Here is a 288,358-nt window from a genome sequence, read left to right as displayed (position 1 = left end):
TAGAAAGGAACTTTCTCAATTTGATGAAAAACCTATAGCTGACAGCATACTTAATGCTGAAAGATGGCAATGCCCTTCTGCTAAGGTCAGGAACAAGGCAAGGCTGTCTGCTTTTGCCACTTGTATCCAATATTGTACTGGAGGCTCAAGGCAGTGTAACAAGGCAAAAAATGAAAAGAAATTAAAGGCACCCATGTGGAAAGAAAGAAGTAAAACTCTTTATTCACAGATAACATGATCCTAAGTAACCACGGTTTCACCACACACACAAACTGCTAGAACTAATAAATGAGTTTAGTAAGGTCACAGGATCCAGGCCAATATGAAGAAAAATAAAACAACTGTATTTCTCTATAGTAACAATGAATGATAAAAAAAATGAAATTAGGAAAATAATTCCATTCGCAGTAATATCAAAAAGAGTAAAATACTTAAGAATACATTTATCAAAAGGATTTCAAGCCTTGTACCCTAAAAATTGCAAGACCTTGCTGAGAGAAATTTAAGAATACCTAAGTAGATGCAGAGATATTCATCTTATGAACTCAATATTGTCAAGATGGCAATTCTTCCCAAATTGATGTATAGATTCAATACAATGCCTATAAAAATCTGAGCAGGAATTTTGTGGAAATTGTCAACTGGATCCTAAAATTCATACGGAAACGCAAGGGCCTAAAATAGCTAAAAGAGTTGGTTAAAGAACAGTTGGGAGATTTGCAGTACCCCAATTTGAACCTTACTATAAAGCTTATGTGTGATGCTTGTGAAAGGCTAGACATAAATCAATGGGACAGAATTAAGAGTTCAGAAATAAATCCTTACATTTAAGGTCAATTAATTTTTGACAAACTGTCAAGTCAATTTGATAAGGAAAGGAGTTTTTTTTTTCAATAAATGGTTCTGAACAAGTGGATATCAACATGCAAAGGGACTAATTTATACCCTTGCCTCATATTATACAGAAAAATAAACTGAAAATGGATCACTGATGTAAATTTAAGAACTACTACTGTAAAACTACTGGAAGAAAACACAGGAGAAAACCTTTGTGATCTTGGGTTAGTCAAAGAATTCTCAGATATGACACCAAAGAGGCTATCCATAAAAGAAAAAACCAATAAATTGGACTTCAACAAAATGAAAAACTTTTGTTCTATGAAAGACACATTTATAAGAGGATGAAAAGACAAATTACAGACTAAGAGAAAATATTTTCAAACAACATATTTGTTAAAGAACTTGTATTCATAACAACTTACAACTCAATGATTAGAAGACAACCCAATTAAAAAAGGGGCTAGAGTCCAACAACATGCAAGAAGAATTATATGGCATGACCAAGTGGGATATATCCCAGAATGCAAGGTTTGTTTAGCATCCAAAAATCAGCTCACATAATACACAATATCAATAGAATAAAGAACAAAAACTACGCGATCATCTAAATAGATGCAGAAAAAGCATTTGACAAACTCTTACACCCTTTCATGATAAAAACACTTAACAAAGGAATAGAAAGGAATTTTCTTAACTGGGTAAAGGGCATCTGTGAAAAACCTATAGCTAACATCATGCTTACTGCTGAAAGACTGGATGCTTTCTCCCAAGATCAGAAATAAAATGAGATGTCCACTCTTGCCACTTCTATTCAACATTGCACTGGAGGTTCTACCCAGGAAAATTAGTCAAGAAAAAGAATTGGGTTGGAAAGGAAAAAGTAAAACTATATTTGCAGATGACATCGAAAATCCTAAGGAATCTGCTAAAAAAAACTAATGGTACTAACAAACAAGTTCAGCAAGGTTTCAGAATACAAGATCAATATGTAAAAATTGACTGTATGTCTATACACTTGCAATGAACAATCTGAAATGAAATTCAGAAAACAATGCCATTTATAATAGCATCAAAAAGAATAAAAAACAAATATTGTATGTGCAAAATTTATACTCTGAAAACTATAAAACGTTGTTGAAAAATACAAAAGATATGAATATATGGGAAAAGATCTCATGTCCACAGAATGGAAAACAATATTGTTAAATGGCAACGCTCTCCATATTGACCTACAGATTCAGCACAACCTCTATCAGAATCCCAGCTGGTTTCTTTGTAGAAAGTGACAAGCTGATTCTAAATTTCATGTGCAATTGCAAAGGACCCAGAATAACCAAAACAATCTTGAAAAAGGAGAATAAAGTTGAAGGACTCACATTTCCTGTTTTCAAAACTTACTACAAAGTAACAATAATCAAGACACTGTGGTACCGGCATAAGGAAGAACATATAGATTAATGGAATAGAACTGAGAATCCAGAAATAAACCCTATGTTTCAATAATGGTGCCAAGTCCATTCCATGGGAAAATAAGAGCTTTGACCTCAGATTTGGTAATGGGCTCTCAGCTATGACACCAAAAGCATGAGGAGCAAAAGAAAAAATAGGTAAACTGGACTTCATCAAATTTTAAAAATCTGTGAAACAAAGGACACTTCCAAGTAAGTGAAATGACAACCCAAAGAATGGGAAATATATTTGTAAATTATATATCCGATAAGGGATTTGTATCTAAGATATATGAAGAACTTTTATAACTCAATAATATAAAAGACCAAAAACTCAATTAAAAACAGTCAAAGAACTTAAATAGACATTTCTCCAAAGAAGATAAGCAAATGGTCAACAGGCACAAGAAAAGATGCTCAAATTCATCAGTCGCTAAGGAAATGCAAATCAAAACCATGAAATACCACTTCATACCTACCAGAAAAATAAAGTCAGATAGTGACAGGCGGTGGTGAGGAAATGAAGAAAGTGGAATCCTCATACACTGCTGATGGGAATGTAAAATAGTACGCCACTTTGGAAAACAGTCAGCATTATACATAGAATTATGACATGACACAACAATTACACTCCTAGGTATATGCCCAAGAGAAATAAAAACATATGTCCACACAAAAACTTGTGCCCAAATGTTTACAGCAGCATTATACATAAGAGATCCACATGCCCAATAGTTGGTGAATGGTTAAACAAAAAGTGGTATACAATGGAATATTAGTCAGCGTGTTATACAATACACTTCAGCATGGTACACAGTGGAATATTATTCAGCAACAAAAAGCTGAAGTACTGATACATGCTTCAGCCTGGATGAACCTCAAAAACATTATGTTAAGTGAAAGTAGCCAGACACAGATAGTCACATATTTAATAATTCCACTTATATGAAATGCCCCAGGAAGGCATATTTATAGAGGCAGAAAAGCAGGTTGGTGTTTTCCTGGGGCTGAGGTTGGAAGTGGGGATAACTGCAAATGGTCACAGAGGAACATGTTGGGGTGATGGCAGTATTCTAAAATAATTGTAGTGATGGTTACATAAGTCTATAAAATTACTACAAATCACTTATCATGAGTGAATTTTATGGTATAACTATCTCAATAAACAATAACTAGCAAAGGGTAGGGGGTGAGAGATTTAGAATGAAACAAGTTTAGCAATATATGAGTGTAGGTGTTTTAGTCCATTTTGTGCTGCTGTAACAGAATACCTGAGACTGGGTAATTTATAATGAACAGAAATTTATTTCTCACAGTTCTGGAGGCTGAGAAGTCCAAGATCAATGTGCCAGCACCTGGTGAGGATCTTCTTGCTGTGTCATAACACTGAGGAAGGCATCACATGGCAGAAGGGCAAAGAGAGGGAGAAAGGGAGGGAGGGAGAGAGAGAAACAGAGCGAGAGACAGAGAGAAGAGAAAAGGGAACCAAATGCGTTCTTTTATAAGGAAGCCACTCCCATGATAATGAACTCATTAATACATTCATGAGGGTGGAGGCCTCATGGCTAATCAGCTCTTAAAGGTCCCACTTCTTGATATGGTTACGATGGCAATTAAATTTCAGCCTGAGTTTGGGAGGAGACAAACATTTAAACCATAGCAATATATAATTATTGAAGCTGGTTGATGGATAATGAGAGTTTGTAGTGGGTTGTAGTGTCTCTGAAAAAGATATGTTAAAGTCCTTACTCCTTGTGAATGTGACTTTATTTGGAAATAGGGTCTTTGCAGATGTAATCAAGTTAAGATGAAGTCATACTGGATTAGTGTGGTCCCTAAATCCAATGACTGGTGTCCTGATAAAGAGAGGGAGATTTGGAGACACAGGCACACAGGAAGAAGAGAGTCTGTGAAGAGACAGATTGGAGTTCAGCTGTCACAAACCAAGGAATGCCAGGGGTTGCTGGGAATCAGCAGGAGTTAGGAAGAAGCAAGGAAGAAAATAGCCATATATGATTAACACTCTGCCAATATCATCCTGAATGGAGAAAAGCTGAAAGCTATTCCTTTAAGGACAGGAACTAGACAAGGATGCCCACTCTCACCACTCCTATTCAACATAGTGTTGGAAGTACTAGCCAGAGCAATCAGAGAAGAGAAGGAAATAAAGGGTATCCAGATTGGAAAAGATGAAGTCAAACTGTCCCTGTTTGCAGATGACATGATCCTATATATCGAACAGCCTAAAGCCTCTACAAAAAAACTCTTGGAGTTGATAAAGGATTTCAGCAAAGCAGCAGGATACAAAATTAACACACAAAAATCAGTAGCATTTCTATTCTCCAATAGAGAACATGCAGAAAGAGAAATCAAGAAAGCTTGCCCATTTACAATAGCCAACATAAAAATAAAATACTTAGGAATTGAGTTAACCAAGGATGTGAAAAATCTCTATAATGAGAACTACAAACTACTGCTGAGAGAAATTAGAGAGGATACAAGAAGATGGAAAGATATCCCATGCTCTTGAATTGGAAGAATTAACATAGTGAAAATGTCCATACTACCCAAAGTGATATACAAATTCAATGCAATTCTCATCAAAATTCCAATGACATTTTTCTCAGAAATGGAAAGAACTATCCAGGCATTTATATGTAATAACAAAAGACCATGCATAGCCAAAGCAATGCTGAGCAAAAAAAAAAATAAAGCTGGAGGCATAACATTACTTGACTTTAAACTATACTACAAAGCTATAATAACCAAAGCAGTATGGTACTGGCATAAAAACAGACACACTGATCAATGTAATAGAATAGAGAATACAGAAATCAACCCATACACCTACAGCCATCTGATCTTTGACAAAGGCACCAAGCCTATTCACTGGGGAAGAGACTGCCTCTTCAGCAAATGGTGCTGGGAGAACTGGATATCAATAAGCAGGAGAATGAAACTAGACCCATACCTTTCACCATACACTAAAGTCAACTCAAAATGGATTAAAGAATTAAATATACACCCTGAAACAATAAAACTTCTTTAAGAAAACATAGGAGAAACACTTCAGGAAGTAGGACTGGACACAGACTTCATGAATATGACCCCAAAAGCACGGGCAACCAAAGGAAAAATAAACATATGGGATTATATCAAACTAAAAAGCTTCTGTACAGCAAAAGAAACAATTAACAGAGTTAAAAGACAACCAACAGAGTGGGAGAAAATATTTGCAAAATATACATCTGACAAAGGATTAATATCCAGAATATACAAGGAAGTCAAACAACTTTACAAGAAAAAAACAAGCAACCTAAGTAAAAAATGGGCAAAAGAGCTAAATAAGCATTTCTCTAAGGAAGATATACGAATGGCCAACAGACATATGAAAAAATGCTCAACATCATTCAGCATTCGGGAAATGCAAGTCAAAACCACACTGAGATACCATCTCACCCCAGTTAGGATGGCTAAAATCCAAAAGACTCTGAATGAGAAATGTTGGCGATGTTGTGGAGGAAAAAGAACTCTCATACATTGTTGGTGGGACTGTAAAATGGTGCAGCCTCTATGGAAAATGGTATGGAGGTTCCTCAAACAATTGCAGATAGATCTACCATATGACCCAGCTATCCCACTGCTGGGAATATACCCAGAGGAATGGAAATCATCAAGTCGAAGGTATACCTGTTCCCCAATGTTCATCGCAGCACTCTTTACAATAGCCAAGAGTTGGAACCAGCCCAAATGTCCATCATCAGATGAGTGGATATGGAAAATGTGGTACATCTACACAATGGAATACTACTCTGCAATAAAAAAGAATGAAATACTGCCATTTGCAATGACATGGATGGACCTAGAGAGAATTATATTAAGTGAAACAAGTCAGGCACAGAAAGAGAAATACCACATGTTCTCACTTATTGGTGGGAGCTAAAAATAAATAAACACACACACACACACACACACACACACACACACACACAAAACAGGGGGCAGGGGAAGAAGACATAACTATTGCAATTCCTTGAGATTGATTCGACAAGCAAACAGAAAGGACATTGTTGGGAGGGAGGGGGGGGAGGACGGAGGGAGGTTTTGGTAATGGGCCACAATAATCAACCACATTGTATATCGGCAAAATAAAATAAAATAAAATATTAAAAGAAACAAAGAAGAAAAAAAAAAAAAAAAAGAAAGAAAACTTTCCTAGACCCTTCCTCCCTTCAGAGGGAGAATGGCCCTGAAAACATCTTGACTTTGGACTTCTAGTCTCCATACTCTGAGAGAATAAATAGCTGTTGTTTTTAGCTACCTAACCTGCCGTAATTTGTTACACAGCCCTGAGAAACTAATATAGGGTTTGCTCTACTATTACTTCTACTTTTGTGCATGTTTAAAATTTTTCATAATAAAAGGTTAAAAAAAACATTGCAAGCCAACTTATTGGCCTCATGTTGGGGAATAGTGGGAAGTGGTGGAGACTGTAGCATGCCCAGAGGGTGCATGCTCTGTCTAGATGGGTTTCTCAGCTCTCATGATTGTGGCAATATGGAATATGCACCCAGCGATGCTAGAGTTTCCAATTTGTCAAAGAACCTGGGAATCCACGTGTTTTTTGTGAGATCTCCTTAATTTAAAATGTTTGTAACTAATGCAAAACTTAAAATGTTTGTAACTAATGCAAAATCTTAAAAACTTTGTGTGGCTTTTCACAGCAAGAATATGGCAACGGTGTGTGTGTGTGTTAATTTTTAAATCCACTCATAAGAATTAGACAGAATAACTGGGATAACAAAAGACACCCCCCGCCCTCTGCCACACAGCCTCTGTTAGGGTAAAGTAAGATTTCTACTAGCTGGATCTGACCCAATCAACACTGGGAATATGGGTTTCTTAAGTTCCTATTATATGGCAAGCCATCAAAGGTATTTTATAGGCTGTGTTTCAGTTAATCATCATGAGGTAGGTATTATTCATGAGAAAATTGTTTACACGTGAGGAAATTGAGGCAATGAATTTACATATGCTCTCTCTATTCTACCATCATGAATGAGCTGTTTCAAAAGGTCTGTACTGTTCAAAAGAATGGACCCTGGAATCAAATAGACCTGGATTTAAGTCTTAGCTCTCAAGTGAAATACTACATGATTGTGGGTAAGATACTCAGCCTCAGTTTTCTCACGTGTAAAATGGGGATGATATCAATGCTTAATTTGTGGGGGTGATTAAATGAGACCGTGTATGTCATATGCTTAGCCTATTTCCTGTAAAAGCAACTGGGAAAGAGCAGATGCGAGCTATCATTATTGTTGTAAAATACTATTGCTAGGTGCAGGAGTTTGCTTCTTTGACTTCTGCCTAGCACATTCAAAATTACTGATCATAAAAATCCAGCCAGCACCAAACTTTCTAGAAAATCTCCCTGTGAAGGAATCTTTCAGTTTTCTTTTAAAGCAAAATGGTTATAACCATTGTTTGCCATGTGCAAAAACAGTACACGTGTTTTGTAAAATGCCACATTGCTGAGCCTTGCTGGGGATCACTTAGTTGTCAGGGACAAGATTCTTTCCTCTCCACCATGTGTTAGGGAACTCTGTCTTGCCAGGGATTCCTGCTTTCTTGACTATTTCTTCCTGCCTGCTCAGCAGATGGCAGCAGATGGCTACTGAAGTTTTTGTTTTCTTTCCAGTTAAATGTCAGGGGCTGATTTTTGAGGAATAAAGAAGTCCCAGGACAGAATCTGACTGGCTCAGTTGGAATTTGGTGTTTGCCCCTCAGCCAATTAGCTGTGGTCTGGGAGGGTCACCTTGACAGGGGCTCTTGGGCACTGACTCTCTGAGAATCAGAGGCATGGGCTACCAGTGACGGATGGGGCCATCCTGCTCATGTGGCCAGGCAAGAGTTGCTGGGATTTACGTGGTGTTCCAGGTTGATGCCAGAGATAACAACCAGGGCCCACTGGGGCACATTACTGGGAGATAGTTTTGATAACTTTTCTTTGTGTGGTTATACACCAAATTTATTAATAGTGATCTTTGGGGATTAGGACTTCAAGACAGAAGAGAAAGATCTTCACTTTCTACACCTTTGTGTTATTTAAAATTTTTTTTTTCGAAAATGTACTTTATTTTTTAGAATTGTTATAGATTTATAGAAAAATTGAGAAGATAGTATGGTGAGTTCCTATAAATCCTGCATTCAATTTCCCTATTATTAATATCTTCTATTAGTACAATGCATTTGTTTGCAATTAATGAACCAATATTGATACATTGTAACTAGCCAAAGTCCATAGTTTATTGAGATTTTCTTAGTTTACCTAATGTCCTTTTTCTGTTCCAGGATCCCATCCAGGATATCACATTACATTTAGTTGTCATCTTTCCTTAGGCTCTTGTTAGCTGTGACAGTTTCTCACACTTTCGTTTTAGATGACTTTGACAGTTTTGAGAAATACTGGTCAAGTATTTTGTAGGATGTGTCACTGTTTGTCTGATATTTTTCTCATGATAACACTAGGTTATTGGGAGGAAGACCACAAAGTCTCCATTTCATCACATCGTATCAAGCATACATACTAGCACCATGGTTTCTGACTTGATATTGGCCTTGATCACCTGGCTGATGTAGTGTTTGCCAGGTTTCTCCATTGTAAAGTTACTCCTTTTTCTTCCTTTCCATATTGTACATTTTGGAAAGAAGTCACTATGCATAGTCTATATCTCATGACTGGGGAGTTATGCTCCCCCACCTTGAGAGAGGCGTATCTACATAAATTATTTGGAATTCTTTTGTGTGTTACTTTTTTACTGCTGCCACAACAAATTGTCAGGTGTCTTAAAAAAACAGAAATTTGTTCTCTTACAGTTTTGGAGGCTGCACGTCTGAAGTCAAGGTGTCAGTAGGGCCGTGATCCCTCTGAAGGGTCTAGGGAAGAATCCTTCCTCACCTCTTCTGGCTTCTGGTGGCTTCAGGTGTTCCTTGGCTTGTGGCAGCATAACTCCAATCTCTGCCTCCACCTTCAAATGATTTTCTTCTCTGTGTATCTCTCTGTCTTCTTTTCTTCTTATAATGACACCAAACATTGGGTTAAGGGCTTACTCTAAGTCCAGTATGAGATCTCAAGATCCTTATCTAATTACTTCTGCAAAGAACCTATTTCCAAATAAGGTCACATTCTGAGGTTCCAGTGGACACAGATTTTGGGGGGACACTGTTCTGCCCCTCCATTCTTCATGGGAGATTTCTCTTTTCTCCCTCATTTATTAATTTATTCAATCATTTATTTATATCATTATGGACTAACAGATATTTATTTTATTCTTCGGGTTATAACTCAATACTACTTAATTTTTTTGCTCAAATTGTTTCAGCTTTGGTCATTGGGAGCTTTTTCAGTTGGCTCCTGTGACACACTTACTTTTTTTTGGAGCACTTCCTTACTTTCTTGCACTACAAGATGCTTATTGTGTATATTTCATGCCCCAGTCCTAGAATTAGCCATTTCTCTGAGGAGCCCTGATTCTTTTCATTGGAGAATGACATTAGAAACCAAGATCTGGGCAGTAGGAGTTCACATGGCTACTGGAGTGTCATTTATTTAAGGCCCTCTCAGCTGAAAGAGCGAAAAATACATGAGTTTTACTAATCAGTGTATAGACACATATCTATAAATATTTCCATATGTAACCATCTGTGTCTATATTAAGCTAAACATGAGTTCATACCAATGTATCCAACTCTAATCCATTATCACATGGATTATTCTAGCCTTCTCACCTTAATTATCTGTAAACTCCTACTCCAACAGTGAGAAACCTGGCTTCCACTATCCCACATCCATTTATTTAATTGTTCCATTCCCTTATACATGTATAGCAGTATCAGAATTGTTAACCAGTTTCTATGTAGGAAACAACTTTATCAACTAGAGTACAGTGCTTATGTGCAGTTCCTTTTGCCTTTAGTCTATAGGTTCCACTCATTCCAAATATTTCCTTAGGTCAGCAGCAACCCCCCTCACCCCAATCTTCTTCTGTGAAGTTGCATACATTCATACATTCACATAGTTAAATTCTCCTGTCACAGTCTGAATTTCTTCCTAGGATCCTTCTACTTCCTATATGATTTTTTAAAAAATCTGTATACATTAAGGTTCCCTCTTTGTGCTCTACATACAGTTCTATGGTTTTTGACAAATGCAATAATAAACTTTATCCACCATTATAGTACCATACAGAATAATTTTACTGCCCTAAAAATCTCTTGCACTTCACCATTCATCACTCTCTGATCCCCTGGTACCCACTGATTATTTTACTGTCTTTATAGTTGTGCTTTCCAGAATGTCATATAGTTGGGATCATACAGTATATAGTCTTTTCATACTGGCTTCCTTCACTTAGTAATAAGAATTCAAGTTTCTTTCATGTCTTTTCATGGCTTGATAGCTAATTTTGTCATATTGTTGAATAAAATGCCATTGTATGGATGTACCACAGTTCGTTTACCCATTCAATTAGTTGAAGACATCCTGGTAGCTTCCAGTTTTTGGCAATTATAAATAAAGCTGCCATGAACATTTACGTGCAGGTTTTTGAGTAAGATGCTGAAAATTTTGGGCCTTGGATCCTAGTTTTGACTCCTGCCAATCCACATTCTCAGCTGGCGTATGAGAAACATCACTCACAGGCTTGCGGTTTTACATTGGTGGTCTGAGGTTCACAGAGAGATTATCCCTTTGGCTTGGAGACTCCTTCACTTCCAGCCCATGGCTTTGACCACACCCATCACTCATTTCCTCCTTCCCTGCCCCCACCTCCTATTAGTTAGCCTGTGGGTTCACCCTGAGGTCTCCACCTTCTCTGTTTCATTGCCATCAGTTCTTCTCAGGGAAAATCTTTCTACTCTTCCCCCCCATCCTTTGAACTTGGTGCTTAAGACAAACTGAGCCATTTCATGCCTCTGTACCTCTGCATAAGCTGTTCCCTCTGCTAGGATATACCCTTCCCCTCACTAACTGCCCAGGACATTTATATTCATCTTTTGGAACTCTGCTTAGGCATCTGTAAAGCTTTGCTTACTTCTGTCTTTACACTCTTGCTACTCAAAGTGTGGTCCACATCACCTAAGAACTGGCAGAAATGCAGAATCTCAGGTCCCACACCAGACCTAGTGCATCAGAATCTGTACCTTAAAAGATCCCTAGGTGATTTGTGTGTATGTTAAAGTTTGAGAAGTCTTCAATACCACTTCTGACACCATGCTTCCATTGTGACAGGAATTGCATAGCTTTGCAATTACTTATGTTTTCTCCTCTGGATTGTGAGTTCCTTGAGGCCATGGTGAGGGTCCATGCCCCATTCAGGAGCCAGTCCAGTCTGTGGCAACTGGAATGGGGCCCAGATGTTTGTTTGATCCTCAGGGTTTTTCAGACTTGAGTCAGAGGCCAGTGACAAGGAGGAAAATTATAGAAGTGAGGTTCTTTTCAGACATTATTCTACTTCATCCTTATAAAAATATCGCTAAACGGTGAAACTCCCTTCCTCCCCACTTTAGGATGAATTCCAGTAAGAATAAATGGAAAAATAAAAAATGGTTTATGTATAAGAATGCTTATAATTATAAAAAATAAGAAAAAACTTAAATGTCCAAGTATATGGAGCCATTAAAATAGTGTTTTATGAATACATATTTATAAGGAAAGATAATATAATCATGTAAAGGACAAATTTTTATAATTTTTTAAAATCATAAATTATGTAATAAATTGAACAAATTCAAACAATATAGAACTGAATGTGGGTAAACATTAAAAGTATTAGCCTGTTCCTCAGCATCTGTTGCTAACAGATAGGCTTCCATTCTCCTAGAATTCCTGGTCCCCATATAAAGGGTAGAGTAATGTCTTATGTGGTTGTGAGGTGATGATTTCTAAAGTCAGCTCATAATGTAAAATTTTATTATTGTCAAAATTTCCCTTAAAATATTTCATGTTTCATAAAGTTCAGTATATATAGTCTTAATATATATTGTACCTTCCTTAGTAAGTCCAACTAGTTTTCCTACATAAGGAAACAGGTAACCTTTTTTCATTTGAGTATCAGTATGCATTTAGGGGTCAAGTTGAAATATATATATATATATATATATACACCACATATATATGTATACACACACACACATACCTCTTATCTCTTTGTCCATGTCTATATCTATGTCTCTCTATTTTTTTTTTTTTTTGGTCCCCAGCCCTTTGAATTGAATTTGGGCAATTAATTAATTAACTTTTATTTTATTCAAAATATTTTAACATTTACTTGTACATATTTGTGGGGTACAGTATGTTGTTTCAATACAAGCATGTATGGCACAATGATTCACTTAGGGTAGATAGCATAGTTTTGTACCCATTAGTCCACCACTTTTCCTCTTCTCCCCCCCCATTACACTACTCTCTACTAGTAACCATTAGAGATAACCATTATACTACTGGTAACCATTATACTACTCTCTACTTCCATGAGAACCACTTTTTTCTTTTTTTTTTTTTTAGATTTTATATATGAGTGATATCATGCAGCTTTTGTCTTTTTGTGCCTGACTTACTTCACTTAACATGATGGTTTCCAGTTCCATCCATGTTGCTGCAAATGGTAGGATATCATTCTTAAAAATAGCTGAGTAGTATTCCATTGTGTACAATACCAGTTTTTTTACCTGTTCATCTGTTGATGGACATTTAGGTTGATTCCATCTCTTAGCTATTGTAAATAGTGCTGCAACAAACATGGGAGTGCAGGTGTCTTTCTGCTATATTGATTTCATTTCCTTTGAGTATATACCCAGTAGTGAGATAGCTGGGTCATAGGGTAGATCTATGTTTAGTTCTCTGAGGAATCTCCATATTGTTTTCCACAATGGCTGTACCAATTTACACTCCCACCAGCAATGTAGGAGAGTTACTTTTTCTCTGCATCCTCACCAGCATTTGCTACTTTTTGTCTTGTTGATAATAGCCATTCTGACTGGAGTAAGACGTTATCTCATTGTGGTTTTAATTTGCATTTCCCTGATGATTAGTGATGTTGAGCATTTTTTCATGTGCCTGTTGGCCATTTGTATGTCTTCTTTTGGGAAATACCTGTTCAGGTCCTTTGCCCATTTTTTAATTGGGTGTTTTTTTGTTTGTTTGTTGTTTGTTTTGCTGTTGAGCTGTTTTAGTTCCTTATTCCTTATAGATTCTGGATATTAGCCCCTTGTCTGATGTGTAGTTGGTAAGCACTTTCTCCCATTCTGTAGGTTATCTCTTCATTTTGTTGACAGTGTCCCTTGCTGTGCAGAAGCTTTTTAGTTTGATGTAATCTCATTCATGTATTTTTGCTTTAGTTGCCTGTGCCTTTGCCCTCTTGCTCAAAAAAGTGCTGCCCACTCCCATTTTGTGTAGTGTTTCCCCTATGTTTTCTTCTAATAATTTCGTAGTTTTGGGTCTTAAATTTAGATCTTTGATCCATTTTCAGTTGATTTTTCTGTATGGTGAGAAATAGGGGTCTAGTTTCAGTCTTTTGCATGTGGATATCCAATTTTCCCAGCACCATTTGTTGAAGAGGCTGTCCTTTCCTCATTGTATATTTTTGGTACTTTTCTCAAAAATCAGTTGGCTGTAAGTGCATGGGTTTATTTTGGGGCTCTCTATCCTATTCCATTGGTTAATTTTTCTGTTTTTATGCCAGTACCATGCTGTTTTGGTTACTATTGCTTTATCATATATTTTGAAGTCAGGAAGTGTGGTACCTCAAACTTTGTCCTTTTTGCTGAAGACTGCTTTCACTATACAGGGTCTTTTGTGGTTCTATACAAATTTTAAGATCATTTTTTCTATTGCTGTGAAGAATGTCATTGGTATTTTTTTTTTGTCTTTTTCGTGACCAGTAAGGGGATCACAACCCTTGGCTTGGTGTCATCCACACCGCGCTCAGCCAGTGAGTGCACCGGCCATTCCTATATAGGATCTGAACCCGCGGCGGGAGCGTCGCTGCGCTCCCAGCGCTGCACTCTCCTGAGTGTGCCACGGGGTCGGCCCTGTCATTGGTATTTTGATAGGGGTTGTGCTGAATGTGTAGATTGCTTTAGGTAATATGGCCACTTTGATGATGTTAATTCTTCTAATATATGAACATGGGATATCCTTGCATTTATTTTGTCCTCTTCAATTTTTTTTCACCCATGTTTTATAGTTTTCATTGTAGAGGTCTTTTATCTCCTTGGTTAAATTTACTCCTAGGTATTTCGCTTTTCTGGTAGCTATTGTGAATGGGATTACTTTCTTGGTTTCCTTTTTGGCTATTTCATTGTTGGTGTATAGAAAGGCTATTGATTTTGTGTGTTGTTTTTGTATCCTGCCACTTCACTGAACTCATTTATTAGTTCAAGTAATTTTTTTGGCAGAGTCTTTAGGGTTTTCTATGTGTAAGATCATGTCATCTGCAAACAGGTATAATTTGACTTCCTCCTTTCTAATTTTAATGCCCTTTATTGCTTTCTCTCGTCTTTTGCACAGACTAGAACTTAGCTACCATGCTGAAAAAGAGTGGGAAAAATGGGCATCCTTGTTTGCTACTGATCTTAAGAGGAAACACCTTCAATTTTTGTCCCTTCAATATGATATTAGCTGTGGGTTTGTCATACATGGCCTTTATTGTGTTGAAGTACATTCTTTCTGTAGCTAATTTGTTGAGTGTTTTTATCTCGAAGAGTGTTGGATTTTATCAAATACTTTCTCTGCGTCTACTGAAATGATAATTGTTTTTTCCCCTTCATTCCATTGGTATGACGTATCATGTTTATAGATTTACATGTGTTGAACCATCCTTGAATTCCTGGGATGAATCCCACTTGATTATGGTGTATGATCTTTTTAATGTGTTGCTGGATTCTGTTTGCTAGTATTTTGCTGAGAATCTTTGTGTCTGTGTTCATTAGGGATACTGGTCTGTAGGTTTTTTTTTTTTTTTTGCTTTGTCTTTTTGGTATGAGGGTAATGCTGGTCTCATAGAATGAATTTGGAAGTATTCCCTCCTCTTCCATTTTTTGGAAGAGTTTGAGAAGAACTGGTATTAGTTCTTCTTTAAATGTTTGCTAGAATTTATCAGTGAAGCCATCTCGTCCTGGGGTTTTCTTTGTTGGGAAATTTTTTAATACTGCTTTAATCTCATAACTTGTTATTGTTCTGTGTAGGTTTTCTAGTTCTTCTTGATTCAACTTTGGTAAGTTGTATGTGTCCAGGAATGAATCCATTTCTTCTAGGTTTTCCTGTTTGTTTGCATATAGTTGTTCACAGTAGTCTTTTATGATCCCTTTTATTTCTCTAGTATCAGTTGTAATGTCCCCTGTTTTCATTTCTGATTTTATTTGAGTCTTTTCTTCATTAGTCTAGCTAAAGGTTTATCAATTTTGTACACCTTTTTGTAAAATCAATTCTTTGTTTCAGCAATCGTTTGCATTATTTTTTAATCTCTAATTCATTTATTTCTGCTCTTATCTTTATTACTCTTCCTGTACTGATTTTTTCAGTTTTGTTTTGGTTTTTGGGTTTTAACTGGCAGTCAGTTGGTCAGGGGATCTGAACCCATGTGATAGAGTTTGGATATATTGTCCTCTCAGAGCTCATGTTGAAATCATGAAATCCCCAGTGTGGCAGTGTTGGGAGCTGTTTGGGTCTTGGGGTATGGATTCCTCATGAATAGATTAATGCCCTCCCTGGGGACAGGATAGTGAGTGAGTTTTCACTCTATTAGTTCCTGCAAGAGTTGGTTGTTTAAAGGACCCTGGCACCTTGTCTCCCTGTCTCTCTCTTGCTTCCTCTTGCCAAGTGATCCTACACCTGCTGGCTGCCTGCCACTTTCTACCATGAGTAGAAGCAGCCTGAGGCCCGCACCAAATGCAGCTGTCCCAGAAACCTCTTTTCTTTATAAATTACCCAGTCTCGGGCATTCTGTTATGGCAACACAAAAACAGATTAGTACACTGTGGCCTTGGTATTATCAGTGTGGGGAAAATAGAATAATTTAGTCAGGCTCCCTCAGTTCAGGCCTGGCTGGGGGTCGAGCAGCACATTTCTTGTAAACAAGTTGTGTGTGGGTGGAGTTAGTGCGCATGTGCACCAATGTGCCTTTTTAGTTTTGTTCCTATTGTGTGTTCTTGAGTTTGTGAAGAAGAGCTGGCCGGCAGAGCTCATGTCTAAAAATAGAGCATGTTTACTCTGCTGACAGCTGCTCAGTTTTTTTTTGGACTTTGCCAGTAGCAGTTGAGTTTCTGAGTTTCTCCTTTGGACTGTTTAACTCTTAGACATGTGTGTGCTGAATAAAGACTATTCCGACTTCAGCCAAGCCTCCAAGGACCTTTTTGCCAGTTACCTAGCTCATAGACCTGCATGTGAAGAGTTTGTAAACAGGCTCGAGGGGTCTGTGAGCACCAGACCTCAGCTCTAGCTCTACAATTGGTGTAGTTGGCAGGATTCTGAACAGGTAGAGGAGCCACGAAACCCTTGGGGAAGGGGGAAATGTGGCTACTTTTGAATGTGTTGTGCCGTGTGGCCACTTGTCTGCTGACTGGAGCCTGGCTGCTGCTCACTCTGCTGCAAACTGATTGAGATCTGAAGTGAAAAGCAGAATTGTTGGAAGCACGGATGAATGTCCTGGAGTATGATGTGCAACGACTGGCCACTCCGGCTTCTCACACCAGGGAAGATGACGAACCCAGTGGTGAGTTGGGGAGACTGTGTGTCCCCAGGTACGACCTGTTGTGCATCAGAAAATGAAGCATGAGCAGCCTATGGGACCGGGCGGGCAACCAGTGGGCAATCCACAGGTGACCCAATTTTCCACCTATGTCCCATATACCCAGGGTGCGTTAGTTGACTTGGGGAGACAGTTTTAGCAGAAACAGGGGGAGCCCCTGGCCGCTTGGCTGTTGCAGTTATGGGACCTAAGGTGGATAGTGTGGTGTGCTCTGGTGAGGAGATGGAAAAATTGGCCTCCATCACCATGCACCTGTCCCTGAGCAGTGGCTGCCGAACAGCCGCAGATATGCACAAGGTCCAGGTAATCACTCCTTAATGGAATGGGTGAGTGCAGCTACCCTAACCGTGTGGGCAAATGCTAGAGAACTGCCCCAGATTGTTAGTAAATGGCAAATGTATGCTGAGTTAGTCCAAATAATTTGAGAGCTGGGGATGTAGCAGTCCATGTTTAAAATGAACACTTGTGGCCCAGACGATGAAAACTTTACAGGCAGCATGAGAAACATAGTGCCGCAAAATGCCCCGTCTATGTCCTTTGGGTCACTGATGGCCATACTGGCCCCATCCTATACACGTGGTAACGACCATGATAGCTGCCTTGGGTGAAGCAGAGAACAGGAGACAAGCAAAAGGGATCCAAAAGGTGGCTAAGACCAAACCCCCAAGAAATGCTCAGGATTTTATACCAAAGGGACCAAGCAAGACTAGCCTTAAGCAGATGTGGCTTGACTTGCTTGCAGCAGGGGTTGATAGGAAGAAAACTGACCAGAGGCCAAATGCAGTTCTGTTTGCCTTGTGGCAGCAACTGTGCCCTGAACAGCGTTTCACTAAATGTCCAGAAACAGGCAGCAAGGTATGCTCAGTGGATTTAAAAGGAATTTTTTATTGCTCCTGAGGAGGTGGATGAAATGTTTCATTTTGATTAGGGAGCAGGCCAAGGTGCTCGTCTTTTGGGGGCAGGTGAGGACCAGAGGCCTCATGTTGAATTGGCAATGATGCAGCTGATGTGCTGGCTAAGGTAAGGTGGCCAGAGAGAGCTCCAGCAGCTGATGTAGCTGGATGGCTACATTGGAGAATGCAGCATGCTGGCTGCAAGACCGGGTGGTTGATGGCTCACCAGGTGCCACATAAGCCCGAGAGGGAATGCCCCAATGGGCAGATGTACTCCTGATGAGAAGATGGGTGCCCTGATGGGCAGATAACTCATGTGAGAGTGCCCCTGACACAGTGGCAGGTTGATCTGTGGGACCACTGCCAAAGTCAGAGAGTTACTGGCCTTCTGTTTGTATGGCCTTGTGGGGCCCCAGACCAGGCAAGATACCTACTCCTGCAACTGTCCTTTCTCAGGATGGCAAACTGGCATGTTACCAAAGGGGCAAGAACTTCCCCTATTGGTACCAATAACCCTTCTGTCTTTTCGCTCATAGTGTTCTGGCTGCAGACACTGCACCAGAGTGGACTGGGTACATACATACGTTGGCGTGAGCATCTACTGAATATGCACTGAACTTCACATCAGTATGACTAAAAGATTCCCATGGAAAATCACACCAATGATGACTACTGACCAGACATGTGCGACTAAAGGACAGAACTACAGGACAAGCCTTAAGGACAAGACTTAAGCCATATCGAACAGACAATAGGTTGTATAAGTAAAAAGGTCATTTATCCTCCCTAAGGGAACATCGTGGAAGATTTTTTAACGCATAGATTGTATGGCCAGGGACCCTGAAGGGGTGGATTGTGGCAAAAATCGGATAATTTAGTCAGACTCCCTCGGCTTAGGTCTGGTTGGGGGTCGAACAGCACATTTCTTGTAAACAAGTTGTGTGTGGGTGGAGTTAGTGCACATGTGCACCAATGTGCCTTTTTAGTTTTGTTCCTATTGTGTGTTCTTGAGTTTGTGAAGAAGAGCTGGCCAGCATAGCTCATGTCTAAAAATAGATCATGTTTACTCTGCTGACAGCTGCTCAGTTTTTCTTTGGACTTTGCCAGTAGCAGTTGAGTTTCTGAGTTTCTCCTTTGGACTGTTTAACTCTTAGACGTGTACGTGCTGAATAAAGACTATTCCTACTTCAGTCAAGCCTCCAAGGACCTTTTTGCCAGTTACCTAGCTCATAGACCTGTGTGTGAAGTGTTTGTGAATGGGCTCAAAGGGTCTGTGAGCACCAGACCCCAGCTCTGGCTCTATAACCAGCACCACACTCTCCCCAGTGAACTATCTCCTTTTACTGATTTTAGGTTTGATTTGTTTTTGTTTTTCCACCTCTTTTAAGTGTAATGTTAGGTTGTTTATTTGGAGTCTTTCTTCTTTTTTGATGTAGGCATTTACTGTTATACACTTCCTACTTAAAATTGCTTTTGCTGTATTCCATAGATTCTGGTATGTTGTATTTTCATTTATACTTGTCTCCAGGAATTTGTTAACTTCCTTTTTTGATTTCTTCTTTGACCCATTTGTTGTTTAAGAGAATATTGTTCAATTTCCATGTATTCATAAAGTTTCTAGTGTCCCTTTTGTTGTTGATTTCTAGTTTTATTCCATTGTGGTCAGATAAGGCATTTGATATGATTTTGATTTTTTAAGATTTGTTGAGACTTGTTTTGTGTCCTAACATATGGCCTATTCTAGAGAATGTTCCATGTGCTGCTGAGAAAAATGTGTATTCTGCAGCTGTTGGATGAAATGTTCTATAAATGTCCATTAGGTCAAGTTGGCCTATAGTAGAGATTAATTCTGATGTTTCCTAGTTACTTTTCTGTTTGGATGATCTGTCCTTTGTGGAAAATAGAATATTAAAGTCCCTATTATTGTGTCGGAGCCTATCTCTCTCATTATGTCCAATAGTAATTGCTTTATATACTGAGTGCTGCACAGTTGGGTTCATATATATTTAGAATCGTTATATCCTCTTGCTGAATTGATCCCTTTATCGTTATAGAATGACCTTCCTTATCTTTTTTTACTTTCCTTGGTTTGAACTCTATTTTATCTGGTGTAAGTACAACTACTCCTGTTCTTTTTTCATTTCCGTTTGCATGAAATATCTTTTTCCATCTCTTCACTTTCAGCGGGTATGTGTCTTTATTGGTTATGTGAGTTTCTTGTAGGCAGCATATGGTTAGTTCTTGTTTTATGATCCATTTACTCACTCTGTGTCTTTTGAGACATTTAATCCGTTTACATTTAGGGTTATTATTGATATATAGGAACTCATTAATGCCATTTTAGTAATTTTTTTTTCCTGGTTGTTTTGTGGACCCTTTTTTCTGGTCTCTCTTCCTTGTGGTTGAATTATTTTCTCTAGCTTTACATTTTGCTTTCTTGCTATTTATTTTTAGTATATCTCTTCTAAGTTTTTGTGTCATGGTTACTATGAGGCTTACAAAAAACATGTTATAGTAATAACAAATGATTTTAGACAAATAACAACTTGAGAAAAGAAAAAGTCAAAGCAAACTCTGCCTTGGCATCATTCCCCCTATTGTTTGATAATTTTTTGTTTCGAGATACATCTTTTGACATTGTCTTTCTCTTATATGGTTGTTGTATACGTTAGTGTCTTGTTAGGTTTGTCCTTTAATCTTCATACTAAGCATGTAAGTGGTTTATTCACCACCCTATGACATTAGAGTATTCTGAGGTTGCCTGTGAACTTACTTTACTAATGAGTTATGTACTTTCAAATGTTTTCTTGCTGTTTTCTTAGTATTGTCTTATTTCAAAATCAAAGAACTCCATTTAGCATTTCTTCGAAGGCAGGTCTAGGCAGATGAATTCTCTTAGCTTTTATCTTTTGGGGAAAAACTTTATTTCTCCTTGTTATTTGAAAGTTAGTTTGGCTGGATACAGAATTCTTAGCTGACATTCTTTTTCCCACAGCATTCTGAATATATCATCACATTCTCTTCTAGCCTGTAGAGTTTCTACTGAGAAATCTGTTGAGAGACAAATCGGGGCTCTGTTGAATATTATGCATTTCTTTTCTCTTGATGCTTTCAGTATTTTCTGTTTGTCTTTGGTTTTTGATAATTTGATTAGGATGTGCCTTGGGGTGTTCCTCCTTGGATTGAATTTCACTGGTGACCTCTGAGCTTCCTGTACCTGGATATTGTCATCTTTCTCTATACTTGGGAAATTTTCAGCCATTATTTTCTTGAATATGCTTTCCTCATCTTTTCCTTTTTCCCCTACCTCAAGTATGTCAATTATGTGGACGTTATTTTGCTTGAGGGAGTCCCACATATGCTATATTTCTGTTTCACTTTTTCTTATTCTTTTGTCCTTTTGCTCCTCTGATTGGATAATTTCATGTGTTTTATCTTTGAGCCCACTGATTCTTTCTGCAGTTTGATTAAGTCTGCTGTTGGAGCTTTCCAATGAGTTTTTCAATTCAGATAATGTATTTTATTTCTGGCATTCCTGTTTTTAAAAAATTGATTGCATTCCTTTGTCAAGTTTCTTGTTCTGCTCCTGAATTATTTTCCAGATATCATTTAATCTTCTGTCTGGATTTTCTTGTGACTCCCTGAAAATCCTTAAGAGGATGTTATTCTGAATTCTCTATCAGACATTTCATAGATCTGCTGTTCCTGTGCATTTATTGCTGGTGCTTTGTTTGTGTCATTTGGTGGTGATATATTTCTCTGTTCTTTCTCGATCTTTATGTGTTTACCTTGATGCCTAGGCATTGAGGAGACTGCTATTTGCTGCTGATTCTCTGGGGATGGCTTTTTGTGCAGATCATTAACCACTTCTGGGTCTAGGCTGTGTGGAAATCCTGGCCTGGGATGGAGTCTTTACTACAGATTGTACCCCCTGCAGTTCTATTGCCCTGACCGATTTCCACTGAGACCAGCTGCCCATGCTAAGCCAAATGTTCCCTTGGCAAGCTAGTCTTTCTCCTGCACGCCAGCCCCTTCTCACGGGCAGGCCATGTATGTGCCCCTCACCATAATTCACCAGCTTCTGGGCGATTCTTTTCTCCAGTCAGTTGCAGCCACTTACTCCTATGCAGGCCTGGGGGAACCTGCCAGTGGTCTTTACGGCCTGCGGGATGGTATGGTGTGCTCCAAAGCCCTTCTCTCCCCTGCAGATTCCAAGGAGGTTAACTCAAAGGGTGCCATTGTGGCTTTTTCTGTCTTTGATTCATAATAGCTAGTCCCTGCCTCTGTACCAGGCTGGCTCAGAACAATAGGTGCCATCCCTACACCCTCTCACTGTTGCCTCTCATGCCTTCACAGACTCTGCGGATTTTTCCTCCTATTGCCCCAGCTCCAGCGGTTCTGGGTTGGAAGTCTTTGCTTTTTACTAGTTGTAAATTGGTTACTGGTGGGAAAGTGCGACATTGGGAATCATCCATTCCACCACATTGATGATGTCACTCCAGTATTCCACCATCTTGGTGATGTCACTCCTGAATTTGGGTAATTTAAATTGAATTCCTTTTTCTCCCCATAAAAATGAGAATATATTTTTCTGCAATTTTCTTTCCTTAAAATTTTTCAATTCCCTTTACCTAAGTCTACCTTATTCTTTTCAATGGCCACATAGTCCTTTATGGGGGTACCATAATCTAACTATTCCATTCTCTTGTTGATGAACATTTCAGTTATTTGCCATTTTTGGCTATTATAAACAGTGTTACCATGAATATCCTTTTATTTATATATTTGGCTAATATTTATAAATATAACTTTTTATGATTTAAAAATAATGCATATTTATGGTTAAATTTTTAAAGAAAATTACAGAAAAGCATAATGTGTATAGATGAAAATATTAAAACCATCCTTAAGTTCATCACTAGAGATATTGGATTTCAGTTTTTCAAAATAAAATATTTCATTTATTATACTAGAATTTAATAGAAGAAAAAGAACTGAAGAGAGACCAGTATCTCTCTTCCCCATAAAATTCTTCTAAATTTAAATAGAGATTGTAAAATAGTAAGATAATGGGAACATTATGTTTTTGGTTAAGCTTTGTTTTTACTAACAGGGATATCTTTAAATTTCCATGTAATAAAACTTTGTCACCTGCCAAATAAAAATCAAAAGACACCCACAATGGCCAAATAGACAATATACACACATACAGTTAAAAATTTTTATTGAAAGGAACACAGTATAAAACTTGAACCCACTTTCTCTGGGAGAAAAGTAATAAAAAATGGCTGATCTCTAAGAAAAATATACAATAAAAGTATCAGATTTCTTGTAGGAAAAACAAAACAAAACAAAAAACAAATGTGCTGGGAAAACACACATACTGGCTATTACAAAATCAACAAATCAATCATAAATTCAGAGTGTTAATCTTCCTCTTCCCTCCTTGATTTTTCTGTTCAGTGGACGCTGGGCACTGTTTCATTCTTGTTTAAACAAACAAACAAGAAAAACTCTTGCTAAGCTTTGAACATGCACATTTAAGCACTTCTGCCGAATGACCTGAGGCCTGGTAGAATCTTTTATAACCTATCTTGGACCTGCTTGAAGTCAGGTTCCTAGCATCAGTGACACAGAACTTGAAGATGACCTGACAATCTGCTTTGTGAGTCAACTAGAGATCATAATTCAGAATCTTGCCTTATTTGGTATACTCCCCCTGCACCCGTTCTATCTATTTACTTTTTTTTTTTTTTTTTTTTTTTTGCTGAGAGAGACCTATGGGACTTGTGTTTGAGGGACATGGCTTTTCCTTGCCAGGAAGGCATTTATAAATTCAGTTTTGTTTTAGATTGCTATGTGGTGGTCTTTGTTTCTTAGTTGTCTCAAATCATGTGCATTTTAGCTTGACCATGATTTTCTAGCACAGCTTTTTTCTCCCAGAGTTTCTAATTGCACTCTTTTTTTGGTAGTAAAAGGTTATTTGTCTTCATTTTATCTTTAAGAACTTTCAGATTTTTATTTACTGAAGTTGTGTGATGACATCTATTTTCTTTTTGTCTCAGCCTCTGCCTTACGAATCTAGTATGGATAGATTGTATTTTAGGTCTGCTGCATAGCTGTCCGGTTAGGATTTTTTCTAAACTTCTCCTGCTTTCGTTCCACTGTTCCTCAGTTGCCAAGCCTTTTATCTGGGTTCCTTCGTGAGTTTGCTGGAGCACATCCTCAACCAATTGTTTTTAGAGAGGGTGCACAAGAGAGAAAGTTTTAGCATTTCTGCTTGTCTTCAGATGTCTTCTTTTGCCCTCACATTTGCTTGACGATATGGTTGAATATGGAATTTTCACTCAAAATAATTTTCTTTAGACAAAGACTCATGTAGCAAATCAAAATTTTGTTATTTTAACGACTGGCACCAGAATTCATCTAAGGGCAGGAACTGTCTAAAGAAAGGGAAAAATATTTTGATAAGTTCTTGTGGGTAGAAGACAAGGGCAGGAGTGTTTGGGAGAGACCAGGAGATAAAAGAAATCAGTCACACTGTTCATTATGAGACAAGAGGAGGAATTTATACTGATTCCTAGAGAGTAGTGGATTGGAGGGTAAAAGAGGAGGGGGTGTTTAATCCTTCACATGAAGTGGACTATGTTGCTCTTGTGGTGCTTTTGAAAAACATATGTCCACAAATTCTTTGATACTCCTCTCTTCAAGAGATGGAGCTTAATTTTCCTTCCCTTGAGTGTAGGCTAGACTTAGTGACCCATTTCTAATGAATAAAATCAAGCAGATGTAATGGTGTATGACTTTGGTGACTAGGTCATAAAAAGGCACTGTGGCTTTCCTCTTGATTGCCTTTAAGAGGATTGGTAGTTTCCACTTCTTCTTTCTTGGAGTGTTTGCTTTGGGGGAAGGCAGCTGGCATGTAGAAGTCTGATTACCATGAGACTGTCATACTAAGAAGTCCAAGCTAGCCATGTGGAAAGGTAGCATCACACCAAGATGCTCAACCTGCCTCCAGCTATCCAACTATTCCTAGTCCAGATGCCAGACATGGAGAGTGAAGGAGCCATCTTGGACATTCTTGTCCCAGAAGATACATCATGGAGAAGAACTGAGGACCCAGACATATGGCCCCAGTTGAGTGGTTCCAGCCCTTTTCAGCCATCCTCGCACTCCAGCTGCTGTTTCAGCTGTCTAAGCACAGACACAGCCATCCTTACTGTGCCCTGCCCAATTCCTGATCCACAGAATCATGAGTATATAAAATGGTTGCTGTTTTATGCTACTATGTTTTGGGTTGGTTTGTTAGGCAGCAATAAACAACTGGAGCAATCACAGTTTATAAATGTTAAGCTAACTCAAGCACTCTTTTAAAAAAAATCTTTACTAAAGGTACTTTCTTGATTGCAAAAGTAACACCTGCCATTGTGCCACATTCAAATACAGAAGTATTGTCTATGGCTGGGACCTCGTCTTACTTATCTCTATAGCTCTAGTACCTATCACAGGGCCTGGTCTTCCAAGGGCTTGATGAAAGTTTATTGAATTTCTTCTTCCTCTTCTTTCCTTACTATCTTCCCACTCACATCTAAAATAAGGCCAAACCATAAAAGTTCTGTAATGATGCTCCAAGAGACAAGTTTCAGTTGCTATGGGGGCCAGAGGAGTATCAGGCCTCATAGGTGGTGAACTGGCCAGGTCTCGGGAAGAGGGTTGCTGGCTTTCCCCCATTTCACGTCCCTCTGTGCACTCCCTTGATTGGAGTGAAGCTGTGGCTTACACAAACTGAAGTCTGATAATAATTCCAAGGGTAACACCTTTGGGACACTGTGGGTTTTGGAAATATAGCAGCTAAGCTACAATGTTATGAGGAATTTGGAGGGGGAGAAATCTCTGGGTGCCAACAGACTATCTGGTCTTGGGCGTGTCTTCCCCTGTCTGGCTTCAGTTTCTTCCTTATGAGTCTTTATGGCCAAAGCCTAGTCTGGGAAAAACCTGAGGTCATTAAAAGTGGGGTCTGGCAGTGCCCTCAAATGCCAGGAACAAACTGACCCATCTGATGCTTCAAATTCTTTAGAGAATGTGGGCTGACACTGTAGAAAGAGCAAGTTGCAAAATAGTCTGTACAGAATGTTCCCTGTTAGTAACTTTATCCAGCCTCCCAGCATAGAACCAAGGTGGGAAAGGCTGTTTGCCAACGTGTTATCTGTGGTTATCTGAGGGGGCAGGAGGAAATTATTCTGGGTAATTTTTATTTTCTTTTTGGTATGCTTCCAAATTTTCTACAATGAACATTTATTACTTTTCAGAATCAAGAAATTTAAAAAAACACAGGCAGTTTGGCACATGCCCTTTATCATGCTTGGTAAGCACACAAGTTGCTTCTAGGTAGAAATAAAAAAGAGAGGAATCATTCATGCAGCTTTGTAGCTGGAGATTGTGGCATTTTCTGATTTATTCGTTTTCCATTGCTGTGTAACAAATTATCATAGATTTAGTGGCTTAAAACAGCACACTTTTATTATCTCAGTTTCTGTGAGTTGTGAGTCCATGTGTGGCTTAGCTGAATCCTTTGCTCAGGGACTCACGAGGCTACAATCAAAGTGTTGGCAGGCTGTGTACTCATCAGGAGGTATGAATGGGTGAAGAATCCACTTCCAAGCTCACTCAGGTTGTTGGTGGAATTCAGTACCTTGTGGCTGCAGGATGGAAGTCTCCAGCTTCTTGCTGTCCTTTAGTTGGAAGCCACCCTCAGCTCCCAGAGGCCATCCACAGTTTCTTGCCATGTGGGCTTTACCAACATGGCCACTTTTTTCAACAAACCAGAAAGGAGACCCTCTAGAGTAAGTGTGCTAGCAGGATGGAGTCTATATAATGTAATGGAATCACAGGCTGACATCCCATCACCTTTGCCAGACACCACTGATTAGAAGTAAATCCCCTTCCTGAAGGGAAAGTCCAACTCAAGGGGAAGGGATTACACACAGGTGTTGTTATGGACTGAATGTTTGGGTCCTCCCAAAATTCATGTTGAAGCCCTAATCCCCATTATGATTATTTGGAGATGTGTCTCTAAGGGAGTAATTAAGGTTAAATGAGGTCGTAAGGGTGGGGCCCTGATCCAACAGGATTAGTGTCCTTGTAAGAAGATACATCAGTGAGTGCTCTTTCTCCATGTGCATGTGCTGAGGAAAGGCCATGTGAGGACATACTGAGAAGGCAGCCATCTACAAGCCAGGAAGAGTCTTCACTTAAAACAAAAATGGCTGGTGACCCTGATCTCAGACTTCCAGCCTCCAGAGCAGCAAGAAATTAATTTCTGTTTTTTATGCCATCCAGTCTGTGGTATTTTGTTATGGCAGCCTGAGCTATGACAGGTGTGAACATCAAGAGGCATGGATCACTGGAGAGGTGTGGGGGTAGGAACACCTTACAGCCTGTTTGCCACACTTAATAGTGTGAGATTGGCTGGAATTCTAAAAAGAAATTCCAGAAGCTTCTAGGTAACATATGGAATATTTTTTTGTTTTTTATTTTTGTGGTGGCTGGCTGATACAGGGATCCAAACCCTTGACCTTGGTGTTATCAACACCTATGCTCTAACCAACTGAGCTAATGAGCCCCTGGAATATTTTTTGAAAATGCAGATTCTCCCCAGAGATTTTCATTCTGTATCCCAGTGTGGGGTCTGGGAAGTTTAAAATGAGCTCTCCCAAAGTGATTCCAATGGTGGTGGCAGGTGGCCCATATTTGAGGAATACAGGATTAGATCAGGCAGTTTCAAATCCTGGCCCTGCCACTTCCTAGCTACAGGACCTTAATCAGTGACTCCTCCTTCCAACTAAAGTTTCTTCATTTGGTCTAACATGGCAAGTTATTAAAAGAAAATGTAAAACACCCTCTGGTGTTAGCAGCTCCTGTCCCCTGCCCAGTCCCAGGCAAAAGAAGGATGATATTTCTACCTCATCCTCAACCCCATGTCCTTAGTGTTTGGTGTTTCAGGGCCATGGAAAGGTTTGAAATAAGGAGACAAGGTTTGAGTTTGTTCAAACATGGGGGAGATCTGGATCTTGCTTGTCCTTATGTCTGGAGAAGGTCCAGGTGTAGCTCTGAGGTCAGCTGGGGGTCTTACTGGAGGTAAGGGCCAGTGTCCCTGGACACCAAGAAGGAAAAGCAGTCCTGGCCATGGTGCCCAATAGCAGGTGGAGGAGGTGCTATTCCTCCATGTGGTGACCACTGTGAGAAGTGCCTCAGTTTTCTGGCATCACAGAGTCATTTCTGGCATCACAGAGTCATGCCTGGGGGTGGGAGTGGGGAGGGGGCTCTGTGTGAGTAAATTGACTCAGGGCAGTCAATGACCTGTAGAAATAAATGACATATAGAAATAAAGGTATGGAAAATATCTTGCACTAGGGCTATGAAATGAAATCCATGCCAGAAACATGTCAAATGAGATGATGTACATAAGTTGCCGAGCACAGTGCCTGGCACATACTAAGGGTTTGATGAGTGAAAACTATTATTCTATTATTAAAATCTTCTCGTTTGAGTGGCTAAAATGCCTCTGTTCTTATTCATCCACCATTGTGGGTCCATTGTTTTCCAGGCTGAAAGAGATACATGGTTTGGAGGATGGGGTTTTTGTTAGAAGTCTGGTAGAAGACCACTTACAAGTGAAGAGACCCTGTTTTCCTTCTCTGGAGTATTAAATGAGTTAATAAAGGCAGAGAGCTCAGCTTGGTTCTCAGCCCTAATAAATGATAGTTATTATCACGTAGTGTAATATTGTTACCAAATGCTGGCCAGAACTGTGAGACTAGATGGTATGGGTGTGTTTTTGACTGTTAACCAAAGGGTTTTTGAAAGAAATATACCAAGCTGGATTCCTGGGCATACAAACTGTGAAGTCACACAGGGCCCCATACTTAGAAGGGCCCCGTGTTCAGAAGGGCCTCATATCTGGTTTATTGCTCTGCTGTCACCATCTAGACACTCTTAATAATTTTTGAACAAGGGGCCCTGCATTTTCATTTTGCACTGGGCCCCACAAATTACGTACATGTGCTGTATACCACATCTTGACTCCAGTTCTTAGAAGCAATCCAAATTTCTTACTGCCCTTTATCCTGTATAAGTCTTGATAGATCTTGTGTGGCTTCCTTCCATATGAAATTTCATAAAGGGGTAGGAGAAGGTGAACACTGCAGGATTAGAGAAAGGGGAAGGAGCCAGAGCCAGGGGAAGTGAGGATCCCCTCTTTATACACCTGCACCCACAGATGTGTAAACGGAAATGGTTTCCTGTAAGGCCCACATGGGAGGCACATGGAAGCTTGACGCAAGTTTTCTAAGTTGAAGAAAGACCAGGGAATGAGAGAGTCAAGGAAGGAGAGGAACAAGCAGGTCTGCCTCTCCTTCTGAGGCTGTGCGATCCTGAGGACAAGCACAGAAGGTGAAGCAAGCGTGTCCAGTTATCATAGAACAGGTCCACATGGGCAAGACCTGGCTCTGGAACGCTGTTGGTACATAATGCCACTGGAGCATGGCTCTGCCTTAAAAGAAAGGGATCCAGGCAAAAGAGCCGTAAATACAGCCCAAGCCCTCGTTCCCTTTTTGGGTGCTCCAGCACAAGGAAACAGCAATCCATGTGGCGAAACGCTAAGAACAACTTGGTATCAATTTGCTTTTCAGTCAAAGCCAAGGATGCCTGCTTGAGGTTTCTTGAAACTTTTAGACTTGAGGTTTCTTGAAACTTTTCTACATTTATTTTTGATCACTGTAATACATTTTCCCACAGTGAGACATAATGAAGCATCTCAAAGTGGTTGAGGGGCTTGCTTGAAGGAATGGGAAAAGCCATGTAACTCTACCCGGTTCCTCTGCAGGACCTGCAAGGAGGTCTGTCCCTCTCCCACAGCCTGCATTTCATTGAGACCCCTCTAAGGCTGGCTTCCTGGGCTGTCTCAGATTAGTGGTGGTGGTGGCTCTGTGTGTGTGCATGTGTGTTTATGTGTTGCTTTGGACTCTGATTTCATGCTTGCTTTGTCATATACGCTTTCCAAAATTTGTGGTATAACTTAAATGATCACATTGGAAAATGATGTTGTAAAATACACACAGAATACTCATATAACTCAGTATAATCATGCTGGCCACAAGGTAACCAGAGGATTTATTTTAAAATGTTAATTCATAGTGCACTCTAGGTGTGTGTTTTGAGGATGGGATGCAAGTTGAGTGCCGTTTTGAGGACTGTTGTTGTCTTTTACTGAGTATGTCAGTAAATATTTGTGATTGGAGTGAAGTCTGGGCTCAATGATCCTCCTGTCCCCCTACTCCCATGGAAGTCCTGCTGTGTGTATTTCTCCTGAGTCCTGGACCACCTAAAACAGCCTCTGGACTTGAACACTTTGGCCAAACCATCTTCTCCCTAACTCCACACAGTCCCAGGCATCTTCTGAACGTGAGAAATCAGGACTCCTGTCCAAAGAGGTCAAGTGTAGAATCAGGCAAATGTGACTGATGTTTCTCTTCCACTATTGTTGCCTCAGAAGGAAACAAGGATGAGCCCAGGGGTGCCCAAGGCTCTCAGTGTTTGCCACTTGATCATTGATCTGGCTTCAGCCCATTTTCCTGACCTAACAACTAGGTCTGATTTCAGCCACTTTCTCTAGGACTCAGAGACCTGCCAGTTCAGGATGGCAACCTAGGGTAAAGCTATAAGGTCTTCTGGGATATTCTAATAGTTCAGAATTACACCTGAGCAGGTATATACCTTTACATACCTGAATAAAAAACACGTTTTATTCTTTTTGGTGTAAAGGACCAGGACTCTGTGACTTAAATAAACTTGTTTTTATAACAAGGAGCAGTTGAGGGTGCTAGGCCTTGATCTGATACAGTCGGTGAGGCATAAGCCATTCATCCATTTGGAGTGTGCCTGGGCTCCTAGGACTGTCCACCTGCTTTGATACAGATGAGGAAGGACATATGTCTATCAATGGGGATTGGACCTCCTTAATCCAGGCCTCCTATCCTATCTGCTAATAGGCCAACTGGCATGGGTGGCACCTGAGGAACTCAGCCTAAGAAGGAAATGGAACATGACATGTTTTCCTGTCACCAGCATTCCTGAGGGTGGTGAGGCAAATAAGGAATTGATTGTGAATGTGATAATGTGTGCATGTCATTGATACTGGCAGTTGTGGCTGAGGTTAAAAAGATGGCAAGGCTGAGCGGAAAGTCTTCCAGGGTATTGTCACCTTAGTAACATTATTACTAACAACTGCTGCTTAGTGAGGACTTAATACATGCCAGGCACTGTGCTCAGCACTGTGTATTCATCATCTCACTTCTTGAGGTAGGGACTCTTGCTACTATTTTATAATAGCAAAAATTATATTTTTATAATATAAAAACGATCTCAGAGATTAAGTAGCTCGCCAGCATCCTCAGTTTTGCTAGTGCAGAAACTTGCTTGGCTCCGTCTACTGGAATCAACAAGTTCTAAGTTTCTGCCTCTTATAAATTGATCTATTACTTCCTCAACATCTACTATGTGTCAGGTACTGGTAACAAGTTGAAATGGAGATGGCTCAGTCAGGACTCTGTCCATTTCATGAAAAGAGAAGACAACTCAAACTCAAGAAGCAAAAATTGGATCTACTGGCTTGCAAAAATGTCCAGTTAGCTTAACTTCAGGCATGGCCAGATCCAGGGACAACAATATCTTTTGGATTCTCTTAGTCCCTTGCATAGGTTCCCTTCTCAGATGGGCAATATTCTATGGTGTCAAGATGGCTGCCTGTAATGCTAGGCTTGAAACATTAGATCTAAATTCAGTGGATTAAAAACAAAAGGAAATGCTCTCCAATCCCACGCCCAGGATTAGCTCTGTCTGTATAAAATTGGCTTGGCTTAGATCACATACTCACTCTATACAACTACCCTGACCAAGGGGCTGCAATGCTCTGGTAAGTCAGTCTGAGTTATATGCTTAGTCCTGGAGCCAGGAGCAGTTAGCATAAGGACAGAAAGTGGAGGAGAACTGGAAACTCAGAGGGCAACACATATGTCCTTACAAAAGAAGTGGGGATGGGTGCTGGGTAGACAAAAGCAACAGATGTACATAGCAGTGGGGCCCTCACAGCATAAAAACATTCCATCTAGTTAAAAAAGCAAGGGATCAATATTATTGATTTATGACGGGAGCTATATGGCTGGTTCATGACCTAACCAGTAACTACCTAGGGCACAGCCCTCTTGTCAGTGAGTCCAGCTAGGGGCAGGTTGATTCAGTAGTATAAAATTACAGCAAACGGAATCAGATGTCCCTAAGAAATATTTCCATCAAACTATCTATGGGCAGGTTAGGTTCAATTGTGAAGGAGAGAAAACCTCAAGTACCAATGATGAAGATGACAGAAGTTTATTTATCCTGTAAATGAAGACCAGAAGTAAACAGTTCAGGTCTGGTATGGTGGCTCCATGTTCATCAGGAACCCAGACTCCTTCTGACTTGTTGCTCCAACACTATACACACACAGCTTCTCCTTCACGGTCCAACAGTGACATGCTCGAGTTCCAGCCATTGGGTCCACATTCTAGTTAGCAGGGTGGAGGAAGAAGGAGATGGGGACACTCCTTTTTAAGGATAAGTCCCAGAAGTTGCTCATGTCCCATTGGCTAAAATTTAGTCAGTGGATTATCCCTATCTACCAGAGAGGTTAGGAAATGTGGGTGTTTATTCCGGGAAAAACAGATACAGGGAGACAGCCAGTCTTTGTCAGAATGTGGCACCCTAATGGACAGCCCTTTCTTTGCTGTAGGGAATGGCTTGTCTAGAAGCGAGGACCAGTCTTCTAGAACCCAAGCATTTTCAAAAGGCAAACCTCTGAATATAGAAGACTTAACCAACTGTTAGCCTTTGTTGCCCTCTTTTCTGATTCTTGCTCTTCTATTAGCATATTCTAGTTTGAAAAAGTTCAGGTGCAACTTAATTGCTTTTTAAATTATATTTAAATCATTTCCCTTAGAAACAATGCTAATATGTATAAAGTACTGAGTTTCTCCAACCCCTTTAGCTTTAACCGAATAGTCTGGTGTGTTTTTCCATTTAGATACATTTGTAGGTTTTCTTCTTGCTTTCACAAAAATGGGTTACCATGATATATATTGTTTGGAAATTTTCTTTTTGCTTAAGAAATACATCATGGACATGCCAAAGAGTAAGAGCTATAGAGATCTGACTCATTTTTTTAAATAGCAGAGTATAGCTGTTCTACGACTGATTCGACCACTCCCCTTTAATGGACACTCAAATTGTTTCCATTTTCCTTCTATCACAGGCCACGTTGCTGTAAACTTCTGGTACTGATATCCTTACATCTTGGTGCTTTTAGTTCTTTGAGATAGTTCTCAAAGTAGGACTGCTGGGTTGGAAAGTGTATATTTTAAAATCTAAATTGATATTGCCAGATTATCCTCTGAAGAGATTGGAACAATCCACATTCCCACCAACAATGCACAAAAGTTTTTACTTACTCTAATTATGCCAGCACTGTAAGGTCATTGCTCTTTTAAATTTTGCCATCTGATTGATTGATAGGCGACAGATGGTACCTCCTGTACCACTGACAAATGTTACCATCTGGTAGGTGACAAATGGTGTTGTTTTGATTTACAACTCACTGAACACATGTACAGTTGATCCTCTTTCATTTGCTTATCAAAATGCAGAAGAACACAATGGTTCAAAGCACAGACTGGAGTCAGAGTACCGGAGCTTGAGTCACAGCTCTATCACCTACTGTGTGACGTAAGCAAGTTACTTTATCCTGCTGAGCCTGTTTCCTGAGCTGTAAAACAGGGATAATATTACCTATCTTATAGGGTAGATTGTGAGGATTAAATGAAATAACACTTGTAAAGTGCCTGAAACAATGCCTAGCACAGAGCAAGCACTAAATAAATGGTTAGCAATTATTATATTATAGTTATAAATTTGTAATAACTTTGTGTTTTGGGGATATTAATCCTTAATCTGTCACTTAAGTTGGAAATATTTCCCCATATATCATGTCTTTTACAGAACCAAGATTTGTTTTATGTACTCAAATATGTCTATAATTTTCCTTATGGCCTCCAGATTTCCTGTTTTGTTTAAAAAGATCTCCCATGTCATAAGATTACAAAAATTGTTCCTAAATATTCTTTCAATATTTCATTTTAACATTTAAATCTGTAGTCCTTCTGGTATTTACTTTTATGTTGCGAAGTAGGGATTTGGTTGCTATCTAGGCACCTTACTGTAGCTGTCTATCATATCATAGTTACACATACCAAATTTAATTTAGAAGAAAACTTCATGGAAGGAGATATGGAAGAAGATAAAGCATTCACAGCAATAGGTAATTTGTTGGGTCGTTCTGAATTATCAATGGGTTTCAATTTTTTTTCTCTTAATGGAACTTTCCCCATCTCTTTTAAAAAATTTTTTGAACTTTTTTCAGATGAAATAATGCTGGAAATTCCAATATACAAAATTGAGCTGTTCCTGTTTGAAGTGGTGAAAGCTGAGGCTTGAGAACTGAGATAACAAAGAGCCTTGTAAATCTGGATAAAGTTTAGATTTTATTCTGAAATAATGGGGAAACTATTAAAAGGTTTAAGCAGAGTAGTGACACAATCAGATTTGAGTATCAAAGACTACTCCAGTTGCTCTGTAGAGAACAGACTGTAGTAGGACAATAGTGGAGGCATCTGAAAGGCATCACAATAATCCTAGCAAGAGATAATGTTCCCCTGGTCTAGAATGATAGATGTGGAGATGGTTTTGAGGTATATTTACATGATAACACCAAGAAAATTCAATGACTAATAGGAATGTCTGGGGTGAGAGTGAGGGAAACTTCAAGTACAACTCTCATGTTCTGGTTTGAGAAACAGGATGGAGGGTGGTGCCATTTACCAAGAAAGGGAATACCGGAAGAAGCAGATTTTGATAGAAAAATGGTGGGGTCAGTGTTTAGTTTGTTAGGTGTGAGGTATCTGTGTTAATGAAGTGGGGGATATTCAGATGACAGATGGAACTTTCAGATCTGGAGCTCAGGAAACCTATCTGGGCCAAAGTTAGGAACCTGGAAGTTATCAACATATATTTGGAATCCAAGTCCATGGGAATAGGTGAGGTTTTTTGAAACATCTATAGGGTAAGAAGGCTTAAAGCACAGGAGGGACACCGATTCAGCTGGGCTTCTCTCACAGTAAGAAACTAAAGACCACCCTGGCTATAGGACCTGCCTCTGGTTATACAGGGGGTATCTTGTGTAGCCATATGTATCAGTCTGCCCAACCAATTTAATTTCTTGGGAGGATATGAGGAAGTTCACAAAAATCAGAGAAGCTTAACACTCAAAGTCAGGAATCTGGGCAGGTGATGGCCTCTCAGTAACAGGAACTCATATGCCTCTTACATATCTTCTGGGAGTATTATCTTCTGGGTTTACATGGCATGGGGGAGGGGTGTCCCCCCCAAAGGAAAGGTGAGGTGTTATTCTCAAAGGAGGAGGAAAAAAAGACACTGGGTAGGCAAATGTCCCACCATGTGGAAATGCATTCTTCAACATGAAAATTTTAAGTGCCTCCACTCAACATACTGCAGAAAATGGATGCATCTTCTCCCCAAAAGGGAGATAACCTAAAATAATTTCCAGTTATCACGTCCAGTGTCAAGTCTAAGACTGCTGGGTGATGCTCATTCTCTAGTTCTAAACCCCATCTTGATAATCTGCAATTTATGGATTTACTAGTACATTTAGCCATCACCAACACACCTATATACATTAGTGAGGCGACACTGCAATGAGAATGGCTTAGTTCCACTGGAGGGCAAATGTGATTAGACTAACTTGGATCATGCTCAAACTTCAGCCAGGAAGAGTGTGGGGCAGAGTGCTATAACAAAGTGGAGAAGGGGAAATAGAAATAAGGCAAGCTAGGAGATATGGGATAGCGACTATAAATCTTATTTCTGGTCACAGGGCTGTTGCTAGTATTTCTCTCTTCCTCCTTCACTATACACTTTCTCCTTTCCCCCCCCCTCTCTATACTTTCCTTCAGTCAAGGGTTTTTGACTTAACGGGGTGACCCAAACCTTCATTCCTGAAATATTTGGGAGTTGGAATTCTCTAAGTCTTCTCAATCCTTCGTACGTCAGTCTCTTTTCTGATAAATGCCTTAACTTTCACAAGAGATGTTAGCAATGCTGCAAATTCAGCCAGCATTGTAATTTTGCAGTTTGAAGAATCAATCTCCAAATACTAGTTTAGATTTAAGCACAAAGAAATTCATTCATCCTGGACACATAAAGGCGCTGAATTATATTTTATGCCTACAGATTTGAGCTTTTCTTCATTTTAAATTATCCAATGCAATCCAAGTAACCATCCCAACTCAATGGTGTTGGCCTTCTCTATCCACTTCAAATTGTCCTACTGTCAACAGCTACATGGTTCTCCAAATTTTGCCCTCGATATGTACAGGATTCTAAACAAGGCGGGATAGCGTTACTGTTTTAGCATTACCGTTTTGTCACTATAAACTGATATTCCAACCCCCAACCTCCGGGACAGAGAGTCTCAGTGCAATAATACATTCCAGATCCTTATGTTCTTGAGGGTCTGAAGCCACCATTTAACTCTCTGGTGTCGAACTGACAAGGAATGAAGTCAGCCACTCCGAATCACTGTAAAACAACAGTATTGAGGCAGATGTAATTCCAATGATTACAGAAACTCTGTAATCATTCAGTCACTTTGTTACAAGCCATAGAGACCTATTTTGGCTGACAACAAGGAAACTTACTATAAGGGGGATATATGGTAGTCTATACAACAAAAGGAAGATCTGGATAACGAGGCCTTGGGAACAGGAACCAGGGTACTTTGGGGATCTCCTTCCATCAACTCTTACATGGTTTCTTTGGGACACTACCATCAGAATGACTCAACTCCTATCACTTTGTTTGTGTCACCACTCTTAAGATTCAAAGTCCTGGCAGGAGTGGAATTTTGACAGACTTGGATTGCTCAAACCTCAGCCAAGGGATATGATTCTAGAGTACTGTAATCTATAGTTCCACTAAAACCACATGGAATTGGAAGGAGTGGCTTTCCAAAAAAAAAGTGGGGATCTATCCCTAAGGAAAGGGAAAGTGATTTTGGGCAGGCCAAAGCAATGGATGTTCACTATACCAATACTAAAATGATAGGAAGAAATTGGAGCAATAGCCAGGAAGTTGGGAAGATGGAAAGTGTCACAGTGCTTAAGGGAAGAGAATTTCAAGATGCTTACGGGAGTTGTCTGTGCTACTGAAAGTTCAGATAAGATGCGTATGTAATGGATTTAGCAATAAAAAGGTCATTATTGACCTTGGTTGTGGTGACATTGGAATAACCCAAGAATTTTTTAAAAACCTGACTTTTTTCCTTTTTCCTTCTCTCTGCCTAATGTGGACAATGCAATAGAGGACTTAACATCAGTTGAGAACTAGAGTAATCTCTGATGAACAATGAAACTGTAAAATTCCTATAATCCAAATATACTCAAGACATTTGAAAGAGCTATGCTTAAAAAAAAAAAAGAACAATTATTGAGTTCAGAGTTTCTCAAAACGGGCCGGCCTGTGGCTCACTCGGGAGAGTGCAGTGCTGAGAGTTTCTCAAAACAGTAAAGGTGTAGCAATCTATGAGTTGAAAAATGGATGAGGAATATATTTATTCTAATATCTACTAATATAAAGGTGGGTATCTTAAATCATTTGACAGAACAGGCTCAGTGTTAAGGAACTTGCCAAGGTCAAACAGTAAGCACTAAATTTAATTTTTAAAATTCTTTATTTTTTAAATAAAGGTTGAAAGTGATGTGGGTAGTGTAAAATATCCAAATACAGAAATGTAAAGTTAAAAGTCTCACATAATCTACACTGTTCAAAGAAAGCCATTAATAGACTTTTCTATGCATTTATAAACATAAATACACATATTTTTAAACGAGTTAATACTATATACACTTTTCTATCAATAGTTTGTTTCACTTAATATCATGGCCATTTTTCCATGTTCATACACAATAAATGTACTTTATTCACTTTAATAAGCAGATTTTCTTATATGGCTGAACCATATCTTATTTAACCAGTCCTTTACTGATGGACATTTAAACACTCTATTATTTAATACCATGTAATTTTTTATGCTTCTGTAGTAACTTAAATATTGCTCCTGTTTCGTTTTGTCTTCCACTTTGAAAAAAAAAATTTCAGTGCGGCATTACCTCTAGAGTTTAATAAATACTTGAATTTGTCAAATTTCAATGTTGGTAGATACTATATTAGTCAGGACTCAATTTCAAGGAATAGAAACCCAACTCAAAGTAACTTAAGCAAAAAAGGGTATTTATTGGTTCACATAACTGAAAAGTCCAGGGGATATACCAGCTTCAGGCACGGTTGGATCCAGGGGCACACATGTTGTCATCAGGACTCAAGTCTCTCCATCTTTTGGCTCTGCTTTCCTCTGCAGTGGCTTCATTCTTTAACTGGCTCATTTTACATGGTAGGCCCTGTTGGTTTGAGTTTTTCATTTTGCAAAGCTAAAGCACCTCAGTAAAGAGAGCTTCTTCTCTTCCATAGTTCAGTAAAACTTCTAGGATTTTCACTGGAGCAACATGAATCACATGACCATTCCTGAACCAAACACTGTGGTTAAGGAGATGGACTCTGCTGATTGATGAGGTCTGAATTATATGTCCACCCACGAAACTCAAGGTTGGGTCAGACTGTCCAAACCACATGGACTAAAGATAGGAAGAGGTGGTTCCAAGTAACAGTTGTTACAATGAGATGGAATGGATGCTGGGCAATCAAAAACAGCTGATATCCATGATAAGACCAGATACTGAAAAAGCTTAATCTCTACTCATGAAGTTGAATAGTAATAGCTGGCATTGTTTCTTCCTTGATAATAAAAGTATTCTTGAACAAACAAGAGGGATGTTTGTCCTGTCCTCAGGAAGCCTGTAGTCCACTTGAATGGACTAATAATAATCATGTTCAATGGTATACTTTGGATGATAACACAGAGTTTCGACACAAGCAAACTCAGTGGTCATGAGTCTTAGAGCCTGTCTTGTTGACGTGAAGCAGGACAACTAGTCTCCCACTGGCATATAGTTCTGGGAGGCTATTTAAAGTCAGTGGTAAATTTTAAGTTCAATGGAAAACTTTTCTTGTGTTCCTTTTAAGTCTTCTGCCAAGTTGAACTAGTACATTTTTGTGAGTACTGGTGAATCAAACTCATCTCTGTATTATGCAGAAGAGAGAAACAGATACTGCTTTCGCTCTGCTGTCTTCCTTCCAGATCTAGCAGAAGAGGTCCCAGGTGCTAAAAATGATCAAATACATATAGTCATGGAAGTTTACTCTGCACTAAAAAAAGAAGCTGCTGGCCAAGGAGTGTATAGCATGGTCCTTCCTGTTGTGAACATTGAGTGGGGTGAGGTGTGTGCTGTTCCTGTCCAAAAATCCTTGGTGCAACTGGGCACAAGATAGGCCAAAACCAGCTGTAGTCTTCTCAAAGTCAGTCAATCTGATTGCAGCATGTCAAAAAAGGCAGGCAGGAGCTGAGTCAGGTAAGCAGACAAGCAGGGTACCTTCAGCAGGGCCAGCTATAGCATTAGCCAGGATATGATATGGAAGAATAGGAAGATTAATAATGAAGCTCTGTAAATTAGTTTTTACCTTGGGTACTCCAAAGTTAATACATATGGTTTACTCTGGATAAAATTTTCTGATCTTGAAGTACCAGTGACGTAAATCAGCTCTCATTTTCCTGCTCAAGTTCAGAAGGCCATATCCTCAATCCAGACTTAACGTTTTGTTTAGGAGTCTATGCTACATCTGGGAGCAGCAGGGGTGCCGGGCCAAATTTGTCAAAGTTAGCCATACATTCTTTGGTAATCAAGTCTCCATCTTCTATAACTCAGCCCATCTCTGAGAATCATCTTAGAACCAAGTCAAGGCCTCAGATTGGTTGCATGGTGCTGTTCAAAGATTTAGATGAAATCTGAGGTGAGAAAGTAGGCAAGCTCCTAGGTTTATGTTTTAGACTTTTTGCTTTTCCAATCACCAACTCTTATACACAGCGTACATTACACTCTGGAGCAGATGATCTTCCTCATCTTTATGAAACCCCTCAATTTGTCTGAGTATGACAGGATTAGAGGGAAGGACTGGCAGTGTAGGTCAATGTCTTTTTCTGTAAAGTACAAGAAAAAGCAGAGGGAAAAAAGCTGACAATTTGAAAGTAGTAGAAAGTTGAGCTTGTAGATAATTTCTTCTTTACAAATAACAGTTGTATATACAAGCAGGTTGGTCATCCAGATTTTTTGTTGAGGGTGAGCCTAGAGCAATGAGACTTAGGCCTTGATGATTTCTAATCACAATTAGTCTAGAGGATAAGAGATATAAAGAAACCATTCCCAATGTTTAATCAGTGCATTCATTAGAGTAGCTGAGGATAGCTGGCCCTTAAATTGACTGTGAAGTAAAGAAATGAGATTTTCTCATGACACAAATTGAAGTCTCCTTGCAGAAACTGATCACTTGCCTTAATGCCTGAGGGTATCTCATGACAAGGAATGAAGTCAGCCACTCTGAATCAGTGTAAAACAACAGTATTGAGACAGATGTAATTCCAAAAAACATCCACAAGAACAGAAACTTTCGAGTCTAATAAAAATCCTGAGCTGTAGTCTTCGTAGTTTTTTTTTTTCAAGTCAGTCTAAATTTCCAGCAAAAAGATAGACAATATGCTATTTGAAATGCCCAGCAGGTAAGCTATCATCGTCTGGTCAAAGGGCCTGCCTCCATTTATCCCTATCACTTACAGTTGATGGTACCAGACATCAAAAGACTCAACAGTAAAAGAACATCTTTCACTGGGTAGAAAAAAATTTCTCAAATTGCTACACTTTAAATCACATATATGAAAAAGGATGTTCAAAGACTGTCTCTTGAGAATCAGCTATTATACCTAGTTAGAGCTGAGTAGTCATAATTTTGGAGAACAGGCAGATATGTCAGTGATGGAGGAACTGTTTTAGCTTCTTTTTTAAGGTTATTAGCTCATTTATCCTGGAAACAGTAGTTAAACTGAATAAAAACTAAGAAGCAGTATAACTTCCACTGAGTGAATCATATATTGACTTGTAGATTGAAAAGATGAATAACCAGGTATTAAGCCCCTTTAGGAAATGTTGCCAGTATTTGAATTCTGCTTTCATAGTTAATACTTATGCTTTGCACACGAAGTAGAGTACCATGGCTGATGATGAGAGGTCAAATGTACAAGTTGGTCTAATATGGCCTCAAAGGGGCATCAGCCTCAATACCAGATTGCTGGCAATTTGGTATACAAGGAGGATGAAGACTTCAAAGTCATGTACTTCATGTACCACTAGAACTGATGTTGTGAAAGAAGTTGGTTAAGGGATTTGTCAGTGTAGAGTGCATATGAATTGCTCTCTGGTTGTATCCAATTCCAGGAATCACTGGAAGTCCATCTGGGGTGAAGTGCTGTTCATCACACCACTTTCAGCCCATACGACTATTCTGGGGGGCAAAGGCCTGCCCATCTCCTTGCACTTTCCTAAGTTCGTACACAGTGAGTATTCCTAAGACTGTTCAGCATTAACTGAACATGGACTATGTTGAGTGGAAGTACAGAAAAGATCAGAATGCCATTCAGGTCAAACATTGCTGTCTAGGGCAGTGGTTTCCAGACTGTGTTCTGAAGAGTTCTAGGTATTGCAAGAAGTCCCCTTAGGTGTCACCATGGTAGTAAAGAAAGATGCTTGTAGCAGGTTTCAGGACCCACTTCTGCTTCACTGCTTCTTCCAGAGCAGCTTCACTTTTACTCTGGGCTTCCTCATAGTTTTCATTCAAAGGGCTTCATGGCCACAAAGCCTTTGGAAAACCAATGATCTAAGAATAAGTTGTTCGCAAAATGCTGAAATACAAAAAATGGGTCACAAAAACCAGAAACTGTGTGAGCAAAGCCTGTGGTAAGCCAAGAAGGTGTTTTCCTATTCATTCTTTCCCTCATGTGGGCCACATTACAAGTTGATGGGGTTAAAGCTCAAGTCTGCTATTAATTCTGATTGCCTGCAGCTGGGCTTATACATGACCATCAGCAAACAAGGCTATTGGTTTTAAGTTGGAATAGCACTGGGGTTTTTACACACAATTGCAAAATGCATCCATTTCTTTGTAAATATTACTCCAATAAGTATATGACTGGATGACTTCTCTTAAAGTATTGATAAGATCTCAGGGGGCTACAACTCAAATTCTAAGAAAATATCTCCTCTTTCCCCCTTCCTCCCCTTCTCAACCTCTTTACCCATCTGAGATGCAATGCCCTTGAACTAAGTTTACAGCACAATTCAAGGGACAGAGAAGTATATTGCTAAATGTCATGGAAATCATGCAGTTTGGGGGCAGAATTAACTTTCCCTCATTTCCCTTTCATGTATCCATCCCCACAAATCTAGAACTTCTCCCAACAGAAAATGAAGGTAATAGTTAAGCAGGACTCTCAGATGGTAGATACATACTAATCCATGCAGTTAATGACAATGTATGAGAAAGGGAGATTTCAAAGATGCTCTGTTCATTATGGGGGTCTCAAGGGCAATCTGTTGGCCATCAGGAAGCACTGGCTATACTATGCTACAGCAGTTTTCCATTCCATTAAAAAGAAAGCTGCAAAAAATAGCATTCTGTATTTGATAACACTTAGAGCACACTGGGCTAAATGGGGCTCTTTACTGCAAGTCTTGAGATCCTTTAATACACTACACTGCATTGTGGATTAGGGGAAGGGACATATTTTACAGTATTTTACCACTTCATTGGATAACAAGTTCTATATGTATACTTGTATATATATCACATATACACACACACATATATATAAACAATACTGCTCTGAAAAAAATGGATGGCTCATTTTGTGTAAATATTACTTTGGGGATAGAGGATCTAGATAAGCCCTTGGTGTCCGAGTATTAATAAGGCTTAAAACAAACAAACAAAAAAGACGTGATATGAACAGGGATCCCTAATTAACTAGGCCATCCTTGGGATGAAAATGAAAAACGGCAGAACTTAAAGCAGCTTTGTGTTTCATGCTGGGTAGCCTTGTTGTCAGATAAACATGTGCCTTTATAACTGAACAATCCACCACCATGGAGACAAGTTTGCTCCAAAACATTAGGGATGTTGCCATGGGATTGTGGTCTAGGTGCAGCTACCACATGATTACACTCATGACATCCTGCCTGATTGTGGGCACCAGAGGAGGAAGTTGGGAAACTTTTCTGGGGATCCCAATCTCTTTTTAATGCTGTGGGTAAAATGGAGGCTAAGTTAATTCCAAGGAGAGTACTGGACTGGGAGTCAGAAGGCCTGGCCTCTACTACTTTGTAGCTGTGTCACCTTGGATAACTGCTTAACCTTTTACATTTCTATTCCCTTATTTGCAAAAAGGGATTATAATTTATTGCACCATCTTGATAAATGAGATAAATATACATAAAAGTACTTCAAAACTGTAAAGTGCTATACAAACAGAAGGGATTACCATTAGAGGTTCTACCTTGATGTATCAAGAGGTCTTTTCTGGAGTCTGATTGGAGCCTTGTGAGATGCTGTTGGGTAAAACGGTTCCTTGGTTGAATTTCTTAAACTTGTGTGAAAAGTTCTGGTTCCTGAGTAATCCCAAACAAGATGCAATGAGGAGTTCACCGTGTCTTTGTTTTGATCCCAATGGGTCAGAATATCTGCTTTCTCATTCAGTAGACTACTATAGATTTGAAACAGAAAAACAGCAGAGTCCAGTGACCATAATAGGATCCTAGACAGTTAATGAACTTCAGTCATCTGAGATTGTGGGGTGTGGTCCAATGCTATTCTCAAAGAGATGTTGCCTTTCTTCAGACAGTGTTGATAAATAAAAATACCCTGGTCCAAATTTATTATGTGTCTCTGAAGGGTTTAACTGAAAAAATGAAATGCATACTCATGGAACAAACTGGGCCTCTGTTGTGAAGAAATAGCTTCAGCTTTTTGGCTTGAGGACTGACTTCAGTACAAAGGGCTGTGCTGAACCTGGACAGAACAGGATGGGAGTGGAGGTAAAGGCCACATCATGATGGCTGAATGCCTCTTGGGTCACAGTGGTCCACTGGAATGGTGTCTTCTTCAGTAGTAAGGTGGTAGGGATCACCATGGGCAAAAATCCAGGTACCCAATCTGCAGGCTGGTGGAACAGCACAAGGAAGGTGATCAGAAGGTCCGGGTGAACACTCAGCAATCAGGAGGCACAGGACTAGAAAGGGCAGGGACAAAACAGGCAAATGCATGGAATTACAAACCCATGACTCTTAACACAGGGGTAGGTCTGCTCTCAGCACATCAGTTGCCTGACACCCGTATTAATTCTCGACAAGCCTGGCTTAGGTGTTGACAGATAAGTGACACCCCCCCCCCCCAAACCCATGAAAGCCTGATTAACAATCACTAATATTGAGAACTGAAAGAGTTCTCTGGCAAAGACTTACTTCCCAACTCCTGAGAATAAACTGTCTCAGGGAAGCAGCAAACAGGAACTGCCTGAAGCCTCATACTTTGGGGTAGTAATATGCTTGTATTCAGGCCGCTGGGCATTAGTTGGTGGGGAGAAGGAAGTGGTTCCACAAAAGAACTGAGATTTTAAGTTTATATACCACCAACAAAGCAAAGGAGATACTGTCCTTCCTTTTCCAATGCCTTTCTCAAACAGACTTATGACCTTCTTCTTTTAAAAGCTGCTCTTTCATTGTAACAAAATTCCATCTTGGGTAGGAGAGAATAAGACCTTGTTCCTTGCACCTCTCTGTATGTTATACCCCATCCAACATATCAGTTTTTGTTTATGTCTGAGGGCTCGTTAGATGTTTTTAAATTTAGAATTAAAAAATAATAAAATATGAAATAAAGAAAAAACATGGCCCATATTTGTGACTTTTCTTCCAACCAAGAGTAATTTTAGTCATCACAATGATTAAGCAAACATTTACTGAGTGCTTATTCTGAGATAGCCTGCTCTCTAAACTCCTCCTTTCTAATAAATACTTCATCATAGGTGGTGGTATGTGTGGGCAAAGATGCACAAAACAAGGCCCTTGCTTTCAAGGAGTTTGCTATCCGGAAAGAGAGCAAATGCATGCAAATAACTATTTTATAGGATTTTATATACGAAGATAAGAGATATATAACAACATGCTATAAAACTTGAAGATTTTCTGGCTTAAGGAGACTCACGGTGAAGAGAGTATCTGAGTTGAATCTTGAGGAAAAGGCAGAGTTTTGACAGGTGAAGAACCAGAGAAGGGTGGGATACAGAAGAGAGTGTGAACAACAACAACAAAAAAGTGCAGAAATGCTAAAGAATAAGGCATTTTAGAAAATGGCAAGTACCGTAATTCACTATGCATGAAGTGTTGTCAGTTTGCACTGAGGGTCTGAACAGAAACTTGGGTCTTCTAATTCCCAGTAACAGCGCTGGTGGCAGTGCTTGCTCAGTTGTTGCCTCTTTTCTCACAGCAAAGCAAGATCAACAGTCCCCCCAAAAAATCTACCTCCAGATTTCCTGCCACATTCTGACAAGCTCTTCTGGGTTCCAGTTCTACTTCTTAAAAATCTGGAAATCTGAAGTCCATGGCTGTGGCTACATTGAAAAACATTTGCTCCAAATATTGCAGAAAACTGTAGTGAAACGTTTTCAATCTCTAATCCTGGATATCTCATGTTTTGTCAAAGAATTTCAAGCTTTGAGTTCCAGTTGTCTTTTTCTTCCTTTCTCCTGAGGAAATCATCTTATCACTACAGTCTTAAGATTCTTTTGAGGTACATCCAGAGTTAATTACGAAAGAGCTAAAAGACCAACACATTTTTCTCCCAAACAGTCATTTCTCTGGAAGTGAGATTATTTGTCTCTGCCCTTTGGGTAAAGAGAATAGTCAATTTTTTTCCCCCAGACATCTGAATGAAACAGCAGAACTGGCTAACTTCTAATCAGACAAAATACACTTAAATGTGTTTATGTTCACTTGCTTAGAGCTGTACCACTTGGTAAGCACCACTCCACAAAACGAAAATGTTTGAAATCGAACTATTCAAACATTTTTATAGTGTTTGCTGGATAATGGCCTGGAATTTGATGAAAGCAGCTGACAATTAACAAAGAAGCAAAAAACTGGCATTTTGGCCATTTTAGTATTATACTTACAAGCAATAATAATACAAGGCAGGCTAGGAAAAAGTTAAGCTTTGAATCACTTGCAAATCTACTGATTTTGAGGTTCAGGAGGAGTTCTAACAAAACTTTTCAGAGAATGTTATCCTTCAATTAATAAAAAAACAAAAAAAACCCAAACATCTCCAGGAATTCCATGCACGGTTCAGTCTGTTCCAGTGAGCCCGCTTGCTAAAAATCCACGTGCACCATTAATTACATAGGCTTGGCAGCACCATTTAAAAATAAGCCTGTTCACTACCAACCGCGCAGAGTAGGGACACAAAGTAGAAGCAAGTAACTGATGGCAACCATAGTCGTGGAAAATGGTCGATGAAAGGGTCAGAAAGGTAGTCTGGCACTGGTATAAGCAGCAGAAAACAAAGAGTTGCTGGGACAAAGATTAAATAGGCTTTTTGATACTAGAGAACACACTCACTCCTAATTGTAGCTGCTTTATACAGGGTGCCATTGTACCATACGCATCGGTCACCCGTCAGGCACCCTATGGTGAAAGGAAAGGATTCAGAATAGAAGCCAAGCAGGGGAGTGTTGTTACCCCGAATATCCATTATGCATAGAAACAGCTCACATATCCCAGGGACTCAAACAGGGGCTTCAAACTGGTTGTGAAGGGTCCCAAATGACATCTAGGCCTCAGTTTCCTCCCTGTGGCATAGAGGAATTGTAATTAACTCTTCTGGGTCACAGCCTCTTTTGAAAACTTACTAGCGATGGATCGTCATTCCCTAAAACGCACATTCCCATAAAATTTCTGCATACAATTTCAGGGAGTTTGGGGATTTCCAACTCCAATCCAAGGTTCTCAAGATCAAAATCCAAGGATTGGGCAATTGCTAAGTTTTCTTACAACTCAAAAAACATCACGAACAATAATCATCCTTTATGTACCCCGACGCTTTATAGTTTACAAAGCGCTTTCAATCCCACACACACTGATAGGCAGAGGAGGAAACTGAGGCGCAAACTACAGAGTGACTTGCCTAAGGTCACTCGGCCCGCTGATGGCTAGGCCCGGAAGCAAACCCAGCTCTTCCGACTCCGGAGCTCGTCTCCCCACTCCGGAGCTGCCGCCAGAGCTCTCGCCCCTGACTAAGGCGGCATGAGGAGGAAAAGGCAAAGTAGAAAGCCCACCACCAACCATCCTCCGGCCCCCTCTTGCCCCCCCAACTGGGTCCTTGCAGGCCCCGAAGGGTGGCGCCAGGCCTCCAGGCCGGCCCCGGCCACCCCCGCCTCCCCAGCCGCGCCAAATCCCGCCGCCTCCCCGGGAGCGGGGCGGAGCAGCTGCCCGCCGCCGCCGACCACCCGGACGACTCCTCGTCGAATCGCAAACGCATAGGCCGCCGCCCGAGTTCTGCGTACGAGAAGAAAGACGCGGCGCGAGCGCCAACGGCCACCGGGCGCTCGCCGCGGCGGCCGGGCCTGCGCCCCAAGAGCTGGATGCCAGAGCAGGAGAAAGAGCCGCCAACCGATCGCTCGATCGACCGCACGCCCGCTCCTTCGCCCTACCAGACCGGGGAGGGGGGGAGGGCGCGCCAGGGCTTCTTCGAGTTAGGGGCCTGACTCCCCGGCGAAGAGACAAGATGGCTCCTCCGGTCCGCGCCGCAGCTACCGTCCGGGCTGCGTCGCTCGGCCCGCCCCCGGTACTGTTCCTTTAAATGGCGGAGAGGGTCAGGAAAGCAGGAAGAGAGTCGCGCTCTCTCACGTGACATGGGCGGGACCGGCCAACTAAGATCCGGTCACGTGGGCACACGCTGCTCACCAATCAGGAGGCGGGGCATCAAGGCGGGGGCGGGAGGAGGAGCGGCTTTTTGATTGGCGGAATGCGCCGCGGAGGCCTCGGGGGTTTGGGGCGTCGGGGAGTGCGCGAGGTGGCTGTGGCTGTGTGCACTAGCGGAGACAAAGCGGTGGTTGTAGCGGCGGCGGCTGCAGCAGAGCATCCCTGAGCGCCGAATTTTGTGGGGCTAAGTCCTGTCATAATCTCATCTAGTGCGGCTCCCGGACGGCAGCGGCGGCGGAGGAGGCGGCAGCGGCGGCCGCGGCGGCCGCGGCAGCACATGGTTCCAAGAGCGCGCTGCGGTTGTTGGGTTCCAGATCCGCGGGGAGGGACAAAGGCTGCTGCGAGCTCCCGGCAACGCCCGGTCGGGTGGTGCGCTCGCGACTGCCCTCGATCCGGGTCTTGAAAGCTGAGACTAACTCCTCTCTGTGAGGAGGAAGCCACGGGACCGAGGGCCGGAAAGGGCCTGAGAGGCTGAGGCCGCTGTCTGAGGGAAGTGGGGGAGGGGCGCGGCCCGTTTGAGGTGATTTGGGCGGGCCAATTGTGAGGTAATTTGACCCACCACCCTGAGGAAATCAGGGTGGTGAGGTTTGGTCGGGCTTGGAAAAAAGAAATCAGCAAGCAGGGTTTGGTTGGGCTTGGAAAAAAGAAATCGCCCTCTGCGTTCTTTCCGCTCTTTCCGTTGGGAGGTGGTAAAGCCGAAACTAGCGCCATATGCTCTCCATCGACATCGAGGTCACCAGTCAAGAATCTTTTTAATTATTACTGGTGGCGAAGACATGGGGGATTGTTCAATTTTATGACAGAAGTGGGTAAGTTTATAGGTTGGTAAATTTCCGGATTGGTAAACAGGAAATTTAGGGGTACAACAACAAAAAAGGACTGAAGAACATGAAGATGGAGCAGTAATAAACCGATAACTCAAGGATCATCTACTCCAGGACCATCCATATTTGACTCAACTTGAAGTATCGCAACTTAACTCTAAAAGCTCCTTAGATCTACAGGTTTTTTACGTAGTACGTTCCAAAATATTACGTCATAGTCATTGAGAAGATACAGAAAAACTTAAAGAAGAAATCAATTGTAGTTGTAAACAAATCTTTGAACATATTTTGGATAGATACTAGCTTTGTTTAATTGTCATTAAGGAGCTGGGACTTCCCAAGCCTTTACCGGAAGGAATCCTACAAAATCTGTTCCTTTATAAGGTTATATTTCCTAGTTAGTGGGTAAAAGGCTGAAGACCTCATTGCAGTCATGGCTTTCACAAACTACAGCAGTCTGAATCGAGCTCAGCTAACCTTTGAGTATCTGCACACAAATTCGTAAGTATCCTATAGGTGCCACTGAGGTCACCAGTAACTCATTCCTTGACATTAATATGGAAATCCTTTCCCCAGGAAATTTTGCTTTTTAACTTTTTGGGATGTTATCACTGGAGTGAAGTATATCACTGGATGTCTTGAGCTCTTTATTGAAGAACTGAGATCAGTGAAATATTTGTTGCTAATCCAGAAGAATCTGATTTGCATTTATCGGATCAGAATTTCCTAAACGCAAACCTTAGTTTTTTGAAGTCAATATATTGAGTTGTTTCAAGTGTTTGATAGGAATCCAACAAGTACTGCGTTTTGGATCGCCCAAAAGTTCGACTATGTTAGTATCAACTTCTCTTCTTTAGTGACAGCAGTCTAAACAGTGGGGTTAATAACAAGTGTTTCCTTTCTAATAAGAAAAAACAACAAAGGAATGAAGACATTTAAATGACAACTTGTGAGAAGAAAATCTTTATTATTTTTTCCACAGACAGTTGGCTTTTATCTTCCTGGGAAATTGGTTCCTACCTCCAGTATAGTTGTATATGCTAAGCAGGAAGTGGCAAATATATTTAAATCCTAGATTTAGATAGTCTTTCCCCAGAATGTGTGAAATCACAGAAACAAACTGTGTTCATGATTCTTGAGTTCGTGAAGAGATTACCGCCACTTCAATTTGGTCTGGAATGTTTATAGGTTCTTACGCCCACTTTCTTAGAAGTTATCCAGTGGGGTCAAAACTACTTTAGTGTTTTAATACATTCACCTGTTACCTTTGAGATGAAGGTAAGTATTCTGCCATTTTAGTATGTGGAGAGATGATGAGCAGCGAAATGAATGGTCCAGTTATCTCAAGAACCACCTTCAGAGTTGAGAGTATAGACTTCAGTTTATCCAATAACAGCAGTACAATGATTTTTAACCTTTTATGGAAAAGACAGCATGTTTATGATTCTATAATGTCTAATATTTTGTTATTTTTCCTATCATGGAAATAAAAGTCTTCTAAGTGGTGAAGTAAATTGCCAAACAACGAGACCTTGGTTTTATTTTGTTTTGTTTAGGGAGGTTATTATTGAACTAGAGCACTTTAGAGAAGGTACTATAGAGGTCGAGTAGGCCAATGCTCATACTTATGGATGATGAATCTGAAACCCATTTACATGAGATGTTAATCAAAGATCAACCAATTGATAGCACAGCCTTGGCAAAACCTTCAGTGTCCTTTATTAATTTTGATCTGCCATGGTAAGAACAAGCATTGGAGGCCACTTAAATGTTCATGGATGATTATGTTTGATAAAATGGTTATCTCAGTTCTGGATTTTGAAATGATGGCATATTTGGAATTATGGACTTTATGATAATGTTGGAAGACCACGAACTGGACTTCGGAATCTGGGTTCTTGTTCCAGCTTTGCCAAAGACTGTGATAATGAATAGTAACAAAAATTAATTATTTCATGTTGGTGACTGTTGTAAACATTGGCAAAAGTAGTCTCTACAACAACCCTGTCGGGTAAGGATTATTTCTATTTTGCATTTCAGGAAACTGAAGCTGAAAGAGATGAAATTACATGTTAATGGTTACATAGCTGCCAAGTGGCAATTTAAGTTTCCAGGATTTAAGGCAGTAAAATTTGTCTGGCCACAGTGGCTAGTGCTTCTAACCATTAAGCTGTTCTGACTGTAGTCAGTTTTGTCTTCAAGGGCTTGTTTTCTGCATATAAAGCAAAGGGTTTACTTCCCACTTTAAAAGTATTTGATTTTAGTTTAACTCAATGAGTCTAATTGGAGGATTCTGGGATATTTTCCCCTGTTTATTTATTTATTTATTTTGCTGTTGAATAGCTTATTAATAGTAGGTGGGCAGAGCCAAGGAAAAGAAGCAAATGTCAGTTAAGTCGCCTGTATAAGGTGAAGTTGGAAAATTTTCTGTGAAATTGACTTTCCCAAATTGAACTGGAACTACCTGCTTGCATGAACGTTTGAGGGTTGGAGTATTATTTTGAAAGCCCTGGAATTTATCTGGATCACAACTTTGGCCTTTGAAGTTGTTCTACTTTTGAACGTTTATTGTCCTACCAGAAGAAAGAGTGAACGCTAGAACACCAAGATATATTTTTTTTATTTTTTATTTTGGTGGCTGGCCTGTATGGGGATCCAAGTCCTTGACCTTGGTGCGAAGGTACATTTTTTGTTTGTAACTAATTTCAAGAGTTTTTTTTTTTTTATTGTGATGACCTGATTTGAAATCCATTTTTAGAGGAAACTGAAATTGTTAAATTCTGAAATGATGTGTCTTGTTACTTGTAATGATGGAAGATGAACCTCCTCTGTGTGAAATGGTTCAATAAGTCACCTTCAGAGAAGGGAAGATTTATTTTACAGTGTTTTCTCTTTTATTAATATTTTAAAAACAAAATCATTATAGGGTATCTGACATCTACAATATTGCCATACTGTGAATTATGAAAGAATTATGGCCCTTTGCTTACCTCCCGTTTAATATAGACTTATAAGCAGAGTCTAGGCTAGAAGGGTGGAAATCAGTGTGGTGCAGTAAAAAGACCTTCAAGCTTGGATTTGATGCTTCCTGGGTGTGTCCTAGGGCAGGTCAACTTCTTGAGCCTTGGTTTCTTCATCTATTTAATGGAACTAATCGGATAGCGTTTGTGAAGATTATGTAAATTAACATATATAAAGTTCTTAGCTCATAATGGTACACAGTAAACATCAAGTAGATGGTGATTAATATTTATAATATTAATTTAAATAAACCACAAATTGGTCAGTGTGGTGGAAACTTGGTGTTTGGTCCTAGACATTAGGCAGATAAATTCTGGAGCATCTGTTGGAGACAGTAAACATCTTTCTTGGCCTTTTTTTGTAACAGGTCTGTGGTAGCTATTGCATTCTTTTGGTTACATCAGTTTTAATGCTTAAAGCAGGCCTGGGAAATTCTCTTGGTAATGAGAAAGTCTTTGGCTAATTTCTTTTAATCATGGATATTGCTTGTATGAGAAGATAAAAATTAGGATTTTTAAATAAAAGGACTTATATGCTGTTACTGTTCTTTGGTGGCAGGTTTTGTGACTGCTGTTCCTGATGTAGTGGTGGTAGTGATGTTCTTTGGCACAAGATGTATATCGTATGTCATTTTATTTGCAGTACTGCTTAGTGGTCTAATAGAGCAGGATTGTTAAGTATAAGAGGCCTACTTTTTATGACTCTAATTGTTGGCACATTTAGTAGCTTATTGTCTTTGCCATATTATATTTCTGGGTTTTATTCATATGTGAAGTGAACATAGAAGAACCTGTCAACTCAGAGACTTATATTTCTTTTGACTTATAAGCCTGTTGAAAAGTAGGTTCACACTTTAAATATATTAAAGCAATTTGAATGTAAAGTGTTTGTTCCAGAATTTGTCAGCTTTTTTTCTAGCAATTAAGGCAATTAACTGTTGTCAACATATCCGAGAACTCAGCAGAAGCTATCACTTTGTGATGGGCTTGTGGATAATCTATTGGTGTAAATTCAGGCTGACTATATTAATAGGGAGACCATTTTCCTTACATAACGAGTTGATTTACACATGAGTCTGTTGCTAGAAATGCTGAGCTGCAAAACTATTTCTGCTGTTGCACAAGGGGTATAAAAGCCATGATCAGTTAAAGCGGAAGAAGAGTTTGTTAAAAATCTTTTTCCAGATGGTTGATCTTTCTTGGATCACATGCAAAGGATCTTTAGGTCTTTGAAGGATTTCTTTTGATATTTATCCATTCTGTCTCAAATGCTAGCCAGTAATGAGTGTACCTCTTGGAATATTATTTTTGGGGAAAAAAAGAACTTATCTGTTGGTATATTTTCGTTTCTTATGATTTTAAGAAGTATTTAGAACTCTGACTTTAGCATCTGGAAAATTCATCTTTAATCAGTTTGATGTGTGGAGAAGATTCTGAGCATTGTCTTTTACCTTACCAACAGTTGTCACAGTAGGCCCCTTTTATGATGTGTACTGCCATCATAAAAGTACCTCTTAGCTACATCTTGAAGATATGTTTTAGCCTATCTGAAATATGTATGTGTGGAATGGCATTGATACTATGTGGAACAACAAAGATCATTTGGAGATTTTTTATAAGTTTTAAATGTGCAAGGCACACTTCTAGATTATATACAAAATGGTGAAAACTTAAGCCAGAGGTATTTTGTGGTTGCCCTTTTGAGATCTGCTTATTGGGTTCTATGCCTCATTTTCATGTGAAGCAATCAGAAATATGTATTGCTGGTAAGCAGTTGCTATTTCGGTTTTGGTTTCCTTGTCCTGATGGCAAAGGGTGTCAGAATTATTTTTCCAGATTACTCATATTTACCATTCTCACTAGCAAAAGCCAGAAACTTTAACTTATTTATTCCAAAGTTAGTGCATTCTGATGCAAGTTATGGTCTCATTCTTACTATGGTTGTGCTCTTGTTTTTTTCCAGGAGCTGTATTTCTGTGATTTCTTAACTTTATTTTTTATTTTATTTTTCCTTGACTTTAAAATACAGGTTCATGTTGAAATAAGTATTGCAGTAGAATTGGTTATTTTATATTTCAATTTAACAGTCTTCAAAATTAAAAAAAATTTAATCAGTTAGAGAAAATTAATTCACTTTGTAAGTTTCTAAGTCACTTATAAGTCAGACAGGAAAATGGCTCATTGAAAATTTGAGAACAAATGTTAGAAACACTTTTTTTTGGCAGTGATTTTTTTTTTTAATGTATTTTTTTGTTGTATATGTTTATGGGGTTTAGTTTGTTCTTTCAATACATGCATATATTGTATAATGTTCTAATCAGAATAGTTAGCATTTGTATCACCTAAACATTTAAGATTCACTTTTAACTTACATTTCTCTTGGTAAGTCACCTTAACTTTCCAGCTTATTTCTCCCTATTTTTTTAGTGGAGTAATTTACAGAATACTTTTCTGTTTTTTTCAGTTGATAATTTGAAGAATTTAAAGTGATAATTCTAAAGATTTAAATATTTTTAATAACTAAAGAGATGGCTATTTTATGCAGGTTTTCTTTTAGAAGATTGTTTCTTCCATGTTAAATAATGAAGAATTGGAATTTAGCCAGAAGAATTTAAGCTCTATTTTCTAGGTGAATTGGTGATAAAATTTCTGGGTTTTGTTACAACATATTATTGGTGCTGCCTTTGGATTAGCAACAGATATATTCACTGATCTTGTAAGAAAAATTTCTTCCTAAAATTCCAAGAACTGGTAGTTTTATTTAACTCAAAATTTGCATTTGTAAAAATTTGAGGAGTTACTGGAAGAAAAACCAGTGTTCCAGGACAGTTCAGTTATGGGTATTTAGTTTATAAACAAATGTTTTACAGTTAGTTTAAAATAATATGGTAAGTGATCAGAGATCCTAGATGCTTGTTATTTAATATTGATATATATTATTCTAAATTTGTAGAAATTTTCGCTTTGGCTATTGGCTGAAATTTTATGTGAAAAAAGTCAGCAAGAATAATTTGGGTATTTTTAAAAAATTGATGATGGTAATGTGTGGGCTAATGATTTTGCATTTTCTCTACTAATCAAAAGTCAAGCTGGTTTTTTAGGTGGTTTTGTGTGGACACTTACTACTTTTACATCTAATGGGGACTGTTATGGGAAACAGCACAAATTAAAGAGCACATGCTCAATGTTTAACTTGTTAGCATTTTGTTTTACCAATACCTGTGTGTGATGAACCAGTAAAAAAAGGAAACCTATACACTTCTGTGCAATTTCTAAGCAAAAATTTCCATATTCCATTTAAAAGTGGAAGAGAAAAGGAGAGAATAACCCATTTATTGACTTCCTCAGATTTTGGCTAAAAACACAACTTTCCCCACATTAAAGAAAGGAATCCAAAATTTCTGGAATTGTTCCTTCTAGGAGAAGAGCTTGGTGTGGTTTCCTAGGGCCCCTATTAAAGTTAACTCCTTCGAGAAGGGGAGCCAGTGGTCATCTCCTCTCGGAGGCTGCTCAAAGTTTGGGTTGGGTAAATACACAATTACCATGTTATTCAGAATTCAGTGAAAGTGATATCTACGTATAAGATTTATCTTTACAAGTCTTCCTTCGAGATATGCAGAAACTGACAGCTAGTTAAGGCAATGAAAAATAAAATACAAGTATATTTCTAGGCAGAATATGAATAGTGAAAAATGCTGCTTTTAGCAGTTGTACATATAGAAATCTTTTAATGCTTCAGGGTGACTTTCTCAACTCAAAATAGGAAGAACAAGCATTTCTGAATAGATAGTAGGATTTGATAGATTAACACTTGAGGGGAATTAGTAAACTCTGGAAAGGCTGGGGTTGTGGAGAAGCTTAAATTTCAGTAGTATAAATCAGCAATGTAAATGGTGATTTTAGATTTTCTAAAAACTTAAAGATATTTTATGGACTTTTTCTTAAGAGTCATACTTCATATTTCTTTTGCTGACTCTTAGTGTTTATCATTTCAGAACCACTCATGAATTTTTGTTTGGTGCTCTTGCTGAACTGGTTGATAATGCAAGGTATGTAGTCTTCAGGCATATAATCTGTGCTTGGAGTGGAAACTATGGGTTGTCGTAACCTTTGCTCTCTGAAGACTTGAGAGGAAGACATTTCTGTAGCAGCTGCAACTCTTAAGAGGCCTCTTACTGAAAAAAATATTTTTAATAGCACATTACTTGATAACTTCCACATTGTTATTTGATTAACATAAATTCATTCATTGCTCTTTGTATTCTAGCCTAAAAGTAGTGACCTTACCACCTGCCCTTGTATATTAGAGCAAGATAATTGTAGTGAAATGGAGGGAATGAAGATAGAAACTTAGGAATCAAATCAGTGGGACAGACAAGCTCTGATTTAATTTGTGCTACCAGGACAGTACACTTGCTGAAAATGATGTTCATCTCTGTCTCTATACTGTTATTACTTTTGTTGCTCCTATTAACTGGACTGCTCATGGAAGTGTGCTAGTTAACAAGTTGTTTAGCCAGAAAACTCCCATTTTGTTTCAATCCTGGTTGACTTAATTTTTCTATTCAATTAAAAAATGCTGTAGCTTAATGGCACTATGTTTGAATTTGCTACTTATTAACTTAGTGAGACCATGATGTGCTGTGGCAGGCAGCTTTTTTGTGTGTAATATGGTGAACTGGAGATTCATTGGAGTTGTGTTCCTACTCATGCACACGCTTTGCCAATCTCTTTCATATTTGAAAATATTTTTATATCTTTGAGCATTGGTACATGTAGAGCTGTGTGGATTTTGAGTAGATTTTTTTGCATGTAAAAACCAGTGAAACTGCCTTATTTGCCTTGCCAGCATTTAGCAGAATTGGACTAAATTACTTCCAGGCCTTTATGGAAACCTTCACTGGTGACTGAATCTTTATGATTTCAGGCAATGGCTGGAGTCTAATGGAGTGTCCCAACATTGTTTCAGGGTTAGGGAGGACAAAATTATGGATTCAGGAATCAATCTGCTAACTGCAGTATGTACACCATGGTATCTAGTTTTTCACAGGTTTTGTGACAGATTATTGTTTTCCATTTTTCTTAAAATCTTGATTAGAATGAAAAATGGACAAGGTATTAGAACATCATGACTGCAGTCAAATGAGTGAGAAAGACACTTACTTGAGTCATTTCTTAGTGTGTAAAAGGAAATGTTCTTATTGATCTTCTAGATGTTTTAACCATGAAGCCATGAAGTCAACATTAAAAATATGTATCCAGGCCCTATGTATCATGTGATTATCTTAAATAATTTGGAGCTCCAGAAGTGTTTCACAGATATAGATGGAAAATTGGGTTGCCAAGTATAAAAGTGAAGCTTTAATGTATATAGAATTTTGTATGGCTTCCTGAAAACACATTCAAAATACTATGCATTTTGATGATTGATATTTTATATTAATTCTCATCTGGATCTTGATTGTTTTTCTTTTAATTTGGCAGAGATGCTGATGCCACCAGAATAGATATTTATGCAGGTAAGTCAGACTTTAGGCCTTTCTTCTAATGCCCAATTCCTCTTAATGCATTTATTATTGTATCTGATAAGAAATGAGTGGAAAATAATTGGTTTCTGGAGCTTGGCAGGATTACTGTAGGTCATAAGTAGAAACAGGGCAGCTCTGGCCAGGAATGTCATAGAAACCAAGAATATGAATTTCAAGAAACTAACATGGAGTATCCAGATCTATGTAAATAGCCAGAAGGAGATTTATGGGGGTGATGGAGTAGAGTAGTGAGGAATGAAATGACCAAGTCCTAATCATTTTACTGGTAGGAGCTGGCAGGTGAACCAGGTTTGTCATACTGGCAGCCCAGGAGAGATCTTGTTGGAGTCCACTTTCTGTCTCTGAACCCTCTTGTGATCGTTAGTCCCAACTTGGAGAGTTGCTAGTGTTGGTTGCAGGAAATAGCTGGTAACTGGATTGGCTCTGAGGTTTGCAGAGATGTTCTCAGGCAGAGGTGTCAGGAACAAGGACTGCTTGCCTTGGAATTTAAAGCTGTCAGCAGCCTCTACTAGTTTATTTATTTGATTGACTCTACTTTTTTATAGAAAGAGCCTCTCTTTTTCTTAGAGCGGATGCAACAGTGGAAGAATTCTTAGTCATTATCATTGGCTTTTTTTTTTTTTTTTCTTTAAATAATTTGCTTTCTGCCTGTTGAGTAATTGTATCAGCACCTTTTTTGGTCATTTGGATACTAAAAATTTGGAAGTGGGATAGAGGAAGAGAGCTTTTAAATTTGGCTGGTGTGATGTTTTTCTGACAGACTTTTCTGAAGTCTTCTAAAAGGTCTGAAACGTTTTGAATAACATTGACTAGCTTCTGAGAAGTCTGTGTGTTTATGTGGGAATATACAGTTATCTACCCCTCTTCATGGACCCATTTGATAAATGGGAACAAGTACACAACTAAATAGTAATTCTCAAAACCTCTGATGTCATATAACTGTGAGAATACCTCCCAGATCTGAAGAATTTCTCACGTCTGATATACTTTGGAGCAAAGAAAATATTCAGAACTGCTAAAGGTCAGCTATACTACTTAAATTCTGAAAGCCTTCTGTTCATAAGGTTCTGCAAAGTGGTGAAAATAGGGCTCCTTTTATTTTTAGAAGAAAGTAACAGGAATAAGGGGCACAGTGGAAGAATGTTAGAAGATGGTTACTAAACCGTCGGACCAAATGGAGCGCCTTTCCAGGCCACAGCATGTATCTTACGTGTGAGTGTGTTTCGTGAGGAGTGGTATCAGCTACCTCTGAAAGAAATAGTGGCTGTCTTAATCATTGCACAGATGACAAAGCAAAGAATGGGCCTCTCTACTCCAAATGATGTCAAAGGGATAAATCATAATTAGCCCAGTTAGCTTGGAAGAAGTTTTTGTTTCTGTTTTTGTTTTTTTGGTGGCTGGCTGGTATAGGGATATGAACCCTACTTAGTTTTTTTTAAAAAAAGATTTCCGCTCCCTTCTGCCAACTTTGATGGTTGAATTTCAGCAAGGAAATTTAGTTCTTGACACTCAGACTGCAGCAGAACAGTTGGATTTCAATTTAAATGAAAAAGATCCAGTGCACATTTATTCTGTGTTCTATGCTACTTCTATTGTGCTCGGGGAAGAGTTCAGAGAGAGATGGGGCCTTTCCTCTAAGAACTTAGTCTCTAATCAGAGACAGCACACTACTGATGATTAGAGAACTATAACTAGATCTTGAGGGAACAATCAAGACAGTAGGGATTAAGGAGTGGTGGAAGCACTAAGAACCATAGCATTTTAGAAAAAAGACTTGATTTACTACAGGTGCCATGAGATTGGGAGTCTTGGCTGAGACATCCTTAACATCACCCTTTTCTACCTCAGTGCCTTATTAACACATTCAACAGGAGGAGTAAAAGCAATGGAATCCGTAATAATCTTAATACTGTAGAGTACTTGTTGTTAGTGTATGGGCAAAAGTATTTTCTTATCGTTTATTCTGAAACTAGATTGATTCTGAACTTGGAATCAGATATAGTTTGAGGTCACCAGGAAAGTCATATTTTGAAGACTATTTAAATGTGAGATGGGCGAGGTGGAGCCAGCCTTTCAAAGTGTAGAGGTGTTCATTTACCCAAAGCATTTCTATTAGTTGTGGCCAGGCCATAATGTGCCTGTCAGAAGTGGACTCTGTTTTTTTTATTGACTTTCCTGACTTCCTGGGATAGGCAGTGCCACCTCCTTTTTGTGACCACAAGGCAATGGTTAATAAATGAAAAATTAGAGCAAATGAAACTGAAATGAATACTGGTGAAACAGATTGCGGAGTGAGATGAAGAACTTGGATGCCATTTTATTACAGCCTCTGCTAAGGAATCATTATTTTATTACCTCTGACTTTTAACTTGTAGCCAATTTGATATCTTTTCTTTTCCCACTCCTTTCTTTCTCTTGTTCTCCCCAATTGGAGTTGGATGAGGGATGTCAGGCTTGGAGAAGCCAGACTTGGACATGTTGGGGGAAGCTTAGCTGTGCAGCCTTCCAAACTGGTTCTGACAGTCTTACATAGCTGCTACCAGGATCTGAAGCACAGCTGCCAAGAAGGCAGTTTGGCTTTGTCTTCCTTCTCTTGCTTCCGAGATGTACGGTGGGAAGGGAAGCACACAACACACAGCTGCTTAGACTCTCCTTCATCCAGAATTCCATCTCCATCCCAGTCCTTTCTTTGGAAGCTTCAGATGTCAGTCAGTTGACTGATTAAAGTAATATCAGGTGTTAGGAATGAATCTCTGTGGTGGAATGTCTGGGGAGATAGTTTTGAGCAAGGAAGCCTTCTAGATCTTGCTTGCTCTAGCTCAGTGGTGGTTCTCAAAGGTTCTCATGGGCAATATCAGCATCAGACTTATGCAATCAGACTATCTAGGGTGGAGCCTGGAATCTGTATTTTCACAAGCTCTTCAGGTGATTCTATGCACTCTAATCGGTATTTTTTTCAGCCTCTGTCAGCTTAAACCATCCTGTTCTTTACTTCCTACTTTCTCCACTGTGGATAGTAGCAGGGAGTAGAATCCGTTAGACTTGTAAGGTCCATGAAGACAGGTATCACATTTGCATTGATCACTACTCTTGTCCTCATCACAGAGCCAGGCACACAGGAGGTACTCAGTGAATAGTAATTGAATAAATGAATGATTTGCATAAACATTGAAGCTAGATGAAGACACCATACTGCTTATTTACAAAGTTGAAGAAATTAACTGTATAAGTGAGTCTCTCTTGGCCCTGAGGCGGTATTGCATATTAACACAGACCCTGACACTACTAGCCATTTACAGGCTGTTGGCCACTGTGTAGCCAGGAGGATTCCTCCAACGTAGGTCTCTTACCCTTGTAATCTACATGAGAAAACTTTGGAATGAAGTGCTAGAGTCAGAAAGGGATCCTAGACCCATTGTTAAGTGATGATTGTGTGCTGAAACAGCCTGCAAGTCCTGTCCTAACACAAGGACATAGAAAGTAACCTCTTAGGTAGTGTTCAGGGAATGCTAGTAGTCCTTGGGTCCAGATGTGCTCGGCTGAACCCAATTTCTAGATCCCAAAGGCAGAGACTTCATGCACGTTTTATGGCTGTAGTCAGCAAATGGCTCTCGGCTAGATTTAGAACACTGCTTTTACCATGCATGTAGCTGATCGAGTTTGAGTCTCCATATGACACTTCACTTCCTCCAGATGGAAACTGTGAAGCCTTTTTGCACTTTTCTTGTACTTGTTTCTGCTTGCCATATCTCATTTGGATTCTTCAGACTCTGATAATAGCCTCTGTGACAAGGAGAAATTTTTTTATCTACAGTAGTATTTCCAGGAAGATCCTCTCCCTTGAACTTTCAAGAAGCAGTTGTAATTAATGTCCAGCTTCCTGAACACTGAGTGATACTTGAAAATCTTTGTGGTTTATAGCCCTTCTGAAGTAGCATTTTAAATTACATTAAATTGTCTATTTAACAGAGGGTGATCACAACTCAGTTGAATTTTTAGCCTGAGGGGAGGACAGAGAGGATTTTAAACTGAGATTTGTTAGATAGTTTTACAAAGTTGGTGATCTGCAGTTTGGAGGAGATTGAAAAGTCCTCAGGGACCAGACTCCAAATCAACCTTTGGCTTGTCTCTATAGTACCTTACATAGACTTCCTTCCTTTTAGTACAAGGGTTACTTTTGTCCTTGTGCTAAGCAGTGGTCTATGAACAGCTTCTGTATTGGGGAAGTTGGTGTTAGTTGTTCTTTGCTTATGTGGTTTCCCTGTCTCCACCTCTGTCTCACAGCCTTCTCTCTTTTGTGTCAATACTTGCCTGATTCCAAGGCTAGTTCCTCCTTTGTTCACCTATCCTCATCATTAGATCAAAGGCCCCTTGGAAACTGGTGTAGCCCCCTTCCCTATTTGGGAATCTTTTCCATTGTCCATGACATGTTTGGACCTAGACTACTTTGCGTTACCACTGGCAGTTGGAGAAAACAGCTGCTGAAAGAAGAGGTGCTTCTGCTCATGGAATGGCAGCCACAATCTGCTGTGCTCCCTTCCTGTTGGCCAGGAAGCCTGCCAGAGCTGCTTTGTATCTTATTGTCAAAGGGTCATTTCTCCTTCCAGTCAGGCAGGTCTAGCCGGGAACCAGGCACCACTTTGCACTTTGTGCCATTTCACTCCTGGGTTGGGGAGCCCTTTCCAGGACCCATAGTGAGCAGGGGATATGATGGTTAATACAAATAGCCCAGAAACTGTAGTTAGCCTGGGGGTGTATAGACATAGTAACTCATCTTTCAGATAGTGGCTCCCACCACTGTGGCCATACCATGTCTGGCTTGATCACTTTGTCTGAAGGCTATCCCAGACTTAACTCTCAAAGGAGGTACCTGTTGAATTTGAGCAGCGTTGATAAAGTACAGCAGGAAATAGTTGGAGTATGATAGTGGCTTGGGGTCATGGCATAGGGCATAAGTGATAGTAATCCAGGTGAAGAGAAGCAGAAGGGTGATAGAGGTACATGGGAAATACGTGCATATTCTGTGGTCTTTGGTGTGGTTAGATGCTGGGCCAGGTATTCCTTGCCCGCCTTACAGATCGTCTCAAGCTTCATTGTGAACTAGAAAGCGTTGGAGAACCTTTGGGAGTTCACACCCTCAAGGGACCTGAAGTTTAACTCATTCTAGCTAGGACTGTTAGAAGGAGAAGCTAGATTTGACCTGACCTCTTTATTCCAAGCTTCGCTTTGATCTACCTTCTGTCACACACTCTGGTGGGTAACAGTCCTGTTATGGCATCTGCTGCTTTTACAGAAAGGCGAGAGGACCTTCGAGGAAGATTTATGCTTTGCTTTTTGGACGATGGAGCAGGAATGGATTCGAGTAAGTAATGAGACGATAACATTTCTTTGGGGAGGGATGTAACCATTTTTACAAAATACTATGTAAACTTGTTTTTCTGTTGCCTCGCTGTTTGACTAGAAGATCCACCTGGGGAGTGAGAGGTCTGTTGCAACATCTTAGGCTTAATTCCACTAATGTATTTGCCGAGTCTTGTCTTAACATGGGAGATAGGATCTGAATGGCAACCTGAAGTCAGTCAGATTACCTGTCTCTTGACATTGTATTTATCAGCTTGCACAACATCGTGGATCCAGAACTACAGAGGCCTCCCCCAGCCTTTTTATCATATTCTGGTAACAACACAGGTCACATTGATGGAGGTACTGACAGGCCAGGCAAAGGTTGCCTGCATTTTCTTCACAGTGGCAAATTTTCTTGGAGAGAGACACAGCCTTGCTGGGATTTAACAAAGGCTTTACCTTTGATTTTGAGGAGCCTCGGAAAGAAATGCAAACATGCTTTTTACTTTCTCTTGTGTCTGTCACTTCAGGTGATGCTGCCAGTGTGATCCAGTTTGGGAAGTCTGCCAAACGAACACCTGAGTCCACCCAGATTGGGCAGTACGGGAATGGGTTAAAATCGTAGGTATACTGGAAACCTGTCATAGGGCTCAAAACAAAATCAAGAAATGATCTCCTGTTTATCTCAGGTGAAAACTTTCCTCCTTCTTGTCCTTTCTTGACTGTAACTCTGCAGCAGGAGGAAAGTCACAAAGGAGAGGTGGTTTTGGTGTAATTTACCACTTGTTGTCCAGCTGCGTTTGCTCCACAGATTGAAAAGTATGAACATCCAAAGCTAGTTGGGGCAGGAGAGGCTGTAGTTTTCTCTGGGCACTGAGTTCTAGAACTGCGCCTGTGCTATTGAGAATTCTCATTTTTACCCCGTGGTTTAGGATGTGAGTGGTTCTCTTGGGTTGGGATGAGTCTGAGATGGTGATGGGGTTGCCTCACAGTGCATCAGTGTTCCCTGAGCCCCTCTGCATGTACTGGTCTGTGCCAGGCCCTGGTGATCCAGGTGAGTAAGAGAGATGTGAGCCCTCCCTCCCAGAGGACGCAGCCTCCATGCCCATATCCTGCAAGGGCCTACAGCAGGTACCTACGTAATATCTTCAGATCCCTTGGGGCATCTTTCTTAGCCCTTGGTTCACACTTGTTGAGTGTTTGGAATGTGTTCTGGTTTTGAGTGAAGCCCCAAGAGAGAGGTTTCTATTTCTGAAATGCTCACTTCCAGCTGTACATACCTTTGGATGGAATAAGATTTAGTGGAATTGGAGTTTGTGCAAGTGGAATTATGAGTCATGTTTGCAGTCTTGCTGTGGAAACGTGTTGTTTTGTTTGAGAGAGTGGTGGTTTGATCAATCAACAGCCTTAGTTGGGCCTCACGTGCAGTGTGCTGTGGGAGTATGGGGAAGAAAGAGAGTGCTTCCAAAGAAATCAGGGGCCTGGTACCTGGTCTTTCTGATTTGTCTCTAGGGCAGGAACCAAATGGTAATGACAGATGCTTACCATGTGCCAGGCATGGTGCTAAGACTTTAAATGGATCTCATTTAATCCTCAGTATAGCTATAAGGTGTGGACACTATTATTCTTATTTTTAGATGAAGACATTGAGGTTTATAAGCGTAAAGCGACTTACCCAAAGGTGTAAAAATGCCTACATGAAGAGCTAGGATATAGACCATGTCTTTCTGACTACAAAACCAGAGCTGCTGTCCATTTCACTTCAATCAGACAAACTAAGGTTCATATCTCAGCCACTTAATTATTTCTCTAAGACTCAGTTTTCTCCTTTGTAGATTGAGATTATAATACATCTCAAGTAGATTAAGGATTAAAGACTGTTCTTGCTGTGAGAGTCAGTTTTCTGGCTTCTTATTTTGTTTCTTCTTTGATCTTTCTATGGCAAATTCTTGGCCTGATTTAATATGTCTGGGTAGGGCCTAGGAATCTGTTTTTTACAGGTGAGATGAATCACTTATGGTCACAGATGAATCACTTGGAAACCTTCCCTTGGTGATTCTGATGCAGGTGATCTAAGTTGCCAATAACCAGGGTCTCTTTGGGTCAGTGGGAACTCTGACTTCCCATCTGGATTGTAGGTCAGCCTCCTCCTGCCTGGTCCTATCAGATCTGTGGCATCAGGCAAGCCATTTCATTCTGAAAGTCTGTTTCCTCATCTAGAAAATGGGATGCTAATCTCTGACATTCTCCTTTACAGAGCAAGGTTCGGGAGCAAGTGAAATGTGACTCTGAAAGTGCTTAGAAAAGAGGGAAGGAAAATGTACAGAATTGGAGAGTGTTGTTATTAGTATATTTTAGAAGACATTGTGAAGGCCCCATTGAGAGGGAGCCATCTAGTGTTCAGAGTAGACAGTATAATCATTTTGAAACAAATTCAGAAGTTGAAAAAGAGTTCTAGGAGGAGGTGACTTGTGAGAATAGAGCTGAGAAGCAGGGAAGCCAGCAGAGAGGTGGTGCTTTGGGATTCTTGCTATTCATGCCCTAAGATCAGGGTCAAAGACAGACGGAAGAGAGAGGAACAAAGTGAGAGTTTTTGCCAAATTAGGGCAAGTACGAGTTTTGACAGAAGGCAAGATGGAGTGCCTCATTTGGCTACCTATAAGCTTCAGAAAGGAAGGAGGAGGACTGTGCAATTGTCAGAGGAAGGAGATTGCCAGCACCTCGGGTGCTGGAGGAGGAGAAACAGGACTTGGAACCCCCCTGGGCATCTCTGGATAGTGTCCTGGGAGTTTTCCTGAGTGTTCAGGGAAGTGGGGCATGACATTCATTTGTGTGCTTGGCATGCCAGTCTGGTTTGTATTTGTACATAGAAGATAGTGATGAGGCTTCCCACCTCCATCATCTCCCTGGGGTGTTATGAGGACTAATGAGATAATGACCATAAAGCCCCAGAAGCTGCTCAGAAGAAAGGAGCTAAACAGCCCCATTGTTCGTGGGCAGTCTTCCCACTGGTGCTTCACACTTCTTCCCTCTTTTGTGATGCTAGAAAGACCTGTCCCTGCCTGCTCCTAAGATTTAATGTGGCCAAACAGAGGAAGGAAGTGGTTGATTCCATTCAGACTTTGTCCTGTGGAAGTCAGCCTTAAGGCACGGTTTCCAGAAACCAGTTGCATCCAAAAGCAGGGACCTGCCTGTGTTATAATAAGCTCAAGATGACAAAACAATTCTGAGACAAGATGGCTGTAGTTACTAGAAATGAGCCAATTATGGGCCTCCTTGGATATCATGGTCAAGAATTATATTTTGGTATACCCTATGTTCTGCTGAGCCTTGGTTTCACACTGGTTTTTGAGGACTTGTGTGTGTAGGCACTGGGCTCTTCCCTTGATGGTGCTGCCATTTGATGAGTGGACGAGGAGGGGAGTTTGTATCAGTGAAGGAAGGACGGGATGGGAACTGGGTATGGACAGTATGGAAGATGACACGTTGAAGGTATTAGCTACAGAAGTGAAATCTGATGGTGGCGCAGTCAGAGGGCACAGCAGCCCTCCTGTACTTGGGATGAACTTGGAGCTCAAGGGCAGCAGAGTTACTTGTTAGCATGTGGCAACAGGCTGGGAGTGACAGTCACCTGGGGCTAGTGTTTTGTGGTGAACATGCCCTAGAAGGGTGGGGAGATAGCCCTGTATAATGGGTAAGTGTGGTTAAGAAGCTTGGAGATAAAGACTGAGGAATTATAGGCCAGTGGAAAAGCAGACCAAGGAGTGTTGGATGGGTGGACAGGGAACAAGGGCTGTGGAACTCAGTGTCCTGGAACCTAGGAAAGCCTTTAGGAGAGCCCTCCAAAGGCAGTTTAGTTAAGTCCACAGGGCGGATTTACTCCTTTTTCAGATGAGCTTTTGAATCCCTGGGAGAGTAATTTGTTTCTGCTTCCCTTTCAGGGGCTCAATGCGCATTGGGAAGGATTTTATCCTCTTCACCAAGAAGGAAGACACCATGACCTGCCTTTTCCTGTCTCGCACCTTTCATGAGGAAGAAGGCATTGATGAAGTAGGTTCCATCTTCATGTTCTGAATCACCACTCCACATTTCCAGGGTCTGCCCAGACTGGTTTTTTTTTTGCAGTGCTAGGCTCTTTGGGGCTGCAGGATTGGAGCACATCCCCCTTTATGGGATTAGCTGGTTGGATGAATTGGTTGAAAGGTTAAGGCAGATACCTTAATGTGAGAGGAAATGGAATCTCAAAGTACTTCAGAGAACAGTTGTTTTGTGGCAGGAACAAAGAGGTACATTTGCAGCACCTCTAGATCTGCAGCTTGACTTCCATCTGGGGGAGTGTCACCACAGAGAGTTGTTTTATCAGGGGGAGTGTTTTGGGCTTCCCTATCCGTGGAGACCATAGCTGGCAATAATAGTAGGAACGGCAGTGTCTTTCCATTTGACGGTGATTTTGTGGTATGTACTATAAACGCATTTTCCTTTTGAGGAAATGTGTTGCTCTAGCTGCTTATTTCAGAAGCCACGAATCAGACACAGACAGGTCCGGGGCAGGTGGTAAAGCAGGTGAGCATATGGAAAAGCATCAGTGTAAACTTCTTGTTAAATGGCAGCTGATGGTCAGGCTCACTTTGGGATTGGCTATTACACAGCTCCAGTGATTATTGCTGTGCTGAAAGGAAGGCTTAATGATTTCTGAATTTACTGACTTTAAAACATTTTGTTAATCGTGTAAGGTAAACATATGCTCAGCTGATTCTCTTTGTGGCCTAGTGGCTCAGATACCTGCAGAACTGTTTCTGGTGAGGTTTGTCCTGCCTCATTGGGGGCATCCAGGAAGTTTTATGGTCTATCTAGTCTCAGATTGGACTCTTATCTCCTTTTGTGTGAAAGGAATGGAAACTAGAGCTTGAGAGAGGAATCTGAGAGGTTCTGTAGAAGGAAATCCATGGCTATCACATAGGCAGATAGTTGAATTCAAACTTTCAGTCTAATTCATTTCTGTTGGTTATATGTGATCAAATTTGTACTGACCCTGTTTAGATCTGAGCCTAAATCATAGCAAACATAGCAGTCTTGTTGGGAATGGCAGGCTGTCTTTTTGTGCCATCTTTACTAGCAAGCCAGTGGATTTGTTTGCCTTTTTGGTGTCATATATTAATTCATTTACCATACTTGGAATGAGAGAAATGCTACACCTGGAAAGAGCAGGCTGCTAGGAGAAGGTGGGATGGGAGCATGTAGCCTGGGCAGGGGTTTTCAGTAATGTGTCCTGGTGAAGGACTGAGGGTGGCAAGAGGAGGGTGTTCAAGTCAGTAGAAACAGCTTGCTCAAGGCTCTGAGGGCTGGTGATGTGAAGGGAACTTGTCAGCAGGGCCACCTGAAGAAAGGTGGTGGCCTCTGGACAGTAGGGAGGGCCAGGTTAGGCTTGAGGTCAGGACCTTTTTGAGTGTGCAGGACTTTATTAAGCAAGGGTGTGCCAGTGTCAGATTCTCTTTTAAAAAGATCTGTGTAGTTATTGTGTGGTGATTGGATTGGGAACATTGGGGGTGAGTGTTAGAGTGGACCAATTGAGAGGCCCTGGCTGTGTGTAGCCTGGTGGGATGTGCAGCAGGGAGGGGAGAGATGGAGTTATCTCTTTAGGATGTGGGACTTACAGATTTGGTGATTGGTCAGTAGAGGGGGAAGAGGGGAAGGCAGGGGTCGTGGATGACAGGTTCAGAGGTGGCAGTTGGTGAGGGGGTGGGCTGTCTGGGGCTGAGGAAGAATGGGAAGAGGGAGAGTGTGGAAGGGAAGAGTGTAAGTTTGTCCTGGACATGCAAAGTGACGTCTGGGTCTGGAGTTTGGAGGTCTGGGCTCTGGGATTTTCGGTAGCAAATGAGCTCACCTAAAGGACAGAGTAGAGTGATAAGAGGACCTGGGACATAGGGCATGCCAGTGTCTAAAGGTCAGGGAGAAGAGAAAGTGATAGAAAGACAGAGGGGTGGCCAGAAAGGTGGGAAAACTGGGAGAGTGGTGACACTGAAGCTAAAGGAGAAGTGTTCCAGCAGGAGGGATGGGTGCCAGTGGAAGTGAACTCCTGTAGTTTAAAGTGATGCCATTGTCACCTGGGACTGCTGTAAAGAATGGGAGGTATAGAGAGAGGTACAGGTTCATAGAACACAAATGGAACTCAGTTCTGGTGGAAAAGCTAGGTTGAGACTTTTCCCTTACTTGGTGCTAGAAGATCACGATTTTGTATTGTTCTGTAGTGCAAACTTGGCCAAGATTTCAAAATAAGATCATTTTCGGTTGAGGAGGAATGTGTCCACACCAGCCCTTGGGTTGAATACTTTTCACCACCAAGCTTCTTAGAAACCAGCAGAATGTCTCAGAACTCTTAATAGTTTATCACCCCAGCACTTGTTTTTCCTAAGGGTGGGCAATCTGGTTTGAACCCGTGTGGTGCCTTGACTGGTTTGCTGTACAGAGGGAATCCCTTCAGTCAGCCATCCTCAGGGCCCTGCAGAGGTGGCTGGCTTAGGGTAGGGGGAGGAGCACGGTGAGGCCCCTGGAGAAAACATTACTTAGATATAAAGTTAAATTTTACATATATGGAAGGGTGTATTAAAATTTATGTACAGTTGAGTGGATAATTATAAAGCAGACACCCATGTAGCCACCTCATAGACAATGTTAGAAATCCCCTGTGGGCCCTCACTAATTGTATTCCTTATCATGCCCTGAAGGAACTACCTTCAGGTAACTTTTGTGATGAGCATTTCCTTCTTTCTCTTTATAGTTTGTCACCTGCATATGCATCCTTAAATAATAATTTAGTTTTACCTATTTATGAATTTTCTACTGTAGATTTTTTTTAATCCTATTTTATGTAACACTGTGTTTATGAGATTCATCCATGTTGATGCTATTAGCTGTTTATTCATTTTCATCACTGCATAGCGTTCCATTGTATAAATATCCTGCAGTTTAACCACTCTATAATGGATATTTGGGTTATTCTTATACATATTAACTAGTATAATGTGCAAAAGTTTCCTCAAGGGTATATGCATAGGAGTAGAATTGCTGAGTTGTAGGTTACGTTAAGTGTAATAATGTAAATATGTAATAATTGTAAATATGTTTTCTGTAGTGCTAAGAGTAGAATTTTTATCAAATTAAGAAAATGGCAGAGACATCCCCAACAGGGAAGAGACTGACCCCCAGGACATAAACCATCATATCCTGAGAGGAAATAGTGATGTGCGGCTGAGTCTTGGGAAAGGCAAAAACCGCAGAGCCCTGGTGCCAGGCTGCAGAGCTTGGGCCTCACCTCTGGGGCAGTGTGGAGCCACTGTGGGCAGGGACAAGATAGATGCACATTTTGGGGGAACATTGTTCTGGTGCCTCCCTCAAGGTGTCTGCCTGTGCTTACTCCAAAGGTGATAGTCCCGTTGCCCACCTGGAATGCTCAGACCCGGGAACCTGTCACAGACAATGTAGAGAAATTTGCCATTGAAACAGAACTCATCTACAAGTACTCTCCCTTCCACACTGAGGAGGAAGTGATGGCCCAGTTCATGAAGATTCCTGGGGACAGTGGTAAGTAGGCTTCGAACCTGTAGCCCCTAGAATCTGGGAGCTCCAGAGCCACAAGTTGTGTGGGGATGGGCTGGGGCACCTGGCAGAACAAAAGGATTTCTATTCCCCAGGAACACTGGTGATCATCTTCAATCTCAAACTCATGGATAATGGAGAGCCAGAACTAGATATAATCTCAGATCCAAGAGATATCCAGATGGCAGAGACCTCCCCAGAGGGCACGTGAGTGTGTCTGGGAAGGGATGGATGCACTGGAACTGATGGTCATTATTTCAGGAGGTGATTTCAGAGAAAAAGGGGAGAGCGTATTCCCTAGATTTCTCCCAGGGGCAGCGTTGGAGTTGATGGGCCTCAGAGCTCCACGTCTTCTTGCCGCAAGGCAGAAGGAATGAGTAGAAGGACAACAGATCCTTAGCTAAGCTAAAAGAAAAGATTAATGATCCTTTGGTTTGATAGAAGAAACTGAGGTCTAGAGAGGGGAGGGAAATTGTCCAGAGCTCCATAGCAGGGCCAGGTCAGGTGTCTGTGGGGCACCTGTGCTGGGGATGTGAGGTGGGAAGTTTGCGGTGCCCATGTTGGGCAAGCACCCCATCAGGGCAGCAAGAGAAGCTGAGATGTGAAATGGAAAAGTGCAGCGTCTGCAGAAAGGATGTTGTATCCTTGGGCTTGTCATGGGGTGGGTGACACCACTCCTGTTCCTGCCACCTCCAGGAAGCCAGAGCGGCGCTCATTCCGTGCCTATGCTGCTGTCCTTTATATCGACCCCCGGATGAGGATCTTCATCCACGGGCACAAGGTGCAGACCAAGAGGCTCTCCTGCTGCCTATACAAGCCCAGGTAGGGGCCTGCCCACCCTGGCCTGCTGTTTTCCGTGGGCCGAGGCTGGAGTCTGGCCACGTTTCTCTGGGCATTGTTGGAGTGATGCCGTATGAGAGGCTCTGACAGTGCTGACTGCATTTGGGCCCTTAAGCTGCCTGTGATTTATCAGAGTCACTTCTGGGTCCTGAGGGAGGGACAGAGGTGGCTGACTAGCTGTGGAGGCTGGGTAAGCTCCTTGAGTATGAGTGCTTTCTGTGATGTAGAGGGTACCCCGCTTGGCACGGTGAACTGTCTGAATCTCTTGGCTTCAGAGTTGAGGGGCCTTTAGACACTATACAGGAAAACAGAGGCCCTGTCTTATTATTGAGGTTCGTTTCTGTCGTGGGATTAATGACACTACTGGTGAATAGTAAGGTTGCTTATCAGAGACAGAGCAGGAGGCCAGGGGCAAGTCGAATAGGGAATTGAATCTTTTTGCTAAGGTAAGCTTGGATTTGTCTCATTGCAAGGGGCCAGGACAGCACAACTTGAGAGGAGGCAGGAAAGCAGGGTGCTTCCTGACTTCTTGGCTTGGCTGCCTGCCCCACTGCTGTACGGGCCTTCAGGTTGCTTTTTCTACTGTTCAGGATGTACAAGTACACATCAAGCCGTTTCAAGACCCGTGCTGAGCAGGAGGTGAAGAAGGCAGAACACGTAGCACGGATTGGTAATGTCACTCTCTGCACAGGAGGGTATGGGGTGGGGGTTGTCTGGGGGATGCTGCTTGTGGCCAAAGCAGGGATCCAGGGAAAGGCTCCATCCACCACGCAGGGACAGGGCTGTTCTGAACCACAGTCCAGTTCTTTTTCAACCCTTTCCACATACCAACCCCCTCAGCACTTTTTCTCTTCAGACTCTCTCTTTTTCAGCTGTTTATAGGGCCTTATCTGAAAGTGTCAACTCTTTGTCTTGCCCAGAGTAAAGAATCCCACCCACACTGTCCTCTGACCCAAATATTTGTGAAATTGATTTTTCTGACTCCAGGGCTTAGCATCCAGCTTATGCCGAGGGTTTAACTCTGGTTGCCTTGGGCTTTTTTTTGACAAGTCCTGATTGATTTGTAAAGTTTGAAAAGCATGCCTCAGGTGTAAATAGTACATGTTTTCCTTGGTGCCTCAGTGAAGTTTCTGAATGCCAGGTTTTCCTTTTTGAGCCAACTCTGCAGTGCAGGCTTGGAGGATACTCTTGTGTTGATCACCAACCTTTGCCCCTCAGCTCTCCTTTTCCTTGATAGTGTAAACACTTTTTGTGCAGCAGGGACTGGATGGTGGATCCAGGAGGGATGATGGAGAGTTTTGAACCTTTGAATTCCTTATCATGGTTTCTGCTGGATTTCAGCTGAAGATAAGGCACGGGAGGCGGAGAGCAAAGCTCGGACCTTGGAAGTACGCCTGGGTGGAGACCTCACACGGGACTCCAGGGTAAGGCCCTAGACCCAGGTAGCTATTCTCCAACATTTCTGGCATTAGGAGTCCATGTCATGCAAGCCTGGTGAAGGGAAATGCAGCTTTTGAGTTTGTCCCCAGTGAGGGCCATTTTTTCTAAAAAGAAATAAATCTCTAGGTGTGGTTTTGCATTCATTTGAGTTATAGTGAGAAGTTTTAGGTGTGATGTCATAAAGTGCTCCAGAGCACCTCCTCCCCTGACCTGACGGTGTGCGTATGCAGGTGATGTTGCGACAGGTCCAGAACACAGCCCTCACCCTGCGCAGAGAAGCTGATGTCAAGAAGAGGATCAAGGAGGCCAAGCAGCGGTGAGTACCAGAGCTGTCCTTTGGTTCTTTAAAATTGTTTAGCCTTTGTACTGATTATTGGTAATTACAGAGCTTGAGGAAGTCTCACCTCCTGTGAGGTTGCTGTTCTGTCACCAAGACTGGGTTGAGAAAGCTGTTAGAGTTGTGATCCTAAATGCTTGTCATGTGGCCCCTGCAGGAGAGAGGTCTCACCCTGAGCTCTCAGCTCTTTCCTAAGCTAGGAAAAGGCAGGGCAGAGCCAACACCTCGAATTGAACGTCAAACTGTCCTCACTAGTACTGTCTCACCTTTTCCTTTTTCTTTTCTTTTTTTCATTTAAAGGATGTTTAAAATGCTCATTGTATAAAACATGAAAAATACAAAACATTTAAGAAATGAAATTTTAAAACTCGCTTATACTTCTACCACTTGGTGATATATACTTTTCATTTTTTATGTTATATGTGTATATATGTTTATTTTCCCTTCACTGGTTACAAATGTGGAATAATGCTGTAAATTGAGTTTTGTAGACTTTTTCATTTAGAACAAGCATTTGTTGTGTATTATTAAACTGTCTCCTAGTCCCACCCTCTGTCTGGATCCTCTTCAGCTCTGGTGCTTGATTGCTGGCTTGCGTCTTGTTGGCCTCCTTGCCACAGGCATAGGTTTCAGGTTTCTTCTGTACAAGTCAGTCTGCTTTTCAGCTTCCAAAATTTTGTTGACATTAATCACATGAAGTCTTCTTTCATGTTTATTGTTTTTTGTGAATTTTTTACTTTTTAAAAAAAATTTATTGTCACGATAGTGGAATTTGGGGAAGATATGATGATAACCTTGTATTTCTTCTACCTTGTAAATATCTTTGCAAAGATTTGTAGCAGCTTCACAGTAACCCATTTATGCTTAAATCCATCTCTGTTTTGTTACCAAAGAGCCAAAGTTGTATACTTTTAATTAGGGATGCTTAGAGGTGCATATCAAGTCTGACAGAGGCTACACATTGAATGGAGATCTAAAACTTTTTGCTTAACGTGTCTCAAGTTTAAGCTTAAGCTTAACACAGCTTAAGCACCATGGTGTTTATGTACTAATGGGTGCATTCTTTTGGTCTTTCTTAGAGCATTGAAAGAACCTAAGGAACTAAATTTTGTTTTTGGGGTCAACATCGAACACCGGTACTTGGATGGCATGTTCATCTACAACTGTAGCCGCTTGATCAAGATGTATGAGAAAGTGGGCCCACAGCTGGAAGGAGGCATGTAAGTACTACCCAAGGGGAGCTTCCAGGCCAAGGTGATGGCAGGAGGGTTTTGGCCAGCAGGGTGACAGAGCTATGTCCTCTTTTTCCCTGTAGGGCATGTGGTGGGGTTGTTGGTGTTGTTGATGTGCCCTACCTGGTTCTGGAGCCTACACACAACAAGCAGGACTTTGCTGATGCCAAAGAGTACCGGCACCTGCTGCGGGCCATGGGGGAGCACCTGGCGCAGTACTGGAAGGACATTGCGATTGGTAATGGGGTTGGGCCTCTGCCCTTCCTCTTCACATGAATTTAGGAAGGGAGAGAGACTGGCTCCTAACACGATATGTGGGGGTTTGTCTTCCAGCCCAGCGGGGAATCATCAAGTTCTGGGATGAGTTTGGCTACCTCTCTGCCAACTGGAACCAGCCCCCATCCAGTGAGCTGCGTTACAAACGCCGGAGAGCCATGGAAATACCTACTACTATCCAGTGCGGTGAGTTGGGTGGTTGGGACCCTCCTGACTCTTTTCCATCGTAGTCCTTGAACCTCTTATCTCCGTCCTTTTGCTGGCCTCTTGACTAACGTTTGTGGACTTATGGTCCCACTAAGGATATGAGTCTGTCCGGTGATGACCCTGTGAGTTCAGTCTTGAGGCTGTGCTGAGTTCCACCTGTCCCTCTTGAATGAGGAAGAAGGTCATCTAACTTCCCAGGCCTCTTAAGCTGCAGCTGGGCTTGGCATCACTTGCTTTGTACCACATTGTCTCTAGCATGAGTGGATGACTGAGCCAGGATCCTGCTATTGGAGAGAGAGGGATTGGGGGGCATTAAGAGTCCATGGTATTAAGTTCTCATTCTTGCTGGAATAACTGTTCCTGAGAATAATTACTGTTCTATTAGGACTGGCAGAATTGGAACCAGAGTGAAGATCTTTGCATGGAAAGTCTGGGGCATCTCAGCCTTGGGCCTGGATGTGAGGAGACTGGATTATAGATGTAGTTGGTGAGTGTGGCTGACATTGGTGTGGGCATTTTCTGTGTTTCAGATTTGTGTCTGAAGTGGAGGACCCTCCCCTTCCAGCTGAGTTCTGTGGAAAAAGATTATCCTGACACCTGGGTTTGTTCCATGAACCCTGATCCTGAGCAGGACCGGTGAGCACTTTCTCTAACAGGGAGATTGTGGGTACTTCTCCCCCCAGATGGTTCTCTCTACGTGTAGGGTAGATAACTCACTGTGCTTCCTGAGGTCAGTGCCCATATCCTTATGTCTTTGTCTTGCTGCTCATATTAAGTGCCCAAAAAATAAGAATAGATATAGGTCTGGCAGTACATATTAATTCCATGCATCGGGAACTCTGAGATGGTTGCTCTTGTGAGAGGCAGCATGGGTTAACTGAGGAGCCAGGTTCCTGCCTTGCCTGGTGCTTTGTTTTGCCAGGATGTCCCTAGCACCTTCTTTCTACAGATGTGAGGCTTCTGAACAGAAGCAGAAGGTTCCACTGGGGACATTCAAAAAGGACCTGAAGACTCAGGAAGAGAAGCAGAAGCAGCTGACAGAGAAAATTCGCCAGCAGCAGGAGAAGCTGGAGGCCCTTCAGGTGCATAGGTCATGGGCAGTGGGCAAAGCCAGCTTGTGTCAGGGTTCTGCCTGGGATAGGAACCTTCAGTGGTTCCCCTGTTCCCTCAGGCTTTTTAATTTCACCTTCCACTTACCTACATGTGCTTGTCAAAGCTTCCAGTATCAACCTCCAGGTCTAAGCACACTTTCAAGTATGCCTTGCTTATTCTTTTTTAAAAATAGACTATTTTGTTTATATATCTCAGAGGTGTCTAATTAATTTAGAATGTATAAAAAACTCTACAAAATAAATCTTCTATCTTAGATATAACCATCAACTCTATATTTTTCCAACTTTTTAGGAATACCTACACATAATACACATAAATACATAAGTTTTTTTATTTTTATTTTTTTTGTTATTTTTTTTAGTGGCTGGCCAAAACAGGGATAGAACCCTGGACTTTGGTGTTATCAGCAACCATGCTGTAACCAATTGAGCTAACTGTCCAGCCCCATGGATACATGTTTTTAATAGAAATATGGAGATTTCATATATGTATATATTTTATATATATGTAATATATATGCACACACACATATATATTTTAGTGTACAGTTGTTTTCTTGATCATTTTCCGGAAGTGATATTTAAAGAGTAAAATGTTTTGCAGAATTTTATGGGTTTTCACAACTATTTCCAAATTGCCCTCCAGAAGATGTATTAATTTTTAATCTTTATGAGCAGTATATGAGAGTATTATTTTTAAATGTTTTTGCAAATTTGATAGCCAAAGATATGCATCCTATAATTTTCTTTCATGTTTCTAAGATTGGACTGTTTTTTCATATGTCCACTTATGTTTCTTTTAGAACTGCTTATTCTTCATTACATTTCTGTTTTTTAAAATTTAATTGATTACTCTATTTTTTCTAGATGTTTATGATATCAGCTCTTTATCATATTTTTTACAAAAGCATTTCCCTTCTGGCTTGTGTGTCTGGGCAGACATGCACTCACTAACCCTAATGTCTTATGCTTGCCTCCTCATCTGCTGAATCCCACTTGTCCTTTCTGGCCTTGTCCAAGTTTCTCTCATCCATCAAATCTTCCTACCTTTTTGATTTTTTTTTTTGTCTGACCGATAAGGGGATCGCAAGCCTCGGCACGGTGTGGTCTGCACCACGCTCAGCCAGTGAGTGCACTGGCCATCCCTATATAGGATCCAAACCCGCAGCCTTGGTGCTACCAGTGCTGCACTCACCCAAGTGAGCAACGGGGCTGGACCTTTGATTTCTTTTATACAAATTTAGTTCACTGACATTTTTGGTTTGTTTTTGGTGGCTAGCTGGTAAGATCTGAACCCTTGACCTTGGTGTTATCAGCACCAGCTCTAACCAAGTGAGCTAACCAGCCAGCCCCCTGACACTTTTTCCCTGTCTCTCAGTTGCTGGATTAATCACGTAGTGTCCTATAATTTGCCGTTTAGTGTTTGTGTATTTTTGTCTACCCAGTGAGAATGGGAGGCATGCAAGAGTAGGACTGTGGCCCAAGTTTTCTTTTTTATTTTTTCACTGTCCCAGACACATAGTGGGATCCAAAAAGAGAGTTTGCTTGAATGTACAAAGATACACAAACAACTTCATCATCATGTTTGCCCTGCAGAAAACCACACCCATCCGTTCCCAAGCTGACCTGAAGAAACTGCCCTTAGAAGTGACCACTAGACCTCCCACTGAGGTAAAATCCAGGGACATGAAGGGGTTTTTCTTCAGGTGTCTCGTGCTAGGATCAGTGTTCTCACTCTCTGGACCTTTTTTAGGAACCTGCACGTAGACCTCAGCGTCCTCGGTCTCCCCCTTTACCTGCTGTGATCAAGAATGCCCCGAGTAGACCCCCTTCCCTGCAAGCTCCCAGACCACCCAGCCAGCCCCGAAGGGCTCCTATCATCAGCAGCGCCCCAAAGCCTCCTGTCTTGGCAGCCCGTGAGGAGGCCAGTACATCCAGGCTGCTCCAGCCCCCTGAAGCACCCCGAAAGCCTGCGAACACTCTGGTCAAGGCTGCACCCCGGCCTGCTCCTCTGGTGCAGCCACTATCACCATCTCTACTGCCCAACTCCAAGAGCCCTCGGGAGGTCCCTGCCCCCAAAGTCATGAAGACTCCGGTGGTCAAGAAGCCAGAGCTGCCCACTAAACTCTCCCTGGTGAGATGGTGTTTCTTCTCTAGCACCCAGCACATTGTCAGTGGTGCAGGAATGGAAACGTGGTGTCAAAGCTGTACTGGGGGAGCCTTCAAAGAGCATCAAATCTAAAGCTTTTCTACTGTCCCTAGATAGCTGAGAGGACTTGGTCAGGGACACAAAGCAAGTTGGTTCCCCATCCAGGAAGATGTTCACTGCTTCCTTCGAGTTTTGGTCTGCCTCAAACTTGAGTCACCTCAACTGGCTGCTCACAATGTGGGCATAGGCAGGTGGCCTGGAGACAGCCTTGGTGGGCTGTGACAGTGATCAGCATGTCTCAGGGAGGTCACAGTTGACTGGTCAGGCAGGCTAAGGGGAGGTGTAAACCAAGAGGCTTCCCCTATGACAGCTTTGAGCAAAGGTCCTCATGGCCCAGGAACCAGAGGGTTGCTTCTGTATGTACTGAGTAATGTCAGGCAGGGATTGAGAGCAGTCCACGCCCCTCTCTGAACAGCTCCTTCAGGTCAGATGAAATCTTCCTGCTGCTCAAGAGCTGAACAGGGCCCCTCACATTCCTACTCTCTGCTCACTCTAGGCTACCCCTGTTCGAAAGCGGAGTCTGGGGGTCTCTGAGGAGGAAGAAGCCGAGGAAGAGGCTGAGAGGAGGAAGGAGAGGAGCAAGCGGGGCAAATTTGCTGTGAAGGAAGAAAAGGATTTGAATGAGGTAGGTGGTCAAGATGAGGGTCTTGGAGCCTCCCTTCCCTGAGTCTGCAACCCGCACCAGCAGTCCACACCAGCTTCATTGGCATTCGTGACCTGGGCCTTCCAGAAGCCTAACTGATCTCTCAAGGACTCTCAGTCACATAGGTGACTAGAAACATGGTGCCAGGTAGGATCTTGAGACTGGCTTCTGGCTCTAATCACAGACCTGAAGTCACTGACACTCATCAGGGGGGCTTGAAACACTTTGTTTCCTGTTGCTGTGACATTCTGTCTCTTATCTACTATCTCGTTTAAATATGGCAGAAGGGGAGATATCTAGGACAATGATTTTAGAGAGTGGCTCTCAGGCATGGTGATTTAAACTGCAACATAAAAAGACATGAAGGTGACAGCTGATGACCTTAGGTGGTTGTTAACACAAAAGTCTGCTCTTTGGGGGGGGGCACTGGAGATGCCTCTAACAGACTGTTCTCTTTGCAGCTCTCAGACAGTGCTGGGGAAGAGGAGCCAGCTGACGTCAAGAGGGCTCAGAAAGGTGAGTTTGGGGGAGGTATTCAGCAGCCTGTGGTGGAAGGGGAAGTGGTGGCCCTCACCAGCAACAGTTTAATCCTGAAGGTTTGTGGAGTCTTTCCTGGGTCTGGGCTCTTGTGCAACAATGTATCTAAATCTAATCCCAAGTAGAATTCTGAAGATAGCACTCCTTTGTGGTTATTTTTAATTCCTTGGTGTTCACACCTGGCAGTCATTCATCCTCCTGCTCCTTGGCACCTTGTGACAAATGGGGAAGGAGACCAGGGTGGCTGGGTTCTGTATCCCAATGTATACCCACCCAGGGTGGCTGGGTATAGTGGGGGCACGCACCTAGTCCTCCAAACCCTGGGGACTACTTTTCTTAAGGCAGCCCTCGCTTAGTAGGGGACTCTGGTTTTTTGACTTGCATCTCTGTCCACATTCTCAGATAAAGGGCTGCATGTGGAGGTCCGTGTGAACAGGGAGTGGTACACAGGCCGTGTCACAGCCGTGGAGGTGGGCAAGCATGTGGTGCGGTGGAAAGTGAAGTTTGACTATGTGCCTACAGACACGACACCACGAGACCGCTGGTAATGCCCCATTCTGGCAGGCAGGGATGAAAAAAATTGGCCAGGGCAGAGGGAAGAGCAGTGGTTCTTGGGACAGACATGACGTAAGTTCTTTGTCCTCCACAGGGTGGAGAAAGGCAGTGAGGATGTACGGCTGATGAAGCCCCCTTCTCCAGAATATCAGAGCCCTGACACGCAGCAGGAGGGCGGGGAGGAGGAGGAGGAGGAGGCAGCGGCAGCAGCAGCAGCCATGGTGCCCCAGCAGGCTGTAGCCATGGCAGAACCCTCCACTTCAGACTGCATCCGCATTGAGCCTGACACCACTGCCCCGAGCACCAACCATGAGACCATTGACCTGCTTGTCCAGATCCTCCGGTATGTGAGTCTTTTGTCTTCCTATTCCAGGGCTAGCAGCAGCTCTCCACACCCTACATGCTATTCTGAATTCCTATCCCCACCTTTCTTTCTTAGGAATTGTTTACGGTACTTTCTGCCTCCGAGTTTCCCCATCTCCAAGAAGGAGCTGAGTGCTATGAATTCAGATGAGCTAATATCTTTCCCTTTGGTGAGTCTGTGTTGACCTTGTATTTCAAATTCTCTGTGTCTTCCCATCAGTGCTTGTTGTAATTGCCAGCTCTCAGTGACCTGCCCCATATCAGTCAGCTTCCCTTTCTTCTGCTGAGAGAAGAGAGAAGGAAACTTCATGTTGAGAATATGACTGGTGTGCAGAAACCAACCCCACCCCACCACAGGTACTAGGAACTGAGTCCTCTCTTAGGGACAGCAGGTCTGGTTTGACATTTTCTGACAAGTACATCCCTTTTTCTCCACCCCAGCAGAGGGAGTAAACTTGTCCCAGGCAACAGTGAAGAGCTCAGGCTCAAGGTGCCTAAAACTTGACTCTTGGAGGTATAGAGAAGCCCATAACATGTGGCAGTAAGCACTTCGCCTTATTAAGCCCAGCAAATGTTGATGTGTTGCCTCCCCTGAGCAGGCAGTCTTCTGGATCTCATAGTGAGCAGCAGAAGAGAGTCGTGCCTCCTCGCACCTTAAGGGTCAGTAGAGACTGTTTTATCACCAGGAAGCTAGACATGAAGCCAAGAGCAGTGCTGTGCAAATGGATGGGAGGGCTGTGGCAGCTGGGGGAAGGGGAGGAGGGGTCTGCCTGCATAAGTGAAGCAGGGACTGTTGTGAGCAAAGGCTCAGGGAGTCAGGGCAGCAGGCTGTGTGGCGAGCATTTAGAGTAGAAGAGGCCTGAGGGCCAGGATGTGATGTGCCTTGAGCCTGAGTCATGCTGGCTTCAACTTTGTATGAAATAGTGGGCCAACAAAGTTTTGAGCTGAAGGTATTGTCGATTGGAGCCATGTCTAGGGCAGGGGCCAAGAAACTTCTTCTGTAGAGAGTCAGTGAGCAAATAATTTCAGGTTTGCGGGCTACGCTGTCTCTGTGGCACCTACCCAACTCTGCCATTGTAGCATGAAATTAGCCACATACAACATGCGAAGGAGTGGATGTGGCTGTGTTCCCATAAAGCTTTATTTACAAAAACAGGAGGTAGGCTGATTTGGCTCAGAGGCTGTAGTCTGCTGACCCTGCTCCTAAGAGGGTAACTTTGGTAGCAGTATGTTTGGGTGGGATGGAGGGGTGGGAGACGCAGGGGCAAGGAGGCTGGTCTAGTTGTAAAAGGTCAGAGGTGAGGGAATGGGAGCCAGAGTGGCAAGAGTGGACTGGTGGGTAAAAGGGGTGGGGTCAGAGGTCTCTGACAGACTGGTCATTGACTGTATAGGCAAGTGATGGGAGGAGTCAGAGACCGGATGCTTCCCTGCATCTCAGGCCTGTGGGAACTGGAATTTGATGACAAAACAACTACTTTGTCATCAAAAGTTAGAAAACAGGGTGAGTGGGGGGGAAGGTGAGGAACGGAGATTGGTATTGCACCAGAAGTACCAGCACTGCATTTGTGGTGATGTGAAGTTGGCAGGTGGAGGTTAGGGACTGTGTGCAGTTGGCAGGTGGAGGAAGGGGAGATGGGCAGCTAGGGGTCATCCGCATCAAGTGTAATGTTTATGTGGTAAGAATAGCTAAGTGTTGTAGGGAAGAGTTTTTAGAAAAGAGGTCTGGAATACAGGATTAATATGTTCAAGATGTCAGGCTCTCATGTGGCATCTATGTGCTTGATAAAGTTTGCCAGAGAAAGCATGGGGTTTTATTTTCATTCCACTTTTAAAGAAAATGAAATGAGGCTAGGAGTTGAAGAAACTAAGGCTCAGAGAGAAGAGTCTGTTGGTTAGTGACAGAGCCCAGATTTGAATCCAGGTACTTCTCAGGACAAGGATCTTTGTCTTCTCACAATGCGGCCTTGAGATGGGATGGTGCTTGGTGAGGGAGCAGGAACATGGCAGAACTCATCACAGCTTCTTCACAGAAAGCTCCACGGTTCAACTTTTGCCCTTGTTTAGGCTGCAGGCGCTCTCTGCAAATCCCAAGAATAACTAACAAGCAGCTAGGTCTGCCTCACATCTTCTTGTCAGTCAGATTTGTTGCTTTTGGCTTAAAGTTGCTGCCAAGTGCAGAGCAAAGCCTGGGTACAGTGGGATCTTTGAGCAGGGTTGGCCCAAAACAAAGTCACCATGAGCATCTGACTAAAAATAGTATATTAGCTTAGTTTTGTAAAAGGAGGTATAATCCCAATGTATCAACTTTTTCTTCCTAATTGTAATATCTAAAAACACTCAAACTTTAATTTTCTTAGTGTCATGGACACAACTGAGTCTGTTCATTATGTCCTTGTCAGTCTGTAAACGTAAATGTCAGCCAGCCCTTTCTCCCATCATGCAGGACCAGGAGTTCCGTAAAGCCTCAGGGACCCTGAAAATATTAGATTCAGACATCACTTTTTAAAAAACTAATGTAACAACTGCATGTGAATCTACAACTTCCTCAAAATAAAAAGTTAAAAACGATTATTATAAACCATAGTCACCCTCAAGATGGTCAAATACTTGAACTTTAATACTTTGGAGCCTACTCAAACATTTATTTTGCCTGCCATGGTAATTATTTTCAGGACAGAACTTGAAGTTTCTTTCTCTTGCCACCTTGGTTTAATAGTGTAATATTGCAGGTTATAAGGTGAATGACACAGTGTTAAATATTTGCAAGTAACAGTTTTTAAAAACAGCAATCAGAAGCCTCTCAATGTCAAATAGTTCATGCTTCTTTACAGAAGTAAATAAATGCGAGAGTTGGTAAGGCTGCAGTGGTCAGCAAGAATGTGCTGATTGTGGGTTTGTATTCATCAAAATGGCCTTATTATTCTCATTGGTGATTGATGAGTAAACCATGTTACAGAGTTGCACTTAGAAAATAAACTTAATCTAAAGAGATGCCACTTAAATTGTTTTTTATATGAAGGTAGTTCAAAAAAGGTCACGGAAAGATTGATATTATCTTTTAATTCTATTTTTCTCTAAACTTTTTGAAGTATTGTCATGCTGAGATTTCATGTAACATTCCATTTGAAACAAGTATTCTGCTACCTTATAAAAGTTTGAAAAGCCACATGTCTGGAACATTACTGCTTGTTAACATTACTACTCCCACCCCTTGGAGGTTTCGGGTACCCAGGGAAGATAGTAAAAAGCTCTCATGGTCTCGTTCCTTCTCTGGGGATGTTGTCTAGAGGCACTCACAATGGCCCAGCATTTGATATACTGTTGTAGGCTTCCCTACATTACAGCCTCTAACAAAACTAGGTTGTCCCAAACCCCTGGTAATATAATCATTTACCTTATTACCAAGAATGTTGGGAAAGCATCAAAGTCTGCATGTGACATATGCCCATGAAGACTTTAAGGGGTTTGTGCTTTGAGACCTAAAGTTCTTATGAGGTCTAAAATGAAAACATGTCAGCAGGGCCTTCAGTGGTTCTGTATGAGCTAAAATGTGTCCATGACAGGATCAGGTGTGCTTTCCTTATAGAGGAGAATATCATTGTGGAAGTGTTAAAGGCACAAGCACAGAGAAAGCTAAATTTAAAAAATGAAGCTTTTTTGAGTAATAAATCAAAAGGCTAAAAAAGCTCTGATGCTGCAAAAATATGTCCTACACAAGTCTGGAAGTGTCTGCTGTTAGTAGGTACTTGATATTTGTGGAAGAAAAAACTGACTTTAATCCTGACATTGTTGGTATGACTTTGAAATGGAATGCTGAAAAGGCTGTTCTAAAGTTAGAAAGCTGTGACTGAGCTGGGAGGATGATTCTGTCATCCTTTTATACTACTTGGGATGGTAAGGATCACCCCTCATGGCTTGCTGTCTGCTGAAGCACTTTGGTCAGTGTTTCACCTGTGTGATCTCATCTTTATCCTTACGGCAGCCCCACAAGGTTGGCATTAAGGTCTGTCTACTCTGGACCTAGAGAGACTTGTCCTTTGTATCAAACCAAGCATCCTATGCAGAGCCAGTTGGGGACCTTTGTGAACTCATGCATTGCCCTCTGTTTTCCCTCCTGACAGAAAGAGTACTTCAAGCAGTATGAAGTGGGACTCCAGAATCTGTGTCGTTCGTACCAGAGCCGTGCTGACTCGCGGGCCCAGGCCTCAGAGGAGAACCTGCGTACCTCTGAGAGAAAGCTCCGTGAGACAGAGGAGAAGCTGCAGAAGCTGAGGACCAACATCGTGGCTCTCCTGCAAAAGGTGCAGGAGGTGAGCCAGGCAGCCCTCTCATTGCAGCTGGACCACCTGGTCTCTCAGGGTGGGGGGGCCGGGCACCTCCTGATCCCTTCTCACAGGAATCTGTCCACTCACAGGAATCTCTGGTTCCAACCCTGACTGCACAGCATCCTGACCAGGAGGGCTTGAGGTGCGGCTGCCTGGGTCTCATCCCAGCCAGACCCACAGAACCAGAATTTTCCCTTGTTTAGACATTCTGATGTTCAACCTGGTTTGAGAACCCTCCAAGCCATAAAATAAAGATGTTGCTTTTCCAGATGACAACCAGAGGAGATTGGGTAGCCCAGAAGTGGGGAGTGGGCCCTTAGGGTGTTGATCCTCCATCTAGGTGGTAAACACCGAGGCCTGTTCGGTGCTGATCCTGTGGATGTGGGGTGCACAAGGCAGGGCAGGCCAGATAAGTTTCCTGCTTTCACAGCCTGACGGGTCTGGTAGAGGAGACAGAATTACTGATGGTAGGAAGTGCTATGAAGTCAGTAACGAGAGACAGAAGATGGGGGGAGGCCAGGGTGTTCAGGGGTGGTCTCTGAGATGATATTTGAGCTGAGACTGGAAGCTGATCATGCAAAGAGCAGGACACTAGTGCCCCAGACTCAAGGCCTGAGCAGGGAGTTGTGGGAAGTAGAAGAGACAGGGCTTTGTTGTACAGCTGGGATTTGATCCTGAGAGCAGTGGGAAGTCACTGGAGGATTGTGGCATGATCCAATATTCAATCAAAAACACTTTCATTGGTTGGAGGAGGCCTAGAGGGGTGAAAGTTAGAACTGGGACTCCTTTGAGGAGGTTCTTATAGATGTCTGGTGAGATAGTGGTGGCCTGGACCCTGGGAGGTGACAGAAGGGAGTGGAGTGGGCACATCTGTAGTATCTGAGGGAAAATACACATCTAAGGTAAGTGGGAACTTTGGATAGAGGCAGGGCAGGAGCAAGAAATCTGGGTGTCATCCGTGCACAGTAGATAGGGAAGGGGAAGAGCCAAGATGGGACAGAAGCCTGACAGCCAGGGGGAGGGGGAGGAGAGGGTTAACTCTGGCCTCAGCCCCAGGAGCTGGGAGAAGGGTGGAGAAGGGAACCCCCGCCACTGCCTAGCCCACAGCTGACCCCTGCTCCCCTCTGTTCCAGGACATAGATATCAACACAGATGATGAACTGGATGCCTACATCGAGGACCTCATCACCAAGGGGGACTGAGGAGCTAGGAGCTCCCCTGCCCACCTGCCCCTCAACGCAGCAGCTTCTGGAGGGTGGGCCATTCATGGGTTGGTGGACTGACCTTGGTTTGACTCACATGGGACATTTGTGCTTTTGGAGGGAAAGATACTCTGATTCTTTGAATCTTCCTCCCTAAGTTTATAAATATTTATTTTTTAAAAGAAACAAGATGCTGTGCCTGCTGTGAGACCATACATTTTTTGTGACTCTTGGACAAAGGACAGAGAACCTTTTTACTTTGACCACACCAGGATGTCAAGCCTGAGCCTCTTCAGCTCCTGGCTTTTCAAGCTAGTGGCGAGTTTAGTGTTATCCTGAAATTGAAGAAGCTCCAAGGGCAGGGCTGGTTTCTCTCCTAGAGGATGAGCAATGTGGGGATCTGACGGATGGGGGAGGGAGAGAGCACCCCAGAGCAGTGCTATCCCTAGGGGCTCAGATCCAGGGAACCCACCAGGGGGCTGTGTGTCAGAGGAGGTTCAGTGTTGGGAGGCTTTTCCTTTTGCAACTCCCCTGTATCAGGTCATCGATATGAGTGTGTGCAGTCAACCTAAGCACGTGTCAGTTGTTTTGGCTGTGGTTTTGTCCATATAGCTCGGAGAAGAAAGGTCCTTCCCGTTCAATCTCCCCTTTTACCACCTGAGTTGTATCTGAAGGAGTGATTTCCTCAAAGAGTGATTTCCCTGATTAACCATGGACAGTGAGGTTTCCCGCCTCGATAACTTGCATCCAGGCTGAGGAGCAGACAGATCCAACTGGTCAGATCTCTGACCTGGGTAGCACACTGAATGTTTGCACTCCAGGGGATTCCTTAGGGAAGGAGCTTGTGTGTGAAAGAGCTGGTGCTGAGCTGGCTGAAGCCTCTGTCCATGGCTGTCCTAGATAGGGCTGGGTGGTCTGGAGAGCTTGCTGCTGCTTTTTCTACTTTATCCCGTCTGACACCACTGAACCCCATCAAGGGCACACAGGAGGAGTGGGCTAGTGAGCCCCCTGGCTACAGGGACTCCAGAGGAAGCTCTGCAGGAAGCACACCACACATTCTCTCCCTGTCCGGTCACAGCCCCAGAAGCTGTGTCCTTCAAGTAACTTCTCAGGGTCAAAGACAAGGCAAGGGATGCTGAGTTTACTCCTTAATGGCTACTGGGAGAATTCTGGTTTGATTTCCCCTCTCTTCCCACTCCTATTTGGGCCCTCTGGATTTTCTGAAGGCACAAGAACTATGACCTTGTACCACTGAACTGTGATTCAAACTTCTCTGGTTGTGTTTCTGGCATCTCCCTAACTCAGGCAGCTGTGGCCACCCTGCCACTCTGCAAGTGTGGAAGATCAGGAAGCAGTGGTGAGGGACGTAGGCCACACTGAAATTGGACTCCTTCCCCTCTTGTGCACGTCGCCAGAGGTGCCTATGATTGGTGGGTTTTGGACTTCCCCAAACCACATCCCTGGGAGAAGACTGTTTGGGAGATACCACTTAGAGAGACCCTGGCCTCTTCTGGAAGATTTCTCTAAGAGTCCTGGGGTTTCTTGAGCTGGTGATTCCCCTCATCCATCCAGCGCTGTTTGTCTAAAGCAGTATGTGGTCCATTTTTGCCCTCAAACCTACTGTTTTAATCTAAAAGGAAGTTCTGCATTTTTACAGAGGATAATACTCAAGTTTGTTTATTTACACACATGTAATCAAAATGCAATACTATAAACTTCTGGTAAAGCAGTTGGTTTTCTTCTCAGTAAAATCCAGCATCTTCCTCTTCTTCATTCTTTTTACTACTGTGGCTTTAAACTGTCTGCAAGGTCTCCCTTATGTCCACCATCTCCATTATTTTATCTTCACCCTCCTTAACACCCACAGAAATGGGAAGACCAGATTTCCTAATGTTTTGCCTTCAACTTCTGGATGTGCCCTCTCTGCTGTTAATCCAACCACAGCTGTGCCAAATGCAGCCTGTTTCCCAGGCAGAGATCTGCCATTTTGGATGGGACGATAAAATGCAGGGGTCTTCCCCTTTCCAGGGAATATCACAGGACAGCTGACCAGCTTGGAACTGCCTGACGACTTGGGAGGAGGGAGATGGCCTGGCCGATCTGTGGTGGGAAAGTCCTTAAACAAGCTTGCAGGAAAGGGAGTGAAGGTAGCAACCCTGGTTTTTAAGGAATCGGAGGGATGGGGACTTTCTTTGGGTGTTTGTTTTTTAAGTAACACGCACATAGTAAAAACTCAAACAATATAAAGGCTGGACAATGAAAAGTAAGGTTCTCTCATCCCAACAGATCCCGGAGTTCTCCCTGGAGAGTGTACACACCCACTCTGCAGTTTTCACTTGTTTCCCACTTACTGTATCTTAGACCCTGTTTCAGAATAGCACATATGGGTCTGCTTTATTCGGAACAACCATATAGCATTTCATTGTCTTGGATGTACTGTCACAACTTATAAATATTTGGGTTATGTCTAACACGAAAAATGCTGTGAGTGTGTGTGCGTGCATGTATTTACGTTAACTTGGATCTGTATATAGGATAATTTCCAAAAAGGTTAATGTCTGACCCATTGTGTTGGACAGTGGATACATTAAAAATTATAAGATACATTCCTGCACTGTCTTCCACAAAATATTGGTCCAATTTCAACTCCCATCAACATTTTATTCCCCCTCCCCACAAATTTACCAGTATGTCTTTGCTTTTAATTGTTTACTAATCCGAAAGGTGAAAAGTGATGAATTTTTGAGTTGATGTGAATTAATCAAGGGAGATTGAGCCACTTCATTGTTAAGTTGTGTTTCTCTTCTGGTACAGGGCTGTACAGTTGGTCTCTGACTTACTATGGTTCATCTTACGATATTTTCAACTTTACTATGGTGAAAAAGTGATAAGCATTCAGTAGGAACCATACTTCAGTATTCAGTAAATTACCTGAGATATTCAACAACATTATTATAAAATAGGCTTTGTGTTAGATGATTTTGCCCAACTGAAGGATAATGTAAGTGTTCTGAGCACGTTTAAGGTAGGATAGGCTAAGCTATGGCGTTGAGTAGGTTAGGTGTATTAAATGCATTTTTGTTAATATTTTCAATTTATGATAGGTTTACTGGGATGTAATCATAAGTTGTGGAGCATCTGTAATTCTGAATCTTGGTTTAGGAATTTTTTTGTAATTCAGATGAAAAACAAGGGGCAAAGTCCTCAGGAGAATGTCCACCTTACAGGACCCCTCACCCCTAAGTGTTCCAGGGATTTAGGATTAAAAACCCCACTTTAGGATAAATGCTGTCTTTATTACCAGGTTAGAAGGGTATGACGTTTTTGTTTACTAAAGGAAGGCATGGATTAATAACAGGCTGAGAAAAACTTCTCTGGTACTTTCTTCATATGTGTCTGAGTGACACTGCTTTTTGCCTTAAAGGCTCCCCTTTTGTTGGGTCTAGTTCCCCACCTCTACGTTCTTTCAGGCCAGTGGTTCAAGGAGTGTTGGCCAAGAGTTCACAGCTCTAAGGACCAATAAGTCTTCACCCTAATAAAGCTCCAAACTTCTTTCCCACTTACACAGAACTCAAGGCTTGGCCTGAGTAGGCTTTGTCCTCATTGGCTACTTGTTCTTGTCAGAAGGTTCTGCAGCTGAACCACATTGTAAGGGATCCACTGACGGTTGCCAAGGTGCCTGAAACATCCTCAGAATTCCACTGGCAGGTTCTGGCCTTTGTTGGAGATGGAAGCTTTCTCAATAGCCAAATTGCTATTGATTCTCAGAGCAGGTCAACAGCTGGCTTGGCCACGGGAGGCAGGGCTCCAAAAGAACTTGTCTTCTCCCCTGCCATATTTGAGGCCTCAGATTGTCAGTTCTCAGGAATGTACACTCTCCACAGTGAGCAAGACATATTGCCCAGGGGAAGGACCTGGTATCCCACTCAGCAAATGAGCCAAAACCTTGCCAGGCTTGTTTTTCAGTCTGGCCATTTTCATCCAGTAACTTGAAAGGCCCAACTAGGGCTGCTGGTGGGTCCAGCAGAAAGTTCCTTCCTTCCTCCAGTTTGCAAAGCCTCAAACAAGTCAGGCCACTCTGGCTCCCCATTCCTCCTCTAAAATAAAGGGGTTGGATGATGGTAGAGGTTTTCCAGCTTATTTAGCCATAGGGCTGGTTCTCCACTTGAAATTTATCCAGAAACCCATATAGAAAGCCAGTATACTGGAGTTGCTCTGGTTGAAGTTGGGATGGGGGCCTGGAGCCCCTTGCTGCTGTGACCCCCAATCTTTGCTCACTGGTTCCCACCTGCTACTTGCAGGACTTCAAGATGCTTACTCAGTGGCTCATGTGGCAGTAATGGGCTTACCCCATGGCCATCCTATGGCCTTCTAACCTTTTGGCCAGTTTTAGTATCCCCCAAGGGTGAACGAAAGCTGGGCTTCCATGGGACCTCCATTAGGCCTGAACTGCAAATGTCTATGGTAATTTGGGGGGCTCTGGCATCTCATCAGCTGCCAGGCAAGGGATGGAAGTGGGGGAAGCTCATACCACCGGGGCAAACTTGACACTGTGAGAGTGGAAGGATTCGACAGACACACTCCTCCTCTTCTGTACCCTCTGGACTCTGCTGAGACGCTTCCAGGGATTCTCTGAGGTTCCTTCCTGCCCCAGTAACCTCGGACTTCTTGGCTGCAGCAGGCTCTGATGTACCACTTTAGTTTACTTCCCCCCCCCCCCCCCCCCCCCGGGCTCACTTCTCTTTTCTTCCTCTATTGAAGCTCTGGGCTCTCCCTCCCCTCCCCAGCACCCCACCATTTAAACCAATCTCTCACTAGCCTGGGTTTGGGGTGCTGCGCTGGGCAGAGAAGGAAAACTCCTGTTTGTCAGAAGGGAGAGAGTTTTTGAGCTCCTCACTGTTAATCAGTACGATGTGCCAGAGGGCTGGTTGTCAATTCTCACCTGGCCCAGAGGACGCAGCCAGGACCCCAGCACTCGGAGATCTCTCCAGAGGCTTTGGGGGTGGCCAATGCTCAGTCCCGTCGGGGGACCGACCTTCTCCCAGGCCGCCAACGGTTGTGGTCTGCTGAGCTCCTCCCGCCGGGAAAGTTCTCGAGGCGGGCGCGCGACGGCACCTGCGCATGCGCTCTGGAAGCGTCGCAAGCTCGCTGCGGGGGTCGGGGCACCGTGGTGACGCCGGCCTCAGGGGTCTGCCGCCTCTGGGTCCTCCTCACAGCCTAGGGGTATCTCGAGCCAAACCACAGCCCAGGCAGAAAAGTGGGAAATATAATTTTTTTTGGTGTCTGTGTGTTAATCCAGAGTTTAGATGAAACTTTTTTCTCCGGTTGTTGCCCAACTTTTGGGAGGGTCACTACAGAAACCATTTTTTGTACAGCTGTCTTTCTTTTGGGTGCTTTTATTTCTGCAAGGCAGAGAACTTAGAAAAGAAGCTGCAAGTTTTTCATCTAGCCTTAGGGCCAGCCTGGGTTCCAGCCGGTCACCTCTCTCGGGACTTGAGGCTGAACGCCTTGGGCTTCACCACTTTGGCCCATTTCCTCTTGGTCGGACCTTGGCTTGACTTATGGTGTTTGTTGAAAGGCATACATACATTTTTAGGTTATTGGGTTTCCTATCATGCTTAGGAAAAAATCCCCTTCTCTCTCCTCCCTAACCACCCCTACCCCAAACATTCTCTTACATTGTGTCACCAAGTTTACTTTTTGTGTCAACCTCCAACCCCTGTGGAATATATTTTAGTATAAGCTGTAAGGCAGGAGTCAAACTTTGTTTTCTTTCCAGATGGAAATTCACTTACTCTAGCCCCATTTATTAAATGAACCGCCTCGATCATTACTCGTATTTATATTCCACTCTATTTGGTTTGGTTCTGTTGGGTTTGAGATGCTCCTTAGACACACCAATAGAGACGTCCTGTCCTCAGTTGCACAGGAGAGTCTGATGTGAGGGGTGAGGTCCTAGCTGTAACCATACTTTTGGACATCATCAGCATCTCGGTGGATCAATCTCCTTCACTGTTTTCTTTTTAAAATACTTTTCCAGACTATTCTTAGACATTTTTCTCTCACATGAAATTTTAAATCGCTTTATCCAATTCTCTTCCATCCCTGTCTTTTAAAAAAATTCCATTGGGGTTTAAATTATAATTGCATTAAATTTAGATGTAAGTTTTGGGAGCATTGACATTTTTATATAAATCTCCCCAGAGGTTAGGAAATGGTTTTCCATTTGTTCAAGACTTCTTTTAGATCCTACAACAAGACTTTATAATTTCTCAATACCGCTTCTATAACGTTCTAGTTAAATTTATTCCCAAGTGTTTTATTGTTTTTGTCATTATTGTGATGGGAATCTTTTTTCCATCTCTATTGCTCATTGGTTATTAATATAGAGAAAAGCTAATGACTTAATGTGATTTATTTTCTACGTTATGAACTCTGGTAGTTTAAAAAATAAACCTCCTGATTTTTATAGATATGATTTGTGAATTTGCCAGTGTATGAATTTAATTGCCATTTTGCTTTTGTTAGAGCCTCTGAAACAATGTTGAGTAATTATCCAGGCCTTCTTTCTGATGTGGATGGAAATCCACACATGAAGGTTGAGCAGAATATTGGCTCCTGGTTTTTAAAGTGTTGAAGGAGTTTCCTTCAGTTTCTCTTTAACTTGGGACCTCTGGGACTCCCCTGTAGCTGCCAGTACTGCCTGAGTCTGGTGCCAGGGGGCACCAGTCACACAGAATGAAGTGTGGATTATGTCCCCTGAAGACTGGCTGGATTTTGTCAAAGGCCTTTTCACCATGTATTTAAAAACTATATGGAGTTTTCTCCTTTAAGCTGCTGTTTTACCAATTATTTTATTAGACATTGAATAGCCACAAAAGAATACTATATTTGTAAAATATTTGTAAAGTAGAAAGAATATACAATGAATACCCATCATCTGGCTTATCATTATTACTTTTTAAATCCCTGTGTGTCCCTCCTGAACCACTTTTCTCCCCGCTCAAAGTTAACCATCATCCTGAATTGTGTTGACCTTTTCTTTGCTCTTTGGTATACTTTCACCACCTCAATTTATATTCCTAAATAATTGTTTTGCTTTATTTTTGTACTTAGATAGACATAACATTTTTACATACTATTCTGCAATTTGCTTTCTCTTCTGAACATTAAGGTCCAGAAATTCATCCATGTTTTTGAATGTAGCTGTAATTTATTCATTTTCACTACTGTATAGTATTCCATCACTGCTGAATTACACATACAGTGAAACATACCACAATTTTTTATCCATGCCTCTGTGACTAGTGATTGGGTTATTTCTAGTTTTTTGCTGTTACAATGCAGCTCTGAACATTCTTTTTTATGTCTCCTGTTGCATGTGTGCAGGACTTTTTTAGGATTATAATCCTTGGAGTAGAATTGCTGAGTCATAGGTCATGCCCATTTTAATTTAACTTGGTAATGCCAAATTATTCTCAAATGAGTGCCTCATTCCTCCACTTCCTCACTAACACTTGGTATTGCTAGACTTGAAATTTTTTGCCAGGCTGTTGTGTAGTGGTATCTCACTGTAGTTTAACTTGCATTTCCCTTATTTTTAACGTTATTGAGCACCTTTTCTTATGTTTATTGACCATTTAGATTTCTTCTTTGACACAGTGTTTGTTCAAGACTTTGGTTCATTTTTCTATCTTTTTGTCATTTTCTTATTGATTTATACTTTTGTTTATTCTTGATACAAGTTCTTTATAAGTTCTTTGTGTTGTAAATTTCTTTTTAATTTTTAAAAATTATTTATTTTTAAATTGACATGTATTGACTGTATATATGGAGTACAGAGTTATATTTTAATACATTTATAAAATGTGTGATGATCAAATCAGGGTAATTAGCACATTACAAAAATGTATTTCTTTGTGATGAGAACATTTGAGCTCCTCTCTTCCAGCCATTTGAGAATATACAATAAATTATTGTTAATTATAGATGCCTAGCACTACTGTACATCTCTAGAACTTATTTTACCCATCTCACTATAATTTTGTATCTTCTCCCACTCTTGGGGATGCCTTTTTTACTCTCTTTTTATATAGTCTTTTGATGACTAGAAGTCCTTAATCTTAATGTAGATTAATTTATCAATCTTTTCTTTATAGTTTTTATTTCTTATAACTTAAGAAAACCTTCCCTACCCTGAGGTCATGAAGATGTTATATTATCTTCTAAAGCCTTTATAGTTTTGTCTTCCATATATAATTAATCTACCTGGAACTGACTTTTGTGTGTGGTATGAGGTAGAGCTCAAATTTTCTCTCCTCTCTTCCTCCTTCCCTCACTCTCTCCTCCTCCCCTCCCTCCTCCTCTTCTCCCTCTTTCCATATGTATATCTGCTTGCCCCAGTACCTCTTATAAAAGAGTCTTTTCTTTCTCTGTTGATCTATAGTGCTACCCTCTCTTATGTTCACAAATGTATGAATTTGTTCCTGGACTTTTACTCAGTTACATTGTCTATTGTCTCTTTCTCTATACCAATACCAATTATTTGCAATTTTACAATAAGTTTTGATATCTAGTAGAGCCAATCCTCCCCCTTTTTATACTTCAAGAATGTCTTGACTATTCTTAGTCCTTTGCATTTCCATTTAAGTTTTAGAATCATCAACCTTCATGAGAAAACCTGTAGAGGTTTTATTGAAAGTGGTTGTATCTGTCATCAGTTTGAGAAGAAATGATGTCTTTACAAGGGTACTTCGAAAAGTTCATGGAAAAATAGAATTAAAATATGAATCTTTCCATGAACTTTTTGAAGTACCCTCGTATAAGTCCTCCAAACCATGAAGATAGCATAACTGTCCATTAATGTAGATTTTTCTTTAGTGTCTCTCAAAAAAGTATTGTAATTTCCCCTATAGAGATATTGTATGTCTTTTGTTAGATGTATCCTAAGTACCTGATTTGTAATGCTATTGTATATGATATTTTAAAATTCCATTTTCTGACAGATTATTGCTAATATATAAAAATGTAATTGATTTTACATATTATTATTCTATTTGTAGATTCTTTTACATTTTCTATGTCATATCTCTGTGGACATAGATAATTTTGCCAATTCTCCATACTTTATGTAAATATTTTTCTTGCCTTATTGCATGGGCTGTGACTACCAGTACAATGGTGAATGCAAAGGATGAAAGTGGGCATCACTTTTTGATTCCCTATCTCGTAGGAAAAGCATATGTGTGTGTGTGTGTGTGTGTGTGTGTGTGTGTGTGTGTGTGTGTGTGTGTGTGTGTGTGTAGATATCATTAATCAAATTATGGAAGTTTCCTTTCATTCCTATTGTTAAGCATTTTTGTTTCCTTTTAAATATCATGAATGCATGTTGAATTTTTTTTTGAGGTCTAAAAATGTTTTAAATTTTACTTTGAGTTTCAAGATGAATTTAGCAAGATAATTTCCTTTCCATCAGCAAAACACCTGTTTACTATTTAACCAGCAATATTATAGATACAAATATTTACTAAATATATTTTTCTCATTTTAGAGAAAAATCACTATCACTTTATTTCTAAAAGCTTTAAATTCTATTTAGATTCATAATATTTACATTAAATACTCAAATATAATATATTAGGTGTATTAGAAGAAGCTCCTCAAATGAAAATAGTCTGATTTGGTTTTTAAACAATGAAGATAATTTAAAATATAAAATACTGAGCATACAAAAACACAGCTAACCACCTGTTTTATGTTTTACCAGCTACCTATTAATTTTTTTCTTTTTTTTTTTTTGGCCATCTACTTCTAATGAGTCATAATTAGAGCTATTTCTTTAAACCTAACATTTACTAACAAATGGGTTTTTAAAATGAGGAATGTAATTATACTTTCAACTCACTAATTTTTATACTCAACTCCTGGCTTAAAATTATTTTTAGAATAGGTGAAGCCTTGACTTAAACCATTCTCAACATTTTTCCAGGACTCTTTGCTAACTGGCTTGTTTTTACTTAAAGTTTTAAACATGCCTACCACAGGTAGTTAACAAAAGTAATTACTTGAAACTATAAAACCTATCAAGTTTTTATAGTTGCAATGTAATTTCACTGCTTGTTCCAAGTCTTATAAGAATCATTACCGTGAATTTGTACTTGCTGGTGTGCAGAAGATGCTATTTTTATACTGTCTTTCTTCGTAAAGGTCTTCTCTGTAGCTCCAGGTTTCTGAAGTAACAACTGTGCATTTTCTCTCCCAGTCAACAAAGAACCATCCTGAATATTCCAACAGAAAGAACTGTAGCAGCATACCCTCCCTGAAGGCTGGTCACATGGATCAGTTCTGATGTGGTACAGTTCATTAAATGAATCCTTCCTGTGTTTTCTCCTCCAATATGCATGTTGCATTTTAATGAAGTGTGTTCTGCATCCATTGGGATGACCATGTAGCATTCTCCTTTAATTGGTTAATGTGGTGAATTATATTAGTTTTCCTCAGGGTAAACCAACTTGCATTTCTGGAATAATGATTATAATTTTTCTGTATTGCTAGATTTGTTAGTATTTTGTTTTGAATTGTACTACTGTTAGTGACACTAGTTTGTAACTGTCCTTGTCAGGTTTTTGTAACCAGATTATGTTACACTCAAGAAATGAGTTTGGGAATATTCCTCTTTTCCTCTACTCTTGGAATAGTTTCTGTAAGATTGGAATTATTCCTTGGTTATCTGTGTCTAGAATTTTGTGTGTACATGTTGGAGCGGGTATTTTTTTTTTTTTTTTAGCTGATTTAAGTTTTTAAAGATGGTTATAATACTATTCAGATTAGACACATGTGAGACCCTCTCACTTTATCCTCCATGCCTCTTACTTCCCTTTTATATTTTTCATCTCTTTGTGTCTTTGTGTTGTATTCTAGATTTCTTCATATCTCACTTCCATGTCACTAATACTCTCTTTGGTTGTGTAATCTGTTATAAAATTACTGTTATTTTTGAAAAATTCCTGGAATTTTAAAAGTATTCTTTTTGGAATATTTACTTATTTTCAAGTTGCCTTTCTGTTTCTAGAAGTATATTAAACATATCTTATTTTCTATTCTGTATGTGATAATTTTACTATATGGAAGAGTTTTTTGTCTGGTTCTGCTGTTATTTCTCTCGGCCCTTGCTCATGGGGGCTTGTTTCCTTGTGAAACGAGATTTCTTTACTGTGAGCTGCTAATTTTCTTTGCAACTTCATATCTGGGGTTCCATAAGGCCTGGAATGAAGAGGAAATTCCCAAGAGAGGACTTGTTTGCTTTCCTCAGGTGACTGGGGACATTGCCAATTTAAGACTATGTATGTTCTCTGCTAGAAGTTTTATTTGACCATTCAGGTAGTGTGTATTTGGGTTGCAAAACTGAGGGTTCACGCCTGATGACAAATTCTTACGGGATTTTTCTCTGCTCTGCTAAGGACCAACCTTTAAAACAAACAATTTTTCTTGTACTTTGTTTTGGATTCACCATTACATTGACAGTATGGCTCTTTGGGGGTCCAGCTTTACAGGGAACATCTATTAGATGCCCTCCCTACCTTGGGGAGGGTATTGAGGCAGTGAAAACTTACGGTTAGGTTCACTGGGCTTAGTAAATAACTACGAGGTAAAAGCAGATTTCAGAGCTCTTCTTACCTCTCCAGGTTTCCATACCTACTTAATTTTTGGCCTGAGTCTTCCTTAACATTCTTTCCAGTTTATGGATGTATTTAAGATTTTAAAATTTTTATCCAGCATGTCTAGTTTCCCGTGAAGGAGTGTTTTCCAGGAACAGAGTCTACCATATTGCCGAAAGAAAAATCCTCCTTGAACTGGCTACTGAAATGATTGATTTACAATGAAAAGCTTCCCCACATTGACCCATTCTTGCATTTCCACAGTAGACCCAACTTGAGCATGGATTTACCAACTTAGGGAATCAGTTTTTTTGTAGGTGGCTGGATTCTATTTGCTATTGTCTTATTTGCATTTATGAGAATTATTTTTCTTATATGAGATCAGACTACGTATTTCTTATATTTTAGCACTGTCTTTATCAGGTGTTATTATTGAAGTCATGCATGCTGGCTAGCTTCATAAAAATAAGTTAAATAGCATTGGGATCATTTCTGGCCCTATTGTTCTGTGCTATGTTTTGAAATTTGTCTCTCTGGTGTCCTCTCCTCTCCCCACAACACCCTTATGCTGAGCCCCAGCCCTGGAGATAAGGGAACCTCAGACAGACCTCCTCTTCCCCCATATAGATTCTTTCAGACTCCTACCCCACAGTCTGTCAAGAGCAATGATTTGGACTCCAGAGTTTGGGGAAAGCAGGAGTTTCCTGGGCTCCTAAGTTCAACTCTTCCCTAGGTCCATCTCTGAGGCCCCCCCCCCTCACAACTTAACACTGCAGCACACTCCTGGGCTACCCAGGTACTGTCTGTCCCGCTGGAGCCTTCGCTAGCTGCTCTTCCTGGCCTGGAATGAATTCATTCAACAGCTACTTATTGAGCACCTCCTATGTGCCAGACCCTGGGGATGCTACAATGTGTAAGACAGACAAGATTCCTACTGTCATGAAGCTCCCAGTCCATTGAGGGAGGGGAAACAGACAATCAACACACAAGTACAGTACACGGTATGCCAGGTGGTGAGGACAGTGCAATGGAGGAAAAGGAGGCTGCGTGTTGGTGGCTTCCCAGCTTGTTTGTGTATCTGCAGGGCAAGCCCAGTTGTCTTCCCTCCTCCCCACACCCTTCCAACTTCTTTTTTAGAATTTTTAGAAAATTTTGAAGCCATTCTTTGTGCAATTACTCTCCCATATAAATTTCACAATCAACTTGTCAAGTTTTTGAAATATATTGGTAGGACTTTGACAGGGATTATGTTGAATCTGTAGATTTGGGACCAATATAACCGAGTTTGCCCATCTATGATGATGGCATTTTCCCTAAACTCAGATCTTTCTCTGTCACATCCATAAAGGTATTTTACATGTTTTATATCTTTTTGTCAGATGTATTCTGTGGTCCCTATGGCCTATGTTGCAGAATCTTTTTATTTTTTCACATTTTCTACCCAGTGATGGCTGGTATATAGCAAGACCACTGAGTGTAGGTCGCTCTCGTGTTCCGCTGATCAGAGTGGTCTTTCTAGGACATCGTCCTGATGTCATTCCCTGTTCAGAGCTCTGCCTGGTCCACTCCAGGCTCTTTGGATCCATTCCTTTGCCTCAGTAGACTGGCCTTTGTCACCTCTGGGTTATGCCCATGCAGCCCATCCCCTCCCCTGGCAGCCCCCTCCACTGCTCTCTAGGTCAAGTCCATCCTCGGGTCCCCTCACCACCACTTCTGTTCCTGTGAGTCCTGCCCCTCCAGCTCCTCTGCTGGGGCTCCCCAGTGGCCACCTCCCCACAGATGGGGAAGCCAAGCCAGAGAAGGAACTGTACAGGGCCAGCCTTGGATCCCACAGCATGGGGAGTTGAGGCAGATGGTCAGTGTCCTGGCTCTGATGTCCTGGCAGGGCCCAGACTTACCCCTTCCCCTCACCTGGAAGTGCTGGCAGTGGGAGAAGGATCGAGCGGGCCAGACAATGAGCTGCTCCTGTAGAGTCTTAGGAGCTGAGCTGGTGATCTGAGTTGCTTGGCAACTGGGGCAACAGAAGCAGTCCAGGCCATGGCTGTCAAGCAACATGGAACTCACCAGGGTGGACCTTCCCTCTTGGAGGGCAGTGGTTACCTTGGCCTTGCCCTAGAGAATTCCAGGAACTGAGAGACAGGAGGAGGCTCCTGCTGGCCTCCACGTGGCTGAGACACTGCCCTTCTGAGGGAGGGGCAGATCTGGGTCTTGACCCAGCCCGTGGCTGCAGTATCAAAGCAGCCCCTGGCAGAGCTGTGACCCCTAGGTTTGTGTCAGGTGGTGCAGACTGGCCCTCTGGGCAGCCTTCCTGGCATAGACCCCGTCCCAACACATCTTCTCCCCTCCCTCCCCCTACAGACCTACCTCCTGCTGCTTTGGTGTTGAGCAGGAATAAAGCCTCACGCTCCTCCCAGCCATGCTTCCCTGTGGGCTGTCACCTGTCCTGACTGAGTTCCCCTCTATCCTGCCACAGACAGACACGGGGACAGGACGGTGGAAAACTCCAAAGTCGAGGTTTTTTATTACCCGTCAAAAGGTGCTTTCTCACAAACAGTGTTGGGAAGAGGTACATTCCGAGCTCTGAAGGGAGGCCTGGTAGGGCCGCCCTGCCCTGTCCCACCTCTCTTGAGTGGGCATCATAAGGCAATTCACACAATGGTGTTTTCACTTTTGTTTTTTATAAGAACAAAACCAATCCTGGAGTAGAAAGAAACACCCTGTGATGAACTTTCAGGACCAAACTGAAGTGGGAAGGGTTGTGGTGAGGGGTTCTGAGGGGCTGGGACAGTGGCCACAAAGGTCCTGTCCCCCAACACCCCGAAGTTGGCAGAAGCCGCTGGAAGAGGGTCCGGGGAGGGGGCAGGGCACAGCTGACAGGATGGCCAAACTCAGACAAGCATGCCCTGTCTTCATCATTTTTACTCTATCACATACCATAGAAATTTAAGCAAAATAGCTATTTTATATATATTTATATATCACATATATATAAATTAGGCAAATAAAGAGTTCGGTGGTGCTGAGATGAGGCACCCCCGGAGCCGCCTGGGGACAAGGCGGGCTGCTGGGTCTCTGGTGCCTGGATCACTAGCCCAGGCTGAGCCAAGGATTTGTTCGTTATTGCTGATTTGGGGCCTGGTTCTCGGGGTGGGGAGCACCTGCAGGCCCTGCCTTCCAGCCCTTCCTGGCCTCTTTGGGGCTATGGAGCTGCCCCAGCACTTCCAAGGCTAGGCAAGGGGCTGTTACCCTCAGATCCTCTCCCTCATCGGTGGGTGGTAGCTCCACAGACTCCTTGTGCTCTGCTAGGTCAGGGCAGCCCCCTTCTGTTCTGGTCTCTTGGAGACCTTGGGCTCTTGGGGGGTGGGCAGCTTAAATACAAACAGGGCCTTGCTATGTTGAGCTACAAAATGCTCCCAACTCAAAGGGATCTGGCTTTCTGATGTCTTAAAAAGAAGGTGCTCTTGCCAGGACACATTTGTGGCAAGAGAGCACACTTGGAAAGCTGTCTGCTAAGTGCTGTACTAAAAAATATGTATTAAATGTCATGGCTGGAAAGAATTGGAGATCATTTTCCTAAAAAAGTCAAAAGAGGCTCCCTAGGAGGGGCCAGTTCCTCCCTGGGTTGGGGGACTGGTGACTCGGGCAGCCCATGGCCCGGGCCAGCCGGCCTGAGTTGTGGTAACCGGGAGCTGGGTTCCCGTGGGGCCCAAGTCCACAGTGAAGGGGCTCAGGTGACCCAGCACCCCAGGGGGCCTGAGAGAACCTGGGTCAGACTTTCCTCCTTCTGAGGTGGGAGCTCCCAAAAAGCGTTCTTTTAAAAAAAAGGTGGGGGGTAGGGGGAAGAAAACAGGAGGGGGATGCAGGTGGGTGGGAGAGAAGGGCCGTTCCGTACTAAATGGAGTGCATTGAAGAAAAGGTGGCCCGGGCTGTGCAGGCGCCTGTATTTGCCGCAGGGGGTGGCGCTCAGAAGATGTTGGGGCACATGTGCCAGTCTTGCCTCTCCTTGGCCTCCCAGTAGCCGCCCTTGTACATGCAGGCCGTCTCCCCCGTCAGCGGGTCCAGCCTCTTCTCGAACCACAGCGGCACGTAGGCGTCCGCCTCCTTCTCTGCTGGGCGGGCACAGCGGGCCGGCGGGTGGGCGGGCGGCCCGCTCCCGGGACCCGGTCCCCTGTCCCCGCGGGACCCCCCGCCCCCGGCCCCTCCCCCGTCCCCGCCCGGCCTCACCTTCCTCGGCGCCGCAGCTGCTGCCGGGAGCGCAGGCCTCCAGCCGCCGGCGCCGCCACAAGCGCTGCTTCTCCTCCAGCCGCTGCTTCTCGGTGTTGGCCTCGTCCCAGCGCCCCTTCTCCATCAGCCGCTGGTCGGGCCGCAGGCGGCTGTCGGTGGGCGCCACGCCCGCCTCCTGCTCGTTGAGCGTCAGCGCCAGCTCCGAGAAGTAGTACATGTTCTCCGCGTTCTCCCTGCGGCGGCGGCGGCGGCGTGAGTGGGGCCGCCCTGTCCCTGCGCCGCCCTCCCGGGCCCCGCTCCACTCCCGATGGCCCGACCCGGCAGAACCCAGCGGCTGCGCCCAACCCGCTCCTCACGCCACCGTCCTGCAGCTGTTGGGCCACGTTAGACTTCTCTGGGAATTTGTCCGCTCCACGCAGGTTTTCAAATGTATCAGCATCGATTGTTTCCTGCTATCCTCATTAGACTGCGTTAATGTCTGGGATATAGCAACGTCCCTTTTTGCATGTGAGGTTGGTTCGTGCCTTCTCTCTGTTTTGAACATCCACGTCAGAGGTTCTGTCCATTTTATTCATTGGTTGATCCTATTTTAGGTTTTTCTGCTTTATTGATTTTGCTTTTATATTCCTTCCTTCTACGTTTTTGGGGGGTTCATTTTGCTGTCCTTTTTCCAACTTCTTGAGATGGACGCTTAGCTCATTATTTTTCAGCTGTTATTTTTTCTAATATGTGCATTTTGAAGCTACTTATTTCACTCCAAGTGCTGCTTTAGCTGAATCCCACAACTACTGATATGTATTATTTTTATTATCATTCTGCTATATTTTCTGATTTCCATGATATCTTCTTTGACCTATGGATGAGTTGGAAGTGAGTTTTTTAAAGTTATAAATATATGGGGATTTTCCTTGCCACTTTTTTCTAGCATAATTGCTTTGGAGCATACGTGATATAATTTCAGCCCTTTGAAATTTGCTTTATGGCCAATGTTTGCAAATGTTCCACGTGTGACTGAAGAGGAAGTGTTTGCTACAGTTGTTGAGTACAGAGCTCTATTCCTGTTTAGTGGCTCTTGTTCCAACTTATCCTCCTGGTTTTTCCCCCCTGTTCATCACTAAGAGAGATATATCAAAATTCCCGACTTTGGTTGTAAATTAGTCCATTTCTCCTTATATTTCTACCAGCGTGTGCTGTATATATTTTAAAGCTATGCTATTAGGTACAAGGTACATTCAAATTTAAAACATCTTCCTGGTGAACTGAACTTTCATCATTACGAACTGCTTCTCATCCTTAGTATTATTTTTTATTTGAAAGAGTGTTTTGTGATACGAATATAGCTGTAGCAGCTTTTGTTTGGTTAGCATTTCTACGGACATATCTTTTTTCATCCTTTTATTCCAATATTCTAAAATTTTCTTATTTAGATGTATCTCTTGCAACCACATCTAATTAGATTTTTAAAAACTTGTCTGAATCTCCTATAATGGGAGCACTCAATGTAATTACTGATATGTTGGATTTAAATCTATTATCTTGTTTTTCCTTTTTGTTCTGCCATTCTTTTGGGCCTCAGGTGCACAGATTTGGATTTTAATCCTTGGTATGTGACACCCTCTCTTTTTATTGGTCCTTGCATAGCCTGCTTTTACTAACTTATTGATAACTTTATTAATTTACTGCCACCCTCAACAAAAGGTAGAATCTTGACAAAAACCTACATTTAACCATATGGAAAACCCACCAATCCATCCCCTTCTCAGGTAGCTATCAGCAAGACTCCTGGGTTCATCAGACCCTTGCTTTGCTTTTAATAAAATTTTACTGCATCTTTAAGTATTCTTAAGTCTGCGTATGTGTGTACACATTCATATACATATATTTTACATATTTTTAAATTTTACTTTATCAATATACAATGTAGTTGATTTTCATGTCCCTTTACCAATGCCGCCGTTTCCCCCTCCCTCTTCCCTTCCCCCCCCATATTATTTTTAACTGTATAAAAATATCATGATGTATGTAACCTTCTGGGATTTGGTTTTTTAACTTAATATTATATTGCTAAGATTTATCTATCTTGCTCATGTTGTTGTGGTTCATTTGTTTTAACTACTGTATAATATTCTCTCATGCGAATATGCCACATTCAATAAATTTGGGTTGATTCCAAGTTTCTGCTATTGAAATAGTCTCACACACGTTTCCTGTTGTACATTTGCAAGAATTTCTCTTGAGTATATACACAGAAGGGGAATTTCTGGGTTATAGAGTATGTGATAGTTCATCTTTAGGAAGTAAGGCCAAACTGTTTTCCAAAGTGGTTGCCCCAATTTACATTCCCACCAGCAATGTATAACAGACGTTGTGGGTCCACATCTTCTTCAATACTTGATATTGTCAGACTTTTCATTTTTTCTAATCAATAAATGTAAAATGGTATCTCACTGTGGTTTCGCTTTGCATTTTCCTGATTACCAATGATGTCGATCATGGTTTTCATATGATGACTATATATGTCATATATGTGACAAACATATGTTTCTTCTGTGAAATTCTTGTTCATGACTCTTGCACATTTTTCCATTGGGTTGTTTTTGCTCTATTTGTTGATCAGAAGTTCTTTATGCATTCTTTTTTAATTATTATTTTTAATAGTGATAATATGCTCTTTCTCTATTCTTGATACTAATCCTTTGTCAGTATTACTTTCAGTATTATTTTCTCCAAGCTTATACACTGTCTTTTTACTTTCTTTAAATCGTCTTTTAATGAGCAAATTTTTTCTTAATGACAAAAGTATTTCGATATAATCAAATGCAACAGTGCTTTTTTGTGTCTTATTTAAGATATATTTCCTTAAGGTCTAAAAGATATTCACCTATATTTTTTTACCTAGAGTATTAACTTATTATTTAACAGTAAGTCAAACTTAATACTTATTATAAGACCTTTACCTGGAGTCAACTTTTCTTATAAGGTAAGGGAGGGATTCAGTTCATCTTTTTCCATACGGATAATATTTTTTCCAGATCCATTTAGTGACCAGTCCTATCTTTCCACATGAGCTGATATACCACCTTTGTCATATATCAGAGACACATACATCCATGGGTCTGTTTCTGGCCTCACTATTCTATTCCACTATAGTTTCAAAGTAAGTCCTGATATCTAGCAGGGTAAGTCCTCCTTTCTCTGAAATGTCCTGGTCCTTTATTATTTGATATAAATTTAAAAATTCTAATATCTAGTTCCATGATAATTCCTATTGGGATTTTGTTTGATTTACTGACTCTTTAAATCGTGACATCTTTACAATACTCTATCCATGAATGTTGTATCTTTCTCCATTTACTTAGCTCTTCTTTGGTATCTCTTAGTAAAGTTTTATAATTTTCTCTACAGAGGTCCTGAATATATTATAAGATTTATTATAAGGTCCTTGATGTTCTCTGATATAATTTGTGTCTTCTCTTAAATCACATTTTTTTAGTTGTTTGTTTGCTGTTAGTGTATAGAAATATAACTGACTTTTGCATATTAATATTATATTTAGGCACCTAAAATGCTGTTTCTTAATCTGTTGAGATTTGTTAATATGATTAATTTATAGATTTTCTAATATAAAACCATTCTTGCATATCCTGGATAATTCAACGTGATTGTAGAATGTTATATTATTTATACACTGTTGGATTGGATTTTCTAATATCTTGTTTTAGAATGTTGCTTATATATTCATAAGTAAAATAGGGTAGAACTTTTATTTTCCTGCTACTATCTTACCCTGGTTTGGTATGAGGGTTATTCTGGCTTCACAGAATAGGAGAGGAGAGTATTTCCTCTTTTTTATGGTTTAAAAGACTTTGTGTAAAATTGAGATAATATTTTTCTTGAAAATTTGGTAGAATTCATCTATAAAATTATCTGGGCTTTGTTTCCTTGTGGTAATTTTTAAGCTACTGCTTCAGTTTCTTTAATTATTATAGGACTATGCATGCTTTTTATTTCTTGTAGAGTCAGTTCTTATAAGTTATATTTTTCTAAAATTTGTCCTTCCTACCTGAGTTTTAATTCTCTTTATACTTTATATGTCATATGAAATCTTTTTCATTAGTAATATTTATTTCTATCTTGATCAGTCTTGTTAGTTATTTTCTCTTTTGTCAGTTGTTTTTCGTGAAAGAATCAACTTTTTTGGCTTCATTAAACTTCTTCATTTTTCCTTTTCTATTTTATTGATTTCTGCTCTAATTTTTAAAGTATTTTTTTCTTTCTTTAGTTTATATGTTAAACTTTTTCTAATTTCTTAGAATGGGAACCCAAAAAAGAAAAAACCTCAAAATTATAAACTGTTTAAAGCGATACATATCCTTTGCCTTTTGCATCCAGTCAGTTTTGGTATCTTTGATATCATTCAGTTCTAGGTATTTTAAAATTTCCATTCTAATTTCTTATTTTGCTCATGAGTTAGCAACTTAAAAGTTTTTCCAAATATGTGGGGATTTTTTTTTTTTTTTGTCATTTAGTTTGTAACTTCTAATTTAATTGTCTTATCATAGTTTGTGATCTGTATGCCCCCCTCTGTAAATTTGTGGGGCTATCTTTAGGATTTAGTACATAATTGATTTTTGCAGACATTCCTTATATACTTGAGAAGAAGTATGTTCTCCGATTGTTGCATCCATAAGTCTGTGTATATCCTATATTGTTTTGATCTCCTTCGTATTCTTGCTGTTCTGTTGTTGCTATTGTCTGTCCCCCACCATTTGACCTATCAGCAAATGAGAGGGGTACATTGAAATCTCCCACAATCCTACTGTGATGATGGATTTATCAATTTCTCCCTTAAGGATCAAGATGTGCTTTGTATATTTTTGAGGTTGTTTTATTACTTGCATAATGTTTGAAACTATTATATCTTCTTGATGAACTCAACCTTTTATTATATAGTAACTTCTCCTTTAATAATGCTTTTGTCCTAAAGTCTATTTTACCTAACATTAATATAGCCATTACAGCTTTTTTGGTTAGTATTCTCATGATATGTCTCTTTTACTTTCAGCTTTCACACATCGTTATGTTTTGGGTGTCTTTTAGAGGGAGCATGTATCTGGATTTTAAAAATCCATTAAGTCAGTATTTTGCTTTTTAACTGGTAAGTTTCACCTATTTGTACTTATTGTAATCATTGATATGCTTGGACCTGTTTCTACCATGTTAATTTACTGTTTTTGTGTGTCCTACTTTTTCTTTTTAATCTTTTCTTCCTATTTTAAGAATCTTATATATGTCTCTTCCTTCTAACAAGAACCTAGCATTTCTTTACCTCACTGGTGCCCTTTCCCTTCTCCCCACATCCCATTCTGTTAACGTTATCTAGACTTTTAATTCTGCATTATTACGGGCATATTTTCTCTTTTTCTTTGATTCTAGTAATTGTTTAAAAAAATCACTTTTAATTGTTTAAAAATAACTTCATGTGTTTATTGCAACATCTTCTGGACTTTTCCTCTTCCCCTTTTAAAGTATTATGTCAAATACTATTTTCATTGTGGGTTTTTGTGTGGCAAACTTCTGAGGCTATATGCCTGAGGATATACTTGTTTTTTTATCATGGCCTCACATGTGAATGATAGCTTGGCTGGACAGAAAATTCTAACTTCTAATTTTATTTTCTTCATAACTTTGAAAATATTACTCCAGTGTTTGAAAACTCTGGTGTCAATCTGATTCTTCATCCTTGACTGAAAGCATTTATTCCTGTCTGGACGCTATTAGAATTTTCTCCTTGGTCTTCTTAATTTTGACTATAGCATGGTCTAGGTGAACATTTTTCTTTATCTCTTATCTTTAGCACTCCACAGGCACTTTCAATCCAAGATCTTTCATCTCTTTACTTTTATTCTGGAAAATCTAATTTCATTGTTTATTTCTCCCTTCTACCCATTTTTATTTTTTCTTTCATTTCCTTCTGGGATTCCAGTTAAATGTATTATTTTATTACCCTAGGAACTACAGTATACACTTCATACAGTCAAAAGTTAATGTCTTGACCCTCCGTCTGGGTAGCATGAGGGCCTTTGAGAAGTTTCCCTCTATTTATTCCTCTTCTGACTTAAGTGATTGTACAATAGTATTCTAAAATTTTAACCCCCCAAGACATTATTATTCTTGTTTATTCAGCGCTCATTTAGATTCACATAATTGTTGTTCTTCATTCATTCATACATCTTAGATCTTTCATCTGGGATCAGTTTCCTTCTGCCTGAGGTCTATCCTTTAGGGCACGTCTGCTGGTGGCAAACTGAGTTTTTGTTTGCCTGAAAATGTCTTTATTTCAACTTCATTCTTTAAAGATGGCTCCCTGGGTGTATAATTCTAGGCTGGCAGTGAGTCTGTTTCAGCACATGGAACATATCATTTCAGTGTCTTCAAGCTCCCGTTATTGCAGGTGAGGAGACAGCTGTTGGTCTGCTGTTCCTCAGAAAGTAGTCTTTTAAAACTCTGGCTGCTTAATATTTTCCTCAGATTTAGTTTCAAAAGTTTCACTGTATAGACTTAGGTGTAGAAAATGCTCTGCTATTTTCTCTTCAGATATTGTCTCTCTTTCCCTCTGGGACTCTGACTAGGAGTATGCCAGGCCCTGCTCTCAAACTTCCTGTGCACTCAAACACTGCAGGGATCTTATCAAAATGCAGATTTGCCTTCAGAAGTTCTGGGGGAAGATTCTGCACACTAACAAGCTCCCAGGGGATGCTGGTGAGCCTGCTCCAGGGACCTCACTCTGTGTCACTAGGTGGTAGGCCTTCTCACTCGAGCTTCTCGTCTTTTCCAGGTTTTGTCTCTTTACGCTGCAGTTTGATCATTTCTCTGACCTATATTCAGTTGATGGATTCTCTCTAGTAAACCTTTCCATGGAGTTCCCAATTTCAGATATTTTATTTTTCCTTCGTAGAATTCCTATTTGTTCTCTTTGGAATCTGCTGTGCCACCTTCTATAGTTTTCTGTTTCCTGCAGTTATTGTCAGGTTGGGTTTTTACCATCTGACAGCTTTACACTGACTTGCTGTTACGTGTCTGGCTTCTGTGCTGGGGTGTCAGCTGCACTGCACTGTTCTCCACCCACGTGTGGACTGACGACCTCCTGTGCCTGTCACTTGCTTCCTGCCCGGCCGGGAAAGGTCCTCTGCCTATCTACTGCTCACCTGCCTCCTTTTCTGTCCCTTGACCTTGCCCTGTATGCTGTGGAGGGCCCCTCCCAGCCCTACTCACGGCAGCGGGTATTTCTTCCATAGCGGCTTGGCCGGCAGGGTCTGGTACACCGTCTTCTGCTTCCCGTCGGGGTTGGGGCTGCTGGGGCTGCTCTGCACGATCTTAGAGCACTCCATCTGTTCATCCCACGAGCCTGACAGCACATACTGGGCCTTGCCCTGGCTGTCTGTCACCACTCCTGTCACCTGTGGACAGTGGCAGGAGCAGCATAGGTGCATGCCCCACTCTAGGCCCCCTAAGGTTCTCAGAGGTGGCCCTGCTTACCTTTCGGGCTGCCTCTTTGGAGAAGTAGCTGTAGGGCATAAACTTCAGCTGGCAGCGGTCATTGGTCTTATGGTTCACAATCTCAATGTCCCCTGACTAGAGAGAGGGTTGTGGTCAGCAGTCAATCTCTGGGCCATACACCCCATCCCTAGGGGCCCCCCTGACCTGGTCGATCCAGAGCTTGCCCACGATGATGTTGTGCACGGTTGAGGTGCTCTTCCTCCACACGTAGTGATTCCCACTGGCCTGGAATTCTAAGTGGATGGCACCTGGAGGCCAGGTACAGGTCAGAGGTCATGGTCCCCCCATGTGGGGCTCTGGGCAGCCTGCCCACAGGCCCAGTGTCTTGAGATCCAGAAGGAGTATTCATGCAAGCTGGGGTTGGGGCACAGGCCAGAAGCCTGTTGGGGAGAGGAGAGGAGACCTGCAGGGAGGTCTCTGGAGGCCCCAAGAAGGATTTTGGGTGGGCAAAATCCTCCCTCTTAAAAATGTCCTTCTGTCCCAGTACAGCACAGGGCCCCAGCTCACCCAGTGGCATGATGGAGAGGTATTTCCCCCTGAACTTGCTGGAGATGGTGATCTCCTGCCAGAGGCTCCAGCCGTGCTTGGAGAACACGTAGTGCGCTGCCGAGGGCGGGTGGTGGCTCACCTGGAAATAGACCCACAGGATGTGAGCATCTGCTGGACATGGCCCAGGCGCCACCTCTCCTGGCCAGGGAGGGGCAGCCTGCTCCGCCCCCAGTACACACAGCTCCGTGGCCACGAAGCCAAGACAAGCCCCTGGAAGGACGGTGCCCTGAGTGGCAAAGAAGCCTGGGTGGCTGTGCTGAACCTGCCCCAACCCATGTGAGCATGAGATGAGGGTGTGGGCGTCTCAATGCCTGGCTCTCAAGCTGCGGAATGGAGATGATGGTGGAGACTGTGTGGCAAGGACGTGACTGTGATGAGCTGTGTTGAGGGCTAATAAAGCCAGGGGTCCCGCTTTTCTAAGGACTTCATGCCCACTTTCTCATTTCTTCCTCACCATGTGCCTGGAAAGGGGTATGTCTGTTGTGCTGTGTTGCAGAGGGGACCCAGACTGGCAAAATCATCTTAACTGGGGGCAGAGTCAGGCCCTGCCTCCCAGCCAGCCTGGCTGCAGAGTGTCAGGGTCCTGTCTTGGGCCTCATCTGTCCCTAAGCCAGGGTCCCCAGCACCCCCCACCCCTTCCTCTGGCAGCACAGGGCCCCTCCTGTTGCACTGACCAGGTCAGCAGCTCTCCCCTGTCTGTCCTTCCTCATTTCACAACTCCTCTGCCGCCACAGGGCCCCAGGTGCCACCTCTCCCCAGTCTGCTCACTCCCTAGGACACCTCATGGTCTCATGACCTTGGCCCTGAAGACCAGCTGCCCCCTGACACCTTCACTCACACAGGTTCAAGCTGACCAGGGCAGAGCCGAGCTCCTGACATGGTCTCCTGTCTCCACAAAGCACAGGAGACCCTGTCCCTTCGTTTGTGGAGTGAAGAAATGCGTTTACTTAGTGGTTCAGACTGAGGACCATGGGGTTGCCTTTGATTGCACCCAATCCCCCACATCCAAAGCGTCAGCAGCCTGCTGGCTCTACCTTCAAAACCTGTCATGCTCTGGCCTCCCACCTCCCTGTGCTCTGGCCACCACACCCCTGCGCAGGTCGCTCCTAATGGGTCCTCACAGCAGCCACAGCACGCCTTTTAAACCAGCTACTGGATCTGTGAACTGTCTGCTTTCTGTGCTAACCCCAGGAGCCAGAGCAGCGCCAGCATCAAACAGATTTGCCGCTTTTCCAACAAGGACACCCGGGCTCAGCTTCAGGATGCCACTGCTGAGGCTCTCAGCCCGTTGGGCCTGGGTCTTGACCATCTCTGTGGGGAAGGGACGGAGAAGGGGTGGAGGGGACAGAGGCTGCTGCCACTGTCTAGGGTGGTGTCCATTCTGACACGCATGGCCTAGGCTCCTCGTGCCTGCCATCATCCAGCACAGTGGTGGCCCCATGCTCCAGCTGCCTGGACTCCCCAACAGTGCTCTGCAAATGTCCCTCTGCTCTACGGTTCCCTGGCCAGGAGACAAGTGCTCCCCTTTCCTGCACGCCAGGCCCCACTCTGTCCTCATCCAACTCTCCACTCACACCCCTTGCTGTCTCCAGGAGGTTTGGACCTGCCCTTGCCATGAGAGGATGGCTGGACCTCAGCTTGCGGCCCCTTGGGCAGGAGTAGCTGGGGTCAGAGGACATGTCCCCTACATTTCGCTTTGACTCCCAGGCTAGGCAGGAGCAGCTTGGCCAGAGTGTGAGCCTGCACTGTCCAGCACCAGCCTGGCGGGCCTCACCTGCTCGCAGAGAGAGCGCAGGCCCATGTCATCGAGGCGGTCCAGCTCGAAGGTCTCACCCAGCATGGGGTTGAAGGGCTTGGCGATGCGATGCACGGTGGTGGAGTAGGAGGACACGGAGAAGGCGGCCACTAGGCACATCTGCTCCACCGAGCTGGTGCAGTGCACCGCCTTGTCCAGCAGGTGGTGGTACTCCAGGTCCTCAGTCAGCCGCTGGAGCATGGACAGGGGCTCGTTAAAGTTCACCTGTGGGCAGGTGGGTGGGCAGTCAGGCCAGGCGCCAGAACCTGGGGGGGCACAGCACCCTTGCCTTCTCAGACAGGGCAGGGTTCCACTCCCATCTCACTCCATTCTCCCAGACACTCTAATGGGGGTGTTGTGATTCTCCCCACTTTGCACATGTGGACACAGTGGCTGGAGATGTGAAAGGACTCATCCTGGGTCACACAGCAAAACTGTCTCGCCTGGAGCCCCTGAACCCTTCCTTGGTGGAGATGCCACTGCAGCCTGGTGGCACAGAGATCCCAGTTCTGCCCTCGGCCTGCTGTGTGACCTGGCTGAGCCTCCAGTTCCTGGGGAGGGCACCAGAGATGGCTTATCTCCTCTGCACACACACAGCCCGCTCCTGCTACTTCCCATCTACAAAACTGGGACAGCCAGGCCATTGTGAGGCCCGGTCAGGTCCAGAGATTCTCTGGGGTTCTCCAAGTCTCTGATCCATGTAGAGAACCCTGGTTCCTTCCCATAGAGCCTGAAGACCCCTGCTCTTTGGGGGATTGGGCAATGCTGATGAACACAGTTAGCTAATTAGGGTCATGCTCCTCAGGTGCCATTAGGAAAATGCCACCCCAGGGATGTGTTTACTTCACATGGGCCCAGAGGACCCACCTACCGGCATGGGGATCCTGGAGAGCTCCCGGCCGATGCAGTTCTTCATGATGCTCCAGAGGTTAAGGCTGTAGTTGGGCTTGTTGGGGATGCGGACTCGCCTCTTGACTTTGGATGTACTCTTGGGCACAAGCGAGGCACCATCTAGAATCTGTGGGAAGGCAGAGCACACCTGTCAGCGGAGGCCAGAGCTCCCCGTCAGCCCTCTAGGACCAGCCCTCACCTCTGACCCTCTGAGGACTGGCACCAAGCCAGCTGCTGGCACACTGCTGGTGGGCATGACAGGCTGGTTTTGCCTGCACTGTGACATGGGAGGCAGATCAGGGACCCAAAGGCAGCCATAGAGCTGGGCATTCACCCCTCAGCTGCCTGGAGCCTGGCCACGGGTCAGGGGCCACCTCTTGGCTCTTGGGCGCTCTCACCTCACTTACATTGTCTGCCGAGGTCCAGTCCACGGAGCCTGTTCTGTTTCCACCTTCAGCTTTTCTGCAAGAAACACAGAAGGGAAGACAAGTTACTGACAAATCCCGAGGCCTCCTGGGGACCTTGCCCATCTTCTCTCCAGACCCCTCAGTGAGGTCTGAGGGGCAGCCCTGTCCCCAAAGCTGCTTTTCCAATGGGGGCATCTCCAATTCAGACACTCAAGGTGGGGGCTGAGGGGCCCAAGGCAGTGGTTTGGAGATGCCCCCACCCACTGATGCCATCGGCAGCAGCTGCTCAGCACTGCCCTTGTCTGGGTCCCTGCACCACCCCCTCTAGGGGACTGGCTGATTCAGGACCAAGATGAGGTGGTGATGGGAGTAGGGGGTAGGCCCCTCCTCTGGGAGAGCTTCATAGAACCCGTGGGCTTCTTCCTGTCACAGACAGACTCTACTGTGTCCTTACTGTCTGCTGGTCTGACTTCCACACTAGACTGGGGGTCCTGGAGGGCAGGAAGTGGGTCTAGTTCATCTCTGTGCTCATGAATACTCATGGTGAAGATGGTCGGCCACAGCAGCAGGGGGCGCTATGGCTGAGGGGCCCAGCTCCGTGGGAGCCCCATGGAGGGGTGACCCGGGCCACTGGGACCAGGACAGGGCACTTGCAGTCAGGGCTTGAGAGGATGGAAGGAATCACCTGGTCATTAGGGGAGCCCAGAGGCTCTAGGCACTAAAAGGAAGAGTGTGGGCCAGGGGCAGCCTGAGCAGGACCTTTCTAGCTGCAGACCCAAGAGGGTGATGCTGCTGGTGATAAGGTGGAAGGAAGTTCAGAACTGCCAAGCCAAGCTAACTTTGAGAGCAATATGAGCAATTTAAACATGTTACTGGGAAACAGAAAATGATTCTGATTAGGAAATGCACTGCCGATGGGACTGGGGAACTCTCTGAGGGGTAAGAGAAATCTGAACAGCCCTTTTTCCCTGGAAAACTCCAGGACAGGAAAGTGATACGTGGGTCCATGGAGGCCACAGATCCCAGTGGAAAAGGAGCGGTCAGGAATTTTCACCAGGCCCAGCCTGCCTGCCTGCCTGCTCGCAGGTCTCACGCTCTTCCTTCCTGGCATGGGCCACACCTGCAGGCATTTCCTGTGGATCTCAAGAGAGTCTAACCACATGGTTTGCATTGCTAGTAAATGTCCCGCTCACTACTGTGTGTTCTTATGTGCATTTAGAAACATCCTGAAAGAGCAGGCTTTTATGAAAAATGACACAGAGACTTGGAAATAGAAAATAAGAGACTTCCTGCATCTCTCGTCTGTTCCCGAATGCTGACATGGTGGGTGGTGTGCAGCTCAAGGCAACAATGAGAGAGCGGGACCTTCTGGACCCCAGCCCTTGGGCCCAGCCCCACCCCCACTCCCAGGCTGGAACTGGAGCCAGCCAATGCCCTGTTCTCCATCTTCATTTTAAATTAAAATCCTGATACAAACTTCAGGCATTTTTTATTTAAGGAAGAACAGAATCTAAGCAAAAACACCATCTGGAGCAAGACTTGAAAGAAAGAAAACCCTGAGTATATAGCTGGTAAAAAGACCAGATGGGGCCTCAGAACAAGGCAGAAGAGGCTGACCCTGGGGGAGTCTCCTCCCAGGCCGCAGCTGCCCCTGCTGGGGGTGTGCCCACCTGTCGTCCTTGTCCTCGGTGATCACGGTGATGAAGGACGTGGAGTCTTCCATGGCATCAAAGTACTCGGTATCTTCATCTTCCTCGCTGTCCTCTCCTTTGGGAGTCAAGAGGCTTCCTAAGGACACGCAGAGCCATTGCCTTAGTTGGCAACTTCGAGAAAGGCTCGTCCCGCCTGCCTGAGGAAGTCCAGAGCCAAGGGCTTCCCCCGCCATCTAGCTCTGCCTGCCCTGGCCGGCCACTCCCCTCCCCGCTTCAGTCACCTGGCCCCGATCACTCTGCGCTGCGGCTACCCCACTCCTTTGCTGGAATGTGCTTTCCTGTCACTGCACTCAAGGCTCAGAGGTCTCCTTCTGGAAGCCTCCTCTGATCTCTCAAAATGTCGTCAGTCTGTTTGTGCCCCAGCTTCCCTTTCTGATGGACCCCCTGCTCAGGGTGCCAGTGACCTCCAGCCCCAGATTAGGTGGGCAGCCACCTGGCACCAGGCAGCCCTGCCACAGAGGGGACAGCTGGGCTCCTAGAAGAACCTAGGTGCAGGGAGACTGTTGCCAGTCAGTGATGGGCATGGGACACACAAAGCCACGGAGAGGCAGGCCAGAGTTGGCCAAGACAAGCCCAGATGTGGGCACATCCAGGGGCATGTGTATGGGGCTGCACAGCAGAAACTGTGTCCACAGAGCCAGCTGGCAGAGAGGGAGGCTGAGGGTCGAGTGACAGCCGGGCAGCCCTCGCCCACTCACCCTCGCTGAAGCTCTTGGCGGGGTTGGAGGACCGGCCGGGGGCGCTGCGGAAGGCCCGCTCGAGGCTGTTGTGCTGCTTGGCTAACTGCTCAATGGTCTCCTCCAGGTGGACACGCTGCTCCTGCTCATACTGCAGCGCCCGCTGCCATTTCCGGCTGTGTATCTCTGCTAGTTCCAGGAAGTCCCTGCAGGCCTGGGGAGAGAGGAGTGGCTGTGTGAGCCCCGTGCCTCAGGCAGGGGACCATCTGCTCCCACCCTCCACACTCTTGCCACCAGCTGCAGGGGCAGTGACGAAGGCCCTGGGAGAGGCATCCAGCCTCCCCTCCCTTTGTCAGGCTGGTCAGAAGCATGTTCACTGTCCCCTTTGGCCTCCGTGGGGACATGGGAACCCTGGCCTTCTCAGAGCCAGCCCAGGGACTGGCATCCACTCTGGTTGTCCCTCAGTCAGGATGCTATTTGGAGAGCACCAAACCTGGGCATGGCTGGTCAACATGCTGCCTCCCCAGCAACAGCCTCCAGAGCTGGAGTGCTATGGTCTGAATGTTTGTCCCCTCCAAAGCTCACGTGGAAGATTGACCCCGCTGTGGCAGTGTTTAAAGATGGGGCATTTGGGAGGTGAGTGGATCATGAGGGCTATGGATTAATCCACGCATGGGTTAACGGATTGATAGGCTAATGGATGAGACGGTTATTTTGGGAGAGGCCATGGTGGCTTTATAAGGAGAGTAACTGAGCACGTTAACACGCTCTGGCTCTTGCCCCTTGCCATGCGATGCCCTGCACCATCTCAGGACTCTGCTGAGAGTCCCCACCAAGAAGAGGGCCCTCACCAGCTGCATCCCCTGGACCCTGAACTTCCTAGCTCCCGCAACTGTAAGAAATACATTTCATTTCTTTATAAATTACCCAGCTTCAGGCACGCTGTTATAAGCAATAAAAGTGGACTAACACATGGAGGGTGCTAAGTTCTGGCTCCTCATGGCTGGAGCCCGAGCCCTCCACTGCCACATTCTCACGGGCCCCTATCTCCATTGGGACCCAAGGCAGCTCTGGCAGCTCAGGCCAGTCCCTGGCTTTGGCAAAGAAAGAAGAAAAGCCACATTGTGCTATACTACACAGCTCAGAGAGGAAACAGATCTTGTCTAGCAGAAGAACGGAGACTGGAACTTTCCACCGAGTTACCTCATAGTTTGTATCATGTAACTCTTTTAAGTTTCCCCCTTCAAGATTGTGGCCTACTATGACATCCAGATTCTTTCAGCTTTGTAGGTCCACAGGTGGTTCTACCACACTCTTCTGAAGCAGGGGTCAGCCATCCTGCCTCTGTCATGACAACGGAGGGGAAGGCCCAGGTCTCAGCCATCCCTGGCAGGCAATGAGGTCCAAGCCACGGACCTCTGTATCTGCCCTTTCTGGAAGGGCACTCCCAACCTAGAGCACCCACTGGGCTCCACACACGTCGCACACTGTCCAACCCCAAGGGTCACAGACACACTTTCCTGGAGGAAAACAGGCACACGGGCCTCATCTGTGACACGGGGACAAAGCAGCACTACCTTAAAGGGCTGTCGGAAGCAGGGAGGTGATGTGGAGCACTGGGAGAGGAGTGCTTGACAGATGTGCCCTCGGGGACTGCCACCGGCTCCCGCACAGGCACCTCTGACCACTAACGCCCGATGATCCTCAGACCTCTCTCGAGTCTCCCCCAGGAAGCCACCTGGACCTGCCTCAGTCAGGCCTGCCTAGACACTTGCCCGTGTCTGCAAGTTTGGTTAACTTCTTTAGCAACTGTGCCTGTTTCTCTACATCATAACCCACTTCCCACAGCATCCCTGAAGCTCAGCACATGCTCAGAAGGTTTGCTGGCTGACTGGTGCCCTAACAGGGGGCTGGGACTGACGGCAGTGGGAGTGAGCGGAATGAGGGATATGTCCTGGGGCACAGATCAGCAGGGACAGGTCAGCACCTCGGGGCAGGGGTCCCCTGCCTGGGCCCAGATGGCTTGCCCACCCCACAGGGAGAGCCTGAGTCTGGTGGCTGGCTTGGCTTGGTGGAAGGGGCCCCTAACGTGGGGCTCCAGAGGCTGGCTGCTCAGCCTGCCCCAGGCATGCCACTCCTTTAACAAGCCCTCCTCCAGGCACCTCCCCTCCATCACCTCGCTCCCAGCACCCATGCTGAAGATATGGCAATGGGGCCTGGAGACATGGCATGACCTGCTCAAGGAAACCAGCAAAGTGTAGTGGAAAAGGGCACATTATCAGGAGTGGGGAGGCCTAGGTGCCGGCACAAGCCGCTTAGCCCCTCTGAGCCCTGTCCTTTCTGTGAAATGGGAACAAAAATGTCCAACAGACCCTGCACTCATGGGCTGTCCTGTCTCAGCTCACCCAGCAAAATCCTTGAAGTAGGAGGAGCGAGATCATCCCCATTTGACAGATGGGGAAATGGAGGCTCAGTTCCCAGCAGCTCCCCCATGACAGCAGCAGGCTCCCTGAAGGAGGCACATTCACTCCAAACTCAGGTTTAGGGCTCTCCCCACCCTCCCTTGAAGGTCTGGGTGCTGGGCCCTGCCTGGCCACACCTAAGCAGGGATTAGTTGACACAGGTTGGGGTGGGGGTGGGGAGAGACCTTCTTGGGGAAGGAAAGAAATCTCCTTATCTTATGTGCTTAACGGGCTCCTGAATATGGGGAGAGGCTACGACCAGGGCAGTTGAAGGTCTGGGGCTATTTTGAGTTTGCAAATTATGGGTTCATAAGGCTCCCCCATGGGTGTGGAGCTGCAGTCACTGGCTACCATGCAATTTGAAGACCCAGAGGTGGGCCTGGGTGGGCCCCGGGAGAGCCAGCTCCAGGCCTGCCTCAACAGCTCCCTGGCCTGTGGCCAGAGCCAGGTCTCTCACCACTTGGGGCCTACAGTGGTCTCCCTGCCTCACCCACAGCCCCTCCTGTCCTCACTGCTGTAGGCCTCGGAGTGGGGACCCTGACAACAGATACAGGGACAGACTACCCCAACTGTCAGACCAGAAGGCATCTCTTTGCCGGTTCTGCCCCAGTGGGTATAAGGGGCAGTGGCAGGTGAGGGGCAGTGTATCCCTCTGGGTGCCTCAGGAATGTTCCAGACCCTTACAGGAGCCCTGTGAGATGAGTGGACAGGACAGGGACCCCTACCCCATTCCACAGATGGTGAAACTGAGGTTCTGAAGTCACACAGCAAGGTGGCAGCAGAGCCAGATCCAGAACCCATGTCCTTGACCCAGAGCTCAGTCCCCCTCCTACCCCTGGCTGCTGTTCCCATGGCCCTTTGCTTGGCCCTGGTATCCAGTCACGCTAGTCCCAGTTCCTGCTACCTGTTTGCTGACCAAGGAAAAAGTCCCTGACACTGCTGTGCTGCTGTCACTGGGCTACTGGGCGGCTGTGCTGCTGACCAAGGCAAGTTGCCAGGCCCTGCCGAGCTGGCCTCATGGCAGGGATGGGGTGCATGCGAGCAATTCTCGGAGGAACGCTGATGCTGGTGGAGGAGAAGCTCCCTCAGCTCCGGGCAAGGTGCCGGGCAGGATGCTGCAGGGAAGCCACTTGCCGGTTCCTCCTGTTCCCTCTGTGCCCTCTGAGACTGAGGCCCAGGGAGAAGAGGCCGCCCAGGTCTACAAGGGGAAAACTGGATGGGACCCTGGGTCTTCCTGGTCCCAGCACCATGCTACCCCCACACAGCCAGGCCCCCTCCACACAAGCCACGGTCCCCTTGCCTGCCCACCTTGAGCGAGGGTACAGAGGCCAGGGCTGTCATGCATGGAGCCCTGTGACAGGCAAGAGATAACAGATGCTTCATAGTTTTCTGGGTTCTTGCTGGTCTGTGGGTGCCCTGCCCCTGGTCTCTGGCCTCTGGCTCTGCCCTTCACAGCCCCCATAATCAGCTGTCAGTGAGTCTGAACACAGCTGGGCACTTTGCTTTCACATACCTCATGTCATTTAAAACAAGACTCATCAAAGAGCCACCTAACAACACTATGAAATGGTAGCCAAAGATCATGGCAATAATTCCCACAAACTCACATCAGAGGGCATCTGGGCTTCCTAGCAGCAAAAGCAAAGAGGGAAAGATGATCATAGAGCAAAGATGAATTAGGTTTCCTACCTCCCATCCTCGCTGTTCATGGGCTCTAAATACTTTAGAAATGACCACTTTCTCCTCCGAGAGAAAATGGAGAGTTTATTGTGTTTCCCATAGACACAGGTGGCTGACAGCCTCTCACAGACCTGACCCTAAATGCTCTCTAGCCCCCTTTCTGAGCCCCATTCCTCCCCATACCCTCAAATATGGCCCACTAGGTTCTGCGTCTTCCTGCCCTTTCCTGGGTCAGTCCCAAGCACACCACTTATTCTGATGCCGGTCCCACCACCCTCATGCCTCACGCCTACTGTGGGTCAGGGCTGTTGGGCATTGTCACCAGCACCAAGGTAGCCCTTTCTGCAGCGAAGGTGATGGAGGAGGAATGCAGGCTCAGGGGCTTGCCCAAGGCCACAGGAGATGTGTGTGGGGCCAGGGTCTGAGGCCCTGTGTCTCCCAGGGCATGGGTCTAGTGCTGTTACAATTTATTTTGTAAAGCTGGATCTTTAGCGCTCTCTGGGAGCCCCTTGAGGACAGGGAGGTTGTGGGATCCTGTGGCCTTCCTGGGGTGGAGCTGGGCTCCCAGGAGACACTCACTAACAAGGATGTCTGGGAATGATCCTGTTCAAGCAATTGGACCCAACCCTGGCCTCAGGGAGAAGGAGCTGCCCCCCAGCACTCTTCTCCCCAGCTGAGGACTTTGCTCACATGGCCAGGGCTGCTGGCCAGTAACCTGGCCACGTGTGACCTCCATCCACCTCATAGCAAGCAGGGCCCACTGGCACAGTGCAGCAGGGAGACAGGAAGTCAGATGCCCTGGGATGGCTGGGGCCACATGTGGCTAGGCTGGGCACATGCAATTGTAGAGTGTCACGGTTACCTGAAGAGGGGGGCAGGGTGGAAAATGCTGCACCCTAATGTCAAGGGGTTCACGTGGCTGGACCCACGGCTTTTGCCACTGTCACTGGATGGGGGGCACCTACAGCGGGTGAGATGCCCTGGTTACCCTACGGACTGCAGAGACCCTGTCTGTCCCCTCCGCCCCTGATGCACCCACCTGGTGTCCATCCCCAACTCCCACGGTCTCCTCTGCCGCTGGGGGCCTTCTCCAGGCCCCATCCTGGCTGTGCTGTGGAGAGAGGCAGGTGCTGGCCTGGCCCTGCCCCTGGAATGCTGAGCCTGCCGTGCACTGTGCACTCACTAAGCTGGATTAGGCCTGGGGCCCAGCAGGGGAGGATCCCGGGGGCCCAGGGAGGGCCTGGCTGACCCAGCCAAGCCCTGAACATGGTCACATTCCCTCTGAGGCTCTGCGACAACCAGGGGCAAGAGAGCTCATCCTAGCCCTGAGCAGGAGGAGAGACTAGGGCTGACTGAAGCCCCCTGCCCATACCACACTCATGTCCTGAATCATTCCAGGGGAGGGGAATGAGGAGTCCAGCTGGGAGTCACAGCCAGTGTCTGGGCCCTGCATGGGTGCTGCCTCGCTGGTCCCCTGGGACAGGCCCCTAGCCTCCAGGGCCTCAACGTCCTCATGGGACTCCAACAGAGTCCCTGATTCTGTGACCTGTCTGCTCAATTGTTCTCAAGGTGGGGACAGGGTTTCAGTCTCCCAGCCCTGTCCTTCCTCCCATCCCCCAGGGCTGCAGAGAGGGTCCTGGTGAAAGGGCCATGGGGAGCGTGGGTACTCCCAAGATGCAGAGGGGCTGGCCTGGGGTACAGGGTCCCCCAGGTGGTGTGGTTCTACCTCCCTGGGGAGAGCAGGAAACCTGTAGAGTAGCCCTGAAGCAGACAAGAACCTCGAAGCCCAGGACAGAAAAGAGCGGCCTCCTACCCCCACTCAGTTCCAGGCTGGGAAGTCCAGGCCCTGCCTGCCCAGTGGGGCCTCTGCCTTCTGAGAAGCCTGGCCTGATGAAGGAGGCTGAGAGGGCTTCCCACCCAGGGGAAACTGAGTCAGGGCCAACCTGGGTGAGTTCCAAGGGGAGTTGCTGCTGGTCACCTAACATATGTGCCATGAGATGGACACAGAGTGTCTCTGACCTGGAAACTGTTGCCAGCTGTACCCCAGGAGAAGGAGAACAAACGCTAATCGCTTTTGCTGTTCTTAATCCTAATCCTCTCAACCAACCCACTGCTCCCCAACGTGGGCAGGCAAGCAGGGCACGGGGTCAGCTGGTCTGGGTCCCCTGCCTGTCCTGTGTGTGGTCTGGGGCAGCCTCTCAAGCTCTGGGGAGGGTTTGTGGAGTTGGGTGCCAGAGAACTGCTGGACACGGGGATGGGCAACCGTGGGGCTCACAGAGGAGCTGGGGAGATGGGTCCAGGCTTGGGGACTGGCTCTGTCTCTAGCCCCCATTACACATGGCAGGTCCCAGGAACCCTGGGTGCAAGGAGGATGGGAGGAAGGGCTGGGTTTCCACCTGCGGCAGGGCCAGGCCCCGCCAGGCATCTGGCGTATCTGTCCTATGGTGGCGCCCAGGCTTCTGCACTCCTGGGTGGGAGGGTGGAGGTCGCTGCTGCTCCCCGGTTGCCAGGTCTGAGGCTGCCCAGCTACCACACTGATCCTCACAGGGCCAGCGTTACTGTGGACTCCCACCTCACACTGGCATGGGGTCCTAAAGGTGGTGAATAGGGAGGAAACTGTGGAGAGTCATGTTCTCCCTGAGTCCCCTCTGCATGGCCAAGGGGTGCATGGGGGTCAACAGGGTCTTGCTTCCCCTGCCACCAAGGAGCAGCAGGCTGGCCTCACTCTCCACAAGAAGAAACCCAAGCTGAGCACACACGTCACAGCAGCAGGATGGAGCAGTGCTGAGATTCAGGCCAGAGGCTGCCACATTGGAAGACGCTGGGCCATTTTAGGCTTCCGAGACCAAGAGTGGGACTTGTGGAGCCACCACGGGAGTTCTGCGCTCATCCTGGGGTCCTTCTGGCTCAGCAAAGCTGCCACACTGTGCAGCTACCTCCTGGCCCCTCGAGGCTGAGCTCCCAGGCCACCTCCCTGTGCCATCTCCTCACAGTGGCACACAGCACGGGTGACCAGCACTCACGGGGGCTTCAGCCTGTCTCAGACACAAATGGGGCCCACGGCCACGGCCACAGCTTATTGATGTGACTCACTCTCAGATTTGGTGAGGCAGCTTTCCACTTCAATTAAAACTTTAAAATAGCCCTTTCCACATTCAAAATAGTTCACCCCTTGCGCACAGGAACCAGCTCCATCTGGCCACCCGTTCGTCAACTGACTTGAGACAATTCTGGAATCTATTTTTACTCATTTCCCCAGGCCCCAAATGAGCAAGCTGTCAGGAGCAGCACAGTGGTCAGCCTGGCAAGAACCTGCCCCACGGGCCCCAGAATAGAGGGCAGTTCTGGGCCTCCCACCCCTGCTGGGTAGGCCCAAGGAGCCCCCCATGATCCCCTGGGCTGTGAACCAAACAGGGCCTCAGGGAAGCCACAGAGCATTTCCAGTAGGAAGTGGCTCCTTCTGACTCGGGTCTATTACTATGATGCCCCAAATCTGAGGCCTTATCTGAGTCCCCGTGTTGCTGACTCTGCTGTGTATCTGTCCCCACCTGTCCCCACCTGTCTCCACCTGCCCCAACATGTCCCCACCCGCCCCTGTTTCCCATTCTGGCTAGCTGGGGCCCCCGATGCCTCCTACTTCCCTCCTTGCACTTCACTCTTGCAGCCCTCTCCAACTGGAGTGTCCTCCCGAGCCCCGACTGGGTGGGTGCCCTTCCTCCGAGGTTTCCTACATTCTTGCCATCAGGAATTTGCAGGCACCTCCATCCTGCCCAGCTCAGCCAGGCACCAAGGTGTGTCTCTTGTGGGATGCTACCTTCCTTGGTAAACTCCGGGACCCAGAGTGCAGGGTCTGTCCTATCTGGGCCCTTTGAGGTGGGCCTGGGGGGCAACCACCCTCTTTTGGCCAGTCCCACCCTCTCTGCTTTCTGCCCCCACTGGCACCTCAACAGTCCTTGGTCTTTTGCGGGGCTCACCTTCCAGCTAGCTCTGCCCACCTTCTAGCTGCACAAACCTATTCCTGGGAAAGCCCCTCATGCATCCTGCTGGAACCTGCGTGAGGGCCAAGGGGAGTTCAGACTGCAAGAGTCCCCTTCTACTAGTGGATCAGGCCACACCCTGGGGTCCTTTTTGGTGGCCTTGTTCTCACCCACACAGCAACTCTGTAGGCCGACCTCCGACTCAGAGCAGCACAGGCCACTTCTTCCCAGTTCCAGCTCCACTCTCCCTGTCCCAGTGGCCTCCAGAAGGGTCTCCAAGTACCTGCCCTGGCCTCACCAACAGTGCATTCTCCAAGCAGCAGAGGGGTCGTGCTAAAACACAAGTTGGGTCATTTCACTCAGCTGTGCAAGTCCCTCCTTTCATTCCAAATGGAAAGCAGAGTGCTCTCACCACAAGGTCCCCTGTGACCAGCCTCCTGTTCCCTCCAACCTCCCCTCCAATGGCTCCCAGCACTCACTCCACGCACAGCCACCCAGGCTTGCCTGGGGCCTATGTCCCTGCTCCCCAGGAACTGTCACCTCCAGCCAGTCTGCATCTCTCACTCCTTCCTCTGAAGGTCTTTTTGCCTCTCACATCCTCTATCATCTCCATGGCGCACAGGAACGCTGAGGTTCAAGGCCCACTCTGAAAAACAGTGCTGTGAGGTGTCTCCTAAATGTCAGGCTAATTCAGATACCCCGTAACAGTAATTCAAGCAGAGATCTGCTGGGATGGCTTTTATCAGTCGAAAAATTACCCACTAGGGAATTTTGCCAGACATTAAGTGATTCATTCATTTGCCCCTGTGTTCTTTCACAATTCTCTCTCCCTCTCTCTCTCCCTCTCTTACTTGTTTGCCGAGGCTCCCATGTGCTGGGCACTGCGCAAGCATGAAGGCTACAGGGGCTATTGGAATTGTGAGAGGAACCGTGTCCTGCCCTTGCAGGGAGGACGGGTCAAGATACTGCAGTAGAAAAATCCATGAGACACTGTGGACCCATAGATGGGGGGTGGACAGCAGTGCCGGGGTGGGATACGGGGCAAGGGTGGGCAGGAGAGGGTTTCCTGACCTCCCACTCGTGATCAAGGAGAAGGATGGGTTTACTTCTCCACCATGAGGCTGCAGGCTGTAGCAGGCTGTGGAGTCTGAAAGACCTGGGCTCACATCCTCAGCAGCTATGACCCTGAGCAAGTCCCCAAGTCCCTCAGCCTTGTTCTCCCCACATGTAGGCCAGCTGAGTTGGGGGTGAGATCCAAGTGCAGAGCACCTGGCGTGCCGTGCAATGCCTGGGAAGCCTGTTCCCTTTCCTGTCCTGGCTCCCCCCAGGCAGGGCCCGTCCCAGTCCCTCCCAGCCTGGTTCTCAAGAGCTGGGGCATGGGATGTGGGGAGGGAGGCTGCCACCAGGGCAGGAAGATGGCACCCAGGGCTGACTCTAGCTGATGGCTGTGAGAAGGGGCCCTGCAGCAGCTGTGAGTTCATTGTGGCATTGGGAGTGGAGGGTTCCCAGAAAAGGTGACAACCACATCGGTTGTCAACAGGTAGGTGGAGAAGGGTTGAGGCACTGTGGCCTCTTCAGATCCTGGGCAGGGGACAGGGACAGTGGCCAATGGGGAACATTTGGGGAGAGGCTGCTGGGCCTACCAGGGACGTGCAGGAATCATGTGAACCCCAGGCGCCATTTCTCCCTCATGGCTGAAAGCCTTGCAGCCAGGCTGGTTTCTCCATGCTGCCCGAGGAGGGAAGGAGAGGTGTCTACTCTCCTTTCCAGGGCAGTGGGTGGTGAGACCACTGCCTACACAGTCAGTGAGCTTCACCCGATGACCAGGTCCTGCCCACGGGCCCACCACGACTGGAGAAGTCCACAGAAGGGGACTTCTGCCCCCCTTCCCAGGAAGGGGAACTGGGTGGGCAAGTGGGACGACTATGGATTGGCTTTGGAGCCAAACTGGTACAGGTGCCCATCCGGACACATGTGTAAAGACCTGTGCACAGTGACAGCCCGGAAGTGGCCACTATTAATGTTTTCCCTCTCTGCCTGGGAGAAACCCTCCTTCCCCTTCCAGGCCCTACTCTGTTGCCACGACCTCTGCCCTTTGCAGTCCCAGCCGTGGTTTGCCCTGGCTCCCAGGGTACATGGTGCACATGACTGGCATCTGAGAGTCACTCTCCTGCTGGCCTGTGGTCAGCTGGGCCTGATCCTGCCAACCTGGCCAATTATGAACCTTCCCAACCCCCAGGCCCTTCCCAAACTTGGCCTTCAAAAACGGGCATGGGAAGAGGGGGGTAAAGGAGGAGTTGATAAATAGACACGAAAGACGATTGCATCGTTATATACTAACTATCCTGATTTGAGCATCACATAATGCACACAGGTGTTGATACTTTGTACCCCACAGCTATGTCCAATCAATTATGTTTCAATTAAAAACAAAACCAAACCCAAAAATGGCATGTGAGCTGGTGGCCCTGGGTAGATATTCCTAGAGAAGTTCACACCAATGAACACACGTGTGACAGCTTGTCACTGTGACAGTCAGCTGGACTGCCTGTTCCCTGCCAATTCTCTGCCTGGCACAGACCTGGGCAGGGCTCAGGAGGCAGCTGCTAATGTCTGGCTTAAATGCCCATCATGCAGGACTTTCCTAACTGTGTGACAAGAGAGGGTGGCCCTGAATTCACTACAGGGCCACTGACCTGCTCAGATGCTGCCTCCAAAGGGCCCCTTCTAAGGCCCACCAGGTTCTATTCTCCAAGTCCCCCTAGAAAGAGCCCTGCCAACCAAACTGCCACAAGAAGAGGGAAGGAGGCCGCGGGTTGGCGTGGTGCCCGCGGCTCAGCTTCATACCTGGGTGGAAAACGCAATCACAGTTTAATTTCCTAAAGCGCTGTTCCAGGCTGGGTCACCTCTCTGGAAGGGGAGCATGGGGTGGTGCAGGGCATGGTGGGGTGACAGCAGCTCTACAGGCCAGGGGCTGGGGGCCAAGCCTCTGCTTTCTCACTGTCAGGTGAGGACATGGGACTAGATGGCTTTGTAAATGGTATGTGGGCTACCCAGAGCATTTTTTTCTTGAGATACGAGACCCACTTTGACACATCATTCACTGTGTACTCTCACTGGGCTAGTGTTGGGGACAGTAAGACACTAGAAACTGACTAAATCCCATGCAGTGGTGCCCCTGGAGGCCAGGGGTTTGAGCCAAGATGAACAACTGCCCGAAAAAGGATCTGCCAGCAATCTGAAGGGCAAGGAAAGGGCGTTCTAGAAGGTACAGCACTGGCAAAGGCACGGAGGGTGAGACACTGAGCTGTTGCTCAGTATTCCCGATCCAGAAGCCTCCTCCGAGCATCTGTTCCCTCCAACACCTCCGGAAGAGGCCACACTTGACGGGAGGTGGGGATGGCTGCCCGCCCCGGCGGAGCAGCCTGCGCCCGAGCCACAGCTCCTGGGCTCTTGGGAATTCTCCAGAGGATGCTCCCTCCCTGCCCTGCTGGGAGCTTGGGACCTAACAGCTTATGACATTGGTGTCCTTTCCTAAACTTGAAGAAGATTTAAGAATTGACCTGTCTTTTCTTCTGAAGGCTGAACAACCCCAGATTCTTTGCTGTCTTGGGGAAAGTGGAGATGATGCTGCCAGTGCCTGTCCTGCAAGAAGAGAGCTGCCCTCCCGGGGCCCTCTGAAGGGTTGTTTCCCTGTGGGGCTTGTCTGGCCAGCTGTCCCTCATTTTCTGCTCCACTTCCATGGCCCAGGTTCAGTCAGAGCCTACAAGGTGGAAAACACATCATTCACCGAGTGCTCAAATATAGCATCCAGGAAAAGGGTCTGCACCGTCCAAGGGGCCAGTGCGAATAGAGCATCCCCAGACTCAGACATGGGTGCTGCTGGAAGCTTCTCCGCTTCTACTGCAGTCAGGGCAGGGGGTGGGGAGCAGGCAGTGGTGTTGCAATGGGATCCCCACAGCAGGGAGAAACAACTTTCTCTCACAGCAAGATCTGGAGGGACTGGGGGATGATGATTTGTGCCTTCTAGGGACAGCTGGAGGTAGCTTCTGTCCTTGAGTCCTCAGCTTTCCAGGAGGGGCCCTAGAGGGGCTACAATCACAGCAACCAGAGGCCACATCACAGCTTAAAGGTAAAAGACATAAAAGAGACTTAGAGAAGTCCCTGAGATTGGGATCCCTCCCTGGTGGATGTGAGGCCACCCCCTCTGTGTCCTGACCTTGGAGTTCAGCAGTGGACGAAGTGTACCTTAGCAGCCCTCAGGGGTCTCACCCTCACCTCCTTGGAGAAGATGGGGGCTATCACTTTCCCAACAGACCACAGAGACCTGGGTTTGCATCCCAGCTTGGCCACTTGCCAGCTGAGTGACACTGGGCAGCTCAGGTGACTTCTCTGAGCCTCAGTTCCTACTCTGGCACTAACAATACCTAACAACCAACCTAACGAAGGAGGTTGTTGGGAGGGGTAAATGGTTCGGTGGTGCATGAATAGGCTCCCCAGAGGCTTGGGATGAAGCTGCATGATTGCCTTAGATCTAGATCCTGGTCCAACACTCTCCTCGTAACAGGTGTGGAAGCTGAGGCCTGGCCAGGGACTGGGACACATGTGTCCCATGACCCTCAGGCATGTGGCCGGTTTTACCTACATGGACCCTCTGTACACAGTGAGGGTTTGGACACCTGGTGCTGACAGTCATACAAACAGCCCTCCGAGAACCACCCTGGCTCCTGCCAGGTGAGAAACAGCCATCAGGAAAGAACCCCAGGAGGAAGGTGGGCCTCTCGCTAGCCCGAGCACCTCACTCCTGCCCTCCCTGTCTCACCTCCCTTCCCGATTAAACAGCCAGGAGCTGGGGGAGAGGCCTGCACATCAGGTTCACAGAGAAGGTCCAGCAGAGCCTGGCCAGGGTGCAGCTCCTGTCTCTCAGGCCTGACTCTCACATGTTCTCCTGGTGCTGGAACTAGAAACAAGCATCGTAACGAACCCCAGGGGCTGCGCTTCCCATAAAACGATTCATTAGGCACTTAGATGACGAGCTATTTTTATGGCTTCGTAAACACAGATGAGTCTCTTATGTCTGATAAAAGACTCCACCAGACTACAGCCAGCTGAGAAGCTTGTCATCTTGGAAAAGCCAAAACTGCTTACTCAAGATAAAGGGGCTTGTGTCTTGGGTGGGGAGTACGCCACGGCAGCCACAGGCAGGTGGTGGCTTCTGGGATGAATGGGGAAACATGAACGCATCATTATGTCATTAAATGCTTAAGATTTGCATATGTCACTGGTAGAAGTACAAGGACCTTTGCCCCTACAGTCTGTGGATGTAGGAAAGCGAGAGCGCAGGTGATGAAGGGGCTGGCACGCAGGGTGGCTGCAGCCCAGCAGCCTCTTGGCGTCTTTGCATGCACGCAGGTGCCAGCCGTGCCCTGAGCACTGTGGCGCCTGGGACGGACAAAGGTGTGCACACCTGCCCAGCTCAGGCAAGTGAGCGTTGGCAGTCCAGGATGAAGGCACACTTCGCTCAGCCTCAGGCCCCAGGGAGGGGATTCCTGAGGCTGTCTGACCCTGGAGTGCTCCAGGCCTGAGCATGTCTGGACAGGTGTGGGTGGGGGGTGGCCTTCCTGCCCCACAATCATGCTGCCAACAGGTACTAAAGCAGGCTTGGGGCAGGGATGCCCAGGGTCTAGCCTGGGGTTCTGGGCCTGCGGTGGGCTCTGGCCTCCATCTTTCAACCTTGGCCTTGGGTTTCCTGTTGGGCCTGGAGCCTGGTCCTGACTCCCAGCCTGGCTCTGCTCTGACCCCCTAGCTTGGAGGCTGGGCCCCCAGCTCGGGCTCACCTGGGCACCAGTATTGCCCACTGTCTCCAGCTGGTTTGATGGTCCTTCTGAGCCCCATTCTCTGGACCTGAATTTCTTCCTCTGTCACAGCCCCATTTCTGCACATCTCTGCTCTGGCCCCTTGTTCCCAGTAGGCCACCCCAAGCTCCTTACAATGGCACCCCTGGCTTAAATGTGCCCGTCCACGGGTCTGTCTTTGGGAGGACCGTGTCTGGGAGTGGAGGTCTGGAGGAACACACACATTTCTGGGGAACACTCATCAGGCAGAAAGATGGAGGGCCCAGAAGCATGGTCAAACACTATACTCCTGCCACCATGGAGAGACCGTCCTTGCTCCCAGTCACAGCAACATGGCATCCAGAACCCAGGGAGAGTGGCCGACTCCCATGGCTGTGCCTCTTGGTTTACAGACTGGGCTTACTCCCTCTGTCTACTCCCAGGGTAGCGTGAACCTCAGCAGACTCAGCTCTAAAGCTCTTCTAGCTAAGGAAACCCTCAAGCCCAGCCCCTCTCTACACATTCATGCCCCTCCCCCCGTGGGCCACTATCCTGCTGAAACCTGCAGGGTGTGCCTAGGGAAGGAGCAGCGGCAGCCACTGATGGCCTGCGTGGCAGCTGTGTCCCTACTGTGTGGGCAGAACTGGGCCACCAGGTTGGCTGTTCAACTTGTGGCCCTGGCTTTCCTCACCTGGGCACGAGCCACTGCCAGCCTCAGCCAGATTCCGCACCCAACTCCAGTTCTCACCAGACTATTAAAAAGCATCCTCACCCAACAATGGCTGCGCGGAGGAGGTGACATAGAGAATGCCTCAGAGCACAGGAGGGTGCTGGTCTTGAAAAATGACTTGGAGCCACAGGAAAGGGAGCCCTGGTCTGTCCAGAGCCCCTGGCCACCCACTCAGGGACCACGGTGCTGGGGATGGGAGCCCAGGACAGCAGTGGGAGTGGGTACTCACGTTGATCATAGCATTTGACGTGATGCGGAAGAGGGTGGCCCGCTCGTTCACCACCTGCAGCTTCTCGCCGCTCTCGGAGGGGATTTTGAGGCTGTCCAGTTCGTTCAGGGAGCGCTGAAGCGCAGCGCCGTGCTTGGCGATGAGGTCATTGCATGTGCTCAGGTCATCCAACTTCAAGGAGAGGTTCTTAAGGGTGTGGTGGATCTCACTCTTGTCAGCTGGGGAGGCAGTCTCCTCGTCGTCGTCCCCAGAGTCATCTGTGGAGAGAATAGAGTTGCCGTGGTTACTATCAATCGACAGGGCACTGAGAGGCCTGCATGGCCTGTGTCAAGGAGAGCAGAGTAGGTAGCGTCACTCAAAAAAGATTAGTTCCCTACGTGATGCCCATTCCTGCTCCTTACCAGGGTGAGGTGCTTGCCCAGCCTAGCCCAGCCTTCTCAGGGTGGGGTGGGCACAGGCCTACCTGAGTCAGTGGGAGGGGACATTAGGGGGAACCAGCTTGAATGGCAGGGCCTGAACTGGCTTTGAAGGGGACAAGCCTGCAGGCACCCACCCACCTGTATGCAGAGCAGCAGCTCACCTAAGCTACGGCATGCAGGCAAGGGTGGGCCATGCTGGGTGGGCACAGAGACCCCTAGAATGGAGCCTGGTCTCCTTTCCCAACATCATAGGCCCACCCCAAGTCAACCAACACCTTCCCAGCTAACCTCACCTTGCTCTCTGCTCCATGCCCATCCTCCAGCCACACCAAACTGTCCTTTATTCCCTGCAAACGCTGAGTGCTCCTGCGTGGGGCCTGGAAAGTCTCCACTGCCTGAAACCTCCCCATGCTTCCCCCCACCTCCTCAGAGGTCCACCCCATAGCACCCACCTTCTGAGGCTTGGCCCAATGCTACCCTCTCTCTAAAGTCTGCCTGAAGACCCCCAGGCCACAGTCGAGGATCACCCCCTCCCCCAGCCCATCCTCCTAGGGGTCTGCACCCATCTCCCTGAAAGACCATGGACACTCTCACATTTCCAAAGCTTCTGTATGCAGATGCTGGCTCAGGGTAGCGACTGTACCATCGCTGAGGGACAGATGAGACAACTGAGGCTCTGAGAGCTGAAGTCATGCCCAGGCCTCCCAGCTAGCCACCCTCCTCGTGCCAGGCTGCTGGGGCCTCTGTGAGAGCAGAGAGCAGCAGGCGGGACTCTCGCTCCTCCTCCCCCCTCCCTCACCCTTCACGTTGCTATCCAGGTGCCCTATGCACTCCCCTGCCTTCCAGCCTGTGCCCAAGGGGCAGGACAACCAACAGGCTGACACCGACCTGTGAGTCTCAGAGCCTGTAACTGCCAAGGGGTTTCTGAAATGGCTTGTTTCAGAAATTATCAGCAAAAACCTTTTTTTAGTGAAGAAAATCTGTGACCCGAGATATAAAATTAAAAAAAAAAAAGAACACATATTGCAAGAGAATGGATTTCTTCCCACCATGGTGGACAAGGTGTGCAGGGTGGACCCAGCGAGTCACTATTCTGAGTCGCCTGAGTCCAGGGCAGGGGCAGGCCAGCCAGCTGTGGGGGCGTCCATTGCACACCTTGTCCCTGCCGGCCACAGTGGCCTTGGGCCAGCATCCAGGCTAGAGGCAGGGAGCCCCACTGCCCTACTTCCCACCAGCCCAACTGCAGCCCCGAAATGACCCGGTGTCTGGAGACCACACGTGGTGGGCCGGGTTATGGACCATTTGCTTTGTCAACTGTGGCTCTGAGGCTTGCAGTGGCAGTTAGTAGACAGGGGCGATTCTTCCTCTCAGCAGGCACGAAAATGCAGGATCTGAGAGGCCAAGACGCCAGCTTAGGGTGGAGCTGGGGTCTGAATCCAGGTCTGTCTGTCCATAAGGCTTTGCCCCTCTCTGGATGGCTTTAGAAAGGCACCAATGGCTGATGCGCACCACGCCTTTCTGGGTGCCAGGCCTTGGGCGAGGTGCTGCCTCAGTTAATGCATGTGACAACCCAGTGAGGTAGGTCTGGGCAGAAAGGTGCACAGAAATTGCCTAGGGCCATAAGGTGAGGGGATCCTGAGCACCAAGTCTGTCTGGCTTCAGAGCCTGGGCTCTTACAGCCTCTTGTCATTGAGGCACATGTCACCATCCCCGGTTCAATATGTCTATCAACTAGAAGGGCCGGCCACCAGCCAAGCAGAATAACCACTAGCTCTACATTTGGGGGACCTTGAGGGGGCACGCTGGCTGCAAGTCAGCCTGAATGTGACCCCCCATTCTCTAGGCAAGAGCGGGTGAGAGGCGCAGCCCACCTAAGTCCGAGCACCCTCCTGTGCAGTGGGTTGAGGTGGGTGACCACACTGCGTTTAACTCGTTATTAAACAGTACATCTTAGTAAGCAGCTCTTAAGGGCCAAATTCCGGTCCCCAGGGACATGGGGATGTGCTTGTTCTGGTCCAAGTCGCTGGCTGTACTGTGGGGGACAGGATGGGAAGCCATCTGCATCAGCGGTGACTGATCATCATGATCCATTCTGGGGAGATGGGCGGGGAGAGTCCCTCCCCGAGGGACACTGAGATCAGGAGAATGAGGAAGGGTGGGGCAAGAGATGGAGTGAGTGAGTAAGTGGATGAACGATTTGGGTGCATCACAAAGGAGTCCCAGCTAGGCTCTCAGTTCCTGGTGGCATGCGCTGGGTTGGCATGTCACACAAAGGAAGGCAAGGCCTGGAGGAGGAGATGGGAGGCAGGAGGGGCATGGGGGCACAGGTCTGAGAGGGGAGATCGCGAGGGGCCTCTGGCATAGGCTAAGGAGCCTGGCTCTTCAGCCCTCGGCAAAAGGGAGTGTGTGGCATCTGAGCAGTGGTCCCTGGGAAAGGTGAGACTGGCGGCTGGTGGCATGATGGGCAGACTGGGAGAAAGAGACCAGAGGTCTGGTGTGGATGGGGACAGGGTGGCTACAAGAGGCCAGGGGCTGGAGAAGAAAAGGAGGGGTAGGTGTGGGCAGAAAGACCACTGAACCTGGCTCAGCCTTGATGATCGTGACACCCGCTCAGCTCCGAGGCCATGAATGACCAGTTACGGCCATGCTCCCAGGCAGTCCCCACATGCCTGCTACCCTGCAAGGAGATGGTGGTGTTGCTCCGAAGGTCAACAGCAAGGCTGAGGCTGCTCAGACATACACTGAACACAGTGGTGTGAACCCCACCCCAAGCTTGCGGGGGAGCAGAGCCAGACAATGAAGGGGACTTTGCCTCCCAAATGCTGAACTCAGGCCAGGCTGAGTGCAGAAGTCTCAGTTCGGGTCAGGTTGCTCACCGAGGAGCAACCCACAGTGGAAAGACAGATGAAACCCAACACGGGAGATGCAAGTAAAAACACTTCAGTGTGTCATTCCTCACATTACAAAAAGAAATAATGGCTGTAAAGTAGCTCATGTTTTCTGAAGGATATGCTGACAAATACCCATCAGGGGGTCACAAAAATGATTCCTTGGCTTCTGTGGTCCATTTGGTCCCTCACAGGGCAACTCTACAGGGAGGAAATTTATTTCAAAGGAAAATTTATGTACAAAGTCATTTAGAGATGCAGTTCTTGAGACTATGACTTTGGGGGTTCTCAAGTTTTTATGACCCCACAAACCCCCTCTGTTCCCACTTTCCACAGGGAATAAAACCCAAGGACAATGAGTATCTGATTGTCACAGGTGAAATGATCAACATCTCAGCATCACAACACAGCAAACACGAAACCATCCATAGATGATGACATCTGTTGGATCAGAGTCCAACAGAAAATGTGCAACTATATTAATACAACAATAGCAGCAACTGAAATCTAGGGCCAATCAAAGCCACACTCCCCAGGCTGGGATCATAAAGCAGCCCTCCTGCTAACTCCGGAAAGCCCGACGCCTGGGAAGGACTCAGGTGCCTGGTGGCCCACATCGGGTGGGATTGTTACCACCAGCAGCAGCCTGTGCTAGGCTGAACTCAATGCCTCTCCACTGCCTTCTAGAAAATGCTGCTCCTCTTAAGAAACAATGGAAGCAGGAAGTCTACTGGAGCCCTGAGAGGATGAAAGGCTTCATCACACAGGACACATTGTGGGACAGTGCCTGGCCCCAGCCACGTGGTGGTGGAGACTGGGAATGAGCCAGCAGATCCCCAGCGGGAAGCACCTCTGCAGAAGGCCCCAGGAGTCAGGCTGGGGGTGGAGCTGGAAAGCGGCATTTTGCTGAAGTGTGAGGTGGGAGGGAGGCTGGCTGGGCAGTGAGACGGCCCCAGGCTCACAGACACAGTGTCCCCATCAGTCTCTCCTGCCTGGCCCTCAGAAAATGGCCCCTGTGCCACGGGCTGAGGGCTCAGGACTTCAAGGACATGGATTATAGGACCTTGAGGACAGTGACCCAGGGAACCAAAGCGAAGGGCTGAAGGAGGAAGGACTCTAGAGCTGGAGGAGACAAGATGGAGGCTGGGGCAGAAGGCAGGAGCCAGGGGACTTCTGCCTCCCCATCCTCCCACCTGGCAAACAGCCGGCCATTTCCCTGCCGTGCGCCAGCAGGCAGCCGGGGTGGTCTTTGCTACGCCCCCCATGCTTCCCAGGCCTCCCTGTGGCCGGCTGCCTGGCGTGCTGCTAATGTTCAGATTAAACACTCCCAGCTAAGTGACTAACCAGCACTGCAGCGAGTGCTCTGCCACCTGCAAAGCATGTGGCTTCTGAAACAAGGACACCCGGGCATGGGAGATGACTCTGCTCTTCCCTAGAGGTAATGCAGGGCCAAAGAGGGCCTGTGCTTTCAAATGACAATGACCTCTCTGCAATGGTGGAGGAACACAGGCCTGAGTCTCACTGTACCTTCCTCAGCCAGCGGTGCTCCTGGGCCTCCCTGGCTACAGCAACAAAAGAAAATGGCAGCCCCAGACTTTGGATCATGGAAGGAACAATAGAAGTTGTCCTCTAGGCCAGACACAGGGCTGGGAAATAAAGTGCAGGCCAGCTTGTAGGATGGCAGGACCACATGGAATAGGCACCCTAGCCTCTTCCCAGATACAACCATCTCTAGAATAGCACTGTTTCCTAAAATACCCATCAGTTTTCACTAGTCACAGGTAAGAATAAATTCTCTTTTTTGTTAGAAGAGAATAAATCCATAAAACTCAGATTACCAACATGTCACAAGGCAGCTGTCACAACACTTCTGCCCATCTTGGCTGGGCCATCAGGTGTGGCAGTGGCCTTTCATCCAAGGTTAAGCTTCCTGAGTGTATGAGTTTCTAACCTTAGTGGCTGTTCTGGGTTGGCTAGTGTCCCCCCCAAGTTCACATCTTTCCTGGAATTTCAGAATGTGACCTTATTTGGAAGGGTCGATGCAGACGCAGTTAGTACAGATGAGGTCATACTGGAATACAGAGGGTCCTTAATCCAATATGACTGGTATCCTCATAAGATGAGAAAAGACACTGAGACATGAGAGGACAGAGGCAGAGACTGGAGTGACGCTTCCACAAGCCAAGGAATGCCAAGGATTGCTGGCAACACCAGAAGCCAAGGGAAAGACGTGGAGCAGATTCTTCCTCACAGGCTTCAGAGGGAGCACGGCCCTGACAACACCATGATTTTGGGCTTGTGGCCTCAGAATGGTGAAAGAGTAATTTCTGTTGTTTTAAGCCACCGGTTTGTAGTAATTTGTTATAACAGCCACAGGAAACTAATTCAGAGGCTTAAAACAGCACACATTTCTTATGTTCTAGTTCTGGAGGTCAGAGGTCCTAAAATCAAGGTGTTGGCTGGGCAGTGTCCTTTCGGAGGCTCTCGGGAGCATGTGTTTCTTTGCCTTTTCCAGCTTCTAGAGGCTGCGCTTATTCCTTGGCTCACAGCCCCTCCCTCCACCTTCAAAGCCATCAGAGTAGCATCTTCTAATCTCTCTCTCTGAGTCTAGCCCTCCTGCCTCCCTCTTACAAGCACCTTTGTGATTACATTGGATTATATATCTACCTGGATAATCCAGGATAATCCTTCCATCTAAAGATCCTTAATTTAATCACGGCTGCAAAGTTCCTTTTGCCATATAAGGTGACATATCCACATGTTCTGGGAATTAGGACATTAAAGTCTTTGGGAGCCATTATTTGGCTACCACACTGTGCCACGGTCTCACTCTATGTCTGATCATTTTGGTTTGATTTCCTACCCTGAGGAGTGGTCCCTGGATGCCCTCTAGTTGATCATTGAGACTGTTTCCTGGGCACAGAGACAGCCCAAGTCCCTCTGTCCATCTGCAAAGCCTGGCACATATGCCTTCCTGGCTGGGCTCTCTGCAGGGAGGCAGCAGCCTGGGGCAGGGCCTGCCAGTCCTGCTTCTGACTCTGCGTGGCTTTGGTTAAGTGTGCCAGTCCTTACACTGGGAACATTAACACCTCCTCTGGGAAGGATGCAGAGTACCCAAAGTGTGGCAGTGCAGTGCTGGGACTTCATATGCCAGGGCCCTGGACCCCCAGACCTCCACTAACTGTTGCCTTTCACTGACACAGGTCACTTTTGCAGGTAACCATCTTGAGTTTACTTCAATTCATAGGGGCTCAGAAGCAGAGGGAGCCCCTGTTTGTTTATGATGACCCCCCACCTCCTGCTCCCCACCCAAGCCTCTTCTCAAGGCCAGGTCTGACTGAGGAGCCCACCAAGCACCCCCACCCGGGCTGGGACCCTCTTTTATCAGGAGGCTCCTAGGAAGGAGCAGGTTGCCGTGGTGACAGCATGTGCAGGGGAGCCAGGTGGGCTATTTTTAGAAGTAGAGCTTTTTTCCATCTTTGGAGGAAAATGGATCAAGTTTCTCAGTGGAGAAGCCATATCAGGGGGCAGCATTTTGAAACCAAAAAGGTACACAGGCAGTTCTGGATTGGGGAAGGAGGTGACACATGGTGATGTGGAGCCAGAGGCCCTGGGGCCACCCCGTTTGGCACTGCCTCTTGCTTGTTACTCTGGGGGGAGGGTGGCTTCGCCCTCACCTGCCCACAAGCTCCTCTGTGGGGACCCCTCCGCTCACATGCTGTGGCTGGAGGACAGGAGCAGCGGAGGCTGGGAAGGGAGGCCAGTGCTCGTGCGCACACTGCACCCACACCCAGCGCTGGGCTGGATGAGTTTGGGGGAAGCTTCTGTTGAGATAGGTTCTGGCAGAGGGACAGGACTGCAGTGGAAGGGGACACGCTGGTGGAGGCTGGGGAGAACGGCAAGAGCAGGGGCCCAAGGAGGACCCTGGGAGCCCCAGCAGGATCCTGGGCAGAGAGGGACATTCAGACAACTCATCCAGCCTTAGGTGCCAAGAAGGCAGGAACTCCCACCCACCTGTGCCCAGCAAGGCCTGGTGCAGTGCCACCAGCAGCCCTGTGTCCTGTCTCTTCCTTGGATCTTCATCCTGTCCTGGGGGTGCCATACATGGAGACCCTGCGGCCTCGGCCTCACTCAGGCACTTTCCTACTTCTGTGCCATGCCGCAAGCCATGGCAGGATTTCTTTTCTCCTTTCCTCTGCCTGAGGCCCAGAATGGGTCACTTCAACTGAGCAGTGCTCTGAGCCCTCAGGCTTCGTCCCTTGGGCCTTTACCAGCCTCCGGCCAACTAGAGGAACATCTGTGGTGTCCAAATACTTTTTAAAAAACATGGTGGCTTCCTCGAGGACAAAGGGAATAACTTGCTTATCTCTGCATGCCCAGAGACCTGGCATGGCCATGGGGAAGCCTTGCCCTGAACCCTCCCATCACAGCACCCCCACCTGACCACAGCACGGGTGGAGGCCTTGTCCCCTGAGTGGCCACTCCCGTCTGGGGCTCCCATCACAGGGCTCCAGACCCCCGGGCAGTGCATTCATTGCATTCCGGTGCAGTGGACGCTGAGCAGGGCACACATCCTATTTTTCACAGTCTGCTTTGCAAAGAGACGCCCACCACAGGGCCTCTGAGGAGAAGCGAGTGCAGCAGGTGTCGGTTTCAAGTGAGAACTGCAGGGGGCGTTGCACCCCCCGCCAGAAAACAGCCATTTCCAATCTGCGTTGTTAGTTCCTTGAACACTCAATTACCTCAGCTTTGGTGACTTTTATTTAGATTTCAGGAGGTTTGTTAAGCTGCCCGGGCTTGATCACAGAACCCAATCAGCCGGATGCTGATAACAGACAGAAAAGTGCCTTGAGGTGGGAATCCAGAGGGATGTCAAGGGACTTGAGCATGTCTGAGAATGAACAGCCCAGTTTCTCAGTGGCTGCCTCCTCCCCACTTGCACATGTTGGGTCACCTCCATGACTACAAAGGATTCCTCAAGTACCACCCCAAAAGAGCAAAGTGTGGCATGGAGAGAAGGAGTCTGTCCGAGACCCTAAGCCTCCTAAGCAGTGGAGCTGGGATTGGTGCCATGATCTTTACAGACAGCCTGGCACCACCCCATGGCCCTGGAGGCTGAGAAACCACAGCAGCTTGCTAGGCCGGGGGCTGTGGGACTAGATAAAATGGTGCCCGCTGGTGTCCTCCAACCTGTCCCAGAGGGGGCAGGTGGGGAGGTGAGTCCTGCCTGGGGAGTGGCACTGGTTCTCTGGTCCCCTGCCACAGAGGAGGACCCACCTCACCCCAGGCTACAGCTGTCAACCCCCTGCCCCACTCAAGCAATGGGGAGAGGGAGACTGAGGTTTTCTGGGAGATTCCAAGAGAACAGGGAGCACGAGACCATTGATAGAGGAGGTGCTCAGACAAGAGCCAGGGGGTGGGAATCAGGGGAGGTGATGTCACGCGGGGGTGGGCCCTTAGAGGACTTTTGGGAGGAGGTGGCAGCATTACAGCTGTGCACTGCAGCATGTGAAGTGGTGGTGGTGGCACAGGAGGAGGATGCTACTCCAGGGACAGGAAAGAGGAGCACGGGGACAGAGGTGGCATGGGCCAGTGCATGGAGCCTGAGTGCACTTTAAGCAGCGAGAAAGAGAAGCTGCGAGAGTGCAGGGCGGGAGGCCTTGGTCAGATGGGACAGGGAGTCACTGAGGACTCCTGGGGACAGGCGTGGCCCCCACTGAGGCACTGCCAGTCCTGCCTGACTGGGGAGCCAGAAGAATAACAGGTCTGCCTTCTCCAGAGTGGGTCCTGTGGGACACTAGTCCTGCAGGAAGTTCTGCAAAAAAAGGAACCGGTGATAATAAAAAAAAAAAGGAAAACAAAAAACCCAAAACCTTTGGGAATTCTGACGAATGATGCCCCTCTCCTCAAAGAGGTAGGCGACCGAAGGCTCTGAGAAGATTGACCGTGAGGACACTGGAAGGCATGTCAGGACCTAATCTGATGGAAAATCAGATAATGATAAATAATAGATTGCGAAACCCTGGCAAATAGATGGGAAACATAAGCCAGAGCACCGGCGTCGTATTGATCCTACAGGCCTCTCCGTGGGCCAATCTGCCCTCCTTTCCTGGTGATGAGCTCAGGGTGCACCCAGGGCATCCAGGGAACCTGGTGAGACCACATCCAGGCTCTCCAACAACTGCTCCTGGAGAGGGGTGCAGGGATTGCACCCTCACCAGGGACAGCTATTAGCAAGGCCAAGGTGGGGGGTAGGCGATGGGACGCCTGGGTCTGACACATAAAAGCCAGGCTTGGCTTCCATTCCACCACTTCAGGGGCAGAAACTTCATCCTACAAATACAAATCTGAAGGCAGGTACCTACGGCAGCTGAATCTCATACCTTCCCAGTGAAAAAACGCTCCCCGGGACCCCTGGGCTAGCTAGAGAGACAGAGGAGCATAAATCTTGCAGGACAAAGAAACTCGCCTCCTTCCCTGTCCGTGCAGGGAGCCACAGCACATGGTCAAAGCCATGAGCGCACATGAAGGGTGATAAATAGGGGCATGTGAGCGAAGGTTAGGACGCCACAGAGCCAGGAGCTCCCTCCTCAGCAGAAGGCTGTGACCCAGAGCTGTGTACTGTCCTCTTCTGTCCTCTTCTGTCCTCAGGATGACGAATGGCTCTGGGCAGCCGGGCCCACCTCCAGGGAAACAAGCATAGGCACAGAGATGGAGCATAAAAATAGAGGCGTGTGCTCCAATTACGGCATCTGCTGTGATACTAAAGACAACCTGCCACCCACAGCCCCCTCCAGCCGGCAGAGCGCCCAGCCCACCTCCGGCCTCCACCCCAAGTGAGGTTTCCATGGGGTCTCCCTGAAGGAACAAGGGTGCTTGTCCTGGTCCCAACACTGCGGAGAGCTGACCCTTTCCAGGCCATCCAGGCTCAGTTGCCCTCCCTGTCCAGGTTTGCGTCTCGCTCCAAGGTGGAGAGGAGGCTGTTGGACCAGGACTTTGCCAGGGCTGCTCCCCGGCCCAACCCAAGGCAGGTGCAGCAGTGACGAACCCTGTGCCAGCTGGGCTCATGAGGCTGCCCATAGCAGCCCACTCCCCTCTTCTCTGTTGCCCACCCAAGCCCCTGTTTAATGGGCACAGGAGGGCCCGAGAGCAGAAGCACTTAGGCTCCTTCCCCTTCCTCTGATCTGCTGGGGTCGAGACCAGGAACCCACCTACATCTCAGCATGGTGGGCGCCTCCCAGGTTGGTTGGTTTCTAGACAACAGTGCACCTCCCCCGGGGCCTGCCCCAGCTCTGCACCAGCCTCCACCGCAGGCCTCTCCAACCCATCCATCCGCCTGCCCGCCGACCTGCTCAGTCATTCAACAGAAACTCTTGCCCATAGGTTTGGCCTCCTGGTCGAGGGGACTGCCTGGTGACTTGGGGGTGGGAAAGGCATCGATATTTTAAAAAAGTTTCTCCAGGAGATTTTATGCTGTAGTCAGAGCAAGAACCACTGGGTTATATGCTACCTAAGGTCCCACCAGCTTTAACATCCGATAAGACTAGGTTCTGGCCACACACTGCTCCATATTTGCCCCCCACAGCTTCAGGTGTGGTGGCCAGGCACCCTGGCTCCCAGGGTGCCCTCTTCAGTGCTGCCTCCTGGGAAACCAAATAAAAGGAAAAAGTTCTCCCATTCTCCTGACATTTTAGGAAATCAAACTATTTCCTTTTTTCCACTTTGGAGTCTAGCCTTTGTCCACATAATACAAATTCAATTTTTTGTTTTGCTTTTTCACCTACTAGCTCATACACCTTTCCCGTCTCTATGACGTGGTTACATGTTAGCAGCTGCCCCAGATCCCATCTGGTCATGGGCCATGACCACCCCGTGGCACCAACTGTTTGGGCCGTGGCAGGAGGGTTTCTTTCTGCCCTCATTGGTACGTGGGGAGATGCTGCCCTTGGCCCAACTCTGAGTGCAGCTCTATGAGACCACTGACCCTACAGATGGGCTAACAGACACTGAACCCACACTTCTCCCAGCTGGTCACCAGGCACTACTGGAGCTGGTCACTCAGCTGACAGTTGTGGGGTCAGTGATCCCTGACCAGTGACAAGTATCCTTTAATAGACAGTGAAGTGACCCGCCTATGTGAGTGTTTCATTTGACACAAGGCAAACATCTATCTCAAGGCCAAAGCAAGTGGGACTCAATTTTAAAGCGAGCTTCTGGCTACCCACACATGAGAACCCCTGATCTGTCTCAGAAGGTGCCAGCACTGTTGAGCGGGTCACTGGAAACTACTAGTTTACGGTTTCCTGGCCTGAAGACAGCCAGAGCTTCTTATCCTTGGAAATCATTAGAAGCTCACGTAATCACATGGAAAGAGTTTTGCACAAGCAGCTGCTTCTAGGTGTCAATGCCGGAGGGCAAACTGAGGTGGGGAAAGGGGTTCTGTCACCAGGAGCCGTGGGACCCTGAAGGGGCAGGGGCCGCATCCCCACATGCCAGAGCACATATGCAGGAGGTGCTAAATAGGAACCCGCTGAATGAATGGGTGACGAGAGAGAGAACGGGCTGGGAAGGTGCTTTGTACACTGTAGGGTGCTGTGCGGGTGTGAGCAGTAAGGAGGATTAGGTGCTTCGGGGTTAGGAGAAGGGTCCAGTTTTCGGGTTTTCCTTTGTGCCGCCCTTGCCTCTTGAGCTAATAAAGGAATCAGACGTGAATGGATCACAACCTGTGGTCCTGTGATTCGCCACCCCTCGGTCAGGCCTCAGCTGTGCAGTTCCTGTAGAGAATCTCCATCCCACCCCGCAAGCCTTCTCCGGGCTCCCTCCTGCCACTTCTGGTGGCAGCATGGTCACTGGGCCTCCGGGAGACTTCTTAACAGTTACTGACAGCCTGGGTTGGCTGAGCTCTGTGGGGAGGGCACAGAGGAGGCAGAATCTCATACTCAGACAGGCAGATTTGTCTCAAATGAACTAAGGGTCCCCTTAGTTTAGTGGCCCAGGTCTCAAGCAGACCTGGAAGTCCCACTTAGCTCTGTCTGTCCCCTTGTCCTTGCACAGTTCCTTAACATGGTAACCTTCAACTCTTCATCTGTAAATGGGTCATTGCCTATAAAGTGCTTAGCACCTTGCTGGGCCTACAGGGAAGAAGCTACAAGCCATCATTACCTGGCTATAAAATTGATCCATGTTCAATGCGGAAAAACCAAAAAGCTCTATAGAGAAAAATAAAGCATAAAGTAGCAAAGAAACTATCTCTAGCAATTCTGCCCGAAATAACCTTAGCTAGCCTGTCTGATGCCAGAGCCGACTCTGCCCTGTCCACTCAAATAAGCTGCACAGAGTGGGGACTGCCTTGCCTGTTCCCATTCCATGACTGCTGGGTGACCAAGGACAGCACCCAAATAAGACACCTTTCTGGGGCCTGTTGGGCAGATGGAAACTCTTGTCCCTTGACAGTCATGTGTGCAGAGGGCCGTGCATACCTGAAGCCAGGTTAATATGGCTACCTACTCCCTGCTAGTCTGGGTCACTGGAGCCAGTCCCTGAGCCCTGACCATCCAGGCTGCAAGGACTGAGGGAGCAGACAGACCTGCGGAGCTGAGGACCATGCCGGGCAGAGTGGGTCAGCTGAAGGCCACCTAGAGAAGGCCGTTTCTAATGGCAACACCAGATAAATAAACTTGGTAGAGCTGCATTCAAAGTGAACAGGCTCAGAGTGAGGCTGTGAGAAGGGGCTGGGGATTTTTGTGGAGCCTGTTTGGGCTCCTCCTAAGCTCCTTTTTATTCCTCTCCTACTTCTGGGTCGCTGACCATGGAGCTAGGAGCCTGGCATGTACCCCTTTATTTTCAGGCATCTGAACATTCTTCCTGGACGACAGATACCAAGGGGTGGTGGACAGTCCTCCCTGGTGACCCACTAACTTCAGCAAGCCAAAAGCGCCCTTGAGCTGCTGGAGGCTGTGAGCCCTGACCCAGAACTGATTTGGAGAGGCCGATGATGAGGGTCGGCAAGGCCACAGGGGCCATTCCAGAGACTGAAAGACTTTAAGGCCTTTTCAATTCCCAGTCTAGGTCCTTGCTTTCTCTCTTCTATGTTCCCAGATCAGTAGGAAGACCTCTGGGTGAGCAGGTCCTCAGCTTAAGTGCTGGTGTGCCCACCAACAGGCTGTGTGGCTTTGCACAGGTGCTCTTCCCTCCTGTAAAGAGAGGATCCTCATGGGGCAGAATCTCATTCTGCAAAAAAGGCCCCACTCGGCTCACACAGGCACATGCCCCCAGGTCCACCACTGCCTCCCCTCGCCCCACCTCCTTCACGCATGCGCCTGCTGGACTGAGGTTGGGCACTCACTGCCCACAGCTTAGAGGGACCCTGCCAGGAGGACCAGTGAGATCACCACTGCAGGCAGGTGGCTTCAGAGGTTTGACTTGGTAAAGAGTGACCCAAGCGGTTTTTGCAAAGGTTGAAAATCAATCTCAAAATAATGAGGCCCCAGAAAAGTCCACATTTAGGAAGGAAGCTGCTTAAGAGGAGCTTGGCCAAAGACAAACGAGGTGGGACTTTAGCCAGCTCCTTTCCTGAGAGAGGGACAATGCAGGACACCACCCCAGCCTCCTTGCCAGCCCCTTGCCCAGGCCACCTGCTTCCCTAGCCACCCACCAGGGCAGGACAATCGCTTCCTTTGTGGCCAGTGAGCTTCACTTTCTGGGTTCCTTGGAGGTTCTTTTTCTTACTGTAAATTAATAGATTGTTTTTTTTAATTTTTAAAAGAATTGAAAATTAGAAATTCCAAGATGTGATGGTATTTGTCAAGAAACTAAAGGTGACTAATCGTTCCTAAAAAATGAAGGGGAATGTTTCCAACTGCCAGGTCCTGGTGACTAGGAGCCTGTGCCTGGGCAGGAAATACTGACTCAGGAAACCTTCCAGGGTGGAGGCACTGTGGGGGTTAGGGCCACGGGGAGGCCAGGGGAGGGAAAAGTGTCAGGGATGGAGGGATGGAGGGGGTGGGAGGTAAGAGTAGGAAAGGAAGAATCTTATCTCATAGCAGGTCCTGAGGGGGTGCCCACTTGCCCACCTAAGGCTGTGCCAGTGAGCTTTTTACCCCAGTTCTGGGGACCCCACTACTCAGCAGCTGCTCCCTGAGCCCACAGAGATGCTCCTCAAAGCCCAAGCAATGCCAGGTCCCTAGACCCTATTGGGGACCTTCTCCTGAACTGCCCAGGAACCTCTCACTAGGCTGTGGGATGGATGAAGAAACCTGGACGTGCCCAACAATGCACACAGCACGCAGTCTGTGCGGATGTCAGAACATGGCCTGGCAAAATCCGAAACCCCACAGTCAGGTGGGCTTGAATTAAAACCAGACAGTCTGCAGAGATCCAACATTTTGGGGTCAAGTTTCTACCCAAGACCCATTTCAGATTGTCTCCATGGTGGCTTGGGTGGGGATCCCTTAAGTAGGTCACCAGTGGCTGAGAACCTCTGGCGTCCTTGCCCTAGGCCCACCAGCACTGGAAGAGACAGTGACTGATGGAGCATGCAGTGGGGGCTGTGTGGCTGTGGAGGACTGTGATGAGGAATATCAAAGGCCATTTAGAACCAGAGGGCCTTGGAACAGCTGTGTCCTATAAAAGGCCCCTTTTCTTAGAGCACGTCTCTAAGGCAGAGACCCAGGCAATACCAGCAGCAGACACTACCCTCACTGACAACAAAAAGCCAACATGCCACTCAGTGAGCACTCTGCCCAGTAGTCCCCCTGGGGTCACCACAACCCTGTGCTGTGGGCTCTACTTCTGGTCTCCTCTAATGTCAAGGGTGTTGAGGTTCTGTGAGGCCAGGTGCCTGCCCATGGCCATCTGTGGCAGCGCTGGCTCTGGGATTTGGCTGCTGGGACCCTGAGAAAGGATGTGGGGCCTGTAAGCCAGAAGACAAAGGAACAGCATCTTTACATGGCTGACTGATGGAAACCTAGAATTACATAGCCCACAAAAATGCCCTTCCAAAATAAAGGTGAGAAAGATATTTTCAGACAACTGAAATCTGAGAGAATTTGTTGTTAGCTGACCTGCACTATGAGATGTTAAAGGAAGTTTTTCAAGTGGGAAGAAAATGACACCAAAGGGAAGCTCAGATTCAGACAAAGGGATGAAGAGGGCTAGAAAAGATAAATATGTAAGTAAATATAAAAGATGTAGTTTTTCTCATTTTAAAGTTCATTTAAAGATAAACTGACTGTACAAAGCAAGAAAAAATTGTAGGGTCATATCACATGTAAAAGTAAAACAAAGGGTGGGGGACCATGGAAGTACACTATTGCAGGTGCTTGTGCTTTAGCTGAAATTGTATATTATTTGGAGGAAGACTGCAGTAAGTTAAAGATGCATAATGTAAACCCTAGAGTAGCCACTAAGAAAAGAGAGCTGTGTGGCTTACAAGCTAATAGGGGAAAGAAAATTGAACATGGAAACTAATATGAAAGACAGCAGAAAAAAAGAACAAAAAATAGATGAGACAAAACAAATGCCAAAATGGTAGATTTAAATCCAACCATATCCATAATTACATTAAATTAAAATGGTCTCAACACTCCAATTAAAAGTCAGAGACTTTATCAGGCTGAATAAAAAAAGCAAGATTCATTATATGCTAATTATAATAAAACCCCTTTCATATAAAACTAACCATATGTTTTCTACAAGAAACACACTTCAAATACACACAGGAATGGATATTCAACTCTGTACCCCGCAGATATGTACAATCAACTATGTTACAATGAAAAATAAAGGTAATTAAAAAAATATATAAAGATGCAGATGGGTTAAAAGAAAAAGACTGGAAAAAGAAACACCAGGCAAACGGAAATCACAAGAAAGCTGGAGTGGCCTTATTAACTTCAGAAAGCAGACTTTTGGACAGAGATAAAGGGGGAAATTTCATAATGTCAAAACAGTCAAGTCATCAAGATGACACAAATTCCTGAATGTGCACGCACCTCATGACAGAGCTTGAAAGTACATGAAGCAAAAACAGAAATGAAAGGAGAAAGAGACAAATCTACAATTATAGTCAGAGGTTTCAATACTACAACATAATTGATAGAAGTAGACAAAATGAGCATGGATTTAGAAGATGTGAATCTTCAAGTCTCCTTTATCTAACAACCAAATTGACCTAACTGACATTTATAGAACTCCATGCCCTCCAATGGCAGAATACACATTCTTTTCAATAGTACATGTAACATTCACCAAAATAGAGCATATGCTGGCCCACGAACAGGGTCTCAAATTTAAAATGATAAAAAATATCTTCTCTGGCTACGACAGATTAAATGAGGACGCAATAACGAAAAGATATCTCGAAAAACCAAAATATACAGAAATTAAATGACACACTTCCACTTAACAAATAGGTGAAATAATAAGTCACAAGGGAAATTAGAAAACATTTTGAAATGAGTGATCAAGAAAATACAACATATCAAAATTTGTGGGATGCAGCTAAACTAGTGCTTGGAGAGAAATTCATAGCTTTAAATGCTTATTTTGGAAAAGAAGAAAGGTTAAAATTAATGATCAAAGCTTACTCATTAAGAAGCAAAAGAAGAAGAACAAATTATCCTCAAAGTGACTAGAATAAAATTGAGATAAGAGCAGAAATCAATGAAATAGGAAATAGAATAATAATTTAAAAAATTAAACTAAAGGCTTTGAAAAGCTTTTCTTTGAAAAGATCAATAAAAATGTTAAACCTCTGGCTAAAACAATCAAGAAATAAATAAAGTACAAATTGCCAATAACAGGAATGAAAGAAGAAAAGTTGCTATAGATCCTGCTGACATTAAAGGAGATTAAAAGAATATTGTAAAAAATGTTACAACAATAAATTGATGACTCTTAATTAAACGTAAATTCCTCAAAAGAACAAATTACCAAAAATGACACACACAAAAAAGAAAATTAAATAAGCCCTTTAGAAAGAAACTGAGATTAAAATTAAAAACCTTTCCCTCAAAGAAAACTCAGATCCAAATGCTTGTACTAGTGAATTCTTCCAAATGTTTAAGAAAGAAATAATAAAATTCTTACACAAATTCTGTCAGAAAACAGAAGAGGAGAAATCAATTCACAATCATCTTATGAGGCCAGTATTACACTGATAGCAAAAGCAAAAAAGACATCACACACACACAAAAAAAATATAGCCCAAGAAAACATATTTCTTTAACAAAAAATTAGCAAACAGAATTCATCAAAAAGGACAACATATCATTAGCAAGTAGAGTTTACCTCAAGAACGCAAGGTTAAAATTAATATAATTAATATATATAATATAAATTATATGAAATATAATAGAAATTAATATAATTCATATGATAAAACAGTATGAAGAAAAATATAATAAACTCAATAAATACTGAAGAAGCATCTGACAAAATCCAACACCCATTCAGCATAAAAACAGAAAACCAGGAAGAATAAGAAACTTCCTCACCATTATAAAAGGTGTCTATAAAAATCCTATGGTTATCATCATTCTGAATGATGAAAGTTGAACTTTTCCCCTTAAGATCAGGAAGAAGGCAAGTCTACTCTTGCCACTTCTATTCAACATTATACTGGAAGTCCTAGCCAGTACAATAAGGCAAGAAAAAGAAACCAAAAGTATACAGGTTAGAAGGAAGAAGTAAAAAAGCTTTTAGTTATAGATGACAGGATCACTTTGTGTTAGAAAATCCTAAGGAATTTAGAGAAAAGTCACTAGAACTAACAAATGGATTTAACGAAATTATAAGACAACAATTATATGTCTATAAGTACTAACAATGAACAACTGGAAAATAACATCTAAAAAATAATACCATTCATAATAGCATCGGTAAATACAGATAAATTTAATAAAATATGTGCAACTCAACACACAGCTAAGAGAAATTAAAGAAGACTGCTATGAGTTGAATGTGCCCCCCAAAAGCTTATGTGTTGGTGACTTGATCCCCATTGTAACAGTGTTAAGAGGGTGGGAAATCTGATTGAAGTATTTGAAAGGTGGGACCTTTAAGAAAAATATAGGTAAAAATCAATAAAATAAAAATCTGATTCTTTGAAAATATCAGTAATATCTATAAACCTCTAGCCAGAGTGAAGAAGAAAAAAGGTATGACACAAATTACCAATATCAGCAATGACAGAGGGGATATCACCACAGATCTTACAGACATTTAAAGGATAATAAGAAAATATTATGAACAACTTTGTGCCCACAAATATGACAACTTAGATGAAATAAACAAATCTTTGAAATATAAAAATACCAAAACTCAGTCAAGAAAAAATAACCTGAGTAGTCCATTAATGAACTTGATTTCATAGTTTAAAATCTTACAACAAAGAAAACTTGGGCCTCAGAAGGCTTTGCTGACAAATTCTACCAAATATTTAAGCAAGAAATAATATCAATTCTATACAAAACAAGGACCAAAACCAGACAAGGACATTAGAAAAAAACCCTACAGACCAATATCCCTCATGAATAAAGACACAAAAATACTCAGAAAAGTATTAGTAAATCTAATCCATCAATACATAAAAACATAACATTTGATTAAGTGAGGTTTCACCCAGAAATTGATGTTAACTCAACATTCAAATATCAATCGAAGAAAAACAACCCGATCAGGACTGATGTCATCAAGATGGCAGAATAGATGATTCCCAACATCACTCCTCCCCACAAGTAACCAATTTACAACGATTAAAAAGCAAAGACTGTCAACCCGGGACCTCTGGAGCTGGAGGAAGAGGAGGAGAGACACACAGAGCTCATGAAAGTGCAAGAGATCGTGGTGAGAGGGTGAAGGGATGGTGCTGATTGTTCTGAGTCCTGGCTGCTTCTGAGCCAGCCTGGTATGGGGCAGGGAGTGGCTGCAGCACATGGATCAAAGCCTGAAAAAGCCACAGTGGTACCCTTTGCGTGAATCTGCTGGAGTCTGCAGGAAAGAGCAAGGCTTCAGAATGCATCATACCAGCCCACAGGCCATAAAGACCACTGGTAGGATTCCCCTGGGCCTGCATAGGAGCGAGTGCCCTCATTTGTCTGGAGAATGGAGCTGCCCAGAGGCTGGTAAGTTACTGCGAGGGATACATACACGGCCTGCCCCAAGGGAAGTGGTTGGAGTGCAGGAGAAAGGCTTACCCACTAGGGAGACATTGAGTAAAGCATGGGCATCTGATCTCAGTGGAAATAGGTCAAGGTAATAGAACTGCAGGGGGCAGAATTTACAGGAAAGACTCTGTCCTGGACCAGAATTTCCACACTGCCCAAACCTGGAAGTGATTAACACCAACAATTAAAATCCTATCCACACAAAATGCCTTCCTCAGAGAATCAGCAGCAAAACAGCAATTTGGTTCAAACACAGAACTCAAGTTCTGGTCACCACAGGAAGTTCTCCCAATTCAGGAATTGACCACAGGATAGCACATTAGTTTCACTGTACAGTCTAAGTGGTGCTGGTAGCTATTAATTCACCACAAAAAGGAAAAAAAGAATGACAGACCAGAGACAAAGCTCTGATATTAACCAGTAAAGGTCTAACACAACCAGAGAACACCTATAAGACCTAGAAGAGATGGCAGTCTCCTCAAATGCCCAGGCATCAATGTAAAGACACAAAGATTGGGAGCAGAGAAATATGTAACCACCAAAGGAAAAAAAAGCACCAGCAATGGACCCAGAAGAACAGCAAATCTATGAAATGTTTGACAGAGAATTCAGAATAACCCTCTTAAGGAAGTTCAGGGAGTCACAAGAAAATACAGATAAAAAACTTAAACAATACCTGGAAAACAATCAGGAGCAGAATGAGAAACTTGACAAAAGAATAGAATCAATTAAAAAAAAAAGAAATTCTAGAAATGAAGATTACCTTATCTAAATTTTAAAAACTCAATAGAAAGCTCCAAAATCAAACACAGGAAAGTATCAGTGAGCTTGAAGATAGAACACATGAAATTATCCAATCAGAGGAGCAAAAAGAAAAAGGAATAAGAAAAAAATGAAACAGAAATACAGCAAAAATGGGTCTCCTTCAAGCAAAATAACCTCTTCAAAATGGGCATATGTGAAAGAGAAGAGACTTAGAAAGGAAGAGACTTAGAAAGCATATTCAAGGAAATAATGACTGAAAAATTCCTAGGTATGGAGAAAGATGACAGCATCTAGGTATAGGAAGCTCAGATTGCCAATTAAATTCAATCCAAAGAGGAACCCCCCAAGACACATTACAATCAAATTACTAAAAACCAAAGACAAAGAGAGAATACTGATAGCAGAAAAAGAGAAACAGACAACATGCAACAGAGTCCCAATACATTTCTCACTGTATTTCTCCGTAGAAACCCTATAAGCCAGAAGAGAATGGAATGATATATTTAAAGTGCTAAAGGAAAAAGACTGTCAGCCAAGAATTCCATATCCAATAAAACTAACCTTCAAATATCAAGAAGAAATAAAGTCTTTCTCAGACAAACAAAAGCTAAGGGAATTCATCAATACTAGACCTGACTCACAGGAAATGCCTTTAGGAGCTCTTCAATCTGAAAGAAGACAACACTAAAAAGTAGCAAGAAAATATGTGAAGGTACATAACTCATTAGTAAAGTACACAGACTACCTCAGAATACTCCAATGTTGTAAGGGTGGTGAATAAATGGCTTAAATAGTTAGGATAAAGACTAAAGGACAAACCTACAGGACACTAACATAAACAACAATCATATAAGAGATAGGCAATATTAAAAAATGTAACTTGGAACAATAAAATATCAAAAAGTGGGGAGAATGATGCCAAAGTGTAGAATTGGCTTTGATGTGTTCTTTTTTGCTTAGATATCAAAGTCAAGTTGTTATTAGTTTAAAATAACTTGTTATACCTTTAACATACTTTTTGAAAGCCTCATGGTAACCATAACACAAAAAAATTATGAGACATACTAAAAATAAATAGCTGGAAATATAAATATACAGCTACAGAAAACCACTCGACCACAAAGACAGTAAGACTAGAAAAAAAAATCCACAAAACAACCAGAAAAAAAATAGGAAAATGGCAGCTACAAGTCCCTATATATTAACAATAACCCTAAATGTAAATGGATTAAATGCCCCAATTAAAAGACGCAGAGTGGTTGAATGGATTATAAAACAAGATCCAACAATATTCTGCCTACAAGAAACTCACTTAACATATAAAGACACACACCAGTTGAAAGTGAAGGGATGGAAAAAGGTATTAAATGTAAATGGAAACCAAAAAAGAGCAGGAGTAGCTGTACTTACATCAGATAAAATAGACTTCAAGCCAAGGAAAGTAAAAAAGATAAGGAAGGTCATGATATAATGATAAAGGGATCAATTCAAGAAGAGGATATAACAATTCTAAATATATACATACACAACTCTGGAGCACTCAGTTATATAAAGTAATTACTATTGCCTAATGGGAGAGAGAGACTTCAATACAATAATGTTTGGAGACTTCAATACCACACTTTCAGCAAAGGACAGATTATCCAGACAGAAAATTAACCAGGAAACATCAGAATTAATCTCCACTATAGGCCAACTGGACTGAATGGACATTTATAGAACATTTCATCCAGCAGCTGCAGAATACATATTCTTCTCAGCAGCAAATGGAAAATTCTCTAGAATAGATCATATGTTAAGACACAAAAAAAGTCTTGACAAATTTTTAAAAATCAATATCATATCAAGTACCTTGTCTGACTACAATGGAATAAAACTAAAAATCAACAACAAAAGGGACACTAGAAAACATATAAATACATGCAAATTGAACTATATGCTCCTAAACAACAAATGGGTCAAAGAAAAAATCAAAGAGGAAATTTAAAAATCCTGAAGACAAATGAAAATGAAAACATAACATATCAGAACCTATGGTATATAGCAAAAGCAGTTCTAAGAGGGAAGTTTATAGTGATAAATGCCTGCATTTAAAAAGAAGAAAGACTCCAAATAAACAACCTAATGTTACACCTCAAGGAGCTGGAAAAATAAGAACAGACCAAAACCAAAATCAGTAGGAGAGAAATAACAAAAGTCAGAGCAAAAACAAATGAATTAGAGACTAGATTTTAAAAGAATGATGAAACAAAGAGTTGGTTTCTCAAAAAGATAAACACAATTGCTAAACTTTTAGCTACACTAACAAAGAAAAAATGAGAGAAGACTCAAATAAATAAAATTAGAAATGAAAAGGGAGACATTACAACTGATACCAGAGAAATACAAAGGATTTCTAAAATAAGAGACTACTATGAACAACTGTATGTGAACAAACTATATGTGAAGAACTAGAAAACCTAAACAGACCAATAACAAGTAACGAGATTGAAGCAGTATTAAAAAGTCTTCCAACAAAGAAAACCCCAGGACCAGATGGTTTCACTGCTGAATTCTACCAAACATTTAAAGAAGAGCTAATACCAATTCTTCTCAAACTCTTCCAAAAAACAGAATAGGAGGGAATACTTCAAATCTCATTCTATCAGGCAAGCATTACTCTCATACCAAAAAGGCAAAGCAAAAAAAAAAAAAAAAAAAAAAAAGAAAGAAAGAAAGAAAGAAAACTACAGAGCAATATCCCTAAGGAGCACAGACAGGAAGATTCTCAACAAAATACTAGCAACCAGAACCCAATAGCACATGAAAAAGACCACACATCATGATGAAATGGGTTTCATCCCAGGGATGCAAGGATGGTTCAACATATGCAAATCTATAGACGTGATACATTACATCAGCAGAATGTAGGAATAAAACCATATGATCATTTCAATAGACTCAAAAAGCATTTGATAAAATCCAACACCACTTCATTATAAAAACACTCAACAAATTAGGTATAGAAGGAATGTACCTCAACACGATAAAGGCCATATGTGACAAACCCACAGCTAATATCATACTGAATGTACAAAATTGGAGACTTTTCCTCTAAGATGTGGAAAAAGATAAGGATGTCCACTTTCCCCACTCTTATTCAACACAGTACTAGAAGCTCTAGCCAGTGCAATAAGGCAAGAGAAAGCAATGAAGAGCATTCAAATCAGAAGGGAGTAAGTCAAACTATCCCTTTGCAGATGACCTGTCCTATACATACAAAACCCTAAAGACTCCACCAAAAAATTATTAGAACTAATAAGTGAATTCAGTGAAGTGGCAAGATATAAAATCAACACACAAAATCAACAGACTTCCTATACACCAATAACAAAATAGCTGAAGAAGAAATCAAGAAAGTAATCCCATTCACAATAGCTACCAAAAAAAAAAAAAAGAAAGACATATTTACAAGTAAATTTAACCAAGGAGGTGAAAGACCTCTACGATGAAAACTATAAAACAATGGTGAAAAAATTGAAGAGGACACAAATAAATGGAAAGATATCCCATGTTCATGGGTTGGAAGAATTAACATTAGCAAAATGTCCATATTACCCAAAGCAATCTACACATTCAGAACAAGCCCTATTGAAATACCAATGACATTCTTCACAGCAATAGAAAAAATGATCTTAAAATTTGTATGGAACCACAAAAGACCCTGTATAGTAAAAGCACTCTTGAGCAAAAAGAACAAAGTTGGAGGCATCATACTTCCTGACTTCAAAATATACTACAAAGCTATAGTAACCAAAACAGCACAGTACTGGCATAAAAACAGACAAATTGACCATGGAATAGAATGGAAAGCCCTGAAATAAACCCATGCACTTAACAGCCAACTGATTTTTGACAAAGGTGCCAAAAATATACAATGAGGAAAGGACTGCCTCTTCAACAAATGGTGCCGGGGAAACTGGATATCCACATGCAGAAGACTGAAACTAGACTCCTAACTTTCACCATACACAAAAATCAACTCAAAATGGATCAAAGATCTAGACTTAAGACCCCAAACCATGAAACTACTAGAAGAAAACATAGGGGAAATGCTACACAAAATGGGAGTGGGCAGTGCTTTTTTGAGCTAGACTGCAAAGGTACAGGCAACTAAAGAAAAAATACATAAATGGAACTACATCAAACTAAAAAGCAACGGACAACCTACAGAATAGAATAGGAGACAGTGTTTACAAATTACACATCAGATAAGGGGCCAGTATCCAGAATATATAAGGCACTTAAACAACTCAACAGCAAAACAACAAATAACCCAATTTAAAAGATGGGCAAAGGACCTGAATGGACATTTCTCAAAGACATACAAATGGCCAACAGACATATGAAAAAATGTTCAACATCACTAATCACCAGGGAAATGCAAATTAAAACCACAATGGGACATCATTCCACTCCAGTTAGAATGGCTATAATCAATAAGACAGAAAATAAATGCTGGGCAGCCCCCTCTACCCGGAAGCAGGCAAGAAGTACGCAGAAAACACTGCTTCCACGTGGGTGGCCCCCAACAGCCACCACCATAGCCAAGGCTGCTGCAAAAGTGGCTCGATGCCACAGCCTCTGTGAAGGTGGCCCGCCAGTGACTTGGCTGCTGTGACACAAGGAGAGTCACCAGTGGAGATCAGAAAAAGAAGAGGAAGTCTCTCTCCACAAAGCTCACTCCAGAGTAACAGAAGAAGCAACTGCTGTACCATGCTCCTGCTTTATTTCTGACTATAGTAATTTTGGTCTTCTCTCTCCTTTTCTTGGTCAGTATAGATAAAGGTTTGCAAACTTTGTTGATGTTTTTAACAATCAAGTTTTGGTTTTGTTGATTTTCTCTACTGTTTTTTAATCCCCTATTTCATATATTTCTGTTGTAATCTTTATTTCATACTTGTATTTGCTTTTGGTTTAGTTTGCTCTTCTTTCTCTATTTTCTTAAGGTAGAAGTTTACATTACCGATTTTAGATTTTTCTTATTTTTAATATAGGTGTTTACAAGTATAAATTTTCCTCTAACCACTGCATGAGCCCAGCATCCTATAAATTTTGAGATGTTGCGTATTGATTTTTATCTCAAAGTACTCTCTAATTTCCCTGTGATTTTTCTTTTTTCTCATTGTTTATTCAGGAGACTATTGTTTAATTTCCACACATTTGTGAATTGTCTAAATTCCCTCCTGTTATTTTAGTAAGAGAACATATTTTCCATGATCTTAATGGGGTTTTTTTTAATGTATTAAGACTTGTTTTGTGGCCAAAAAAAGAAAAAAGAAAAAAGAAAGTTAATGGGAGTAGAGGCAAATGGACCAAAGGTAGAAAGGAAAAAAACAAACAAACAAAAAAACCCCCAACACTATTTCTGATCTACAGAAAGATAACAGTACAAGTTCTAAAATTAAGGTTAACCCTGGGTAGACCAAAGGAAAATAAGACTTATTTGTATTTATTTAAAAAAATGCTGAGAGGATGCAGAGAAAAAGGAACCCTCCTACACTGCTGATGGGAGTGTAAATTGGTACAGCCATAGTGGAAAATGGTATGAAGGTTCCTCAGAGAACTAAAAATAGATCTACCTTATGAACCAGCTATCTCCCTACTGAGTATATACCCAAAGGAAATGAAATCAATATATCAAAAAGACACCTGCACTCCCATGTTCATCATAACACTATTTACAATAGCAAAGAGATGGAATCAACCTACAAGTCCATCAACAGATGCACAGGTAAAAAAACTGGTATATATACACAATGGGAATACTACTCAGCTACTGAAAATAAATGATATCCTGTCATTTACAGCAATTGAATAGAACTGGAAGCCACCATGTTAAGTGAAGTCAGGCACAAAAAGACAAATACCTCATGATATAAAAAAAAAAAAAAGTGGTTCTCATAGCAGTAGACTAATGGGTACAAATGGACTAATGGGTAAAAAACTATCTATCTACTCTAAGTGAATCATTGCGCAGTATATGCATGTATTGAAACAACACATTGTATCCTACAAATATGTACAAGAAAATGTTAAAATATTTGGAAAAAAAATTAAACATGGGATTGAATAGACACTTTTTCAAAGAAGCTATACATATGGCCAATGAGCACATGAAAAAATTCTCAGCATCATTTGTTATTAGGGAAATGCAAATCAAAACCACAGCGAGATACTAGCACTTCACACCCAGAAGTATGGCTACGATCAAAAAACCAGAAAATAATAAATGTTAGAAAGGATGTAGAAAAATTGTAACTCTTGTACTGGTGGGAATGTAAAATGGTGCAGCCACTTTAGAAAACAGTTTGAGGATTATTATACAACCCAGCAATCCTACTTCCAGGTATATACCCAAGAAAAAGGAAAAACACATCCACACAAAAACTTGCATGTGAATGTTCATAGCAGCATTATTCATAATGGCCCCAAAGTGAATAACGCTGCTATGAATATTCACATGCAAAATCACAAGAATACGTTGAATTTTCAAAAGGAGAGAACAGAACTAAGGTTACTAGAGGTGGGAAGGGTGTGTGTGTGTAAACGATTACATTGTATAATGCTGAGTATACTAATTATCCTGATGTGAGCATCACATATTGCACACAGGTAATGATATTCAACTCTGTACCACACAGATATATACAATCAACTATGTCACAATAAATAAAATTTTTAAAATGATAATAATGCCCTTTAAGAAAGCACACGAGCTTTGAAAAAGTAAGGCGCAGGTTGTTCTAAGGAGAGTTCACATGTCCGATCAATGTGTGAGAGGTGAGACTTGAAGGCTACAGAGGAAGCAACCAGGACAGGATTAGCTCCAAGGTTTAGCCCTAGTGACTGACTTTCTGTCCTGATTCTTGCTATGAATCACATTGCTTCTGTCATACCCTGGGCTTCACTCCGATTCTGAACCTCCCTAAAACCACATCACAATCTCATCTTCGGATTGAGCATGATGTGAGTGAGCAGCTGGCAAGCAAGGTCAGGGATCAGAGCCACATATGCTCAGGGAGTTTCAGGGTGACCCATATTCCAGGACACGCTATTTGGAATGACCAGGTTCTCCGTCCTTTCTAAGGTGGGTACAAAGGGACAAGTAGAGACATCTTTCTTCTTCTTCTTCTTCTTTTTTTTTTTAAAGATGACCGGTAAGGGGATCTTAACCCTTGACTTGGTGCTGTCAGCACCATGCTCAGCCAGTGAGCGAACCGGCCATCCCTACATAGGATCCGAACCCGTGACCTTGGTGTTATCAGCACCGCACTCTCCTGAGTGAGCCACAGGCCGGCCCGAGACATCTTTCTTCTGCAACAGTTTCTGCTTTACATGGTGCAAAATCTTAGAAGCCACGAACTGCACCTATAAACCAGCACACAGCACTGCTGGGTGTCATGGCCTACCTCCTTCTCACAGGGACGAGGAGTCCTCAGCAACAGGGATTTTAGTGGTCTTCCATGCATTTGTATGACTGCATGAGCATAAATAACCACATCTCCACCCTCCCAATGGAACAGACAAGGAAGCTAAGGTCCATCAGTGTTAAGGTCAAACTATTTACACTGACACTTGGGTGAACACTCTGTCTCCCGGTCCCCAGCATACTGCACTGCTCACAAACACTGATTGATGACAGCCTGTAGACACAGTCCAATTTCGTATCTTTGAGCTGTTAAATTGGTTTTTAAATCACATTTACTCACTTAAGTGTTGACTGAGAACCAACTGTGTGCCCACTACTACGTGAGGCACTGGGGACACAGGCAGCAGTCCCTAAGGATCCCTAAGTCCCCAAGCCTCACTTCATTCTTTCTGGCCAATATCAACCCAGAACTCCAGTCATAACTACCTCTTGGGGCTTCTGGAGTCTCTCCTGTCCCAGCCTCCTATGTGCTCTGTCTGCTGACCCTGGGTCACCCACCCTGATGTGTTGCATCTGCTCCCAGGCAGCTCTTTTCTTGACCACACCTACATCTTTGCCTAAAGGTTGCCCAAATATATCAACTTGGTAATAAATATCTTTGAAAAACCTCTGCAATATCTCAAGTTTGGCAGCAGGAAAAGGTTAAAAACTCATATGAACCAGACTTTATTAAGGGGATTGCATTTAAAATTTATTTATCTTCCCTTTGCCAGGCAAAAAAAGGGAAGGAATGAAATCGTAAACTGTTGGCCAGTGAAGCAAGTGTGAATCAACAAGGAATAGCTTTGCATGTGATTGTTGCTGAGGGAAGCAGAGTTCAGAGGCTGAAAGTGCAGCCTGCAAGTCTAACTGCCCAAGTTCAAACAAGCCTGGCTCTGCCAGGCATTAGCAGTATGGCCTAGGACATAACCTCTCCAGCCTCAGTTTTCCCACTTATAAAATGCGAATAAATATAACAGTACCCTGGTAAGACGGGAATCATGACCTACAAGATATCCAACTATATTACCAAGTACTTAAGATAGTGTGGTATTGGCACAAAGGAAAAAATTATACTGTGAAACGAGAGAGAGAGAGAGAGTCCAAATAGACCCAAACATATGTGGAGCTCTGAGAGTTGTCAGAGGTGGTAGCACTGATCATTGGGGAGAAAGAAACTGCTCCATAAACAGTGTTGGGTCAACTGGTTGACCACATAGAAAAAAATAAAATTAACTATATATTTCACACCCTTTACAGAAATCAATTCTAGATGTATTAAGGACTTCAGTGTGAAAAATTTTCGGAGAAAATATTTTGAAAAATATATTTCATCTCCAGGAAGAAACATAAAAAGTACTATCCATAAAGACTGATAAACTTAATTACGTTAAAATTAAAGAGTGTCTACTGATGTAAGGACAATGTGGTAATGGTATAAGGACAGACAATGGCATAAGGTCAATAGAATAGAGTTGACATTCCAGAAATTTACATTTATGGTCAATTGATTTTTCAATAAGGGGGTTAAGACAATTAAATGGGGAAAGAAAAGTTTTCTTCAACAAATGGTACTGGCATAGCATGCAAAAGAATGAAGTTGGACTTCTACCTCACACCACACACAAAAACTAACTCAAAATGGATCATAGATCTAAATGTAAGAACTAAAACTACAAAATTCCTAGAAGAAAACATAGAAGCAAATCTTTGTGAATTTCGATTAGGCAATTATTTCTTATAAATTATATCAAAAGCAAAACAAAAGAAAAAATAGATAAATTGGACACCAACCAAACTAAAAATTTTTGTGTTGCAAATAATACCATCAAGAGTGAAAAGACAACATATAGAATAGGAGAAAACATTTATAAATCATATATCTTATGAGGTACTTATATCCAGAATATATGATGAACTTATACAATAATAAAAAGACAAATTAGCCACCCCTCCCTGAAAAAATGGGCAAAGAATGTGAATAGACATATCTCCAAAGAAGATATGCAAATTGCTAGTAAGCACATGAAAAGATACTCAGCATTATTGGTCATTAGGAAACTCCAAATCAAAACCACAATGAGATCTCACTTCACATCCACTAGGATGACTTTAATTAGAAAACAAAAACAAAAGAGAAAATAAAAAGTGTTGGCAAGGATATGGAGAAACTGGAACCCTAATACATTGTTTGTGGTGATATAAAATGGTGCATTCAGTCACTGTGTAATCAGTGGCAGTTTCTCAAAAAATTGAATCATATGACTCAGCAATATGACCTATGACCCATGAAAACATCCATCCTTGCAAAAACTTAGAAACAAATGTTCACAGCAGCATTATTTATTATAGCCAAAAAGGAGAAATAACCCAAATGTCTATGAACTGGTGAACGTATAAATAAAATGTAGTTAGCCATACAATGGAATATTATACAGCAATAAAAAGGAATGAAGTACTGACATATGCTGCAACACGGATGAACCTTGAAGACATTACGCTAATTGAAACAAGCCAGACACAAAAGGCCACGTATTGTATTATTTCATTTACATGAAGTGTCCAAAATAAGCAAATTTGCAGAGACAGTAGGACAAGTGTTCCCTTCTCAGTGTTTTTTTCCCCAACACTTTATTATAAAAAATTTTAAACATAGAGAAAAGTTGAAAGAATTGTACAGTCAACACCTGCATACGCACCACTTAGATTCTACCATTAACATTTAACTGTATTTACTTTATCGCCTATTCATCCTTCTATCCATCCTTCTATTCATTCATGAGTCCATCTTATTTTTAAAAATGCTTTTCAAAGTAAATTGCAGAGATCAGTAACTTTGCTCCCCCAAAATCACTTCACTATGTCATTAACCAGAGTTCAATATGTGTAACTTTTTTTTAAGGTAAAATTTTTGTATCATGGATTGCACTAATCTTATATGCAACACTATCTGAGTTCTGATGAGTATGTACACTTGTGCAACCCAGATCCTGTCGAGGTATAGGACTTGTGTGTCACCTTGGAGTTTTCTTGTGCTCCTTCCCAGGCAACCCCACCTAAACCCAGACTTTCCAACAACAATAATCATATCAATGTGGTTCGGGTGCAACACTGGACAAAAGTAACTCATGACAAAGAAGTCACAGACCTGCAAGAGGCTAAGAAGTAGACGAAAAAAAAAATCAACCCCATTAGAAAGCAAAGATATGTGCATTTAAAAATGAGATACCATTTCCAACTCTCAACATGATTTAAAGTGTTATTAAATCCTGGTGCAGGTATTTGGTGAGACTGGAGGCTGCTCCTACATCTGTAAAATGAGGGGAGGAGAGACTTCAAACCAGCTGGGTCTCAAGGTGACAGAGAACAAGGGATCGGCAGAGATCGATCATACACACAGGTGTATGGCACAGGTTCTCAAGGCACAGTAACCAGCAATATTTGCAGTTATCAGGGCACAACAAAATTACGGGTATTTTTTATTTTCTTCTAAATGCTTTTTTCCTACTTATTTTTCTACCATGGGCATGAATTGTCTTGGTAATCTGGAAAAAATGCCAAAAATTATTTTAACAGACAAATGGCAATGATTAGAGGTTATGTCCACTAATCTCTATCTCTAGCAGTGGACGGCTGGCTCTGTGGCTTCCCAACTGTATAATTGTGTGTTTTCAGGCCTCAGGTTCCTTGTCTGTACCATAGGCATTGGGAAAATCATCTCTAAGATCCCATCTGACTGTGACAGTCTAGGATTTTAAGACTACATGACTTCCCTTCATGTGAGTAACAGAATCCTTCTCAATGCAAATGTGAGAACTTGCACATTGACACATTCCTGATTCCAACTTTGAAAATGTGGGGAAAACAACATGAGTGTAAGCCACATTTTCTATGAGAGTAAGAGCTAAATCAAGCCAAGGGCCATTTAAGAACACTCCAAACTCCGTGCATACTCACTCCTGGAGTATGGCTCCCCTTGCTGCTGCGATAGGCTGGGCAGTCAGCCCCCATCCCTGCAGAATGACACTGTCCAGCACGGGTACCAAGGGTCATCCTCCCTTCCTTCTATGGAAACCCATCTAGTCCATTCAGAATGATGTCATGTTTCAGAGGCCCCTGATAAGTTAATGCCCCTCAGAGGAAACTCTGCTGTTTGCAAGGAGCCTGGTGACTGCGATCAGGCAGAAAGCCTGGCATTTCTAATTAAGCACAAGTCCAGACAGCCCTTCCAACTGTTATTAGCAATTCTCTGCAGCCACTTGGATAACTAGCTTGGCACAATACAAGCAGCAGCTCCTCCCTGCCCCAGCTCGTAGGGAGAAGTGGGCAAGGGCTGAGGGGTCAGGAGGGAAAAGGTAAGAGAGAAGCAGGGGAGCAAATGTGAAAACTCATTCTGGAAAAAGCGCATAGAGTGTCTCAGGACTCTGACATCCTTCCTGGCTTCTTGTCCCGCTTGGTCAGAGTAGGCAAAGATGAGCAGAAGAGCCAGATCACCACCAGAAAGAGACACTAGGGGTCTGGGTGAAGTCAAAGCGGACATAATCAGAGCAGCAGGAGCGGGGGTGGCCCCATGTCAGACCCTGCCCACACCTGGACTGGAACCTCTGCATCTGGAGTGGCCCTTGGGGAAGCTAAAGAGTGGGTTCAGCACAGTCAGGGGAGCCACTTCCAAGTAGGTGCCTCCAGAGCATGGGGGCAGGGCTGGCATCATGGGGTGCGACCTGTGCAGTCACACAGGACCTGAGCTCAGAAGGGCCCTGTGCTGGGTTTCCTGCTAAGCCATTGCTGTCTTGAAACCCTTAATAATTTTTGCAAAGGGCCCTGTATTTCCATTTCGCACTGAGCCCCACAAGTTATGCAACAGACCCTGCTGGGGATGACAGTTCCAAGGACCACTTCTCTGAACCCCAACCACCAAGGCCAGTAGATCAGTGCCAGGGTCCCAAGAAGTCCTGTCTGGCTTGAGTTCCCACCACACACAACATCAACTAACTCCATTTCTAATGCTTCCCTTTGGGTTTCCATACAAGGGCAGGAGAAAATGCAGCTGACAAGCCACAAAAGGGTAACCACAAATAACAGTTGAACTAGTGGGGACAACTCATCCTTTCTGGTTAGTCAAATGCAGGCTCAAACACTGACAAGGTCAAAGAGTATGTTCAGAATGATGACAGTCTAAGGTGGGAGGCTTATAGAAACAGTGGTCTACACCCAGCCCCGAGCAGAACACCAAGCACCGAGCTTCTGTGGAGGGTGAGGGGTGTCAGAGGAAAGCTTTCACTTTCACACCCTTTCAATCCCCCATCACAATCTTGGAAATGTGTTCCGGAAAGAAACACAAAAGAGAAATTTACATGCCAAAGATGCTCAGGCAGCAGTTTGGCTACGGTGACAATCTGGGAGGAAGATAAATGTCTAACAGAAGGAAAGGGCATTCTGTGGGCATTTGACGGGTAAACATCAACCCTGCAATAACGTGGGAAAGTGCTTATGATGCACAGCCATGTGAAAATGGTATGTTTTTTAATATCTCAATGTAAAAACGATGTTCATATAAAAACACTGAGCAAAAATAGAGACCTAAAAACAGTGACATGAGGGATGGAGTTATGGAAACACCATGATCTTGAACATCTGGAATTGTTATCTAAACAGTGAATAACCCTCAGAAATAATGAATGTTCAGGGTACAGAGGATTGGCTCAGCTGAACCTCAGAGTTTGGCCAAGAACAAAGCACGTGTGTCGGGGGCAGGTGAGGAGTGGGCTTGGGGAGCAGACATTACCAGGCAGGTGAGCAGTAGCCAGACGGTTAATGAGCTAAGAGTCAGGCTCCAGCGACCCCATCCCATATAAACTGTGCTGCCTCTGATGACACAAAAATATCCCGGGCAGGGGGACGTACCCAGTGGGCCTGACCAGCTGTCAGTTCTAGCCTCTCATGAAAAACATTTGTCCTCTCACCAGCCCCCACCTGCAGCTGCAAGGACATTGGGCACGCCAGGCCAGGAGGCAGAGGGCGGCCCAAGGGCGCTGTCCAGGTGGGGTTCTGTTCCCCTCGGCTGTGGCCTCCTTCCGCCTCGACACACCACCCAGTGTGAGCAGCTATTTCTGAAGATGTGCGTCAGGAGTCATTATTCAACACACACGTCAGAGGGAAACAGGACAGAAGAGGAGATTTATCTTTGGCAGCCCAAAGCCCATAACTTCATCATTATTCATATTGTTCATCTATTTGATCAGATGCTGCTGCCAGTCTGAGCTGACTGGCACTTTATAGGAAAACCAGGTGTCAGGAAAATAAATCGTGTCTGCAGCGGGCAGTGCCATGCCCTGCAGGATGCTCTCTGATGAGGTCAGAGACAGATGTTCATCCAGCAACCCCGTCAGTCCCAGTCAGGGAGGGTGTCCAGGCTTGAGCTCAGCCCCATTCAGCCAAACTCAGGCTGATCCTTTCTCCGCAGTGGCTCACAGGCTCCTCTCCCCATCTCATTGGCCACCCTGAGGCCTCCCCACTCAGCCTCCTCCCCGAGCTCTGCTCCCATTTTGGCCTGTGCTGGGGCCCCTATGGGGTCATGTGTCTTGGCCTGGCACCTGGGCAGCCCTCTCTCTTTGCCCAGAGGCAACAGAGGTCACTGTGTTACCCTCAGGGCCAGCCAAATATTGGTTCCTGATAAATACTTATAGTAACAGGGCTGTTTGTGTATGATTGAGTGGGTTGTGCACTGCACAATCCTAGGGGGCGCCAATCACAACAGACACTGTAGATTTGTTTTTATTATGACACACATCCAGCAAATGGAAGAAAAGAGCATTGTTCTGACAAATCCATATATTACCACAGTTTTAGGGTAAGTGGAAGTAAAGGGTCTTGAGGAAGGGGTGTGCTTTCCTAATTTGCACAAGGTGCCAAGTGGACCCACTGCAACCCTGCACACCAACCTGTGAATGCCCAATGACCCAGCTCCATGGGGAGCACACTACATTCCCCAGGCTCCTTGGGGCCACCAATAGCAACAGAACTCTGGCTAGGGTAGCCCAGAGTCCGTCACAGCCTCGTCACCTTCATGCTGCAGCTCGTGGGAGCAGCCACAAATGCCCAAGGATGGTGTATGACCCATGCATGGCTCCTCCTCTCTGCTGCACTCCCAATCTTGACCCTCTTTCCTCTCCAAGCCCTCACAGTCTAGCACAGCTGTCCACTCGGTACCCAGGGGCTCAGAGGTGGCATAGACATGAAGCCTGTGGGTATGGCGGCTTCTGCATAGCCAACCCAAAGCATCAGGGGAAGCCTGCTCTGCCTACCTCTCCGCTCGTTCTGCCTTGAGCTCTCTGCTCTCCCTACCTATCGACCTGCCCCGACACCAGTGACACTCGCGTGCACACAAGTGTGCTGCTCCCCCCACCTGGACCACCCTTGCATGCAACCTACCCAGTCCACCCCTTAGCTACCTGTCCACAGAGGGCCCTCCATGCTGGGCTCCCTGCCCACCCCTCACCTCACTGCCCACTGGCAACACCTGTTCATACTCATGAACTCCTGAGTGCCTCAGGCTTTGTGAATATTCTCAGATCTTCTCTACTTGGTACGACCAGCACCTCCTGAGCTCTGCGTTTGGCCAACCAGAACATGCCTGGTGCTCTGTTCCTTCCCAGGGGAGGCACCAGTGTGGAGGATCAGAAGGAGACTCGCCTGGGAAAGGCAAGCTGGGCTCAGGCACCCCCAGCCCTTCTGGGCTGGACACCTGTCACCTGGCTATGGACACTGTATGCCCCACACAGCTGCTGGGACAGAGAGAATGACCTACAGACACTGTTGGCCAGACCTTCTGCTAACTAGAGAAGACACACCCTTCTGTCTTCTCTCATCATTCACTGCTCTTCACGCTGCCTTAAAAGCATTGAAACATTAGAAACTTCACCCTGGCATTTAGCAACAAGAAATCCCCCAAATCACCACACTCTGCATTCCCCAGGCTCTGAGGTTTTGCCCCAGAGACAGCCCACAGCCCACCCACTGTGGCCCTGACTCAGGCTGGGCCCCTTGAGAATCCAGCAGGTTCCTGGTGGCCAGCCTTCCCCACTGGCCTTCCTCTGCCCTTGACCATCATTCAACCAAAACGTGGTAAGTGCTGGGCTTGCAGGCTCTGGTCCTACTTCTGCCTGTGTGATCCTGGGAAAGTCACCTCTCCTCCTGGAGCCTCAGATTCCCCATCTGTGCAATGATACAGCCAACAATCATCTTACTTGCTACCATTAAGCGCCTTTGTACAAGCCAAGGGCTTCACATTCCCCCCTTATTTCAAGCTCCATGCAGCCTTGCTCCCCAGATGGGGGAGCTGAGTGTCCTCATCCACATCACCCCTGGGACGCATCTGGCTCCAAAGTGTGGTCGTGTGCCAGGCACACGGTCCCATGGCTGCCTAGGCAGGCTGGCTCCTTGAAACTGTCCTTCTTGGCCTCTGTGCAAATTATAGCAGTAAAACATTGCTCCCCCGACAGGCCTGCATGTAAAATAACATGTGTGCACACAGAAGCCATACTTATACCGGGAGGGGTCCAAAAAATAAAAATAATACTAATGAGCAGCTACCATGTGCCAGGGCTTTCACACATATTACTGTCATCAGGTTAATTTACCAGGTAGAACTCTCACCACCGCGTGCTAAAGTTAAGCAGACAGAGACTCCACCACGTGACGTATCTGGGACAGGATGTCCTGCCTCCACTGGTCCCACCAAGTAACAATGGAAGGACATAAACAAGTCAGTGCTACCCCGAAGCCTCCTTTCCACAAACCACACACCATTCCAGAGCTGGCAGAGCTGAGCCTTCCTTGCTACTCCCCACCTCATGCCCCCTCCTGCTCACCCGTCTTTTTTTTTTTAGGATCCAACCTACCAGTGGGGTCCACTCCTACCTCTCACCTGACACGAGGCCCTGACACCTTACTCAAACCTAACTGAGCACCTGCCCGTCCCCATCCCTCACCTGCACCTGTCTTACTCATCCACCAACATCCAGCAGGTGTCACCTCCTCCAGGAAGCTCTCCATGATCCCCAGGCTCATCTCAGTGCCCGCCCCTCCCTGCCTGAGCTTCCCCAGTTGCTCCAGTGGAGCTACTCTCCATAGTGGGACCAGAAGAGAGAGGGCTGGGGACAGGAAAGACTCCACCTGTGGCCCCAATCCTGAGTCAGGAGAGTCCTGGTGAACCAGGACAAAGCCCCAGAAGATGATCCCAGCTGGAGGAGAAAACATCCCCAAGGATGCTCCTTGCCCCTCCACTTGAGAAGACCCTTCCCTCCATTCACTTTAGAGTGATGAATTGGTTATGGAACACCAGTTATGCAAAAGGGCTGAGTGCTGGAGGGGGAGAGGGAGATGGGAGCATTACAGATGCAGGTGAGACCCAGCCTCCATGTCTGGGTGCTTCCAGCCTCGGAGAAGGAGGGCAAAACTTGCATTCGAACACCTCGGTCTGCTGCAGAAGGAGCCCCAGAAAAGCTCTGTGCGGAGGGGTCACCTCCAGTCTTTGGAGGTGGGGGAAGGCTTCAGGAGAAACTAGAAAGGGCACTGGGCCCGCAAAGATGAATTTGGTAACAATACGAGGGAGGGGCAGGGATATTCGGCCAAGTGGGCAGAGCAGAGTGAGGCTGGACTGGGCGGACTATGATGCCAGGCTTGGGGAGGTGGCAGATGTTAATCCCTGGGCATTGGGAGGCCATTTTGCACACACATGGAAGGTGATTAGAGCAGAGAGCCAGTCCCTTGCTTCAGGCCTGAGTCCTTCCTCCCAAGGACCCCAGCAGATGCCAAATGTAGGAACGTGAGAGCAGACACTGGCAAGCCATCCCCAAAAGGACCCCACTTGTGACTTTTTGAAGGACCCTATGTCCTATGTCAATTATCATCTGATGTTCCATGTGGATCCTTCCCTGAGAATGGCATCTGTCCTGGCCCTTATACATGCAAGAAAACCTCATCAAAACAACAGACTCTCAGAACACTCAAGTAGCTGGCACTAACATCACAGCCACATAGGCTGGTGCACACTTGCCACCGGGTTTGCTGGGAGCCTGTGCAAAGACACCTAACCTTCCTGACCTGGTACACCTGTCCTTGATGACCCATGTTGGCTGCCATCGTCCCGACCCCCTCCTGTTTCTGTGACACATCACCCAGTTCAGCTCTCTACGCCATGTCAAGTGCAGCCAGTCAAAGCTGGGGTTAGGAGGCAGAGGCTGGCTCGTGGGCAAGCAGGGAAATGAGAAAGTGACAACCTCAGCAGTACTATGGGCAGGACCCACCCAAGACCACCTGGCCCTGACCTCTGGTGAGCCCACCAAGCCAGGGTGGGGTTCCCATGTTCTGCTCTTTCAGCTATTTACATTCCAACCAGAGAAAATACACAAGCTCAACATGAAATCTGCACACACACAAAGGCAAAGGGGCGAGCTGCCAAGGGCTGGATTCAGTGCATACACGAGACCTCAAATGGGCTTTTCCCTGTTTGCGGCGCACCAGGCTGTCTGAAGCACAGAGACACGGACAGATAGATCGACAGACTGGTAGGTGTAGATACACAATATCTCATTTAAACCTCCCAGCAACCTTGCCAGGTAAGTAGGTTTAATGCTATCTTTTAGATAAGGAAAGTGAGGATCAAAAAGGCTAAGAAGCCAGCTGAAGGTCAGGCAAGCAGTGGGGCTGCAGTTTGAATGTGCCTTGCCCGCTGAAGAGCAGCCTTCTGTCAATGGACTCCCACAGGTCCTTCTCATGTACCTGGGTCCGGGAGCAAGATGGAGCCCATCCTTCTCCTGGCGCCTCTTTCAATCCACTCTATCCCTCATCTATAAGGGTGGGAGCAACTGAGGCTCACAGAAGGGCAGGGACTCGCCCAGGGTCACAAAGCCCAGCATCAGAGTCAGGACAAGAACCCAGGTCTCCTGACGGCCTGGCTACACCATGGGACCTCCAGGGTAACAGTCCATGTGATGAATCTCTACCAGCCAGACTCTGTCCTGCCACTGAAATGGTCACTGCCTGGACCCTCCACCCTGCGGGGCAGGCAGCAAACCCAGCTCCCCCTTCCACTCACACAAAGATGGGATCAGGTACGTGACACAATTTCGCTGGGATATTTTCCTAAGGGGAAACGTGTCTGGAATGATCCCTCGTCTCAATATCCTTCAACATGTTTCTAAAAAGGAGGCCAGTGTCACTCCGTCTGCATTCTGGGGATGAGGGCCCTGCGCCCATACTGTGTGAGGGGCCATCCCACCTCCCACTGCCGATTACTAACCGGGCCTCCTGCAGCCCCGGCTTGGCCTCCCTCACTCTACTCTCTTAGCCACCATGTCAGTGGTCTCTGCGGAAATGTTCTGTTTGGCCTCTCAGCGTGCTTAAAAAAATGCTTTTTGGCCAACATTTAAAAACTGGGAGACTTTCTGGTTCTCTTGAAAACTCCACTCTGGCCTTCCTTCACACAGGGCACCCGAGGGACCCACTCTCCTGTCTGCCTCTAGGGCCTCTGACACCGAGGCTGAGTCCTGGCTGTTCTTGACCTCCACGCTGGCCGCTGGGCCTCCTCTGGCTGGTGCAGCAAGCTCTGCTCCAGGTCCTGTTCCGAGCACCGCACTCACCCACGCATAACCTCCTGAGCCTCCTCACCCCTGCACCCGCTGTGCAGAGCCGGACACTGACAGGAGGAGGAAGATGGAAGGCTGACCTGGAGGGGTCGGGCAGTCAGAGAGGTTCCTCTCGCCCCTCTGGTCACCCCTGAGCTTCTGCACAAAGGCGAGCATTCCTCCCACAACCACGCAGAAAGCAAGTGGACATCAGGCCAGTGCTCACTGCTAGCAGCAAATCTTCCACACAGACAATGGCAACCAAGACAATCATTAGGCAAGCCAATAGAAGAAAAACAATTTAATGTCCAACTGATACATATTTTTTCTTTTTTTACTAACTCCAAAATTCATCCTGAGAATAAATCCATCCAAATTGGTAACAGAAACATCATTTAAACTTTGCACAAAGGACATAACTGCTTTAGAAATGACACTATATCCAAAATAAAAACTAGAAATTAAGACCAATCCTATAAAACCAGAAAACATACGTTGGACAAAATTCACTTGCAAGTTTCTTTAAAGGATTCTTAAGATGGAGCCATAGTATCAGCTCCTAATAAAATAAATTTTAAATGCTTACCATTGCAAACACCCTGACTTTTTTAGTGTTTTCAGGAAAATTCACATGCTTATATGCAACTCCTGGGCTGAGGCTTGGAGTCTGCAACTTCTGGAATGGACCAGGGCCTTATAAAGCCATTAGCATAACCAGTCAGCAAGTAGAGTTAATAACAAGGTTTATTACAGATTAGAGGGTGTTAATTTCTAAAAAAGGAATGTTTCTAATAAATCCGTGTTTAGTGAAATTAAATGCCTCTGTCTTTTAGGTCTACAGGGTTAAAGAATAATAACTTTTCCCTGAGTTTCAAAGAATAACAGAAACACTTAAGGTAAACACAGCAAGTTTCACTCACGCAAAATCTTCAATAAGGTTTCAAGCATCAGGAATCGCAGGCAAGAGCTTAAGGAATTTGCAAGGCTTCCACTTAAGACAGGTAGGGATTCCCCAGTGCTAGAAAGGGCTTCTGGGCTTGCATAACCTGGGCAGTCATTCAGGATCACCACGGTGGGGACTGGGGGCGGGGGGCGGCATTCTCAGGGCTGGCCCTTGTTCAAACCCTGACGGCCACTGGGGAGGGTCATGCACTGGACAAAGCTGACATCACGAGTCGCCCCAGGCCCAGGCCCTTGTGGGCAAAGCAGATTCTGGCCGGGCTCCAAGGGCACCCGGGTCTGGTTCTTGGGAAGGAGCGGGTAGATAGGTGGATTAAACACCAACCGCCGCTTCCCCCTTCTTTCCGGAAAGATCTGAATTATATCTCGTTTCCTTTTTGCAGAGGTTAATCAGATGGACACGTCTCTAGCCGCAGCCCCCTCTCCGAAATGCCCCGCGCGTGAAGCGAGTCCCGAGCGCGCTCCGGCGGAGTGCGGGGACAGGGTTCCCCGAGGTTCCCCGCGCTCCCCACGCCGCGGGGTGACATCAGAGCTCGCGTGGACTGATCATGCAGCAAAGCCGGGTGCCGGGCGTGAGGGCGCGGGCGGTCCGGGCAGCACTAACCCTTCTTTAATTTACTCAGGCAGCCCGAGCTGCAGAAGGAGCGCACGGAGGCCGTCTCCCAGCAGCCGCGTCCCTTCATCCCCGCGGCGGGACGGCCTCCGAGCGGCGGGGCGCTACATGGTGCCGGGCCCCGGGGGCTCGCACGGACGCGCACCGGGTTCGGCGGGCCGCCCGGCGGAGGCGGCGGGCGCTCGCGGTCCCGGCGCCGCGGGACCACAATGCACCACTGCCGCCCGCCGCCCGGAGCACGAGCCCGTTAACCCCGTCGGCGCCGCGGGAGCCCGGCCCAGACCGATCGCGAGCGGCGACGCGGCCTCCCCCTTCCGCCTCCCCCGGGAGCGCGGCCTCGGCCCGCGGGCTCCAGGGCTCCCCATTTCAACGCCACATTTTAATGCGAAAATCCGAGCGAAGGGGCCGCTCCCTGCAGCAGCAGCAGGATCGGTGTTATTTTACTTCAAAGGGAAAGATGCTCTTGAGAGCCAAGGAGCACGTGGGAAATGGGAATGGCCCGGGGTCTGATGGTGATTCCAGGAAATCGAGGTCACCTCTGAGACCTGATCACCTTCTGACCCCAATGCGGCGGTTGGTGCGCTTGTGTTGGGCCACCTGCAACTACCTGGCCAGTGTCCAGGAGGAAGGCAACAGGAGGAGCCTCAGGTAGCCAGGCTCCTTTAACACTGGTGTCACAGAGCTGCAGGCATTGGGGACAAATGTTTGTCTCCTCCCAGACTTCTCTGAACACAACTCCTCTGTCCAGCTGCCTGCAGGACTTCTCCATGGGATGTCTGATAGGCATCACAAACCCAGCTATCCAAATCTGAGCCCCCCTGGGACCTGCATCCACACCATCCCCCAGTTCTCCCCACCTCAGCTAGTGTCTGCGCCATTCTCCCAGTCACTTGCCCAAAAACCCTGGAGTCATCCTTGACTCATCTGTCTCTTAGATCCACATCCAGTTGGTCAGCACATGGCTGTACCTTAGAATATGGCCAGGATCCCACCACTGCTGCCCTCAGCCCTAGGACACCCAAGCCTCCAGCAGGTATCCCTGCGGCCACTCTGGCCCCCCACAGTCTACACTCAATACAATAGCCGGAGAGATCCTGTTCAGTGTATGTCAGCCTCTGACACTCGCCCCCTCAGTGGTCTCCAAGTCCCCACAAGCATGTGCCCATGACCTTATGGACCTCACCCATTCTCTTCCCCTCCCTCCCTCTGCTCCGGTCACACTGACTTTTTGGCTTTAACACAGTCCCTGCAAGGCAATCCAACCCCCCCCACTGACCTCACTCTGCCCCATTTGTCTTGTCTTGCCCACTGGACTACAGACTCTGAATCCTGGGACTGGGTTTTAGCCTTTGCTCCATCCCTAACAGAGCCCTACCCAACATCACCACCTCACAGGCACTCAGGTAATGAAATCGATCAATGTAATTTATTGAAACTGAATCCATTTTCACCATTTTAAAGGATTTTCACATACGCGACAAAACTCCAGTTTTAATATCCAATAGACTTAGGGAAGGTGGTGCTGGGTCAATAATTCTCTTCCAGGTCTTCAAATCAACTGAGTACTTCTCCCACCTAGAGCATTAATTCTCAGCAATTGTGTTAGATTCACTGGCCCAGGGGCATAAGGCATTTAATCACTCTGGGCCTGCAAAATGAAGAGCACCATGGTGATGGAAGTGGCTCCCAGCGATGAAGTGCTGACTGAGCGCCAAGCACTGACTGCTGCTTTGCCTGCATTTCCTCATTTAACCCTCATGGGAAAGCCTTGTTTGGGAGGTTCCAAAAACTCCCTCTCTTAAAGATGAGACTAAGGCTCTGAGGTAAAATGACCTGCCCAGGGTGACCAGGCTTAGAACCAGGCTGACCTCAGAGGCCACACTCCGAACATGCTCTGTGCGGTCCCTTAGGCCTTGTGAGAAAAAATGGGGGAGACTGGAGCAGTGTTTTGAATGCTTTGGGAAAATGCTTGGAAACACACAGGCGATTTTTTTAAGGATTTAAATGTGCAAGAATAAACTCAACCCAGGATATTTAGCCAGACACTATGAATGTCATGGAATCTGGAAGGTAGAGAAATCTTTCCAGTGCAGAGCTGTGCCCTCTGTCCTGAGGGCAGAGGAAGGGGAGACAAAGGAGGTGAAACCACGTGCCCATCATCACAGCTAGTGGATCCTGGCATCACCGACCCTCCTTCCTATCCCCACTGTCTACCCACCCTCACCTACAGCCAGACCACTGGGTAATGAGAAGACAGGGAACAAAACACAACCAGAGAAGAAAGTAAAACGGTGAAGAAAAAATACAAAAGAAAATTATGCAGTTCCACCAAAGCAAGCACCCATATGATTTCTCCTTTCTACATAACTATTTTACATTGTAAGTCACATCAAAAGATGATCAGATTCTGCTCACTTGAAATACTAAAAAGTCTGCACCCTAGCTGAACAAGCAGCCAGAAGGTTGCCAACTATCCTTAAAGAAGATACATTAGGGCTGGCCGCGTGGCGCACTCGGGAGAGTGCGGCGCTTGGGAGCGCAGCAGCACTCCTGCTGCGGGTTCGGATCCTATATAGGGATGGCCAGTGCGCTCACTGGCTGAGCGCCGTGCGGACGACACCAAGCCAAGGGTTGCGATCCCCTTACCGGTCACAAAAAGACAAAAAAAAAAAAAAAAAAAAAGAAGAAGATACATTGGCTAAAAAGTCTTAGCCGACTAAACAGCAGGGAAGCCAAAGAGACCGAGCACAAGATGACCGATGGGTAGTTCCAACTGCTCTGCTAGCAGCCCCGAGCCCTGTCACAAACATTCCCTCCCATCCCTGTGTGGGTGAGGTTGAACCCCAGCCCCGCCTGTGCCCCACCTGAACCCATGCATCATGGGTGTCTCTTGAACAGCTCCATGTGCTGGTCCCAGACACCCTCAATGTGACCTCCTAAAACCAAGTACACTAACTCTGAGAACTTCCTGAGATCCCCTTACCCCAAATACTCAGTACTGGCAAGGCTGGAGGCAGCAGCAACCCTCCCTCAGCTCCTATTTGGCCCCATATCAAGGCCAGCTGATATGTTCATTTCAGAATGTTTGGTTTCCTCTCATGTCTGTAGTTACCTTTTCCTTGTCACCACTTTCCTTATCATGTCCCATCTGGGCTGCTGTTGCTGCAACAGCCTCTCTAGAAGCTGGCCTCCCCACTTCCTCCTGCTGCCTGAACATTGTTAACCAGAATCTGTTTCCTCTATGTTCCCTCGTCGGCTTAATAATACGGCACATATACCCACTCAACTAAAATTCATACACACACACACACACACACACACACACACACACACACACACACACACACACACACACACACACATCGGTGTGTGAGCCTATACATGCATGTATGTGTGTGTGCATGTGCATGTGTGTATGTGTCTTTTGTCCATCCCAGTGCTGGAAGCAAGAAAGAAACAGGTCCCCCAAGCACTGATGGTGGCCCCAGAAAATAGTGTGAGGCCTCAGGGGGCAACATGTCAGTACAGTAAGAATCATAAGCACATCCATACCCTGCTGCCCAGTATGATAAATGAGATTCATCACAAGTGAACAATGGGAAAGAATCAAAAAGCTCTGTACCTAATGCCATTTGTTGCAAAAACCTAGACACGACCTAAGAGTCTAACAGCAGGTGAATGTTTATTTCAACAACTTCATGGAATATCATGGAGCCATTTAGACTTATACATGTGATGACTCTATAGAAATAAGAAACCATGCTTAAAAACAAAATGCTGAAAGGAAAAAGGCAAATCATGTAATATAGTTATAACTATGTGAAAACTACGCATATATAGACATGTAAAAGATAGGATCACAGGTGAATTTCCTCACTCTGGGCTTCCAAAGTGCCTTGGGCTTCTTTTCTTCCCAGGACCTAGCAGATCCTGTTCTTGCTACTGCCTGTTCCTGCGTACTTGTCTAACTCCTGCACCAGACTGTGAATTCCCTGAGAGCAAAGACTATGGCCTTTCCTCACTATTCTCAGCTTCCAGTGAGGCCTAGCACATGGCAGATGCACATGAATGAATGGCTGCAGGAGTGACTATATGACTGAATAGATCAATGAATTGAATGATGAAAGCAATGTTATCACTCATCACGAGCCCTATTTGGCCCAGCCTGTCAAAGCACACCACCTTCCTGCCTTCCCAAGCCTTCCATCACTGCCCAGCCCACATTTCTGGTGCACCAGCATGCAGCCTCCTTCCCCTCTATAGCCCTGTCCCGCCCTTGACCATACTGCACAAAGCTGAGCACCAGCTTGGGAGTCCTGTGGAAACACAATCCAATGGTGGCTTCCTGACCTGAGTTGGCCATGGTCCTCAACCACTGTGGGACTTGGAGATCTTTGGTTTCCCCTCTGAGCCTCAGGTTCATCACTAATGAGGAGCTGGGGTCCACAGAGGAGAGGCACTGACCTCCGTGTTCATCTGGAGAATCAAGTTCTCCAAGATATTTTAAGAATGAAGCCCTTTAAAGCAGCAGTATTCTAAGAATAGCCATGCATAGATGCTGACTGCTATCCTCATTAATAAATGATTCTGCACCAAAGCCAAATAATTAATTCAAGAGCAATTTATGGTAATGTGTTGGTAGGCAATTTAAATAAACTTCCAAGGGAGAAAAATGTCAATTTATAGTTGATTATTTTAGATGAGAAAAATGGAATGGGGGAGACACACCACCCAAATCAGTCTGCAAAAAGGGAACAACTAGGGATGGTGCCTAGGCCTGGCTCTGTCCACCGTGCCCTAGGCTGGTAGGGGCAGCATAAGAGGCAGCGGCCACCTCTCTGGGACCTGAGCCTGGCAGGCTTTGTCCTGCAGTGGGTGAGGGGCTGCACTGGCCTCTGGGTGACCTGCATGTGAGCCAGGTCACCTGGAGGGCCTGGGTGGACAGTTGGGGTCAGTCCCACCAGTCAGCTCCAGCCTCTTCTCAGCCCCCATTGGATTGCTTATGTCAGTTAACCCAAAGGCCTTTTGCTTGTTGAAGTCTAAATATTACTTTCACCAGCAAATCCCTCAAGACACTCAAAGAGCTGGATTTATCAAGGGATTACTGTCCATTTGTTTAGTCTTCAATTATTCTTTTTTTTTTTTAACTTCAATTAAAAAAAAAAGAATACAAATCTATTGCAGAATGTTCCTCTTTCTTTGTTGGTTATTAAAGCTACACAAATTAAAAGAGCCTTGTTGTATCCTTTTAAGTATATTAAATGGTCAAAAATATATTTAATTGTTAACACTGAATGCCAGTGACTTTACAGTGAAGCTGACCTGCTCACTCATGGTTGGTGGCAATGACCATTGGTGTGCTCATTCCAGAAAGTGATATGAGAGCTCATCAAGGAACCATGACGCTGCTGTTGCCCTTAGCTCAGTAATCCTACTACTGGGAATTTTCCCCGAGGAAATAATTTAAGAGAAACAAAGAGCTTTCTGTACAAAGCCATTCATTGCATCATTATCTGCAATGGCACAAATGGGAAACTCAAATGCTCACCACCTGGAGATGATTCAAGACATTAGAGTACATCAACTCCGTGGAATAGTACGCAGCCACTGAAATGAGCATTATAAAGACAGGGCAAGTGTTAGCTACAATATGGGGTGAAAAAGGCAGAGCATGAAGTGTCTTGTTGAATATGATGCCAAAGACAGAAAACACAAGGATATGTGCAGAGGGAGAAGAGAAGGTAACATGCAAACATCAAAGAAAGCTGTGTGAGGGTGTGAGATCACTGGGGAATTTTCTGTATTCCAAATGCTCTTTATGTTACAGTGCAATCTTTCCCACAACAACAACAAAATTCAATCAATTGAACTATTATTTGAAATACTTTCCAAAGGGGACAAAGAGGTACAGAATAGTCTGCAGGGAGTAGATGCCCTGCTCAGGCCATGGGATGGTGAGGACATGGGTTGGCGACCAGTGAGCAGGAAGTCAGAGCAGTGGAGCCCAAACAGTTCAACATCAGTCAGGCCACCCTGGGGAGGCCTGGGCTCCAGAGCAAATGCCTGAGTCTGAGCTCAGATCTGCAGCCTGCTCACTGGGTGACTGGAAGCAAGTGCAGGAGCCTCTCTGAGACTCACTTCCTTCATTCTCATCCACATGCAGTGTTATCTCCCAGTTACGGGTTGAATTGTGTCCCCTAAAATTCGTGTGCTGAGGTCCAAACCCCCAGTACCTCAGAATGTGACTGTTTATGGAGATAGGGCCTTTAAAGAGGTAAATAAGATAAAATGAGATCATATTAGGTGGGTCCTAATCCATTGTGACTAATGTCCTCATAAGAAGAGGAGATTAGGACACAGACGACATATAGATGGAGGGAGAACCATATGAGGACGCAGCAAGAAAGCAGCCACCTTCATAAGCCAAGGAGGCCTCAGAAGAAACCAAACCTGCCAACACCTTGATCTTGGACTTCCAGCCTCCAGAACTGTGAGAGAATAGATTTCTGTTGTTCAAACCACCCAGCGTGTGGTTGTTTGTATGGCAGCCTGAGCTATTAATACATGCAAAGCTGTGAGGACAGCATCGCCAGCACAAGTGGGCACTTAAAAACACCCGAGAAAGGTGAGCCTTGTAAGGGCAGGGTTCCCTGCATCCCCCAAACCACTGCCCCAGACAAGGCTTGTGCTAGAAGAGTCGATCTCAATGTCTACCAAGAAATTAGTGAAGTTCAGAATGGCTATAAAGCCCAGTCAAGACTGCTTGTCTCATGATCCCTGAGGCAGGTGGGGTAAGGGTGAACAGGACAGATAGCATGGCTAGGTAGCTGGCAAAATTGAAGTTTAGTGAAGTTGAGAGGTCTTGTTCAAAGTCACAGAGCAAAAAAAGACCAGAGAAGGGTCAAGAAAGCACCATTTTCAGACTCCAAGCTCCATTTTTCTCCACTACTAAAAATTAAGCCTCTAAGGATAGATCTTACAACATAAACATTTAGAAATTCCACAGCACCACAGCCACCAGAAACAGTTAAAAGATAAGCAACAAAGAGAAAACACTTGGCAAAATATATAACCAAAAAAGGGGATAATCATAACTAGAAAGAGCTTCTATAAATCAGCATAAAATCCACAAATATCCAATGAGTAAAATGGCAATGGTTATGAAAATATAACACACAAAATGCATATGATTGGTCCACAAACAGATAAAAGTATACTCAGTCTCAGTGGTAACAAGGGAAATGCAAAACAGAGCAAGAAAATGCCTTTTATTCACCCATCACAGTAACAAAGAGTAAAAAGAATGATGGGGTAGCCTCTGTTGATAAACCCACGCTGTTGCGAGACACACATTTATGTGTTCTTTTAGGCAGACAATTTGATAGTTTCCATTGATATTTATCATGTGTGTGCCCTTGTAACCCAGCAATTCCATTCCTAGGAATCTATGCTTTGGAAAAACATGCACATGCACAAAGACGCACGTATAAGAAGGTTTGTTACAGCACTCTCCGGAACAGTAATAAAATATAAAGAACCTAATTGTCCATCAAAAGGGAAATGATTTTATGATACACTATGGAATTCTATGCCATTATTTAAAAAATGAGATAGGTCTGTTTGTATCGACGTGTAAAGATCTCCAAAATATATTGGTAAGGGGAAAAGCAGGTTCCTTTTCAATATGTACAATACGATCTCATTTATGCATATGTATGTATGTATGTGTGTGGGAGTATGTGCTTGTAGGGCTTTCTAAATGCATGAGAAAAGATCTGGAAAAGTACCACTGTTAACAAATTGGTGTGTATATTTCTTGGGAGGGGAGTGAGATGGAGGGAGGTGATAAAAGATGACTAAATTTTATGTTATATAGTTTCGAATCATTTAGATATTTCACAATCTTGTGTCTCCTAACAAGAAATAATCTCTCAACAATTCCAATTGGGAAGAGTGTGCCAGAATCAACTCTTGCTCATGCTTAAACCCATGGAGCCCTACGAGTGACTCTCTAATGGTGGAAGGTCAGGCATACACGAAGGTGCATAATGGGGGTATTTTCAGGCAGGAGGACCTAGAAGTCACATCAGAGAAGCCACTACATCAGTGCACACAGACCAACCTGGCAGGCAGCAATCAGAGAGAGGCTGGATCATTTGGCGCACCCGTGGCACAATCCCCATGAGGCGGAGGAACAGAGCCGCCCATGGTGACGGGCCCTGCAAAGAATGGACATAGCTGCAACCAGGTGTGGGGGACAGGGGGCAGATACCTGTCATCTGGCCAGTCTGCAGGCCTCACCCCACCCTCAGCTGCCAGGCTGCTGGTAGAAGCTCATAGCCATGGACACCAGTGACCTTGAGATTAATGGCTGTGACTCAGGGATGAGGCCTAGGAGAGACCACCCGTGGGAGTGTCCAGGCTTCCACCTGCACTCACCTCATCAATCTTGCTCTGGGCAGCATGGTCCAGAGAGGTGTCAGGAGAGGTGCCAGAAACGAAGAGATGGTGTCGTGGGCAAGTGCAGACAGAAGACACAGGGAAAGGCAAAAAATGACAAGTGCACTGCTGCTCAGGAGAGTCATCTCTGAATCTAGCAGCCCTGGTTGATGCCCTCTGTAGGACCCTTCCTGTGGTAAGCCTGAGTCACACCAACCACCCCTCTTCAAACCCCCCTGCTTCTGGTCCTCTTGTCACACATCCACTGTCCTTCAACCTCCTCTGTCCCCACACCCATGCAGGAGACAGTCCTCACCCCCGTTCTCTTCCCATGCCATGGCCCAGGTATGTGGTGCTACACCTACAGCTCCATGTCCTATCTCCCTGTTCATGTCTCCCCATCTGTGGTACCAGTACAGTCTTCCCCACCAAGCTCCAGACCTCCACAGCCACCTAGATGTCCCCCACACTCCACCTGTCCCCAACTGAACCCAACATCTCTCCTCTGCTCCCTCATGACAACCTTTCCCTCTCCAGACAATGTTTTCTGTCCCCGGGCACCAGCTGGAGATGTGAGGGTCAGCTCCAGTGGTTTCTCCCTCTCCTTGAGTCTCTACATGCAATGAATCCCCAAGTCCTTCCAAATTGTTTGCAAATCCATACCCTCTTCTCCACTTGGACCAGCCACCCATGTCACTCACTTCTAAGGTCTCAGCTTCCATGTTTACCCCCTCAGACCCAATCTCCATGCCACCATGGGGACAATTTACTGAAAATACCATCTGCTCCCTGATACCAATGGTAGTGAGTTCAAGTTCAAGCTCCTTTGTAAACCACAGCCTATGGGGAGCTAAGCTTTGTGGGCCTCAGCACTCCCCACCCCCCGGCCTTGGCTCCACCTGCTACTCCTCCCCCATGCCTTTGCTCACCTGGCCTGAGATGACCTGCCTTTCCTTCCCTTGGCTGACTCCTGCTCATGTCTGAACACTGGGCATGGGCCTCCCCTCCCCAGGGAGCCTTACTTGCAAGCGGATGGAAGGCTGCTTGGAGGAGGGCCCTTCCCCACAGCGCTCATCACACCCTTCCACACCTCTCGCTGCACTCACCACACTGACTCATAAGACACTGCTGCAGACTCTGTCTCCCTGCAAAATGGTCAGCACCTTGAGGGCTGGGAAGGGGTCATACCTGCTGTATTAGTTTCCTAGGGCTGCCAAAAACTGGGTGGCTCAAAACAACAGAAATTCATTCTCTCACAGTTCTAGAGGCTAGAAGTCCAAAATCAAGGGGTCAGCAGGGCCACCCCCCCAATTGCTCTTGGGGAGGGTCCCTTCTTGCCTCATCCAGCTTCTGATGGCTCCAGGCATTTCTTGGCTTGTGGCAGCATCACTCTGATCTCTGCCTCCATTTTCATGTAGCCTTCCCCTGTCTGTGTCTTCATGTGGCATTCTCTGCATGTGTGTCTGAGTCCAAATTTCCCTCTTATGGGGACACCAGTCATATTGAATTAGGGATCACCTGAATGACCTCATCTGACTTGATTACATCTGCAAAGACCCTATTTCTAAATTCACACAGACGGGGGTTAGGACTTCTACATATCTTTTTGGGCAACATAGTTCGACCCACAACATTCACTCTGGCATTCCAGGTGCCCAGCACTGTACCTGACCCACAGTGAGATTGAGCTGATCCCTGTGAAGGGCTGAGCAAGCGTGCTCTAGGCCTCGGCAGGGGAGGAAAGCTCAGGGGAGGAAGATGGCTTGCAGGAGGCAGCTCAGGGCCAGGACTAGAGGAAGTGGGGCAGGGAAGGGAGCACTGCAGGGGTGAGGAGGGAGAGCCGGGCTGCTCAAGAGGCCTTGGCTCTGTGCTTTCCAGGCCAGGCTGAGGCATCTGCCCTCATCCTGGAAGCAGTAGTGGGCTAGGGAAGACTGTCAGGAGAGCAGCATCAAGGGCAGAATCCGTGTTCCTGAAAGATTAATCTGCCTGAGGTGCAGAGGCAAGTCTAAAAGAGGCCCCATGCAGGGAGGTGCCCAGGTTGAAGGATATTGCAAAAAGTCAGCCGATAATGAGGAACTAAATCAGGGCAGCAGCAGTATGGCCTGAGGGAAGAGACAACCCAAAGAAAATGTGGTAGGGAAATGGACAGGGCATGTCTTCAGGTGGCGAGAGGAAGGAGTTGAGGCTTGCAGGGGCTGGGGTTCAGGGTGGGAGACATAAGTGGGGGCCAGTAACTGAAAATGACAGCCTGCAGGAATGGCACATGGTTTAGCATTTATGAAGCACCATTCAATTAAAAAAAGCAAGCTCACGGTACACTCATTAAGTAACCATTGAGGCGGTGTGTGTGTGAAAAGCAGCTATAAGAGATCCATACATGCTCTGCAAATATTTCAAGTTTATGGGCAACAAGTATGTCTTTTCATATCAATGCCTGGGACCCAGGTTGTTAGTAGCAGGTGTTTTTGGAGAAAGGTCTCAAGTCAAGGGAACTAGAAACTCAACTAACCTTTCAATTATCTCATTGCCCCAGGAAATGTAAATCAATGCAGTCTGCAAATGGCAACCAGATGCCAGCAGAGGCCAGATGGAGCTGTTTCCCAGGTAGAGGAGCTGTCCAGCTCAACGGCATCTCTAGGATCCAGAGGGATTCCTGGACTTAGGAAGCCCTGTCCGACAGTGCGACCAGCAACACACAGGCACTGTGGAGCAGTCCATTAGGAGGGGCTCCTATCTGCGGGTGGGTGGGCGGAATAAAGAACCCCCTCTGCCCGCCACACCTCCACTGATGAGTCATTTCCTCTCTGGGCCTCAGGCTCTTCATTCATATCATGACAGGTCAGCCTAGTTGATTTCCAAGGGCTCTTCCACCTTCCAGCTCTGTTTGCCTCTGCAGATGCTGCCCCTGCTGCCAGGATCACAAGTCCCATCCCCAGGTGGGGACAGGATGATCTGGCAGGCCAGGAAGGAGGAACCTGACACTAACTCCTCCCTGTTGGGATTCTGCCTGGCTGGCTCTAACCCCTACTTATTCTTCCTCCTCTTGCCACCCAGCAACAGAACACTGTCACATCAGTGTGAGGAGAGAACACTGGATTGTGAACCTGGAGATTGGGGTGACTGTGGCTGTGCTGCTCCCCCTTTCTGTGACATTGGCTCATCTATTAGGCCCTTCCATCATGCTGCAGAGGCAAGTGCCAGAATCGAACCTTGGGCACCTGTGACCTAACCTTTCTGGGCCTCAGTCTCCTCATTTATATAATAAGAACGATTATGGCTCTCATCTCACAGGGTCATTATGATGATTGAGTTTCTGTAAGTGTGTCTGAGTTGCTGAAAGGAAAGTGTGGCCAAAACAAGCACCTGCCGATTGTTAGCTGCTATTACATGGGGCACGCAGGACATAAGCAGGAGGAAAAGACACACACTGTTGGAGGAAAATCCAGTATCAGAGAGAGGGAACATCAGGAGGGACAGCAGCCTCCCCTCCCTGCAACAAAACCTCCGGTAGTGGATTAAATTATGTCCCCTCAGACTCACTGAGGCTTGAATTGTCTTCCAAGTTTTATGTATTAGAAACTTAGCCCCCACTGTGACTGTTAAGGGGATGGGAAATCCTATTATGGTAATTGAAAGGTGGAGCCTTAAAGAGGTGATTGGATTGTAGGACCATGCAGTAGTGAATGGATTAAAAATGGTGGTCAGGGGTGTAGTTCTGAGGGCTTTAAAAGAGGAGAGTCTCTCTCTCTCCTTCCACCATCTTGCAGTGTGAGACCCCTGGGTCACTGTTGCCACCACCAGATGGACTTTGGATTTCCCAACCTCAGAAACTGTAAGGAATAAATTTCATTTTCTTTATAAATCACCCAGTTTCATGTACTTTGTTACATGAAATGTAAACGGACTAATACAGAAAATTGGCAACAGAAGTGGGGTGTTGCTTATAGCAAATACTTGAAAATGTGGAAGTGGCTTTGGAACTGGGTGTTAGGCAAAGGTTGGAGGAGTTTGGAGGACTCAGAAGAAGACAAAGAGACGAGGGAAAGTTTGGAATGTCTTAGAGACTGGTTACATGGTGGCGAGCAGAACACTGGTAGAAATATGGACTGTAAAGACCATTCTAAGGAGGTCTCAGATAGAAATAAGGAGTTTATTGGAAACTGGGGCAAAGCTCATCCTTGCTATGAACTGGCAAGGAATTTGGCTGCATTGTGGCCATGCCCTAGGAATTTGTGGAAGTTGGAACTTAGGAGTTGTGAACCAGAGTATCTGGTGGAAGAAATTTCTAAGCAGCAAAGCATTAAGGAAGTTGCATGGTTACTTGCAACAGCCTGTGCTGAGTTATGGTGGCAAAGGCACAACGTAAACCCAGAATTTAAAAGGGAAGCAGAGTGTAAAAATTTAGGAAATTTGCAGCCTGGCCATGTGGTAGAGAAGCAGAGAGCATGCCATGGTGCAGCCCAGCAACCATTAGCTAAGAAGATTAGTTCAAAGGAAAGAGATTATCAAGAGAAGGAGAAAAAGGCACTGAAGTCATTGCAGAAGCCTCTGGGGCCAACCCTTCCATTTCAGGCCCAAATACCTAGGAAGGCAGAACGGTCTTGGGGAATGGGCTTGAGGAGCCCTCCATGGGCTCACTGCCCAGGACCACCTCGGGAAGCTGCTTATAGCACCAGAGCCCCAACTGCTTTGGCTACTCCAGCTGTGGGTAAATTGGCCCCAGGTGTGGCTGGACGTGCAGCTTTGGAAAATACAAGCTGAAAGCCTTGGTGGCATCCATGTGGTGCTAGGTCTGCAGGCTTGCAGAATGCCAGAGCTGGGAAGGCTTGGGACCCTCCACCCTGATTTCAAAGGGTGTATGGAAAAGTCTGAAGGCCCAGGAAGAGATCTGTCACAGGGGTGGATTTGTCACAGGGGTGGATTAACCACAGACAGACTTCACTAGAGCAATGATGAGTGGAAGCATGGGGTCAGAGTTGCAGCAGAGAAACCCCATTAGTGTCATGCCAAGTGGAGCCGTGAGAGGACAGCCATGGAGACCACAGACCTGTGGAGATACCAGAGTGGGACCCCAGCCTGGGAGAGCTGAAGTGTGGTCTGCAACCAGGAAAGCCATAGGAGCGGAGCTACCCAAGGACTTGGGGACCCAACCCACATACCAGCATGCAGAGGAGGTTGAACATAGAGTCAAGGTACATGATTTACCAGCTTTGAGATTTAATGTCTGCCCTGCTGGATTTCAGACTTGTTTGGGACCTGTAACTCCTTTCTTTTGGCTTATTTCTCCCTTTTGGAACAGGAATATATACCCTATGTTTATCCCACAACTGTATCTTGGAAGTAGATAACTTGTATTGATTTCACAGATGGGACTTTGAACTGAAACAAGTTAAGACTTGGGGTGTAATAAATGTATTTGTATGTGAAAAAGACATGAGTTTTGGGGGGCCAGGGGCAGAATGTAGTAAATTGAATTATGTTCTCTTAAAAGTCACTGAGGCTTGAATTGTTTTCTAATTTTTATGTATTAGAAACTTAGCCCCCACTGTGACTGTTAAGGGGGTGGGAAATCCTATTATGGTAATTGAAAGGTGGAGCCTTAAAGAGGTGATTGGATTGTAGGAGCATGCAGCAGTGAATGGATTAAAAATGGTGGTCAGGGGCGTGGTTCTGAGGGCTTTAAAAGAGGAGAGTCTCTCTCTCTCTCAGCTCTCTCTGCTTCCACCATCTTGCAGCGAGACCCTTGGGTCACTGTCGCTACCACCAGACGGACTTTGGACTTCCCAGCCTCAGAAACTGTAAGCAATAAATTTTGGGTTTTTTTAATAAATCACCCATGTTCAAGCATTTTGTTCTAAGCAACATAAGCGGACTAATACACCTCCCTTGCCACAAAATCTTTACTGGAAGGGGTTTCCCTAAACAAAGACCCCCTCATGGCCTTTGGCATTTAGGCTCCATTCCTCTTGCAGAAACAGTCCCTTTGTCTTTTTGCCCAAGCTTCATTACTGGCCATCCACGATCCCTGGATAGCAGCAGACCCAAGGACAGTACCCAACTTAGAAAGACCAGGCTACCCCAAAGTAAGCTGTTGAGTCCTTTCATGGCCCTCACAGTTTGAGTATAAACACAGACTTGAGGGAATTTTGGCTAAACACCACCAGTGGTGCGGAACTATGGCAAGGGATACAAAGAATAACATTGGGAACCTAAATGCCAACCTGTGCTAAGAGTTTACATACCAGAAAGGTATTACTTACTCCATTTTACAAATGATAAAACTGAGGCTCAGAAAGACTAAATCATGGCATACAGTTAATAAGAAGTTAAAATGAGGATTCGAACTCAGGTCTCTCAATCTACAAAGCTGGGCCTCTTCTCACTCTTTTATACCACACACCTGTTGCCACCATCCCCAGCATTTACTATTCTACTAGGAGCCCAAGATCGATTGCTTTCACCAAATTAAAGTTTGTTCTATTGCTAAGTATTCATCATGACATCTTCATTTTCTGCCTTGAGAAATCCAGAAAGATTCTGTTCATATTTTTCACACACATTTTATAACTGTGCATAAATGCAGGATATAAATTGAATGTGATACAACCAAGACAGGATTTCTCAACAGAGACCGTGAGCTGCATCTAGAACTGCGTATCACCCAGGGTCAACCCTCAGAGAGTATCTTCCTCAGTTACACAGGAGAACTTGAGCTCACCTTAATTATTTAGTAAGTTTTAAGTTGCTTAGACTATGGGTAAAAATAGCCTGGACTACATTACAGGTGTGGAGTGTGTGTGTGTATGTGTATGTACACACACACACACACACACACACACTTGCATACACAGACACATACATATACATGTATATTCTAACTTTAGCTATGGAGAAACTTTTGGCTATAAATGTAATTTTCAAAACAAATAACATGCAAAGCTCACACACACCATTTTACCAAAACAAAAACAATGGCCTAAGGGCTGGCCCATGGCTCACTTGGGAGAGTGTGGTGCTGATAGCACCAAGGCCACGGGTTTGGATCCCTATATAGGGATGGCTGGTTAGCTCACTTGGGAGAGCGTGGTGCTGACAACACCAAGTCAAGGGTTAAGATCCCCTTGCTGGTCATCTTTTAAAACAAACAAACAAACAAACAAAATAATGGCCTTATTGCTTAGCTGGTGTACTAATACACTTTCGAACTTCAATTTTTATGAAAGTCAGCAAGGGTGTCAAAGTACCGTCATGAGTCAGCCATCCTTCCAGACAACAACTCTCTAAAGGGATTCACTCATTCATTCATCTGGCCAAAAGACAAAGTGCTTATATGGCAGGTAAAAAATACTTTTGGGTGGAAGAAAAAGTGGTGAGGAATAAAGTACATTGAGTACATGTCAGATGTGCAGTTATTATACTTTTCCCATTATGACCTTTACTCTATAGAATACTGGCAAGAGACAAATGGTAGCTGGGTACCAAGTGGTCAGCTTTATGCAAGTAATGCTAACACATTCTTGGCATGCATTTCCATCAGCAATGCAGCATCATTGCAGCTCCCATTGACCCCAAAGCCAGCACATCATCTCGCATATTTTCTCCATCTCTCTCTCACTTCATCAGCACCATCAAGCATCTTATGATCCAAGAAAGCTGCCCACCCAAGTCATTTCTGACGCACACAGCTTAGGCTAAACAGATGGAAGAAAACACAGATCCCAGTCCTCTAGCTTGTCAAGATTCAGAAGCTTCATTTACACCCATCAGGCTAGAACAGGCACCTCACACAGCTTGGAATCTAGCACAACTAGACCTCTCCAGGGTCCTGGAAGATGTTCCCTCTACCTCTCCCCAACTCTTTCCACTCCCTCACCTCCCCAACACACCAAAAGCCCTTTGTCTAGGCAGTAAATCCCCCTAGCAGCGCGCCCATCCAGTTCTAGGAGTAAGAGGTCTATCTGTCTGACCTTGCCAGGTGATGGAGATGGGAACCGAACGCTGGTGGGATCGAAGGCAGAGGTGACCCATCAAGTTTAAACACATTTCCCCCTTCAGCAGATGGTTCAAGGCAGGAGGGGGGAGCTTTGGAGGCTGAGGAAGCCCAAGGCTCCTCTTCTGGGTAGTTGCCCAGTGTGACCCCAAACTGCTTACTCAGAGGCACAGGCTGGAGGAAGAAGGGCTTTTCCTGTGACAGGCATCACTGGAGTTTAAAATCCCCTTTGCGTGCTGGGAAAACACACACACACAGGCGCACACACACACACACACACACACACACACACACACACACTATCAGGGACTGCCTGCCTAGTATCCACTCTAGAGCTTCTCTGCCTGAGTCCAGCTGACTTACAATAACAGCCAGGTGCACTGAAGTGAGCCTCACCCCTGAAGCCCTGGTCATGGCAGTTCAGGTGCCTAAAGAGACAGGAGAGAGCAGGGAAAGGGCTTTACTTCTCTCTTGCAGCCCCAATAAAGGCTGAAGCCTGCCTTCCCCTGCTAAAAAGATGGCTGGCTTCTGTCTGGGCCAAATTCCAGGGCCTGGGTTGCCCGGGGCCAGCCCCTTGCACAGAGATGGGAAGGTGTCTCCCCTGTGACTCCAGCCTGGGCAAACAGCCTTCCCCGGTGCCATGTTATGGGGCTTCACGTAGGGAGGGGAGGAGGACATGCCTCGTGACCGTCGGACTTCTGGCTAAACCCTTTGTCCCCTGACTTGTAAGGGCAGAGGGACCTGCCCTCTATCCCAGGACTGGTGAAGTCCAGGGGCAGAGCTCTGAGCCTTCAGCCCTGCAGACTACTTAAGATCGGGGTTGGAAGAAATTTACAATGGGGAAAGAAAAATTTTAAAGCCCAAGAGATCCCGTGCCCCAGAACCCGTCCGCCCCATCTCTGCTCTGCCGGATCTGACTCACCCCAGGGAGGGGTTCTTGGGTGTGGATGTGGGTCCGGCGCCGAGGCCGTGTGGGCTCTTGCAGCTGCCGCCGCCGCCTTCCCGCTGCCGCGCTCTCAGTCCATCTCCGTGCAGTGCCAGCTGCCACGGCCGGGCCGAGCCGGGGAGAAGGAGGGAGGTCCCCGGATTGGGTGTGTGCTGCCCGGCGGCCCCGGGCCCGCCGCCCCGCCGCTTCAGCACCGCGGACAGCGTCCAGCCCGCGCGCTCCAGGCCAAGCCAAGCAGAGAGGAGCCGTGCGCCCCGCTCCGCCCGCCCGCCCGTCAGCCTGAGAGCGGCAGGAGCGCGCCGCGCCGCGTTCTCATTCCTCCAGCCTCCTCCCCACCCGCCCGAGGAGGCTGCCTCCGGCCCCCAGAGCCCAGCTCCAAGAGTAAAGGGCGCCGCGCGAGGCCACCGGGTCGGTCTCCCGAGGACTGGATGCGCCTCTGCCAGCCCCGTCCCAAACAGGGATTAGCGATCTCCTCCCGCCCAGCGGGCTAGACAAAGGCGAGCGGTCCGTGGCACGACGCGGGTGGGCAGTGGGAAATGCAGCTCAGCCTCTTAAAATGCCCAAGCATGGCCCGGAACTCGACCCAGCACTGACTATGTTATCGCCGCCCAATCCAAGCCAGAGGGGGCCGGCCCCTCTCCTGGGCTGTGCGGGGAGGGGCCCATGGATGGTTCCTGGTTCAAGCGCTCATTTCTCCACTGTCATACACCCTGGGGTTGCAAGGAGTTAACCAGTTACAGGCCGGTCTGTCCTGGGAACTAAGAGGTGGGGAGGTGGGGGTGTCCCATCCTCACCTGGAATCCAGTTCTCTCCAACCTCCCATCCTTGGTGCCAGAGCATCAATTAGCCAACAGATGGGACTGCTGGAGCCTGATGACATCACACAGAAACACTTCCACGTTTTTCATTTCTGTTCAAACCCCTTCTGCTACTCTTTGTCCTCATCCAGGACAGTGCCCAGCTGGAAGAGGGGAAGAGGTTGGTCTGACTTGGCCTCTGCCACAGATCAGCTACATGACCTGGGGCCATCTGAGCCTCAGTTTCTCCTCTGGTTCCCAGTCTGAAATAACGCAGCCCGTCTGTCCCTGGTAAGCAGAGGGGAATCCACAGACTGGACATTCACCCCAGGCTCTGCCCACTTCATGGCCTTCCTCAGGCCTTTCTGGAGTCCAAGATGAGGAGACCCCTCCCTTCACTGAACTAAACAGGCAACTCCTGCCTCATTTTTGGAAAGCAACCACAACTTTTTATGCCTCATTAATTCAAATCCAAAGACATCTTCATTTTTACCATTTGCTGAGCCCCCAGTTTGAAGGGGATAGACTTAATGGAATGAATTCAAATCTAGGTTAATAAATGCTGCCCAAGCAGGCACGGGGAACCCTGCTCATTCACGGGCCATGGTTGTTAAAAAAAGAGCTTGGAGTTGAAACATTCATGCAGGGCACAGCTGAAAAAAGAGCTGGCATTTGCCATTTGGGAAATTTGGCAGGTGGAGGCAGGGCTCCTTCAATTTTCACATCGATTTTCACATCACAATCAATACATACTATCTTAAAAGAAATAAACAAAACCACTACCTCAACTTGAAAACTGCTTTCGAGAACTTTTTAATCTCCTTTTCTTTCTTTCTTTCTTTTTTAAGTAACATACTGTCAAAACCCAAAGAGAAGAAACAAGTCCAGTGCCCAGGAGCACACAGTCCACTAGCACAAAGTTCAGAATTCTGGCTGACATGTCCGTATTTATACTGAAGACCCCAAAAGATCCAGGATTTGGAACTAACAAACAATCCAAGCCACACAGCAAAAATTTAAATGTTAGTTCAGTTACTCAGTTATTTTCTGGGTAGTGGAACAGTTCTTGTCTTTTATTTTTGTTGAGGCTCCCAGCAAAATGTTCACAGTACTACTTAGAGATGTTCCATAGTTCTTTAATGAGCAAACCCAGCACAGGATATACCAAGAATGGCATAACTTTAAATCTGCTTTGAAATTTGGTCTAATTCATATTCCCCTCCTCCCCCACCTCCAGTCCCCACCCTAACAAGCCAATCCTTGGGATGGCAGCCTAGCCTAGGTCTGTCTCCCTGGTAGTCAGGTGAGAAAGAGTCTCTGGGCTGCTAGAAAATCCATAGAAAGAGCTCCTTGCCATAGGTGATAAAGACAAATGGGCACTGAGAAGGCGTTCTGAGTAGGTTGTTACATAGATGTATTTGGGACCCTTCCAATAACTCTACAAATTAAACGTGAGGGCAAATGGGAACCCACACGACAGGAGTGGCCTATTCTCATCGTAATAGCGTCGAAACACAGTGACTGCTCCACAGGAGTGGTCGGGAGAATAGGCGAGCCACGTTCATTTCCTGCCTAATAAAAAATGCACTTGCTACTTCCATCAAAGTAGTAACTGACATAACACTACTCAAGAAACAAAGCAAGCTAGCAACCAGCTTATATTTTATTTATTTATTTCAGTTTATTTATTAATATATTTTTTTACATTCTAAGATGTTATTGTGGAGCAGTTGGAGGGAAGGTGAAGAGAAGGGGGAAGGAAATAGGGTGGAAGAAGGAGGAAGGAGCAGGGGGCATGGAGCCACCAGCTTTTATAGAGCATCAGGTGTGAAGTGAGGCCTAGGATGGACTCCCGGCTCTGTCACATGAAACCCAAGACAAGTCACCTTCTCTCTTTGGACCTCAGTCCTGCAGTGTCTTTCAGTGCTAAAAATCCAATGGCTCTTCAGAAATAACCTGTTGCACATATGGCCAAGTGGTTTTTGACAAGGGTGCCAAGACCATTCAATGGGGAAAGGACAATCTTTTCAACAAACGGTGCTGAGAAAAGTGAATATCCACATGCTAAAGAATGAAGTTAGATCCTTACCTAATACTGTATAATTAACTCAAAATGGATCCAAGACCAAAGTATAAGAGCTAAAACTATAAAACTGTTAGAGACAAACATAGAGCAAAAGCTTCAAATTTGGAATTGGTAATGATTTCTTGGATATGACACCAAGGCACAGGCAACAACAAAAAAGTAGACAAAGTGGGCTTCATACGAGTTTTAAATTTTGTGCATCAAAGGACACTATCAACAAAGAAAGAAGATGACTCCGTAGAGTGGGAGAAAATATTTTCAAGCTATATATCTGATAAGGGATTAATATCTAGAATAGAGAACTGCTAAAATTCAACAAAAAGCAACTTAATTAAAAAATGGACAAAGGACTTGAATAGACATTTCTCCAAAGAAGATATACAAATGGCCAATAAGCCCATGAAAAGATGCTTGACCTCACTAATCATTAGGTAAATGCAAATCAAAAGCACAATGAAAAACCACCTCACACCCATTAGGATGGCTACTATCACATACACACATACACACAAAACAGAAAATAACAAGTGTTGGCAAGGATGTGGAGAATTTGGAACTCTTGTGTTGGTGGGAATGTAAAATGGTGCAACTGCTGTGAAAAAGTGTGGAGATTTCTCAAAAAATTAAAAATAGAATTACCATCATGACCCAGCAATTCCACTTCTGGGCATATCCCAAAAGAATTGAAAGCAGGGTCTCAAAGAGATATTTGTATACCAATGTCCACAGCAGCACTATTCACAATGATGGTACTTCAAAAAGTTCATGGAAAAATGGGATTTAAATATGATATAAATCTTTCCATGAACTTTTTGAAGACTCCTTGTAGCTGAAACATGGAAGAAGCCCAAGTGTCTATTTATGGATTAATGGATAAGCAAAATGCAATATAAACATACAATAGCATATTATTCAGCCCTAAAAAGGAAGGGAATCTACATGCTACAACATGGATGAACCTTGAGGACATTATGCCAAGTGAAATAAGTCAGTCACAAAAAGACCAATAGTGTATAATTCCACTTATATGATGTACCTAGAGTAGTCCATAGAGACAGAAAGTAGAATCCATAAAAGTAGTAATCCATAGAGACAGAAAGTAAAATGCTGGTGACCAGGGGCTGGGGAATGTGGCAATAGGGAGTTTATGCATACAGAGATTCAGTTTTACAAGATGAAAAGAGTTATGGAGATGGATGGGAGTGACAGTTGCACAACACTATGAATGTACTTAATACTACTGAACTGTACACTTAAAAATGCTTATGATGGTAAATTTTATGTTAGGCATATTTTAGCACAATAAAAAAATTCTTAAACCCACTGGTTCTTATCTAAAGTACAGATATTAACAAAGAATAGAAGAGAATTTAAAATAACATTAGGTAGTTGAGTTTCACATCAAAGTTATTTCCCTTGAAATATGTTTATGTGCATAATATTTAAAAACTTGTGATAATAAAGAATAAAAAAAGGGGGAAAACAAATAAATTCAATCTGAATGCCATCCTTGTAGCCTTGGCTGGCCAAGGCACCCTCAGTGAGGATCCAGCCCAAGATACCAGCATTTCCCTCAGCAATCACCAAGCAACCACATCCACATATAGTCAGGGCCTTGTGTGACTGTGCTCACATCTCCTGACAAGTTCTCAAAATCATAATGCCCTTCCTGCATGAAGCCCATGAGCAGTAGGGCAACCAAAGATACAGCAGAAGAGTAAATTTTCAGAAATACAGATGGCTAAAATGCCAAGAGCCCAGTGAGAAGAACCACTTGGCATGTCTCACATGTACTAAGCAGCTTGACTGGCAAGGAGCTAACTTCAAAATAACAATGATTAAGAAGTTAAAAAAAAAGAAAAGAAAAGAAAAAAAGGACAAAATGGATTAACAGATGCAGCATTTCAACAGAATTGGAAATCTATAAAAATAATTAAATAGATATTCAAGGATTTAAAAATATAATATCTGAAATTAAGAATTATTGGCTAGATTTAATAAAATGGGTAAAGGTGAAAGCAGGTTTAGTGAACTTCAAGACTGGTCAATCAATAATATTTAGAGAGAAAAAAGAATAGAGAATAAAAGACACATGGGAGACAGCCAAAAGGCCTAACATACATGTAATCCCACAAGAGGAAGAAAGAAGAGAGAACAGGTCAGAAGCAATTGTGCATGAAATAATAACCATGAATTTTCCCAAATCCAATGAAAGACATTAACCCACAGATTCAAGAAGCTCAGTGTGCCCTAAGAGGGAGAAATATAAACCTTACCTATGCACATCATAGTCAAAGTCCTGAAGATAAACAGAGAGAGAATTTTAGAAGCAGCTGGAGAAAAAATATATATTATCTTCAAAGGAGCAATAATATAACTCACTGTTGTCTTTTCAATATATAGAAGAAAGAATACAATAGCATCTTTAAAGCATAAAAAAGAAAGGAAGGAAGGAACTTCTAATCTAGAATTCCATACTGCAGTGAAAAGAGCCTTCAAATATTAGGGTGAAATAAAGATGTTTGCAGGTGAAACTAAAAATAAAAAGCAAAGAATTCACTGCCAGGCTGACCCCATGGCACACTCGGGAGAGTGCGGTGCTGGGAGCACAGCGACGCTCCCGCCGCGGGTTCGGATCCTATATAGGAATGGCCGGTGCACTCACTGGCTGAGTGCCGGTCACGAAAAAGACAAAAAAAAAAAAAAAAAAAAAAGAATTCACTGCCAGCAGACATGTATCCAAGAAATACTAAACAAGTTTTTTAGAGTGAAGGAAAATGATCTCAGATGAAAGCACAGAAATGTAGAAAGGGATAAATAACATCAGAAATGTTTTTTTTAAATGTAGTTAAATATAAATAAATATTGGTTATTTAAAACAATAACAATTAGAATGCCTTGTGGCATTTATACACATTTGGGTAAAAGATATAACAATAATTGAAGAGTGAGGGGATAAATGGAATTTAACTGTTGTGAGGTTGAGGTTCTTAAATTGTTTGGAAAGTGGTAGAAGTAATAATTTACAGTAGATTATAATATATCAGATTCATATTATAATCTCTTTTCATTAAAAAATAAAAGGCACAAATAAAAATGAATGGGCAATAAAATAAAACCTGCCTGATTAATAATTTCTAAAATGATACAGAAGGAACATCCATGTTATAGCAAGTGTCAGAATTTCCTTCCTTTTTAAGGATGAATAATATTCCATTGTATGGATATACCACATTTCGTTTATTCATTCACCCATTGATGAACACTTGATTTGTTTCTACCTTTTGGGTACTGTGAATAATGCTGTTGTGAACATGGTTGTATAACCTAAATTACTTTTAAATCAACCTTTAAACTGAAATACAACCTTAATCACTCTTATTTTCAGTTTTGAGACAGTGTGGTAGACAGAATGAAGCAGAGTACCTGGATTCAGATAGATCTGGGTTCAAAGCCAGGCTCTGCCACTTACGAGTTCAGGGACTGTGGGCAAGTCACTTGGAAGATTACCCATAATGCATGTAAACCCACCAGGAACACAGTAGGTGAACATGGTGGCAATTATTAATGTCACTCGCAAGAGCTCAGAGCACCTCTTGGAGCGCTGGTGTGGAAGACACCTGAGGCTTGTGTTCTTCATATTGTTCATTTCCTCCCCAACAGACAAGATGACAAACAAAACTTATACCAGCTGCCAATCAACTTTCATCTCTATAAAACATGTTGCCCACCAATGATAATTGTCCAAAGAGTATTTTACATTTTGCTTGAAAATATTATTTCTATTCATATGATTTTAACTGCCATATGCTGGTAGCAAACCCAGATTATGAATGATTCATGCACAGACACAATGACTAATTAAACCCTAAAGAGCCTATTCATTAAAAAATATAAATGCAAACTTTTTACCCATGAGCTTATAAGGAGATGTCTGCAGGAAGGTTTATAACCTCAGTTTCTTCTGTAAACACTACTGCAGATGGCAGAGGAAAGAAATACTTGCATTCATAAACTATTTATCATGCAAACCACAGTGATTGAAACTTCTGTATGGGGGTCCTAAATACTTAGTTTTTTGCTGTTCTGATAAACGCTTATGGATTTTTTAACCATTATCCCTCTGACTCTATTGCTATATTTTGGTGATATTTATCTATATATAGTCATTGACTGGGGGACAGGGCAGGAAGCTAGGTGGGTTCTTATTCAAACCATTTATTGCATAGGTTCTTGAAATCCCCACTGGCCTGGGAGAGATGACTGTGACCTCCCTGTCTTGCTCTATACTAGCTAAGGCACTCTGCCATCCTACAATTCATTTTCCCTCTATTCACAAAGCAGAACTAAGATTGATGATGAATTTTCACAACACTGTGGCATGGATACCATAAAGATACAGGACTGACTGCATCTGGAATCCCCCAATGTGTAAGCCCTTGCCATCTGGAAAAGAGCAGTGTTTGAAACAGGCATCACACTGCCCTTAACTGTGAAAGTCCTTCCAAGCAATGAGATGTAAAAACCAATAAATGAATCCTATTTCCCCTTTATGTAATACAATGAGGTAAGCATAGAGATAAGGTAAGAAATATCCCTTAACTGATTTTTAAATTGTTGATCCAAAAGCTTATCGGTCTTGAAATGACCCTTAACCACATTTTGCCAGTAGATTCTCAGCAAGTTACCACATTTCAAAAAAAATTTCTTTTAACCTATAAAGTATTCCCCCTCCCTTTTGAAAAACATTTAGCTCAATACATCTCTTCATGGTTGCTTTTTGCATCTTGCTTAGAGTCTTTCTGAAAAACTACCTGGCACACAAATTACAAGAGCAAGCAGTAGTAGAAACTGCTTGGAGTGTGCACGCACTCTCTCTCTCTCTCTCTCTCTCTCTCTCTCCAAATCCAGCCCCCAAACTGAGGTCTACCTGACTTCTCAACACTAACGTGGAGCCTCTGGCTTTGTCCTCTTTCCTGTCTCCCTCCAACTCTGTCATGGATCATGCATGCAGAAACTAGACAAGCAGCCAAAACCTCTACAAAATGGTGACACATTTTCAAGCAGCCATACCTTTTCTACCCCTTCCCCTCTTTCCCTAAAAAGGGAGACAACAGCACTGCATTTTCATGGGGCTGTGTATCCAAAGTCTTTCCTGAACCTAGGAATCCAGGCAGGCTGAGGGTGAAACTTGAGAGGACACAAAGAATAAGCCCTGTATGTCCTCCATATGACCTCCAGCCCAAGGCACCCACACCCAATGGGCCACTCCAATAAAACAACATGTGTGCCAACCCTAGGGGTCGCGTCCTTCTTCTGCAGCCCAATCACCTTGTGGCATGGAGAAGATGTCACCCCCACCCCCTGCACCTCACTTCTTTCTGATGACAGCCATCCTCACCTGTACAGAGACGTGCACAAGCAACAACACGTGTTCACACTGAGATTCACATTCCTCCTACCCTCAAATAATATGGCACAAAATAAAATTAAGCTGCGATCTAAAATGGGAACCACTGGTGGAGGAGGAGAAACTTACAGAGAAAGATTCTCAGGGCAGACCCTCCTTCTTAGAGAATGTTTCATCCTGCCTGTGCTCCTGGGGCCAGAACTGAAGTCTGTCCACCATCTGGTCATTGGTGCTGCCTTCTGGAAAAGCTGCACCCAAACCATCTCCGGCTAAGCCATTTCCCTCCCTTAGGGTCCTCCAGTGGACTCAGGAGCCCAAGCAAATGCTTGTTCTATGTGGTGAACCATACGCAGCTGGACTGGGCTCTTTTGGTCTTTTTCTGATTTTCATGTGTTCTGTAAGTTGATTGTTCTTTCTACAAGTGTCTGAGCTGAGCTGGCAGGGTTAATGCTGAGAAAACCACTCACTCACTTGTGTTAGCGACTGGCTCCTAGAAACAGCAGAAGATGTGCACATCTGGAGAGAAGGCAGCCCAGACCCTGTTTTTAAGAGGAGGCTGATTTCACAGACCCTGAAATCCTGGCTTCTGAATGTGCAGAGGATGTGGCCCCCACCTACTTGCCAGATCCAGGCCCCCTCCCTGTGAACCATCTCTTAACCAACCTCCAAGAACCATCTTTGAAGCTTCAAGTAAGCAGCATCGTTCTTTCCAAGAGGGTGCAATGATCACAGGTTGATGCTTCCACCACTCAGCACCAGAGTGAACATTTCATATTCATCTTTTCCTTATCGGTAGTTTCTCAGATGGCCAACAGGTAGTTCAGGCATACTGTAAATGGGCTAATGCCAAGGGATTTTCTGCCCTTTCATGATATCACATGTAGATTTCTCCAAAGCTGTTAAAAATAAATTATTCACCCCCAAAGAAGCCCTGAATCAAAAGCCAACATTTACAACTTATTAATTAACATGGTCGCTGGCATTAGAGACTCATTACACAGGAGCTACAGTGATAATCTAATTTGCCATGAAAGGAGGCATGTAATTGCAGGAGCTCTGCAAGTCTGAGCCACAGCAAAATCATTTGATGCTCCTCTTTGAATCTGTCAGATTAAATCATACAAAAGGGCTTGGCTGGTTTCTCAGCTGCCCCAGAGCACATTTTGGCCCTTTGACTGAAGGCTCAAATGAGAGGGGAGTAACACAAGCCATCCACCACCAGCTCCCCACGCTGCAAAGGGCTGGGTTCTCTACCGATGGGTTCTCCTTGGGGGAAAATCTTCCATGGGAACTGGGTGGGATTCTGTGTCCAGTGCCTCGGCAGCAATTTCAGAGTGACTGACATGGCACTGGGGGAAGCAGTATAGGGAAGGAGAAGGTATCACTCCCCTCCCCTTCCCTTTGCCACTCACAGGACAGGACACCACAGCTGATCAGCTTTGCACGACCACCAGTACTGATGCCAAATGGGCCAGGCACAGCGCTGACACTTGACACATCCTCACAACGGCCCCATTTTTCAAATAAAGGAACTGGGGCTGGGGGAGGTTAAAACATTTGTCCCAGGTCACATGGCTGGTAAATGACATAGTTGAGACTCCAGCCCAGTTCAGTCTGTGGTACTGTAGACACCTTGAAAAACAAACCAGACACAGAGCTTGGCTCCGCACCCTGAAGCACTGTCAAATCCCCGTGCTTCTCTCCTTCCCCACTGTCACGACTCTCTGTCATCTGTCACCAGGATCCACTGGCCCCTCTAATGCAGCCAGAGGAAGCAAAAAGCCGAGAGTCCCAGGCTCCAGCTAACACCCTTCCAAGGTCCCTTCGGCTCTTAGGATTAGGTGAGAATGTGGCTGGTAAGGCCTTTCCTGATGTATGATCTGGCCCTTGCTTGTCTCTCTAGCCTTATCTGGAGACATCCCCACCCAACCCCAGCCTTCCCTGCTTCTGCCACCCTTGAAATATGATTAGTTCTCTAAATGGTCACACTCTCCCGCCACTTTCAACAGGTGAATTGTTCCTTGCCCTTCAGGTCTCAGCCTATGCATCACCTCCTCCAGGCAGCCTTCCCTGACCCTCAAAACTGGGCTAAGTGTCTTTCCTTGTGTGTCCTTTGCCAGGAGGAAGCATCAGGCACGGCACACATGACTTCCTGCCAGATTGTCCGCCTCCCCACAGCAGGCAGTGGGGTCCCTGGCAGCAGGCACTGTTTTTTTTTTTCTGTTGACTCCTCACCTTCTGCACTGTCAGTTAGTGTCTACTGCACAGAGAGACATGCAGTAGCTATGAACTGACTTAAAATGTACTAACCTCTATAAAATTTAGCAAGAAAGCCAGTTTTCTAAATCAGAAATATTAAGCACTAACACATGCAAGGCACTGGCTGCTCCAAAACATGATCCACACATTATACCATTAGGGAGGAAAAATGAATATACAATTAAAATTTAATACCGAGCAAAACCCCAATGGGGTAATTTTAATAAAATTTAAGCTGATTCTAAAATGTACATGGAAGGGAAAACTCCAGTACATTTTGAAATGAAAGAAATCAGAGAGGATTTATCCTACCAGTTGTCAAAATGGACTGTAAAGCTACAGTGATTAGACTGGGGGGATGGGGGGGTATATGCAAAGGAATTCATAAAGAGATCAGTGAAGAATAGAATGTTCAAAATCAGAATAAATGCTATTGGGAAAATCAGACATACTTTTGGAAGACAAAAATTAGATGGCTTCTTCTCAATTTGCACAAAAACAAATTCCAGAAGGAAATAATTAAAAACACACTTGTTGAATGGTCCCTTCTTTCCCAAGTGATTTGAATGGTACCTTTATCACCAAGTGAATTCCCACACAGAATAAATCTGTATCTAGAGACGCCATTCTGGTGCTAAGAACAGAAATCTAGGATTTTCACCTACAGCATTTGAATAAGCAACCATAGCCTGGGCTCTGTGAGACTATCCACTCAGGACAGGACCGTGGAAGCCCATGCCAGTTCTGAAAATGCTGTCCTTGCTTCTGAAGCCGCTGCACGGCAGGAAACAATCATTCTGCAGAGACTCATGCACTGAAGGCAACTTTCAACTAGCACAGTCCTAAATGATGAAATGATGATGTTTTTAAGACCCAAGCTTTCCTCTTCAGCACCTGCCTGGCTTGCCCAACTAGGCATTGCCCTGGGAAGCTTCCGGGGCCAAGAGGCCATGCTATGAGCATCACGAAGTTGAGAAAAGGCACATTTTGCATCAAGGTTGCATGTTTTTTCTATTTCCAATAAATCTCCATAAGTTGCATTCTTATGCAAACATTCCCAAAGGCAAAGATTTTACATGATCAGTGAGATTTGGGGAGGAACAGTACTATCTGTATCGCAGAGTTATTCATTTACATTTAGACAAAATATGCTTTCTGAACAAACCTCCCCGCCTCTGAGATGTGGTGTTTCACATCCCAGGGGAATGAAAACAGCAAAACCATGAGAGGCAAGAACCTGTGCCTGCAGTGAGCTGCCTCCTCTCAATCCCCCAGGGTACCAGTGAATAGAATCGATGTGCACAGGACGCTCCTTGAAGCAAAAAGGACATACAAGGCACTGTAATGCCTGAGAAAACATACAATCATTTTTCAAAAGACAAAATGAGTAGTTGCTCATCAGGAAAACCTGTGTTGAACACGTCCTCAGGTTGTCCTGGGATGGTTGATTCTATTTCCCCCAGCCTGGGACTCTCTCACACTGCTGGTGGGCATGGAAAATGGAACAACCACTTTGGAAGACAGCCTGGCAGTTTCTGAAAACATTAAACACACACCCACCCTATGATCCAGCCATTCCACTCCTATGTATTTATCCAAGAGAAAACAAGGTCTATGTCCACATAAAGACTTGTACATGAACATGCATAGCAGTTCTATCTGTAATACCAAAGCTGGAAACAACTCAAATGTCCCAAAGCAGGAAATGGATAAATAAACTGTGGTACCTCCATACAATGGAACACCACTCAGCAACACACAGGAACAAACTAGTGACCTGCAGCAACAGAAATGAATTTCAAAATAGTTATGCTGGGTGAGGAAGCCAAGTAGAAAGAGTACATACTGCATGATTTGATCTGTATAAAATTCTAGAAAATGCAAACTAATCTATTGTGCCAGAAAGCAGGTTATTGGTTGCCTGAGGAGGTGGGAGGGGTGGGGTGGGATTACAAAAGGGCATGAGGAGACTTTGGGGGGTGATGGATATGTACATTATCTTGAATGTGGTGATGGTTTCACAGGTACACACGTATGCCAAAACTTATCAAATTGTACACATTAAATATAGGCAGTTTGTTGCATATCAATTATACCTCAATAAAGATTTTTTGTTTTGACAGCCGGCCAGTGCAGGAAACTGAACCCATGACCCTGGGGTTAGAAGACTGCGCTCTAACCAACTGAGCTAACTGGCCAGCTCTCAATGAAGGCTTTTTAAGAAGACATGTATTGAAGACCACAAAAGAGATGTTGTCTGTCAAGAAACCCTGTACTCCACACACCTTCCAGATGGGACAACCACTGCAAGCCCGCAGAGACCATTAGGCCCAGCACCTTCCCCGTGGTCAGGCCTCCTGCCTCCTGCTGAAAGCCCAGCCTTCCCCGCCTGGGCAGACACCACTCCCCCATCAGCCCACTCGAGGTCAGTGCACAGACCGTGGGCCACGCAGGGCCACCCTTCACATTCCCTGAAGAGTCTCTGCCCCAGCTGGCTGAGAGCTTTGCAGGAGGCAGAGGTGTTCTCCTGACAGTATTCAATTTGTGATCGCAGATCACCTTCTCGAGCTGCTTTTAGGTGGAAGGACACCAGCGCTATAGCTAATAAAAATCCAGCCCATGTGCTTTATTTCCCTCTCCCTGGGGTTCAATGTAATAAAATGGCTGCTATTCCAAGACAGCAGGTGAGCACCTGGGCTTTGGGGAAGCTACGGCCTGGAGAGCTCCCGGGTTGGCTATTCCTGGTGTCCCCTACAAAATAATAAACAAAACAACCCTACCTGTTCCCACCCTTCTGTGTTCTCATCCAGCGATGCAGCAAGGCAGAGCTTTGCGGCTGCCAAGGTCTGCATTTGAAGGCTGGTGCCACCACTCAGTCACTCGACATTTCCTGAGCACCTCCTGGGTGCCAGGCCCCGCAATGAGCACACCATGGTGAACGCGAGAGAGACGCTGCCTCTCTTCCTGGAGCCGACAGTGAGTTGAGGAGACAGATGTTGACCAAAGCGTCATTGCTCCCTAACTGACAGGGCAAGGAACCACGTTCCTCCCCACCAGGGGCAGGGAGGTCCTTCTCTGTGAAGGGGATGAGGGGATGACACTTGGGGAGAAAGTGCAACTCACTGGGATGTGCCCTGGATGAGGACTTGCCGCACACAGAGCCTGGTACCACCCACGGTCAGTCTCAGTGCCTGGGCACAGGGAAGGAAAATGGGTGTGTCTCTTAATGGGTTTCCTTCCTTCTAAGCAGCCCAAGGTCAGGATATTTCAACCCACGTCAGGGTCATTTTACATGAAGAAACCAAAAGTCATTGTAGGAGCCGGTTCAGATGCCCTTACCAGCCAGTCACAAAAAAAAAAAAAAAAAGGCACTGTGTCTCTAGGGAGGGTAGGCTCCAACGGAGAGAGGTGGACATTGCGGCACCCTGCTGGGCTTGCTCCCCAACCCTAAAACTCCCAGGCTCCTGCACTGGCCTCTCCACACCCACAGTGTCGTCCTGAGCCAACGACAAGTGACTCGGTGTGTGGTGGGTATGATGGCACTAACCAAAGGTAGGAATGGCTGCCCTGGGGAGCAGGATGGAACGAGGGGAAGGTGGGGGAGTCACAAAGTTAGTACATGGTATTCACTGTTAGGTTGCTTGAAACAAGGTGAGAGGACGGAAGTTAGATCCACAAATGCCAAAGGGATTAAATTAAAACAGTTTAACAGGATCTCGGTGGCCTCCATGCACTAGAGCGGAATCTGGAAAATGCCAGAGTCCCACAGCTGTGGCAAGTACCCCCATCCCACCATGAGTATCAGGCTGTTACACACAGTAGGGGCTGCATAAAACTCACTGGTGAGATGGATTCTTCAGCAGCTATGCCACTGGTGGCTGGATTTTTCCACAGAACCTGCTACAGGGTACTCGTTTCACCATATACTGAGAGGAGATGGATCACTGTGGCATATTTACAGTGAAAGCATAGGCTCTGGGATGCAGGAAAAGATACTGAGCAACTTGCGGTTTTTAAATAATGCTACGTAACAGTGCTTTTCTTCTCACTCGAGGTGTGAGCCCCTTAAGGACCAAGTGCTCAGCCCGAATGATCACTCAATTCAGGTATCTTCATTTAATTTTAAATCTACTGCAAATAGATTAAGGGTTTTTGCTTCATATGGAATGAGATTCTGACTGGCACACAAAATGCATATCTAAAAGGGAAACAATGAGCAAAGGAATACTGAAGGGCCAGGGGAGAGCCTGAAGAGTGAGTTTAAGCTGGATTTTGGGTACTAAGTACTGAGGAAAGAGAGAGAGAAGGAGCGAAGGGCAGGGCTGCACAGGTGGGCTGGGCAGGCAGCAAGGACCAACCATTGCCAGGGAGAAGAGTGCCCGACCACAAAGGGGCCATGGGTCCTTTGGGTCCCCACAACTCAAGCATGAGACTGGACCCCTCCTTTGTCCCCTCAGCTCTATTTCTACTTCATTCTGGCAGGGAACTTGTGATATTTCCCAGAAAAGGTGCTTCCTTTCTTTCTGGAGCTTTCCATATTATTTCCTGTCACTCGGAGTCACCTCTGTCCAGTTCCTGCAGCAACGAATGCACCCCAGGAAATGCAGGCTTCTAAGCATCGGGCTTCTGAGCATGCTGACGCCCATCCATGCGGGAGCGCACTAGGTGACAGTGCTGCCTGGGACCACCCTTGGGGAGCGCTCGCCAAATGTCTGTGGGATGCCATTCTGTGCCATACACCCTGCTGAGTGGTGGGAACAGAGAGTGAGCAGAAGCGGTGCTGGTCCTCAAAGAACCCACAGACCAGATCTTCACACTGTTATGATTACACACCCCACCTGAAAAAAGTTTCACTATGAACCTCCAATGCATGAATAATTAGTTACAGATTCTACATAGGTTGTACTGCTCAACTTATATTTTATGTATATTACACAACATATACAAAAACTAAAATTTAAAAAGGTGAAATTAAATCAGTTGAATAGAACTTCTAATATTTTCTTCTCATACTGTAGTGGATATCTTGTGCCCTCCTGGCGGGGAGTCAGGGAGGCACTCATCCCTATTTTTTAAAACAACGGGGCTAGAAGACAATGGAATCAAGGGCCACAACACCATTCACATCCCCTCCCCCATACAACTTTTCCTGGGAAAGTATTACAGAAGGAGAAGGGAGCTCCAAGCGTGGACCTGGTCGGCGTGGTGTGATGTCCATAACAGGCCATACTTGCAAGCTGCTCGAGTGTCCAACTGCAGGACAGCAGGGTAAGAAAAGGGACCGTGTTGTCAACAGAGCAAAAGCAAGCATAAAATGTGACAACGAAGACTGCAGAGCATCCTGGAATACTGATGCTGTAATGCCCAGGGAAAGGGCAGCACGTTGATGATGGCTACACAGTCAGTTGTGTGTGTGTGTGCGCGCACGTGCACACACAGAGTGAGTGGGCCCCGAAGGAATAGCAATGGCTGGGATCATGGCAATGTTTTCATTTCTTCTTTTAAATTCCCCTTACTGTCACTATAATGTTTTTAACAGCATAGGAAATCAAGTGTAAATGAACAGCGGAGGATCATTTTTCTCACCAGTACCCTCTTCCTCCCTCTCCTCCAAAAGACAGAGCATAGATTCTCCTCCCACCAGCTTCCCAGGCCTCCAGACTGATGAGCGCGTCCGGGAACCAGCCAGGCTCCACTAACAGGGCCTCCTGGCTGCCTGCTCTCCCAGGCTGCCGCCATCGCTCTCTCCGACAGCTCTGTGTCCTGCCTCAGCAGAAGGGCCACGTGGGCTGTCACTGCTGGCGCTACAGCATTATTCTCCTGCATTTGGCTATCAATCAACAGCCTTGAGCTGCAGCCACGTCTGGGAGACCGTGAGCCCCGTGCAACTGCACATTTCTGTGCAAATGGAAGAGCAGTGACACTTTTACATGAGCTATGGCAAAGCATTAACACGCGGATATTTCCAGGGATTAACGTCCCGTAACCAACCTGTACATTTCCTGCTAAGGGGAGTGCAAATTGGAACAACGTTGCTGGAAGATAACTCGGCAGCAATATCAAAATGTGAAGCACGCACTTGACCCAGTAATCCCTTTTCTAAGAGTTTACCCTTAGGAAATAATCACACCGGTGCAAAAAAAAAATGTGAGCACAGAAATGATTGTCCCAGTGCTTTTTTTTTTTTTTTTTTTGTATTAGGGAAACACTGCAAACAACCTGAGTTGTTAAAAAATATTTAAGTAAATGATGCTACATACAAATCAAATAGTGGAATATTGTGCACCATTAACAATGACATTTACAATTAGGTATCTGAACAGATGAGGAGATTGAAGAATTGTGATTTCAGGTATGACAGTGGTTTTGAATTTATGCTTTTAAGAGAGTCCTTGTTTTCTAGAGATACATAATGAAATGTTTGCAGATGGGGTTTGCTTTAAAATAATAGGGGTAAAGCAGGCTAGTGGTTGCCAGGGGCTGAGGTAGGAAAAATGGGGAGTGACTGCTTAAGGGATACGGGGCTTCCTTTGGAGTGATGAAAATGTTCTGGAACTAGGTAGAAGTGATGGTGGCATATTGTGCATGTTCTAAATGTCACTAATGGTGAATTTTATGTTATGTATATTTACCACAATAAAAAAAATAATAATACAAGGAAACAGAAGATAAGGCTGAAATGAAAAACAATTGGCCATAAATTGAAAATTGTTGAAAACTGAGAGATGAGAATACAGGACCATGTAAGTGCACATATATGTCTTCATATACATGTATAGAAATGTTCGAGAGTTTCCATAATAAAAGTTATCAAAAGTGATATCATCGTCTCACATAGTTACCCATTTTTTGTAACCATCTTACTATTTATTTGTATCCCGTAACATCATGATTTATACCTAAAATATACACAATAAAATTTATTTTTTAAAAAAAAGTGGTGCCACAGATGTAGACTCATTGATATGGAACGTCCACAACACGTTGAATTTAATAAATCAGTTACAAAACCAAATATTGGGAATTTCCCAAATGATGTGAAATTATATACCTAGATCTATTTTTTTAATACCTAGATCTAAATGCATGTATATACATAAAGGAATGTCTGGAATGCTTTCAGTGAAGATTTAATGGTTATTACTGCAAAGTTAGTAGATTTGAGGAGATTTTTCTCCCTATTAGGTAGTTTTCAGTATGGTCTGCTCTTTTCTTTTTGCATTGAGTATTTTTACAAAACATAAGGCTGTTTTCTTACAAGGAAGAAATGTTTAGGGACATACTTTTACCCCTAGCATTCTGACTGAATGGCCCTGGGTAATGGCATGTCCCTAACAAAAACCATCTGGCTAGCATGGTACCTGCGCACTTATTCCAAAGACAATGCTCTCCATGATGGCTGTCACCTCACGGAGGGGTTGAGGAGGGCCTGACTTTATCAGTGGACATCCCTGCCAATGACGACAACCCCAACAGTGACCCCAGGCACCACTTTCTCTTGCACATACTCAATGGGCCTTACAGCCACCCTGTGATGTCAGCTAGGCTGGGACTGGAACTATCCCTGTTTTAGTGACAAGAAAGCTAAAGCTCGGAGGAGCTGCTGGTCTTGCCCAGGTACCACAGCCCACCCTGCTGGAGTCCTGCCGACCAATGACACCAGCCCTCCACACAGGGGATGAAGACCATTACACATCGATCTCACATAGGTACGAAATTCCGACACCTGTGTCATCACACACAGCCAGGTGTCCCCAGCCCCCACTGCACTTCACACCAATGGCAGCAGCCGGATGGCTAAATACAGCAACCACCACTGGGCTGCCCATTGCTGGGACTCTGCTGTTCCCGCAGGGCTCCCCAGCTTAGCTCCTGGAGTCACCCTGGAGTCCCTCATGGCCTCCCACACTCCCAGAGATACCCTTTGGAAGGACCTGCTCTTTAAACTTGGCTCTGTGAGGACCCCTGAGACTACTTACCTGAACGGCCTGTAGGCTCTGCACCGAGAACTCATGGACCAAAGGAACCGCTGCCCGGCCCAAGCACTGGGCACCCACTTCTCACGCTCACTCATTCATTCGATCTCTCTGCCTCCTTCCCTCCCTCTCTCCATCCATCCAACAAATAGTTCCTGTGTGTCTGCTCTGAAAGGAGCAAGGCACTGGGCACTGGGCGTTCAGTGGCCAGCCAGTCGTCACAATCCCTGCCCTCACGTTGTTAGGAGTTATCGGGGCAGTCAGATGTCAACAAATAATTGCACGCGTGAATAGAAACCACAATTGTGGTGAGTGCTCTGAAGGAGAGGTGTCGCACTCTTCCCATTGGGGGTAGGAAGCACACCTCAGCTGGGGAGTCAGGACGCATCCTGGAGAAGAACGCTTGTGACATAATACCAGCCATCCAGTGTGTGTGACACTCCACACTGTGTGGGGCTCATGCCGGCTGTCTAACAGCCGAGGTGCTGAGGCCCAGAGAGGCAGAGGCCACAGAAGACATCACTCAGCTGAAGAGAGGGAAAGCCAGACCTCACAGTGGCCCGCAAGCCGGGCCCAACCAGTCACAGGCACACTCAGAGCAGGCAGGGCTGCTGCCAGGACAGCTGGGGTCCTGAAGGTGACACTTCTGGCTGAGCTCACAACAGAGGAGTTCTCTGTGAACTCAGAGATGCCTCGTTGGTGACAAAACATCCCAGTTTGGCCTCCCCACTTTGGAGCTTAACAGAGGCAAGGAAAGATGGGCTCATTGGTAGCAGCAGTGTTTCTGTGGAAGGCACAGCACCACGACTCAAGAGCCTAATTAAAATGAAAAATCCCATTCCTCAAAAGAGTCCGCCTTGCTTCTGAGCAGTCGAGCGTTTCCAACAATCTTCCAAAGAAAAATGTAAGGTGGGTGCGGGGGAAGAGGAAAACCCACCACTGAGTCATTAGAACTAGATCTTGCCCATCTTACAGTCTCCATCCATGAAGCCACAAGAACAATTTCTTCTCTGCTCTATAGAGGGCAGTGCCCAAGGCCACAGGGAGCCACCAACTCTTGCCTGGGCCCAGAGGTGCTTGCATTGGACCTGGCTCTCAAAGCTGCGGTTGCCTGCTGGCCCAGCTTTGCCCTGTTCTGCTCTTACCCTGACTTAGGAAGCCTGCAGGTGTGTGGCACTGCGTGCTCCAAACACGGGGACTGGATGCAATGTTCCTTCTGTGTCTAGGCATTGAGGGCTCATGCACAGGCACAGCCTCTATCCTTCCCATCGAAGGAGAGCTGACCCCAGGATGTGGAAGCCCCTGGAAAGTAGAGGCAGCTAAACAGGAGCAAGTATAAATCCAAGCCAAGGTCTGTGAAGTCTGCCAGGGAACTGCCCTCCCAGGCTTCCTGTAGTGTGTGTGTGTGTGTGTGTGTGTGTGTGTGTGTGTGTGTGTGTGTGTGTGTGTGTGTGTGTGAGAGAGGAATCAGCCACCCCCATCAGGTCTGGAAGTTTGCTTGTGGAAGAAGGTAGATTTGCCAGGAAAGGCCTTCATAGTGTGCAGAGTACAGAGAGGGGTGTGTGTGTGTGTGTGTGTGTGTGTGTGTGTGTGTGTGTGTGTGTGTGTGTGTGTGTGTGTGTGTGTGTGTGTGTGTGAGAGAGAGAGAGAGAGAGAGAGAGAGAGAGAGTGAGTGTGTGGCGGTGGGAGAGGGGGTCGGAAAGCAGGGAGATCACAAAACAGCCAGGCCCTGCCTCTAGCACAAGCCCTTGCCATCCCCAAGTTCAGCTTCAGTTTCTTTTTTTTTTAATTTTATTTTATCAATATACAATGTAGTTGATTTTCATGTCCCTTTACCGAATCCTCCCTCCCTCCTCCCCCGCCCCTCCATCAATATCATATCTGTTCTCAGCTTCGGTTTCTAAAGCCAATCGTGATTTCAGGTGAAAACTCTGGACCTGTGGTTTTCAAACTGTTTGCAACGAAACCCATTTTTTAAACAGATATCATTCACCAGAGGCCACCAGACACACAACAAGGAAAACTATCCAGGCTGACAGAGGGAGGAGGCGAGCCTGGAGCCCCACTCACCAGCACCCCCACCAGAGGGTGGCCCCCTTCAGAGAAGTGCAGCAGCTCGCACCAGCCCAAGGCTCTGGAATCAGAATGAGACTCTAGGCTGTCAGTGCCACTGTGCCCAGGTGTGCCATGTGTGGACAGGGGCAGCCACTGGGCTGCCAGGAGCTAGACTCCATTGGGCTGAACTTTTCCTGTGTTCACAAGGCCCTCCCCAGCCTGCCTGTGAGGGACTTCTGAAAGTTTCCATGCATCTATCCCCTGCCTCCAGGAAACTTGTCTTGTCCCCCAAGGATTCTCTTCCACAATCCATGGTGGTTGTACCTGCCTGCATGCCGGCGTGGCTCCCTCCAAATCTAGGTCTGAGCTCACCACAGATCCCTGACCTGGGCTGGGCCTGGGTGAAGGGCAGCCTCAGAGCACACACACCCCATACAGCTGCTGCCTGCCCTCCTGTTCCCTCCTGCTCCAGCTCCTGGGGGTGGCAGTGAGGGGCCACTGGACAGAGGCTGGAGGTGGTCAGGGAAGGCTCCTTGGAGGAGGTTGCATCTCAGTAAGACCCAGAAGGGGTCAAGGTTTAATGCTTCCTCATCACACACATTCAGGTAGCCCTTCAGACATGACCTGCCCCATTCTTGCCACACCTGATCGGACCAGGGCTGGGTACATGCTCCAAGCTGACCCAGAGCCTTTCACCGAAGAATTTGAATCTGGGCCACAAAAACAGCAGCCACGAGACTGGGCACAGTTATGAAGGAACTAAGAAGCCAGTCTACAGAGGGAAAGGACACAGAGGGGACACAAAGAGAGAACTAGAAATGGGAAAGTCAGAGAGCAGCTGCCAACATGTCCTGTCTATCCAGAATGCTCTGCTTGCGGCACCCTGAGGATGACCCCTACTTGTACCTAAGCCAGTTTGAGTGGGTTTTTGTCCCTGCCACCAATTGACCCTGGTTGGAAAACCATGAAAACTAATCTGAAGAAAAGAAGAATTAGCAAACAGATCCCTGTCTATAAAAGTCTTCCAGGGTAGTGAGAAGACATTCACATGCATGAAACCAGCACACACAGACCTATTGTCAACTAAGGCCCTGGGCTGGAGAGCCAGGGACAGAGGTGATAACTTCTGGCATTGGTAGGCTGCTCCATGGCGTTCCCGCTCATCCAGAGTTGTTTTGTATTCTTTCATTTCATTATTACTGTTGTTGCTGCTGTCTATCCTCACAACTATCTTATGATACAGACATTACTCCTCCCTTTGACGGGCAAATAAACTGCAGCTTAGGGAGGTCGAGGGCGTAGTCCAAAGTCACACAGGGACTGCAGGGCAAAGCCAGGACTTTGCACCCCTCCTACTAAGCCACACATGTGCATATCACCAGGCAGTGGAGACTCAGCCACTGCCTGGGGAGCCCCGACACAGTCCGCGCTTCCTGCTACACAGCTTAGAACACTTAGCTTTGACCTTTCAGTGTTTATCTCCAGTCAGAGCTCAAACTGGCAAAGTGAAGTGCAGCAAGTACCCAGGAAAATGTCACAGGCCTGCTTGCCTTGGGTTGAGGTCATGCATTCCGGCCTGGCCCCTGGGGCCCTCTGTCTCCAGAATTAGTGACAGAATGAGCCACCAGCAGTGCCTGCATCACAGCCTGGTGCTCATGCCCTCAGATCCACACGCGGGGTCACATCTAAATGGCAATAAACCGCTCCAATCTGACCATTACAAAGGAAAGTACTATTATGCCCCTTAGTTACAGAAGAAGCAATTAGCAATCAAGGTAATTGCCCTGGCAGAAAAATGATGCTTAAACTACCTTAATGGTGAGAGTGTGTCGAGTGTAGACAGTGGCTCTTGTTATGCTCTGACCTCTTCATAAGAAGAGCCTCACCCCCCAATGGAAAAAAGCAACATTCCATAATGCCTACTTTCCTACTGAAATAGGGTGGTCACCTCTGGGCTGGCTCCTGGGTTCAGGTGGCAGGCCAAAGTCCTATGAGGAGGGGTGAGGTCAGAACAAAGCTGCCTGTCACCTCACTGTGAAAATCCCACTTAGTTTCCCTGAGAACTTAACATCAATCTCCTTTGAATTCTACACATACCTTCAAACTTGCTGGTGACCCACTTACCCTGAGCCTCTTTCAGCTAGCACTGATTTCTATTGGTCCCTTGGGGGTAAGCTGCAGACATCTGTGTGGGTCACAGGGTCACATCTAAATCCAAATTGTCCACACCTCCTACAGAACAAAATGCCATCATGTTGCTGCATTACTTTTCGGCGGCTCTTCCTTTTGCTACCGTGGATACCTGAGCACTGACTGTCTCTGCTTCTGTTGGCACCTTCCTGGCTTGTGCCCCCACCCTCTGCCCAGCAGGGCTCCTGACGAGGCCATGCCATGAGAAGACTCCATCCTTCCAGCGCCCAGCCCTCCTTCTTTGGGAAGGGCCAGGATTCTCTTCCAGCTGAGGGCCGTGTCTTGGGACTCTGAATGGAAACCTGCCTTCTCCGCAGGAAGCACATGTGTGGGCCCCCCCCACCCCCATCTCAGCCCTCTACACTCCCTTTTCTACATCCCTCACACTCTCTATGACACTGGGAGATTACTGGCTCCTTCAAATAAACTTCATTCCATTCCAGTGTTGCTTTTTAGATATGATCATAGTATTTTGGTTACTTTTTTTTAAAAAAGAAATCCTTATCTTTTAAAGAGACATCCAGAAATCTTGGTGAGTGAAATGACATGATGTCTGCAATTGGCTTCAAAATGATAGAGGACAGAGGAAGAGGGTGGAGGCATAGAGACAAGACGGGCATAGTACTGATAACTGTGGCATCTGGGTGCTGGGCACAGGCAGGTTCCTGAGACTCTTCTGACCAGCACTGTTTATGTCTTAAATTTTCCATAAGAGCAACAGCAGAAGTTTTTTTAAAAATCCCATCCCAGGGGTTTTGCAGCACCCTTCGGCCCAACTCTGAGGCTTTTATATGTACCTCTTTCAACCAACTTGTGCTTACCGAGCACCCACTACACGCAAGGTACTGCTGAAGCCACACAGCCATCTGGCCCCACCTGCAATGAGCCCTCAGGATACATGTCTGTCCCTGACCTGCAGAGCCCTGTCCTCTGTTTTAACAAAATCCCCCAAACTCTGGACACTGGTTTTTCTCTCTCCCCCAACCAGGATGGGCAGCCAGGGACTTCCCTTCCTTGGCCACATGGAACGGAGTGAGCCCAGCTCTCTGTCCTGGCACCATGGAGGGGAAATATGAACTCCCTTGTTCCTCCCTCAGTCATACTGGATGAAATAGCCCAGGTGTGAGTCAGGGCAGAGGGAAGTTTGGGGGGAAAAGAAGCTGACGCATCCATATTTTGAAGACTCTGGGTGACATTAACTCTCATTCTGCAACCTGAAGATCAAGAACACGTCCTGTCTTCCACCCTGACCAGGAGCATGGAGGGAAGCCCTGATACCACATGGGGCTCAAGATCTAACCACGGGGACAGTGGACACAGCCAAATCCAAAGGGCTGGAAAACTGAAGAGCACACAGGTAAGATGCCAACTTAATAAAAACCCTATGAACTGTGCATAGATTCTTTCTTTGTTCAAAAAGCTGTATGGCATTCTCTGGAAAGCCTGAATTCACAGCCAAAGTGGGAAGGAATACCCACCTTGAGCTGCCCACCCATCCACGAGCAGTGGCTGCCCTCCCAGGAAACATTCAATGCAGAAGCCACACCCTTCCGTGAGCAATGCTCTTCACCTCTACCGCTTTCAATAACCGATAATTCACGCCCACACTCCCACTCTCGGTTCAGGTGAAGAGAAAGTCTCTGATGAGCAAAGGGGGCAGCACTCTCCAAATGGGTACAATCCCTCTCCTTAAGCAGAGAAAGAAGCTGCACCCAGAGCCAGAAGACAGGGCCAAGAACTTGGATACAGACACGTCTGATGAACGATAGGGCCCCACGTTGTCCCTTTTGTCTCCCTGAATCCAGCACATTAAATAAATACATGGGAATAGAGCAGAATTAAACCCGCATTCCATGGAAAGTGTGGAATTTGGAAATGGAGGAAGCAAGCCAGCAGCAACAAAGAATCCTGGGAGTCTGACAGAGCAGACTGTGCTTCTCAAAGTGAGAACCACGGGGGCTGGCTGAGTCCTGTGTGGAATGCTTATAAAAAATGGGACTTCCTTCCACATTCAGCCCCATGGTTATTCTTTCTAAATGCCCTTTGTCTTTCCAGGGAGAACTGTCACTATGGTAAACTGTCCAGATTGCAAATAGACTGCATCAGCTTTCTAGCTGGGGAGAAGAAACTCTCCTACCTGCAGTGGAAGAGGGAGACAGGGACAGATCCTCGGCCCTTCTGCACCTGTGATGTGCCACACAGACACGGCACACTGCCCCAGAGCTCCTACAGTGTGATGTGTAAAGAGCCACAGTATTGATTTGGGGACGCAGCTCTACCCTTTATTCTTGGGTGGCTTTTGTTTGGTGGTGGCTTCTCACAACCCATCGAATTTTTTCAAACACCTCCGGACAGCATTTAGAATTAAGTTCCTAATCCATCAGAAGCTGCAAAATTTAAATGGAGTCAGGAGCCTCAGAAAAGGAGCACAGACAAGGTGGTAGGCTTGCAGCTGCAAAGCTGGGCACGTGCCAGAGGCGACATGGACAAAGTCTGTCTTGGTGGGTACAAACGCCTTTTCACAGACAGCAATCTGTGACGTGAGATATTAAATTATATCAAACTTGTCAAGGTATTTTTGAGTGTAGCCTTGTTGTGACAAAACCCCAGCATGCTACCATCTCCAGCCCTCAGCCCAGGTCCCTGCTCCACCTGGAGCACCATGCAGGGGCAGCCCGCGGCCACGGCGGCGTCTGCAGTGAGCACCTGCCCCTCACCCAGTGTGGCTAACGAGGGAAAGCTTCATGGTGGCCGGAAGCAAACAAAAAGTGCCTTTGCGGTAAGACCTCCAATATTGTTATGTTAAAATCAAAAACTGACATTTCACAAGAATAGTCAGTTTTTTACAGACTAATTAAAAACAAAGTAAGAGAAAAGTTATTCAGAGGTTTTTTTTTATCGTGTTGTTTAATCCACACCAGTGGAGTTTTTGCTAACTTAATGTGTTCACAAGAGACCTCTTGGTACCTTCTGACCAGCTAAGAGGATGGGGCTTTTCCTCCTTGGCACTGAGGGTTCCAAGGATTAACAGCTTGAACACGGCTACATTTTCTCTTTGCCTTGAGAATAGTGCACCCCCATCCCACCCAGTTTCTTAGGGAGTGAGGATGGAGGTGGTGGCCACGGAGAACCCACTATGGATCAGTATCTGCAGGCATTCTCCAAGCATTAAGGAATGACTCGCCCCGACAAGTGAGAAACACTGTTTTAAGAAGCCATTCCTTCAAATGGGAAGACAGACTGTTGAGTGGACCAAGGAGAGACCGCCATTTCTCCAGGCCACTTGCAGCCCCAGGCACATGGGCAGCACATCTTCTAAGAGGTGTCTGCAGAGGCAGAACAACTCCACATTCCCCATGAATTTATTTCCACCCTGGGGGACCACAGCCAACACGACAGGAGGAAAGCCTTCCAAGTCCTACCTTTTAGAGGATTTTCATTTTGGAGCCAAGGATGGCAGGCTGCCCAGATGTTCCTTAGAGTCAGCCCTTAGGGCCACCGACCACCCAAATCTCCCTTACCCCATGCTCAACTGCCTGCCTTGGTTGCTCTAAGGGCAGAGACTGGGCTGTCTGGGATAATTCCAAGTGCTGGGCTGTGGTATCAGAATAGGGCTGTGACATCAACGTAGGGGCAGGCCAGCCTGGGGGAGCAGGGTAGGAGAGAGGAATCCCTGAGGGGCTGGATTAGCACCCCTAGAAGTGAAGGCCCAAGCGGGGAGAGGTGGCTGGCCCTGTTTCTACTTCTCACAGCCTCTCAGAGCCCCGCCCGGGAAAAGGACCTGAAAGTCTTCTAAAAATGATTCACAAGTACTGAGAGGTATGTTGCAAGCCTGCCAGAGCTTCCTTCGACATCAATTTAGGAGCAGAGAAAGCAAACAAGCCATCTTCTAGCGCCCCCGTGTGTCAAGTAAAAGGATACACTCTATTTTCCGACTAGGAGGTTTGCCTTTGGACCAGGGAGAGGGGAGCAGAGCCGCCAAGTGGGCTGAGTGTCAAGGTCCCTCAGGATAAGGTTAAATACAGGGATATAAAATGCAGGACACCCAGTTACACTGCAATTTTAGATAAACAATGAAAACATTTCAGAATAAGGATGTCCCAAATATTGCATGGGACATCCTTATACTAAAATAATATTTGTTGTGTATTTGAAGTTCAAATTAAAGTGGGTGATTTATAGTTTTATTTGCTGAACCTGGCAATCCTACCCAGGGAAATTTTTTTTTTTTAATTTAATTTTAATTTTAATTTTATTTTTTTAAATTTTATTTTGTCGATATACATTTTGGCTGATTATTGCTCCCCATCACCAAAACCTCCCTCCCTTCTCCCTCCCCCCTCCCCCCCAACAATGTCCTTTCTGTTTGCTTGTCGTATCAACTTCAAGTAATTGTGGTTGTTATCCCAGGGAAATTTTTTTAAAAATACATCCCTACCCTCCCCCCTCCTCCCCGGCTGACCTGGTGTTACTCTCATTCAGTTTTATCAGGGCAGGGGGAACCTGGGAAGTGGTATTATTTTAAAGCTGTCAAATTGACTATTATCGATAACTACAGCTAACTTTTATTGAGCACTTGCCAAGCTGTGTGCTAAGATCTTTTCTCGCATTATCTGAGTTAATCCTCACAGCACCTCTAAAAGGCGGTTCTATTATTAAGCCTATTTTACAGAGGAGAGAAATAAGGCAAAAGGCGGCAAGCAAACTGCCCGAGGTTACACAGTGGGTGAGTGAGGGAGCCCTGACTTGAACCCAGGCATGGTGGCTCTAGAGTCTTGGCTCCCAATGACTTAGAAATCTCTGAATTGGAAAGACCTTGGGAGGCACTGAATTAAAGCCTCCATTTGACTGACAAATGGGGACTCTGCGGCTCTGGGAAGCCCGTGCTCACACTAACCACTATCACTACGTCACGCCACCGCCACCGTACACAAGAGGCAGAGCCAGGGAGCAGAACAGGCATCTCCCCCAGGCAGGAGGCTGGCTCAGGGAAGCCTTTCAGAACGGCTTCTCCCAGTGTGGGAAGGGGCTGGGCGCTGGAGAAAAGAGTTTGCAGGCGAGAAGTACAGCATGCACGCTGGCTAGTAGCAAGATGGTGTGCCAGCCAGGACAGCAGAAGCTGGACAGTCCAGAGGGCAGAGGGCAGGGGGAGGCAGAGAATGGATATAAATCAAATTGCATTCTATTTTCAAGTGAACATACAATAAAACATACTTTTTGCTATATGTTTCTATGCATCTTAACACATGAATAGATTTATGACACGCTACCACAATCAGGATACAGAGCCGTTCCAAATAAACTTCCTAGTGCTACAACTTTATATCACACCTTCCTCCACCCCTAACCCTCTGACAACCAACCTCATAGTTTTGCCCTTTCCAGAATGTCAGGTAAATGGCATCATATAACATGTAACTTTTTGAGACTGGTTTGTTTCACTCAGCATTATGCCTCTGAGATTCATCCAAGTTGTCGTGCATATCAACAGTTCATTCATTTTTACTGCTGAGTAGTACTCCATTGTATGAATGTACTAGAGTTTGTTTACCTATTTACTCATTGAATGACATGTGGGTTGTTTCCAGTACTTTTGCTATTACAAATAATGCTGCTATGAACATCTGTGTACAGGATTTTGTGTGAAATTAAGTTTTATTTCTCTGGGATAAATGTGCAGGTGTGCAATTGCTGGGTCATATGGTAACTGCCTGTGCAGTTTTGTAAGAAACTGACAAGCTTTTCCAGAGTGGCTGTACCATTTTATATTCCCACCAGCAACATATGACAATACCCACCAGCATTTAGTATTGTCACTATATTTAATTTTACCTGTTGTAATATGTGTATAGCGATATCACAAAGTGATCTTAATTTGCATTTCCCTAATAGCTAAAGATACAGAACACCATTTCATGTGTTTATTTGCCATCTATATCTTCTCTTTGGTAAATGTCTTTTCATGTTTTTTGCCCACTTTATAATTAGATTCCTTGGTTTTTTACCATTAAATTTAGATTGTCTTTTTACTGTTGTTTCGGGAGTATTTTACATATTCTACATACTAGTCCTTTGAGATGTGTGGTTAAAATATTTTCTCCCAGGGCCGACCCCGTGGCACACTCGGGAGAGTGCGGCGCTGGGAGCGCAGCAACGCTCCCGCCGCGGGTTCGGATCCTATATAGGAATGGCCGGTGCGCTCACTGGCTGAGTGCCGGTCACGAAAAAGACAAAAAGAAAAAAAAATTTTTTTCTCCCAGTCTGCAGTTTGTCTTTTCATCCCGTTGATAGGGGCTTTTGCAGTGTAAACATTTTCAATTTTGAAGCCCAATTTATTCACTTTCTCTTTTATGGAGTGTGCTCTTCATGTCACAGCTAAGAACTCTTCACCTAGCCTTAGGTCCTGAAGATGTTCTATGTTTCCTTCTAAAAGTTTTGTAGTTTTACACTTTACATTTAAACCTATGGTCCATTTTGAATTAATTTTCATATACTGTGTGATGTTTAGGTTGAGGTTCTTTTTTTTTTTTTTTTTTGGCCTATGAATGTCCAATTAGTCCGGCACCATATGTTGATAAGACTATCCTTCCTCCATTGAATAGCTTTTGTACCTTTGTCAAAAATCAATTTGGTGTATTCATTTTTGTTTATTTCTGGGTTCTCTATGCTGTTGTATTGGTCTATATGTCTCTGTTCCACTACCAACATCTCACTGTCTTGATTACCGTAGCTATATCGTAAGTCTTCATATCAGGTAGAATGATTCCTTCCACTTTATTCTTCTTTTTCAAAATTGTTTTACTTAGTCCAGTTCCTTTGTGTTTCCACGTAAATTTTAGAATAAGCTACAATAATTCTTGCTGGAATTTTGATGGGAATTGTGTTAAACCTATAAATTAATTTGGGGAGAATTAACACCTTTACTATGTTGAATCTCCCAATCTACGGACATGGTATGTCTCTGTATTTCTTCACTCTACTTTGATTTCTTTTCAGTAGAATTTTGTAATTTTTAGCATACAGATCCTGCACGTTTTGTTAGATTTATACCTAAGTATTTCATTTTGAGGGAGCAATTATAAGTGGTATTGTTTTAAATTTGTTTCCACAAGTTCTTTGTTAGTATATAGAAATATGTTGATTTTTGATCTTGTATCCTATAATCTTATAGAACTCACTTATTAGTTCATTTATTAGTTACTGGCTTTTGGGGGGGTGGTTTGTTTGTTTACTACTGAGTTTTGAGAGTTCTTTATATATTCTGGATGTAAATCCTTTGTTGGACGTGTGACTTGCTAATCTGCAGTTTGTCTTTTCATTCCTTAACAGTGTCTTTTGCAGAGCAAAACTTTAAAATTTTCGATGAAGTTCCATTTATCATTTTTCTTCTTTTATGCATTGTGCTCTTGACGTCATGTTTAAATGTTCATGTTTAAGAACTCTGCCTAACCCAGGTCCCCAAAATTGTCTCCTATATTTTTTTCTAAAAGTGTTATAGTTTTTTGTTTTACATTTTGAGTTAATTCTTATATCAGTGAGAAGTGTTGATCAAGATTCTTTTTTTTTTTTGCATATGGATGTCCAATTGTTCCAACACTACTTGTTGAAAAGACTACCTTTTCTCAAATGAATTGCTTTTGCAGCCTTGTCAAAATTCAACTGGGGGCCGGCCCGTGGCTCACTCGGGAGAGTGTGGTGCTGATAACACCAAGGCCAAGGGTTCAGATCCCTATATAGGGATGGCCAGTTAGCTCACTTTGGAGAGTGTGGTGCTGACAACACCAAGTCAAGGGTTAAGATCCCCTTACCGGTCATCTTTTTTTTCTCTTTTTTTAAAAAAAAGGGTCACTGTAAATTATTTTTTTAAGTTTTGGTTTCCAGTTGTTCATTGATAATACATAGAAATATGATTGGCCTTTGTGTATTGACCTTGTAACCTGTGACCCTACTAAACTCACTAATTCTAAGAATTTTTTGGTACATTTCTTGGGCTTTTACTACACAGCAATCATGCCATTTGCAAACAGGGATAGCTTTGTTTCTTCCTTTCCAATCTGAATGCCTTTGATTTCTATTTCCTGCTTTATTATACTGGCTAGGCCTTCCAGTATAAAGATGAAAGTGAGTGGTGAGAGTGGATATCCTTGACTTTTTTATTGATCCTTGGAAAAAAGTACTCACCATTAAGTATGATGTCAGTTTTTTGAAGATATCCTCAATGAGGAGGAGGAAGTTCCTAGTTTGCTGAGAGCTTTTGCCATGAATAATGTTGAATTTTATCAAATGCTTTTTCTGCATCAATTGATATGATCATGTAGTTTTTCTTATTTAGACTGTAAATATGGTGATTCCATTGATTGATTTTCAATATTGAACCTATCTTGCACTCCTAGTTATGAACCCCACTTGATCATGGTGAATTATCCTATTTATATATTGCTAGATTCAAACTGCTAATATTTTGTTGAAGATTTTTTCATCAATGTTCATGAGAGATATTGGTCTGAAGTTATCTTTTTTTGTACTATTTTTGTCTGGTTCAGTAGCAGGGTAATGCTATCCTCATAAAATGAGTTGGGAATTACTCCCTCCTTTTCTATTTTCTGAAAGAGAGTGTATGGAAATGAAGTTATTCTTTTTTTGAATATTTGGTAGAACTCGCCAGTGAAATGACCTCGGCCTGAAGATTTCTTTTTTGGAAGCTTTTAAACTATGAACGCAATTTCTTTAATAGTTATAGAGTTATTCAGGTTATGAATTTGATCCCAGGGTGAGTTTTGGCACTTGTGACTTCTGAGGAATTGGTTTATATCATCTAAGTGGACACATCTGTGGGTAGAGTTGTTTGCAGTATTCTCTTATTATCCTTTTATGTCTGCGGAGTCTGTATTAATTCCTTCGTTTCTGGTGTTGGCGATTCCATATTTTCATTTTAGCAGGCGATCAGCCCAGTTAGGTTAAGGCCGCAAGTACTGACCAGCTTTCTCTGGGTGCTGGTTTCACCGTAAGTTCTGTTTTCAAAGCCTTTGCAGTGCTATTCAAATCTACCCCCCCATGTGTGCCAGCCACTGGCCAGGGGGACCTGGGTGTTCACATAGCTTTTAGTTCAGTTCTCAAAGTCTTTAGTATGCTGTTTAGGATCAGATCCAGGCATGCGCAGCTTAGATGTGAACCCATGAATTCATAAATAACTTCACGGGGTCACTTTCCCAAGGTCCTCTCTCTCTCTCTCTGTGATCTCCTGGTATTTTCCTGGTCTCTAGGGCTCCCTCTTTCAGTCCTCTGGCCCAACACTGGGTCTTTATTTACCCCTCTTTGCTGCCCCACCACTGCCTCCATACCCAGGGCCAAGTGGTGGGAGAACAGAGAAAAATGCAACAGGAGTTCACTGACCCTCTTGGGACCACAGCCCTTCCCATTGGAGCGAAGGGTTTCCTCAGAGTTCTAGCTACCTGCAGTCCCCCTACCACCATAGCTGTCACTGCCAGGAGACCCTTTCCTGCTCCTGAGCCTCAACTAGAGGGCTTCTCCTGAAGCTCTCTCTGTCTGCTCACTTCTGGGTATCCCCTGAGTATAGGCTGGAAGATCCTGGAAGGGAAAAAATTGTACACTCACCACATATTTGGTGTTACCTCAAATTCTGGTTTTCTTCCCCAATCTGCCTGTGGCTATTTAATGTTCAGGGTGCTCAAATAGCTGCTCCATGCATTCTGTCCAGGCTTAATAGCTGCAGAGTGAACTGTCCTCACTTCATCCTACCTGGAACTGGACCTGAGCAGCTTAGCACTTTAAAGACTCATTCTGGCTGCTGGGGAGAGTCTCTACTCTGGAGTCCAGAACCCAGAAGGCCGGGCAGCAGAACCAGGGTGAAGGCTGTGCAGATGGAGGGGAGTGGGCAGATGCAAAACAGTTCAGAGCTTGGTGTGGACAGGACCTGGTAACAAGCTGAACATGAGGGATGAGGGAGGCAGGAGTCAAGGTGACACACAGGTTCACTTCTTAGCCAGCTGCCAAATTGGGAAGATGGCCTGATACCTTGGTGAGGGTAGTTTTGAGGCAGGGGGCAGAGGATCATATGGAGTGGGAAGAAACCAGGAGAGAGGATGAGGCAATGGGAGAGAGAACAGCAATGAAACCAGGTCTCCAAGGAAGAGAGACAGTCCTCAGGGCCAGCTGTTTCGGAGGAGAAATGTCACTGCAGTCACACAGGGTGATACTGGGAGGTAGGTAAATCTGATGGCAGAGAGCTGACGTGGTCCAAGCTGTTGACTTTTTGTTCTATGAATGAGGAAGCAAGATCTTTTCCTGGGGTGGCAGGAGGCAGTGTGACAATGTACAGAGTGGCAAGGACTTTAAGAGCCCTAGAAAGACAGGATAGGAAGGTGGCAGGGGACCCACACGAGGGCCCTGATAAGGGCCCAGCAGAAGTTTGAGGGGGTGCTGGCCTATTGGGCAGGGAGGGGTTACCCCCAGAACATGGCTGTATGGCATGTGTATAGGGTCAGGTCACCGCTGCCTGAAGGTAGAAGGTGCAGAACTGACGGGTTGTCACCAAAAGAGTAACAACCTCACTCCCATCAACTGAGTGGTCACCACACTCTAGTCACTGTGCTGAGCAGTTTGTAACATGATTTAATTTATTTCTCTTGACAAGCCTAAGGGGTCTGTATCATTAGACACAGTTTCCAGGTGAGGAAATGGAGGCACAATGACCCAGCTAGTCAGTGATACAGTCAGGATTCAAGCCCAGGCCTGTCTGGTGTCCAGGCTGCCCCGGCTTAGGTGAAGCCCGAGTGGGTGTGGGGGAAGCTAGATGCCTGGGTGGGAGAAGAAGAGCCCAGCCCAGCAGGGGCTGTGGGGTGGCTGCGGGCCAGGCCCAGTGAGGAAGGAAAAGAAAGAGGGCACTGCTGGAAGGGGTTGAGAGGTCTAGGAGGGCACTGCAAGGGCAACTGCTGTGGCAGCCAGGAAGGGACCAGCCTCTGACTTTAAGATTACAGAGCCAGAGCCCACAGGGGTGAAGGGACACATGGGACGAAGGTGGACAGGGCCTGGTGGGGCCAGGCTGCACGGGGCAGGTGCTCCGTGTCGAGGTACGGCTGAAGATGCCAGGGCGTGCTGACCAGGGCCGAGGCCCAGCCTTTGAGGACAAGCTCAATGACCAGCACCCTAGTGGACCTGAGGGCTGAGATGGGTGAGAGCAACCCCAGCAGGCACACCAAGAGGCCAGGATTTGGAAGAGTGAGCAGCGTGGGGAGGCGAGATCTGGAGGGGCTGCCTAGATAGAAGTTCCTTCTCCTGATGGGTCTTCTCGCTGGAAGTCCCACAGGGACCTTAAAAAGACTGGTGAACAAACAAACACAAGTAAGCCAGCCCTGCCAGGCCCAGAGTGCCCTCAGAAGGGTCTCAATCTAGCCACCAGATGGCAGCTGTGGACACCAGATAAAGCTTTCCAGCGTCAAATGCCCACACTTGGGAAGCTACTTAAATGGCAAAGTCATCTGGTTGTGGGGTTGCCTGACTCCTGGTCAGAATACCAGAAAATTCCATGCCCTTCCTCACACGGATTTTTCTAGTAAAGCATGAGAAAGGGTTTGAGAATTAGAGAATAAGAAAAGACTGTCTTGAAAGGCTGGTTGGAGAAAATATAACAACCACAATTATTTGAAGTTGATACAACAAGCAAACAGAAAGGACATTGTTGGGGGGAGGGGGGGAGGGAGAAGGGAGGGAGGTTTTGGTGATGGGGAGCAATAATCAGCCACAATGTATATCGACAAAATAAAATTAAAAAAAAAAAAAAAAAAAAAAAGAAAGGCTGGTTGGTCCTGCTGTGAGCTCTGGTCTCTCTGGTGATATGTGGCCCTGCAGAGAGGTCCTCCGATCTGCTGCCCAGGACATCATCTGAGGCCCCAGCCATCAGCCACCCATGGCTCCACACTCTCTGCTCCCAGACTCCACGGGCCTGGCATACCAGGGTTAGAAAGCACGACCATTTAGTGGCTGTGGCCTACACAGGTATAGATGCTGTCCCCCAGCAGCTGAAAAGAGACCCACAGAAGCACACAGGTAGGCTGTCCCAGCCTCAGGTTTGGTAGATGGATGTGCTGAGTGGTCAGAAGGTCAGGAAGGTACAGGCACTGGCAAGACAACGGCTGCTTAGTAGGAAGGGTGGACAGACAGGAGGAAGGCAGAGCGGGGAAGGGATGGGAATCTTCTTGAGCTTGAAGACAGATGTAGGCAAGACCGGTGATGGGGACAGGAAGATGCGGTCAGCAAACGGCTATATGGCAATGGAAGGCTTCAAGGTGGGGCAGAGGCAGCCCCAGGAGATGGCCAAAGCCAATCCAGAACTGGCAGCCAGGGGGCTGGACAGGTCACCCCCAGCCTCAGCACAGTGGCAGGAGGGCAGAAGTGAGCAGCCGCTGCAGAGCAGCTCCATGTGGAGGAGTCAGGCACACATGGAAGACCTCATCCTGAGGTCTGTGGGGCAGGATGGTGCAGGACACGGGCTTCTCTGCAGCCGAGGAGACAGCCCTTGGGGAAGGCACAAAGGATAGGCATTAGGGGACTTGCCACAGAGCAGGGTGGGTTGTGAGGCAAGGCCACAGGGAGAAGGTTAGGGAGGGAGGAGGTGTCAGGAAGGGTGGAGGAACACAGGATGGCTTGGCCCCCTGGAGCAGTGCCCAGGGATAACAGGGACACGTGGGTTCATTTCTTCCTCAGAAGCAGTAAGGGTGGAAGACAGAACTCAAGTTAAATCAAACCAACAAAAACATGGTAGTTGCCAAACTGAGCCCAGTCCCCATCCTTTGGCTCTGCTAGAAGTCACCCTAATGCAAGGATGAGAACGAGGGCAGCACCATGGATGCACCGTGGCCACATGCATGCATGAAGGCTGGCTCTAGGTCTTTCTGAACCCCAGGGCAGCCAGCCACAGCCATGGCTGTGGGGTCTCAGCCTTTTGACCTCATCCCTTGAGGCACCTTCAGAAGTCACAGTCAACCCTCGGGCCAAGCTGCCTATGGAGCTGCTAGCAGGTCACAGGAACCCAGTACAGCAGAGGTCACGTGGCCTGGGGTCAGTGAGGGGCAGGGGTCAGAGAATGCCATTAGGTGGGTCCCGAGCCCGGGGTCCCTGCCAGGCAGCAGGGCAGTGGCAGGACCTGGGCCTGAGTGTTTTGTCCTGTTTTGATTGGGAACCACAGCCTTCGGTCCCGGGGTCACCACGGAAACGAGATGCACAGGCTCTCTCTGCCCTGGAGGAACTTAGGGTTTATCGAGGAGATGAACCATAAGTAAACAAATCAGTCAATTAATAACTGCAGATGGCAGTGAAGGAAATAACAAGGATGATATCATGGAGATATCTCAAGAGAAGGGACAGTTTACAGCCCTCTGAAGTGACATTAAGCTGAGATCTAAAGGGTGGGAGTCAGGCAGGCCGAGGGCAGGGGCAGGAGTGTTCTAGGCAGAGAGACCAGCAAGTGCAAAGGCCCTGAAGCAGGAGCTGAGCCCGTGAGCGAGGGGAACAGGAGGGAAGGAGGTGGCCAGCAGAGGCCTGGTCACACAGGGCCTGCCAGCCAGTGTGGGAGGAGTTGGACTTTACCCAAAGAGCACTGGCAAGCCACCCACGATGATTTTGTGCGTGTGTGTGATGAAACCAACATAAAACTTACCATCCTGACCAGTTTTTAAATATATGGTTTAGTGATGTTTAGTACATCACAATGTTGTACAATTATCACCTTTCTAGTTCCACAATACTGTCACTGCCCCGAAGGGAAGCCCCATACCCATTAGGCAGTCACTCCCCATCTCCCCCTGCCTCCAGCCCCTAGCAACCATTAGTCTTCTTTCTGTCTCTACGGATTTACCTATTCTGGATATTTCACTTAAGTGGAACATACAATATGTGACCTTATGAGTCTGGCTTCTCTCTCTCAGCATGTTTTCAAAATCCATCCGTGTTGCAGCATGTGTCAGCATTTCATTCCTTTTCATGGCTGAGTAACATTCCGCTGTAGGAATACACCACATTTTATTCATCCATTCATCCACTGATGGGCATGTGGGTTGCTTTCACCTTTTGGCTACTGGGACTAGCGCTGTTATTATCATTCATGGACAAGTTTCTGTGTGAACACTGTTTTCATTTCTTTTGGATATATACCCAGGAGTGGAATTTCTGGGTCATATGGTAACTCTATGCTTAGCTTACTGAGGAGCTGTCAAACTATTTTCCAAGTAGCTGCCCCATTTTACATTCCCACCAGCAATGTATAAGGATTCCAATTTCTCCACATCCTTGCTGACATGTTTTCTTTTTCTTTTTTTTAGTAATAGCCATCTTTATTGGGTATGAAGTGATATCTCATTGTGGTTTTGATTTGCATTTTCTCAATGACTAATAATGTTGAGTATCTTTTCGTGTGTTTATTAGCCATTTGTATATCTTCTTTGGAGAAATGTCTATTCAGGTCCTTTGCCCATTTTTTAACGAGTAGTTTATCTTTTTTGTTACTAAGTTGTAAGGGTTCCTTATATATTCTGAATGCTAAACCCTTATCAAAACTATGGTTTGTAAATATTGTCTCCCATTCTGTGGGTTGCCCTTTCCTTTTTTTGATTGTGTCCTTTAATGCACAGAAGTTTTAATTTTGAAGTCCAGTTTATCTATTTCTTCTTGGTTGCTTGTGCTTTTGGTGTGATATCTAAAAAATTATTGCCAAATCCAAGATCATGAAAATTTACTTCCACTTTTATTCTAAGAGATTCATGGTTTTAGCTTTTATATTTAGATCTTTGATTCATTTTGAGTTACTTTTCATATATGGTATGAGGGAGGGGTCCAATTTCATGCTTTTTTAATGTATGCTTTTATAGCTATAAATTTCCCTCTGAGCACTGCTTTTGCTGAATCCCATAAATTTTAGTATATTGTGTTCTTGTTTTTATTCATCTCAAAGTATTTTATAATTTCCCTTGTGATTCATCTTTGATCCACTGGCTGTTTGTGTTGTTTAATTTTCATATATTTATAAATTTTCCAGTGTTTCTTCTGTTACTGATTTCTAGATTCATTCCACTGTGCCCAGAAAAAATACTTCATATGATTTAAATCTTTTTAAATGTATTGAGATTTGTTTTGTGGCCTAATATATGGTCTATCCTGGAGAATGTTCCACATGTACTCAAGAAGAAAGTGTGTTCTGATGTTTGGTGGAGTGTTCAGTACATGTTTGTTAAGTCTAGTTAGTTTCTAGCACCCAAGAGTTTTAAGCAGTGTAGTTATATTATCAAATTCCCATTTTAAACATGTCCTTTTGCTTGCTCTTTGGAGAACTGACTGGAGACAGAAAGACACTCAAGAGGCTATTGCAGACATCTAGGTAAGAGGGGATGGTACCTGGACTAGGGTGTCGCACAAAAGCTGGAGAGTGGCAAATGGTTTCACTTGCCTTCCTTCAGGATGAGACAGGGTCCACAGTCCAGGAAGAGACAGACAGGCTCCGGATGACCCACAGCGGCCTGCTTAGAGCACTGTCTGTGCCTTTGACCTAGCTGGGCCCAGGGAGAACCGCACTGGGCAGTCTTCTCTCATTCAGGACTACCCCAAGCTGACTCCAAGACAGGCAAAAAGTTACAAACCACAATTTCCTGACATCAGCCTGAGAACTCTGGGAGGAGGACACGACCTTGAAGAGAAGGCCATCAAAAGGGCTATTTTTCAAGACATAATCAGGTGGCCTCAACCTTTCTATAAACACATAGTAGCTGCCTGAAGTCTTCTCCTTTACACATCAGTTCATTTGTGCTTCAAACAACCAAAAGGGGAGGAATCCTACCATTTCTCACTGACACATAGCATGTGCTCCCTTGAGCTGTACCTGAATGTTTGTCTCTGTTCTGTGTCCTTGCCAAGAAGGCTGCCCACTTGGGAACACAAGCCATGTGCTGTATCACACAAAATGAAGGAAGGTGAGCCTGAGGCTGCTCCTTCGGGGTCCCCACCTCTCCAGGAAGTCCAGGCTAGCAATCTCCAGCACAGCCCTGCAGAGTTAGCAAGCACTTCCTCCCCAGCGGAAAACTGTTCCAGAATGATTAATCCAATAAATGCCACCGGCTGCATTATTTCAGAAAGTTCCTAGAAAATGAAGAAATTTATTTCTTACTTTTATTTATTTATTTCTTAGAAAGGAGAAGCAGCAAAAGGAAGCTGGTTCTTCGGTGAGCAGCAGTGCATCCTCACTTGGCCAGTGTGGTTGTCCTGACCCGGCCACGCCACCAGCCACATCTTTTTGCCACAGTGGCTTTCCACAGGCATCCAAACTTAGACCACAAGTCCTGCTGGAGGTCTCAGCACAGCCCATGCCTGAGATGGCCCCCCACACCCTCCTACACTGGGAAATGGGCTGGTGCCCTGGGGAGTGGTACAAGGGTGCCAAGTTCAGCATTGTTGCTGACACACCAGAACCACATGAGGGCCAACCCTAGGGAAAAGAGTTACTGAGCAGGGGTACCCAGACTCCACAGAAGTAGGACAAAAGAGAAGACCAGACTGATGTTGGACACCCTTTGATGCACGTTGAGAAGCTAGTACTGGGGGAGTGACTTCAACGTGGACAGGCAGGGTATGGGGCACGGTGACTAATGTCACTAGCCCCTCTTTATGCTAAAGCTCCTTCCATGGGACTCATCGTCTCCCCACCCAGCCTATGAGGCAATCTTGGAGAGAGAGGCTGTGCCTGCTTCTTACCTGGAGCCCTGCCTCCCCAGAAAATGCACAGGTCTGTGGAAACACAGGCCATCTTTCTTATAACTTCTGAAGGATCACAGCTGCCCGACCCCCATTCCGGCATGTGTACACACACTCTGCACCTGTCACCAACATTTGCCATGGCTCTGGGCAGGCAAGGCTGGGGAGGCCAGCGTGCTCACACACGGTTGTTGGCGTCTCATGGTGCACCCCCATGGAAGGCAGTTTGACAATACCTCCTGGAATTACAAATGCACACGTCCACTGACCCAGCCACCCAGCTTCCTGGAAGGTACACTTCATTCATACTTGTACATGTGTGAAATGAAGTACTTGCAAGGTTACTCCTTGCAGCAGTGTGTCACAGAAAATAAGTAAGCAACCTAAATGCTCATCAACAGGCTGCAGGTTAAATAAACGATGGTGCATTCAGAGAATGAAATACTACTGTGAAAACAAAGAGGAAGCTTTTTATGTACTGACGGAGAAAAATTTCCAAGATTGCTAAATGGAAAAAAGCAAGATGGAGAGCTGCATTTATTTTGAAATAGGTACTTATTTGAATATTACGTAAAGACACAAGTATCTCTGGTTTCCTCTGGATGGGAGAACGGGGTGGGTGGCTGGGAACAGGAGTCAAATACAGACTTCACTGCATAGGCTTTTGAAACTATTGGTTTACAAATCACATAAAAACATTACATATTGAAAAATAAATTTATTAAAGTAAAAAGTAAAATGTCTTGCTCAGGACATCTGAGCTGGCCTCCCACCTTGCCTTTGCTTCTGGAGCTGACCCACCGCAGCCCCTGAAGGTCTGCTGAAGTCCAGGAACCCGGACTCGGCCAAAGAAATGCACACACAGCCCCGGCCCATCACAAACATTTCTATTCCGAGAAATGCCAGCCACCCTGCCACCCTGGCAGAGCACTAAGCGTCTTGAGTGTCTCACTGCTGAGGATGCACGGAGCTGAGTGGGAAGGACACAGATGCACCTTGACCTTGTGGGTTGGTCTGGACTAGCCTGGGTCTCCTGGTCACCACCTGCCCCCAACTACTTTCAATTCTCACTCTCTCCAGACCACAACACCACACATACACACCCACCATGCTGAGCACTCACTACCTGAATGGGTGTCCATCATGCGAACAGCCTTGGCCTTGGCCAGCTCCAGGGCGGTGATCCACTGCTGCCGGTCCAGCTCTGAGCTGGCCTTAAGGTGGTAGGTCCTTGCCCCGCTGATCAGCAAGATACCACAAGAGTCTTCTGTGTCAATATGCGCACTGGACAGGTTGATGGTTCCACGGCAGGTGTGGGCCATTTCACCCTGATTTCTGTAGGATGCAAGAGAAGGTATGTGGTGAAGCTCACAGACTCAATTGCTCCAGACTAAGGAAACCCTCAAGGCAAACTTCAGAATCAAGGCCCTTATTGCTGGGAGAGCCCTGGGTCAAAGTTGGGAGATAGTGTTTGATTAAGAGGTACTCTGAACCCCCATCTCCCCCCCATGAGGCAAGTGGCAGAGGGATGAGGGCCTGTATCCATGCCACATGCAGGGAGTGTCTGCTGTGGTCTAAGCTCTCGTGGACACCAAGAAACAGAGAAGAGGGGTGACTTCTCAGAGTCCAACAAGGCAGGGTGGAGTTTGGACTACATGCCAGACTCTTTCCACTAGGTCTCAGGACCATGGAACTGAAGTAGGTTGGGATCCTGGCACCAAAACTGATTGGAGGCCCAGAGCCCAAGGGGGTGGACTCAGAAGCACCTGCTGTAGGAGCAGTCGGGGAACAGCATCGCCCCTGATGTTGTCCTTTTGTTACATCGCAAGATCCACACAGCAAGGATGCCACCATTCTCTTCTGGCCCCACAAGGATGAGTCATAGGCACCAGCTGGGCTAACACAGCGCTAACTCATGATAAGTACAGTCCTCCTTGCTAGTTACGAGATTATGGAACTAATGGTATCAAAGTAAAGGGAAGCAGCAGGGACTAAAGTGTGTGGCATTTCCAATTGTGACCAGTGTCTGAAAACTGAGACCCAGTTATCATGACTGGATCTACTTAACTTACTCCCTTAGACACTAGAAGGCAAATCAGAACCCCCCCATGACTACAAAATCTCTTCCCACAGAGGACATTGGGAAAGGCAGCGCAACTGGTCGGCATTTAATACTGCCTATGGCAGGAGCTCACTCGGCAGTTTCTGCTGCCCTTTCATTCTCATTTATTTTCCCTGGCGATTCATCATCTGTCATTTTCCTGATTCTTCTACCAGCTCTAAAGTCAAGTGACTGGATACTCAATAAGACATTTATCTTTTTTTGAACAGCTGTTGCCTTTTCTGATTCCCTTCTGCTTTGGTCACATTCCTTAGAGAAGACGATGTCTTGCTGAAGGGAAGGCCAGATCTTAGGAGCTGGCATCTTTCACTCAAAGGAAACTCATTCTAGTTTACAAAACAGGCAAAGCTAGGCATACCTGCTGGAAGCCTAGTGTTTTTGATTTAAAGATGCTTTAGGCTAGAGATTGTTCAGGTGTTAAATAGTGTATTGACTAACCAAAAAAAAAAAAAAAAAGACACAGTGGCTTTGTTCAAAAAGAAGAAAGGGGTGAACAGTGTTCCAGGCAGAGGGCACAGCAGGGGCAAAAGACCACGAGGCAAGGAGGAGTTTACAACTTTCTGAGAACAGAAAAGAGTTCTGGATTGAGAACAAGAGAATGACTGGGGAAAAATGAAGCTAGAAAATCAGGCAGGGACCAAATGCAATCCCCTGCAGTCTACATGAAGGAGTTAGACACTTCTCGTAAAACTAAAACAGCGAGCTTCCTGGGCCTAATAGCAAGAAAGAAGCAGAGAAGGTCAAGAGCTCCAGAAGTTTCTGTGGAAAAATGGAGAATGAAGTGCCTTGTACAGGGCGGGAGATGGAAGCCAGGCCACTGTGTGAAATCAGGGCTGGGCTGGAAGTTATAAAAAGCAGTGATCATACTGGATTACAACCCATTGACTTAAAAAATACGAATGAGTCCATCCCGATAGAAGTAAACAATGAAAGGAATAAATAAACGGGGAGAAGGAACAGATATTCTTTAACAAAAGCAGATGAAATTAGCAGCATAGAAAACCACTAAATGCAACGTGGATCCTGGATTGGAAGATAAAATAGAAAGAAAGACTGGAAAAATAAGTGAAATTTGAAAAAAGTCTGGAGTTTAGTTAACAGTATTATAACATGTTAATTTCCTAGTTTTGCTAATTGTACTTTGGTGAGGTAAGATATTAACATGAGGGGAAGCCAGGTGAAAGGTAGACAGGAACTCTGCAGTACTTTTGTAACTTTTCTGTAAGGCTCAGTTATTTCAAAAGTAAAAAAAAAAAAAAAAAAAAAAAAAAAAAAAAAAAAAAAAAAATTAATGCCGATATCACCTTCTTCTCAGGGTCATAGCTGATACAAATTCTTGTGGCCAAAACCTGAACTCACTTGCCTTCAGGCTCACTGACTGGACTGGAGATATTTCCGATGTTACTGAAGGGCAGAAGCCCCAAGTCCCCATCAAAGGATCAGGTTCTAGACTGGACTCTCCAGGGGACGAGGCAGAGGCATTTAAAAAAAATCACTAGACCAAAAAGAGGAAAGTGGTGAGTGATGCGGAGGGATGGAGACAGGACCTCCCTGTCAAGATGAGCCTCAAAACCAAAACTCAAAACCAGTGAAGAAAACCAGTGCTGATAAAGAAGCCAACAAAGTCGATGCCTCAGAAGATGAGTCATTTCAAACAAAATAGAATTAACAGAACACTATGAAAAGGATTTAGTATAAACAGGTTTAGGATTCTCAGAGATGAAAGAATGATATCAATGAAAGGAGGGATAATGTATGAAATAAAAGCTGATGAAAATGAAACAAAAACAACAACAAAAAAGCCCCGCCATGTAAAGCCAAGGTCAAGGATTCAGAGCCCTATACTGGCCAGGCGCAAAAAAAAAGAAAAGAAAAAGAAAAAATGAAACAAGAACAGGTAGACATGAAAAAGTAAAAAGAGCATTTCAGAAAAGGAAAATATAGCAGATTAGCTTTTCTAAGCCACCCAGTACCCAAATCTAAATGGAACCTTTCCTGTTTCTAATTAAGGTTACTTATGGGTCTTGAGGCGGTTACTTTAATTTTTCAGTTTTACTTTTCTGCATTATTTGGAAGAAATTATATTATGGAATATGTGAATTTGGGGGCTAAAGGCCCTTAAAATTATCAAGGTCAAATGCAATGGCTGGTCCTAGAATTTAGCTCCGCTCTTTTTTCTTTCATTTAGATGTTTCATATTCAATCCATTCTTCGCCAGTAACCAAAGTATTATTTTTTTATTCTGTTTGTCCAGTTGTTTAAAACTTTCAATGGTTTCAAACTCAGTCCTGAAAGGGCTGAAAAGTAAGGGACATATCCTGAAATTCAGACTGCTGTTTGGGCGTGGTGCACCTGCTCATGCTATATATAAAAGATTCTGTTTCTCCCACTACGAATCCTGGTTGAGGTAACCCTCTCTATGAAGGTCGACCTTCCACGGCTGCCCAATAGTCCAGATGGTAGCAAGGTTAAAGCCCCACTCACAGTATGCTGTGGACCCGGGCCCTGCAGGCCGCAGTGGCAAGTCTGCTCCCCGGGAGACTACGCAGGCATGCCACAACCCAGACCCATCTATTCTCACTGAGCCCCAGGTGGCTTCAGTGGCCTCCCTACCACGAGACAAACCAGGCCATGTCCTAGAACTTCCCAGTTACATCAGAGCTCATAGCTAACATACATGTTCCTATATCTTCTGCTGTTTCTATCTAATGATATCCTTGATACCTAATGGATATCTGATGTATTTAGTACAAGTAGAAACAAAATATGAAGCACCTGCAGTATAACTTAACTGCACGAGAACTTAACCACAACCTACATCCTATTACGTGAGCTACACCGACTGTCAGCCAAATAATACTCAGTAGTGATCCAGGTCACACTCTCACCTCTGGCAAGGACATTGGCTATCAGAACTTGGAAGCCCATAATAGTTAATATAGCACTTTCTAAGCCACGGAGACCACCTCTGGCAAGTGACTAGCCCATCTATATTAGACACAAACCTTGTTCACCACCTCAGACTCCCTTCGCCATGTCCTCCATTACGTCTCTTAGTGCCCCATTAGAGTCGAGCGCCCCTCCATTTCTGAGCTTGGGAGAAGTGCTGTATCTCAGAGTGTGGAATCTGACTTCCTGAGTGGCCATGAGAAGCTGGTTTCCTGCAACCCACCGTGTGGAAAGGTTAGCGCCATGACCAGTGGGAAATGGGAAGTGGATGGGAACCAAGGAGGTAAATCACTTATCCCCTCTGTGGACCTCTCCAAGGTATCCTTGCAAACCTTCTGGAGAAGTCCATAAGCCCAGAGATGGCTCAGAGAGCATGAGTGGCCTCTGTGACCCTTGCATTTTGCTGTGAAGCAGTGGCCAGCACCTTAAAGCATCATCACACCACGATGCCTCCTTCCCTTGTCTTTCTCTCCCTCCTTTTGCCTCCAATCTTGCTGCTCCACTGAGCACCCAACCTGCCAGCAGTAGAGACCAATGCTGAATCCTCCAAAATACAGCCTGTTCCTTGAGAAGAACCAGACAGCCACCAACTGTATCAGACCCCTTCCACTTTGGAGAGATAGGCAATTTGTCCTTGATGGAATCAGTGTGCTCTCTGGTCGTGGGGTTGTCTTCCCTGCCTGTAGTGCCTCCAGCAGCACCATGGCCCAAAGTTACCGAATGCCTCATCTGGCACCTGGATTCCTGTACAGCACAGCTCAGACCAAGTGGCCCATTGCAGCCAAGGAGGTGCACCAATGACTCCTAACCATGGTTTCACTGGTCTCATGTGAACACTGCCATCACTCAGAATAATGGAATGACATACTGAACACTGAGCTAAGGCACCAACTGGAGAGATGTCCCTCAGGCTTCAGCCTCTGTCCTCCAGGATGCAGTATATGCCTTGAACTGACAGCTGGTATCTGGTGCCACGTCCCCTGTAACTACAGCAGATGGGCCCAGGAGTGGCCCTGCTTATACCACACAGGGTAACCCCTTGCAGAGTTTGTGCTTCCCATCCCCACACACTTGGACTTGGCTGAGTCAGTGGTTCTACTTTGGGGGTGAGAAGGAAATGTGACACCATAAAGCTTCTACTGAACTGGAAGATGACACTACCAGCTGGCCACCTTCAGCTCCTCATGCTGGTGACCAATGAAGAAGGGAGTGACTACACTGCCGAGGTCACTGATCCTAATTGCTGTGAGGAGTTAGGTTGGTGGCCCTTATGGGGATGGGAGAAGAATGTCTGGAATGGAAACTGGAGGAGTCCCTGGGGTACCTCCTCATACTTCCATGTCTGGTAATGGCTGTTAATGTGCAAGGCAACAACGAATCCACACCCCTCAAGACAAATGTCGCAGACCAGCCAAAGTGCTGGTGGAGACAGAAGAAGATCTAGAATGGGGAGTGGAGGAGGAAGATGATGAATATCAATGACAGCGTCGGACCAGACACTGCAGTAGCCAATGAGCTTGTTTCACAATCTTCTTGCATTTGTCTTCTAGGCGACCCCAACTGGCTACCACCAAGAAGTAGCCTCTGTCACCAATCAGACTTGTACCTCCCTGCTCAGGGAAGGGATGAAGATGTCTTCATTCTCTAAGGAAAATGGAGGGTCCCACATTGAAGCAGGAAAGCTCATATCATGGGAGGGCACGAGCTCCAGGTGCAGACTGCATGGGACACAAACCTCGTGCGCCCTCCCAGATTCCCTTGACAGCCTCCTTTATTGTCTCTCTTGGTCTGTGACTCACCACACCATGCTGTCCCTCTACTTCTGGACTTGTATGCAATGCCACAGTGGGAAACGGGAGATGAAAATGATCAGGGCAGATAAATTCCCCCTTCGTCCTTCCCTCTGTGGACTGCTTTGAGTTGTGTTTTCTCCTTGCATCCTCTTCTGGAAGAGTCCATGTGCCAGGCAAACATGCTTGCTGAGCGACCCACTGTGTCTCTCTGCAGCTCCCTGTGAAGTGACATCCAGCAAGGGAAAGCACCAGGTAGTCACTTTCATCTTTCCTCTGCCTCGCTTGCTGTTGTTACCCTGCCACCCTGGGATTGCATCTCCTGAACAAAGTGTCAGCTCTTTCATCCTTGCCTTGGGCTAAATTTTCCAAGGGATCCTCACAAAAAATGTCCACGGGCAACAAAATGAATTGACATGGCAGCAAATTTGAATCCAGACACACAGAAACAGTAAAACTACCAGAGCAAAGCACTCAGCCTAGGTAACTCACCCAGCGCTAGCTCAGACTGACCTCGATTCACTTGGAAAATTCCCATCCAACCTTCCAAATTCTAATCCAGCAAGCACTTCCTGTGGACAACTATATAAAGGTACGGTGCTAGAAACTGGGGAGGGGTAGATATAAAGATAAATAAGACACATTTTTCTGGCCTCAAAGAACATTCTATCCTGTGAAGGAGACAGGCCTGTAAATTGAAGGCACTGTTTAATAAACACAGGGAAATAAACTCAAAATAAAGATAGCATTCACCTCATGAAAATTCATTGAGCTACACCCTTACAGTTTGCCTACTTTCCTGCCCCCAAGCCATGCACTCTTTCCCCTGCACACCTGGCATGCTTCATGTGACACATGGTCATCTGTCAGATGAACCGCATGGAGGCCCTGTATCAATTCATTAGTTAGACAGCAGCACATTCATTCCTTTTTTTTTTCTCCTTGGTTTAGAAGATTTTGTTTATTTTTTTCATTATGGTAAAATATATACATAATATAAAATTTACCTTTCAGCCAGCAAGGAAGAATTCTCTGGCTTCCATATCTGTCATTTCCTCTTTCCTTATTTTCGTGTTTTCATTTATAATCTCAAAAAGTCATCAGAGCTGGTCAAATGACACCGTTTGGAAAACACGCAACATCACAGACACCAGAGGCTGCCCATGGAACAGAAGCATCTACTAACGTACTGTTCACTTCCAAAGATGAGACTATCACTATGAGACCTGATACATTTCTTTTTGCTCCTGGCCTCGTCCTTTGCCATTTAAAGCTTCTCTTGAGAAATGTTAAATAAACACTGTTACAAGAACCTATCTAATGTAATTTTTAAAAAGGAAAATAAAAAAGGAGACTACAAAGCCATTCTCCCATTACTGAAATTCCCATCTCTACACTCTTACACAAACAGGGGAAGACAGGCAGTAACTTACAAAGCACAGCAGATCAGGGCAACTTATGTAGCGCTTCACTCCCTATGAGAGACTGTCACAAACATGACTCTTTCAACCCTTACAGGGCCCATAAGGTGGGCAAAGTGGACACTGGTTTGCTTAGCAAATATTTATCAAGCATATTCCATATGGCAGGCTCCTGTAAGATGGAATTAGACCCATTTTACAGCCAAGAAAGGGAAGGAAGCCAAAAAAAGATAAATCACGTGATCCTGTCCATAGAACTGGTAAACACAAAAGCCAGAACTAGAACTGGGCTCTCCCATGAAGAATTCTGGGGTACCTGTCCAGAAATGACATTTTGGTTTACTTGGTCATTATCTGTATCCACCTCTTGGAAGCTAAAACATAAGTTCCATGACACACATAGCTGGTCTGTCTTGTCCCTGCCCAACTCAGAGGTAACGCATGAAGAAAGCTCCAGGATGATGTGCTGTGTGCTGGCTGAGTGAATTAATGCATGAGTGTTAGACAAAGAGCAGAACAAAACTGGGAGATGATCTAGCACAGCCCACAGGACAGTGCCTTCAGCCTAATGGCCCTACCCAAAGTTCTGCCAACTTCGCGTGCCTAAGTGTAATAACAGGGTAACACCACCCCACAACATTTACATCACTCCCCAAAAATCCATCAGACCCTTTTTGTGGTCCCACCAAAATGTCAGAATACTGTGCCTAACCCTGCAATGTCTAAGGTGGTTCTTAATATCATTAAGTAGAAAGTCAGTCACAGAAGATTAGGCAAATGCTTTAAGATCTCAAATTTAGTCTAAAATGTCAAGTAAGAAATGGATGAATGTGACACTTTTTCTGCCAATGCAACAACAGCAACAACAAACCACAGTATCTTTCCATGTCATTACAGTTTCGAATTGTGAGATTGGTCAGGCTGAAGTCTCGTCCCTGACCTTCACCAAGCAGAATTCCAAGTCCTTTCCATCATGCCCCCATCCACCCCTTCACTCCAGCTGCCCTGCTCAGCCCTGCAGTGGGCCATGGTCACCTCTGACCTAGACAACACCCACAGCTTCTTCATCGGTCTCTCTGTATCTGCCCTTGCCCCTGCCAGTCCACTCCCATGCTGCATTTTTCTAAAACTTCATTCAAAGCCTGTCAACATTCTGCTTACAACTCTTCAACTACTCCCCCTCTTTAGGATGAAGCCCCTGCTCCTGTACAAGACTGACCAGTCCTTCCTGAGCTGGCTCCTTCCTGATCGCTGCTCCCATGCTCCCAGTCTGCCAGTTTCCTGGCTGAGCTTGCCTTGTGCACATGCTGTTCCCTCAGTCTGCATGCTGTTCCCTCCACCTGCATGCTCTCTCTGTCCCATCACCCATTTGTTACCTCATCCTGCAGGCCAGTTGAAATGCCACTTCTGCCAAGAAACATTCTTTATATACCCTGCTAGGCTCCCATCGCCCCTCGGGCTTCCTCCCTCACTGCTCCTTCCATATTGTATTCTGACTGCCACTTTATCTATCTGAAGCACAGTCCATGGCTCTGTAATTCACTGCTATATCTCCAGAAGCTAGCACAGTGTTGGCCACATAGTTTGTGCTCAGTAAATATTTGTTAAATGAATGTATTCAACTTCAAACACCTTTAATCTGATCACGAAGACCATTACTTTCCAAAGAAAACAGTGTTTCAGTGCAAGTTTTTTTTTTTTTTTTATAATCAAGATGGTCTTATAAATTCATTTTGGTAAAGCATATGTAAAATACCAAGGAAATAGTGTTATTCCTAAAATCAACCCATAAGAAAAATAAGTAATAGCTAAGCAACAAACACAGGTTTTCCTGTCCCTATTAGGGGGCAAAGTTTTAAAAAGTGCTCATCCTAAATCCTGTAGCTGTGTGCATAACAGGTTTAATAGTGAGTCTTATCAAAGATATAAAGCCTCAGCAAAGAAATAGAAGATATATAGAAACAAATGGAAATTTTAGAACTGAAAAATATGATAAGCAAAATAAAAAACTCAATGATGGTTTCAACAGCAGAAGGACGGGACAGAAGAAAAATTCAGTTAACTTAAAGACTAGAACAATAGAAATTACCCAATCTGAACACCAGAAAAATAACAGACTAAAAAAATTCAAAAAACGAACAGAGCCTAGGGACCTGTAGGACTAACACAAAAGATCTAACTTTTGTGTCATCGGTGTCCCAGAAGGAGAAAGAGAAGAAAGAATGCAGGGCAGAAGAAGTACTTGAAGAAATAATAGCTGAAAACTTCTCCAATTTGGCAAAAGACTTCAATCCACAGATTCAAGAAGCTGAGCAAATCCAAACTGGGGAAACCAAAGAAATTCACATCAAGACACAGAGCCAAACTTCTGAAAACATAAGAAAAGACAAAAAAAAAAAAAAGACACCTTGAACACAGTGAGACAGAGGCAACACTTTACCTAAGGAGAAACAATGTGAATGGTATAGAATTTCATCAGACCCACGGAGGCCAGAAGGAACTGGCACAACATTTTCCAAGTGCTGAAAGAAAAACTGTCAACCCAGAATCCTATATTCAGTGAAAATATCCTTCGGGAATGAAGGAAAAGTAAAAGCATTCTCAGATGAAAGACAACTAGAAGAATTTGTTGCCAGCAAATCTACCCTAAAAGTATGGCTAAAGGAAGTTCTCTTAACAACAACAACAAAAAAAAGTGATAAAAGAAAGAATCTTAAAACATCAGCAAGGAAGAAAACAAGAAGCAGAAATATGAGTTAAGGCAATAGACTTTTCTTGGGTTTTCTAAATTATGTTTGATGAATGAAGCAAAAATTAAAACATTGTCTGATACGGTTCTACATGCATGTATGCAGATTTCCGCTAAGGGTCCAACCCATTTGTTTGATAACTGGTGAATAAAAGAAAGCACGGAGCCTTTTTTCTGCCATTCCCATATTCACTAAGCCACTGGCTAACCACATGGTTGATGAGGGGAAGTATCTCTTTACAGAATTATTCCCACTAATAACTACAAAAGGAATGATGGAATATCATTTTGCAATCCATAATGAACTAATAGGTCTAAAAAATTATCAACAATGGCTGCTGGTGTGTGTGCGTGCGTGCGCGCGTGCGCGTGTGTGTAAGAGAGAGGCGGAGCGGGGGTAACCAGACAATAGGTGCCTACTTTCAATGTACCTATGAACCATTTTGCCAATATAAGTGAATCTGACTCTGACCCAAACCTCTAGCTATCAGTTAACAGGAAATAAAGGAGACAGAACAGTATTACCAACAACATTATAGAGATGTAATCAACAAAATCCAGTCTGTGGGAAACTACAGAACAAATGACTCAGTTTCTTCAACAAATAAATTGCAAGCGGAAAAAAAGGGAGGAGGGAGAACCTAAAAATCAAAAGAAATTAGGGAGCCCCTTCCCTTCCCTAGGTGGCGCTAAGGCCTTGCGGATTCAGACAGCGCAGCCAGCAGTACCAGCGCAGCCAGGCACCAAGGCAGGGGGATTTGGCCAGGTGGCCCGCAAGTTCAGCAGGGTCAAGAAAAGTCAACCAGCATGACTGGCTGCTCAGGAATCACGGTCATTTGGCCAGCATGTCTGGCAAGATAGTTACAAACAAGGGGTGAGCAAAAAAGTAAATATACTAAGGATAACAGGAGCCAGATCTCTTACTGTTAGAGATGGAAGTTGGAAATATGGAACTGGGAAGGTTAGAATAACCTATCTCTACCCACCAAGACAGCCTGGAAGCAATAATGTCCCAGTAACAATGAGCACACCTAGCACCCAGATCTTGGCTTCCAGATACATTTTCCTCAGGGCTCATTGGGGAAATGGCAGATTCCAGCACAAGATGAACCAGGAACATTTCGTTGTGCCAAAAAAGTAAGGAAGTGTTCACAAAGTGATTGAGGATGTCAAAAGGACACAGGAGAAGCTTAAAAGGACTCTTCCTAGCCAAAGCTGCGACAATTTGAGCATCAAAATAAATGATAGTTATAGATAATAACACACTGGATAAAATAGAAATCCATGAGTTCATACAGATAAAATAAAATAATAAAATAAATAAGATAAATAAATAAATGGAGGAGAAGTGTACAATGCCTACTAAGAAATGTAGAAGAAATGGTGTTATTAGAAAATCACCAACTGGCAACCATTAAAGTAATAACTGATTCAGGCAAGAATCATCAAAGGCTCCTAAAACCAGCAGATGGAGGTTTGTTGAAGAATAGAATTTTACATAGTCTCAATGTGTCTTCCCATAAAAATACTACTTACTTATTAATAATTATAAAATCCATTAGGTTTACAGTGGAGAAATCTGGCAAGCACCATCTTAACCAGGTGATAAAATCACACCACTAGTAATAGCACAAATCAACATCATGTGCCTCCCGTTGTGAAGAATGCAGTAGTGCATCCTGTGGTGTCCCTGCCAAAAATGCAGGATCTGAATCTAAACATAGAGAAACATCAGACAATCCCATATGGAGACACATTCCACCAAGTAACTAGCTTGTATTCACCAAAAGTGTCAAAGTCATTAAAGACAAGGAAAAATGGAAGAACTGTTCCAGACTGAAACTGAGGTGACAAAGACACAATAAATGCAGTGTGTGATCCTGGATTGGACGTTGTGCCTCTAATGGACAGTACTGGGATAGCTGGCAAAATACAAGTGGGATCTATGAATTAGGTGGCAATATTATATCAATGTTTACACTATGCATATATAGGAGAGTGTCCTTGTTTTAAGGAATACACACTGAAGTATTCTGACAATGGGCATCATGTCTGAAACTTACTCTTAAATAGTTTTTTTTAACTATTTAACATATTTTTTAACATATTTTAACAATATGTGGGAATATAATATGTAGAAGAAATGATAAAGCAAACGTAATATATTAACAATTGGGGGATCTGAGTGAAGGGTACGTAGGAGTTCTTTGTATAATTCTTGTAACTTTCCTCTAAGTTTGAAATTATTTTGAAATAAAAAGTTTATTTCAAAAATCTGAGGAGATATATCAATGAATTGCAACATATGGACCTTCTTTAGAAACTATAAACTATAAATCAATGGGAAATTTTAATATTGACTTGATATCTGATAATATTAAGGAATCATTGTTAAATTTTTAGGCAAGTTAATGCCATTTTGATTATATACTTTTTAAATGTTTATCTCTAAAGAGATACATACTGAAATATTTATGAATGAAAATTAAAGATGTCTGGCATTTGCTTCAAATTAAGTGGAAGAGAGGAGGCCATAGATTGACCCTATGGTGAGACCTGTTGACGGTGGGTATTGGGGACAAGTGGTTCATTACACAACATCTCCACTTTTGTATACTTTGAAAATTTCCATAGTAAAAAACAAAATCCCGAATGTAGCCATGCCAAACAGTAGGGCTGAACAACTTCGGTGATAAAGGGGGCCTCTCGAGTCCCAGGGAGACAGACACAGAAATGAGGCCACACGCTACGTGTCTCATAATGAGAAGTAAGGAGATGGCGGGTCTCCAGGGCACAGGGCTGGATCTATTTTGAGCACAGTACAGTCATGGGTCTATAAATCCAGATTCTCTTACACAGAACAATTCAGGGTATTTGGACAGGTTTGGTGTTTTTAATTATCACACAATCTCTGTAGGTGCAACTGCAATCTACAGGATGTTCCTGCAACTAGATTCTTCCTTCCACAAATGACCCCTTGGCTTAAAAATTCAGCAGCATAAAAACATACCAAATAAAATACTACACCAAGCAAAAATGGTCATAAAAAGAAAATCAGTTACCAAGTTAAACAAAAGACTGAAATGCCACGAGTTAGAAATCAATTAAGGAAACAACTCCAAATTCAACACACCAATGCCAATTACAAATTTAAATGCTCAGATTACAATATGAGCTCACAGATCTAATGGTGAAGTCTGTATATATATAATTTATTCAGGAATCCTACTTCTTCTTTTCGTGACCTCATTATAGGCATTGACATTAATATTAGATGAAATAATCTTATGTAAAAGTGACTCCTCCTCCCAAGCTTCAACTGAAGCAGAAATGGCAGCTAAACTGTCAAAACACAACAGCAGCCTGCAAAACCAAGGGCCCCTTCCGTGGGCAGCTGCAAACTCCTAAAACAGAGTCTGCAGCTGAAACAAACCGCACCCTGCTTGGTACATTCATTCGTTCATACGGTCATGGCATTTACTGAGGGCCTGCCACACACCAGGCCAGGCACTGGGTTCAGAGCAATGAACAAGACAGATGAGGTCCAGGTCCCTCCATGATCGCCCACTCTCCTGGGGCCCCATAGCACCCAACAACAGTGTGTGACCTTCCCTGTCCCCTCCACCATCTGGACTGAACGACGGAAGGGCCCTGTAGGTAGAGCGGGGTCTCGCCATGACAAGGTTCCTGAAATACAGAAGAATAAGTCACAGTCCGGCTGCTCCCCAAAGAGTTCTCAATTATGTCTACCTCATCCTCTGGCAAATCCAGCCCTGCTTTCCTTACCTGCACCTGTTAAACAGGAGCATGGGGTTTAAACAGGAGGTTCCCGCTAGCTAAGCATTCATTACTAGAAAATCCCTTACATTCAAAAACATCCTTTTCACTTATAAAACAGTTTACCAAGTATTTCTTCCTGGTTTGTTTCAAACAGCCAAGCAGGGCTGTTTACAGATGAGGACAGTGAGGGTCACGGAGGCCTGGCACTTGCCTCCCACACTGAGCAGCGATAACTGTGTGACCAACATGATATAGTGGAAATGAGCGTGACTTCAAGGGTAGGCACATTTTGATTCCTGCCTTGCTCTCTCTTGGATCACTCTCCCTCGGAAAAGCCAGCTGCCATGTTGTAAGGACACTCAAGCAGCACTTTGGATAAATCCGCAGGGTGAGGAACCGAGGCCTCCTACCAGTTGCTAGCACCACTCTGCCAGGCATGTGAATGAGACACTTTGCAATTGGAGCCTCCAGCCCCAGTCAAGCCTTCGGAAAACTGCAGCCTTCATGACAGATTCCAAGCCAGAACCACCCAACTAACCACCCACTGGTGAATTCCTGACCCATGAAAACTATGAGACAGTGCTTATTGTTGTCTTAAGCCACTAAATTCTGAGGTGATTTTTTACGCAGCAATAGATAACACACAGGGACACTGAGGCAGCCTTCTCTGAAAATGAAGAGTACAGCCATGTGCAAGGATAAGGCCAGCTGTGAGGACATCCCAATAAGGACAGATGTCACCTGGAAACCTATCTCAGCTCAGAGGAAGAATTTTCTAATATCCAGAGTTGTCTAAGGAACAAGCAGCTTGTCTGGGGAGACAGAGGTTTGTTCAGAAGCTGGTGACAATGGGCCCAGATACTATAGGAAGTCAATGGACAGAGAGATGGTTGGCTTGATGACTTTTAAGTTCCTTTTCTACCTGAAGATTCTTCCCCTGCCACATTATGCAGCTTATTATCAGGGACCTGGATAATCTCATCAACTTCCCTGGCACCAATGACACATCTCTCTAGTGAGTGACTGGCTAACAATTTCTGGACACTGATTTATGGTATGCTGGGTTTTCTGGAAGGAAACAGAGAAAACATGAGCTAGTGGACCTGCCATGCAGTTGAACATGCGTATATAATAACATGCTGCCACCAAGTACAAACCAGGGCTGAAAGAGGAGGGAGGTGGGAGGGCTGCAGCCTGAAGCCGGGGATAATGTCTAGAGGTCTGCAAAGGCAGGTGTGAGGCATGCAGGTGAACACAGCAGGGGAGAAGCACAACAGGAATCTGCTCAGAAGTTAAGAATGTCCTAATCCCAACTCTAGAAGGCAAAGACTCGGGAAGCTGTCAGACAAAATAAATTCAAACTTAGGAGAACTGCAGGATTCAGAAGAAGCACATTGCTTCTGTGCTTGCATCTAGCAAAATAAATCCATTTTCTAAAAATGGAAAATTCAAGGAAGGTGCCTTTCTTGTTACAGCATGTGAACAACTCAGCAACAGGTGGTGTTGACTGACTGGGGACTCGGGCTCCTTCCAAGTCTCCCAGGAGTGGGAACCAGAACACACCATCAGCCCTGTTCCCATGCTGCTCTGGGGCTCAGGAGCAAGGGACCTCACACTCACTGGGTCAAATCTACTACTGATGGCAGGAAAAAAGGGAAGCGAGTGCCTGGATGCTGTCACTGCAACTCCAAAGTGCTTCCAAAGCCAGGGGCCCCAGGGACAGGAAGGCCAGTGAACACCTGTGGCCCAGCACTAGCATCTCCTACGCTTTCATCACCTGCTCCCTGGCCTCCCAGCCTCAGATCTCCAAGCCATTAAGTCAATAGACATTTCCTGAGCCTTTTGATGTGTCAAGCCCAATGCCAGGCCTAGGTCATCTCTGATGTCTCATCTGCCCTTCCTCTTCTTCCAACTGGTTACTGATCAAATTTTCAGGAATGTGAGGCTAGAAGGAACTGCGTAGATTGCCTAGCCCAGCCTTCTTTCACAGATGAAGAAGCTAGAGGGTGTGATCATTGGAGGGGGGGTTAGAGGCTGTGGTGGACTGAAGAAGTTTTCACAATTCTTAACACCCTCTCTGAATTGCAATTACACATCCACAGCCTTTGCCATGGGACTTTGCAGGGTCACCCACTAGAGTGGGGAGTGGCTATCTTCCTACCTCTCTGATATTGGATGGGGCCATGTGCCTTGATTTGGCCAATGGAATGTGGATCGTGTGAGGGTGTGCAGGCTCGAGCTGAGGTGCTTTGGTTCCTGCTCACCCTCCTGCACTTCTGTCATCATGGTGGGAATACATGTCCCACTAGCCTGCTCCTTCGAGGCAAAGGTGCCACTGCCTATAGCACACCTGCCCCGGCCATCTGCAGACTCTCAACCAAGAGTAAACCACCGAAGCTTTAATCCTCTGAGTTTAAGTTACCTCTGGGTGATTTATTTTAGAGCCGCCTGATCTAGGAGCACAAGTGAGCTGAGGACCCAGTTCTAACTCCCATCTCCCCCGTCTCCTGTCAGGATGCACACAGAGCCCACTGTCACTGGCGTGTGACTGGAGGAAGAGATCAGCAGGAGTCGATGCTGGAAAGGCAGAGATGAGGCAGATCCCGAGGGTGAGCCATGACTGCATGTGTTTGGGATTAATGGAAGGTTAAAAATGAGACTCTAAGTTTCAAAATGCAATTCTATCAGCAATCTCTGTCAGCAACTTCAGTGTCTGCTTTTGGTCTCCACCCACCTTCTCACAGGCTATCATAATCATTCTTTTTGCAAGTAGAGAGCTTTACAGCTAGTTAGCAAAGCCTAGAGATGTGAGAAGGAACCTTAGAAGTCTGTCTTTTGGATTTAACTTCCCACAGTCCCAGATGACAGCTGCAGCTGGGCCTTGAAAACAACACACTGTCATATCCAATTAGTGTAGGTGTTTTTGAAAAGGGCTTGATTTTCACCCTCAAGTATATGGTCAAATGATCCTTGACAAGAATGCCAAGACCACTCAAAGGGAAAAGGACAGTCTCTCCAACAAATGGTTCTGGGAAAAATGGATATCCACATGCAAAAGAATGAAGTTGGACCCTTACTTTACACCACATGCAAAAATTAACTCAAAATGAATTAAAGACCTAAATGTAACACCTAAAATTATAAAACTCCTAGAAGAAAACAAGGGGTAAAGCTTCACAACATTGGACTTGGCAATGATTTCTTGGATATAACACCCAAAGCACAGGCAACAAAAGCAAAATTAGAAAATGGGACTATGTAACACTTAAAAACTTGTATGCATTAAAGGACACAATCAACAGAATGAAAAGGGAAACGACAGAATAGAAGAAAATATTTATAAATCATATATCTGATGTGGGATTAATGTCCAAAATATATAAAGAACTTCTACAACTCAACAACAACAAAATCAAATAACTGATTAAAAAATTAGAAATCAATAACAAACAAAATTCTGGAAACTATACAAACACATGGAAATTAAACAGCTTCTACTTAATGACATATGGGTCCAAGAAGAAATCAAGAAGGAAATCAAAAAATTTATTGAAAGTAATGAAAATAATGATACATTATACCAAAGCCTGTGGAATACTGCAGAAGCAGTACTAAGGGGGAAATTTATTGCATTAAATGCTCACCTCAGAAGAATGGAAAGATGGCAAGTGAACAACCTAACACTTCACCTTAAAGATCTAGAAAAACAAGAACAATCCAAACCTAAAGTTAGCAGACGGAAAGAAATCATTAAGATCAGAGCAGAACTTAATGAAATTGAAAACCAAAAAACGATACAAAAGATCAATGAATCAAAAAGTTGGTTTTTTGAAAAGATAAATAAAATTGACAAACCATTAGCATGGCTAACAAAAAAAAGAAGAGAGAAGATTCAAATAACAAAAATTAGAAATGAAAAAGGTGATATTACAACTGATTCATCTGAAATACAAGGAATCATTCAAGACTACTATAAACAACTATACGCCAACAAGTTTGAAAATCTGGAGGAAATGGACAAATTTCTGGACACACACAAGCTCCCAAAACTGAGCCATGAAGATATAGAAAATCTGAACAGACCAATAACAATAAAGGAGATTGAAGCTGTTATCAGAAGGCTCCCAACAAAGAAAAGCCCAGGACCAGATGGATTCACAGCAGAATTTTACCAAACATTCAAAGAGGAATTGACACCGATTCTTTACAAACTATTCCAAAAGACTGAAATAGATGCAAATCTACCAAACTCGTTCTATGAAGCAAACATCATCCTGATACCAAAACCAGGTAAAGATATAACCAAAAAAGAAAACTACAGGCCGATATCCTTGATGAATATAGATGCAAAAATCCTCACTAAAATACTAGCAAACAGAATACAGCAACACATACGAAAAATTATTCATCACGATCAAGTGGGATTCATCCCAGGGATGCAAGGTTGGTTCAACATACGCAAATCAATAAATGTGATACACCATATTAATAAACTCAAACACAAGGACCATATGATCATATCTATAGATGCTGAAAAAGCATTTGATAAAATTCACCACTCATTCATGACAAAGACCCTCTATAAGTTAGGTATAGATTGAAAGTATCTCAACATAATTAAAGCCATATATGATAAACCCACCGCCAATATCATCCTGAATGGGGAAAAGCTGAAAGCTTTTCCTTTAAGAACAGGAACTAGACAAGGATGCCCACTCTCACCACTCCTATTCAACATAGTGTTGGAAGTACTAGCCAGAGCAATCAGAGAAGAGAAGGAAATAAAAGGCATCCAGACTGGAAAAGATGAAGTCAAACTGTCCCTGTCTGCAGATGACATGATCCTATATATCTAAAAGCCTAAAGCCTCTACAAAAAAACTCTTGGAGTTGATAAATGATTTCAGCACAGTAGCAGGATACAAAATCAACACACAAAAATCAGTAGCATTTCTACTCTCCAATAGTGAACATGCAGAAAGAGAAATCAAGAAAGCCTGCCCATTTACAATAGCCACCAAAAAAATAAAATACTTAGGAATTGAGTTAACCAAGGAGGTGAAAAATCTCTATAATGAGAACTACAAACCACTGCTGAGAGAAATTAGAGAGGATACAAGAAGGTGGAAAGATATCCCATGCTCCTGGATTGGAAGAATCAACATAGTGAAAATGTCCATACTACCCAAAGTGATATACAAATTCAATGCAATCCCCATCAAAATTCCAATGTCATTTTTCTCAGAAATGGAAAGAACTATCCAGACATTTATATGGAATAACAAAAGAACATGCATTGCCAAAGCAATGCTGAGCAAAAAAAATAAAGCTGGAGGCATAACACTACCTGACTTTAAACTATACTACAAAGCTATAATAACCAAAACAGTATGGTACTGGCATAAAAACAGACACACTGATCAATGGAATAGAATAGAGAATCCAGAAATCAACCCACACACCTACAGCCATCTGATCTTTGACAAAGACTGGATATCAATATGCAGGAGAATGAAACTAGACCCATACCTTTCACCATACACTAAAGTCAACTCAAAATGGATTAAAGAATTAAATATACACCCTGAAACAATAAAACTTCTTAAAGGAAACATAGGAGAGACACCTCAGGAAATAGGACTGTACACAGACTTCATGAATACGACCCCAAAAGCATGGGCAACCAAAGGAAAAATAAACAAATGGGATTATATCAAACTAAAGAGCTTCTGCACAGCAAAAGAAACAATTAACAGAGTTAAAAGACAACCAACAGAGTGGGAGAAAAATTTGCAAAATATACATCTGACAAAGGATTAATATCCAGAATATACAAGGAACTCAAACAACTTTAGAAGAAAAAAACAAGCAACCCAATTAAAAAATGGGCTAAAGAGCTAAATAGGCATTTCTCTAAGGAAGATATACAAATGGCCAACAGACATATGAAAAAATGCTCAACATCACTCAGCATCCGGAAAATGCAAATCAAAACCACACTGAGATACCATCTTACCCCAGTTAGGATGGCTAAAATCCAAAAGACTATGAACGATAAATGCTGGCGAGGTTGCAGAGAAAAAGGAACTCTCATACATTGTTGGTGGGATTGCAAAATGGTGCAGCCTCTATGGAAAATGGTATGGAGGTTCCTCAAACAATTGCAGATAGATCTACCATATGACCCAGCTATCCCACTGCTGGGAATATACCCAGAGGAATGGAAATCATCAAGTCGAAGGTATACCTGTTCCCCAATGTTCATCGCAGCACTCTTTACAATAGCCAAGAGTTGGAACCAGCCCAAATGTCCATCATTGGATGAGTGGATACGGAAAATGTGGTACATCTACACAACGGAATACTACTCAGCTATAAAAACGAATGAAATACTGCCATTTGCAACAACATGGATGGACCGTGAGAGAATTATATTAAGTGAAACAGGTCAGGCACAGAAAGAGAAATACCACATGTTCTCACTTATTGGTGGGAGCTAAAAATAAATAAATAAATTCACACACACATGCACAAAAAAAAAAAACTGGGGGGGGGGAGAAAACATAACAACTACAATTACTTGAAGTTGATACGACAAGCAAACAGAAAGGACATTGTTGGGTGGGAGGGGGGCGAGGGAGGAGGGAGGGAGGTTTCGGTAATGGGCCACAGTAATCAACCACATTGTATATTGACAAAATAAAATTTTTTATAAAATGAGCAAAGAATTATAATAGACATTTCTCTAAAGATGATACACAATTGATCAACAAGCATATGAAAAGATGATCAACATCACTAATTATCAGAGAAATGAAAATCAAAACCATGAGATATCACCTCATATCCTTATATTACTAGCCTGTATTTTTATTTACTAAATCTTTGTCAAATACAAAGACAAAAACAAGAACAAACAAATAAAAGAAAATAACAAGTATTGTCCAGAATGTGGAGAAATTGGAAACTATGCAACACTGTTGGTGGGAATGTAAAATGGTACAACCCCTACTTAAAACAGTATGGAGGTTCCTACAAGAATTAAAAGTAGAAATACCTTATGATACAGCAATCCCACTTCTGGGTATATATCCAAAAGAATCAAACAAATTGAAAGCAGGGCCTTGAGGAGTTATTTGCTCACCCACGTTAATAGCAGCACTATTCACAATAGCCAAGAGGTGGAAGCAAACGTCCACTGAGGAATGAATGGATTAAAAATGTGCTATACACATAAAAAGGAATATTAGTAAGCCTTAAAAGGGAAGGAAATCCTTTCACATGCTACACTATGGATGAACCTTGAAGACACTATGCTAAATGAAATAAACCAGTCATGAAAAGTCAAATACTATAAGATTCCATTTTTACGAGGTATCTAAAGCAGTCAAATTCATAGAAACAGAAAGTAGAACGGTGATTACCAGGGTCTGCGGTGAGGAGGAAAGAGGAGGAGATGTTTAATGACTACAGAGTTTCAGATTTCTAAGATAAAAAAAATTCTGGAGATCTGTTTCACAACAATGTAAATATACTTAACACTACTGAACTATGCACTTAGAAATAGTTAAGATGATAAATTTTATGTGTTGTGCTTTTTACCATAATAGTAATTTTAAAAATCACACTGTGATGGGGGGGGGCTTGATTTTCCACTATCATTACGGCTGAGAGGATATTCCAACCCAGCAATGGCTAGACCCAGATTATGAAGGATATGGTTCTCTCTCTCTCTCTCTCTCTCTCTCTCCCCCCCCATACACACACACACACACAATCTGATCATAACATCTTAGCACGATACTTAAGAATTGGGCAATATGGGATTGAGAGAAACACCAGGAAGAGTCCTAGTAGATATTTTCATATATTTCTCTCATTTTCTACCCAGCAGCTAGACAACTGGATCCTCAGAGCAGACAAAGGATAAATTAGATGAACCTCTAATTCCAACGCATTTATCTTCAAAGCTTCTGTGGGAACTAGGAAGTCCGGAGAGTATAGTAACTAACAGCAACGGCCCTGGACTTAGCCAGATCTGGGCTTGAAGCTGGCTGTGCAGATTACTAGTTGTGAAATCTTGGACAAGCGTTTTTAACCTCTCTACACCTGTTTTGCCATCCCTAAAACAGGGACAATAAATAAATAGAACACCACACCTAGGCTTGTTGTAAAGATAAAATTAAGTAATCCATGTAAAGTGCTTACAATAGGATCTGGCACATAGTAAATACGGTAAGTGTTACTATGAAAAATAAAGCCTTCTGGGGATATGTATTTAAGACTACTGCTGACAGCTTCTGAAGAAGCAAGAAGGGGTTATCAACCGAAGTAGACATCTATGTGGAATTTGTTTAGTCCTCTTGGAACTAGAGTTGCCAGATAAAATACTGAATGATTGATACATACATATATATCTCAAGTCCTAAGCTAAAATATATAAGAAAAAAAATACAGGAGGCCCAGTTAAAATTAAATTTTAGATGAACAAAAAATAATTTTTTGCATAAGTATGTCCAAAATATTGCCTGGGATATACTTATACTGAAAATTTATTTACATGACCTGCAATTTATTTGATTTTGAATCGGAAATTCAAACTTAACCACGTAGCCTGTATTTTTATTTGCTAAATCTAACAATCCTACTTGGAACTGCCCCCACCCTCAGAGGTGGGCTGGGCAGTCATTTCTTTTTTTTTTTATTTTTTTTTATTTTTTTATTTTTTTATAAATTTTATTTTGTCGATATACATTGTAGCTGATTATTGCTCCCCATCACCAAAACCTCCCTCCCTTCTCCCTCCCCCCTCCCCCCCCACAATGTCCTTTCTGTTTGCTTGTTGTATCAACTTCAAATAATTGTGGTTGTTATATCTTCTTCCCCCCACCCCCGGTTTGTGTGTGTGTGTGTGTGTGTGTGTGTGTGTGAATTTATATATTAATTTTTAGCTCCCTCCAATAAGTGAGAACATGTGGTATTTCTCTTTCTGTGCCTGACTTGTTTCACTTAATATAATTCTCTCAAGGTCCATCCATGTTGTTGCAAATGGCAGTATTTCATTCATTTTTATAGCTGAGTAGTATTCCATTGTGTAGATGTACCACATTTTCCGTATCCACTCATCTGATGATGGGCATTTGGGCTGGTTCCAACTCTTGGCTATTGTAAAGAGTGCTACAATGAACATTGGGGAACAGGTATACCTTCGACTTGATGATTTCCATTCCTCTGGGTATATTCCCAACAGTGGGATGGCTGGGTCGTATGGTAGATCTATTTGCAATTGTTTAAGGAACCTCCATACCATTTTCCATAGAGGCTGCACCATTTTGCAGTCCCACCAACAATGTATGAGAGTTCCTTTTTCTCCGCAGCCTCGCCAGCATTTATCGTTCATAGTCTTTTGGATTTTAGCCATCCTAACTGGGGTTAGATGGTATCTCAGTGTGGTTTTGATTTGCATTTCCCGGATGCTGAGTGATGTTCAGCATTTTTTCATATGTCTGTTGGCCATTTGGATATCTTCCTTAGAGAAATGCCTACTTAGCTCTTTTGCCCATTTTTTAATTGGGTTGCTTGTTTTCTTCTTGTAAAGTTGTTTGAGTTCCTTATATATTCTGGATATTAATCCTTTGTCAGATGTATATTTTGCAAATATTTTCTCCCACTCTGTTGGTTGTCTTTTAACTCTTTTAATTGTTTCTTTTGCTGTGCAGAAGCTTTTTAGTTTGATATAATCCCATTTGTTTATTTTTCCTTTGGTTGCCCGTGCTTTTGGGGTCGTATTCATGAAGTCTGTGCCCAGTCCTATTTCCTGAAGTGTTTCTCCTATGTTTTCTTTAAGAAGTTTTATTGTCTCAGGGTGTATATTTAAATCCTTAATCCATTTTGAGTTGATTTTAGTATACGGTGAGAGGTATGGATCTAGCTTCATTCTCCTGCATATCGATATCCAGTTATCCCAGCACCACTTGCTGAAGAGGCAGTCCCTTCCCCAGTGAATAGGCTTGGTGCCTTTGTCGAAGATCAGATGGCAGTAAGTGTGTGGGTTGATTTCTGGATTCTCTATTCTATTCCATTGGTCAGTGTGTCTGTTTTTATGCCAGTACCATACTGTTTTGGTTATTATAGCTTTGTAGTATAGCTTAAAGTCAGGTAGTGTTATGCCTCCAGCTTTATTTTTTTTGCTCAGCATTGCTTTGGCTATTCGTGGTCTTTTATTGTTCCATATAAATGTCTGAATAGTTTTTTCCATTTCTGAGAAAAATGTCTTTGGAATTTTGATGGGGATTGCATTGAATTTGTATATCACTTTGGGTAGTATGGACATTTTCACTATGTTGATTCTTCCAATCCAAGAGCATGGAATATCTTTCCATCTTCTTGTATCCTCTCTAATTTCTCTCAGCAGTGGTTTGTAGTTCTCATTATAGAGATTTTTCACCTCCTTGGTTAACTCAATTCGTAAGTATTTTATTTTTTTGGTGGCTATTGTAAATGGGCAGGCTTTCTTGATTTCTCCTTCTGCATGTTCACTATTGGAGAAAAGAAATGCTACTGATTTTTGTGTGTTGATTTTGTATCCTGCTACTGTGCTGAAATCATTTATCAGTTCCAACAGTTTTTTTGTAGAGGTTTTAGGCTGTTCGATATATAGGATCATGTCATCTGCAAACAGGGACAGTTTGACTTCATCTTTTCCAATCTGGATGCCCTTTATTTCCTTCTCTTCTCTGATTGCTCTGGCTAGTACTTCCAACACTATGTTGAATAGGAGTGGTGAGAGTGGGCATCCTTGTCTAGTGCCTGTTCTTAAAGGAAAAGCTTTCAGCTTTTCCCCATTCAGGATGATATTGGCTGTGGGTTTGGCATATATGGCTTTAATTATGTTGAGATACTTTCCCTCTATACCTAACTTATAGAGGGTCTTTGTCATGAATGAGTGCTGAACTTTATCAAATGCTTTTTCAGCATCTATAGAGATGATCATATGGTCCTTGTGTTTGAGTTTATTAATATGGTGTATCACATTTATTGATTTGCGTATGTTGAACCAACCTTGCATCCCTGGGATGAATCCCACTTGATCGTGATGAATAATTTTTCGTATGTGTTGCTGTATTCTGTTTGCTAGTATTTTAGTGAGGATTTTTGCATCTATATTCATCAAGGATATCGGCCTGTAGTTTTCTTTTTTGGTTATATCTTTACCTGGTTTTGGTATCAGGATGATGTTTGCTTCATAGAATGAGTTTGGGAGATTTGCGTCCGTTTCAATCTTTTGGAATAGTTTGTAAAGAATCGGTGTCAATTCCTCTTTGAATGTTTGGTAAAATTCTGCTGTGAATCCATCTGGTCCTGGGCTTTTCTTTGTTGGGAGCCTTCTGATAACAGCTTCAATCTCCTTTATTGTTATTGGTCTGTTCAAATTTTCTACGTCTTCACGGTTCAGTTTTGGGAGCTTGTGTGTGTCCAGAAATTTATCCATTTCCTCCAGATTTTCAAATTTGTTGGCGTATAGTTGTTTATAGTAGTCTCGAATGATTCCTTGTATTTCAGATGAATCAGTTGTAATATCGCCTTTTTCATTTTTAATTTTTGTTATTTGAGTTTTCTCTCTTCTTTTTTTTGTTAGCCATGCTAATGGTTTGTCAATTTTATTTATCTTTTCAAAAAACCAACTTTTTGACTCGTTGATCTTTTGAATTGTTTTTTGGTTTTCAATTTCATTCAGTTCTGCTCTGATCTTAATGATTTCTTTCTGTCTGCTAACTTTAGGATTGGATTGTTCTTGTTTTTCTAGTTCTTTAAGGTGAAGTGTTAGGTTGTTCACTTGCCATCTTTCTATTCTTCTGAAGTGAGCATTTAATGCAATAAATTTTCCCCTCAGTACTGCTTTTGCAGTATCCCACAGGTTTTGGTATGATGTATCATTGTTTTCATTAGTTTCAATAAACTTTTTGATTTCCTGCTTGATTTCTTCTTGGACCCATATGTCATTAAGTAGAATGCTGTTTAATTTCCATGTGTTTGTATAGTTTCCAGAGTTTTGTTTGTTATTAATTTCTAGTTTTAATCCATTGTGGTCTGAGAAGATACATGGGATAATTCCAATTTTTTTGAATTTATTGAGACTTGATTTGTGACCTAATATGTGATCTATCCTGGAGAATGATCCATGTGCTGATGAGAAGAATGAATATTCTGAGGTTGCTGGGTGGAATGTTCTGTAGATATCTGCCAATTCCAATTGGTCTAGAGTCTTGTTTAGATCTTGTGTTTCTCTACTGATTCTTTGCCTAGATGATCTGTCTAATATTGACAGTGGAGTGTTCAGGTCCCCTGCTATTATGGTATTAGTGTCTATTTCCTTCTTTAGGTCTAATAGAGTTTGTTTTATAAATCTGGCTGCTCCAACATTGGGTGCGTACATATTTATGATTGTTATGTCTTCTTGATGGATCAGTCCTTTTATCGTTAAGTAGTGTCCCTCATTGTCTCTTTTTATGGTTTTTAGTTTAAAGTCTATTTTGTCAGATATAAGAATAGCCACTCCAGCTCGTTTTTCTTTTCTGTTTGCATGGTAAATCTTTTTCCATCCTTTCACTCTTAGTCTGTGTGAATCTTTATGGGTGAGGTGGGTCTCTTGTAGGCAGCATATAGTTGGGTCCTGCTTTTTGATCCAGTCAGCCAGTCTGTGTCTTTTAATTGGGGAATTTAAGCCTTTAACATTAAGAGTTGTTATTGAAAGGTGTTGATTTATTCCTAGCATTTTATTGGTTGTTTGGTTGTCTTAGGTGTCTTTTGTTCCTTGCTTTCTGATTTACTGTTTGGTTTCTTTGTTTGTTGGTTCCTTAGGTTGTAGATAGTGTTTTTGTTAGCTTGTTTTCTCTTCATGAATGCCATTTTTATTGTACTAGCGGGTTTAGATTTTTCTTAGGTTTTTATGGCAGTGGTAGTTATTTTTCAGGAACCAAACCCAGTACTCCCTTGAGGATTTCTTGTAAGGGTGGTCTTGTGGTAGTGAACTCCCGCAGTTTTTGTTTGTCTGAGAAATATACTATTTGCCCCTCATTTCGGAAGGATAGCCTTGCAGGGTAGAGTATTCTTGGCTGGCAATCTTTGTCTTTTAGTATTTTGAAAATATCATCCCATTCCTTTCTAGCTTTTAGGGTTTGTGATGAAAAGTCTGATGTTAACCTGATTGGGGCTCCCTTATAGGTGATTTGACACTTCTCTCTTGCAGCTTTTAAGATTCTCTCTTTGTCTCTGAGTTTTGCCAATTTGACTATGACATGTCTTGGAGAAGGCCTTTTTGGGTTGAATACGTTTGGAGATTGCTGAGCTTCCTGGATCTGAAGATCTGTGATTTTTCCTATACCTGGGAAGTTTTCTGCCACTATTTTGTGGAATATGTTTTCAATGGAATCTCCATTTTCCTCCCCTTCTGGAATACCCATGACTCGGATATTTGAGTGCTTGAGGTTGTCTGATATCTCTCTCAGATTTTCTTCCATGTCCTTGATTCTTTTTTCTTTCTTTTTGTCTGCTTGTGTTATTTCAAACAGCCCATCTTCAAGTTCAGAGGTTCTCTCTTCAACTTCGACAAGCCTGCTGGTTAAACTCTCCGTTGTGTTTTTTATTTCGCTGAATAACTTCTTCAGTTCAGCAAGTTCTGCTACATTTTTTTTTCAGGACATTGATTTCCTTGTATATTTCCTCTTTCAGATCCTGTATACTTTTCCTCATTTCATCATGATGTCTAGCTGAGTTTTCTTGTATCTCATTCAGTTTCCTTAGAATTATCACTCGAAATTCCTTGTCAGTTATTTCAAGGGCTTCTTGTTCTATAGGATCTAGAGTATGAGATTTATTAACTTTTGGTGGTGTACTTTCTTGATTTTTTGTATTTCTGGTGTCTTTTTTTTGGTGTTTATTCATTGTGGCAGGGGGTTTCACAGTCCACCGGTTTGAGACTAATGACTAACTAGGATGTTGCTGTGGTTGCCAATTTGGTATGGCTCCCGCCGTGACTGCTCAGTTGGCCTCTAGTGTCTTGTGTGTGTGGTTGCCTCGGGTCTTGGGCTTCTCCGGGGATCCACCTTTCTGGTCAGCTTGTACTCTGCTGGGCTGGTGGATCACGTACCACAGGGTGTGTGATCTCTGTTGAGCTTTCACTTTCTGTACAGGACTTCTCCCAGTTCCGTGTGCTCTGGCCCAGGCTGTTAGATCGTGCAGTGGCGACCCCACCGGGTGTGTGGTTTCTGTCGAGTCTCCGCCTCCCTGGCCGCACGTCTCCCCCCTCTGTGCACACTGTGCTGGGCTGGGGTGTGTCTTCTGCACCCCTCGTCTATCAGCTGGGCCTTCAAGACCCTGCTCAGCACCGCCTCGCCCAGGAAGTCTACCAGGTTTCTGCTAGGCACAGACGACCGGTCTCTCTGGGTGCCTTTGTAGCACTGTGTAGATCTTTCTCGGGTCTTGTTCACCTTTGTATCCCCCCAGTATAAACCAAGTCTAGTGCCCGCCTGCAGCCTGCTCTCCGGCAGGTTCAAGCGGACCTGGGAACTCTCCTACCACACTATTCCCAACCAGAAATTCGTTAGGCTTTTTTCCAAACTGGTGGTCGCAGAGATGGTATCTGCCTCCCAGTAACAGGAAGTTTACCGGGGCCGGAGTCCAGGGTGTGGTGGAGTGACAGTCGGCCCGCCCGTACTTCCTAGCCCTCCCAACACTGGTCGGGACGCCCCACACCCCCAGCCCCGCCAGAGAACCGCGGAGGGAGTGGGAGAGGAGGCCGGCCCGCAGGGTCCGGAAAGCCCCGCGCCAGGCCAAGCAAATGGGCTCAGTGATGGCCGAGCAGGGCGGAGCTGCCCGCACCTGGGAAAATGGAGGCAGCACCAGGGCAGTGAGTGGCCTGGTGGTGCAGGCGGGAGCCGCGTGGGCATCCACCCCCCGAACAGAGCTGTGCCAGGGATCACTCACAGTGCTGTGCCAGGTCGGGTGTTCGCTCTGTCTCTGGTTTGTTGCCTTCCGTGTTCTCGGCGCTGCCGCCTCGGGCTGTTCAGTCGCGGCGCCGCTCGGGCGCTCCCAGGAGTCTTCTTTAATGCCGGCCTGAAACCTCGAATCCTGGATAGGGCAGCTGGCCGCCTTCAGTGCGGCCCCAGCCTCTGGGATCCTGGCTGCATCCACAGCAGCCCTGGCGCCGTGTTCCCTGTTTCAAGACTCACTTTTGCAGCTAAGAATCAGTTCTTTTCCTGCTCCACACTTCAAAGCTGTTGCCTGTAAATGAGGCAGCCTCTCCTGCCGGGGGCAAAGTGGCGTTGAGCCCCCACGACCGGCCAGCAGCAGCAGTCCTCCCTTAAGAGATGGCCAGAGGAAGGTCCACAAGTTTCCCGGCTGCCTGAGGCCCAGTGGCCACCTTTTCCACCTCAGCTACTCCGCACCAGCCGCCGCAGCCGCCGCCATCTTGAAACTACCCCTGGGCAGTCATTTCTGATCTAGATCCAACTCCCAGACCCAACTTCTGATTGGACCAGAAGTTGATCCTTTACCAAAATGGAGCCAATCAAATTCTCCTTCATAGAAATTGGGTTCAGATAGAGCTTAACAGCCTCTGCAGGTAGCAGTGGTTAGACATGTAACCCACTAACTCAGGAGCTGGAGGCAGCAGCCATCTTCTGTCATGTGGCCCAAGGAGCAAAAAACAAAACAAAATAAAACAAATGAAAACACTGGACTACAGAGGAAAGTAAGGAGAGAGGCAGACATGAGAAATGGGGAAAGAGTATCAACTGCGGGCTTGATAAAACCATTCTGTGGTCTAACAAGAAAGCCTTTACCCCTCCTGTTCTAGTTGCTTGAGAAGGTTTTTGTTACTTGCAGCCAAAAAGCCTAAGAAATCAAGACAACTGGAGACTTAATTCCTGGGCTCAATGTGGTTGATTCAGAGGGTAAAAACAACTTTTAGTTCAAATCTGGCTCCAGTGATTAAAGCAGGACTGCTGGGTTAGTTCTGGTCCACGCATGTCCACCTTATTCTCTTGGGATGCTCGCTCTGAGGAAAGTAGCCACCAGCTACACACTCCAGCTGCTCTGAGGCCACCATGCAGTAAAAATGCTCAAGCTAGCCCATGTGGAAACAGCCAAGTGGAAGCCCTGAGACTCCATGAAGAAAGAGAAATGCCTGCCTGCCCCAGATGCACCAGCCCCTGCCATCCCAGCCCCAGCCACCACCCAACGGCAGCCCCCTGAGGAGCCCAAGCTGAAACAGTACAGCTAAGCCCTTTCTGAATTCCCATCTGACAGAAAGTGGGAGCAATAATAAAATCATTCTCGTTGTTTTCACCAGTAGATAACTGATAAGCCTAGTGAGCGTGTGTAGCTGACCTTGCCAACCGTTGCAGTGTTTGGCAAGTGCCTGATCACAAAGGAACAAGACTAGCTTTCTGGAAGACCTCCAGAGTCAGCATTCCTGCTACACATGTGCAGAGCCCAACCCTGAAGAGGGGCAAGCAAGGCAAGAGATGGTTTCTCCTGAATAAAGCTAACAGGCAGGAACAGAGAGAGGGGAACTACCTCCAACCTTCCCGATCTGCCCTCACTTGGGAGGATGCTCACTCACAGATCTCCCAGTGGCACAGGGCAGTATCCAAACCAGGGGAGATGTGGGAGGGACAGGCTTGCTGGGTGGGATGACAGGCACTGCTTCCAAAGCTAAGAGGGAGGCTCCAGGGATGTCATGAAATTTCACAGGATACAGAGCCAGACAGCATCGGGTTCAGATCTCAGCTCAGCCACCCACTAGCAGTGCCACCACACTGAGACAAGCCCCAGCTTTCTCATTTGTAACCAGGGGATAATAACTACTTTTCTCCCTAGGTTGTCATCAAATGGGATGACACATGCATAAGCACCTTAGACACCATTAAACACTGTTCAAATTTGGTCATTGTTAAAGTCTAAGATAGAACAGGGTAAAAATATGGGGTAATGTTGCAGCCAAAATTTTTGTGTCACGTACTGAATTTTTTTTTGAAGAACAAAAGATAGTATAGCCCTTGCCCAACCCATGAAGACATGGGGTAAGATAGAACACCAAGTGTTGTACCTCTGTCTACCCTCTTTTCAAATATTCTTGTAAGTCACAGTGCTGTCAAGGCAACTGCCTGTTTCTAGATGCTTCTTCTTAGCACCATAATTAACACCTGATACTGCACAGTAGTGACAGCATGAGCAAAGTCTCCACTTACCTAGTAGGTGTCATCCTGGCCAACCTACTTAACCTTCTAAACCCTGGTTTCCTCATCTCAAATATGGGAATAAAAAAGAAAGGTTTATTTTGAGGATGAAATGAGATAATGAACATAAAATGCTTAGAATGTAGTAAGCATCCAGTAAAGCTGTAGAACAGATTTAAAGGATCCATGACCCTGGATTTCCTTCTTTGTCATTCTGGGTAGAAGCCAGAATGACTTCCATATTCTCCGCTGCCCTGGAATGGGGGCAGCTGCCAGGAACACTGTTTGGGGGGCACTTGCAACCCCACATATGGGCAGGTGAGGACCTGTCTGCATGGCTACATACACAGCTAAAAGCTGTGTCAGCACTCGAGAACTGGGTAGTGGAAGGTGAGGTTGCACAGGAAGTCTTAAATTAACCAGTATGTTCCCGGAAACAATCTGTGACAGTTAATTAAATTGACTTTCTTTCTACACTTGTAGAAAATCTTCCTGGGGGAAAAAAAGTGAGTCTGAGTTTCTGCCAAAGTTCAGGCAACTGGCCCCTGCATGACAGGCTCAGAGTCTGCGGGTACAAGACTGAGAGTAAAGACCAGGGCTCCTTTCTTCACTTGCAACCCCAGATCCAGTCCCTGATTCAGGGCCTGGCACTAACCAGACATGGTGCTGGATGAATAAATAGAAGAATGAAGACCTTGGGTTGTGTCAACAATGACCCCAACATTCATCCTACATGCTGAAATGATGGAAAGGGCTACAAGTTGCTGGGTCTTAGACAAAACGATTATACTTTCTGTACCTTGGTTTCCCCATCTGTAAAATGGGGGTGGACCGTGGCTGCTCCAGTTCCCTCCAATGTCATGAAGACTGGAAGTGACAAGGCATAGGCATGTACCTCTTAAACTGTAAAGATCCATACTATATAAAACATAATTTCCTGCAATATTCTATTCCTGACTAGCTTGTTTTCTTTTCAATTCATACGATGTGCAGAAGAGTGAGAAAGAATGCCGAGGTTCCATGACAGTTGGGAACCCTGACCTCATGGAAATGGCCATCCCCATCCTTACTTAATACTTTCAGAAGACCCATCACCAACAAACATACGTCTAGCCTTCTCCTTCAATGGCAAATGAAGAAGAAGGCTCAAGCATATTTCAGTTCAACAGCATTTCCTGGGCCCCAACCTTTCCTGACTGATGTACCGGTCTAGGGGAACAAACACGTCATTCTGCCAGGTGGGAGGAAAGTTGAGGTAGGAGGGTTAGGTCAAGTCCCAAGGCTTGGAGAAGGAAGAGGAGGAGAAGGAGGAAGCTAGAGGGAAAAATGCCAATGGTAAAGGAGATCTAGAGGATAATAGAGACCTAAGCAGTTTGGAATTCTCAGTCTTCCCTAAAGAATTTTTTTTTCCCATGGACCCACTTGCCTTTGACCTCCCTTTGGGTCACTTGTGTTACCCTACAGATTGCACCAGTATTGGCTTGCACCTTTCATGTCATGTGAGCACCTCTGGGAAAGATGTATGAAGCCCAATCTGGAGTCTGAGCCCTAGTTGAAAAATACAGATGGCCATCTATATCCATGGGTTCCAAATCCATGGATTCAACCAACCATGGATCGAAAATATTCAGAAAAAAAATTGTATCTATACTCCAAATGTACCGACTTTTTCTCTTGTCATTATTCCCGAAACAATACAGCATAACAACTATTTACACAGCATTTACATTGCATTAGGTATTATAAGTAATGTAGAGATGATTTAAAGTACGTGGGAGGATGTGCATATTTATATAAAATACTATGCCATTTTATATCAGGGACTTGAGCATCTGCAAATTTTGATGTCCACAGAGGTCTTGGAAATAATCCCGCACGGATATCGAGGGATGACTGCTATCAAGTGGCAAAGATCCTTTGTACATGAGCGAGCCCTCAGGGCCTCTGGAACAGGCCTTCAAAGACCTATGTCATCATGCAGGCTCTGGGACCCCAGCTAAAGGGGACCAGGCTTACACCACAGTGGGCTTCAGCAAGGTGATAGGACACAAATAAAATGAGCTCTAGCTAGGCAAAAACACTGTGGTCTTGGAGTTAAATTGAGAGTATCAGTATGAACTGGTAATGGATTTTATCTTTAACAGAACTAGGGAATATATATATTTATATCTATGTATACACATATATACATACATACATATCTGTATCAAACATTATGCAAGGGTACTTCAAAAGGTTCATGGAAAATGGAATTAAAAGATAATACAAATCTGGAGTTTCAAGATGGCGGCGGCTGCGGCGGCTGGCGCGGAGTAGCTGAGGTGGAAAAGGTGGCCACTGGGCCTCAGGCAGCCGGGAAACTTGTGGACCTTCCTCTGGCCATCTCTTAAGGGAGGACTGCTGCTGCTGGCCGGTCGTGGGGGCTCAACGCCACTTTGCCCCCGGCAGGAGAGGCTGCCTCATTTATAGGCAACAGCTTTGAAGTGTGGAGCAGGAAAAGAACTGATTCTTAGCTGCAAAAGCGAGTCTTGAAACAGGGAACACGGCGCCAGGGCTGCTGTGGATGCAGCCAGGATCCCGGAGGCTGGGGCCGCACTGAAGGCGGCCAGCTGCCCTATCCAGGATTCAAGGTTTCAGGCCGGCATTAAAGAAGATTCCTGGGAGCGCCCGAGCGGCGCCGCGACTGAACAGCCCGAGGCGGCAGCGCCGAGAACACGGAAGGCAACAAACCAGAGACAGAGCGAGCGCCCGACCTGGCACAGCACTGTGAGTGATCCCTGGCACAGCTCTGTTCGGGGGGTGGTTGCTCACCCGGCTCCCGCCTGCACCACCAGGCCACTCACTGCCCCAGTGCTGCCTCCATTTTCCCAGGTGCGGGCAGCTCCGCCCTGATCGGCCATCACTGAGCCCATTTGCTTGGCCTGGCGCGGGGCTTTCCGGACCCTGCGGGCCAGCCTCCTCTCCCACTCCCTCCGCGGTTCTCTGGCGGGGCTGGGGGTGTGGGGCGTCCCGACCAGTGTTGGGAGGGCTAGGAAATACGGGCGGGCCGACTGTCACTCCACCACACCCTGGACTCCGGCCCCGGTAAACTTCCTGTTACTGGGAGGCAGATACCATCTCTGCGACCACCAGTTTGGAAAAAAGCCTAACGAATTTCTGGTTGGGAATAGTGTGGTAGGAGAGTTCCCAGGTCCGCTAGAACCTGCCGGAGAGCAGGCTGCAGGCGGGCACTAGACTCGGTTTATACCGGGGGGATACAAAGGTGAACAAGACCCAAGAAAGATCTACACAGTGCTACAAAGGCACCCAGAGAGACCGGTCATCTGTGCCTAGCAGAAACCTGGTAGACTTCCTGGGCGAGGCGGTGCTGAGCAGGGTCTTGAAGGCCCAGCTGATAGACGAGGGGTGCAGAAGACACACCCCAGCCCAGCACAGTGTGCACAGAGGGGGGAGACGTGCGGCCAGGGAGGCGGAGACTCGACAGAAACCACACACCCGGTGGGGTCGCCACTGCACGATCTAACAGCCTGGGCCAGAGCACACGGAACTGGGAGAAGTCCTGTACAGAAAGTGAAAGCTCAACAGAGATCACACACCCTGTGGTGCGTGATCCACCAGCCCAGCAGAGTACAAGCTGACCAGAAAGGTGGATCCCCGGAGAAGCCCAAGACCCGAGGCAACCACACACACAAGACACTAGAGGCCAACTGAGCAGTCACGGTGGGAGCCATACCAAATTGGCAACCACAGCAACATCCTAGTTAGTCATTAGTCTCAAACCGGTGGACTGTGAAACCCCCTGCCACAATGAATAAACACCAAAAAAAAGACACCAGAAATACAAAAAATCAAGAAAGTACACCACCAAAAGTTAATAAATCTCATACTCTAGATCCTATAGAACAAGAAGCCCTTGAAATAACTGACAAGGAATTTCGAGTGATAATTCTAAGGAAACTGAATGAGATACAAGAAAACTCAGCTAGACATCATGATGAAATGAGGAAAAGTATACAGGATCTGAAAGAGGAAATATACAAGGAAATCAATGTCCTGAAAAAAAATGTAGCAGAACTTGCTGAACTGAAGAAGTTATTCAGCGAAATAAAAAACACAACGGAGAGTTTAACCAGCAGGCTTGTCGAAGTTGAAGAGAGAACCTCTGAACTTGAAGATGGGCTGTTTGAAATAACACAAGCAGACAAAAAGAAAGAAAAAAGAATCAAGGACATGGAAGAAAATCTGAGAGAGATATCAGACAACCTCAAGCGCTCAAATATCCGAGTCATGGGTATTCCAGAAGGGGAGGAAAATGGAGATTCCATTGAAAACATATTCAACAAAATAGTGGCAGAAAACTTCCCTGGTATAGGAAAAATCACAGATCTTCAGATCCAGGAAGCTCAGCAATCTCCAAACGTATTCAACCCAAAAAGGCCTTCTCCAAGACATGTCATAGTCAAATTGGCAAAATTCAGAGACAAAGAGAGAATCTTAAAAGCTGCAAGAGAGAAGCGTCAAATCACCTATAAGGGAGCCCCAATCAGGTTAACATCAGACTTTTCATCACAAACCCTAAAAGCTAGAAAGGAATGGGATGATATTTTCAAAATACTAAAAGACAAAGATTGCCAGCCAAGAATACTCTACCCTGCAAGGCTATCCTTCCGAAATGAGGGGCAAATAGTATATTTCTCAGACAAACAAAAACTGCGGGAGTTCACTACCACAAGACCACCCTTACAAGAAATCCTCAAGGGAGTACTGGGTTTGGTTCCTGAAAAATAACTACCACTGCCATAAAAACCTAAGAAAAATCTAAACCCGCTAGTACAATAAAAATGGCATTCATGAAGAGAAAACAAGCTAACAAAAACACTATCTACAACCTAAGGAACCAACAAACAAAGAAACCAAACAGTAAATCAGAAAGCAAGGAACAAAAGACACCTAAGACAACCAAACAACCAATAAAATGCTAGGAATAAATCAACACCTTTCAATAACAACTCTTAATGTTAAAGGCTTAAATTCCCCAATTAAAAGACACAGACTGGCTGACTGGATCAAAAAGCAGGACCCAACTATATGCTGCCTACAAGAGACCCACCTCACCCATAAAGATTCACACAGACTAAGAGTGAAAGGATGGAAAAAGATTTACCATGCAAACAGAAAAGAAAAACGAGCTGGAGTGGCTATTCTTATATCTGACAAAATAGACTTTAAACTAAAAACCATAAAAAGAGACAATGAGGGACACTACTTAATGATAAAAGGACTGATCCATCAAGAAGACATAACAATCATAAATATGTACGCACCCAATGTTGGAGCAGTCAGATTTATAAAACAAACTCTATTAGACCTAAAGAAGGAAATAGACACTAATACCATAATAGCAGGGGACCTGAACACTCCACTGTCAATATTAGACAGATCATCTAGGCAAAGAATCAGTAGAGAAACACAAGATCTAAACAAGACTCTAGACCAATTGGAATTGGCAGATATCTACAGAACATTCCACCCAACAACCTCAGAATATTCATTCTTCTCATCAGCACATGGATCATTCTCCAGGATAGATCACATATTAGGTCACAAATCAAGTCTCAATAAATTCAAAAAAATTGGAATTATCCCATGTATCTTCTCAGACCACAATGGATTAAAACTAGAAATTAATAACAAACAAAACTTTGGAAACTATACAAACACATGGAAATTAAACAGCATTCTACTTAATGACATATGGGTCCAAGAAGAAATCAAGCAGGAAATCAAAAAGTTTATTGAAACTAATGAAAACAATGATACATCATACCAAAACCTGTGGGATACTGCAAAAGCAGTATTGAGGGGAAAATTTATTGCATTAAATGCTCACTTCAGAAGAATGGAAAGATGGCAAGTGAACAACCTAACACTTCACCTTAAAGAACTAGAAAAACAAGAACAATCCAATCCTAAAGTTAGCAGACGGAAAGAAATCATTAAGATCAGAGCAGAACTGAATGAAATTGAAAACCAAAAAAACAATTCAAAAGATCAACGAATCAAAAAGTTGGTTTTTTGAAAAGATAAATAAAATTGACAAACCATTAGCATGGCTAACAAAAAAAAGAAGAGAGAAGACTCAAATAACAAAAATTAGAAATGAAAAAGGCGATATTACAACTGATTCATCTGAAATACAAGGAATCATTCGAGACTACTATAAACAACTATACGCCAACAAATTTGAAAATCTGGAGGAAATGGATAAATTTCTGGACACACACAAGCTCCCAAAACTGAACCGTGAAGACGTAGAAAATTTGAACAGACCAATAACAATAAAGGAGATTGAAGCTGTTATCAGAAGGCTCCCAACAAAGAAAAGCCCAGGACCAGATGGATTCACAGCAGAATTTTACCAAACATTCAAAGAGGAATTGACACCGATTCTTTACAAACTATTCCAAAAGATTGAAATGGACGCAAATCTCCCAAACTCATTCTATGAAGCAAACATCATCCTGATACCAAAACCAGGTAAAGATATAACCAAAAAAGAAAACTACAGGCCGATATCCTTGATGAATATAGATGCAAAAATCCTCACTAAAATACTAGCAAACAGAATACAGCAACACATACGAAAAATTATTCATCACGATCAAGTGGGATTCATCCCAGGGATGCAAGGTTGGTTCAACATTCGCAAATCAATAAATGTGATACACCATATTAATAAACTCAAACACAAGGACCATATGATCATCTCTATAGATGCTGAAAAAGCATTTGATAAAGTTCAGCACTCATTCATGACAAAGACCCTCTATAAGTTAGGTATAGAGGGAAAGTATCTCAACATAATTAAAGCCATATATGACAAACCTACTGCCAATATCATCCTGAATGGGGAAAAGCTGAAAGCTTTTCCTTTAAGAACAGGCACTAGACAAGGATGCCCACTCTCACCACTTCTATTCAACATAGTGTTGGAAGTACTAGCCAGAGCAATCAGAGAAGAGAAGGAAATAAAGGGCATCCAGATTGGAAAAGATGAAGTCAAACTGTCCCTGTTTGCAGATGACATGATCCTATATATCGGACAGCCTAAAACCTCTACAAAAAAACTGTTGGAATTGATAAATGATTTCAGCACAGTAGCAGGATACAAAATCAACACACAAAAATCAGTAGCATTTCTTTTCTCCAATAGTGAACATGCAGAAGGAGAAATCAAGAAAGCCTGCCCATTTACAATAGCCACCAAAAAAATAAAATACTTACGAATTGAGTTAACCAAGGAGGTGAAAAATCTCTATAATGAGAACTACAAACCACTGCTGAGAGAAATTAGAGAGGATACAAGAAGATGGAAAGATATTCCATGCTCTTGGATTGGAAGAATCAACATAGTGAAAATGTCCATACTACCCAAAGTGATATACAAATTCAATGCAATCCCCATCAAAATTCCAAAGACATTTTTCTCAGAAATGGAAAAAACTATTCAGACATTTATATGGAACAATAAAAGACCACGAATAGCCAAAGCAATGCTCAGCAAAAAAAATAAAGCTGGAGGCATAACACTACCTGACTTTAAGCTATACTACAAAGCTATAATAACCAAAACAGTATGGTACTGGCATAAAAACAGACACACTGACCAATGGAATAGAATAGAGAATCCAGAAATCAACCCACACACTTACTGCCATCTGATCTTTGACAAAGGCACCAAGCCTATTCAGTGGCGAAGGGACTGCCTCTTCAGCAAGTGGTGCTGGGATAACTGGATATCGATATGCAGGAGAATGAAACTAGATCCATACCTCTCACCGTATACTAAAATCAACTCAAAATGGATTAAGGATTTAAATATACACCCTGAGACAATAAAACTTCTTAAAGAAAACATAGGAGAAACACTTCAGGAAATAGGACTGGGCACAGACTTCATGAATACGACCCCAAAAGCACGGGCAACCAAAGGAAAAATAAACAAATGGGATTATATCAAACTAAAAAGCTTCTGCACAGCAAAAGAAACAATTAAAAGAGTTAAAAGACAACCAACAGAGTGGGAGAAAATATTTGCAAAATATACATCTGACAAAGGATTAATATCCAGAATATATAAGGAACTCAAACAACTTTACAAGAAGAAAACAAGCAACCCAATTAAAAAATGGGCAAAAGAGCTAAGTAGGCATTTCTCTAAGGAAGATATCCAAATGGCCAACAGACAAATGAAAAAATGCTCAACATCACTCAGCATCCGGGAAATGCAAATCAAAACCACATTGAGATACCATCTAACCCCAGTTAGGATGGCTAAAATCCAAAAGACTCTGAACGATAAATGCTGGCGAGGCTGCGGAGAAAAAGGAACTCTCATACATTGTTGGTGGGACTGCAAAATGGTGCAGCCTCTATGGAAAATGGTATGGAGGTTCCTTAAACAATTGCAAATAGATCTACCATACGACCCAGCCATCCCACTGTTGGGAATATACCCAGAGGAATGGAAATCATCAAGTCGAAGGTATACCTGTTCCCCAATGTTCATCGCAGCACTCTTTACAATAGCCAAGAGTTGGAACCAGCCCAAATGCCCATCATCAGATGAGTGGATACGGAAAATGTGGTACATCTACACAATGGAATACTACTCAGCTATAAAAACGAATGAAATACTGCCATTTGCAACAACATGGATGGACCTTGAGAGAATTATATTAAGTGAAACAAGTCAGGCACAGAAAGAGAAATACCACATGTTCTCACTTATTGGAGGGAGCTAAAAATTAATATATAAATTCACACACACACATACACACACACACACAAACCGGGGGGGGGGAAGAAGATATAACAACCACAATTATTTGAAGTTGATACAACAAGCAAACAGAAAGGACATTGTCGGGGGGGAGGGGGGGAGGGAGAAGGGAGGGAGGTTTTGGTGATGGGGAGCATTAATCAGCTACAATGTATATCGACAAAATAAAATTTAAAAAAAAAAAAAAAAAAAGAAAAAAAAAAAAGAAAAAGAATACAACCTGAAGTAGGCATTAAGTGGCATAAGTAAATACAAATGACTGAATTTAAACAATTTAAAATAGTTGAGTCAAAGGCAAAACTTGAATTTTATTTTTTCTTTTTTTTATTGAGACATAATTGATTATACATATTTGTGGGGTACAGAGTTGAATATCAATAAAAAGTTGCATTTTAAAAAAAATAAATAAATAAAAAAAAAAATAAACTTAATGTGTTCAAAAAAAAAAAAAAAAAAAAGATAATACAAATCTTTCCATGAACTTCTTGAAGACCTCGTCATACATATTCCCTAGCTCTGTATAAAACAAATATATACATTTCCTAGCTGTTATAAAACAAACATATATAAATATATATATATTTATATTTATATTTCCTAGCTTTATATACTAAAAAGATCCAAAAGCAATGACCAGCCTGGTGTCAATGACTTTTTGTGTCACCAAGATTATGATCTCCAAACACCATTTCCCACCGGAAAGAAATGGGGCACCTTAGAGAAATGGCTAATTCCAGGGCTGGGACAGGACAAATACAAAAAGAGCCTGAAACATCTTTTCAAGCCAAACAGTAAGGAAGCTGTCACTACTATTATGGTAGTGACACAGCCAACTCAAAGAGGCCCCCACTAACCAAAGACAAGGCAGGACAACATGAGTATCATTAGGGTAATAACAGCAGGGGGCTGAAACACATCTAACATGTGCATATATATCCATGAGATCATAGTGATACTAAAGAAAATAAAACTAACTAGTCACCACTGGAAGAGAAGGACCAACTCATAATTTTGAAAACTTTTGAATAAACGGATAGAATCAAGCATGGATTCTGCTTTTCCTGTGTGAACTGTACCACTAAGTAACCAAAAGTAGTAGATAAGGGGAAATCTCTCTTTATAGAAGTATTCCTGCTAATAAATGAAGATGAAGTGATAGAATTAGATGAATCCAAGATCAATCATCACCAACGTCCAACATCGCAAAAAGAGAAGCTGCCAGATATTATGAGCTCCTGGTGGAAGAACACACCCACTATCTGACCAAACTTCTAGATCCATCTATCAAATTAAGGAATTACAGAGGACAGAGGAACATGTTAACCCACACCAAGAGAATGTGATCAGCAAAATCCAGACTGCAGGAAATTCTATGGGTAGATCTTATTTGGGTCCTGATATAAATGTATCAAAAAACGATTTATAGGGCCAGCCCGTGGCTCACTTGGGAGAGCGTGGTGCTGACAACACCAAGTCAAGGGTTAAGATCCCCTTACCGGTCATGTTTTAAAAACAACAACAACAACAAAACCATTTATGACATTTGAGGCTATTGAAACTGTGAACACTGATTGGATATTTGAGAACAATAAGGAATTATTGTTAATTTATTTTAGTTGTACCAATGGTATTATGGATATGAGTATGTTTTTTAAGTCCTTATCCTTTAGAGATACATACTGAAACATTTACAGGAGAAATATGATTTTGGGGATTCACTTCAAAATGATATGAGAGGAGGACTGAGATGAAACAAGACTGGCCCAGAAGTTAATAATTCTTGAAATTAGGTAATGGCCACATGGGGGTTCATTATACTATTGTCTATTCATATATGTTTGTCTACTCTTATGTGTTTAAAATTCTTCATAAGAAAGACTTTAAAAATTCTTCACAACAAAAGCTTTTAAACACAGATGAATACAATGAGCTCTCAATACCCTCACATATCGTTGACTCATGCTAAGCCTTAGAAAAGGGGCTGAAAAAGTTGGGCCATGGGCAGCCCCTGTGGTCACTCCTTTCTCCCAGCAATTCAGTGACTCACCCTGGGCTACTGCAATAATCCAGGATGCATGCTGGGTCTCTATAGCATGAAAAAGATCAAAATTACGAAGTGTGTAATGTGAGAGTCTACTAAGTACAAAGCACTATGTCCAGCACGCTAGAGGACACTACAGTGTGTAGACATGGTCCCATGCTCGGGGGTGGGGGGTGGGGGTGCGGGAAAGTTGCTGATCTCGTGGAAGGAGATGGAGCAACACCCAGCTAACCAGCTAACAGGGGTGGATGGCCACCTGGCATATACACAAAGCAGCATCCAGAGGATGGATGGGTCCTCCAGATCATTGTGGGGGAATCCAGGTAGGTCCATACTGAGATGACCCTGAAACTAAGACTGCCTGGCTAGGATTTCAGCAGCAATGAGGAGTCCTCCTGGCTGAGCTGGCAGGTGTGAAGATTTGAAGGAGAGAATGAAAGGTGGTTTGCGGAGGGGGGACTAAGGCAAATTGGGCAGAGGGTCAAGGCCAGGTAAAGGGGAGTGATAGGAGAAAGAAAGGTGGGGACCTGGCTGGGGAGGGCAGTGAGTGCTGTGCCCAGATCAGGGCTTCATCTGTTGAGCCCAGGGAAGCCATACACTATGTTACAGAAAGGCAGCGCCTACTGCTGCTTCAAAGAACAACACAATCTGGCAGTTTCCTATGCAAGGCAGCAATGCCATCTGCCCTCTTCTTGGTTTCAGGCAATGGCCCAGCAATGCAGATCAAATGGTGTGAGTCAAGATTCTTAAATCGGTATTAAATGCACAGAGCTGTGGCTGAGCATGTGATGAGGTGCCAAAAGGAGCAAAGCATCCCTAAGTGATCAGAACTCTGAGAACTCTTAAAAATAGAAACAGACACAGGAAAGTGTCACAAGTGAAAAAAAAAAGCATACAGCACCCAGCCTGACCCCAAAACTCATTGACAGTTTGCTCGCTCCGTGCGTATGACTATAAAAGGAGCCTCTTAAAGCTACATCTCCGTGTGGTGACACGTGGTGTGTGAGCCACCTCATATCAAGCTGCCAATTTCAATTTTGTTTAGGGGTGTTTCTTACCATATCCTCCTTCCCTCATGTTAGTAACCAGCATGGTCATCCAGGAAACAGACCTATTTCCTCTGTATTTCTTTCCCCTTGGGATAAACAGATATTGATCTTGTTCTAAGGAACCTCATACCCTTTTCATGACCTGTCTTTCTCTACTGACATAGTTTACCAACTATATCCCAGAAGACTACAGAAGGAGGAAAAGCCACATGCTTGAACACCCAGCTCCATGGGAGCTCCCCTGTGGCACTTCGCCTGGCCCTGCTGGCCTCTTACTGGACGGCCAGCATGTGTGCAGGATTCCCTCCTCCTCCTCCACTCTGGTGTTTTGACAGTGGTACACAGGTCTGTTGCCCACACTGCCTTGCACGTTGTTGGCAATGCAGGAGATCAGTAAATAATGCCACCAAAACTAGTGTGTGCTCACAAATGTTCCAGACTGTTCATCAGGCCCCAATCTTGGATTAACAAACCCATCCTGGGGAAGTACAAGGTTCAGTAGCAGCTGAAGAACCCTCACCAGACATTTCACCAAAAATACAAAAAAACTGGGGAGGAAGGAGGTCCATGTGGCAAGTGTACCCCAGTCATATGTAAAAACTGGGCCACCCAAGAGCCTTGGGGAAGGTCTAGATCAGAAAAGTGTCTATGAAGCAATAAAGGGCCAACCACAGGTCAGAGGGTCCACAGAGAGGGCCCTCGGCGCACAGAGCAGCAGACTATGCTGTACGTTAGAAACCCTGCAAGACTGGCTCGTGGCTTTCTCTGATAGGAAATGAGAAGCCAGGCCACCACTCAAAGTCAAGTGTAAGCACTCACTCTCCTCAAACCAGAGTGGGATGTTAGACCTTACCCTGACTGAGGTCAATGAAGTCTGTAAGGAGGAAGGAGTTCAGACCTGTGCAGAAAAGAGTTCACATAGCAGGCCTGAGACTGCTCATCCTTTGAAAGGCCTGCTTCCCAGGCTGGCCCTTGGCTGACATCGGGGAGCTTGGATTTGGGGCGGATTCCACCATTCCCTGACTGATAAGAGTGGCTCACTCTGTTTGTACAAGCAATGTGATATATGCTGAATATCTGCTTTTCTTCTGGGAATCTGGAATTTGGGTACATGCCAGACAGAGGGTGCCCAAGTGATCAGCCCTCACTAAAAACCCTGGGCACTGAGTCTCTACCAAGCTTCCCTGGTTGGCAACATTTCACACGCATTGTCACAACTTGGAGATACTAAGCGTCCTGTGACTCCATTGGGAGAGGACCACTGGAAGCTTGCACCTGGTTTTCCCCAGATTTCACCCCATGCCAGTTTTCCCGTTCTTTGCTGATTGTGCCCTGTTTGCATCCTTTGACTGTACTAAAAGCATTGCTGTGGGTACAACTATATGCTAGCCCTTCTAGCAAATCATCAAACCTGGGGTTAGTTTTGGAGACCTCTGACCCAAGCCCCAGCAAGGAATCTCTCTGATGTGAGATGGGTGGACACCTTTGCATGGGCTGAGTCAGAGACTGTGTTTGAGTCCTGGTGCTAAGAGCTTCCACTTCTTCCTCCACGCAACAGGATAGCAATACTGGCACCTCCTCACTGAAACGAGAACTGGAAACCACTCCAGCACCTGCAGAGTGCCCCCCAAGTGGAAGGTCCTATTATCCAATTGGACCTAATATTTTAGGGTGGAGGCCTCACCTTCGGTCCGTGGCCTGCTTCCCACACGGTCTTGCTCATGTGACACGTGCAAGGTGAACCATCAGGCACACAGGAAACTAGTTTAAACAGCTATAAGATCATGAAAAGTCCTTTAGAAAGCTTTATCTTTGCTCTCCATTCCTCCAGCCACTGCCAACAAATTATCCTAGGTATACACAAACTGCATGTACAAACACTTGCAACCTTATGGAAATACAAATGAGGACCACAGAAACCAGCTATGGGTTTGCTGAGTAGCCTATTGCAACATACTCAAAACTGTCACCATATTACATCCTCATTTCCTAACTGTAACTTTTCTGGCCCCCCTGGCTTAAGCCTGCCAGCTCCAATTTATCTTCCCAACCTTAATTCAGCAAACAAGTTTTTGAAATTGAAGACAAATTAAGAAAAATCTAAGTTTGGCAGTAACACATTTGGCTTTCTGAAATCCCATAAACTCGCAGGCAATTCTCATTCATTCACTCACGCATCCATTCACAGATTAACCAAGCTACTGAGAGCCTATCAGAACTTGTCCATGGTGTCCCTTTCGGCACAAAGGTCTGCAGAGATACCCACAGACACTCCCTGTAAACTCCTGGAGGAGGAAGACCTGGTCCTTGGATCAGTCAGGGGCCACTGTAGGTATTTCAATCAAACAGGAGAAATTCAATGCAGGGATCTGCTTGCACAGGAGGTGAACTGTTGAAAAAGAATCCTGGAGATGGTGAGACAACGCCAGGACCATCACGTGGGGAGCTAGCACCACAGCTGGGGAACACACTGTCCGGTACAGAAGCTGGAAGCTGGGACATAGTTAAGCAGAAGGCAGACCTGAACCATAATGTGGCAGCAGGGATGGAGAGGAGGGAGTGGAGGAGAGGGACAGGCAGGGTTTGGAAACTCCATCTGATGTGGGTTGAGGGAGGGAAGAGGCAGAAAGCATGACTCAGAGGCTTTCAGCTATTCATAGAAAGAGGAAAGTTAGGAGGAGGAGCAGGTTTTGTGGGGAAAATTACATTGCATGTCACTAGAACTTGCTAAGAATGTTGGTGTGCACTGTGCTCCTCCCAAATATGCTGCTAGTCTACCTGTCACCTCTTTGCAACACGCTTGTGATAAATGTTAACAAAATATACTTCAAACAAATGCTTACACAGTATTAACCTGTGCATTCCTTTTCAGCCTCCTAACAGTCTGATGGTATGAAACACTGAATATTCCCATTGAAAGCTGAATCTAATATAATAAGACCACCTTCTAGGGTGTCCAACTTACACATAGGGAACCCAATGACTTAACCTGCAGACCTGCACCCTCAACTTTACATTTTCAGGGACACTATGCAACTGGATGATCTTTTCCATCGCTATCCTTTACCTTCTAGAATTATTGAAATTAACATCAAAAACATTACAGTATTTCCAATATTGGTGCCAAGTCTCCATAAGAGTAGGCTTTTGAGAGTTGAGCTCACTCAATGAGGAGGAATGAGTACATACACAATCCATCTTAGAGGCAAAGATGTCTTCATGTGCCATCTGCTGTCACCTGGCCTCCACCACAAAGTGGGTCCAGCTCACCGAATGTTCAGTGGTCTTCCTCAGCCAGAGGACTTTCCAAATTCACTTTCAGTTGACTGCAGCCTTCTTTCTTATAGACCCCGACTAATTTCTTTGAGGGTTTCCTTGTTAAATGGCTTAGCCATTACTAAGAATAGATCAGTCTGAACAATAAATAAATTAAAACAAACGCTTCTGTTTGAAACCACTCCCTGGGAAACAAACATCATTTATAATAGGGCCAAACAGACAACCAGTATACAATAAACCAATTTTGCTTAACCAAATCAATTTGTTGCTAATATGGATAAATGCTGTGTTTGGAACACTTTCTCCATAAGGATTTGCTGACACCAATACCTCTGAACATTCTGTATCATTTATGAATTCTTCCCTAATTTTATGTAATTGTATGTTCCCTATGAGATGAAAACTGCGGATGAAATTTTTTAAGTGTGAACTAACAACAACAACAACAAAATTGAATGCAAAGCCATATTCTCCTTGTTAGTATCTGAATAGATATGTAATGAAGAGCGCCAAGGAAGAAGATAAGAACTTCGTCTTCTGTCTTATTTGTGTTCCTAACACATTGTTGGAAAGAAATAAAAACCTGTCAACAATTATCCGTACCTCCTAGAAATATTTCTATATGTAACAATATTTACAAAAAGCATTTTTTTATTCCTGATAATAGGAATGTTACTAAGCCCAACTGTTGGCACTACATGCTTTCTCCCTTAGAATGAGCTTAAGCAATCAAATATGCTTCTTAAGCAAAATCCAGGGTGGAAGTACCTGAGGAAGCCACACCCAAAGAAGAAATTCTTATCTAAACCCTCACTATTTTTCTATTTAGATAAAAATAATGGGGATTGAAATGCAGGTCAATACTACAATGAGATACCATAGAATACCCATCTGATTGGCAAAATCAGTGCTGACAATACCAAGTGCTACAGAGGATATAGATCCACAGATTTTCTTATTCATTGCTGATGGGAGTATAAGTTGGTACAAATGCTTTGGGAAACAGTTTGACATTATGTAAGGTGAACATTGACATTCTCTACCACCCAGCAATTTCACCCAAGAGAAACTCTTACATGTGTACAAGAATTTTCATAGTAACCCATCAACAGGAAAATGCATACGTTAAGTAGTGCTATATTCACACCCTGGGCTTTACACAGCAGTCAAAATAAGCCTCATAAGAATCACATACTTTGTGTGTGTGTGTGTGTGTGTAACATACATATACATACACCCTTTCTTTTATAAAGCTGAAAATGCTTGAAATTAAAAATATGGGATTTAAAAATTACATATAGATGAGATAAAATATGGGGCTGGCCGGTTAGCTCAGTTGCTTAGAGTGTGGTGCTGTAACACCAAGGTCAAGGGTTCGGATCCTCATTCCTTCCAGCTGCAAATAAATAAATAAATAAAAACAACAACAAAACAAAACTAAAAAGGAAAGAAAGGGGATAGTGACCAGAATTTGAGATAGTGGTTATCCTGGAGGAGGCGGAGGCCAAAAAATGAGATGGAATGGTGGGGGGCACAAGAAGTATGTGCCCATATTTTCTCCAAACACCAGGCTTCACTTAGTTAAAAATTAAAAATTTGAGGGTGGTCATTTCAAAAGAGAAGCTAGTGAGAGAAATGGTGCTGATTCCTTCTTCACCAGCCATATCGCCCTAGCAGGTAAGCCTAACTTTACCAAATCATGTGTAACGAATTCTTTCACTCTGTTTTCAGCTCGAAAGATGAAATGTCACCTTTATCCCAGACATTCACACTTGAAGAACTGAGAGCAAGATGTCTAGGGAGGGCTAGAGCAGATGTCACATGGACACAGTGCTGAGTACAGATGGAGCCCTCAATAACCCACCGTGCTGTTGTCAGGATTATGAGTGACAGGCCTGCAAGAAGCTCAGTCCTTGCCTCCAGCTGGCAGGATGGCCCTGCCTTGTCTAGAAGGAGAGATTCAGATCAGAAGCGAGCACAGGAGAGCAGTGTCAAACATCTGGAATGGCAATTTTGGGACTTTTCTGCAGACAGAGACTTATCTCTGGTGGCATTCAGACCCACAGCCTGCAAGCTGGGTGCCTCTGGATAAGCCCTTGAGCTCATTCATTCAGCTTCAGTCACCCCTTCTTGATTTATACAGCCTTGCTAGGCTGTATAACTATCAGGAATCATTCATACGCCAGGCAAGTCAAGCAACAATTCTACCCACCTTGGAATCTAGAAATGTCCAAAAATGTAGAGTGCAGCCGTATAACACCAAGGTCACAGGTTCAGATCCCTGTACCAGACAGGCACCAAAAAATAAATAAATAAATGATCAAAAGTGAAACTACAGAGTTGGACTGTGCAAACACACACACAAGAAGTTTGTTCCTACTCCCTTCTCTTCCCGCCCCCAAACTAGCAGTTGTCTCCACAGCCTTATCAGCAAGCAGTAAGAATTTTTCTTAGTTACCCAGAGAATCTGCACATTTGAGATTACCTTGAAATGCCAACTGTCTATATATATAGTTACAGTCATGTGCTGCATGATGACATTTTGATCAACGATGGACCACAGATACAGTGGTGGTCCCATAAGATTATGATGGAGTTGAAAAATTCCTATTGCACAAATACCATTGTGTTACCACTTCCTTACACTATTCAGTACAATAACATGCTGTACAGGTTTGTAGCCTAAGAGCAATCAGCTATACCATACAGCCTAGGTGTGGAGTATGCTATACCATCTAGGTTTGTTTAAGTACACTCTATGATGTTTGCACAATGATGAAATCACCTAATGACGCATTTCTCATAACGTATCCCCATCATTAAGCGAAACATGACTGTATTTTAAGAAAAGACGATGGGACATTTTTGCTCTTCCAAGTAAAACAAAATAAAACAAGCATGAGGTCAGGTTTTGCTTCCTCTAGAATTAGGCATTCCTGCCACTGTAGGATGCTATACTCATAAACATTACCTTGACGTCTACAGTTTAGAATTGCTGGTAAATATAGATAACACAGAAATGCTGAGCTCAAGGATGAGTTGGCATTAAGACATATCAAGACAGGCGCAGACTTTGGAGTCTGAGAGGCCCAGGTCAGAATCTCTCTCTACCACCTACTGGGCTGGTGACTTCGGGTGATAAATTCTATCTCCCTCTTAAATATCAGAACTCTTCATTTGTACAAAAGGACAGTACCGGAACCCACTTCGCATCATGGGTGTAAGGATGAAATAAATGAATGTAATGTAAAACAGAGCATGTGATCCACAGCTGATGTGCTCTACGTGTTACATCTCTTGCCTCCAAGCAGAAAGTGACATTTACAGCCAATCACTGGTGGTCCCATCATTGTCTATCTTGGTGAAATGTTTACATACCTGACAGAGTATGAAAAGTGAGATAAAAACACCATTTGGAAAAGGATCTCTTTTGCTCAGTCTCCTAACCCTAAGAACAATGTGTCCTGCCTCCCATGTATGGTGCAGCCGAGTGAGCAGAGGGGCACCAAGGCATCACATGAGAAGGGCACATTGGAAACACATCTCAGGGCTGGGAGGTGTGGAGCTGGGGGAAGCCCAACCCAGCCGCAACCAGATAAAGAGCACTCCAATAACACCCTTTTCACATCGGTAGCCCTCCATAGCCACCGCAATTGCCATGGCTGCCACAAAAGTAGCTAGTTTCTATAGCAGCAGTTACAGCCACTGTGCAGATGGCACACCAGACTCTGAATTTCACTGACACAAGGAGAGGCACCAGTGGAAACAAAAATTTTAAAAAAAGAAGAGGTCCTTTCTTTCCACACAAAAAAGAAAAGAAACAGATTTCGGCTTTTTCCCCTGCCAGGAAATAAGGACAGCAGTGATCCCACATCTTGGAGCAGGAACCATCACTTGACTTCAGTGGGGCTCCCAAATTTGCAGGGCCATCATAGACTCAACCACCTTCTAGAAGCTGTGTCCCAAAAAAGGCTAGGAAGGACTGTATAAACTCTGTAGTGGGTGACTTGAAAGGATACTGCTGGCCATGTGAAGTGACCAAGGTGACCGAGTTTCAGCAAACAGCAAGTCAGGGCTCTCCTGTTTGCAACAATGAAGCAGTGCTTCTCAGAGCGTGGGTCCTGGACCAGCAACGTGGGCCTTGCCTGGGAACTTGTTAGAAATGCTGAACCTCGGGCCCCTCCCTAGGCCCACTGCATCAGAAACTCAGTGGGTAGGCCCAGCACTTTGTGTTTCAACAAGCCCTTCAGGGAATTCTGATGCACACTCAGGTTTGAGAACCACTGGTATAGAGTGATCTGAGATCTCAAAGCTTAAACCAACCATCCCCAGGAAACTTAACAGGGAATAGCCGGTAAGAAAGAAGAGGAAACCTTCAGTAACTTCTCCCTTTCAACTAGTTTTGGTAGGAAGACCCTGCTAGCTTTTTCACTGCTGGATTTCAATTTTGAATCCCATGCTGCTTCTGGAATAAGAAAGGAGACAACAGAACACTTCCCAGTTCTCCACAAATGCCAGATGAGCTGCTGAAGGACAGGAGCAGTGTCTCATGTATATGTGAGTCTGCTATGCCCAGCCCAAGGCCTGGCAACCAGCAGGCATCAGGGATGGTGAGAAACAAATTGAGTAACTGCCTGAGGAGGGAACAAGCAGCCTTTCCCATAAGTTGGTCCCAAGGACTGAAGGAAGTGACTATTTCCCTCAATCCCTAACACAATGATCTTAGCTCCAGAACCAGAAAAGTCAAGGGTTGGTTGATTCTGGCTATCTGCCCCAGGCCCTACAACTACCAAGACCAGAGAGGGACTGAGGTCCCAGATCACTCCTTTATGCCACCTCTCTGCTCACACCCTAAATCCAAGCTCTGCAGGGGTCATATCCACCCTTGGCAGAGGTCTGGGCCTCCAGCTCTTGGTGGTTGGGCAGAGGCTTTACTTCTGTGGAGTGCATGCTCCCAAACATCCCTAGGCTACGGGCAGTATCCCCAAACCCGGAGGTCCTCCATCACCGTCAGTTGCAGCATCACCACCCTCCAACCCCAGATGCCACTCTGGCACTTCCATACCTGTAGTAAGACAGCAGGCCATTGCCAAGCACGAACCAGCGGCGCTGGTAGCCCTTCAGGTAGTTGGTCCACTTGAGGAGCCAGCCCTTGAAGCTGTCCAGAGGCAGTAAGACCATCGGGACATCAGAAGATGTGCCAGTCCTGGGCATTGAAACCCCAAGAGGCGTCTTCACCTGTCCTGGTCGCAGTAGAGGCAGGGGCTTTAACGCGGGCACTGACCCTAACTCAGGTTTGAGCAAGGGCACGCTCCCCACTGTTGACCCCTGTGGGGGCAGCTGCTCTGATAAGGCCTTGGTGAAGGGCCCCGCCGCTACACCTGGGCCAGACTCCGACCCTGTCCGCAACCCTAGCAGCAGTTCCGATCCCTGCCCGGCCGGCTCAGACGTCGTCTCGGGCACAGGCTCCGATCTCGGCACCGGCTCCGACACCTGTTCTGACAGCGGCTCCTGCTCCGGTTCGGGCACTGGCTGGGGCTGAGGCTTGGGCTCCAGCCCGGAGCCGGACGTGGAAGAGCTCATGCCCGGCGCCGCCGTGTGGCAGGACAGGCAGGGGACAACCGTGAACAGCGACGAGAGCCCGCGGGAGCGGCCGCCACAGCCGCCGCCTCGGCTCGGAGCGGCCGCTTTCCCCATAGAGCCGGCCGACCCGAGCTCTGCCGAGCGGGAGTGGGGGCGGGGGAGGCGGGGGGCGCCGTCACGTGCGCGCGGCTCGAGGCGGGGGAGCGCGCAGGTCCCTCCGCGGCCGCGTGCGCCCCGCGCCCGCTCGCACCCGCCGGCGGTTGTCTTTCGGGCGAGCAGCTGGCCCGGCTCGGATCCTTGTTCCTGTCTGGGACTGGCTCTTGGAAGGAGCCCAGGAAACACCTGTGGGCCGAGAACTTGGCGGGCGGGCGACTCGGAAGGGACAGCGCGCTTCAGGCCACCATCCCTCCCTGCGGCCCAGCCCGTGCCAGGCGCTGGGGGAACAATGATGAATGCGGAGCCCTTGAGGCCCTGCTCCGACGCGCCCCCACCCCCACCCTCGGTCGGGGTGGGTTCGCTCCCCGCAGCCCAGGAAAGGGAGGGGGGCAGGTGCAGCACTCAGCCGGTGAAATGCACGAGGGCCCGGCCGGGTGGCGCTAAAAGCTGAGGAAGACGTCCCCCGTCCCGCACGACAGCCATTACCTGTCTGTGGGTCCTTCCTGCAGTGATGAGGAGCAGTGACCCTAAGCCACCACCGGCGTCTCCTCCACCTCCTGGGCCACCTGGCCTCTGGTTCGTGCCAGGGCGCTTCACTGCAGGTGGCGACATCGTTCAGGTTCTCTAAGCGAATACAGAGTTTTCTTAAACCATGTGTTTTACTACGACAAGGAACACATCTAAAAGTGGGGTTCTTAGCTTGGACTGGTAGGCTGGCGGTCTATGAAGCTTCCCCAACAGTTATGGAGTTTTAGCCGTCTGTGCATTTTTCTAGGGAGAATGTCCATAGTTTTCCCGGGATTCCCAAAGGAGTCTGTGACCTCAGAAAAGTTAAACATCACAGATTTTAAAGAATCTCTCCAAAGGGGAAAAGTTAATGGCAACTACAAATGATCAGAATACAGGTTGAAAGCCTTGGTCCCCGGTCGTCTGCCCAGACCTTTCCAGCTTAGACCTCTGTACAGGCTCTCACTGGCTCATCCTCACATGGCTTACCCTTCCCTTCCCACCCCTCCATTTCACATCTTTGCTTGTGATAAGACAACCTGCGCAGGGACTGCCTGCTAGTGAAGTGGTGGCCAGAGGAAGCAGACTGGAAGGTCCTAGAAACAGAAGGTGTAGACATGGGCTGAGCAGGAGTCTCTGCCATCTTTGCTAGTGACTCTGGGACTCCTTCCTGAGGCACTTGTTCTTGGATGGTAGTCTTACCTGCAATGTTGCTGTGAGCTCTGGAGTGCAGCGACCTGCCCATTTTGGTCTATCCTATAAGTACAACGGTTGTTCTTCAAACTTCAGTGTGCTGAATTACTCCACGGAAAAGAGATTGCCTCTGGGGAGCAGTGGGGTACGGGAGACCTGGGCAACTGAAATGGGGCAGAGTGCTTGCTTTTCGCTTATACACTTTGAACCTTTTGAGTGTTTTGTGTTTTTCACTTGTTCAAAAAAATAATAATTGTTTAAAATAATTCCAGGGAAGCTGATTAAAAACTCAGTTTTCTATCCCCTTCTCCCTGAGATTCTGATTTAATAGGTCTGAGGTAGAATCCAGGAGCATGTGTTTTAACGAGCTCCCCAAGGGTTTGTGATATGGGTGGATCATGGACATATTTTGACGGACAATGATGTGGAGGGAAAATCTTGGGCTTTGGGAGTTGGACCCACTAAAGAAATCCCAGCTAGGCCATTCCCTAGCTGTGGGACCTTCTGCCACCCCACTGAACTTCCTCTTTTTCGTCTCTAAAATGAAGATAATACCTACTTCACAGGTTGCAATAAAATCATGTATGTAAAGCACATTTGGCATAGTAGATGCTCAGTAAATATTCTTGAGTTGTTTAATTAGAGAGTGCTCTGTGAAATGTTTGGTGAAATGAATTAAAAGCTCAGTGCCTGCTATGCATGCCTCACACGTGTTTGCAACCCTCAAGGAAGGAAGCTGTCTAGTAAACAAACACTCGATGATATGTTTTCACTGCTGCAGTAACTTGCCAAACTCCATAAGATGACGGCCTAAGTCATTAGTTCTGCCAGACTAGGTGAAGGAGTCACAGAAGAGGCAAGGGCTGCCCTAAGTCAGAGCGACCAGGAGTAGAAGGGCATTCAAGGCAAAGAAACCAGCATACACAAAGTCCCAAATAGGGAGAGAATGGCTTGTCTGGGAAATGATAAATAGCTCAGCATATTTGGAAGAGAAGGGCAGGAGATGGAACAGAGATGTGAGTGAACGTTACACTGTGAGGAATGCCGTTTATTCTACAGAAAGTGGGGCTCCTGGGACAAGGGAGACTTTTCACTTTTAAAGTACTAGACCCATCCCCACTTTGGAGAAATGGCTGACTCCAAGGCTGGGGCAAGAAATATGCAAGATGATCCTGCCTGGGACATTTTATTGTGCCAGAAAGTAAACAGGTTATTCAAGACCACTGTTTTGTGAAAATGACTCACGAGCCAACTTAAAAGGACTTCCAACGGCAAAAGATGGAACAATTTGAGCATCAAAAAGAATAATGATTGCAATGGGTTAAAACACCAACAAATAAAAATCCATAAATTAAACCCATAAATTCCTTAAGTTACAAACAAATCATCTCATTGGTCATCTTTGGAGGTTACTACAGTAGCAATTTATTATTCTGAAAATTGATAAAAAGAAAGAAGTCTGTATCCTGCTTTTGTTGTACAAACTGTATCTCATAGTAACCAAAGAGTTTATGAGGGGAAGATCTTTATAAAAGAATTAGCTAATAAATGCATAAGGAATGATAGAATTAGAAAAAAAAATCACCTTTTGGCAACTCCTAATGAAAAAATGGATCAAGGTAATGATCACCAATAGATACTAAATGATGGGGGTTGATGGGGAACTTCATAAAGGATCAGGCTGACATCAGCTGAATCTACTGATCAACCTTAGCACCACCAAAAGTACGATGACAAGACATTATGTGTCTCCTGATGTGGCCCAATAGGAAACACATAGCACCACCTATGATTATTTTTACACCATCCCACCCCACCTCCCAAAGAAAAATTAAACCTGCTTCTAGCTTGATCAGTACAAATGAATTGCAGGGGACAGAGGAATATGCTAAGTGACCCAAGGGGTCAATCAGTCAAATCCAGAAGACAGGAAAATCGATATCCAAATGTCCAGTTTTATTTAATAAATGCATGGCCTGAGAAAAAGATGGGAATAGGAAAATGTTACCAATTTTAAAAGATGTATCAGCCAGATGCAATGTGTGAACTTTATTTAGATACTAATTTAAACAAACCAACTATAAAAAAAAAAAAAAAAAACATTTTTGAGACAATTATGCAATATCAAACACAGATCAGGTTTTATGGAATGCTATGGACTGAATTGTATCCACCCAAAATTTATGTTAAAGCCCTAACCCCCATTGTGACTGCATTTGGAGTAAGGAAGTAATTAAGGTTAAATGAGGTCATAGGGTGGTGTCATAGGTCATTAGTGATTAGTGTCCTTATAAGAAGAGACAGTTCATTCTTTCTCCCTTCCATATGAGGACAAAGCAAGAAGGCAGCTATCTATAAGCCAGGAAGAGAGCCCTCACCAGAAACTGAATAGACTCGCATCTTAATCTTGGATTTCCCAGCCTCCAGAACCGTGAGAAATAAATTTCACTTGTTTAAGCCACCCAGTCTATGGTATTTTGTTATGGCAGCCCAGGCAGACTAACACAAAAAAATTAAGGAGTTATTGTTAATTTTGTTATATATGCGATAATGGTATTGTAATTATGTTTTATAAAGCTTCATCTTTAGAGAGACAAATCCCATGTCTGCCGCTTCTGGTTCTATGCCTGTTAGCAAGTAGCTCGAGAATAATGAGTTGGTGTAGGTTTCCTGGGCTATTACACAGTTAGGTCCCTCTTAATCTGGTCCCTTTGCTACATGAGCATATCTGGCCAGAAGCTCTGTGTGGGGCATCATGAAAAATAGCAGAGTCAGGGGGAATCTATTCTGTGGTGCCAACATCCACACTGCAAGCCCTAGCTGATCTCAGATGTATAATTCAATCTGTTTCTGCCTAGGGAGAAGAAATGTTACCTGCACTTTACAAATGAGTGTGGAGAGGGTAGGGCAGCAGGCTCAAGCAGTTATCCACGCTGCCCCAGATTTTGTGCGAGTCTGTTTATTATACACTGAGTAGATACGAAAGAATATGGTAAAATATGTGTAGAGCACTCAAATAACAATACAATACACCCATGGGTTCGCTAACGAGTTTAAGGAATAAAATCCCCCATTTTAGTTCCCCCTTCTCCCTTCCACCCGCTACCATGACCTGCTGACCTTGAGCCCAAAACCTCCCTGTACTTTCAAGCCAGCTCATTCCCACCCCTCAATAGTCCACTACAAGAATGTTCTTGGGGCTGGCTACTTAACTCAGTTGATTAGAGTGCCATATTATAACTCCAAGGTCAAGGGTTCAGATCCCTGTACTGGCCAGCGGCCCCCCACCAAAAAAAAAACCAAAAAGAATGTTCTTGACTGCTGCTACCAACCATTACATCATCAAACCAGCTCTTGTCCTCTTTCCATATTCCAAGCATTTGTTGAAATCTCTCATTCGTCAGTGATTCAGCCTTATCTAAAATTGAACAGGGCACTCTAAGCCTTCTTCACTGTTTTTTTTTTTTCTCCACAGCACTTGTCATCTTGCAAATGATTTATTTGGTCTATTTCTGTCTCCTCTTATTAGTATGTAAGCTCCAGGATGGCAGGAGTTTTTATCAGATTTCTTTCACTGGTGTATTATCAGGGCCTAGAAGAAGACGTGGCACATGACATGGACTCAATGAATATCTGTTGAGGAAATTCTTCATTCTGGCTCTCCTTGCTGTTGAGTGTTTAGTACTTTTGAAATGTCTATTCTTTTTTTTTCAGTAAGGTCTCAGGAAAGTCGGGAGGCAAACATGGGTGCTAGTCAGACATCCTGGCCTAGATGTCTCAAAGTCAGTGGTTTGAAATGTGTGGGTGGATCACGGACCCCTTTAAGATTATGGTGAAACCTACAGAATATACAAATAGGCATACATACTAAAGTTTTGCATACAATTTATGAAGCTCATACATGTCATCTTAAGGACAGATGTACATAGAACATTTCTAGAAAGGTACACAGAAACAGTCAACACACTGGCCTCAGGGAGGAGGAGGTGAAGAGCTCTCCTTTATTACATACCCTTTACACTTCAAATTTTGTATATAGTGTGTATACTACAATTTTAAAGTTTTGAAAACTAGTTATTTATTTTAAAGGAACCACTGTTCCAACACCTTGGGGTGGTCACAAACTCACCTGCTTTCAGGGGCCAGGAACAAAAGGTACACTTTGGTTTGGGACAATGGCAGTGATAGGAGCTGTGACTAACTAGAGCTTGCATACCCCACCCAAAGTGCTCAAATTGATCAAATCAGCACCCCTGCTATGGGCCCCAGGAGGACTATTAGTTATCAACCTCTGCTTAGAGTAATAAAAACCATAGTTTTGTTTGAAAACGTTTCTGGGGAGTCAATGATTCCTCAGTATTAAAGTATGCAAAATCTCTGAAGCAAGAGGAGGGGGACAAACCGCCTTGGAAATGACCCAAGAGCTCCAGAGAATATGGTCATTTGTGCGTGATACAAGAGGTAGCTAAGCCTCTCTTTTCCTGCCTTGTCCACCCCCCGCCGGGCAGAAGCTCCCACTCCAATGGGAGAACTAAGGCAGGTTAGCAGATAATGATGGCACGAAGTACGGGAAATGGACAGAGTGGACCCTGGTCTAGGAACAAAGAGCTCACATCGGGGCGGGCTCCATGAAAGAGGTAGACAAGGCCCTGAAAGGTCTGGGCTGAATTTATGGAGCATTGTGTGTGTAAAGCTCTGTGCCACACCTCAGTGAGAAATGAAAGGAAGTGCAGAGACCACCCACCAGGTCCCTGTTCCTCCACTGCAGGTGGAAGAGCTGAAACCCAGAAAGAGGTTACTGGGGGAGGCAGGAAGTCCTAACCCAAGGCCTGCCCCTGGCTCTGTCTCCTCAGCCCTCCCAGGCCTGCATACTTTCAAAGTCAGCTGCTGGACTAGGCTCTTGAATTGTAATAGCAGTAGTAACACTTCCTGACTCAACAAGGGGCTGGGCCAGGATATGTCCCTGCCTCTTGTTCCTGCTAGGGGTCCCCAAGAATTAAATGACTTGGCCTCCCTCCCAGACACCAGTACACAGGCATTATGCCTTCCAGCAGACCCTATCCTTCTCAGCCCATCCTGAGCATGAGTGCAAGCGTCTGCTGACCCCTTTTGGTCACTGTGGGATCTGTCTCTGTCCCGCAGCCAGAGCCTCAGGTGCACTTCTGGGACGTTCTGGCCTGGTGACCTCACCTCTCAAAGCACTTTCCCATCACTTATCTCGTGGGGTCCTCCCTATAATCCTAGGAGGTGAGGAGAACCAGGATTCCCATTTCCACTTTACAAATGAGTAGCAGCATCCTGGGATCCATTCCCAAATCCACTGCTAATTCCTTAACTGACCTTGGCAAGTCAATTCCCCACTCCCAGCCTCAGTTGCCCTAAGTAAAATAGGAAAAGCAATGAGCACAAGATGGCTCTATGGTCTCTTTTAGCTCTCCAGACTCTCAAAGTGGAGAGGTGGCTTGCCCAAGCTCAGAGTGAATCAGAGCAGAGGCACTCCCAGTCTGCAGGTCACCCCCCTTGCGCATACTGATCAGAAAACACCAGTGGTGTCACAACAGATAAGAAAACCAGTTCCTCCACCTTTGTGTTCTGATTGTGTGTTGAAGGGCCACATGGATGAATAGATGGATGAGGTGGATATGTAAGAACTTTGCAATCACTCTTAGCAGCACCTGGAGCAGCTACCTGCCTTCCCCCACTCCCTGACAAGCTGCCCCTCTAATTCCAGCTGCATAGCCCCTTGGAAGCCTAGTTTGGATCCACCAAGCTGGGGTTCTGACTCCACCAACCCTGACTGACAGCCTAGAGCTAACACCTGCAGTGAGGGAATGAGCCTTCATCCTAGGCTTCCTTCCTGCTGTGTCATTGACCACAGTGCTCACCAGCTACAGCCACAGGAGGAGAGTCAGGGGCCAGGAACCATGAATAGGAGGCTCCAAACGTGGGCATCCCTCACAGAGCAGTTCCTTTGGCTGAAAAGAAGCTCTGTGCTCACAGTGAAGCTGGGGATCACGAGGAGGCAGGCCAGCATGGAAAGAGGATGCCCTATGCAACACACGGCCCAATTCAAATATAGTGACTCTGAGCAAGTTCCTTAGCCTCTCTGTGCCTTCATTTTCTCATCTGTAAGGTGGCGTAAGGAACGAACGAGGTTGAGATATAAAATGCCTTGTAAATAGAAGTTC

At 44.7% G+C, this 288,358-nt stretch overlaps 3 protein-coding genes across 6 annotated transcripts; 1 reads left to right on the top strand and 2 right to left on the bottom strand.

Annotated features, from left to right (window-relative positions):
• Nucleotides 1-37,960: 37,960 nt before the first annotated feature.
• Nucleotides 37,961-48,345, bottom strand: TUG1 (taurine up-regulated 1). The gene is made up of 4 exons (XM_063087746.1): nt 48,168-48,345; nt 45,568-47,946; nt 43,706-44,437; nt 37,961-42,055 (listed from the first exon to the last, which is right to left on the bottom strand). Exons 1-2 carry the CDS (start codon nt 48,343-48,345, stop codon nt 47,498-47,500), a joined length of 627 nt encoding a protein of 208 aa, XP_062943816.1. The 3' UTR covers nt 37,961-42,055; nt 43,706-44,437; nt 45,568-47,497.
• Nucleotides 48,261-86,048, top strand: MORC2 (MORC family CW-type zinc finger 2). Of its 4 annotated transcripts, none has more exons than XM_063086789.1 (26): nt 48,261-49,510; nt 56,025-56,078; nt 57,514-57,548; nt 62,872-62,940; nt 63,452-63,542; nt 66,863-66,971; nt 70,343-70,502; nt 70,613-70,724; nt 71,214-71,339; nt 71,948-72,027; nt 72,699-72,781; nt 73,028-73,113; nt 74,214-74,354; nt 74,450-74,604; nt 74,700-74,828; nt 75,380-75,485; nt 75,799-75,931; nt 77,558-77,632; nt 77,715-78,095; nt 78,667-78,795; nt 79,275-79,329; nt 79,753-79,894; nt 80,000-80,248; nt 80,345-80,438; nt 84,390-84,569; nt 85,727-86,048. In XM_063086789.1, exons 1-26 carry the CDS (start codon nt 49,443-49,445, stop codon nt 85,793-85,795), a joined length of 3,111 nt encoding a protein of 1,036 aa, XP_062942859.1. In that variant the 5' UTR covers nt 48,261-49,442; the 3' UTR covers nt 85,796-86,048. The 4 variants fall into 4 exon arrangements, with proteins under 4 accessions (XP_062942859.1, XP_062942858.1, XP_062942860.1 ...); XM_063086788.1 differs by having other exon boundaries at nt 84,390-84,578; XM_063086791.1 differs by lacking the exon at nt 48,261-49,510 and adding an exon at nt 51,647-51,689 and having other exon boundaries at nt 84,390-84,578; nt 85,727-86,047.
• Nucleotides 86,049-101,293: 15,245 nt separating this feature from the next.
• OSBP2 (oxysterol binding protein 2) lies at nt 101,294-280,928 on the bottom strand. Its single transcript, XM_063086704.1, has 14 exons — nt 280,297-280,928; nt 229,097-229,305; nt 130,180-130,436; nt 115,289-115,481; nt 114,549-114,666; nt 112,879-112,933; nt 112,452-112,598; nt 111,560-111,805; nt 109,744-109,864; nt 109,381-109,484; nt 109,216-109,311; nt 108,952-109,136; nt 101,677-101,909; nt 101,294-101,558 (listed from the first exon to the last, which is right to left on the bottom strand). Exons 1-14 carry the CDS (start codon nt 280,926-280,928, stop codon nt 101,416-101,418), a joined length of 2,739 nt encoding a protein of 912 aa, XP_062942774.1. The 3' UTR covers nt 101,294-101,415.
• Nucleotides 280,929-288,358: the final 7,430 nt, after the last annotated feature.

This window comes from Cynocephalus volans, chromosome 2 (genome assembly GCF_027409185.1).
Source record: "Cynocephalus volans isolate mCynVol1 chromosome 2, mCynVol1.pri, whole genome shotgun sequence".
In the NCBI taxonomy this organism is placed as follows: Eukaryota; Metazoa; Chordata; class Mammalia; order Dermoptera; family Cynocephalidae; genus Cynocephalus; species Cynocephalus volans.
Note: the sequence above shows the minus strand (reverse complement) of the source record. Positions and strands in the feature narration are given on the sequence as shown.

Coding starts and splice junctions, on each gene's coding strand:
- TUG1 (XM_063087746.1), bottom strand. CDS start 48,345: ATGCTCTGCTGCAGCCGCCGCCGCTACAACCACCGCTTTGTCTCCGCT. Junction 47,947..48,167: donor GATGCCCCGCCTCCTGATTG/GTGAGCAGCGTG, acceptor AACTCGAAGAAG/CCCTGGCGCGCCCTCCCCCC.
- MORC2 (XM_063086788.1), top strand. CDS start 49,443: ATGGCTTTCACAAACTACAGCAGTCTGAATCGAGCTCAGCTAACCTTT. Junction 79,330..79,752: donor CGTCAAGAGGGCTCAGAAAG/GTGAGTTTGGGG, acceptor CCACATTCTCAG/ATAAAGGGCTGCATGTGGAG. Junction 79,895..79,999: donor ACGACACCACGAGACCGCTG/GTAATGCCCCAT, acceptor TGTCCTCCACAG/GGTGGAGAAAGGCAGTGAGG.
- OSBP2 (XM_063086704.1), bottom strand. CDS start 280,928: ATGGGGAAAGCGGCCGCTCCGAGCCGAGGCGGCGGCTGTGGCGGCCGC. Junction 115,482..130,179: donor CGTCAAATGCTATGATCAAC/GTGAGTACCCAC, acceptor CTCTCTCCCCAG/GCCTGCAGGGACTTCCTGGA. Junction 109,865..111,559: donor TGCGCTCTCTCTGCGAGCAG/GTGAGGCCCGCC, acceptor GTCTATTTCCAG/GTGAGCCACCACCCGCCCTC.